Here is a 216,956-nt window from a genome sequence, read left to right on the forward strand (position 1 = left end):
TGAAGTCTCTTCATTGTACAAAAGATAACTCCCTCACCAGTCTATTCCCTTTTCTCTCATGGATGATAACTTCCTTCTGTGGTCATCACATTCTGGATTTTTGAGATCTGTTGCCAACCAAACATTCCTTGATGTCTGATGGAAAGGTCATTAACTTGAAACATTTACTTTGGTTCTCTCTTCAAAGGTGCTGCCTAATCTGCTGAGTAGCTCCAAAATTTATTTTGGATTTCCAGCATCTGAAAGTTTTGACTTTTAATGAATATTCCTTAAGATTCAATAGTTGTATAAATATTTGTTAAGGTCTTCAAACATATTTATAAATGATACTGTGAAGGAAGGCAGTGCAAACAAATATGATCAAGCTTCAGTTGTATGACTAACAACACAGGAGAAAGCCATGGCTGTTCCCAGAGGCACCCCACCAGACTCATCCCCCAGTACTCTACCACTTACCTTTCTTCAAACATGCCCATTAACTCTGCTTTTATTCCTTTGCCATTAACTTTCATTAAGGGATCATTTATAGCAGCCAATTAACCTATCAGCATGTCTTCAGAGTGTGGGAGAAAAATGGAGAGTAGCGGGAAATCAACACGTTGAAAGGTCAATTCACTCAACTAGAAATCTTGCTGTCACAATAAAGCAGAAACCGAAAATTCACTGATGGAAAACTAACTGATGCAAGGCCAGCAGATAAAGAGTGTCAGACTCGAGGTGTTAACTGTTTCCCTTTCCTCAGAAATATTCTAAATATGCTGAGTGTTTGCAGCATCTCCAGGTTTTTTTTCAGCAGGATGAAGTACTTGTGGTTCTAAAGGCACAAGGCACATGAGAAGCTAACAATGCGTAAAATGCAACTTTTAACCATGTCCTCTCTCTGCTAAGGAATTACTGTCACTCTGAGCAGCATAATTTTCAGTATAAGTGTGAAGAAGGAATTCTTTGGAATGAGGGTGGAGAAACAGCACATTGCAGAGAGCCATCAGGATGTTTGACAATTTAAAGGATCCGCTGGCCCTTTTTCCCTTGCTTACAACCATCATGGAGAGTCAGAATTTGAATTTCAATACTGAGTTTTCAGTGCAGAGATTTATTATTTCCGGATGTTCCTGAGAGATTGCACTTTCAGATCTTCCTACTTATTTACACCTTTGCTTCTTCAGCAGGGAAAACAGCACAGCTTTGAAAGTGAGATTTATGTGGGGAGGAAATGGAGCCAATTTCTTTTTGAAGCATATCTAATGCTTGGGCCCACAGATGTTGGAGGAAGATGAAAATAATCAGAATGGAAAGGCATGGATTGGGCCAAATCATTGCTTTGGGCATTGCGTTCTTTGTTGATGCATGCCCCTTAGTAAGAGCTGTATTCCCTTATAAAGAAATAATTTGTATTTATATAGCATTCCAAGTAGTTTCGAATGCTTTACAGATAATGCAGTTCTTTTATAAGTGTGGTTACTGATGAAGTGTTTAAAGTTGGCTGCCTATTCTCTACACCCAAGGGCTCATAATCAGCAAGGTGATGATGATCAGATAATTTGTTCAGTGATATTGGTTGAATGAAAATCAACAAGCATGCAGAAGACAATGCGGCTCTATGAAACATCACCATGAAATTATCTACTATGCAGAGAATCTGTACTAATCCAAAGAAGTACTTTAACCACACTGCTAAATAAATATGAATTCTACATTAAGTTTGCGCGATGCAAAAATACTATATTACCGCAATTTCTGACCAATTTTGAATCCAGAATCCAAAAGTATTAAATGCAGACTCCTTTACTTTGCTATGCTTGAGTGAATGTGTGGAGAAAATCAATCTCAGAGACTAATACTTCCATGTTTTATCAGCTTCAAAGTCCAAATACGTTGATCAAGTTTGTAGGAAGTTCAAGTTCCCAGTTCAGATATGACAGGTCAGAAATGGAAAAGCATTCCCTTCACTCAAGATACATTTTAGAAAAAAAAATTAAAGGGCTTTAATAATGTATAGGTAAAATATCTTTTAAAACACAGAACTTACAGTATATAACATACAGACACATTCAGATATAAATGGTTATCGAAGGTTGGCAAAAAAAAAGAGAGCAGTTTAGTTGTCATTGGTAGTAGTGACTATCTGAAGAACCTCAGGGTTTGCAGGAGGAGTCTGTAAATGGGAAAGAGGGCTAGGCCCTTCCAAGTCATGGCAAGATAGTACTCCACCTGGTGGAATGAACAAACTTAACATAAAACGCTTTCAGTAAATACAAGTGTTGGGCTCCCATCCAAACAGTGCTTCCTTTTCCGTCCCAGCTGAGTATTAATTTCCCAGTCACTTCATTATTTCATCTCATTTCATACACTAGAACTCAGCAAACTCTTTAGAATATTTCTCTGTGAAAGATATACGGAGTGACTCCTCGTCGTATTCATCAAAGTTGCTGGTGTCTCCCGGGCCTTTCATCTTGGGCTTAAAGGGAGGTTCCTCCTGAAGAAAGCAGAAACTGATTAACTGAAACTCAGTACACTTCCCCACAAATATAGAAACCTATCTACTGAAATCCTCAGATATATAACAGTGCACCCAGGCATTGCACAGCAACTGCCTCTCATTGAATGCCCTAGATAATTAATGAGTATGAATCAGCCCCCTGACATGCCACACACAATCAGCTCCAACATTCTGACAAATACAACAGGATCAACATTTAAGCCATGATTTGAACCTCACAACCCAAAGACATGCTATGGCACACAATCTTCACTAATTTTACCATTAATGCTCTGGGGATGCAGGTGTTACTTTTTGCCCCTTGGTAATACTGAAGGACATTTATTTCCTATTCGTATGTCTATTTTGGATGCCTGAATACTAAATTCAGTGTGAAACTCAACACGGCAGTGGGAAACTCCGACAGTGAGACTGGATTCTACATTGAAAGAAACGTACTATTTTGGGGAAGTGAATGGACGGTGCAACTTGAACTTGGTAATTGAGCTCGTATACGTGGGAGAGTGTTCAGATTCTCTTCCAAAAAAAAGTCCCTAATTGTCTTGGAAACTCTTAAATGTGGAAGTAGATGAATAAGATACCAAACTAGAAGATAATATTGCAGGTGATCTGCATAAATACAGAGAAAGAAGGTGGAAAGCACAGAAAGTAACAAAGTTATATAGAAGCGGAACAAAATGCACTAGCAATACCTATCCATGTGTATATGTGCAAGTGCCCATCTATGTGAGTGCACATGTGCCCATCAGTGTGCATGTGAAAGTCAAAGCACATTTATTATCAAAGTATATATACTTTAAACAACTTCAGATTTGCCTTCTTACAGGCAGCGACAAAACAAAGAAACCCAATAGAAGCCATTAAAACAAAAGAAGACCGTCAAACACCCAACATGCAGAGAAAAAAAAGAAAAAAAAGTGCAAAGAATAAATGTGCGTGTGTGTTTGTGTTTGGGTGCATATGGTCAGTGTCTGTCTGTCCAAGCCTGAGTGTGCTTGTGTGTGTCTCTCTGAATGAATCTGAACTTACAAAGGAAGTGAGGGAAGTCTGTATTTTCCACTGACTTACACCAACCACCCTGTATGTAGTAAATGGCAGCATAAGGTACTGTTGCTGGACATCGCATTATCTGGTGAAATAGATCTTGACTGGTTAGAGTTACAGTACCGTTCTTCTGTAGATAGAGATCCAGTCTGTGTTGCTGAACCACTTGTGGTTTTTTATGTCGTTGACACCATTTCGGAGATTACCAAACCGTTTGGTCAGGTCCACCTGCAGCAGGTTCCGGAGCAGATCCTTTAAGTCCACACTGAAATGTGATGGAAACCGCACCTGAGGAGAAAACTAGTTTTGGTATAGAGGCTCCACTGAAAGGAGAAGCAATGAAACTTCTCATTTAGCACTTTCTCATTCACAAATTAAATGGGTAACAAATTTAATGGAAGTTACCGTTATGTTAATTCTTTGAGAGGGGCCAGTTAGTGTCACTCACCTACTCTTTCCATAGAACATTGAAAATTTCCCCTCATAAATACCTATCCAATTTCCTTTTGAAAGCTACTAAATTTGCTTCCACCATTTTTTTTTCAGGCGGTTCATTACAGTTCAATTAGTCATTCAGATGATGAGTGTCCCTCACTGAAACGTAAATTCTCAAATAAATTAAGGCAAATGGGATTCATAGTGAAAAGATTTGAGTAGAGGGACAGGGACGTTTGTTGCACTTTGTGAGACCATTCCTTGAGTGCTGTGTATGGTGTTGGGTCTCTTTTTTTGGAAGAAGGATGCATTCACTACAGAGCAAATTTGGCAGGACTGAGATGAAGAGAGATTGGGTCATTGAAACCTACAAAATTCAAAAAGACAAGACAGATTAGATGGAGGAAGAAAATTTCTGATGTTGGGGAGACAAGGGGCACAGGACACACACCAAGGAAGAGGGGCAATTACTTAAGGTCAAAATGTGGAGAAGGCTCTCCTGGAGAATGGTGAACCTGTGGAATTCTCTGTCACAGAAAGTAGCTGAAGCCAAATCATTAAATATTTTCAAGGAGTTAAATATTTTTCAAGGAGCTGGAGATTAAGGGATAATGGAGAGAGCAGGAACAGAGGGCTGAATCAAAATGATCAACCACCATCATACTGAAGGAGGAGAGTCCTTGAATCGCTGAATGGCCTAGTACTGCTCATAGTGTTCTATGTTTCTAGATCCTGGACAACAACACAGTATGATGGAAGCAGTAATGTGAAAACTCACCAGATTGCTTCCTTGGATGGCAGGTTTGTCGTACATGGACAGATTAAGCAGACTGGGCCCGGACTTGCCAAGTTTAGGAAAATGAGAGGTGTTATCATGGAACAAAATCCTCAAGTTTGACTGGTAGATACAGAGTTGAAAGTTAATTGGCTAGGTGTCTATCTCCACGACACCATCTAAAAGTAAGGGATGTCATTCAGGAAAGATGAGGAAACATTTCTTTATCCTGAGGTAAAGGAATTCCCCACTCAACAGGCTCAGTTGCTGGGTATATTGACAAAATAGATAATTATTTTATGAGATATTAAGGGAATTAAAGCTTGTGAGGTTAGCACAGATCAGCTATGACCATGCTCTTACCGCATTCAATGTACTTGACTTTTAAGTGCCTTTGAATGGCACTCAGTGCAGGGCCAGTTAGGAATGTGCAATGAATGCTGGCCCTGCCAATGGTACCCAGTGCTCAGAAACAACCTTTACTGTGAAACTGAAAATGTAATATCACCAACTTCCTTCTCTGCACATAGTCTGTAATTAGGGCCAGACTGTTGTTATCAGAGACTCCAACTATGCCCTATCAGAAACAGTGTGACGTAGCTCATAGTATCATTCTTCAGTGCACAGTGTCAAGTCTCGCATGGGGCAGCACAGTGGTCAGCTGACTGAGTTGCTGCCTTACAGCTCCAGAGACCCAGGGTCAATCCTGACCTCCGGCACTGTGTGTGGAGTTTACACGTTTTCTCTGTGACCATGTAGCTTTTCCCCAAATTCCTCTTTCGTGCCAATGGCGTGCAGCAATTGTCCCTTGTGAAGTGATTGACAGAGAAGATTTCAGAGAAATAAATGGGAGGCATCTAATCTTTTCTCTCTGGTCCACTGACTTCTCACCCAGGTGACAGCTCTGATTCTCTCAGCCATTTAAATAGTTTCCAATCTGATGGTCCCATCAGCTCATCTTTACCATGAAGGGACAATCCCTCCACACCTCCATCTCCACGTGGATGGTCTAAGAGGCCTCTGGTTTTTCCTCAGAAAAAGACCCTACTATACAGTGGTTGCCTACTTAAGGAATGAGAACTCCCACAGGCTCAAGTCTGCCTGAAGCTTTGTTGAACTATACGGAATAGTCTATTCTTCTTTCCTCAGGTCTCTTTCCAATATATTATTAACTATACTAACGTTGCTTTCTATGCTCATATGGAGCTTCATGATTTCATTGCCTTTGCTGCTAATTTCCACCCTGTTCTAACCTATGTGGAAAATGTCTATTGGAGTGACTGAGTCCCTGTTGCTTGCCGCTGTAATTCTCCATCCAGCTTTCTCTTTGACCTATCTGTCAATGAACTCCTCCATTATTAGTGTTAGTGATGCCTAACACAAGCTTGAGTCAGCATGTCATATTCCATCCAGGCACAGTGCAGCCTCATAGACCCAATAATGAAGCCTTCAACTTCAGACTACTCATATTCACTGTCTGCATGGGACCTAGCCATTTCTGCTGTTATTGCCCATCATTAACACTGGGTCAGTTTTTCTCTTTCTGACTTATTAGAAACATCCCTGCATTTTACACCTATCTCCATTCCATTTTCTGCATTTTCTAATTGCTCTTACTTCACAGTCTTTATTCCCTTACTTTTTCTCTTTCTAACTGCCCCCATTAACCCACAGGCCAGATCACCTCTACAATTTAGCCCTGTGGTCAGCACGGACATGACAGTCAAAGGGCTAGTTTGTGTGCTGCATTATCCCTTTGTGTTATCTACCACCACTACATGCCCACCTTCTCTGCAACTTTAAATTGGCTTTCTCTTTATTCCAGTCTGCCAAAGTAAGTTCAATCTGTCAAGTTAACTCTGTTTCTATCTTCACGGATGCTGAGTGACCTGCTGGGAGTTTCAAGTATTCTCTGTTTTTATTTTGAATTTCCAACATCTACTATTTCTCACCTGTAAAGCTGGAGATAGCACTGGTGGTTCAGCAATGTCATTGGAAAAACAAAAGAGCTAGCAGACTAATGGACTGAAATACCTTCTATGTTGAGAGAAAATATGAGAGAAATAAACTTGATCAATGATTCAGAAACAGCTTCTTCCTCTCTGCTATCAGGTTTCTGAACAGTTCATGAACACAGCCTATTAGTTCTTTTTTATTGTACTATTTATTTCTTTTGGAATTTATATTAAGTCTATAATTCTGTAACAAAACAACATTTTTCTGATCATATAAGAAGTGATAAACCTAATTCTAATTTAGCCAAATACTCTACTGCAATTTTAAAGAACAATTGCATTGCACCTGAAAGGAATATAATAAGTAGTTCCAGTGGTTTTGCATTGGGACTTCTGCCAAAGTACCACCCAACCCTATCTTAACAACACTGCAAACAGAAAACTTGACAACTAGTTCTCTCTGTGTAATGGTAGTTTGCATAAATCAGACACCACCTGTGCTTATATATAATAAATATTTCACAGTAATTCATTGTAGGGATGTTTACGGTGTCAAACTGTGTACATGTACTGATGAGTCCTGTATAAATTCCAGACTCCTTATTTTCATTCCACAGGAACACTATCACTTGTCCTTGAACAAGCTGCTTACCTTCCCAGCAACTATTTTCTCATAAATCTGAATGGGCTGGTCTGCAAAAAATGGGGGATACCCAGCAGACATTTCATAGATTAGGACCCCAAGCGCCCACCAATCCACAGCTTTGTTATAACCCTGAAAAAAAAAGAATACATGAATGAATTCTCATAACCTGAGCTATAGTTGGGTTCTACAATTGACTTGGAAGGGACTTTCCAAAGTGTGGACACAGGATGGCATGGTAAATAATTCTGATGGCATTATAACAATGGTCTAGTGTTTTGACTCCTCTGGTCCTACAAGTGATATGTTGGTGATAATTACTTAGAGAGTTTTTCAAGCTGGCCTGGTTAAAATACCCCAAAATGATGGGGAAGGAATCAGGATGTGCTGTTTCATGCTAGTTAAATACATTGTTCAGTTTGTCTAGAGTAATGTTTCCCAACCTTTTTTAGCCTCAAGTACTTTCATACTTGCCAACACCCCTCTTAGGTGCAATATATTTTCCGGCATCCCCATAGTGTAAAAACACGTCTACCATATGCTAACATGAGAAAAACGATTCTGCTTTAAATTTTTGTCTTGAAACTTAGTTTACACAGCACTTGTGTGCTATACAGCAGCTTCAATATCAATGTGATCCTTGAACTTGATGGTTTTTAGCAAGAGTTGAAATACCTGGTTCAAGTTGTGACAGCAAAAGCCTTAAGTACCCATGTGTAACTATGTCCAAGTGGTTTCTGTTTTTTGTGAGCATATGGTTCACTGCACTGAAGCCTCTTTCAACAAGGTAGGAGCATGGAAATGCAGTGAAGAGCAGTTTGGCTCTTCTCCAAAGACCAGGAAACTTCATATGACAGTGAAGTCACATACCACAAAAGCTGACACTTTTGCTTCTTCATCATTCTGAAATTCAATAATTTCTTCTTGTAAGCTCTCTTCCTATTCTTCCACATTGCAAAGAAATGGGTTAGTTACCCAGTTTGAAATTTCTAGATCATTCAAATCCTTGAATCAATTCTGAAAATCTTTCTTCAGTAACTGCAGTTATAAGCAGTACTCTTGCAAATCACCATCTGTGAAAGAGAGTGCCATACCTTCCATATTCTTCTCCCAATGTTTTGCTTATATAGTAACAATTTTCTGATAAAAGTGGACTCTGCACTTTTTGCCTGGATTAAATTGAAATTCTCACCCTGCAGTTTCATATTTAGAATGTTCATTTTGACATACAGATTAGTTAGGAATGCCACATCTCCATGTAGAAGTTCAATCTTATTTCCCAAGCTCTTGTTGACTTGAGCAAAAATTCAACCAGTGTCAAAAAGATCAAAGAAACGTTTTAAACAGCAGTCTTTTGATAACCAATGCACTTCAGTATGAAGAAGCAAGCATTCAAACTCTTCATCGTTATCTTACATAACTGGTGAAATATTCTGCTATCTAATGGATGAGATTTAACTTTGTTGATAGCAGATATTAGCAGAGTCATGTTTGAAAAGAGTTGCAGGCTGAGATTTTCAACTGTGAGATATTGACGATGAATTACACAATAAATTGCAAACAGACTTGGAATTTCTTTTTTCATAAATGCCACTAAACCAGCATGGCGACCTGTGATATATGATGCTCCATCTGTTGCACAAGAAATCATGTTCCTAATTGGAATACTTTCATCCTCTATATACATCTTGAGCTTGTTGCAGATTGATTCTCTGTTGATATTTGCTTTTAACATTTTACAAAAGAGAATCTTTTCATAAACTTTTCCGTCATTGATTAACTGTACATATGTCATTATCAACATTTCATTATCTCACACAGTTGACTCATCTCTGTGCATAGTTGATACTCAATGTCTTCAATCATTTTGTCAACACGATGAGCTACAGAGTTATTACTCAGAGGAATTAATTTTAGAAGACTGGTATCCATTTTGAGAACAGTGGTGAGCACTTCTGATACAGCAGGCACTATTAATCTTTCACCAATTGTATGAGATTTTCCACACTTTGCTATCATTTTGGAAATGTTATAAGAAGCAATGAGATCACTATCAAGGTAATTTTTAGCTTTCTTGACAAATGACTTGGCAAAATGTCATTAAGAAGAAAAGGATGGAATGTGAAAGTAAGTTAGCCAATAATATTAAAGAGGATACTAAAAGTTTCTTCAGATACATAAAGTGTAAAAGAGAGGCAAGAGTGGCAATCACAACACTGGAACACGATGCTGGAGAGGTAGTAATGGGGGATCACAAAATAGCAGATGAATTGGAAAAGTATTTTGCATCAGTTTTCACTGTGGAAGACACTAGCAGGATGGTGGAAGTTCCAGGTGTCAGGGGGCATGAAGTGTGTGTAGTTACCCTAACTAGAGAGAAGGTTCTTGGGAAACTGAAAGACCTGAAGGTAGTTAAGTCACCTGGACCAGATGGTGTACACCCCAGAGTTCTGTAAGAGGTGACTGAAGAGATTATGGAGGCATTAGTAACGATCTTTCAAGAATCAATAAATTCTGTATTGCTTCCAGAAGACTGGAAAATTACAAATGTCATTCTATTCTTCAAGAAGTGAGAGAGGCAGAAGGAAGGAAACTATAGGCCAGTTAATCTGGCCTCAGTGACTGGGAAGATGTTGGAGTCAATTATTAAGGATGAGGTCTCAGGGTACTTGAAGGTGCATGATCAAACAGGTCAAAGTCAGCATGATTTGCTCAAGGGAAAATCTTGCCTGACAAATCAGTTGGAATTACCTGAAGAAGTAAAAGCAGGATAGATAAAGGAGAATCAGATGATGTTATGTACTTAGATTTTCAGAAGGCCTTTGACAAGGTGCGACATATGAGGCTCCTTAACAAGCTGCGAGCCCATGGAATTACGGTAAAGATTCTAGCATGGATAAAGCAGTGGCTGATTGGCAGGAAGCCAAGAGTGGGAATAAAGGGAGCCTTTTCTGACTGGCTGCGGGTGACTAGTGGTGTTCCACTGGGGTCTGTGGTGGGACCTATTCTTTTTACGTTATATGTCAATGATTTGGATGATGGAATGATGGCTTTGTTGCAAAGCTTACAGACGATATGAAGATAGGTAGATGGGCAGGTAGTTTTGAGGAAGTAGAGAAGGACTTCTACAGATTAGGAGAATGGGCAAAGAAATGGCAGATGGAATACAGTGTTGGGAAGTGCATTGTCATGCACTTTGGTAGGAAAAATGAAAGGGTTGACTATTTTCTAAATGGAGAGAAAATACAAAAAACTGAGGCGCTAAAGGACATGGGAGTCCTTGTGCAGGAATCCCCAAAGGTTAGTTTGCAGGTCGAGACTGTGGTGAGGAAGGCAAATGCAATGTTAGCATTCATTTCAAATGGACTAGAATATAAAAGCAAGGATGTAATGTTGAAGCTTTATAAAGCACTGGTGAGGACTCACTTGGAGTATTATGGGTAGGTTTGGGCCTCTTATCTTAGAAAGGACATGTTGAAACTGGACACACAAAGTACACTGCAGATGCTGTGGTCAAATCAACACGTACAAAAGGTGGATGAACTCAGCAGGTCAGGCAGCATCTGTTGAAATGAGCAGTCAACGTTTTGGGCCGAGGCCCTTTTTTAGGACTGAAGGAGGAGGAGGCAGGGGCCCTATAAAGAAGGTGGGGGGAGGGTGGAAGGTGCCAGATGAAAAACTGGAGAGGGTTCCAAAGGAGGTTCATAAAAATGATTTCAGGATTAAATGGCTCGTCATATGAAGAGCATTTTGATGCCTCTGGGCCTGTATTCACTGGAATTCAGAAGAATGAGGGATTACCTCATTGAAACCAATCGAATGGTGAAAGACCTTGATAGAGTGGATGTGGAAAAGATGTTTCCTCTGGTGGGAGAGTCTAAGACCAGAAGACAATGCCTCAGAATACAGGGGCTTCCTTTTAGAATGGAGATGAGGAGGAGTTTCTTTTGCCAGAGAGTGATGAATCTGTGAAATTCTTTGCCACAGGCAGCTGTGGAGGCTCAGTCTTTATGTATACTTAAGGCAAAGGAATACAGAGATTGATAGATTATTGATTGGTCAGGGCATGAGGGGATACTGGGAGAAGGCAGGAGATTGGGGCTGAGAGAAAAATTGGATCAAACATGATGAAATGGCAGAGCATACTCAACGGGCCAAATGGCTTAATTCTGCTCCTACATTTTATGGCTTATGGACTTGAGTGTGCAACACTTTTCAAATGCTTCTTTCATCTTTTGGAACTGAATAATATCATAAGTAGCCTTTTCAGTGTGTCCTTTACAGAATTCTCTTGCGATCTTGATGGTTTTGTGACTTCATTAGACAGTACTGTATTTCAAGTAAGACACGTGGGGCGTCACTGATCGGACAGGAATGGAATAAAACCATACTTCAGGTAAATAACATTGTATTGATGCATTTTCTGTAGTTCCTATTTCTCAGCAGGGCTAGAATTCAAGGCTTCACCACCTTCAGACTCACAGAGATCATGCTGTATGTATTTATCCATTATTAACGGGGCTAAATTAAAATAAGAAATAAAAACTCAAACTGGGAATGCCTATTTGATGTTGATGGCGGTAGCAAGTTGACATGGATGGAACGATGGTAGTGAAACTCAAAGAGATGGTGAGGCGAAGATGAAGAATGATTCAGATTGGAATCTGAACGTTAATTGGGATAGAGCTGGTGTTCGGCAAGCTATCTTTATATTATTCCATTTAGCGTGATTGACCAATTGACGCAGGTCTCATAATTCTCAAAGATGATTTGTGACTGCACATATGAACCTGAGGTCACTTTGAACACCTCAAAGTTAGCAGGTTCACTGGCTCTATCTCACCACCTGCAAAGCTATGGTTCTTCCTGTGTTCCAGTGCCTCATCTTTTTTTGTCAGTGCTTGCTCTACTAATGGTCAGTCAGGTCTTGTGCCTCAAGTTAGGGTGCTGCTTATCGCACCGCCCCGCTCAAGAATCTTGAATGCCCTCCAATGACTTCTACTTCCTCTAACACCCCCTTAGGACACATATCCAACCCCGTTGGGAATCACTGGTCTAGAGCCTGTTTGACAAGGGCCTGAGGTGGAATGTACACTGTTACCAAAATGATGGCTTAAAGCTCCCGTGGCAGATAAAATGGATGCAACTTAATCACTAGATGTTCCAGGTCGGGTGAACAGGACTGGGACAGAACCACCACGTTTGTGCACCACAAGGAGTTAATCGTAAAGCATACTCCACCTCCTCTGCCTTTGAAAGACAGTTGAATTGTGAAGCCAACGAGCAGTATGACTGCATTCGGAATGGCAGGGGATAGCTAAGCCTCTGTGAAACAAAAAACACAGCAGTCCATGATGTCCCTCTGGTACAGCAATTTTGCTCTGAGTTCTTTGCCAGCAGAACAGTCGGCAGTGGAAGTTGGAACCCTCTTCTCTTGAAACAAAGTTTTAATCAGGTGTAGCATCCTCTCTTCTGATGTCTTAAAGGAGACAGTCATCCGAGATTTGTCGACTTTGAGTAGTGATAGATTTTTTAAGTATCTAAAAACGATGTTGCTTACTGTATCGTCCATGGCTGTAGCTGTGGATTTCAGCTGCAGCAGTCTACAACAGGAATATTTGATGATTTCCACCAGAGCTCCTCACACGAGTACCTTGTTAGCGGTACCACTGGAAGCAGGACATCTAAAACTTTAACAAACATCTATAGATGTGTGATGGATTGGCTGGTTGCATCATGGCTTGGTAGGGAAACACCAACACCCTTGAGTGGAAAATCCTACAAAAAGTAGTGGATACGGCCCAGTTCATCATGGATAAAGCCCTCCCTGCCATTGAGTACATTTACATAGAGCACTGTTGCAGGATCTATCATCAATGATCCCACCACAAAGGCCATGCTCTCTTGTCGCTGCTGCCATCAAGAAAAAAGTACAGGAGCCTCAGGATCCACACTACCAGGTCCAGGAACAGTTATTACCACTCAACCATCAGGCTCTTGAACCAGAGGGGATAACTTCACTCAAGTTCACTGAACTGTTCCCACAAAATAAACTCACATCTAAGGACTCTTCATCTCATGTTGTCAATATTTATTGCTTAACAATTAATTAATGAATTAATTGTTATTTCTCTCTCTTTTGTACTTGTAGTTTGTTGTCCCATGCACATTGTTTGTCCATTCTGATGGGTCTGGTCTTTCACGGATTCTATTGTGTTTCTTGTATTTATTACTGTGAATGCCCACAAGAAAATGGATCTAATGTTTGCATATGGTGACATAAATTTACATTGACAATAAATTTACTTTGACATATAATGTTATAAAAATATTCTAAGATTATGCTAGTGAAGTAAATGATTCTGCTGTATGTCTGTGTGTATGTTTGCTTACAGCAAAAGAAGTGATATCCTAGATTTGTATGCTGTATTGCAATTATAAAGTAAATAGGTACTCATGAATTGGTCACTATATGCGTAAAGCCATCACAGTATTGACTTTGCACATTTCCAAGAAAAAATTGAAAATTATCAATTGTCACTGTAATGCTGTATTAATAGCACTGAATTTCTGAGAAATAAAAATATCAGAAACAGCAAACTTTGCAGAGTAATTTAGGGAAAATTTTATGGTGAACTGGAAGGACTTAGATAATGTCGCAATTTGAAGGGAAATATTAGCTGCTCCTTACCTTGCTAAGGATGATCTCAGGAGCTAGATATTCAGGAGTTCCACACAGTGTCCAAGTTCTGCCCTTTACCCTCTTAGCAAAGCCAAAATCCGTCACCTACAGACAAAACAGATTCTAAGATTTGTTCGGACAAAATACTTTGGAGCAGTTGCATGCATCTCCCTTCACTCCTTGTTTATAGATATCAAATATTTGATCCATTAAAAAAAAATCCGCCTGTTTGGATCTGATCTTGTTTTTAGTGGGATTACCATAAAGTTTGTGCTGTCTGGCTATAGAACTCTATTGGCCTAAGTCTCACTTTATATTTACATTCCCATGTTCCAATTTGCTACCTTATTCATTTCACATTAAAATCCCACTTGCTTCTCCATTCCTTTACTATTTAGAGATACAGCACAGAAACAGGCCCTTCCAGTCCAACAGACTCAACTACATCCACTAACTCATGAAGCTGCACTTTTTTTAGAATGTGGGAGAAAACCAGAACACCTGGAGGAAACCCAGTCACTGGGAAAACGTACAGACTCATTACAAGCAGCATTAACATGTCAGATTAAACATTCTTTGCCAGATTGAAAAAAATAGTACCTTGCTCACTGGCATTGTCATAGCATTTTGCTGGCTGCTATGCTACTGGATCAGCAATCAACAAATCTGATGAATAATAAAACCTATCCTGCTTCTTCCATCCCAATACAGATGACGAAGTTTGTCCGTGCCAGTCTTTCGAGAAATATTTGAAGAAAGAGAAGTACAACCTATCTATCTCACAACACATATAAAATAATCTTCACAGGACTGCAATTTTGTTTGTCGAGTTCTAGTGCAGTTTAAAAGGCCTTGGATCAAGTATTTACTGCTATTCTGATAACCTCCAGTGGTGTATGGGAGAGAGGGAGTGGAGTAGTGAGTCTTCACTGGCTTACATGTGTGCTCATGTGGTGGTGGCAAAGGGGGAAATGGATTGTGTCTTGAAGGGTGTTTGTGTGGTGGTGGGAAGGGGAGGGCTTGGGTTGGTACTGGATGGGGGAGGGGTAATAGAGGGACTAGGGGCTCCATCAAGTTGTGCTTGTTAGGTCAATGCAATGGACATTCAATGGGGTGGCAGGAATGAGGTTTAGGCAACATTTACTTCCACATCAGCACTACAGCAGTAAAATCTAATGTTGGAACTTGTAGAGACTGGGAAACAAAACCCAGTTCATCCTAGACTCATCACTTCCCTCTATCCAGTCTATAGAACAGAGAACACTACAGCCAAGCAACAGATCCTTCAGCTGTTAAGACCATAGGATATAGGAGCAGAAGTAGGCCATTCAGTCCATCGAATCTGCTCTGACATTAAATCATGGGCCGATCCAATTCTTCCACTCATCCCCACTCCTCTGCTTTCACCCCATACCCTTTGATGCCCTGGCTAGTGAAAAACCTATCTATCTCTGCCTTAAATACACCCAATGACTTGGCCTCCACATCTGCTCGTGGTAACAAATTCCACAGATTTACCACCTTCTGACTAAAGTAATTTCTCCACATCTCCATCCTAAAAGGACGTCCTTCAATCCTGAAGTGGTGCCCTCTTGTCCTAGATTCCCTTACCATGGGAAATAACTTTGCCATATCTCTTCAGACCTTTTAACAGTCGGAATGTTTCTATCAGATCCCTCCTCACTCTCCTGAACTCCAGGGAATACAGCCCAAGAGCTGCCAGATGTTCTTCATACAGTAACCCTTTCATTCCTGAAATCATTCTCATGAATCTTCTCTGAACCCTCTCCAATGCCAGTATTTCCTTTCTAAAATAAGGAGCCCAAGACTGCATACAATACTCCAAGTGCGGTCTCATGAGTGCCTTGTAGAGCCTCAACATCACATCCTTGCTCTTATATTCTATACCTCTAGAAATGAATGCCAACATTGCATTTGCCTTCTTCACAACTGACTCAACCTGGAGGTTAACCTTTAGGGTATCTTGCACCAGGATTCCCAAGTCCCTTTGCATCTCTGCATTTTGAATTCTCTCCCCATTTAAATAATAGTCTGCCCATTTATTTCTTCCACCAAAGTGCATGACCACACTTTCCAACATTGTATTTCATTTGACACTTCTTTGCCCATTCCCTAAACTATCTAAGTCTCTCTGCAGGCTCTCTGTTTCCTCAACACTACTGGCTCCTCCACCTATCTTTGTATCATCAGCAAATTTAGCCACAAATCCATTAATCCCATAGTCCAAATCATTGACATACATTGTAAAAAGCAGCAGTCCCAACACTGACCCCTGTGAAACTCCACTGGTAACCGGCAGCCAGCCAGAATAGGATCCCTTTATTCCCTCTGTCTGTTTTCTGCTGACCAGCCAATGCTCCACCCACGCTAGTAACTTCCCTGTAATTCCATGGGCTCTTATCTTGCTAAGCAGCCTATTGTGTGGCACCTTGTCAAAGGTCTTCTGAAAATCCAAGTACACCATGTCTACTGCATCTCCTTTGTCTACCCTGCTTGTAATTTCCTCAAAGAATTGCAGTAAGTTTGTCAGGCAGGATTTTTCTTTCAGGAAGCCATGCTGGCTTTGGCCTATCTTGTCATGTGCCTCCAAGTACTCCATAATCTCATCCCTAACAATCGATTCCAACATCTTCCCAACCACTGATGTCAGGCTAACAGGTCTATAGTTTCCTTTCTGCTGCCTCTCACCCTTCTTAAATAGTGGAGTAACATTTGCAATTTTCCAGTCATCCGGTACAATGACAGAAGCTATTGATTCTTGAAAGATCATCATTAATGCCTCCGCAATCTCTCCAGCTACTTTCTTCAGAACCCAAGAGTGCATTCCATCAGGTCCAGGAGATTTATCCACCCTCAGACCATTAAGCTTCCTGAGCAGCTTCTCAGTCGTAATTTTCACTGCACAAACTTCACTTCCCTGACATTCTTCAATGTCCGATATACTGCAGATGTCTTCCACTGTAAAGATTGATGCAAATTATGCATTCAGTTCCTCTGCAATCTCTACATCTTTCATTACAATATCTCTAGCATCATTTTGTTTTGATCCTATATCTACCCTTGACTTTCTTTTAACCTTTATCTACTTAAGAAAAGCTTTTAGTATCTTCTTTGATATTAGTTGCCAGTTTCCTCTCGTAATTCAACATTTCCTTCCGAATGACCTTCTTAGTTTCCTTCTGCAAGTTTTTAAAAGCTCCCAATCCTCTATCTTCCCACTAGCTCTGGCTTCCTTGTATGCCCTCTCTTTTGCTTTTACTTTGGCTCTGACTTCACTTGTCAGCCACGATAGTGTCCTTCTTCCCTTTGAAAATTTCTTCTTATTTGGAATATACCTGTCTTGCACTTCCCTTGTTTTTCGCGAAAACTCCAGCCATTGTTGCTCTGCTGTCTTTCTGCAAATGTCCCTTTCCAGTCAAGTTTGGCCAGTTCCCCTCTCATGCCATTGTAATTTCCTTTATTCAACTGAAATACTGACACATTGGATTTTATTTTTTCCCTCTCAAATTTCAATGTAAACTCGATCATATTGTGATCACTGTTCCTTAAGGCTTCCTTAACGTTAAGCTCTCTTATTACCTCCAGATCATTCTGAACACCCAATCCAGCACAACCGATCCCCTAGTGGGCTCAACAATATGTTGTTCTAAAAAAAGCCATCCCTTAGACATTCTACAAATTCTCTCTATGGAGGTCCAGTACTGACCTGGTTTTCCCAATCCACTTTCATGTTAAAATCCCCAACGATTATCTGACACACCTTTTCTGTCTCCTGCTGTAATTTGTAATCCACATCCCGGCTGCTGTTTGGAAGCCTGTATACAACTGCCATTAGAGTCCTTTTACCTTGCCATTTCTTAACTCAACCCATAGAGACTCTACACCTTCCAATCCAATGTCATCTCTTTCCAAAGATTTAATATTATTTCTTATACACACAGCCACATCACTCCCTCTGCCTACTCACTTATCTTTCTGATATACCATATATCCTTGGACATTAAGCTCCCAATGACAGCCATCCTTTAGCCAAGTTTCAGAGATGGTCACAACGTCATTTTTGCCAAGCTGTAGCTGAATTTCAAGATCGTCCATTTTATTCCTTATGCTGTGTGGATTCAAATACAATACTGTCAGTCCAGTATTTGTTGCTTTCTGTTTTAACTGTACCATGCCTCTATTGCCCTGTAACTCATGTCACTGGCTTTGATTAAGCCTCATCTCCTGCCTGTTCTTTCAATAATCTCTGTTGCATACTTTCTTTGATTTATTTCTGTTTTCCCCTTCCTCAGCCCTATCACTCCGGTTCCCATCCACTTGCCAAATTAGTTTAAACCCTCCCTAACAGCTCTATTAAATGTGCCCACTAGGATATTGCACCCGTTTGGGTTCAGATGTTCCTGGCCTTTTTGTACAGGTCGTACCTTCCCCAGAAGACGTCCTAATGATCCAGGAATCTGAATTCCTGCCCCCTACACCAGTCTCTCAGCCACACATTGATACGCATAATCATGCTATTCTTGCACTTGCAAGCACGTGGCACAGGCAGCAATCCTGAGATTACTACCCTAGAGGTCCTGCCTTTCAGCTTCCTACCTAACTCCCTGAATTCTCTCTTTAGGACCTCCTCCCTTTTTCTACCTATGTCATTGGTCCCAATGTGTATCAAGACTTCTGGCTGTTCACCTTCTCCCTTCAGAATACACTGCACCCAATCCGAGATATCCTGTACCCTGGCATGTGGGAGGCAACACACCATGCAGGTATCTCTATCAGGCTGACAGAACCTCCTGTCCATTCCCCTTATTATGGAATCCCCTATGACTACTGCATTCCTCATCTTCCTTTTTCCCTTTTGCACCATGGAACCAGGCTTAGTGCCAGAGACCCGATTGCCGTGGTCGTCCTCTGTCAGGTCATCTTCCTCAACCGCATCCAAAACTCGATAACGATTACTGAGGGGGGTGGCCACAGGGATGCTCTCCACTATCTGAGCTCTTTCTCTCACTTCCCTGACTGTCACTCACTTATCCAACTCCTGCAACCTCGGGGTGACTAACTCCCTGTAGCTCCTTTCTATCTCCTGTTCACTCTCCCTAATTGAGGTGCCCCAGCAAACCCCTTCCCCAGAGGAGCTAACGCCTCCCTGGGCACCCGATACACCAATCAGTAACCGCATAATGCTCAACAAAAGCATTGTGAAATATATTTTCTAGGCCATACAAATACACCACTTCCTCCTTTATCATCTGAGGCAATACTTCCTGAATCTTACTTTATCAAAATTTGCCGCTGGTTCATGAAATGAAATGAAATTAAATGGTTCATTTTGTCTGCTTTACATTTGCCGTTGTACTAACTGACACTGGAAATCAAGTGCAACACTAAGCAAAAATTGTCCACTGAGGAACAGAAAGCAATGTGTAGAGAAAACAATTTAGAAATGAACTAGTCTTAGGTCCAATGGTGATCACTGTATTTGTAAACATTATTGGGCATAGTTTAATTTCAAAGGTCTGAAACTGTCTACATATGTAATCATTGCCTTTTGGTGGCATTCACTACTGTTGCTATGTCAGTTGAGTCAAGATCACAGGACAGAGTTCTTCAAACCTCCAGTGAGAGTTGGATGAACTACAAAGCTAATGAAACTATCTTTTTGCAGTTATAATCACACACATACAGGTAGCACTTGTACCAGAAGGTAATGCAGCCAGTGACGCCGTGATTCTTTTGTATTTGCAGTTTGTTGTCTTTTGCACACTGGTTGTCTGCCACGTTGGGTGTGATCTTTCATTGATTCTCTTAGGGTTATAACATTTATAAAGTATGCCCATAAGAAAACAAATTTTAGGTTTGTATATGGTGCCATACATAGTACTGTGCAAAAGTCTTAGGCACATATATAGATAGAGCTAGGGCACCTAGGACTTTTGCACAGTCCTGTATTTGTCAACGTGAAGTGGAGAGCAAGTCTGTAAATTTGGTGGGAAAAAAGGTTGAGAATGGTAAGGCTGGAGGCCACAGGAGAGGTGTAGGGTAGATGGCAGAGAAGCAGTGCGAGGGGAAGGGGGATGATGCAGGTGCAGACACACCAAGCCCTGAGAAATCAGGCAAGGTCATTTGATTCCAAATAATTGGTTTATTGATCATTACAGAATGTCTCTCTGGTGCTTCTTATTCTCTCCCCTCTCCCTTTCCCTTTTCCAATCCATGATTCCCTTCTTCCTGTCTCCTTCGCACTTTCAGTCCACAATAGAGACCCATATCAGAATTAGGTTTCTCATCACTCACACATGTCATAACATTTTTCTTTCGCAGTAACAGCATAAATACAGTGCAATACATAAAATTACTACAGACTTGCAAAAGACTTGGGCACCCTAGCTATATTTATGTGTCTAAGACTTCTGCACAGTACCGTACGTACTTTGATATTATATTTAATTTGAACTTTGATTAGAGTGGGCCCTGTGATCCAGCCAGAAAGGACAACAGTGGCATTCCAAGGATTGAGATCGTTTTAGCTGATACAAAAAGACAGATGTATTAATATCTATGTACTTCTGAATGTGACAATTAAGTTTGATTTTGAATAGTTAGGGCTTTTAATGCTCACTTGATCAGGTCTTATCTATCCAAAGCTTATGGCCTGCTGCAGTTCAAGAGTCTGATGGTTGAGGGGTAATAATAACCAGAGGGGATAACTTCACTCAACCTCACTTTCCCCATCACTGGACTGTTCCCACAACTGATGGAATCACTTTCAAGGACCCTTTATCTCATGTTCTTGGTATTTATTTTTTCTTCGTATTACTTCTTTTTATTGCATTTGCCCAGTTTGTTGTCTTTTGCACACTGATTTGACTGTTCGTCCTATAGGGGACGATCTTTAATTGATGCTATTGTATCTCCCGTATTTACTGTGAATGCCCACAAGAGAATGAATTTCAGGGTTGTATATGGTAACATAATTGTACTTTGATATTAAATTCACACAAAATTCACAAATGCTAGAGAAAATACTGAACTCATCAGACCTACTTCACAACCAAACTGCACCAGATATTCCTTATATAACAGTGTACAGTCAAACCTCAATAATCCAGCACCTTCAAGACCTTTGGTGGTACTGGATTGTCAGATTCGGATAACTTGTTGGATGTTATTCATGTTAATACCTAATAACTTTTCAGTGAGCCAGGGAAGTTTAAAGGGAGACACAATAGAGACCACAGAGTCTGGAAAGCAGCAGGCCAGGTAGCATCTATGAGGGAAAATTAAGTCGACACTTCAGGCTGAGACGACCTACTAGTTCCTTCAGCAATTTGTGAGTTAACCCAAGTTTAAAGGGAGCATGGGTCAATTGTAAAAACAGTGTAGGAACTGGAGCTTCAGTGAATCAAATGGGAGCATAGGAACTAGGCTCCTGGTAAATTGAATATATGGGAAATGATGCACCGGGGAGTTAGAAGGGAGTATGGCAAATGTTAGCTGGGGCTCCAGATGCTGAATCATCGAGAATTCAAAAACAGGTGGGTATCAGATTATTAGAGTTTTACTGTGCTCCACTTGCACTTAATATCAGTAATACCAAGGAATTGATCATGGATTTCAGGAAGGGGAAGTTGAGGGAACATACACTAGTCCTCTGGGTGAGCAGTTTCAAGTTCCTGGGTGTCAAAATCTCTGAGGCTCTATTCTGGTCCCAACATATTGATGCAATTACAAATATAACATGACAGCAGCTATACTTTGTTAGGAGTATGAGGAGATTTGGTATGTTACCAAAGACACTCACAAATTTCTACAGACATACCATGGATAGTATTCCAGCTGGCTGCATCATTGTGGGGGGGGGGCGGGGGGGGAACATAGATCAAAATAAGCCGCAGAAAATTGTAAACTCTGCCAGCTCCATCATGGGCACTACCCTCCACAGCATCCAGGACACTTTCAAAAGGTGATGCCTCAAAATGGCGGCATTCATCATTAAGGACCCCCATCACCCAGGACATGCCCTCTTCTCATTACTACCATCAAGGAGGAGATACAGGAGCCTGAAGATATGCACTTATCATTTTAGGAACAGCTTCTTCCCCTCTGCCATCAGATTCCTGAATGGACAATGAACCCAAGAACACTACCTTGGTATTTTTTAAAATCTCTTTTTGGGCTACATACTGTATTTAATTTACCTTTTTAAAATACGTATCTACTTCTTATTATGTTATAATCTCTATTATTATGTATTGCAATGTACTGCTGCCTCAAAACAAATTTCAGCACATATGCCAGTGATATTAAACCCGATTCTGAGTCTTTCCTGCCATTGCTCCTTGACACAGAGCTTCTCAGCGTGATTCCCTCTTGCTCAAATGCTTGGGAGCACACTGAGCCCAGGCCTCTGCACTGTACCTAGGCTGAGTATATCGCAGATACTTCCTTTTCAAGATTTTCTCTGTACAAACAGTCACCACACTGTACCTGGATATAGCCGGTATTGTCAATCAGTATATTTTCAGGTTTCAGGTCTCTGTACAGAAGATCTAGTGAGTGAAGGTATTCGAAGGCGAGTACAATCTGTGCTGCATAAAATCGTGAGTGAGGTTCACTGGAAATAAGAAAAGGGTAATTAGATTCAGTCTAAACAGCAGTGAGGTAAGAAACATTTTGTTCAATATGGCGAGTTCCAGAGACACAAAAATCTCAGTGCAGACTGGTGCCCAGCTTAGCCAACTGAAGGAAACTTTTGGAAGAAAAGAATGTAAAACTGAAGGGCAAGAAGAAAAGAAAAATGGCTGCATTAAGGATTATCGTTTGCCCAGTAGAATTTGTTCAGAGATAGCTATATAACAGAGTGTACGGATAATGACCCTGGACATTTAAACAAGGCCGTATTATTCTCATTTATTGAGCATGCTATCTGTCAAAGCAGCCTTTGTTAGTAACCCCTGATCGACAGCGTTGTTTAGTTTTTGCAGCTGCAGATAAATGCATTGCCTCCATTTCAAATTACATGTAAAACTCAGACCTATTTTCATCACATCTATTTCCTCTCTTTTACTCATTATCATCCAGCTTGCTGCACATCTTGGGCTTTAATGGAGTAACACATTTAGAGCATTTTACGATTAGGTACTTTTTGGAGAGGAATAAACATCAGTGTGGTACAGAGTCATTCAAAGATATACAGGGAATGGGGGTTGGAAAAACAGAATGAAAGAGAGAGAGTGAGGGGGAGAGGGAGAGGGGGAGAGAGGGAGGGAGGGAGGGGGAGAGGGAGAGGGGTAGGGGGAAGGGGAAGGGAGGGGGAGAGATTGATTGATGGGAGGGGGCCAGTGGGGAGCAAGGAGACTGGGAGAGAGGGCAAGGGTTGGAAAGCACAGAGGGAGGGTTGGGATACAGCGATGTGAGATAGGGCCAATGGGGAGGAGAGGCCACAAGAACAAGGGGGCCTGGGGAGAGGAAGGGAGGGAGGGGGTGTGAGTGATCTGAGAGATCGGGTGTGAGTGACCTGAGGGAGAGGGTGGGAGAAGGAGTGTGGGGGAGCGAGCAGGAGGGTGGGCGGGCGAGCCAGAGTGGAGGGCGGGGTGAGCCAAAGGAAGGGCCGGGGGAATGAAAGGAAAGGAGGGCAGAAGAGTGAGAGGATGGGCGGGGGTGCGAGGGAAAGAGAGGGTAACAGAGCAAAGGAGAAAATGAGAAATAGGGCAGGGGAGCGAGAGGGAAGATGTTGAAGGGTAGCAGAGGAAGGGGAGGGTGGGGTAGTGAGAGGGAAAGAGGAGGGCAGGGAAGTATGGAGAGAAAGTAGGGAAGAGTGGAGAGAGGACAGGAAAGAGTGGAGAGAAGGCAGGAAAAAGTGAAGAGAGGGCGGGGAAGAGTGGAGAGAGGGCGGGGAAGTGTGAAGAGAGGGCGGGGTAAGGGTTGGATGGAGGGTGGGGAGTGAGAGGAAAGGAGGGTGGAATAGTGAGTGGGAGGGCAGGGTAAAGGGAGTGGGGGGGTGGGGAGCAAGGGGGAAGGTGGGGGGGGGCAAGAGAGTGAGGGTGAGGGCGGGGTGCACGGGGTCCGGGAGGGCGGGGGATTGAGGAGTCGGGGGGGGGGGGGGGGCAGTGAGGCGAGGGATCAGGGGGCGAAGGGGAAGGGAGGGTGGGAGAGCGGGGGAGTGAGGGCTGCAAAGCCTGGGGTAGGGAGGGCTGCGAAGCCTGGGGGAGGGAGGGTTGCAAAGCGAGGGAGAGAAGAGCTGCAAAACGAGGGGAGGGAGGGCTGCGGAGCAAGAGGGAAGGAGAGCAGCAGAGCCAGAGGAAAGGCAGGGGAGCAAGTGGGTGGGCGGGGGAGTGAGGGAGAGGTAGGGCTGGAGTGAGGGCGTGGTGGCATGAAAAGAGTGCAAGGAGAGTGGAGGGAGGGTGAGTGGGAGGGCGGGGGAGCAAAAGGGGGGCGGCAGAGCAAGGGGGCAAGGCAGAGGAGCGATGGGTAGGGAGGGCTTTGAAGCGATGGGGAGGAAGGACACCAGAGCAAGGAGGAAGGAGGGTGGGAGAGCAAGAGGGAAGGGCATGAGAGTGAGGAGGGGGGAGGGTGGTTGGCAAACAGGAGGGAGGGTGGGGGAGTGAGAGGGAGGGAGAGCGAAGGAGCAAGGGAGAGGGCTGAGGAGTGAGAGGGAAGGAGGGCGGGACAGGAAGAACGAGTAAGGGTGGGAGAAAGAGAGGGATGGTGGAGGAGAGCGGAGAGGGGGTGGGGTTAATGGAGAGTGGGTGGGAGAGAGAGTGTAGAGAGGGAGGGATATAGTGTAGAGAGAACCAGACAGACAAACAAAGGGAGGGAGAGTGATCAAACGTGAGACCAGGAGACCACGACATAGGAATTGGACCATATGGCCCCTCGAGTTGGCTCCAACTTTCCATCATGGCTGATCCATTTCCCGCTGAACTCCATTCTCTTATCTTCTCCCCATAACCTTTCTTCCCTTGACAAATTAAGAACCTGTCAAACTCCAACTTAAATACACCCAGTGACCTGGCCTCCACATCTGTCTGTGGCAATGAATTCCAGTAACCAAAGGAATTCCTCACCTCCATTTTAAAACAATGTCCCTCTACTCTGAGGCTGTACCCTCTGATCCTAGACTTACACACTATAGGAAACATCCATTCTATCTGGGCCTTTCAATATTCGATAGGTTTCAATGAATCCCCCATCATTCTTCTAAATTCCAGCGAGTAAAAGGCCCAAAGCCATTAATCGCTTCTCATACGATAAGCCTTTCATTCCTGGAATCATTCTTCTGAACCTCCTCTGAACCCTCCCAATGTCAGCATAGCCCTTCTTAAATAAGGAGCCCAAAAACTGCTCAAAATTCTTCAAGTGAGAACTCTCCAGTGCTTTATAAAGCCTCAGCATTACATCATTGCATTTATAGTCAGTATTATTGCACATTATTTATATATTGAATATACTACATTAAGAAATATAATACTTTACATTATTTGACTTGAAATGTATACTAACATTGCATTTGCTTTCCTCACCACCAATTCAACCTGTAAATTAACCTTTAGGGAATCCTGCATGAAGTCGTTCAAATCCCTTTGCGCCTCATATTTTTGAATTTTCTCCCCATTTAGAAAAGAATCCATGCTTTTATTCCTTCTGTGAAAGTGCATGACAATACGCTTCCTGACACTGTATTCCATTTGCCATATCTTTGCCCATTCTCCTAAACTGCCCAAGTCCTTCTGAAGTCTCCCTGCTTCCTCAACACTAACTGTGACTTCACCTATCTTTGTATTGTCCACAAACATGACCGCAAAGCTATCAATTCCACCATCCAAATCATTGACCTACAGCATATAAAGAAGCATCTTAAATTGCATAATGAATTCAATCATATTATGATCATTGCCTCCCAAGGGTTCCATTACCTTAAGCTCCCTAATCAAATCCAGTACATTACACAACACACAAACCAGGATAGCTGATCCCCTAGTGGGCTTTACCACAAGCTGCTCTAAAAAGCCACCTTGTTGGCATTCTATAAATTCTCTCTCTTGGAATCCAGCACCAGCCTAACTTTCCCAAATCTACCTGCATATTGAAATCCCAGCCACCTTCCCAGGACTAACATAAGAGTCCTTATGGTTTCATTTTTAACAACAGGGCTACACCACCCTCCTCTGCCTACCTGCTTCTCCTTTTGATATAATGTGTATCCTTGGATGTTAAGCACCCAACTATAATCTTCTTTCAGTCATGACTCAGTAATGCCCACATCGTATCTGCAAATCTCTAACTGTGCTACAAGATCCTCTACTTTATTCTGAATGTGTGCATTCAAATATAAAAACTTCAATCCTGTATCCAACACCCTTTTCGATTTTGTCTCCCTTCTACACCTCAACTCATCCCACTGACTGCAATTTTGCCCTATCATCTGCTTGTCCTTCCTTTACTGCTTCTGTTTGTAAACCAACTACCCCATCTTCAGTACTATCATTCCATTTCCCATCTGCCCTGCCAAATTAGTTTAAGCCCTCCCCAACAGCTCTAGCAAACCTGCCACAAGGATATAGGTCACCCTCAGGGTCAGGTGTAACCAGTTCCTTTTATACCTTCATACCTTCCTCAGGAGAGATCCCAATGATCCAGAAAGCTAAAAACGCGCTCACTGCATCAGTTTCTCAGCCATGCATTCGTCTACCAACTCATCCTATTCTTACTCTCACTGGTGTGGGGCACAGGCAGCAATCCAGAGACTGCTACCATGTAGGTTCTGCTTTTCAACTTACTACCAAGCTCCTTAAATGCTTTCTTCAGGACCTCCTGAATGTCAGGAGGATGTTATGAGAATGCAGGGTGACTTGGACAGGTTGGGTGAGTGGGCAAATGTATGGCAGATGCAGCTTAATGTGGATAAATGTGAGGTTATCCACTTTGGTGACAAAAACAGGAAGGCAGGTTACTATCTAAATGGAGTCAAGTTAGGAAAAGGGGAAGTACAATGAGATCTAGGTGTTCTTGTACAGTCAATGAAAGCAAGCATGCAGGTACAGCAGGCAGTGAAGAAAGTTAATGGCATGCTGGCTTTTATAACAAGAGGAATTGAGTATAGGAGTAAAGAGGTCCTTCTGCAGCTGTACAGGGCCCTGGTGAGACCCCAGCTGGAGTATTGTGTGCAGTTTTGGTCTCCAAATTTGAGGAAGGACATTCTTGCTATTGAGGGAGTGCAGCGTAGGTTCACAAGGTTAATTCCTGGAATGGCGGGACTGTCATATGTTGAAAGATTGGAGCGACTGGGCTTGTATACACTGGAATTTAGAAGGATGAGAGGGGATCTGATTGAAACATATAAGATTATTAAGGGATTGGACACACTGGAGGCAGGAAGCATGTTCCCGCTGATGGGTGAGTCCAGAACTAGAGGCCACAGTTTAAGAATAAGGGGTAGGCCATTTAGAACAGAGATGCGGAAAAACTTTTTCACCCAGAGAGTGGTGGATATGTGGAATGCTCTGCCCCAGAAGGCAGTGGAGGCCAAGTCTCTGGATGCATTCAAGAGAGAGTTAGATAGAGCTCTTATAGATGGTGGGGTCAAGGGATATGGGGAGAGGGCAGGAATGGGGTACTGATTGTGTATGATCAGCCATGATCACAGTGAATGGCGGTGCTGGCTAGAAGGGCCGAATGGCCTACTCCTGCACCTACTGTCTATTGTCTATTGTCCTCGTTTTTCCTATTTCTGTTGTTGGTACCAATAGGTACCAAGACTTCTGGCTGCTCACCCTCCGCCTTTAGAAGGTAAAGAAAGATTTATAAAAAGAGTGACATGGAGAAAAAGAATGGGACCTCATGAAGGAGGATTTGAGATATATAAAATTATGAGGGATGTACATAAGGTAGATATAACCATATAACAATAACAGAATGGAAACGGGCCATCTTGGCCCTTCTAGTCCGTGCCGAACGCTTACTCTCACCTAGTTCCACCGACCTGCACTCAGCCCATAACCCTCCATTCCTTTCCTGTCCATATACCTATCCAGTTTTAAAAAGAAATAATAGGAAAATTTCTCTATAGTCGAAGCATCAAAAACTAAGGGCCAAAGTTTTAAGAGAATGGGTAAAAGGTTTAGAGTGGACATGAGGAGGAATTTTCTCATCACGAAGGTGGTTGGAATCTGGAAAACTCCCTGAATGGGTGGTGGAGCAGAAACTCTCACAACATTTCATAAGTATCTAGACAAGCACTTGGATTCTCAAAGTGTACAAGGCTACAGACCAAGTGCTGGCAAATTGGATGAGCATACCTGGACACTAGTATACAATGGTTAGTATGATATGATGGGTCAAAGGGCAGGTTTCTGTCCAGTATGACTTGATAATGAACATAACAACTCTCATGGAGACAAGAGTCCTAATGCAGAGTCTTTGCTCAAACACTTGACCTTTCCTCTGACATCACAGATGTTACCTGACTCATCTAGTAGTTTGACTCATCATATCATACAGACCATTAAGTGCCCAGGTATACTCACCCTATTTTTCATCTCATCTTTCTCTGACTTCTGCTCTTTGGAACACATGCTTTAACTTCCAAAGCCTAAAATGGCAAACTGATATAACAAAACTAATTCAGTGTCTGGTCAACCAAGAAATACAGCTGCTGCTTGTTACAGTTTCCTGATTAGTCTTCAGTCAGTTTGTTAACTGGATATGTTTTAATGCTGAGGTGTTGTGCAATATTAAACAAATTAGAATCCTTCATGATGAATTTATCACATAATTTCTTACAAGTTCATGACACTAACCTGAACCTCCCGCTTCTCCTTAAATGTGAAAACATCTCACCGCCCTGAATATATTCCATCACCATATACAAATTAGTGTTATCCTGAAAAGGAAAAGTATACAGATTAAAAACAAGTCCTACAAAACACAAATTGTGGATGATTTCACCCTCTTCTAGTGTGTCGGTGAGCAGTAGAATCAATGGGAACGTAGAGAGAATAAAATAAGTGCTAATGAGTGATTGTTAGCTAGCATAGATTTACAGAGCTGCAGTGCGGTTTCATTCTATGCCATTCATGTTGCCTTTTCCTTGCTAACAGCATGAGAATAGGGTAGGAATGACATGTCAGAAGATCTACAACTACACACACTTGGATTATAAGAAATATTACAAACAAATAAATTTCTGGTCATAGAAGTGAGAATTGTTGATAGAAGTGGACAAATGCGGAATTAACTCATGGTCTTCCAGAGCTGAGTTTGCACACTGTTGTAGGGGAACAAATAGTGAGGACTAATTGCCTGTAAATAAGAACGTGGATTGTGCTAATGTACTAACAGGGAAGTGAAGACAAAAGTACAGCTATGGAATGCATGTCTCTGGAATTTAACTAATTATGTTATAGCATATACCCATTACTGTAAATTGGATAAATATTATACGGAGATTTGTAGCAAATATGGATATATGATATATATGTACAGTATCTGAAATACATCTTACAGAAATGGTTGTTTGATGATGAACTTCAATAAAAAATAAATTACAAAAAAAAATCGGACTTCCTGCTAGGGCTGTCAATAATCATTTTATTCTGAACCTATTCTGCTACTTAATTCAAGTAGCCACAATTCTATTATTAAGATGTTGTTTTACTGATAATCTTGTCAACTAAGAAAAAAACAGTACCAAATTTCTGCTCAGGCAGATCAGCTTTGACTGGTCTCCTGGTGCGTATCAGTCTTTAATATTTCACCCGTTATTTCAAACACTAACTCTGTTATCTTTCAGCTTGCTCCAACATGCACACTTGGGATTAAAGGGTGGTGTAAACTGATAAATACGTAGATTTATTATTTTTATATAGAACAGTATCATCACAGTACAGGCTCTTCAGTCCAATATATTGTGCTGACCTTTTAACTTACTCCAAGATCAGTCTAACACTTCCCTCCCACATAGGCCTCCAGTTTTCTTTCATCCATGTGCCTAACTAAGAACGTCTTAAATGTCCGAAGTGTATCTGCTTCTACCACCACTCTATCAGCACATTCTATGCACCCAACACTCGGTGTGGAGGGAAAATACTACTTCTTTCATCACCCTTATACTTTCCTCCAATCAGCTTAAAATTATGCCCTCTTGTATTGCCATTTTCACATGGGAAAAAGACACTGCCTGTTCACACCATCTATTCCACTTATTATCTTTGTAACACCCTGGTTAAGATTTTTTACTGGCATGCTGTATGTATTTCATTTTACAGTTCTGTAAGAGCAGTCTGTTCTGTTTTCAGCATGTTTGGGTTTGAGCTGAGATAAGGGGCTTTGTTGTTCAATTTAGGAATGTGGTGTTGGCCAATCAGGATGGTGGAATTGGGAGAAGGTTCTAGAGAATGCTGGGCGGGAAGGTTTTTTGTGAGGGACAGTGGTGTAGGTGGAGGTCTTTATGGTGGTAGCTGGGAGAAGACAGGATGGAAGATGGCTGAGGATGTGGCACAAGGTGCTTTGTGCAGATGAATGGCTTCAAGGAGGAAGGACCAATACTCCGTGGGAGAGCCTGTCTGTTCGTGATGGATTTCGAGTAGACATTCAGAAGGTGGTGTGTGCTTCACGCAGACTGAGGGTCTAGTGCGAGTTACAGACAACCTCAAGATGAGCTCCAACTTAAGTGCACATTTGATTGTTTAATTATAATGAGCCCTTTTTGTGTGTTTTTTTTCTTTTCTTTATTAACTCTTTGGTTAGCATTCATAAATATACTTACTTTATAATTGTGTGCAGTGTATGATCTGCTGTGTTGGCGCATGGCCAAGTGGTTAAGGCATTGGTCTAGTGATCTGAAGGTCGCTAGTTTGAGCCTCAGCTAAGGCAGCGTGTTGTGTCCTTGAGCAAGGCACTTCACCACACATTGTTCTGCGACGACACCGGTGCCAAGCTGTATCAGCCCTTGCCCTTCCCTTGGACAACATCGAAGGCGTAGAGAGGGGAGACTTGCAGCATGGGCAACTGCCAGTCTCCCATACAACCCTGCCCAGGCCTGTGCCCTGGAAACTTTCCAAGGCACAAATCCATGGTCTCTTGAGACTAACGGATGCCTATTTATGATCTGTTTTTTTTCCCCCAACAGCCAATTGCAGGGGGCAGTAAACAGTAAATCACACTGCATTCATACAAAGCGGGCTGTGGGTGGGTGAGACATCCCAATCTCATGGGTTTGGTGGGACCAAAGTCGCACACACCCTAGAAATACGGAACCTGTAAAATGTGGTTTCCTTACCGCAGAGCCCAGTGGCAGTTAGCGAGGGGCTAACAAGCTGACAAGCTGCAGTTCCTGAGATGCCCAGTAAAAAGGGGTCTCATCTTTAACACCTCCATCAACTCACAGTGCCATTGTAGCGCAGCAGTTAGCGCGATAGATAGATAGATACTTTATTCATCCCCATGGGGAAATTCAACTTTTTTTCCAATGTCCCATACACTTGTTGTAGCAAAACTAATTACATACAATACTTAACTCAGTAAAAAATATGATGCTATTACAACTTAGGGCATTGGATCTCGGAGTACAATTCCAGGGCCGTCTGTGAGGAGTTTGGGCGTTCTCCCTGTGACTGCATGGGTTTCCTTCAGGGGCTCTGATTTCCTCCCACAGTTCAGACTTATCAGTTAGTAAGTTAATTGGTCATTGTAAGTACTCTTGCGATTAGGCTAGAGTTAAATAGGTGGGTTGCTGGGCAGCACAGCTTGTTGGACTCTTTGAGCCTGTTACAAACTGTATCTCTAAGTAATAAATAAATAAGAATAAATAAGCTCTCATCCTCCTTCACTCCAAAGAGAAGCAAACTAGCTTGCTCAACCTTTCCTCATAGGCAGAATCCTGATAAATTTCAGTATACTCTCTCTAAAGCTTCCACATCCTTATAATGAAGCAAACAGAATTGAAGCCAATACTCCAAGTCACAAACAGGAGAAAATCTGCAGATGCTGGAAATCAAAGTAATACACACAAAATGCTGCAGGAACTCAGCAGGCCGGTCAGTGTCTATGGAAAAGAGTAAAATGGCAAACTTTTACTCTTTTCTGTAAATGCTGCCTGGCCTGCTGAGTTCCTCCAGCATTTTGTGAGTACAGTCAGCCCTCTTTATCCACGGGTTCCGCATGCACGGATTCAACCAACTGCGGATTGAGAAAACCCGGAAGTTCTCTCTCCAGCATTTGTTGTTTGAGCATGTACGGACTTTTTTTTCTTGTCATTATTCCCTAAACAATACAGTGTAACAACTATTTACATAGCATTTACACTGTATTAGGTATTATAAGTAATCTAGAGATGATTTAAAGTATACGGGAGGACGTACATAGGTTACCGCGGATCGGGATTGGAAAAAAAATGAAGTTCTCTCTTCAGCACTCATTTGAGCATGTACAGACTGTTTTTTCTTGTTATTATTCCCTAAACAATACAGTATAAGTATTACAATACTCCAAACTATACAGATTATTTGATCAAATCATCGCACAAGGCAGTGTAAGAGAAAATCAATATCAGAAGACAGAATATACACACTGGGTACTTTTAGTACCTCCTGTACATAATAAAGTGGCCCCCTGAGTGTGAGTTTGTGCCTTCTGCTGTTGTAACCCATCCACTGCATCGTATCATATAAGAAGTCTGTTTAATAGTCTTATACAGTGGGGCTGAAGCTGTGGTACATTGCGTTCAGGCTTTTGCACCCTCTGCCCAATGGGAGGGGTCTTTGATTATATTGACTATTTTACTGAGGCAGCAAGGTGTAAAGACATGGTCCACAGAGAGTAAGCTGGTTTTCCATGATGTGCTGAGCTGTGCCCACAACTCTCTGCAGTTTCTTGTAATCTCAAGCAATACAGTTGTCATACCAACCTGTGATGTATCCGTCTAGGATGCTTTCTATGGTGCATAAATTGGTGAGAGTCAACAGGGACTTAGGTTTTTGAGAAAGTAGAGGTTCTGATGAACTTTCTTGGCCATGGTGTTTATGTGGTTGGACCAGGTCAGCTATTGGTGATATTTATTCCTGGGAACATGAACCCTAAGCCATCTCCAAGTCAGCACCACTGATGTAAACAGTAGTCTGTGCATTGTCCCAATGCTTAAAATCAATGACCAGTTCTGTCATGTTGCTGACACTGAGACTGTTATCATGACAGCCTACCATTAGGTTTCCTTTCACTTTCCTGTAATCTGACTCCAATTATTCAAGATATGTTTGGCTGCAGTGGTGTCACCTGTAAACTTGTGGATGGAGTGATAACAGAACCCGGCCATGCAGTCTTGAGTGTATGGGGTGGAAAGTAGGGAGCTGAGAATGCAGCCTACTGGGGCACCAGTGTCAAGAATGATTGTGGTGGAGGTGTTGCTGTCTATCTTTACTGATTGTGGTCTGTTGGTCAGGATGTGTCGAGGATTCAGAGAAGTATTGAGTCCCAGGTTTGGGAGAGGAGTTTATTTGAAATAATGGTATTGAAGCCAGGGATAGAGTCAATGACAGTGTCCTCATAATCCAAATGCTCCAGAGATTTATATGTAGGGCCAGGGAGATAGTGCTACCATGGCCCTGTTTTGGCAATAGGTGAATTTCCATAACTATCCTCACAAAGCACTTCATGATGGTGGATGCCAGTAACACTAGGTGGTAGTCATTAAGGCATGTTACTTTATGATTTTTAGCGATACCGAGATGATGGCAACGTTCTTAAAGCAGGTAGGAACCTCAAATTGAAGTATGGAGTAGTTAAAAATGTCTACAAAAACCACTGTCAGCTGATCTGTAGAGGATCTATGGACATGGCCAGGGACACATCTAGCCAGATGCTTTAATAATTGTTTGGACACAGTTTTTACAGATTCTTAAAATATATCCAGTTCATTTAATCTGAATACTTGTCAGCAAGATGGTACCAGTGACCAATAGCGACATTTTGCAGACAGCTCAGAAAACTACTAGATACTTGATGTACTTCTTCTGAACTTTCCCTTTTAAGGATATACTTTTGACCCTACGTAACAATCTGGCACTTCTACAATCTCCTGGGGGAATTGGAGAAATAACTTTTCAAAAGTGCAGGTACGGCCAGGGTGGTCATTGCTGGGGCTGGATGTGGGGATGTGTTGAGGCCTGATAGTGGAAAACAAACCTGTGGTTGGCTCCATTACTCCATGCTGATTAAAATCGTCAAGAATGAGAGTGGAAAACAAACAGTTGTTTAGCGATAGCTACCTGTGTTTGACCAGTCTCCCTCTCTTCTCGCTACCACTGTCGAGTGGGAGGTGCAGGATTCTTTGGTCCTACACTGCCAGGTTCAGGAGCAGTTGCTGCCTTGCAGCCATCAGCTCCTGGACAGGCTTCATTCACTTCAGCAACTTACTTTCTGGGTCTCTGCAGTTCATGGTCCAAGTACTATTTGCTTTTTCTTACTATTTGTGTGATTTGGGACTCTCTTTGTGGACCAGCTGAGAGCACTAGTTGCTTGTGGTTACTATTTGCATGATGTTTTTTTCCTCTGCACATTGGACGTCCAGTGTTTTCTTTAATGAGTTCTTTTTTGGTGGGCATGATGTGTTTCATTTTCTGCAGATTGGGTGTTTGATGGTCTTTTTTATATAGATTCTTTTGGGTTTCCTTGTTTTGTGGTTGTCTGTGAGGAGACAAACCTCAAGGCTGTATGATATATACATACTTAAAATAAACTTTTAACTTTTAACTTTAATTTGTCCCCTTTTGCAAATTGGATATGTAGTGCAGCGTCACTTCAGACTGAACAGATAATATCAGAGGGATGAGGGGGGATCTTATAGGAACATATATAATTATGAAAGGGATAGGTAAGACAGGGGCAGGAAAATTGTTCCCACTGGTGAGTGAGACTAGAACTAGGGAACATAGCCTCAAAATTTGAAGTAATAGATTTTAGATAGAAATGAGGAGAAACTGTTTATCCTAGAGAATAGTGAATCTGTGGAATTCTCTGCCAGGGAAGCAGTATGTATCAGTAAAATACAGTTAGATAGATTTTTGCATAGCAGGGGAATTAAGAGTTTTGGCGAAAAGGCAAGCATGTGCATCTAAGTTCATGGCATGATATTATTAAAGAGCCCAACAAGTTTGGTGGGCCAGATGGCTGACTCCCTGCTCCTATATAAGAGGTATACCAGGCATGGTGCACTGCAGACTGAAATCAAGAATAGAGAACCAAGTTTGGCAAACATCATCACATCTATACTCTCCTAAAGGACTCAGCTGAGTGACAGGATAGGGATGTTTTCTCAACAAGGTTGATTCAAAGGCATGAAACAGTGAGCACTATGGCTTCCATATAATATTGGCAAATGACAAGAGCCCACAAATCTACTTGTTCTTCAGTGAAGTCAAGATGAACCACATCTTTCTCCACAGTCCAATGACTAGATGACTTCTCTGATGCAGCACTAAGCAGCAAATTGGGAGATTCAGCAGAGATCCTGGGGTGTGGGCGTTGTGAGCCAAAGTGATTGCTAGGTCCATGAAGAGGTCAGTCCATACATGAAATGACAATTCAGTGTAAATAGGCTCGGTGTTGAAGGGCATGGCCGTACCTCTTGACCTAAGATATGGGACTTGCCTCCATCATTGGATTTGTGCAATCAGTATCACCACCTTTATACACCCATGGAATGAAAGCCTCAGCTGGAAAAAGACACATAATCCATTGTAGTACACTCTTTACACTTCTGAAGATGTTTTACAGATCTGTAGTTGATTGGGATGTTGCCTAGTCATATTTCCCAACATCAGCAAAATATCCTTTTTAATTAACAAACTAATGCAGTGTGCTCCTTCTTGAGGTGAGACAGTTCCACAACCTCCATAATTTGGAGTCCAGTGCTCCCTAATACATGGGGAGAAATGGACATTCCACAATGGTGACAAATTTTGCATGATATGATCCAAGGAGAAAGATTTGTATGTTAGTGTGATTCATCCAATGTAAAGTAGAATGTGAATAAAACAATACCAGTGGATTACATTTTATGGCCAGATATTTATAGAATATCTTTGCTGTAAAGTACCCACTGTTACGAATGTGCCACAACTCTGAGGGGCCGAAGGGTACAAAGTAGCCCCCTCCTTTTTGAGAACCACAAGATCGCTATTAATTCGAGTCTGGGACCCAGGAAATGAGAGAGAGACATGCAGAATCCACAAGGGTTTGGAATGTGTGTCCTGGCCTCAGCGATACGAAGCCATGGATAACGGCCATTGTCTCTTGGAGACGGAATTGTGTATTGAGTACTGTACTATTTATTGAAGCCCTCAGGGGGTGACCTGAGTGGGCTGGTTGAGGGATTGCATCATCCCAACCTGATTGACATCTGAGACCCCGTGAGTAAGGATAAAAGAGGGTCTGGGGAACAACCCCTTTAGACGCACCAGGAGAAACGTATGAGACCGGTGGGGGCTTGTGTGTGTCCATCCTTGCCTGGATGACAAGTCTTCCACGGAATGGCCTCGCTAAAGGACGAATACGGATCAAGATCGGATAAAGGAAAGCTGGCAAGTTTCTAAAAATCTGTCTCTCTCTCCAACCAAAAAGCTGCAGCCTGAATGAACTGAGTGACTTTTATATTTCCATCGGACAATACATTATCCCCTAGACAACGATAGAGCTATTTCTTATTGATTAGTATTATACCCGCACTTTTAGATCTAGTATTGACGACGTATAATATCTGTATGTTTGCATTGATATTATTTTTGTGTATTGTTACCAATAAATACTGTTAAAAATAGTACCATCAGACTTCAAAGGACCTCTCTATCTTTGCTGGTAAGTGACCCAGTTATGGGGTTCGTAACACCACAAACATTATGCTTTATTGCATGAGATCTAACTGAGTTCTTAATGGCATATTTAGCTATATTTATGATTTGAGGCAATTTTAAAATTCTGAAATTCTTATTTTTGCTTTCAAATGCATTTTTCCCTCTGCCTTTCTATTTATTCTCAAAAGAGTTGCAATCTAGCAATTTTTTAAAGTAGTTATGCAATTCCAATTACTCTTTATTTGTTAATCACCTGTGTTTAACCACACAGCAGCAGATTCATGTCTTAAGTAGCTTAGATTCTAAATTCTCATCTCTCTCATCCCTCCTCTCTTAAGATACTACTGAAAATCAATCTCCCTCATCAAGTTCCTTCCCAATAACCTAAGTGGCTTTGTGTCAAACTTGGTTTGGCAACACTTCAGATTTCTGGTATCTAATTTTTATCTCCTTAAGTTACCGTTAAAAATTCTGCAGGACAGAAGAGATATTAAACCAAAGTACTCTGATAGTACAATGGGATCATAATCACTTCTGCTAATCACTTGAAGAAAAGCATAGAAAAACAAGTGGTTGGTCAATAGTCTGTAACCAACCAATAAATCTATTTATTATTGTTTGTGGAATACAACTGGCTTATAATTGGTGTTATGTATAAAAACACAACAATTAATGTTCCTTCATTGACAACGTAGAGCTTGCAATGATTTGTCTGCAGATTTTAGAACTGGCTTATTTATACTGTTTTTATACAAGAAATTATTTCATGTTGTTGTCACTGGGCAAAAAAATTGCACAGTACAAGATTTTTGCGCACACTGGTCATTACAAATTAAAGGGAGCATTAATGCCAATCACTGTAATTGAAAAACTATTTAAATCATTGAAATAAATGATTGAAATGATTTCAGTGTGAACTGGACTCTATTTCTTCTTATTATTTGGTAATTTCTTTGATCCTTCCTTCAGTACCAATTGTAAAGCCATGGAAACCTGAAAATGTCTGAAGACCTTGTAGCAGTCCTCCATTGTAATTGTTCTCCTCCCATTGCTTATTCCAACTGTCATCCCACAGAAGCCTAAATATATCAGCATGAAAGAGAATGAGAAAAGCAATGTGTTTCACACATAACACAACACTCACCTTGAATGAAAATACCAGTCGCACCAGAAAAGGGAACTTGACAGCCTGTAGAATCCTTTTTTCATTGAGCGTGTGCTCGATCTGTTTCAGTTTTACCACCTTGGTGACAAAGAAAAGCAAAGACCGTATTAGCTATAAAACAGAACTGTTTCTGTTATATTTAGATGTGGTAAGTTTATGAGGGGATAAATGCACTCCCTACCTCATTTACCAGATCAGAAGACAGCGTAGTTGGGCAGACGAGCATATCCATTTGGCAGATAACCTTTTGAGCTATTTTATTCCAATTCTATTAAAACTCAGCTCTAGGCATGAATGACAAACTATTGTCATCTGTCTGCATGCATATCACAATCAGGTTTAATATCACAGGCATATGTTGTGAACTTTGCAGCAGAGGTACACAGCAATATATAGCAATAAAAACTATAAATTACATCAAGTTTACATAAAATTATAAATTAAATGCTGAATTGGACTCTTAAGAGCACAACTACCAACACCCTGGGTCTCTTAAATCTTCCTTTTTCATATAGAAAATTTACATTTTTGGGGTCTTGTCATGGTCAATATCAGTTAAAAAATCTATGCCTGTTCATGGCCTTTAGGATGTCTGTGTTTATATAACATACATTCAAAACAGCTTTATGTATGTATGCCCCATATATAGATCATGAATAAGTTGTATGTAAATTTATACAGTGTTTTCAGCCTTGAATCTGAGAATTCATTACAATTGGCTATGAGAAGCAGGAATTCCTACTTCAGCCAAAAGAGATGGAGACAGGCCTGGAGACGTATATACTGTATCAGTCCGTGTGCTTCCTGTATACTGCACAGTCAATCCTCATAAAACCTCACACATTCCTCCCCAAATGCAATTTCCCATCTTGTTGTGATGAACCTACTTGCTACTGAAGTGTTTTAATGAAAAGTACATGCAGTTATATAGCTCAAACCTAGGTCATCCACTTTCATTTTCAGTACAGCATGTTGTAAGTACAAATATTGTCAAATAATTTTAAAATGCAAAGCACAATACTCCATTGTGCACACAGAATCAACTCAATTCTACACAATCTTGGTGGCTTGCTTTGCAATTCATCATCTAGCTCACTGGAATTCAGAAGAATGAGAAGATCTCATTGAAACCTATGGAATGTTGAAAGGTCTCGATAAAGTAGATTTGAAAGGATGGAGGGGGAGTCTAAGACCAGAGGACACAGCCTCAAAATAAAGGGATTTTTTTTTTCAGTCAGACAGTGGTGAATCTCTGGAATTCACTGCCACAGTTGGCTGTGGAAGCCAAGTCATTGGGTATATATAAGGCAGAGGTTGATATATTCTTGATTAGTCAGGGCATGGAGGGATACAGGGAGAAGGTAGGAGATTGGGGCTGTGAAGGAAATGAATCAGCCATGATGAAATGGCAGAGCAGACTCGAATTGAATTGAATTGACTTTATTTCTTACATCCTTCACATAATGAGGAGTAAAAATCTTTATGTTATGTCTCCATCTAAATGTGTAACGTGCAATCATAGTAATTTATAATAAATAGAACAGTCAATGTAGTATAGAGTAGACTCAAATCAGTGCGAGTTAATCAGTCTGATGGCCTGTTGGAAGAAGCTGTCCCGGAGCCTGTTGGTCCTGGCTTTTATGCTGCGGTACTGTTTCCCGGATGGTAGCAGCTGGCATAGATTGTGGTTGGGGTGACTCGGGTCCCCAATGATCCTACGGGCCCTTTTTACACACCTGTCCTTGTGAATGTTCTGAATCATGGGAAGTTCACAACTACAGATGCACTGGGCTGTTCTCACCACTCTGCAGGGTCCTGCGATTAAGGGAGGAAGAGTTCCCATACCAGGCAGTGATGCAGCCAGACAGGATTCTCTCAATTGTGCCCCTGTAGAAAGTTCTTGGGATTTGGGGGCCCATACCAAACTTCCTCACTGTCTGAGGTGAAAGAGGAGCTGTTGTGCTCTTTTCACCACAGAGCTGGTGTGTACAGACCACATGAGTTCCTCGGTGATGTGGATGCCGAGGAAGTTAAAGCTATTTACCCTCTCAACCCCAGATCCATTGATGGGCCAAATGGCCTGATTTCAGTCCTATATCTTATGGTCTAGCGTTATCCCTCAGTACTTCAGCATGCTTTTTTCATTTATACTTTCCTCATTTTGTCTTACTGATCCTCTCACCTGCCTGTCATTCTCAGTTCAATTATGAGCATGTTCTTTTTCTGTTATGCCTTTCTCAATGTCGGTATTCAGTTTTATACTGGACAAGGAGTGTGAGAAAGTACAGAAATTGCTCTGCTCCTCAATTTCATGTTGATATCAATACTTATCATGTACACTGCCAATTACATGATATATATATATCAAAAGAACAACTTAACAATAGACTCAAGTGTCATTTCTCTGAAAAATGTCGGAGAGGAAATCTTCTAAAGCTCTGATTTCTCACCAGGAAGACAACCTAACAGATAAGCATGTCTGTACACCTTTTCCAACTAAACCAGACCAATGATAGAATACTGAGCTAACTTTGAGACCTTCATGCACTTAAACTGCTGCAATGCAATGGTCCCAGTAAATAAACAGATAGCATGTAATAATTGCTTTCAATATGAAGCTGGATAAAAAGAATTAACTGAAGAACACAATAATTGGTATTTGTGGATGAATGGTAGGTAGGTTATTCATAGGAGTTATCTTTAACTCCTTGAAGAGTAAAATAAAATTATTGCCCCAGGAGCATGTAGAGGACTTGTAGTTTCTAATGTCTGTGGATCCAAATCACAAAAGATTGATCATTCTACTTTGTCTCCACAACTTATTTGGAAATTCTTTTGATATGAACCGTGCCTGCGTTACTAATAACCTCAACCTAACAATAGCATTTGTTTATTAGTGGAGACACTGGATGAACATAGAGACTATTAAACTGAAATCTCCCTGGCTATAAATGCTCCAGTTCTTTGAGATAATAAAACAAAGTAAATTCAATCCATTCACCTTATGTTTGTCCAGTATCTTCATTGCATAAAACTGCTTTGTAGCTTTGTGCTTCACCAGCATCACTCTGCCAAAGGACCCTGTACCAAGTGTTTTTGTTCTTTCAAAGTCATCCAAACTTGCAGTGTTCTGCAACATAAGCAAAGTCCGTCAGTGACACTATGAAGTCTACTGCTCATTGTTACACTTCAGCATTCCACTCATGCTCTGTTCATGATTCCCTGTATAATGGGCCAACTAGTTGGGTCTTATGACTTAGAAACAATGCTGACAATGTTAGAAGTGAAACATTTTATTGAAACATTTAACACATGTACAGCACAACCATTTATCAACCTTGAGAATACTAGACACTTTCAGTTTGGAAATTACACCTTTTGTAAAAAAAATAATGTGCAGTAAATTCGAAAATGTAGCTGCAGGGGTTCATGGGATTTCTCTGCCAGAGCCAGAAGCAGTGTTGAGAAAGGGAATAATCATGTCAAGCATTAAAAGGAAAAGATAAAAGAATGCCTATCAGTGATATTGATTACGAGAGCAGCAAATTCATGTGGATTAGCAAGACCTGGTGACCTCAAACACGCTGTCAGCATATGGTGGCTGAAAATATGGGTGCGAGTTTGCATGTCGAGAGATATTTAGAGAGAAAAGGCAAGTCTACACTCAGATGGAGGCATATTCACTGAGGCTGAGTAAATGCTGAGTACAGACGCTGAGGGAGGAAAGCAAGTATCACATCGAGAACAATTTTAAAAATTTAATGAAGTGTAAGAATATATTGACAATGTCTGCAGGAACAAGCTGTCTTATCCTTACTGGTTGTGCATTGTTTTTCTATTGATCCTGTTCAATAATCGAATCATCTGTTCTCTTGATGCACCAGCAGATGGCTCTGCTCTGCATCAATATGTAGCTTACCCTTTGCATGTCCTCTTCAATTTTTTTAGATATAACTTTAAAGAAATTAAAGAAAAATGGGGCTGAAATAGTTTTGCTTACTGAAATAACATCAAAAGGAACCAATTTTTCTTTCATATATGCCTCACTAAATAATCACTTCACTGACAGAAAGAGCTGAGCACCAGATCATGGAATAAGAGAGTTTCAAAGCACAGAAATAGGCCATTTAGCCACCATGTTTGAACCAAGCACTTGCTACATTAGGACTGCATCCTTCAATTGCTCTGAAATTACTCAGGATTCCCCCACAATAGCAACATACTAAAAGCCCAACCATTCGCCTAAACTCTTCGTTATCAATGGAGCCTTTACTTCCTCTTTTGGTCATTTTAAATTCAAGAGTAGGGACTAACAGAATACAAGGACATCAAGGAGTACGGGAAGAAAAGGAGAACGTAGTGATGAGGACAAAGTTGGGTTAGCCAAGATCATATCGAAAAGGAGAGCAGGCTTCATGGGACTACTGGCCTACTCTTGCTTCTGAAGTTCCTAGTTAGTGAAACCTGACCTACCTGGTTCCTCCCTAGCGAATCTTATAGTGGACATTATATGCCCTGCATAAGAGACATTAATTTAATGAGTTCACTCTTTACTACTTCATAAACCCAATCCTAAGATCCTTCATGAGAAGGGCAAACCACTATCCTCCCTTGAACAGTCTGAAGTGAATCCCAGCCTCAGTAACAACATTCACCCCAAATCCTCTTGCACAATTTTGTCATATTTCACTACAAACCTCTCCCTCAGAAGAACATTTATTCTGAAATATTTGTTCCCCATTTTGTAGTCTTCATAAACCTCTGATTATAATCAATAAGAAAGTTTTATCTGACTGTTTTCCTAATCCCTTCATCCGCTCACCCCTCATACACTTCTCCCCTCATATCCTGAGTCTGCCCTGAGGGAGGAAATGGCTGAGGAGGGTAAATGGTTGTCTCTTAATTAGACCTACACATCTCTACTCTAGCTAGCTTCCTTATTTAACGTAGCATCTCTACAGTTGTCTATCCCCTCAGCTATTTGATTCTGCCTCCTGGTCCTGAAATAATGCATTACCTTTTCTCACTTTAAGGACCACTAATAACTCACTTGTTTCTGGCTGTTAAAAAAACTGGTATCTGTCATCCTGATGACACTTTGGAAAACTTTGAAACTATTACAAAATTTAACAGTACCATTTGAAAAAAGGGGTATTAGGTTTTCTTATGTAATACCATGCCACTTCAGAAACAGTGGATGTACTAAAAAGCTCTAATTGAATTTCACACAGGTTCTAACACCCAGGCATACAGTTGTGACATCACCAGTCAAGTATTGCGCATATGTTACTAGCTCTCTCCCAACAGTTGGGATTTACTTTCAATCAATGTAGCCTGAGTATTCCTGACAACAGGCATGTTTACCAACAGGGATTTTCATAGGCTTGTGGATAACATCACCCAGAAGAGGATGCACCCTGTACAAGGGGCCTTCCAGTGCTATCTGCAGTCAACATTGGCAGCAGGTTGCCAGGGAAGTCTCTGCTAGGGTCAATGTTCCGTTCACTGCTGACAAGTAACACCAAAAAAGTTCATAAGATTAGCAAGAGTCCTTAAAACTTCAGATTTCATCGCATATACAGCTCGACTTTATCTCCATTTATATAGTATAAAACCTTTGTTGTAATATACTCACTCTCGTTCATAAAAGTTGTTTCTCTCACTTTCACTCCTCCCTTCCCTTCGGCCTCTGTAACTTATCCCTGCTATTCGAGGTGTTTCCTCTTTCACTGCTGCTGATCTGATTTTCTCCTGCCCTTCTCCCCCATTCCCTGCTGTTCTGTCTCCCTCTACCCTTCTCTCCCCACCCCCATGCTTTCTCCTATTCCCTACTGCTCTGCATACCTCTTCCCTTCTTTCTCATGACTCCATCATTCAGTCTGCTCACTCACACACACTGACACAACAGTGATACACTTCAACTGTTTCCATTAATCCTTCGACTCCTTCAAACTTGCACTCATTTCAACATAAATATCCAAGAAGGCCGCTTATCATGTCTACACAACTGTCAAGTTATAATTGTTGTCCGCTGGAGGTGAAGGTCACCAGGAACAGGTGAAATGTGCTCCAGAACCTGAGGGGGAGATATCCCTTGGTCACAGCAGATAGAGTCCTTTGGAGGAGAAAGCAAGAGCTGTTGCATGGCCGCGCAGACAAGCCCAGGAGATGTAGAATTTGTCCAAGGTCTGCTGGATATAATTTCACAGGATCTTAATGCAACATCACTCATTGGTATAGGTGTCTTTACTTGAACTGACTGCATTTATAACTAGGGGCTTATTTTGACAGCCCCTTTACACATCAATAAGACATGAAATTATGACAGTCATCAAGTATAAACAATAGCCCATTGTGCACACATCACTGAGGGGCACTTGGTCCCTCAGCCATCCAAAAGTCAAAAGTTTATATACTCTAGTAATTATTTATTTATTTGATAACCCGTGTGGAATAGACCATTCTGGCCCTTTGAGCTGTACTGCCCAGCAATCCCCTGTTTTAATTCTAGCCTAATCACTGAACAATTTACAATGACCAATTAACCTACCAACCAGTTGTCTTTGGACTGTGGGAGGAAACGCATGCAGTTTCAGGGAGGACATACAAACTCCTTACAGACAGCATCAGGAATTGAACCCAGGTCACTGGTAAAGCACTGTGCTAATCATAACCACTACACTACCATGCTCCCCCATTAGAGAAGCCATATAGCCTTACCTCCTTCTCAGCTCGGTACTCCTCAAATGGACATTACTACTTTCCTGGTCTAACATCAACACATATCTTTATGTGCTTACAATCCTCGGCAAACATGTTAACATTGACATTACTACACTAGTTCAGATCATATTCTCATACAAATATCCATGAGGAAGCAATAGCTGAGGATGCTTGTGGAATGCCAGGCAAGACTCAGAAAGCAAGGGGCACTGATATTGTGAAAACTGCTTCTATTGGCTGCGTCAATGCCTGTGATCAAGCACATACTCATAGTCATATGTGAAAACTCTTAGCTGTCGCAAGCTTGTCCAACTGGCCTAGCTTATTACCTTCATCACCTCATCACACTGACACAATTAAAAACGCTTCATATCCAGAAATCAACTTTTTCAAAAAAAAAGATGTAGGCTGCAATGCATGGCAAGTGTTCTCATTGGAGTTACGAGGTTTGCTTGGTAAAAGGATCTAATAGTATGACTAGTGTTCTTGCAGGACTACAAAACGTAAGCAGCATTCCTTCTCTTTCAGGGTCTCCTCAGAGAAGCCGGATAGGGAACCCTGCATTCCCACTTCCAGAGGAATTGTCAAACCAAGATGAAGAATAGGAGAAGGTTAAGGCACCAGGGTAGAAGACACTTGCAATATGGGCAATCCCAATGCTACTTTTGTGTGACCAGTGCCACGACAGCCAAAAACTGAGACTCCTTGACATCCTGGAAGAGGACAGGTCCTTGTAGATGCTGGCCCAAACCCACTTTCTCAGTCTTCAAGCACATGGTCTGATAACTCAGAGACTGGAGCAAGTACATCATGGTGGATATCCTTAATGGAGATATGAATGTCTGAACCAACAGCAGTTTGGTGATAGCTGGACATGCGCAAGGACTATTTGGCATTAGTGGCAATGAGTATTGCTTCTGTTTCCTTTGTACCGAATACAGTAAAACTCTGTAAATCTGACATGTTCAGGATTTTGGTGGAACCGAACTTAATGATCTACATTTTAATAGATCTTCCAGAGTAACCTTTTAGTGAACTCAGTAAGTTTAAAGGAAGCATGGTAAACAGAACTAAGCAGGCATTAAGGGAAGTTTGCCTCAAGAACCAGGTGAGTTAAAAGTGAACACAGGCACTGGGGACCAGTGAGTGATCAGGCAGCACAGAAACCAGGATGTGGGAGAGAGTGCTGTGGAATCATCAGCATTTCCCAATGATAGGTAGCAGATTATCAGAGTCTATTATATTTTGTTCTATTAAAATGTTCCATTTTTGTGCCTTATTCAGAGAAAGATAGTTAACTGACTGCAGATCCTGTTTGTGCTTTTTGCTTTTTAGTTCCTAACCCCAACTTCACCAAAGTAAGTCACCCAGAGGCCCTGGAGTGTTTGTGCATCTGTTACTTCTAAGCGCAGAATGAATGTCTATGCAAACGTGTATAATGCCAAGTGAAACAACATTCTACTGGACCAAGGTCACGGCACAGTACATGTAACTCACACACAACCCATAAAGTAATATTATCATAAATAAATTAACAAATAATAAGGTGCATTTGTGACAAGTTAAAAAGTAAACAGTATAATGTTGCTGGCACTTCATATGTGATGAAACCTGGGTGGTGGTAGGGAGTTCAGTAGTCTCATGGCCTGGGGAGAAAAGCTGTTTCCCATCCTAACAATTGTTGTCCTAATACTATGGTACTTCCTGCCTGATAGTAGGGGAACAATGAGACTGTTGAATGGACGGGACAGATCATTGACAATGCTAAAGGCCCCGCGTATACAATTTGCAGGTCTGATGGGTAGAAGAGAGACCCTGGTGATCCTCTCTGAAGTCCTTGCAATCCTTTGTAAGGTCTTCCACTTAATAGCTTTGGTACTATTTATTGTTCCACTCCTCAATGCCATTAGTATATTTGATTGCAAGAGTTTCTAAATGAAACATTTAAGTAAAGTTTGTATATAAAAAGAGCTGCTTTCCATGCAAGTATTTTCAGCCTAAAATTGAATCACAATGCAGCAGCTGTTTGATGGTGATAAATGGACATATTCAATTAAAACTTTACTTTCTGAAAAAAGTTCCTTGCTACTATTCCTGGAAGAGGTTGAGAACTGACATACTAGTTTGAATCTTCTTTTAATGGGAGACAAAATATGTGCCCAATTTGGGCTAAGTAACTTTTTGGAAATCATTTATAGTTGCAGTATGGCTGCAGTGTAAGTGGGCAGTAATTGATTAAGTTATATGGACTGAAGACAATTCTTAAAATATTAGAGTGACATAAATGACCTTGCATATGCATGAATGATCAGAGAATGAGTGTAGAATGATACTCGGTTTATGAAAACTAGAATATTATTCTCTTTTGCTTCTTATTTAGGTTTGGGAATGATCACTCATTACCCTCCCATTTCTATTTATGCTAGTTCCGGTTGTTCTGAGACTTGGCTGTTGGACCTCCCCTTGTTCCAACTTCTCAAGCAATGTCTCAACAGTGTAAAAGATCCTAGCTGCTGAAAGTAAGCTCGAAATGCAACTGTGTCATGGTCCCCACTAAATTCCTGGTCATTTAAAATGCAATTATTTACAAAATCATTGACCAGCATAGCCACTTGAGCTCTTTTCACTTCTCCTTGCCCCAGCAACAGATTCCATCCTTCAGGACTTCATGGCTCCTGAAAGATGAAAGAGAGTTTGACTGGCTGAATACTGTGCCACAAACAAAATGCTGAGAAACTCAGGGGGTCAGGCAGCATGTGTGGAGATAAATGGACAATTGACATTTCGGGTTAATGATGGGTCTCCTAAGACAACAAAATCTCCCCATAACTCCTTTTGCCAAGACCCTTCTAAAAACATAATTCAGTTTTGATTACATCTTTTAAACAGCTCTTCCCTCAGCTTGCCCTTCAGTTTTTCCATATTCCTGTGTAAAACTAACTGTTAAATGTTTTCTCCAACATCTCATGGTTCTTTTTCATGGAAGTCTGCACAGATTCATGTGCCCTTGTGCCTGGCCTTGCTTACGCTGGCAAGATAATCTGCAGCACATATCTGGGGCATTAATTACCAGTTAAATATGGTGTTGGAGGGGAGGGTAATTTTAAAGCTTTCCATCTTCCCCTCTGCCAAATCATAGCTCTGAGTTAATGCATCTGGGGTGGGTTTAGTCTTATGACTGTTTTCTTTTCCCCAAAACATGCCTTCTTCGAAATGCAACCAAAAACTGAGGTAGGTTTGCAGAAGCGTTTTGGTAGAAAGAGAGACAGAATGATTTAAGGAGAGAATTTGAGATACCTTTACTGCTAAAGATGAAGAAAGGAGGTAAAGACTGGAGAAAAGAAGCATCATCCATCACCATTATCTCAGAGAAGAGTTGCTGATGAGCAAAGATTTGGGCTAACTGGCTACAAAACAAGTGGGAAGGACGAGCTTCAGTTACAGCTTTGTGATGAAGGTGGTTATTAATCATCCAAATTAAGCACCATCTATTCCTTTGCCACTCCTCTAACAAATAATCTAACATATTTTTAGCAGTTCTGTGGCCCTGTAGTCAGTGCTTGCCAGCCAAAGCATATCAAGGTTTACAGACATGACTAACAGGAAGCTTTGTTGATGCTGTAGCACGACTCAGTCTCAGGCACTGTATAATTAATAAAGCATTTAAGATAGCCTATTGGTTAATCACAGGCTGAGAATAAACATCAGGCCACTTATCTACAGTGCCACGAGGTTGAGCTAGGTAACAGAAATATTATTGTTATAAACTTATTCTTGTCTATCATTTTCTTCTCATTTTGCTTGACTTTCTTTAACAGCTACCATTCCACAAATATAGGCTCATATTCATCTGTAATGCTGATAGTCACCGGACCTGGCCACGAGGCATTTTTTTCTGAAAACAACACTTGCATTGCTGTAACTACAATGTTATATCACTGACTAACTTCAGACCAAAACAGCATTTATTTGCACATATGGGTCCCTCTCACTGCCCACTGCCTATTTTTTGCTGACATTTTTTGAATATCTACTTTAGTCACTTTGTTGCCTTTTCTGTAAATCAACTCCTCTGGTTTATCTTAAAATAATTTTGCTCAGGGTATTTTCCTACCTGCTTATTAACTCACCATACACTATATCCTGCTGGGTTCCTCCAACAAAATATTCTATTCTTATCCTCTGTAATAGGCTTAACTGTGTTAGTTTCTATTTCCATCTCATTTCCAAATTTTCTTAATACTCTCAAGCTCCATGTTTTTAGTGATTTGACATTAAGTCAGAAATAACTTGTATTTGAACAGAACTATTTGCATTTTTAGAAAGTACCAAAGCACATTACAGCTGATGAAGCACTGCACACAGCAACTTCTGTAAGAAAACAGGAAAGCAGTATGAAAGTTATTCAAAGAAAAATATTAGCAAACCCCAACCCACAAAAAAAATCTTGCAAACCCCAAACCCCCAATGCTTTCCCTTGCACTAAAAAACTAACAGATCACTCCACACAGAAAACGGCAACAAAGCAAACCCCAAGCCACTAACCATCTCCCTCACACACAAAACACTTACAAATCACAACAATCGGCAACAAGAGCCGGTGAAAACACTGAATGCAAAATAAAACATAGAATCGTAAGAGACCAATTTGAAATACAGTAGGTTTGAACTCCAGTCCACAATCCAATCCATAAATCGCAGAACTTCAATAACATCCTCCGACAGCATCGAGGAGAGAAACCACTCAAACACAGAGGCCATTCGAGATCCATCACACATAGACACCTTATCCGGCAGCAGCGAGAGATCATCACAGTGGCAAGCAAGAGGCTGGTTGGTAGTCAGCACCGAACAGTTGCTCTCCTCCACATTTGCCTCCATGTTTCAATCTTCCTTGACGCTTTAATCAGAGAGAAATGGAGTCAATCATGGGCTCTGCCTCGTCTCTGAGCTTTTTCGCCTCAAGGCCACATGCACTCATGCTCGCTCTCCCCTCCTGGAATTTTCTTGGAGACAACAGAACGTTAGATCACTCAATCAATCTCCACACTGTGAGTCGCAGGCTCAAGCAGTTCCAGAAACACATTTAAGATAAAAAGAAGATGTAGAAGAAGTGAAATAAGCAGATCTCTGGACTATCTGAAAGATGTCACCTTAGGAAGAATTATTTGCTGGTACCATCTTAACTTCACTTGCCCCATCATTGAAATGTTCCAGAACCTTTGGACTCCCTTTCAAGGACTCTTCATCCCATGTTCTAGATATTTATGGCTTATTATTATTCTTCTTCTTCTGCATTTGCACAGTTTGTTGACTTTTGCATGCTGGTTGAACAGTGAAGTTGGTGTAATCTTTTGCTGATTCTATTGTGGTTATTATTTAATTACAGATTCATTAAGTATGCCCACAAGAAAAAGAACCTTAGTACTATGAGTCTTAATATGCCTCTCACAAAGCCACATTGACTATACTCAATCAAACTATATTTCTCCAAATGCTCATCAAACCTGTCTTTAAGACTCCTCTGAAATAGTTTTCCCTCCACTGACATAAGACTCGCTGGTCCATAATTCCACAGGTTATCCCTGTTACCTTTCTTGAACAAAGAAAATAACATTTGTCACCTTTCAATCATCTGGTACTAGTCTGGCCAGTGAGGATGCAAAGATCTTGTCAAAGGCACAGCAATCTCTTCCCTGTTTTCATAGTAAATCTGGGGTACATGCCATCTGGCTCCAGGGACTTATTGATCCTCATATTCTTCAAAAGTTCCAGTCCATCCTCTTCCTCAATATCAGTCTCTTCTACGCTGACTTCACATTCATCAAGCTCGCTCTCACTGCTGAATACTGAAGCAAAGTATTCATTAATGACATCCCCACCTCCTCTAACTCCAAACACATTTCCTCTTTTATCCCTGATCAATCCTACACTCACACTAGTCTTCCTCCTGTTCTTTTTGCACATGTAGAACACCTTAATCCCACTTGCCAAGGCCTTCTCATACTCCCCCTCTGGCTCTCCTAAGTCCATTCTTAAGCTCCTTCCTGGCTACCTTGTAACTCTTTGGAGCCATGTCTGATCCTTGCTTTCTAAATCTTAAGTATGCTCTTTCCTTCTCAACTAGATATTCTACATCTCTTGTCAACCACAGTTCCTTCACTCTACCATTTTCTCCTGCTTCAATTGGATAAATCTATCCAGAACCCCAAGCAAGTGCTTTTCCGTGAGTGCATCCATTCTGGATATATGCTAAATAACAACGTAATTCACTCTCCTCCAATTAAATACTTCTCCATACTGTTCTATCTATGGTAGTGGCCATCTCTGAAATGCTTAACCACTGCTACCAGGTTTACTGCCTCGAACCAGATCCAGTATGGCCTTTCCTCTAGTCAGCCTGTGTACATATTGTGTCAGAAATCCTTTCTGGATACACCTAACAAATTCCACCCCATCAAAACCTTTTGCATGAGGAGGTGCTAATCAATATTAGGGAAGTTGAAGTCACCATGACATAGTTATTTCTTGCATCTTTCTAAAATTGCTTTCTTCCTGTTTGTTACTTCCACTCACAATGATGATATAGATTAGTAGATGATCCCTCCAGGAGGTACCCCTTTCTGCAGCTGTGATACAACCCCTGATTAGCAATGCCATTCCCCAACCTCTTGTACCTCTCCCCTGGTCCCTTCTGAACCATCTAAACCTTGGAACATCCAGCAGTCATTCCTACTCTTATGACAACCAAGTCTCTATAATGGCCACAATGTTGTAGTTCTATGTACTGAGCCATACTATAAGTTCATTACCCTTGCTCCTGATACTTCTCACACTAAAAAAGACACATTATGCCCTTTCCATTCCTATCCTTCCTCACGGTCTCTTCATCTAACCTTTACAAGAATTGTCCATCCTCTGACCTATCACTCTGGTTCCCATCTCCCTACCAAAATTGTAAGCCCTCCCCATCAGCACTAGCAACCTGCCCTCAAGGGTATTGGTTCCTTTTGAGCTCAAATGTAACCTGCCCATCTGGAACAAGTTCTACTTTCTCCAAAAGAGATCCCAATTATCCACAAATCTGATCAATTCTTCCCCTATACTCATTGATTATTCATGCATTCATCTGCAAAGTCATCCTATAGAACACGCAGAAATTCAGAGATTATCACCCTTGAGGTTCTGTTTTTTTTTAGCTTTCTACCCAGCTCCCCAAATTCAATCTTCAGGACCTCATCCATTTTCCTAACTATGTCGTTGGTACCAACATATACCAAGATTTCTGGCTGCTCTTCCTCCTCCTTAAGAACGACGTGGCTGGATCTGAGACGTCCCTCACCCTAGCACCTGGGAGGCAACACACCATCTGGGAGCTTATTTCACATCCACAAAATCTCCAGTCTGTTCCCCTAACTATTGAATTCCCTATTACCACTGCTCTCCTCTTCTCCCCCTTCCCTTCTGAGTCACAGAGGCAGACCCAGTGCCAGAGACCTGCTCGCTGTGGCTTTCCCCGGTAGGTCATTCCATCCCCTTTCTCCTAACAGAATCCAAAGTGGTATACTTGTTATTGAGGGGAATGGCAACAGGAGTACTGCACTCTCTGCTTATTCCCTTTCCATCTCCTGATAGTCTCCCAGCTCTCTGCCTCCTGCAACTTAGGTATGACTAACTCCCTGCAATTCTTATCTATTATCTCCTCATTCTTCCATAATAGCCAAAGGTCAACCAGATGCAATTCCAGTTCCCTAATACAGTTTGTATGCAGCTGTACCTAGATGCACTTTTTGCAGATGTAGCAATCAAAGAGACTGGAGGTCTCCCAGATCTCACATATCTTTCATGAGAAGCACACCAGTGACCTGGGATCCATTCCCACTACTCTAGCTAGGCACTAGTAGACAAAGAAAGAATACCTGACAAAAACCTCAATCTAGCATCTGCCTCTCCTCACCGAAACCTTTTGAACCAAAGCCTCAAGCTCTCCCACTCTAACCCTGACCCATTCACACAATGGCTGCTCTGCTTAAATCTAACTTCATTTTTATTGGCCCTTGTCAAGTGCCTATAATCCAAATGATCTCAAACTTTGCAGAAAGTTTTGACAGTCCCTGCTCGATTTTTTTAAAATCTGGTACTCAAACTGCACAAGCAACTGTCTTCACAATCTCAGTCTCCACAAAGGTCACCCCTCAGACTCCTATGCTCCAGGGGAAAAACTCTCAGCTTATCCAGCCTCTACTTATAACTCAAATCCTCCAGTTCTGGTAAATCCTTTTTACACCCGTTTCAGTTTAATGACATCAGTCCTACTTCTAGGTGAACATAATCTACACAATACTCCAAATGCGGCCTTAATAACTTCTTGCACAGCTGTAACATAACATCCCAATTCTTGTACTCAATATCATGACCAACAAAGGCAAGCGTGCTAAATGTCTCTTCACCATCCTGTCTACCAGTGAATCAGAATCAGATTTAATGTCACCGGCACATGTCGTGGAACTTGTTAATTTTGCTGCAGCAGTAAAATGCAATACATGATAATAGAGAAAAAATGCAAATTACATTCAGTACACACATATATTTATAATTAAATTCAATTAGTGCAAAAATAGAAATAAAAAAGTAGTGAGATAGTGTTCATGTGTTCAATGTCCATGCAGAAATCAAATGGAATTGGACGCAAATTGAAACCATTCAGAAAGTGTTACCACTTTCAAGAGCAGTGCGACACGCTATAAACTGTGGATTTTCAACCCTTCAATAAGGAACAATGTGGTGCAATTGGCAATGTTAGTGACAAGCTTTGCAGAGGATAACACAGCAACACTGTTCTTTGTACCTTCTTGTTGAATTTCTTGTTTGATGTGACTTCCACAAACTGGATTGGCAACTTTCGCAACCTGTTTTAACATCACAGTATGACCAGAAGCAATTTCCAGGTCCTCCTACACTACCTCAATCATTGCGAGAGCATCTCAAGCACCTCTCTTTCACCATGCAGTTACAAAGAATGTGAGTGCTCCACATAGGATTCCGCAGTTAACATAACTGATGCATTATAGCTTGGGGAGAGAAAGTAGATAGAAGACGGTCAAAGCTACCTTTTGGAAGACTGGAGACAGAGGAAATAATAATTGGCTACATAAAAATGGCACCGAGATAAGGTGAATAGGTCTGATCTATTTTTCCTTGGACTAGAGATTAAAACAGACACATGGAATTCACAAATTGAGGCAGAATCCCTATTGCATTTGAAGTACTCTGGTGAGTATTATAGAGAGAAATACAAAGTGGAAATTTATTTATAGCTTCCTGGACTATAAATTTCCATGATTTTTGATTGTTCCAGTACTGTACCAATACTGTGCCTCTTTCAGAGGTATTAACCTCGGTTGAGAAGCTGCAACAGAAGCTTATTTACCTACTTCCTTGATTCGGGTGAATGGTAAATGCCCTGTGGTAATCACCAATTTGGGAGTTCTCAGGAGCACCAGCAAACATTCCTCTCTCAACCAACACCTTCTGATGATTCATTCTGTTCTGTATGTGAAATGACACAACTGCACCAGCATTCTGCAATTAAAGTGTCTGCATAAAATATTTTATGGTTTGATGTGACTGTTACTAAATACAAGTCTTAACACGCACAAAGTAGAAACTTTCCAGTTGGCCATAAACTGGGTGTAACTTGTGGAAAATGGGTGGTGAATAATTCCATCAGATTTCCAATTTGACAAGTGTATTGAAAACAGGAAACAATTCATCAAACTGAAAATTCAGGTAGTAATGATACTTACAGATGCTATTTTTTAAAATCACATTTATGTGTTCAGTTCATTAAGAACCTACAAAATGTATGCATGTATTTGCTGAAGAATTCATTTCACAGAAATGTATTTAAAAAGGTTTTTCATACGATTTGTGGTGATAAGGTTTCTTTTGATCCCATCACCTTTCTGCTTTAACTTGATTAGTGTTTTAAGATTGCCACTTTTAATATTAGAGTTATAAAGTAATACAGGACGGAAACTGGTCCTGTGGCCCTACTGGTCCATGGGAGTGACACTATTTATTTATTGACTGGCTGACATACAGTGTGATATAGGCCCTTCGAGCCACACTGCCCAGCAATCCCCCAATTTAAACCTGTCCTAAATTAACCTACCAACCGGTATGTCTGGACTGTGGGAGGAAATCAGAGCAGACAGAGGGAACTCATGGGATCACGGGGAGAAAATACAAACTCCTTTCAGGCAGCAGCGGGAATTGAACCCAGACCACCTGTACAGTAAAGTGTTGTGCTAACCACTATGCTACCTTGCCTCCGCATGATTTATTGATAGATTGCAATTATATCTCCCTTACTCTAGATATTCATTCCTGTTACTCACTACACTCTTATCTCTCAGGTCACCTCTAAATCTCTCTCCTAACTTGAACTATGTGCCCTCACTCTTAGATTCCCCAAATCTGGGGAAAAAGCTACGGCCTTATCCATACCCCTCATGATTGTATAAATTCTTGTCAGGTCACCCCTGATTCTCTTACTCTCCAAGGAATAATGTTCCAGAGTGGCCAACCTCTCCCAAGAACTCAGACCCTCTAGTCAATGTAACATCCTTATAAATCTCTTCAGCACTCTCTCCAGCTTGACACTGTCATTCCTATAACAGGATGGCCAAAACTGTACATCCAAGTGCAGCTTCCCAATGACTTATATAAGTCCCACATAATGTCCCTACTTCTGAATGCAATGCTTGAGTGATTAATATTGAGTCAGTAGGTTTTCTTTTCCAAGGAGAATAGCAACAATACAAACAACAAGCATATCTGGGTGGAGCAAAAGCAGGTACTGTAATAAATCACATGTCAGCACCTCTGAAGGAAGAGCCAGTCTAGAAGTTTATAAGACTAGCAGGAAGGAGCTGAAGAATGAAATTAGGTGAGCCAGAAGGGGCCATGGGAAGGCCTTGACGAGCAGGGTTAAGGAAAAACCCAAGGCATTCTACAAGTATGTGAAGAGCAAGAGGATAAGACGTGAGAGAATAGGACCAATCAAGTTTGACAGTGGAAAAGTGTGTATGGAACCGGAGGAGATAGCAGAGGTACTTAATAAATACTCTGCTTCAGTATTCACTACAGAAAAGGATCTTGGTGATTGTTGGGATAACTTACAGTGGACTGTAACGCTTGAGCATATAAACATTAAGAAAGAGGATGTGCTGGAGGTTTTGGAAAGTTGGATAAGTCTCCAGGACTGACCAAGATGCACCCCAGGCTACTGTGGGAGGTGAGGGAGGAGATTGCTGAGCCTCTGGCGATGATCTTTGCATCATCAATGGGGATGGGAAAGGTTCTGGAGGATTGGAGGGTTGCAGATGTTGCTCCCTTATTCAAGAAAGGGAGTAGAGATAGCCCAGGAAATTATAGACCAGTGGTTTGTAAGTTGATGGAAAAGATCCTGAGAGGCAGGATTTATGAATATTTGGAGAGCCATAATATGATTAGGAATAGTCAGCATGGCTTTGTCAAAGGCAGGTCGTGCCTTACGAGCCTGATTGAATTTTTTGAGGACGTGAGTATACAAGTTAATGAAGGTAGAGCAGTAGATGTAGTGTATATGGATTTCAGCAAGGCATTTGATAAGGTACCGCATGCAAGGCTTATAAGGCAAAAAGTGGTTGTAAACGGGTCATATTCTGCATGGAGGTCAGTGACCAGTGGTGTGCCTCAGGGATCTGTTCTGAGACCCCTTCTCTTCGTGATTTTTATAAATGACCTGGATGAGGAAGTGGAGGGATGGGTCAGTAAATTTGCTGATGACACAAAGACTGGGGGTGTTGTGGATAGTGTGGAGGACTGTCAGAGGTTACAGCAGCACATCGATAGGATATAAAACTGGGCTGAGAAGTGGCAGATGGAGTTCAACCCAGATAAGTGTGAAGTGGTTCATTTTGGTAGGTCAACTATGATGGCAGAATATAGTACTAATAGTAAGACTCTTGACAGCATGGAGGTTCAGAGGGATCTTGGGGTCCGAGTCCATAGGAAACTCAAAGCTGCTGTGCAGGTTGACTCTGTGGTTAAGAAGGCATATGGTGCATTGGCCTTCATCAATCGTGGGATTGAGTTTAAGAGCTGAAAGGTAATGTTACAGCTGTATTGGACCCCGGTCAGACCCCACTAGGAGTACTGTGCTCAGTTCTAGTCACTGCACTACAGGAAGGATGTGGAAGCCATAGAAAGGGTGCAGAGGAGATTTACAAGGATGTTGCCTGGATTGGGGAGCATTCGTAATGAGAATAGGTTGAGTAAACTCGGCCTTTTCTCCTTGGAGTGGCGGAGGATGAGAGGTGACCTGATAGAGGTGTATAAGATGATGAGAGGCATTGATCACGTGGATAACCAGAGGCTGTTTCCCTGGGCTGAAATAGCTAACACGAGGGGGCACAGATTTAAGGTGCTTGGAAGTAGGTACAGAGGAGATGTCAGGGGTAAGGTTTTGTTTTATGCAGAGTGGGGAGTGCGTGGAAGTGGCTGCCAGTGATGATGGTGGAGGTGGATGTGATAGGATCTTCTAAGAGATTCCTGGATAGATACATGGAGCTTAGAAAAATAGAGGGCTATGGATAACCCTAGGTAATTTCTAAAGTAAGTACATGTTCGGCACAGCATTTTGGGCCGAAGGGCCTGCAGTGTGCTGTACGTTTTCTGTGTTCTATGTATCTGATTCTGCTTAAATTCTTCAGTATATTACATTAACATACTTTACTACTTTGTCTTTCTTGGATCAGTCTAATCAACATAACAAGAAAGCAGACTCCTAGAGATGTATTCAGTAATATTTTAATTGGCTCTCTACATCAAGTCCACATTCCCACCCAAATGGATAGCTCTCGATTTCCTTAGGTCCAAAATTTCATCAACCTAGGCCTTTACTCTTCATCAATCCACAGGTTCTGGAATAGAAAATTCAGAATGGTAACTTTCATCTCAGGCCGAAGTAGCTGAACACCCTTCCTGAGCCAACCCCTGCCCCTAGCTTTAGATTGGTCACTCAGGGGACACAGATACTCAGCATTCAACATGTCAGTCTCTTTCAGAATTTTATTTTGCTTCTTAGAAATGAACTATCCAAATTCCTTCGGAGCCAATTTATTAAATGCACCTCTGCCAAGGCAAGTTTATCCCCCAGTATAAAAACCATGGCAGTGCACAATACCCCAGGAATGGGTATGTCACAGTCTAAATGTTTATTTGACTAGACTGTAAACTAAAGGAACCTCCAGAACTGATCCTCGTGGAATGCTCATCTTATATCAAACTACAAAGTTGAAAATGCTCCCTTTGTTTTTTCACACTCTTGTATGCTCTACCTCTGCTCATATGTTACTCCCAAACTTTAAATACTTAATTTGCATCTCATTTCAGCAAATCTCTTTCAAAGATCTGGACATATTATATTCACTGCTTTCTCTTTTCTAACCTACAGGTTATATCTGCTAGATCCATATTGGATTTCTCAAAGATTGGCTGACCTTTCATAATAACATGTTGATTCTCAATGTTCTGTCACCAGGCCTTAGGAGACTGTGAATTCTTCCCAATAACTAATACAAAAATTACTAGCTTTTCCTTCATTCCTTCTGTGTTCTTGAAAATATGTGCAATATTTGCTTCCTGTTTGGAAAGCAGCAATCATCCTGAAGCTATCTCTCTGGATCACAGGACACAGGTCATGCAGGGATTTTTTAAAACCATTTATTTCCCTTAATTTTTTCTTCACCCTCATTTGACTTCTAGCTTTCCACAATTCTCATTATATTCTTTGTATCTTCTACCGTGACAATAGGTGCAAAATATTTGGTTAACATCTCATTCAGAGTGCTAACATTTATTGGTTAGTGATTAGCTATGTTCCATCAAACTTCACATTCAGCAAAGCTGAGATATTGTGTTGATAGTCTACTGTAATTATTTATTAATAATCTCAGGTGTTCTCACAACGTTGGGAAGAACTTGATCTTTCAAAAGAATTGTTGCTCAAACACAGGGAAGTACCATATATATATATCATTCTGTAGCAATTTCCTGTTTGACATCCTGAACTGAAATAATTAAATGGCACCATCCTTTTTCAAAGAAACGAACAGGTTGAAGATATCTGCATTTATGGGAAGAGGTTTTAAGATTGAAAATGAAATTACCCACTTTTATGCAAAACCCAGTAAAAAGCAGATGCATGATCCATTAGTTGGTATAAATATTAAATATTCCTATTAGTATATATGAAATATGCATAGGTCTGCTTGCATTTTTCATCCATTTCCTTGTACCATAATCCTTCTGTCAATTGGAGACAGATTATACATTCATTTTTTAATGCTAGCAGGAAATCTCGTGTTTTAAGTACTGGAGTGGACATTAGTGACTGTCTTATTTACTGAAACACAACTCACTGCTGCAAAACAATGATCCTCAAAAAGCCCTCACCAATGTGACATACACATCACCAAAGCAATGTCTTCCTTTTTTAAACAAAGGGCTTCCCTTCTTCCACCATCAATACTGCTCTCAAACGTATCTCTCCCATTTCACGCACATCTGTTCTCACCCCGTCCACCCACCACCCCACTCAAGATAGGGTTCCCCTTGTCCTCACCTACCACCCCACCAGCCTCCAGGTCCAACGTATAATTCTCTGTAACTTCCGCCACCTCTAACGGGATCCCACTACCAAGCACATTTTCCCCTCCCCCCTCTTTCTGCTTTCCGCAGGGATCGCTCCTTACGCGACCCCCTTGTCCATTCATCCCCCCCATCCCTTCCCACCGATCTCCCTCCCGGTACTTATCCTTGTAAGCAGAACAAGTGCTACACCTGCCCTTACACTTCTTCCCTCACCACCATTCAGGGCCCAAGACCGTCCTTCCAGGTGAGGCGACACTTCACCTGTGAGTCGGCCGGTGTGGTATACTGCGTCTGGTGCTCCCGGTGCGGCCTTTTATATATTGGTGAGACCCGACGCAGACTGGGAGACTGTTTCACTGAACACCTACACTCTGTCCGCCAGAAAAAGCAGGATCTCCCAGTGGCCACACATTTTAATTCCACGTCCCATTCCCATTCTGGTATGTCTATCCATGGCCTCCTCTACTGTCAAGATGAATCCACACTTGGAGGAACAACACCTTATATTCCGTCTGGGTAGCCTCCAACCTGATGGCATGAACATTGATTTCTCTAACTTCTGCTAATGTCCCTCCTCCCCTTCTTACCCCATCCCTGATTTATTCATTTTCCCTCCCTTCTTTCCCTCTGCCCATCACTCTTTGCCTGTTCTCCATCTCCCACTGGTGCTCCCCTCCCCTCTTTCTTTCTCCCTAGGCCTCCCATCCCATGATCCTTTCCAGCTCTGTATCCCTTTTGCCAATCACCTTTCCAGCTCTCAGCTTCACCCCACCCCCTCCTGTCTTCTCCTATCAAATTGGATTTCCCCCTCCCCCTCCTACTTTCAAATCTCTTAATATCTTTTCTTTCAGTTAGTCCTGACGAAGGGTCTCGGCCCGAAACGTCGACAGCGCTTCTCCCTATAGATGCTGCCTGGCCTGCTGCGTTTCACCAGCATTTTGAGTGTGTTACCAAAGCAATTCTCCACATTGCCACTAAATATATAATGCCATGCAGTGATGATTAGTGTAAGATTTCTGAAACAGCTAATGTAGTTTTTCAGCAGGCAATGGAAACTATCAAACACTAAAACACTAACTATCTGGGGACGTGTGTTTAATTATTGCATGGTCCAGCATCTGGAGGGTGGACTTTGATCTTTACTGCAATCCCACTGCAGTCTAAATGTATTAGTGATGCAGCAAGTATCGTGAACAGCTTATCACATCAGTGATTAAATACTGTGTCATTTACAAAAACTGTACAAAGAAGCAGGAAAATCAAATGAGCAAAAATTGGACAGGCTCCTCTCCACATGTTCCTCTTGCCAATTAATTTATAGTGTCTCTACTATTTTATTCTGTAGGTTAGTCTTATTACCAAAATATTAGTAGATACTAGTAGATCTTTGAGAATGCAAATCTAATATGCAGTCTGGCGTCAGCCGCTAACCTGATTTGTGTGCACTTTAAGCCTATTTCTTTTATGCTGCTAGCAGGAATTCAGGTCCTGGGAGTATTGTCTGTTTACAATTTTGTCTGATATGCTTGTTTGATAGGTAAGTTTTAAGAATGTAATCATATTTTGCAGCAACGTCTGACATATAAACTGCAATGAACCTACATTATTTTCTCTTACAGAAAAAATCTGCTTGGGCTGTTTAAAAGGTTTATACCGGTGATTAGACCCAGCAGGTCGGGCAGCATTACTGGAGAGGGAAATAGTACTAACATTTTAGGCTGATGAGGTATTGAACCAGAATTGGGAAAGCAACATGTTTTGAGAGAGATGGGGGAGGGGCATGATAAGGTGGAGAACAAAGAGAAAGTGGATGAGGTACTGAGAATGGGTGGTGAAGGCTTATTTGTGGCAGTTTCTGACTAGAGAAGAGGAAACAGATTAAAAAATGAAATTTGGGAACTGTAAGATATGGAACACAGCAGAATAAAGGAAAATGCAGGGAAAGTCCAGATCATGCAATGTTAGTGCAAAGATGGAAAAAGAACACCTGAAATTGGCAGAAACTGAAAAGCAAAAAGCTGGAGATTCTATAAATCTGAAACAAAGACAAAAAAAACAATTGAAACACTCCCCATCATGGAGCCTGCTAAGTCTGATGGGCAACTCTTGGAAGATAGGACCATTGGCATATGAACCTCCCAGGAAATCCTGTCTGTATAAGAGTGTGCTATCAAGAAACAGCATTACTTACAGTGGCAACCTTGCAGTTGAAGCATCCTTACCTTGAAGTTGGGGGAGGGGTTCACACTCCATAAGGTACATATAGTGATTGAGAGTGTGCTGCGTTGTCAGAGGTTCTATATTTTGATGAGATGTTAAGCTTTGTTTTATGCCTTCTCAAGAATGCATAAAATCTAGACACACAACTTGCAGAACAAGGGAGGCTTCCTCCTGGTGTTTCAGCTAATAATTATTTCATAATGAAATCATAAAGAAAATTACCTGAGCATGTACATTACTGCTGTGCATAAATTGGCTGCCAAATGTCCCTATTATACAATGGAGTTATTTGGAGGTCATGAAAACTCAATATAAATCCAAGCATTTCTCTTTTACAAAGGGACACAGTCTTATCCCAATGACAATCAACATCACAGAAAATGGCCATCATCATTGAAGTATTGTAAATAACCAAAGAGCAGGAAGCACTTAATTACCCCTTCACTATTTAGGTCAAATACATTGGATGGAATTCCAAGATTGTAGTGCCCTTTCGGAAAAAGGTAAAATGCTCTCCCCTATTACACAAAAAGACGTACCAAGATGTTCTCTTTGACCCAGGCAGTTAAATGAATGAAAGGCCTGGAAGCAGAACAGGGAAACAGAATTCTCCAGGCTGGGGCCATTACTAACTATAATTGACAGCAACGTAACTCTGTTGTGTACAGTCCCAAGCCCAGCTGCAAAAGGAGTACGGCTGGGCATAGGGCTGGCAACCACATCCTGCAAAAAACACAGAGGTACAGACATGGCAACAGAAGCACCAAAGACCACATTCCTGGGAGAGGAAGGATCTTCACTTAGAAGAAACCAAGATGGGATACACCTGGGGATAATTTGGAAGACTGACCCAGGACAGAGGACTCTGGCGAGCTGCTGTTGGCAGCCTTTGCCCAGTAGGGGTGATGGGGCTTAAAAAGGATAGCAATGTGGATACCTTTCTTTGATATAGGTGAATCTGTGGTAAGAGCCTTCTGACTTACATTAGGATAATTCCCCGAGAATGACAACACTATCTAACAAGCAGCCAGAGATGTTGAGAATTGTACTGGGTGCCATGAATCACATACAAATATTGCTTTCATTTCTCAACTTCATTCTGCATTACAACAGAAAATGCATTACTCCAATTTAATTTGATGCTCTGTGACCCAGTGAATAAATGGATTATTGTGAAGTACATGACCTGTCCATGATAATCTCTCTTGAAATAGATCTGCGACTTACCTGCGCTGGGGACTCCCATTTCTGTAAGAATTCCTCTCTTGCTTTTTCTAAGTAATCTTTCACTGCAATAAAAGAACAAAAATAATTCACTTTGCTCAAATGTCATAGCTAGCAGCCTTCAGGATCAATAATTTAAGTGCAGATTCTAATAAATCAGAATGATAATTTACAAGAATTGTCTGAATATTTTTTAAAGAATCCACACATAGTCTCAACCACTATTTTGTTTGACGGCATTCATAGGTATTCATGTATGGCTGAATAACAATTAAATATGAACTATTGAACTAAATCCCATGAATGTGGTTAAGAATGACTTTTAACAGTCAATGTAGATTACTGTTGTTGGGTCACAACAAAGTGATAGAATATGGAATAATTTCAATGCACAAGAGATAATAAAAAATTCCCAAAGTGTGCTGTAGCAGTGATTAAAGCAACATATTTGAATGCAAATAAGCCAGCCTATCCTTTGTGCCATTCTGGAACAGAGCCAATTACAGAGAAGTGTGAGAACCTGCAGAATTGAAGAGTACTTGATCAATTCCACTGAGAAACCAGTCATGACCTGATTTTAGAACAGATTAAAATAACTGCACCAAACCATGCAATGCAGTTCACACTCAGGGAGAAGAAAATACTGATTAATCCAACACCAATGGTAAGAGACATCAAGATTCAAGAACATTACCACAAACTGTGTAGTTTTTGAAATCATCTTATTCACTTCTACAAAAAGAATTCCCAGAACTCTTCACTCAGAAGTAAAATCATGAAAGACACCAAATCCTACTCATAGACCTTTGATAATATCAAAGACAAAGTCAAAGTAAATTGATTATCAAAGTACATATATGTTACCATATACTACTTTGAGACTCGCTTTCTTGAAGGCATTTACAGGAAAATAAAGAACTACAGTAGAATTTATGAAAAACTATACAAACCAAAGACTGACAAACAACTAATGCACAAAAGAAGACAAATTATGCAAATAAGAAAATAAATAACACTGAAAAAATGAGTTGCAGAATCCTTGAAAGAGCCCTTGAACTTCACTGAAGCTACGGATTGAGGGTGTGCACTAAGGTAAAATCCATACTACAGCCACTATTGAACTGATCAGCCAGAGGTTCACCATCCAGGGCAAGAGGTCACCCTGTGGCTTACATGGACATCAATCCTCCCTACCAACTCACCACCACATAGAAGAAGCAGTCTTCCAGCATCTATAGGAATAGAACCATGAAACCAACATGGAAGGTGGCAAAAACTGAAAACACTAGTGTTTAAAATATACTATGAATTACACAATAAGTATAATTTCTTTGTATTGTTGTAGATGAAGAGTCCTCATCAGTAATTTACCAGTGATTACCATGAGCAATTTTATTTTATTTTTGTGCTGAAAAAAGCACTTTGGTTGAACATTTACATTTAACTTGTAGAAAAATATTGCAGAACAGTAGGGATTCACAGTAAAGATAAAAATAGTTACCTAATGTCTGTATTCATGCAAATTGGGAGATTATATGCATGGAGATGAAAAATCAATGTAATAACTTTTAAGATGCTTTCTTTCATCATAATGAAAGACCATTTCAGTTCTGGGGAGTCATTATGGTGAGTGTGTCCCCAGTGCCCACTAGGAGTTAAGGAATAATCATCTCCTATTAAGGGTACAAAGGATTAGTCACATACGGGCAGTTCCCGAGTTACGAGCGTCCGACTTACGGACAACTCGTAGTTACGAACGGAGGGAGGAGATCACCGTCCACCATTTTAAGTCAGATCATGACGCCATCTGCCATTTTAAGTTGCTGCTGTTAACACTGTGTTGAGTGTGTAACTTTGTATTTGGCTTAAATATTTCTTAGCAAGATTCACCCTGACCCCTTCCCCCTTTTCCAGTCAGCACCACACCCACTTAACCTGTCTCAGTACGGGTGGACTTTAGGACCAGGAGCAGCACAAGACCTGCCACCCACGGCTGCTGTTGTATTTTTTTTTATTAAGTGCGATCGTGAACAATAGCCAGATCAGAAATTCTGATCAAGTGAACTAGTTGCTAAAGAGGACTTTGATAGGCCAATCAGACAGTTCACCGCTGCTCACCGATAGAACAAAAAAATCAGCAGTTTTCTGTTCCGTTGATGGAAAACGATTGCAATTGAAAATTAGGTGGAAATGATAAAGCGATTGGAAAGAGGTGAAATGCCATCGGTCATTGGGAAAGCTTTAGGCTACAGTCAGTCAACGATCAGAACAACTTTAAAGGATACAGGTAAAAGATAAAGTGAGAATAATGGAGCATGTGAAAGGCCCTACCCCGATGAAAGCTACAATTATTACTAAGCAAAGCAGTGGTTTAATTATTGAAATACATACGTTTCATAAGTGTTTTATATCCATAGAAAGGTAAAATATATACTATATACTAAGACAAACGTTTGACTAACTGACACTAAATAATACCGAATGTACCTGTTACGACTTACGTACAAATCCGACTTAAAGACGGACTCAGGAACGGAACTCGTTCGTAACCCGGGGACTGCCTGTGCATAAAATTGCAATATACATTGACTGCCCTACCTCCAATGGCCAGAAGTTTCCATTTCAATTTAAACATTCATGATTGACATATGAATGTAATAAGGGACTCTTATCATTACAGAAGTTATAAAGTCTAAAGTTAGACCTTAACATAATATTCAGATAGTGAGGGAATCCATGTCATGGCATCTCAGATCTTCTCTGCAGAACTATTACATCTAGAACAACTGGGTTACTGTAATGAGACCGCACGACTCAAGGTCTATCGGTCATCAAACGGGTGTCATTCCCAATGCTGCTCCATTCGTTTTTCCTTAAGTAATATTCAGGGACTTAGAAATTAGAGTCAGCAATGCCTACACACCAGTGAACCTTGGACATATCAGTTCAAAAAAAAGAACCCCAAATGTGCACAAGATTCAACTTTTCCTTTTCCTTGCCTTGGATCACTTTACTTCTATGGTTGCCTCCCAAGTACAAGTATAAATCACAAATGTTCAAAAGCTTGGGAACTCACTTCCAAATTTTGAATTATCCCATGTCATCATTGAGGTTAAGTATTCCTCAACTGAACCAGTCCAGAATCTAGTGATTCTTGAAAGATCATTAGTAATGCCTCCACAATCTCTTCAGTTATCTCTTTCGGATCCCTGGGGTGTAGACCATCTGGCCCAGATGACTTATCTACCTTTAGAACTTTCAGCTTCCCAAGCATCTTCTGCTTAGTATAGCAACTACACTCACTTTGACCCCGACATTCTTGAATTTCTAGTATGCTGTTGCTATCTTCCACAGTGAATACTGATGTAAAGTAGTTATCCATTTCACCTACATTTCTTTGTTCCCCTTTACTACCTCTCCAGCATCATTTTCCAGTGGTCCATTGTTCATTCCTGCCTCCCTTTTACTCTTGATATTTCTGAGAAAACCTCCAGCTACTTTCAAAGTTCAGAGTAAATTTATTATCAAAGTACATGTACTATTCTGAGATTCATTTTCCTGCAGGTAATCACAGAATAAAGAAATACAATAATATCAATGAAAAACTAAGACTGACCTTCATTTTCATATTTCCTCTGGTTTTTTCCTACCTTCTTCTGGTTTTAAAAAGCATTCCAATCCTCTAGTTTTCCCCTAATTTGTGCTATACTATGCCCTCTCTTTTGCTTTTATACTGCCAATGAGTTCCCTGGTTGGCTGTGGTTGCTTCATCCTCCCTCCAGAATGCTTCTTTTTTGGAAGGAACCAATCCTGCATCTTCTGAATTCCCAGAGACTCCAGCCATTACTCCTCTACAGTCATCCATGTTAGCATCCCATTCAAATCAACTTTGGCCAGCTTCTATCTCTTCCCTCTGAAGTTCCTTTTACTCAACTGTAACACCAGTACATCCAATTTTATCTTCTCCCGCTTAACTACAGGGTGAATTTGATCATATTCTGATCTCTGCCTCCTGAGGAATACTTCACCTTAGGCTCTCTAACTAAATATGGTTCATTACACAACACCCAATCCAAAATTGCCTCTCCCTTAGAGGGTTCAACCATGGCACTATAAAAAAGCTATCTCGTAGGCATGCTATGAATTCATTGTCTTGGAATCCAGCACCAACCTGTTTTTCTCAATCTACCTGCATATTGAAATCCCCTATGTTACCATCATAATATCACCCCTTTTCTATGTTTCTTCCGTCTCCTGTTGCGATTTGTACCTTACAACCTGGCTACTGTTTGGAGGCCTGCATTTAAACCCAGCAGGGTCTATAATCCTTGCAGTTTATCTCTATCCAAAAGAATTTTACATCTTCTGACCCTATGTAATTTCTTTATAAAGATTTGATTTCATTTTTTACTGACAGAATCATCCCACTCCTTTTGCCTACCTGCCTGTCTTTTTAATATGATGTATATCCTTGGATGTGAAGCTCCCAACTGTGATCTTCTTTCAACCATGACTCAGTGATGTCCACAATGCCAACTTCTGTGTTACAAAATCATCTACCTTATTTCGCACACTGCATGCATTCAAATATGACATTTTCAGTCCTGTATTCAGCACCCTTCTTTTCACCTCTGTGTTGCCTGAAGTTCAATTCTTATACCTTTTTAAACATTTTGTCTTATTCTTCACTCTGGAGAATTTAATAACCTCTCCTCAATCTCTTTCCCTTTTACTTATTGAAACTTCTTTAGTTTAAAGTTCTTTCTTTCTCTCTTTCTTTTAGTGATGTAGTCCTTCTGACCTTTCAAGCCGCACGGCCCCAGCAACTCCTGACAGCCCCAATTTAACCCTAACCTAACCTAATTAACCTATTTAGAATGTCTTTAGAGTACTGGAGGAAACTAGAGCATCTGGGGAAAACCCATGCATCCCACGTACAGGTTCCTTCCAAAGGATGCCAGAATTGAACTCCAAACTCCAATGCCCTGAACTGTAATAGTGTCAAGTTAACCACAACGCTACCGTGGCACACTTCCTCCGCACCAATCTCTGAGCCACACATTTTATTATCTCTCTGATTTTATTAACACTTTGCTGATTTGAAAATGTCTCAGGAAACAAGTCAAAGACTATTACCCTTGTGGTTCTGATTTTAATTTCTACTCATCTACGCAGTAGGGATAATTTACATTAATAAAATAACCTACCAACTTACACATTTTGAGATGTGGGAGGCAACCAGAGTACAGAGGGGAAACAGACATGATCATAAGGAGAACATGGAAGTTCCACACAGACAACACCTGAAGTCAGGATTGAACCCAGGTCACTGGTGCTGTAAGACTGTGGCCTTACTAGCTGTGCTACCCATTTAATGGAAAAGCAAAAATGCCGCAGATACTAGAAACCTGAAATAAAACTCAGAAGGTCAGGAAAGACTGCTGAGAAAGGTACAGAGTTAACATTTCATGATCTGATGCCATCATAAAAATCATTAACCTCAAAGGCTACTGCAGTTTCCCCTGCTACCGATGCTGTCTGAACTGCTATTTTGAGCACTCAGTGATTCATCTGTTTAACAGTAGAGTTGCATGCCATGAAGGGGCTGACTCATCTGAAGAATGAATAAAACAGCAGGAGAAGTGTGTCCAGGCTGTTGTCCATATAGCCTGAAATATTAAGCAGCCACCACTGAGATGACTATATAGAAATGGCAGAATGTTGAGACAAAAAAAAAACCCAACACATGCTGTAGATTCTTACAATAGTAGATATTTGGATCTAATACTTGGCTACACACTAGAAAAACAGTCAGATACTGAGCACTTCTATAATTTCAGGAATATCTTTCACAGACTTGTGCTATTGTGGTCACTTGGTGGAGCTGATTCTTTCAGATATGGTCAAAACTACTTATCAGTGACAAAAGTGTTTGTTGCAGTAGCAGGTTACCCATGATTAGGCTGTCATGTTATGTCAGGATGGTGAGCAAGATGTGCCTTTGATGATGTTGCAAATACATTTTTCATTGCATATGTGCATACATGTACCACTGGATATGACGACAAACTCAACTTTGACTTTGGAGGGGAAACCTACAGGTTGTAGTCTTCCCTTATTCCTCTTGAAAGTAGAGATTATGGATTTTGTAAACGTGGTCAGCATACCCTAAGTGAGTAATAGCAATGTATTTTGTAGACAGTACACTCTGCAGTTACTGTGTGCTATTGCTGGAGGGTATGATTGTTTAGGATGGTGAATATGGTGTCAATCTAGTGGGCTGCCTTGTCTTGGATTATGTTGAGCTTCTTGTGTGTTGTCACAGCTGTCATTATCCAGGAAAATATAGAACATCCTATTATGTTCCTGATGCATCCTGTAAATGGTAGAAAGGTTCCGAGGCTTCTGGAGGCAACTTGTTCACCACAGGATACCCAGCCTCTGACCTGTTATGATTGCAGTATTGATATGGATGGTGGTGTTGAATGGTAAAGTTTGTTGGATAGAATCTGTGAGAGATGGTCACTGATCAGCATGTGTGCTCTGAATAATACCACTTAACAGCCCTTGTCAGAATGTTATTGAGATCTTGCTGTATTCAGTTTCATGTTCTAAAGAACTGAGAACAGAATAAAACTGTGTACGATTATAATTAAACATCTCATTTCTGAACCTCATGATAGAAAAAAATATCATTGCTGAAGCAGCTAAAGGTGCTTGGGTCCATGGCTCCGTTCTGAGCAAGTCCACCAGCAATATGTTGAAGCTGAGCCAATTCATTTTCCACAACCACAAGTATCTTTCTTTGTGACCAGAAGGAGTTTAACCATGGAAGTGTTTTCCCTGTTTTTGCCCATTGGCCTCAGTCTAACCAGTGGACTTCAATGCCACACTCAGTAATATACTGCCCCTTGTTTAGGGCAGTACCTTTCACCTCGCCTCTGGAATTCAATTTTATTTCTATTTATTTATTTATTTGGAGATATAGTGTGGAACAGGTCCTCCTGGTCCAGCAAATCGCACCGCCCAGCAACCCAGCTATTTAGTCCTAGCCTAATCACAAAACAATTTATAATGACCGATTAACCTACTAACTGGACTTTGAACTGTGGGAAGAAACCCATGTACACACTGGAAGAACGTACAAAGTTTCTTACAAAGGACACTGGAATTGAACTCTGAATTTGGGCTGTAATAGCTTCGTACTAACCACTACACTATAATGGTGTCTTTAGTCCCAATTTGGAATGCCTGCCTGCATTCCCTGCTTGCAATGAAGTCTAGACTGTGATCCTGGCAAAACCTAAAGTGAACATCAATGAGCAAGTTATTAGTCTTAAGCATACCTTGATAACACTGTTGACATTTTCCAACAGTACGCTGGCGATTAGCCTAATTAGATTCTGCTTGTACTTTTGCAGAGAGGACAGATCTGATTAACTTTTCACATTGCCAAGGCGACGTCAGTGTTGGGCCTGTAATAAACCAGCAAGACTAGAGGCATGGCTTATTCTGGATCAGAAGGCACCTTTTGGTTATAAAACCAAAATACTGATTGGTACCGCAGCCTTTGCTGTTGCAAAGCTCTTAGCTGCTGCTTTACTATTACATGGAAAGCATCACATTGACTGAAGACAGGCTTTAGTGGTGATAGGAATCTCAGGAGAAAGCCAAGATGGATTAAGCACTCAGTCCCCCTTGGCTGAACATAGTTGCAACTCCTTCATCTTTGACACTAATGTGAAGGGCCCTAACATCACAGTGTATGGGGATGTTCCTGGATCTGGTTTCTCCTGTTAGCTGTTTAATTGTCTATCATGGAGACAAGCGATCCTGCAGATGCTGGAAATACTGAGCAACACACATGCACAAAATGCTGGAGGAACTCAGCAGGTCAGGCAGCATCTGTGGAGAGAAATAAATAGTTGATGTTTCGAACTGAGACCCTTCATCGGTTCTTCCCTCCATAGATGCTACCTGACCTGCAGAGTTCTTCCTGCATTTTGTGTGCATAATTGCCCACCACCATTCTTGGCTTGATCTGGCAGTAGTGTAGAACTCTGAATTAATGTTGGTTGTGGGAACTCTTGGCTGTGTTTTGCATGGCACTTAGCACACATAGAAACCTTCGCTCAGCTTCTGTTATAAGGGAGAGAAGCTAGACAGTCAAAAGTCAGCCCTTATCCTCCCATAGCCATCCGCTGGAGCAGTGTAGGTATTGAAAGCTGATTGGTTATAGTAATTCCCTCAGAATGATGGAATGGTGCAAGCTACCAGGTCACACTGTTGATTAAGAGCAAGTTGCTCTCAGAGTCAATGACAATCTAAGCCTCAGCCTGGAAAGGGTCCCGACTGTTTGGAAAACATCATTTGTGGTCCCAGCACCCAAGAAGGGCCAACCGAAAGTCTTGAATGACTACCATCCAGTGGCCCTGACCTCACACATCATGAAGACCCTAGAAAGGCTGGTGCTAGCTCACCTCCAACCCGCGGTCAGATCAGTCCTTGATCCTCTGCAGTTTGCCTACCAGGAGCATATTGGAATCGAAAATGCTGTCATCTACCTGCTGAACAAAGCCTGATCCCATTTGGGATAAGCGGCAGCACTATGAAGATCGTATAGCCTTCTATACTATATAGCCCTCATTGCGGGGGAAAAGCTCATTTAATGCAGGTTGGCACTTCCATTGGATCCTGGACAATGGATTACCTGACTGGCATACCACAGTTTGTGCAGCTTCAGAGCTATGTGTCAGACATGGCTATAAGCAACACTGGGTCTCCACAGGGGACTGTATTGGCTCCCTTCTTGTTTACTCTGCATACCTTGGACTTTTGATACAACACTGAGTCATGTCATCTGCAGAACTTATGATGACAACAATAGTTTGGGTATAAAAGGACGATGGGAAGATGAATAAAGGGGCCGGCTGGAGGACTTTGACAAACAGTGCAAGCTGAATCATTTGCAGCTCAACATCACTAAGACAAAGGATATGGTGATGGACTCTAGGAAGACTAAGTCTGCACTGCTCCTTGTTACTATTGATGGTGAGGACATGGTGATGGTGAAGACCTACAAGTACCTGGGGGGTGCACCTGGATGACAAACTTGAAAGGAGCACCAACACAGAGGTTGTGTACAAAAAGAGTCATCACTTCTATGTGGTGGTGTGCTGAGGCAATGGCATAAACACAGGTGATGCCCACAGGCTCAATAAACTGATTAGAAAGACTGGCTCTGTTATAGGAGTGAAAATGGGCACACTGGAGGCTGTGGAAGAACAAAGGACCCTATGGAAAATCCTGGTAATTCTGGACAATATATCTCACCCTCTGCATGCCAGCTTGGCTGAACAGAGGAGCACTTTTAGTAATAGACTAAGACAACTGTGCTGCTCCAAAGTGCACTATATGAGGTCATTCTTACTCTTGGTCATTAGGTTCTATAATGAATTAACCTATAGCCGGGGAAGTGATTACCCCACTCCTGTTAGACTGTTCGAGGTAACTTATTTTTTATTCTTTCTTACTTCTTATATTTGTATAGCTGTGCACTTGTGATGCTACTGTGACACTGTAATTTCCTTTGGGATCAATAAAGTATCCATCTATCTATCTAATCACAGTGCTGTGGACCTGTATCCAGAAGTTATGAGTGAATGTGTGTGGCTCTTCAAATCATTCAATGGTACATAAAATTGCACTTTGAAAACCCAAAATTAGCTTGTGGGGGATTGATGACAAAACTTTAAAACTGATATGTCTGAATTTCAACCAGCAATGCTAAAATATGGTGCTAGTTAGGACTTGACACCTTTTGGTGTATGTTCAATACTAGAAATGCGTCACTCATGCAAAAGATGAATCACTCTAGGAAGTGACTAGCTTACTTTCTAGAAAGAAACAACCAGGAAAAAATATTTCTAGTTGTATTATGCTGAAAAAAAAGTTTTACAAAATTGAATTTTTGGGTTATCATAGCATATCCACTAATGATATGAAGAAGTTGTCTGAGTAATCTTGAATAACAAGCACAAACATTTTATCATGACTCTAGGAAAAACCTCCAACATCTATTGATCAGCTGAAAATGCTGTTGTCCCTAGTCAGATTATAATTAATTCAAGTCCCCTTCTAGAAACTGGGTACATGGCCCAGAAGGTGTAATAGTGAGAGATAGCTAACTTGTCAGATACCTGAATGAGATCAAGTTTCTGAACCTTTGATTCGGTGAGGTGCTACTATTCTTTATAGAAAAATAGAATCAAATATTTACATTTTGGTGAATACTAGAGAAAGTGGTGAGCATCAACAAGACAGGCACAATCTTTGAAATACACAGTCAAAACATCCAGCAGAATGAATAATGATTCATTCACTTCCACCACAAGCTTTGGTTTTCAGAGTTGACAAGTACCAGAAGATTCAAATTCTTAGGGCCCAAAACTTCAGGAAGCTTTTAGAAAATACCACTACTCAGTCACTGTTACTGAGAAAGGATCTGAAATGGAAGATGCTGTTTCGTCTAACTGAGAAGTTCTCAAGTTAGAGGTATGTGTCTCAGTATTACAGGTCAGCCATTAGGACCGGGAGGAAATTGTCTTTACAGGTAGGTTTGTACAAATTTGAGTCTACGTATATGTTAGGTTGCTTTTAAGTATCAGTAATTGAGAACTGGCTGAGACTGATAAATGCCAAGGAAATCAGAAGGTCTGGAAATTTGGCAATTATGTGGACTCTACGCATCCACGGTTTTATGAATGGAGGAAAGAAGTTCAAGATGATTTATGGCCCAGAGCTGCATCAATTCCTTGGTCTACCCCACCCAATAGCTAACATTAACCTTCTTCCAACAGCCATCATTATTACTAGGTTAGAGCCATAACAGATGAGGTAAAGTAACAACCACTTCCTTGATAATTCCCTGGGGTGGCACATTAGCGTAGCGGTTAGCATGACCTGGGTTCAATTCCCGCCACTGTCTATAAGGAGATTGTATGTTCTCCCCATGACCGTATAGGTTTCTTCCATGTGCTCTGCTTTCCTCCCACAGTCCAAAGACATACTGGTTGATAGGTTAACTGGTTATTGTAAATTGTCCTGGGATTAGGGCAGGATTAAATCGGGTGATTGTTGGGCAGCGTGACAGGAAGGGCTGGAAGAGCCTATTCTGTGCTGTATATCCCAATAAATAAATAACTAATACATATCTATTAATTATTAAATAGAAATATCATTTATGTAGGACCTTTAAAGTAGGAAGTATCTGTGTCACACAAGTAATCCACATCCCCCTCCATCCCCACAGGCATTGCTATACAGCTATGCTGTAGTCATAAGGAGGATTGAATATGCAGGAAAAGGAAGAGAAAGGATTTGTATCTTTCCTCTTTTGCAGGTGGCCTCCTACAGCAGCAGCTTTTGAGCAATGTGCAGTGTGTATTCAGTAAAGCAGCAGGGATCACAGTGACAACTACAGCAAATCACTACAGAGGTCATTGCACATCTAAAATTAGAACATTTGAACTGAAATCCATCCAAAAGCTTTGACTCAGTAAACAGTTCCCAGCGCACAGCGACAGAAGACATTAAAAATCTACAGATCTCACACCACCCACGTGGGAATTAACACAAATCTGGGAAAGCAGCCACCATACTGATTGCAAACAGCATTGTGTTCATTAAGTAGGCCAATAATGTATTTTCAGTGAAAAGCATGTGGATCAGAAATTTTCAAAGCTCCTACATGATTAAAAAAAAAGCTTAAATTTAAAAATGAATTCTTTCCATTATCCATCTCAGAAGTACACATCCAGTCAGACTGTAAGAAGTTGGGAGCAACCCAGGAAGCAAGTTCCTCAAATCAGGCAGTGCTGGTGCTTATCCTGAACAATATTTCCAACCAACTACAGGCAGGTGTATGTGACAATAATAAACCAATTGGTTTATTACTGTCACATACACCAATATATAATGAAAAGCTTTTGTTTGTATGTCATCTGGACATATTACTGTGTACATCAGTATACTGAGGTAGTCAAAAATAGCATTACAGTTAAGATAAGTGCAGTGTAGATAGACAAATAAAGTGCAAAAGCCATGACAAGATAGTCTGAGTGATTAAGTGTTCATCTTTATCGTACAAGAGGAATGAATTGGGTGAAATTGTTAAGGGAAACAGAGAAATGGCAGAAGAATTTAATGAGTACTTTAGATCTGTTTTCACTAAGGAAGACACAAGCAACCTCCCAGATGTATGGATGGGCCAAGGACATAGGGTAACAGAGGAAATGAAACAGATTGACATTCGGAAGGAAACGGTGATGAGAAGACTGATGGGACTGAAGGCTGACAAATCCCCAGGTCCAGATGGTCTGCATTCTAGAGTACTAAAGGAGGTGGCCCTGGAAATTGCGGATGCATTGGTAATCATTTTCCAATGTTCTTTAGATTCAGGATCAGTTCCTGAGGATTGGAGAATGGCTAATGTTATCCCACTTTTTAAGAAAGGAGGGAGGGAGAAAACAGAGAACTATCGACCTGTCAGCCTGACATCGGTGTTGGGAAAGATGCTAGAGTCCATTATTAAGGATGAAATAGTGGCATATCTAGATAGCAGTGATAGGATTGGGCCGAGCCAGCATGGATTTACCAAGGGTAAATCATGCTTGACTAATCTATTGGAGTTTTTCGAGGGTGTAACCAGGAAGTTAGACGGGGGAGATCCAGTGGATGTAGTGTACCTCGATTTTCAGAAGGCATTTGATAAGGTCCCACGTAGAAGATTGGTGGGTAAAATCAAAGCTCAGGGCATCGGGGGGGAAGGCATTGACATGGATAGAAAACTGGTTGGCAGATAGAAAGCAAAGAGTAGCGGTGAATGGGTGTTTCTCGGAATGGCAGGTGGTGACTAGTGGGGTGCCACAGGGCTCAGTATTGGGACCACAGCTGTTTACCATTTACGTTAACGATTTGGATGAAGGCATTGAGAATAACATCAGCAAATTTGCTGATGATACTAAGCTGGGTGGCAGTGTGACATGTGATGAGGATGTTAGGAGAATTCAGGGTGACTTGGATAGGCTGGGTGAGTGGGCAGATACTTGGCAGATGGCGTTTAATGTGAATAAGTGTGAGGTTATCCACTTTGGGAGTAAGAACAGGAAGGCAGATTATTATCTGAACGGTATAGGGTTGGGTAAGGGAGTAATACAAAGAGATCTCGGAGTCCTTGTTCATCAGTCACTGAAGGTGAATGAGCAAGTGCAGCAGGCAGTGAAGAAGGCTAATGGAATGTTGGCCTTTATTACAAAGGGAATTGAGCACAAGAGCAAGGAAATCCTCTTGCATTTGTACAGAGCCCTGGTGAGACCACACCTGGAGTATTGTGTACAGTTTTGGTCTCCAGGGTTAAGGAAGGACATCCTGGCTGTAGAGGAAGTGCAGCGTAGATTCATGAGGTTAATTCCTGGGATGTCTGGACTGTCTTACGCAGAGAGGTTAGAGAGACTGGGCTTGTACGTGCTGGAATTAAGGAGATTGAGAGGGGATCTGATTGAAACATATAAGATTATTAAGGGATTGGAAAAGATAGAGGCAGGAAATATGTTCCAGATGCTGGGAGAGTCCAGTACCAGAGGGCATGGTTTGAGAATAAGGGGTAGGTCATTTAGGACAGAGTTAAGGAAAAACTTCTTCTCCCAGAGAGTTGTGGGGGTCTGGAATGCACTGCCTCGGAAGGTAGTGGAGGCCAATTCTCTGGATGCTTTCAAGAAGGAGCTAGATAGGTATCTTATGGATCGGGGAATCAAGGGATATGGGGACAAGGCAGGAACCGGGTATTGATAGGAATTGATCAGCCATGATCTCAAAATGGCGGTGCAGGCTCGAAGGGCCGAATGGACTACTTCTGCACCTATTATCTATTATGAATATAATTCTGTCCATCCAATAGTAGGGGTTGTGATTCCCCACCCCACCAACATGTAGTGGATAAAAGCTATTCACAGTTTGATCAATGATGGAATATATGACTTGTTTAGGACATGGATCATGTTATTTCATCTTGTACTTTCTTTGATTCCACTTTCCACAGTCAGACCTCTTTTGTTTCCACACTAACAATTCTACTGAAAGGGAAGGTGCTGCCGTTCAAAATGGAGCAACTTTGCTACATTCTGCTCTGCAAACATAGAAAAATTTTCTTTTATAAAAAGTTAAGCCTCCGGTGAGATACATACCAGAGCTACAAAGAACAAGATATCCACAAAGTGCAGCAAGGAGCAGCAATTAGGGAGATAAATTCGCAATTGACCTTCTTTGCTTTGTTTCAAAGATTTGCTCCTGAGACAATTCCCGTGAGCAAACCTTAGCCCCATTTTGATGTTTCTACAAAGTGCTTTACTAAATTACTTAGCCCTCCCATTTTCAACTATAACTATTCATGAAATGGATGGTTCAGCTGTTGTTATAAACAGCCATTTGCATTGTTTCACTTTCCACAGCCTTGGGAAAAAGTCCAATGTAATCAAGGACACCTCTCACCCAGTCACTCTCTTCTCTCCTCTTTCCCGTTAGGCAGAAGATACAAAACCTCGGAAGCATGTATTGCCAGGCTCAACGACAGCTTCTGTCCCTCTGTTATAAGACTCTTGAACGTACTGCACCTCGTGTACGATAAAGATGAACACTTAATCGCTCAGACTATCTTGTCATGGATTTTGCAATCACTGCCAGCTAGAAAAAGTCTGTAGTATCAGCTCCCTGTAAAGTGAAGAGGCCTATACCACTTACTTGTTAATAATGTGGTCATCAGTGCCTATGTTTTACAAGGAGCTCCCAAGTCCAAACGTCACCACAGCCTTAGTCTAAACCTAAAGGGCTGAATTTCAGAGAGGAAGCAAGAATAACTGCCCTTGACATCAAGGGTGCATTTGACCCTATGTGTGGCTTCAAGGATGCCTGGCAAAACCAAAGTTAACTGTCATCAAGAGAACATATCCCAAAGGTTGAACACATACCTTATGCAAATAAAAATATTTGTTGTCAGAATTCATAATTACAGATTTGTTATGGCACAGAGGATGCTGTTCACTCCTTTGCCAGGTTCCAGTAGAGCCTATCTACTCACCATTCTGAACATGGTTTTCCTTTATTGTCAGTCAGATTTTCCTTTAAAAAAAATTAACTGAGTGTTCCCACAACTCTGCATGGTAAATTCAAAGTTCACAGTTCATTTATTATCAAAGTATATATGTCACCATATACATCACCGAGTTTCATTTTCTTGCTGGCATACTCAAATCCATAATAGAATAATAACCATAATAAAATCAATGAAAGACAGCACCAAATTGAGTATTCAGCTAGTGTGCAAAAGGTACAAACTATGCAAATACAAAAATAGCAATAATTAATAAGCAATAAATATCAACAACATGAGATGAAATATCCTTGAAATTGGTGTAGGAGCAGGTCAGTGATGGGGTAAGTGAAGTTATCCCTTCTGATTCAAGAACCAGATGGTTGAGGAGTAATAACTGTTCCTGAACTTGAAGGTGTATGTCCTGAAGCTACTTTATCTTCTTCCTCATGGCAGCAGCGAGACAGAGCATGACTTGGGTAGTGGTGGTTTGGGGGGGGGGGGGGGTGCGGTTGGGTACCTTATGATGATGCTGCTTTTCTGCAACAACACTTTATGTAGATGTACTCAGTGGTGGGGAGGGCTTTACCCAGGATGGGCTTTGACTTTTGGTAGGATTTTCTATTCAAGGGCATTAGTGTTTCCATACCAGGCTGTGATGCAGCCAGTCAATATACTCTCCATTACACATCTATAGAAGTCAGTTAAAGTTTAAGATTACATGCCAAATTTTTGCAAACTCCTACATGCTTTCTTCGTAATTGCACTTACATACTGAGCCTAGGTCCTCCAAAATGATAACGCCAAGGAATTTAAAGTTGCTGACCCTCCATCTCTGATCCTCTGATGAGTACTGGCTCATGGACTTCTGGTTTCCTCTTCCTGAATCAGCTCCTTGATCTTGCTGACATTGAGTAAGAGATTGCTTTGTGTAGTATCACTCAGCCAGATTTTCAATCTTCCTCCTATATGCTGATTTGCCACCACCATTGATTTGGCCAATGACATTGGTGTCATCAGCAAACCTGAATACGGCATTAGAGCTGTGCTTAGCCACACAGTCATAAGTGAGCAGAGCAGGGGACTACTCACAAGGTCTTGTGGTGCACCTGTGCTGATGGAGATTGTGGAAAAGATGTTCTCGTTGATCCAAACTGAATGTGATCTGCAAATAAGGAAATTGAGAATTCAATTGCACACAGAGGTACTGTGACCAAGGTCTTGAAGCTTATTGATTAGTTTTGAAGGGATGATGATATTGAATACTGAGCTGTAGTTGATAAAGAGCATCCTGATGCATGTAGCTTAGGTCACCATGTTCCAGGGTTGAGAGAAGAGCCAATGATATGACATCTGCTGTGGACCTGTTGTGCTGGTAGGAAAACTGAAACAGATCCAAGTAGCTTCTCAGTTGGGAGTTGATATGTTTCATCGCCAACTTCTCAAAACACTTCATCACTGTGCGTGAACGTGCTACTGGATGATAGTCACTGAGGCAGATTACCACATTCATCTTTGGCACCAGTATAATTGAAGCCCACTTGAAACAGGTGGGTACCTCAGACTGCCGAAGCGAAAGGTGTTAGATCTCAGTAAACACTCCAGCCAGTTGATCAGCACAGGTCATTAGTACTTGGCCAGGTACCCCCTCTGGCCAGATGCTTTTCATGGATTCACCTCCTGAAGGCTGCTTGCATGTCAGCTTCAGAGATTAAAATCACATAATAACTGGGGGCTGTGGAAGTTTGTGATAGTCAAAGTGAACATAGAAGGCATTGAGCTCATCTGGAAATGAGGCCCTGTTGTCACCTATGCTGCTAAATTTTACGATGTCATTTGAAATTCCTGGTTGTTCCTGGTGTAAAACACTTCCCCAAAAATTTAAATCTGAGCCACCTAATCCATGTACTGTATTCGTGGAAGCTGAGACCTCTCTAACCCAGTCTTGTTCTGGTATACTTCAACTGAATCTCCTCCTCTTTTACTCCAAGCAGAAAAATCCCAGTTCATTCAGTTCAACACTGTGGATGAAATCCCCATTCCTTTAAACAAACCCTGTAAACCTTTTGTGGATTTTTCACAACCTATCTGAAGTGAGGGGACAAGAATTCGATGTGATACTCTATTTGTGTACAGTTTCAACAAAACTTCCTAGCATTTGTACTTTATGCATTATTTATGAATCTCCAGATCCCATATGCTTTACTCAGCAGTCTCTCAAAATGCCCTGCCATTTTTAAAGATTGATGTGCATATACTCTCAGGACCACTTGCTCCTGCACTTTCCTTAGGATTGCATCATTTTGGTTAGATTGTCTCCCAATCTTCTCTCTGTGCAGCATTTCATGTTTCCCTACATTAGACTTCATCTTCCACTTGCTTGCTCATTCTCTTGCAGTCTACTACTTGCTTTGTGTCATTTGCAAATTTCACCTTGCACGTGACATGCATGTTTAATTAAAAAGGGGTCTGAACATTAATCACCAGGATATGATACTATCATTATTTCAGATTTCTGCCTTTTCGTCAATTTCCTATGTTTCTCAATTAATTCTGATCATCTCCATTTTGCTAAACAACTTCAAATCAATCTTCATCAAACATCCTTTTGGAAATTAAGTTATCTATTGAATGTGCTTTATCAGCCTTCTCTGCCAAACATAGAAATCTACAGCACATTACAGCCCTTTTGGCCCCCAATGTTGTGCTGACCATGTAACAAGTATACAAAAAAATCAATTAATCAGGTTACTGGAAAATGACTTCTCACTGACAAATACATGCTTGTTTTCCTTTACTAACTCAATTTTTCTTTATGTCTATTAATTCTTCCCTCAGTACTTCCTCCACCATAACCAAGATTAAAGTAACCAGTCTATAGTTGCCAAGTATATTCATGTTCAAAAAGTGCAGGAGCGTATTACACCTGCCATTTCTAAACCTTCAGATAATCACTGCTGAACTGCTCAAGGATTTGGAAGATTATGGAAAGGCCTTCCCTCAGACTCTACTCTCCATCCTTTAGTGACCTTGGTAGCCCACTACACAGATCACGTGACCTGCTTATTTTAAGTTTAACCATCCTTTCTAGCACCTAGCCAGTTATTACCTTTTCCATGACAAACGAAGAGGATACAGGCAAAATCTTAGTGAAGAAAAGGTAATAGCAAGTAAAATCTAGTACATATCCTTAACAGTAATCCAGCTATGCCTTTTGCCCCAATACACATATCATTTAACGTATACCTAATTAGTCCATTCTTCTTGCCTACAATTATTTGTTGGAAGGCAATCTTTCCAATGGCAGGACACAGTCATCATCAATCAATCAAAAGCAATAACCTTCCCTCAACAAGTCAGAAGTGGGGATGTTTGGTGAGGATTGCACAATCAAGTCAAGTTTATTGTCATTTAACTATATACATGTATACTGTTAAACAAGACAACATTTCTCCAGACAAAGTGTAAAGCACATAACACACAATAACTCAGGAAAGTTAGAATTAAATCTACAAATGAATTACACATAAATCAACAAAGTGCATAAAATAAATATTGTAGGGTACAGAACAAATTAACCGGTGACACTTCAACTGTTCACACTTCCTCAAAAATGAAGTTTCCCGTGCCTGCATTTAGGATATCATTCAGGCATAAACTGTTAACTGCAATTATGAAGCACGTTTCCTCTACTTCACTGAGTACATCTACACAAAGCATTGTCACAGGAAAGCAGCATCCATCATCAGAGACCCCCACCGCCCAGAGCATGCACTCTTCTCACCACTGCCATCAGAAAGGTGGCACAACAGCCTCATGACTCATACCTCCAGATTGAGGAACAGTTATTACCCCTCAACCATCATCAGGCTCTTGAACCAGTGGGGAAAACTTCATTCAACTTCACTGCCCCATCGCTGGACCATCCCACAACCTATGGACTCACTTTCAAGGATTCTTTGTCTCATGTTCTTGATATTTATGTATTTTATCTTTTTTTATTTGCATAGTTTTATTGGATCTTTCTCTGTCCTGTTGGGTATGGTCTTTCATTGATTCTATTATGGTTGTTAGATTTACTGAGTATGCCCAAATGAGAATGAATCTCAGGGTTGTATGTGGTGGTATATATGTACTTTAATAATAAATTTACTTTGAAATGGGAGGTAGCATTCACCCCATACAAGCGCTAGGCAATGATCAACTCAACAAGAGAGCCCTTAACTAGTTTATCCCGATATTCAGAGACATCACAATTAGTGAGTCCTCAACCAGAATCAAAATTAGGGTTATTATCACTGTCTAATATGATGTGAATTTTATTGTTTTGCAATAGCAGATCAGTGCAAAGATATAAAATTACTATATATTACAAAACAAAGTGCAAAAACAAAATGTAATAATGAGGTAGTGAACAGAGGTTCATAGATCATTCAGAAATCTGATGGAGAGGAGCAAGCTGTTCCTGAATTGTTGAGTGTGTTTACATCCTCCGTGATGACAGAAACGAGAAGAGGGCATATCCTAGATGGTGAGGGTGCTGAGTGATGGCTGCTGCCTTCTTGAGACACCACCTCTTGAAGATATTCTCAATGGTGGGGAGGGTTGTGACCATGATGGAGCTGGCTGAGTCTACAATACCCAGCAGCCTCTTGCTATCCTGTATACCAGTCTGTGATGCTACCGGTCAGAATACACTTCACTGTACGTCTACAGAAGTTTGGTAACATATCAGAACCTCAACCAGCCACCAAAACATTGCAGCTGCGGGAGGAGGTCAGAGACTTGATATCTGATGAAAGTAATTCACCTCCTGATAGCTTAGTCATTCCGCCATCTGAAGTGTGATGGAATACTCTCCATTTACCTGGATGATTGTAGCTTCTAAACCGTTAAAGTAGTCCAAAACAATCCATGACAAAACATCCTGTATGATCGAAATCTCATGAAAAATCGGAAACATTAGTCCCTCTAATACTGGTGCAATTTGCCACAAGTACTCCCACTCTGTCACTTGCAAAGATGCCATTCCATTTTCTCATTCCTGAAATGGCTGGCAACTGGGAAACCCAGATCCTGATGGAGTGAAGGTGGTCACACTGACTATCTTTTTTCCTTCATCCTCCATCTGCCCATTTCCCACTGATTCCCCTCATTTCCTTCTCCTTATTCCATGCTCCACCTTCCTCTCCTATCATATTCCAACATCTTCAGTGCTTTGTGGCATTCACCAATCATCTTCCACTTCTGATATCGTTCACACTCTGCCCCCTCTTCAGTTGCTTATCAGCTCTCTCAGCTACCATCCACCAACTCTTGCTCCAGCCCTTCTCTCCACCTTTTATTTTGACTACCACCCTCCACCATTCAGTCTTTCCAAAGAAAAAGGGTCTTGACTTGAAACAGTGACTGTCCCTTCCCTCCTTTGATGCTGTCTGACTTGCTGAGTTCCTCCAATGTGTTGTGCTGCTGAATACATCATATGCAGAAAATTTTATAAATAGCTGACATAAATGGGGAAGAGGAGAAATACAAAGGTGACCAAGGCAATGGTTTTGACAAGAAAGATAAATAGGTAATAGGTTACAGAAGTAATGGAATACAGAGGGGGAATTACAGAGAATAGGATCAGATAACCAAAGACCATATCATAAAGACTTGGAGAAGGGTAATGTGGGAAGAGCTGCAAAAGGTGCTGCCCTAAGGAGTATAAGGAAGATTATGATTTTGATAAACAAAATACTATGCGAGGAAAAATCTAATCAACTATGAAGCCTGCTCTTTTGAGAGATCATGTACAGATCTTGCTTACTTAAACTCTTGACTCCTAAATTTCATTCTGTAAACTCATGACTCAATGTATATCTTCGAAAGCTCCAGATCATGATATGCCTCAAAATTATTTCAGTGTAGCCAGTAGACCAGAGACCTCCATGATCTACACACAATTTAGTTACACCCAACTAAATCTTCAAATATTTTCACTCACTAGTCAGATAGCTATCCAGAACTATTTGTAAATTTTAACCAACACTCCAAACTAACTGGTTCACAAGAATACTGACTTCACTCTTGGCTTTATTCACAGTAGCTCTTGTAATTTACTAATGTTTTCATGAGCTACAATCAATGCAGTGGGTTGCAGAATCATCAACCTTGGTCAACCAAACTCCTCCCACAACCTTTGATCCACTAATCCCAGACTCCTGGAATAATTGTTAAACAATAAATATTTCTTTCATCTCTATTATATGTCCTCCTCAACAATTTAACAACTGTGAGGTACTAACCAACTCCATAATCAGAAGTCAGTTTGTTGGTTGTGGATGACAACATTAATTTCAATCATGCATGGCTCTCTTTTTGGAACAGCAGCTATCTAGCAGACACAATTAACTAGTAACAATGCACGAGTATTGTAATGTCTCGTTGATGTTACAAAGAAGCATATCACATGAAAACACTGGCCCACCGAGTCTACATTCAAACATAAATGTAAGGCTAGGGGAGGAAAAAACCAGAGGACATGGGTTAAGGGTGAAGGGGGAAAAGTTTAAAGGGAACATTAGGAGGGGCTTCTTCACACAGAGAGTGGTTGGAGTATGGAATGAGCTGCCAGATGAAGAAGTAAATGCGGGCTTGCTTTTAACATTTAAGAAAAATTTGGACAGGTACATGGATGAGAGATGTATGGAGGGATATGGGCCAGGTGCAGGTCAGTGGGACTAGGCAGAAAAATGGTTCAGCACAGCCAAGAAGGGCCAAAAGGCCTGTTTCTGTGCTGTAATGTTCTATGGTTCTATATATAATATAATACATTATATATAATGTAATTCACAGTTTTTTTCTCTTGATTAACAAAGTTAACAAATTTCACAACATATGCTGGTGATATTGAGCTGATTCTGATCTCACTTATTTGCCTGACATTCTCATTCACCTCCCCCCAGACTCTACCACTCACCTTTGAACTAGAGACCAACAACAGTGGCTAAGTAATGAACACAGAATGCTGAAAGTACTCCTAGGTAGGTAGGATGTTTAAAAGGAATCTGAAGAGTAAAATTTTCACATGAAGATTAGATGGTATCTGAAATGAGCTGCCAGACAACGTGATGAAGGCAGCAACAGTAATAATACTTTAAAAAAATCCAAACAGTTACCTGGGGGACCTGTTTGCCTTATAGTGGGAGAGTCTAGGACCAGAGGGCACCACCTCTGAATATTAAGATGTCTCTTTACAACAGTGATGAAGAGGAACTTATTTAGCCAGAGAGTGGCAAATCTGTGGAATTCATTGCCATAGATGACTGTGGAGGTAAAGTCATTGGGGATATTTAAAACAGAGTTTGATAAGGTTCTTGATTAGTCAGGTCATCAAAGATTATGGGGAAAATAAATCATCCATGATTGAATGGCAGAGCAGACATGATGGAGCCAATAGCCTAATTCTGTTCCTATGTTATGGCATAGAGTCATGAAGTCAAGTGGGATTAGAATAGATAGACATCATTGTCAGCAAAGACGTAATGAGCTAAAGAGCCTCTTTCTAAACTGTACGGTTCTACAACTCTATGACTACCCGAACTACTGATCACAGCCTACAGCATTGATCAATATTACAGTCTGTGCCTGATGGTGCAAGTGCCACAATATATTAATTGCCCTCCAACTCAAATGACAATCAAAAAACATCCATACAAGGATTCGCTGAACATCTTACAAACGTTCATTGGAGACTAATATGCAATATGCAGATGCAACCACAATGTGACACTATTAAATTATTTTTTTGAAAGGAACATATTATAACTGGAATATGAAGATGTACATGGTCAGTAGTAGACAAATAGTTTGCTTCAGGAATGAGAAGACCAAGGTACCGACTCTATCAGAAACAAATACCAATAATGTCATGTTCACCCTATAGGCTACAAAATCAAATACTTAGTCTAGTTCTGAGCTCTGCTGGAATACTGATGGGTCCTGGATATGTTTTGAACTAAAAGACCTCTGAAATGTACAGTTCTATGTGTCAACACGTTCAAATGTTTAACAGAACAGGATACAATACTGCCGCACTGTTTAGTATTTGAAGAGAAAACTTTTATTGATTACAGGGTTCATAGCAACCTAAGAACAGATGAGGATGCTTGGACTACACCAATGACCTTTACTGTGGTTCTAAAGTGATGCAGTGAGACTGTTATAACTGGTGATACAGAATTACAGTGATTTCTGCAGAACTTCTTGATGATTCCAGAAATTAGTCGCTGCAGCTGTTTTGCAAGACGCCCAAAAGTGAAAAATTCACAAGCTTATGGAACTCTTTCACTGTGTAGTTAACAAATGAAGCTTCAATCCAAAACTCACCCCATTAAACGCAGAGTTTCAAACCAAGTCCCATTAGTATCTGATGAAGTAATGCATGAAAAATGCACAACTTGCCAAATACCTAGTTCAAAATTCAAAACTCAAAACAAAAATTTCCAACCAGAAATATTAAAATCTACTTTTCTCGCCATAGATACTGCCAGACCTGCTGAATGATTCCAGCAGTTTAGAAAGTCTAATTACATGTCAGTCTCTACCCTTTCATTATATCAGAAAAAATGTACTACATTAACTCTAGAGATCATAATACACTCAGTTTATTATGCCCTTCCCACCATTGAGCACATCTACATGAAACACCGTCGCAGGAAAGACGCATCTATCATCAAGCTGGTACAGGAGCCTCTGGGCTCACACCACCAGGTTCATGAATAGTTACTACCCCTCAACCATCAGGATCTTGAACCAAAGAGGATAACTTCACTCAACTTCACTTGCCCCATCACTGAAATACTCCCATAACCAATGCACTCTCAAGATCTCTTCATCTCATGTTCTCAATATTTATTGCTTATTTATTTATTACTATTTTTTTCTTTTTGTATCTGCGTAGTTTGTTGTCTTTTGTACACTGGATGGACATCCAAGTTGGTGTGGTCTTTCAATAATTTTCTGAGTATGCCCACAAGAAAATGAATCTCAGGGTTGTATATGGTGATATATGTAGTTTGATAATAAATTTACTTTGAACTTTGAATACCAAGTGAAATACTGAATTATGCAAACCAATAAAGCAAACAGGCACTGTGGGAAATTAAAGGGAATTAAGAAACTAAATTAGCTTCTTTTTAACTTAATTTTTCAATTAAATCATGTGGTTTGAACCCTGAAGCAGAAAATAATCACAGCACAGGTAGCAACTGATTACTCTTATTCTAAGTCTCGATATTGGCTTCTACAATTAAATGGCAAGTTGTCGTCCATGCTTTTCATTCCAATCACACTCTACTCACTGAACTTGAGGAGAGAAGCAGCAGCAGTTAAACTTTCCTGTTGAGAACGGTATCCAGCACTCCACCTTAACATAACTGATGCATTTTAATTATTATCCCTGGACCATTTCATCTAAATGTCTCCCAGTGCCAAGATTTTCATTGGAAGTCCAATGGAAGTCCTGCCTATTCTATATTACCTCAGCAGAGTATGGAAGGATGGAAGAGAATACTGTTCAACATGGAATATGATATCATAGAGAACTCAGTCTCACATGTGCTTGATTTAGCGCAGCATGTTGGAGATTTGACAATGCAGTCCTCCCAATATAGCCGGCGGTCCAATCAGCAGCGGGAGTAGCACACAGTGAGGTTTCTCGCAGGTCAGCGATGTTCATTTAAAAGGAGAGTTTTGTGGTCGTTTGGTGTCATTCCAGCGGCGGGAACAGTGCAGTGAGGAGGTTTCTTGCAGGTAGGCGGCACTCATTTAAAAGAGCTCCATAGGCATTCGGTGTCATTCTGGCAGCCCAATCAGCGGCAGGAGCAGCACACATTGAGGAGGTTTCTTGCAGGTTGGCGTGAACAGTGCAGAGAGGAGTAAATAAAAGTACAGAATGACCATTGTTGGGAGTGGGCCAGTGGTGTGACAGGCATTGGCTCAAAGGAGGCTTTGGCTTGGAAGAGGCATTGGCTCTGGGTAAGTTGTCCAGGTAAGTTTCTGTTAAATTTCCCTTTTTACTTTCTGCGTCAGCGGTACATGGTGTAGTTTAAATAGCCGTTGTGTATTCTTCACGCTGGAAGCTGGAGTCCTGGTGACCCAGAGTCTCCCAGGGAACTACATCTGTGTGAAGTGCATCCGGCTGCAGCTCCTTGAAGACCATGTTAGGAATCTGGAGCAGCAGCTGAATGACCTCGGCTTCTACGGGAGAGTGAGGAGATCATTGATCGGGGTTACAGAGAAGTAATCACCCTTAAGTTGCAAGGCAGGTAGTTGGGTGAGTGTCAGGAGAAGAAATGGGAGGGGGAATAGGCAGTTAGCGCAGAACACCCCTGTTGCCATTCCCCTCGATAATGAGTATACAGTTGTGAGGGATGTCCTTCCAGGGGAATGCCACACAGCCCTGATTACTGGCACTGAGCATGGGTCCATGGTGCAGAAGGGAAAGAGGGAAGTGATAATGATAGAGGACTCAATAGTCTGAAGAACAGACAGGAGATTCTGTGGACATGAATGGGACACTCGGATGGTATGTTGCCTCCCAGGTGTCGGGGTCAAGGACATCTTGGATCGCATCCACAGCATTTTGGAGAGGAAAGGAGAACAGCCAAATGTCTTGGTATATATTGGTACTCAATCCAGTTTTGTTGATTCCCTAATAGGCTCAGTGACAAACTGCTCTAAAAACCACCTCATAGGCACTCAACAAATTCAGAATCAGAATCACTTTTATTATCTCCGGCATATGACGTGAAATTTGTTAACTTAGCAGCAGCAGTTCAATGCAATACATAATCTAGCCGAGAGAAAAAATAATAAATAAAATAAAACATAATAATAAATAAACAAGTAAATCAATTATGTATATTGAATAAATTGTTTAAAAGGGCAAAAACAGAAATACTGTATATTTTTTTTTAAAAGTGAGTTAGTGTCCAAAACTTCAATGTCCGTTTTGGAATCAGATGGCAGAGGGGAAGAAGCTGTTCCTGCATCACTGAGTGTGTGCCTTCGGGCTTCTGTACCTCCTTCTTGATGGTAACAATGAGAAAAGGGTATGTCCAGGGTGGTGGCAGTCCTTAATGATGAACATCTCCCTTCTGAGGCATCGCTCTTTGAAGATGTCTTGGATACTACTGAGGCTAGTACCCATTATGGAGCTGACTAATTTTACCACTCTCTGCAGTTTAACTCGATCCTGTGGAACAGTCCCCCCATACCAGATGGTGCTGCAGCCAGTCAGAATGCTCTCCATGATACATCTGCAGAAGTTTGAGTGTTTTAGGTGATAAACCAAATTCAGGTGATAAGCCACTATCTTGCCTCCTTTGTAGCTGCATTGATATGTGAAGACCAGGTTAGATCCTCAGAGATCCTGACATCCGGGATCTTGAAGTTATTCATTCTCTCCACTTCTGATCCATCTATGAAGATTGATATGTGTTCCTTCATCTTACCCTTCCTGTAGTCAACAATCAGCTCTTTCGGTTTAATGACGTTGAGTGCCAGGTTGTTGCTGTGGCACCATTCCACTAATTGGCATATCTCACTCCTGTACGCCCTCTCGTCACCACCTGAGATTCTACCAACAATGACTGTATTGTCCACAAATTTATAGATGGCATTTGAGTTGTGCCTAGCCACACAGTCATGGATGTAGAGACACGTGTGTTGGTGTGAGGCCAATAATTAAGGCTTTGGGCCGGCGATCTGAAGGTCGTTAGTTCAAGCCTCAGCCGAGGCAGCGTGTGTGTCCTTGAGCAAGGCACTTAACCACACACTGCTCCTGCACGTTTACAGCCCAGTGGCGGCGGTTGGTGCAGTATAGACAAGACAAGAGACAGTAGAGCAGTAGGGTAAGCACACATCCCTGAGGTGCGCCAGTGTTGATACCAAGACTAAAACATTCAAAATTGATTATGGGAATCATCAAAGATCAGCATAAATATCTTGCATAGTGGGAAATAAAGACAGAGGCACTCTGGCAATGAAATGTACAGCAGAGCAACAGTAAAGCAAGAGGAGCAAGTATATGATGAGGGAATCAATGAAGACAATAGTGCATAGTTATGACATGGATACAGGTAAATAATTCCAAAGTAAAACTTTGATGGTCAGTGAAGAAAATTACATCACCTCCATTGTCCTATTGTGTAAGGATATACCAAGTTATTTATAAAAATAATGAGCTTTCCCAAATATTACCACCTTGTTTTTGTTTTGGCAATGAGAGATTTGAGAGAGAACATGGCTGCTGATTCCTTGCTCTTACTCATAATTTGACCACTAGAATCTTGGCCACTGGTTAAGTTTTAAACTCTGATGTTGTATTTCCATTGATTTTCCAAAGCCAAGTGCAGACTTGTGCCACTTGAAGTATGCCATAATTGAGCCTCATAAAAATATACGCATAAGAAAAAGCAGCAATTGGCCAATGGGCTCAAAATGCCTAACTCACCATTGCTGATAGTTCATTCAGCACCATTTCAAAGTTAAAAATTCAAAGTAAATTTATTACCAAAGTACATTAATGCTACCATATAGATGGATTTTACACCAGAAAAATAAATATATCATAATGCTAAATTGTTTCCATGCATCATCAACAAAGGGATAAAAAGTTATGATGGCATCTCAGTCTTTTAATTTTGCTTGGAATTTTACAAACGAAGAATGGAACAAATATGTTTTGAAAGCGAGAACTTCTTTAATATAAAGCTCTAAAAATTGAACTGCTGATGGCATTGTAAGATATACTTCCTAAATTCTACCTCCAGTGCAATGCAGCAGAGGAATAAATCAAATAACAAGAACCACAAACAGTAAACAACAACTTTAAGATACAACATTTCAGCATTCAGAGAGTGTACACCTTTCTCACTCAACAGGAACATTCAACAAACGACAAATCAACAGGGAAGCTACAAGTGTGGGAGGAATAACGTTGTTTATTAAAAGGATGATATCAGCACAGAGGTTATATCAAAAAAGAAAGACTGAAGAAGCTGCAGGTCTTCCACAAAGAACTCTGTGCAGTTTAAATTTTTAAAAGGATTTTATCATGAATATGGAGAGAATAAGATTCTACTTGTGGGAAAATCCACAATTAAATGTAAGGCAGGCAATACTGAATCCAAAGCAGCGTTTGGGAGAAATTTCTTTACCCAGAGAGATATACACAACTTGCAACCATACGGAGCTGATCTGAACAGCACAGCACAGATGTATTTAAGGCGAAGCTAAGAACATAAGTGATAATGAAATAGAAGACCATTTTGATGCCATGATATTTAAAAGTACAACAGAGGTTCACATGAACAGAAATACCAACAGACCAGGTTCAGTTGAACGGTTATTTCTGTGCTGTAAGTTATACTGCTTGGTTTGGACCAGTTATTGTTAGCTCAGTCTCCACCAACACTGCCCAGAATCGTCTTCTCATACTGGAGGTGAAGAACCCTGTTGCTAGACCAGAGCATCCTAGACTCCAGCACTATGGTCTAGACAATGGGAGAGTGTCAGACAGTGAAAAGAGGAAGGCATGAACTGCAACACAGAAGGAATAGCCTCAAAATTAATTCACCTAAAAATTAAGAGGATTAATTAACAGTTTCTATATGGCTCTGAAGTTCAGACATATTTAAAAATCTATTAAAAATTAAAGTCAAGTATTTAAAAAGTAATATTAAATTTAAAAAAATATGAATAAGCTGGCATAGAATCCAAGAGGCAATTCTCCAACTGCTGTGGAATCTAAGCATGAATGGACTCTTCTGCTGGACTTCACATGGTTCAAAGCGCAATAAACTGAAATATTGGGAGTTGCTAATGTCTACGCCCAAAGCTTCTCCATTTGGCAATGTTTGTGTGCAAATATCACATTCGCAGCTGTTTGACAGATGCATGCAGTTATTTCCCTTTTGCTATGGCAGAGGTTCTCAATTTTATTTGTTTACTGAGATCTCTTCAAAATACTAAGTTCTTTGCACAAACAACTTAGCAAATTCACTGTATGAGGAACAAAGTATCATTGATTTTTTAAAAAAAAATAAAGCTCACATATTGTTCAAGCCCTTTTGCACGTTCCAATCATTTTGAAAATGACAGCTTGCATCCAAAATTGCAAAGGCAATCCATTTCACTCTCAACTTACTTGTAAAATGGCCTATTTTATTCCTCAGGAAGCATCACAGGATCTTCCTGCTGATTTAGCTAATTTTATTTTAGTTGATCTTCCTGCAGCCAAGATAGATTTTTTTTCTAAGGAAATGACTCCATATTTGGATGGAAATATTTGCTTCTACAAGTATGAAACTCTGAGGGAATATTACCTAAAATCTCAAAGGCACATTTCCTCGGAAATTCTACACTTCATAATGTACAACTTGTTGGACAAAACAGTTCTCATAATGATTAAAAAACTCTAAAAGATCATTGTATAAGCTCTATTCAAATATTTAAAACTTAAGACAGGAGCAGCAGATTGTTATTCAAAAGCTGCCTTCCATTCAATACTGTTATCAGTTAATATTGCACTATTTTTTTGAATAAGCACAAGTGTACCATTCATGCCTGCTCCATCATTCTAATAGATCATGTTTAATCTTCTCCCTCAGTGCACTAAAGCAATTTTCTTTCTCATATTTTCTTTATGAGTGGTGGTCATCTGGCCTACTAAGTCTGTACTAGCTTTTGGAGTAATATCATCACTCCCATTTTTCTCTCACAAGCCCAGCGACTCCCCCACTCAATTCCTTTGATTCATCTCTACTTTTAATGTACACAGAGAAAGAGAGAAACAAATGTTTCTATCCATATATTACGGTAAGTTATTTTCTTAGAAAGAAAATATTCTCTTGGGCAGTGAACTCAAAAGTTTCATTATCTTCTGGTGAAGAAAACTTTTCTCATCTCTGTCCTGGATAGCAAGATGATTGCCAAGCTTGTGACCTCTGCTTCAGCCACTACTTTATATATGCCTGCTGCCACAGTGTTTAGAAATTCCATGTGTGCTGCTAAGTGAATTTCTTCAGAGACTATGCATTGCCAACAATCAACAGTGATACCTTAAACCCTGATTCACAAAGAACTAGGACAATACACAATGGACTCCATACCCAGACAATACAGAAAAATGTCTTCCAGGCTCCTCTTTATTCCTTCAGTGATACAAGTTGCTACATCATAAAATAGCTCAAAATTAAGTTGATTATTTCTTGAGAAAATCAAGAAATTTTGTGCAATATATTGTGATGTCAAGGATGGGTAATTCTTCAATTTGCATCCTTTAGAATTCTGGAAGCTGTGTGATAGCATCTGAAGTTGGGCAAACCAAAGAATCAAAAACAGCAGACTATTCAAGGTTAGATATGTTGTGTGAAAGCAGCAATTTGATTCAAGACCGAATCTGTGGCAAGTTATTTCCACCCACCATTCACTGCCTTCCAAGCATCACAGGATTTACCTAGGTAAGGAGGTCACCTTCAGAAGGGCGGCCGTCTTTCATGTGCATATGCACATTCTAAAAAGACTTTAATGGGCATGTTCTTACAAATCTGATGTTAGATGACTCACACCTTTTCTCAGAATAATAAAAAATCCTAAAGCATGGGTGTAGAGCAAGGGGAGGAATTTCTCCAGGTGTGTAGGCTACACTCATTCTTCAAACAATATCTAAGAGCATCTGTTTTATTACCTCAATGCTTTTGGGTGACTTTGCTGTATGCAAATTGGCTATGTTTACTGCATTACAATGATGGTATTTCTTATGTTATGATATTTCATATATATCATATTTCTTATGATATTTCTTATTACATTTATAATATGCTTCAGAAAGTCCTGATTCACACAAAGACTATTATGTAAGTTTTTATGTGAAAGCCAATTGAGTCAACTGTAGATATTTTGGAACTTAAGTTCCTAACACTTTGCATAAATAGCATTACCTGACAGAGACACTAACCTTATTTTATGTTAATAGACTAGTGGGTAAAACTAATTTCAAAGAAATTCTGACACTCCAGGGTCTGAAAATGTTCCATAGTCAGTCTTGATGCCTAGTGCTAAGTGGCAGAAATGCACAATGAACAGGCTTGCTCCTTCCCTTCAACTCTGTTAAGCATCATTGGGAATTGCAGAGAAGACTACATAAAGTCAAAATACTACTACTTTAAGGTAACTATTTTAGACCCAGGAATGAAAATGATCTGAGAAGTGGGAGATATCCATAAAGATCACTAAGCAATACACACAAAATGCTGGGGGAACTCAGCAGATCAGGCAGCACCTATGAAAAAAAGTAAAAAGTACAAATGACATTTCAAGCCAAGACCCTTTGACAGGACTCAGTTTTTAAAGATCACTAAGTTCAGTTGATGAGATAAACAGGTAAAGGGCTGGCACGATAGTACATCTGAATTCAATTCCCGACACTGCCTGCGAGGAGTTTGTACGTTCACCCCATGACCACGATGGTTTTCGCTGGGTCCTCTGATTTCCTTCCACAGTCCAAAGATGTACCAGTTGGTAAATCAACTGACCATTGTAAATTGTCTTATGATTAGGCTATGATTAAGTTTAGGGGTTGCTGGGAAATGCAGCTCAAAGGGATGGAAAGGCTTATTCCACGCTGTTTCTCAGTAAATAAATAAGATTTTAGAAGCATGAGGATACAAGTAGCATCAAGTACTTGAAACATTCCTTGCATGGAATTGAACACCTCTCCTTGCTGAGAGAAAATCAATTTTTGAAGCATAGTGAATTAGTCTGAACAGATAAATTCTTCCTGTGGAGTACAGAACACTGCTCCTTAAAACATTCTGTTTTCCATTTACTTTAAGCTTTAACAATGATCAGAACTGAAACTGTAGTTCAGATAGCTTTATAACATTCACAGAATTTCACTTTGTGACACCCCCAATGACGCCTACCAATTTTTAATCGATGCACCATAGAAAGCATTCTATCTGGATTCATAACAGCTTGGTATGGCAACTGCTCCACCCATGACCGCAAGAAAATGCAGAGTTGTGAAGACAGCTCAGCACATCACAGGAACCAGCCTCCCCTCTATAGATTAGGTCTATGCTTCTCCATCTCAGTAAAGCAGCCAGCATAATTAAAGATCTCATCCGTCCCAGACATTCTCTCTTCCGGTAAAAATGGTGGCACGTTCTATCACACTGGCATCTGCGCTATAACTCAATAAAATAAAACAAAATAAAAAATTTACAGAAATTATTTTTTAAACCAATTTTAAGACTAAGGAATACATTGCTGAACAACACATACAAAATGATGGAGGAACTCAGTAGGCCAGGAAGTGTCTATGGCAAAAAGTACAGTCGACGTTTCAGGCCCAGACCTGGCCTGCTGAGTTCCTCCAGTATTTAGTGTGTGTTGTTTGGATTTCCAGTACAGAGGGGCTAGAAAGTTTGTGAACCATGTAGAATTTCATCACAGATATCTGTCTTTGCTGAGAGGTGACTCCTATGATAAGACAAGTGGTCTACATTTTCCAAAAGTTTGTCATGGAACTTCATGTCCACAGACAGTGTTGAACAGTAGGGTCAGGTTAATAGAGGATGTTTAATTTGCTGATCTTGAGTATTAGGTTCATCCTATACAGTATTATGCTTCAGCAAATGAGCTAATAGCTTGAGGTTCAGCCTTCTTGAACATACATGAATGCAGTCTGCTTACAGCAGCTTGACTCCTGAGGTTCAGGTGACCTTGGTTTTGAAGAATAGTACTGCATAGGTTTAACAATTTCTCTTTAATTCCGGGGTCCATTTATGCAACAGTGCAATTAATATACAACCATTAGTAATGTAAGCTTTAAAGGGCAAACAGATGCTGTGCAAATAATTGAAGTCACCCACCTAATTCTCTCAGATTTTACCTTTCCCCTTATCTTATAAATGATCTAACAACCTCTCTCTGATCAATCTTGTATTAATCTCTCATCTGGTTCAGTGTCACATTTTGTTTAACATTACTGTGAAATACCTTGTGACTCTTTACTGCATTTGTCTAATGTAAACTAATTGTTGAAATGTTCCAAAAGGAGACTTGGCAAAAGGAGTGAAGGAAAAAAATTCTGAATTCTGCTCCTTTCTACACCCATACTCTCAAATTCCATTCTCAGTGATAAGAACGAGCACAATTGCTAGACCATTTCACAGTGGAGTTGCAATGCTGTGATATTTCACAAAGCTCTCAAAAAACATGAGTTGTAGTACTCAAAGTTAAATTAGTTTTATCTCTTGTACATGATAATTCACACCTTTGTGAAAAACAGTCAGAATTCATTATTGCTTTTGACTGAAGCCTTTCTCCATCTGGAATAATAGGTGGGGCAGCTCAACCCTCAGCAGGACTCTATACTGGGTGAAAATTAAATATCAGCGGCAATCATTAAATATTAGCCCAGCTGTGCTACAAAACATAGCACAGAGCCAGTTCTTCAATCTGAAGCCTGGCAAACCACCAAACTACTGGTTAATTCACTCCATTGTAAATTTGGAGAGGAACCTCCCATACTCTTGAAATTAGCCAATTTCCAGGTAAATGTATAATCATTGACAATCTTTGAGATGAACCCTCCATTTACAAGGCAGCATTGTGCCCCACTGACATCTGTACTTGTAATTTCATTATGTTGACAGTCAGGAAACAGCTTCTGGATTGTTGCAGGACTGATTGTCCTTTATATCTTATTTTCCATTCAGAAGTCCCTGCTGGACATTAAGTACATAAACTACTACTGATCTATCTCATCAACGAGATACCCTATAGAGATGGAGCTGGACTTGTTACTTACTGTCATGTTGGCACCTAGACTTGCCATTGTTGTGACAGAAGCTGTGCACATTCCAACAGTGCAATTGATTGTTTTGGATGTTTTTATTGTGATCACAAAACCCTGTTAGACATTGGTAATGTAAAATATTATAAATCCGGTTCGTTGGTTCATTAGCAAGACCAATTGCATAGGAGCTGCGTTGCCTCGGTGGATGCATGGACCAGGTCCTCATACCATGGTGTTGCCCATTGCAGCTGCCCAGGAGATGGCACTGAAGGGGGTGTGGGGGGCGAGCAGAGGCTTCTGGGATGGGGTCTAACCACTCCCATCAGTGCTGCTCTCCAGTGTTCACCTGGTGGATGACAAGCCGGACCAGAACAACATTACATGTTCCATCAGTCTACAGGCCAGTTGACTCTCAGCGACTTGGGCTATATATTTTTTTGTGACTGTATGTTTTTCTGTTGTTGTAACTATGTGCTGTTGGTACTGTGCTTTGCACCCTGACTGGGGAGGAATAGTGTTTTGTTTAACTGTATTCATGTATACGGTTGAATGACAATTAAACTTGAACTTGGATTGCCATACATGTCGTACATCACTAATTTCCCTGAGACCCATAGCAAAGCACAATGTTGCATGTACCTCACGCTATACCCACAGTGAATGTGTTATAAATAAAATTATTTTTTTTTGAAAAATAGGGATGCAGTAGGAGTTTACATGGAAAAATATGATAGTGAACAAAAGACACTGGGAAGGGGTGTTGGGAACACTCTGGTAACCTCACTTATGTACTAGAATGCTTAAAATGGCCTATACTCCATTTCAGAAAAGGCAGTTGCCTTACTTAAATTAGAGTGTTATGATGATACCATTTAGTAACATCAAGAACTGTGCAGGCTCAATTGCACTGACAACTCTCTGAAATTGAGACAGTCCATGCCTGCATGTTATTAAGACTAAACATTCAGGCATGCGTTGGTAAGTGCCCATATAACTGTCAGGCAACAACCACTTCCTACCAAGTATAACTCCCTGCCTTTCCTATTCAAAGGCATAAACCTTTACCAAGTCTCTGACCATCAAAATCTTCATTCACCATTGACTAGGAACTCAATGGCACCAATCACAAATGGCCATGCCAACAAGCATAGAGTAAGAGGCCAGGTACTGAATGGCACATGACTCAACTCTTGACATCTCAAAGCCTTTCCATGTACAAGGTACATCAAGCACATGATGCAACACTTTCCACTTGCCTCGATGATTGCAGCTCCAACAGTATTTAAGCTCAGTACTATCCGGTCTCCTTGACTGGCGTGAGTCCACAATCCTAAATATTCATTCCCTGCATCATCAATGGACAGTGGATACAATGTGCACTATGTACAATGAGCACTACTCACCTCGGCACTGTGAATGCACTTACACCAAAGAGGACAAAGATGGTAGGCATATGCAGTTGCTGGTTCACTTCCAAATTGCATACCATATTGTTGGGATAATATCACTGTTCCTTAATCATCTATCAAATCCTGCAACTTGCGGCCTAACAGTACTTGGGAAGGCTTTTCAGATGGCTTCATGATCTCCATGACTTGAGTTCAAGAAACTGTCACACAACCACATTCTTGAAAAAATATTTAGGTTAGGCAATAAATGCCAGACTTGCCAACGATGACTAAATCCCATGAAAATGAATTATAAAAAATCTCAATAGGAGTTCTTAAAAGGATTGCTACAGTTTGCTCAGAGAAAGACCCACAGAATCTTGAGGTAACTGGAAGAGTGTGAGTAACAATAAAGAGTTGCATTACACAGCATACAAGTACAAAGTTCAACTCCCACTACCATAATGATAAGATAAAATGACCAATAGTTTTGTTAAAAAGATGGGCTTTAATAAGTGCCCTGAAGGAAAATGAAGCTGAGAGGTTAACAGTTTCAAGGTTTTTGAAGGCTAAGGGCCTTTGTAGCTGAAGGTAAAGCCACCAATAGTAAAAATCAGAGGTGCTTAAGACATCAATAACGGAGAAGTTAAGATTATCTTGGAGACCTCTAGTTACCGATTGCAGAGATAGACAGGTGTAAGATGATGAAGCTGTCTTAAAGTGTGTATATTTTACTGAAGAACCAGACACCAACATAGTTCATGAGTTGAAGTGACAGCTGAACCGAACTTGTTCAAAGATACGGTACATACATCAGCCTTTGAGAGGGATGAAACAAGAAAGACAGAGTACTGAGATACGCCAGGCAAGCAGCACACAGATAATGCCAACCATTCGGCAACTCCATCCCTCAAAATGATTACATAACCCCACCACCCCTCGCCAACCTCAAAAAAGCTCACACACACCAACACACAGAAAGCTGCATATTTATGCTTTAACTTTCAGCTTGGTGCTACAGAAAAGGTGCTGGATTCACTCACACACAACCTCCGTATGATAAGCCATCTGTTAGCACTTGTTCACCATACACAGTTGACTGAATTTAAAAAAATCCAAATGAGGCTCCTCCAAGAAAATCCTCCCTACCATAGACTGGATGATACAATCCTCCTTGTATTTGATGACACAACATTTAGGCAGTCACGAGTCCGATACTACAGCCACATTAACAATATTTAAGTATAAGAGAAAGAAAAATGGAAAAGCCAGGCTAGATTCATAGGGATTATCAAAGGCTAAGAAACAACAAAATAAGCTTAAAAGCATTTTTAGGGTACAGAGAAATGATTACATTCTCTCTGGGGTGAACGTGTGGTGGACTTTAAAGAGGAGGTTATAGAGAGGTTACTTCAGAGGACCTTTTCTGCAGAGGAAAACTCATTAAGGAATGTTGGATAAAATAGTTTTATTAATTCTATGTTACGGTTTAGGTAGAGAAGATTTAATAGTGGCAGAGAAGAAGACAGAATAGAGGATGTAGCAATCAGAAATGGCAGCATTGGAGTACCAGGGATTAGGGGTTGGGTGGTGGTGGTGTGTGGCAGGGAATGGTGATAGAAATTTGAAGCTGAAGATACGGATTTTAAATCTTACTGCATGCTATGGACTCAATGGGATCAACAGAGCCAGAGGCCAACTCTAGTTGGACATCCGATTTTATTGTCTGGACAAAGGCGGAAAGATGAGTGTTGGATTCTTTGAAAGTGAAGGTAACAAGGGTATGACTGAAGCATCAGATGAAGTGGCAAATTTTATTATGAAAACCAAGAATGATGGATTCAGTCTGCCTAATGTTTGAGTTAAGGAGATTGTTAAGATGATGATGTAACATGCATAAATCTGCAGATGGATATAGTTGTATCTGATTGACAAATCTTCAGTAAAGGGGTATAATCTTCAAATTAGAGCTGTCAATTAGGCTGAAAAGAGCCAACAACTTTTCACAGTGGGTAGATTAGAACTTTTGACCACATGTGTGTATGAAAAGTGGTCAATTAAAATACAAAATGACACAAAATGCTGGAGGAACTCAAAAGGTCAGGCAGCATCTATGTTCTTACCCACTGGCTTTCTTGGTAGGGGCTAGATTTTTTTTTATATACATAAAATTCCTAATGTATATTCTTTATAAATTTGCAGTATTAGTAATCACAAGTATCTGGGAGTACAGTTAGACGAGAAGCTAGACTGGACTGCCAACACAGATGCCTTGTGCAGGAAGGCACAGAGTCGACTGTACTTCCTAAGAAGGTTGGCGTCATTCAATGTCTGTAGTGAGGTGCTGAAGATGTTCTATAGGTCAGTTGTGGAGAGCGCCCTCTTCTTTGTGGTGGCGTGTTGGGGAGGAAGCATTAAGAAGAGGGACGCCTCACGTCTTAATAAGCTGGTAAGGAAGGTGGGCTCTGTCGTGGGCAAAGTACTGGAGAGTTTAACATCGGTAGCTGAGCGAAGGGCGCTGAGTAGGCTACGGTCAATTATGGATAACTCTGAACATCCTCTACATAGCACCATCCAGAGACAGAGAAGCAGTTTCAGCGACAGGTTACTATCGATGCAATGCTCCTCAGACAGGATGAAGAGGTCAATACTCCCCAATGCCATTAGGCTTTACAATTCTACCGCCAGGACTTAAGAACTTTTTAAAGCTATTATTAATGCTTTTTGAGATGGTGATTTAGATGCATATCATATTTTTTTTACTGAGTTAAGTATTGTATGTAATTAGTTTTGCTACAACAAGTGTATGGGACATTGGAAAAAAGTTGAATTTCCCCATGGGGATGAATAAAGTATCTATCTATCTATCTATCTATCTATCATTACCGGAGTACTATATACATGTATGTTACTCAGTCCTATACAGTTCAATTTTTCTATTGTCTGTATTCTGTCAGTAATTTATATATATATATACTCTGTATTTGTTATATATTCTTGTATACATTAATAAAAATATTGAAAGAGAGGCAGCTTCTATGGAGAAGAATAAAGAGTTGATGTTTCAAGCTGAGGCCCTTCAAGAATGTTTTGGCCTTATCAAAGAATGCAGAACAAGGACAATTACCCATGATGTAAGTGAAAAGTCAAGAAGGCTTTATGTGATGAATTTTCCTTGCCTATTTTTTTAAGTTTCAGGACCAAGACAATGAATGCATCAAGCCCCATAATAAAGGACTCAAATTGTGAGCTACCCCAGACATACACAATGATAGAACATAGAACAGTACAGCACAGTACAGGCCTTTCTATTCACAATGTTATGCCAACCTATATAAAACTACTCCACAATCAACCTAATCCTTCCCTTCTACACAGCTCATTAACCTCCATTTTTCTTACATCTTATCTAAGAGTCTTTTAAATAGCCTTTTTGTATCAGCCTCCACAACCACTCCTAGCAGTGCACTCCAGGCATCCAGCATTCTCTATTTTAAAAAAAAACCTACCTCTGACATTTCCCCTAACTTTTTGTCGATTCACCCTAAAAAAATATCCTCTGGATTGGCCAATAGCCTAGGAAAAAGGCATTGTCTGCTCAATACTTCTCAATCTTACATACCTCTATCAAATCATCTCTCATCCTCCTTTCCTCATATGGCATTCTCTAATCTAGGCAGCATCCTGGTAAATCTACTCTGCACCCTCCCCAAAGGCTCCAATTTCTCCCTGTAGTGGAGTGACCAGAACTGAAAATAATTCTTCAGGGGTGGTCTAAACCATAGTTTATAGAGCTGCAACATTACCTTATGAGCTCTTGAACCTAATCTCCCAATTTCTTAAACTTCTTAACCACCCTAGCAACTTGTGTGGCAACTCTGAGAGATCTACGGACGAGGATTCCAAGATCCTTCTGTTCCTTCACATGATTTCTGCAATTTCAGCCATCATCAGGTTCTCAATCTTGTTTAGGAATATTTGTTGAAGGCAAATCTGGACATCTGAAAACAAAATGGCTAATGAATTCTGAGATTTTTCTATGCTGGACAGTTGAGCTTAGATGTAGCAAAGGCAAGATTCTCTGCTGTCAATTAAACGCTAAGGCAAGTCTACAGCCATATGAAACAGAGAATCTGAAGACAGGCACAGTGAGTATAAATCATGAGGGAGTATAGTGGCATCACACCAAAAATTATGTTACCAGCACCAGATTATTTTATAAACCTTACACAAAGATGTTTGATTTAATAAACAGCTGAACAAAAATAAGGAAGCTGCCACACAATCCCGCTTTTATGAAGAGACCATTATATTCCTAAGTAAATGTAACAGACTGAATAGTACCATGGCTGATAGATTTTGACCATTAAATACAATAAAAGCCTCAATATCGCGGGAAAGCTTACAGGTCTTGGTATCAGAAATGTAAAACTTGTTAAATATTTAAATGATACAAGGAACTCAGATTTCAATTGGTTTGCAATTGGTTACAAATAGGCAAAACATATCCAGTGATCCTCTACTAATATGAGCTACACTACCAACTCATCTAATGAAAAAATCTTGCTCAAGCATTACAGCACCACAATCTTTAGGCTAGAAATCGGATAGCAAAAAAAAACTGTGCCCTTATTTTAGACATAAATAGTCCAGAAGACACAATTTTAGGCATATTTGAATCCCTGCCCATTGGAAATTGGATATTTCCTGTCACAATTCACCCTAACGGTGACATCAATTTCCCATTGTATTTCATGGATGTGATGTCATCAACATAAACAGCCGTCATTAACTACTTCTTCATAAAAATCAGATCAAAAGCTCACTTCTTTCGAAGAAGTAATTTATTTGCAATACAACGGAACATTGGTGAATGATTTCAATTATTGCCCAGAATCATTCCTGTACTGAAAATGTACCTCTATAATTTTTATTCACATGATATGCTTTTACTAAGGGCTCTTGGTAAAGATTAAACTTCTACAGACCAAGTTGAGTGGGTATGGAATTAGCTATGACATACAGTGAAACTGGCCTGTTCTGTGCTTGAGAAGAAGAGGTCATCGCTCCCAGGAGTCTAAGTGTCATTATCCCCTCCCACCCAAGTCATTTGCAATTCCTCATTCCCAAGATACACCAACAACCCAACCTCACTATTTGATGTCATCTCCATGGCAGCCTCAGTAGTCAGTCAAAATTGTGCTGACCTATTTCCCAAAGGTCAGCTATTGCTGCTGACTGCCCAGCAAGCAACAGTGGATGTGAAACATTCCAGTCTTTTATAAGGGAGTAAACTCTAACAATAGTTAGATAATGATTTCTTAGAACATTTCTCTCTCAAACCTGCATTTTTTGGCAAGTTCTGAATTCACACCCACTTAATACAATGAAATTAGTTCAATCCAATTTTATGCAATTGCTCATTTGAAATGTTTCACTAAACTCAACACACACTAGATGTGATTTTAAAGATTAAAAAAAGTAATTATTGGAAGTAATAGATAGCATAAAAGATATCCTGGACACTATCAGTACACAAGTGCAATATACAATTTATAGATATAGAGTTTATATATTATTGTTTGCAAAGAACTGGTAGAAATACAAGTTTACAAAATGTTCAGAAACATTCATATATGAGTCACAACTGTCTTCTTTCTTTTGGTATGTTTACATACAGTTCAGTCATATCAACATGTGATTTTAATTAGTCATACAATAATGTATATTGAAAGACGCGATTTGAATAGACTGAAAGAAGATAAAATATCACAATCTAAAGTATCTCAAAAAGCTTCTCTGCAAAATTAGCCCAAAAAGTCTCCGCTTGCTTCAGTATTCATGTGAGCAATTGCAAATCAGTTGACATAAGACTGCTCAGCTGGACACTTGCTTACCAAATGAACAATCTTCAGCCATCCTGCTTTTCTGTCTTGTCTTTAAGAATGAGTGATGAGAAATGTACCCTATTGTCAGCTCCTGAATCTTGTCTTGTCGATAGCTTTTCAGCTTGTTCAGGAGCTGAACTGCAAGAGTTTACTTCACAACAATGTCAACATCGATTTGTGCACAGCTCCAGCTTGTGCGAACTAACCCACTCCACGAGTCGCACCTGCAAATCAGTGCAATACAGTCTCAGTCACAGCAGAAATCACTGAGATCAGCTACTTCAAACTTTCTCAATACAAGCAAATCGAAGCAGGAGAGGGAAAGCTGGTAAACAATTAATAACTGCAGCAGTTAGCTTTGTGCCATCCTTTTAGCGACTATATCAGGGTCAATGTAAAGTACTCTCCAAAGACAAGGAGCTGTCACAATGTAGGGGCCCTTGGTTCACCAGTAAATGCAGAAAGGGCAGCACAAATCAGCTCACGTGATACTGTATAACCACCCAAGGACGTCAACCTTCTACAATCCACAAGCTGTGCTGGATATTCACATGGCAACACTGATAGAGTTACTATATTTACACAGGACTTCCTGGCTCTGTACAGCACTGCAGACTGTCCAAAGCATAAAGGAAAAGTGAGGGTGGTCTTGTAACAGCCAACTCTGTTAAATCTTATATAATATTTGTATTTTTTTCAAATAAGCATATGCATCTAAATTAACTTTTCTCAGGCACTCTAATTTCTTTGTTTCTCTAATATAGAACTGAAAGCCTGACACTGTGAGATGTTGAGACAAACACCTCTTATGGCAATGACATTGGAACAGCAAGTTTCACTCTGTACCTGCCCTGGACGTGATTGATGGGACCAAGGAGGAGCTTTCCTCTGAACCAAGCCTATGCTGCGGCTTATCTGGGCAATCTACACTGAGATTTACTCAGTCTATTGCATGATAAATTAATTTGTTCTGCTCAGATTTTAACTCACGTCAAGTATTGTTCATCCATTATTCTGAATTCCACTGGCTCCCTTCTCAACAATTTTTAAAACTTTTCCATTTTGCAATCCATTAACAGCCTTGTCTCTCACCATCTCCATGATTCCCTCTATTTCTACAATCTTCAGCGTTTGTGGTAACTCCAAGTCTGGGTCCTTGCAATGATCCATTTTCATTGCTTCACCCACTGGTTCTATGCTCCTGTATTAAAGTTGGCCCTTAAAGCATTCAGAGTCAGAATCAGGCTTATTACCACTGACATATCTCATAAATTTATTGTTTTATGGCAGCAGTATGATGCAAGACATCCTGTCCTGCTGAAGGGTTTCGGCCCAAAATGTCGACTGTACTCTTTTCCATAGATGCTGCCTGGCCTGCTGAATTCCTCCAGCATTTTGTGTGTGTTGATAAAATATTATAAGTTATGAGATAAATAAATAAATAGTGCAAATGGCAAATATTGAGGTAGTGTTCGTGGACTGTTCAAAATCTGATGGGGAAGATGAAGACGGTGTTCTTAAAATGTTGAGTATGGGTCTTCACTAACGTTCAACTTTTTAAGCACATAGCTTTGGTTCTGGCATGCTTCAAAGCAGCAACCATCAAACCAATCCCCAAGGCTTCAGCGGCAACTTGTTTTAAAGACTACACACCAGTGGCACTCACTCCCTTAGTTCCCAAGTGCTTGGAAAAACTGGTCATGTCCCACATCAAGGACAAAATCCCAGCTACCTTGGATTAGCACCAGTTTGCCTACAAGGTGAATGGATCAACTGAAGACACCATTTCTATCACTCTACATACTGTCTTGAAACAACTGTTCATTGCAAGTTCACAGCTTCCTGAAAGTGACCACACAGGTCAATAAGATGGTTAAGAAACCTTATGGAATGCTTGCTTTTATTAGTCAAACATTGAGTTCAAAAGTCAGGAGGTTATGTTGCAACTTTATAAAACTCTGGTTAGGCCACATCTGGAGTATTGCATACAGTTCTGGTTGTCCCACTATAGGAAGGATGTTGAGACTTTGGAGGAAGAGGATATGGACACGGTGTACATAGGAGGGATTAGCATTTGGGTGTTTTTAAACTTGCTTTCTAGCTGGTTTGGCACTGCATTGTGGGCTGAATGGCCTGTTTCTGTGCTGTATTCTTCTATGTCTTAAACTGGTGCCCAAAGACACTTACGTAAGGATGCTTTTCATTGATTACAACTCAGCCTTGAACAAAACACTACTGATCAGAGAATTGGTGACATTCTTACGCTCTCGCTAATTATACTCAATTCAGAAAGCCTCTCTGCTGTTTATATATCATTTGAGATACAGTAATATTCACATGTCTGAAGGATACACATAAATATCTAAACTCCACAATCTAGCTCTCAGCACATGAACTTGTGATTGGACCCTGGACTTCCTTACTAATCACACCCAGATGGTGAAACTAGGCAAGTGTACATCAACCCCACCTTCCACCGAACCCTGAACACCAGTGCCTAACAGGGGTGTATACTGAGCCCACTTCTCTACTCACTTTTCACCTATGACTACAAACTCAATCATTAAATTTGCAGACAGCACAACATCAGAAGACAAAAGAAATGATAATTGACTTCAGGAAGGCAAGAGGTCCCGAACAAATCCCACTATTCATAAATGGTGAGGTAGTGAAAAGGTCCTCCAGTTTCAAGTTTTTGGATACGAACATCACCAAGAAGCCCTCTTGGTCCATCAACACAACATCAATAGAGAATAGAGATGAGAAGAATTTCTTCAGCCAGAGGGTGCTGAATCTGTGGAATTCATTGCCGCAGCTGTGGAAGCCAAGAGATTGAATATATTTAAAGTGGAGGTTGATAGGTTATTGATTAATAAGGCATCAAAGGTTACAGGGAGAAGGCAGGAGAATAGGGTTGAGAGGGAAAGTAAATTAGCTATGAGCGAATGGTGGAGCAGGCTCGATGGGCTGAATGGCCTAATTCTGGGTCTATGTCTTCTGGTTAACTTTGATACCCCTTGCACACAACCTTTCAAACTTTTTTTATATGGTTATTTTAGTATTTTTCCTCACCTTTTCTTGTTCTTTATACCAATATGAGGAACAGTATTAAATACTACATTTTATGTACTTCTGCTTTTGCTCTTTTCATTATACATCGAGAAGGAAAGCTCTTTTGGTGAAGTAGAGAGATTGCTTACTTCCCTTAGGGGCATAAATTATTCCTGTATCACAGAATGGTATTTTCTGCTCACCTCTACTCAGCTTCCCCCAAAACTAGTTAGATTTAAGATAAATGAAGCAAATGAGTTGAATATTATTTCACACTTCTTCCTTTCAACCCACCATAATGAACTCCACATTATCATTGCTGCTAAATGCATAACACATTGCTAAATTTACTATGGCTATTCCTTGTGGTTCTAGGATATACTGGTACATAAAACTATATTGAATACACTCAAGAAAGTTACCATCTTTCTGATACAAAGTAATTTGTTCATCTTAAATAAAAGTAAAAATTCCCAGCTAAAATACTTTGTCTTTGTTGCGTCCTCAACTATATTGAATATTCAGTATACTTGTCAAAGTGTCCCACTTAATTGGACTCCATTCACAGCTCTAAACATTATTCACTTCCTTCACCACATCATTGCCTTTTCCAGAATACATTGTAATTACTCGTCAAAGCCCCTCTGACAGCACCTTACAGCTCTTAATGTTTAGCACCAAGGAAAGGGCAGCAGACACATGGGAACACCAGCATCTACAAACTCCCCTTCAATTAACTTGGCATTTTGGTCTGTTCTTTGTCACTGGTTCCAAGCTCTGTGACTACACACCCAACAGCTCGACAGTAGAATGACTGCAGCAGCTTTAAGAGAGTGGTGAATTACCATCATTACAGACTATAAGGGATGGGTAATAAACCCCAGCCTTGCTAGTAATGTGTATATCCTGAAATAAGTATCTTGTGATTTTCCTCCTTTTAGCTGCGGGCTTAACAATTTTGCATCATTTCGTTTTTCCTGGAGTGCTTAAATACAATCACAGCTGTTTTGTGACAAGCATGGCAGACAATGTGTATAGCACGGCTCACAAAAATACACCTAGATTACTTAATTAGCTGTTGTTGAGGTTGAAACATGAACCAGAATGAACAGTCAATTCTTTTCAAATAGACCCTTGGGACCTTTTACATCCATGCGAACAAATTATAATATCACCAGTGACTGTACGGCACTGAATCAGCAAACTAGATCATGTATCTGTATTATAAGTAATTTACTGATACAGAGGCAATCGAGATGTACTGTGCAGGTCAATCAGCAAAAAAAAGTGACAAGCTGTGATGAAACTTTTGGGTCTGTCTTCCCAACGTGAAATATAGTCATGTTCTTACATCATCATCACTGCAAAATTATTTGCTACATAGCTTTTACCACTTATAGTTCAATCAAATTATGGGATACAAGGAGCTTATGGATTTGACCAAGATTATCCTCTGACAAAGATCCAGAATAAATTGAAATCAGAGTCCTTAACATTTACAGGTTAGGGACATTCCTTCAAAACTAACATTTGCCCATATAGAAATACAAGAGACTGCAGGTGCTGGAATCTGAAGCAACTCAGTGGGTTGAGCAGCATCAATGAGAAGGGTGGGGTGGTGGGTTACTGCTTGAACAGCTGTACTCCCCCACCAGATTACTTGCTATCCAACACACACAAAATGCTGGAGGACACAATCAGCCAGGCAACATCTATGGAAAAGAATCAACAGTCAACGTTTCAGGGCGAGTCTCTTCTTCAGAAGCAGAAAGGAGGGTGGAAAAGCTAGAATTAGGAGGTGGGAGGAGGAGGAGGAGGAAGAGTACAAGCAAGTAGGTGATAGGTGGTCAGGTGAGGGAGGAATATAAGTAGATGGGGCAGGGAGGATGAAGTGAGGAGCTGGGAGGTGATAGATGGAAAAGGTAAAGGACTGAAGAGGGAGGAATCTGATAGAGGAGAGAGAGGACCATGGGAGAAAGGGAAGGAAGAGGAGCACCAAGTGAGCTGATAGGCAGGTGAGAAGAGAAGTGGTTAAGAGGAGAGTCAGAATAGAGAATGAAAAATGAGAGAAGGGGGAGGGGGGAGAAATTACCAGAGATAAGAGAAATCGATGTTCATGCTATCAGGATGGAGGCTACCCCAGACAGAATATGAGGTGTTAATCCTTCAATCTCAGAGTGGTCTAATCTATCTAAATAAAAGTTAGCTTAGTTTCTTCAAAATAATAACACAGCCCATCATCCAGGAACTCTTCACATTACTGGGCTTAGACAAAAGTTTCTTGCATCTGTTTCAATATTGTATATGAATGCCTAGTCCATAGATCAAGCTTTTTACTGCATGTTCAATATGAAAGCATTTTGTAGTTTTCATTAGTGGTGATACAGCTGACAGGTAGCTCAAAGTTCCCTGAACATGGCTTTCCTGGTGGCTCAGTTACTCACTACTTGGCTCAGTATTGGAATAGACTAACTGTGAAGGTCAGAGGTTCAGTTCAAAGTTAGGTAGTGTTAGCTAGGACTGTAAATGGGACACTATGATTTCCTTTTGCATGCCTGAGCTCTGGAAAGCAGAAAATACACTTAGACTCCTATTACTTTTCACTGTTCAAAGGCTGTAGTTTAACTGGCAGGGGGTATTAGTAGGTGAAGGTGATACAGGATGGGAAGAGGAAAGGAAAGATCAAATTGGTTTATAAATTATTTTCTCCATTGTTCAATAGTCTAGAAATCAGCTGATGTCCACACAGGCATGGAACAGTGCTTCTGAGGTGACAAAAAACAAAATAAAGCACAGCATGCAGCTTGGCTATGTTTCCAACCAAGATTACAGGGGAAGGCAACAGTATCCATCCACAAAGATTTATGGCTGAGTCACCACATTATGAAATAGCCAATGGCACAAATGGTCATTATGACCTATTGATCCGAATTGCACTTAAAACATTGTTAGGCATCCAACAAATTAGAACTGTTAAATAATTAAATCAATGCCAGCAAACAGAGTGGTTCAGCTGTTCAAAATGCTTCTAACGGGTCACCCTTTCAATTGATAATCTAGAAGAGCTCCATCAGTGTTAAATCAGAACAGAAATACTGCTGCCTGCAATACATGCTTGGAAGAACGATATACAGAAGAGAAGTTGTCATACAATTTTTGAATTTTCCTGATGTTCCAGGATGGAATTAAAATAATCAGGAATAAAAAGCAAAATGCTGACTTCAGTGTCAATGCAGACTTCATATTTTTTGTTTAAAAGACAAATACAAGAAAAATAACAAAGAAAAATTTATTTAAAACCCTCTAAGATTGATTTAGTTTTTAAGGAATGGGACAGATTGGGTTTTAAATGTTTTTGGGATCTGTTCATTGGAGGAAACCTTTGTTCATTTGAGCAATTGTTGGCTAAATATAGTTTATCCAAAACTCACTTTTTCAGATATTTACAAATTAGAGACTTTCTCAGATCTTAATTATGTACATTCCCTATAAGCTCAGATAAGAACTTAATAGACGTAATTTTTAGTCTGACACCTTTTCATAATAGTTCAATATCTAAGATTTATGGTATATTACTGGAGATGAGGAATGTTCCTTTAGACACAATTAAGAATCTTTGGGACCACGATTTACAGACATCGTTATCTGAAGAATTTTGGAATGAAATTTTTAAACTGGTTAATACCTTCATCGCTATGTGCTCGTCATTCCCTCATACAATTTAAGGTGGTACACAGAGCTCATATGACTAAGGATAAGCTATCTTGTTTTTATTCAGATATATCTCCCTACTGTGACAGATGTAATAATGGAGAAGCCTCATTAATTCATATGTTTTGGTCCTCCCCGAATCTTGAAAAATATTGGAAGGAAGTTTCTCAAACTTTTTCCTTACTTTTTGAAGTCAATTTTAAGCCTAACCCTTTGACAGCCCTTTTTGGTATTGTTGCAGGACAAGATATTAAGTTGAAAGCATCTGATTTACATATTTTGGCCTTTAGCTCTCTTATAGCTAGGAGGACGCTTTTGTTTAAACGGAAAGATGTTCCTCCTCCTACTCATGCTCAATGGTTATGTGACGTTATGTCATGCTTAGATTTAGAGAAGATTCGTAGTTCAATTTCTGAATCTCATCAAGACTTTCAAACATTGTGGAGAACTTTTCTGAATTATTTTCAAAACCTTCAATTTGTTATTTAAACTCAGATGCTGGCTATTATTAATTTTTATTATATAAGGTATTTACCTTCTTATGAACAGCTTCAGTCTTGGCAGGGATCAGATTTTTTTCCTTTTGTAATAAATTAGTATAGTTTAATATAACTATTGATTAACTTATATGAATACGGGGTAATGTAATTGTTATTATGAACAGATATAATGTAACTGGTGGTTTTTAAAAACCTTTTCTGACCTCTTATATACACTTTCTTATTCTCTGTATTCCTCTATGCAGAAACTAATAAAAATATTGATAAATACAAAGCTCACAAAGTCTTCAGGGTCTGAAAAATAATGAGCTAGGTTTGGATCTGGCGAGGTATGGTTTTATTTAATCAGAAAATGTATTTCAGATGTCCCAAAGTGACAGAGTGGAGGACAGCTGACTAGAAAGAAGTTACTTTGTGTTATTTGGCAATGCTTTTCTAAGTACAGTACAAGAAAGTACTGCCCTCAACTACAGAAGATACAGGATTGTTTCATGGAGAACTAAGAGCTGTTTACGTGTATGACTCTGATTTGTGGGGCAACAATTAAAATGGAGGTGGGAGATGCTGCATGAGAAAAATGTTAATTGGTATCTATAACCAACTGTAGCTATTATTTACTGTGTAGAACTGCTAACACAATTTCAAGCTCTTTTGAATTCTATTTTTAGAATCGTATTGAAGAAGAAATGCATACTGCCCAGTGCCTAACTGTAAAAATAAAACAGGCAATAGTTTTCTTTCTGGAAATAGTATTGTGGCCTTTGTCCTTTGCTAACTGGATTGCCAGTCTAGGTTTTGTGCCATGTTACTAATAGTAAAGTGGAGACGCTGTAAGCTTGTACCATACAATTTCATTTTGAATCACAAGTTTCATAATCATTAAATATAAAAATCAAAAGCAATTCTGATTTATTTTATTAAAATTTACTACCTATTAAATACAGAGGAGTTGATTTTCAAAAATTTGAAAAATGATTGTAATTTTTCCCCTTGGAAAGTAAAAGGTTCCTCATGGGCAATGTTCTTCTGTGTGCTTTCTTCAAATAAATTAATAGACGTTGCCCAGATCCATCTCTTACTCACTTTCTTTTCAGACTCTCTGACGTGTCACATAATTCACATAAAATTCCTAAGCTGAGGGATACAGCTGAGAGCTATATTTTACGAGCCATTTTCTTGTTATTTTGAAATGAGCAAATGTTTTGCTTCTAGAAATGTGCTGACAAATGCTCCTATGAAATTATGCCTATAAATTCCAGTTACCTTCTTTTAATAGAATTCTCTCCATTTTATAACCACTTATTCCAGCAAGTCTCACAAATTGCGTCTCACCCATAGCGTTTCTGGCCCACGTAGAATATTTTCCACCCGTACACAGTGATTTGGTGAGCAGTGCCAAAAAACTTAAGGCCAGCTATGCAAAGAGGTCAAAAGCCAAGTTTTATTCAGTGTATAATTTCCACCAGTGAGAAGACATGAGTCAGAACAGTTTCCATTTGCCTGAATGAATACAATTCTAGTAACACGAGAAACTTAAAATCATCCAGGACATTAATCTCCCACTCCACCATCTACAGATCAGGCAGTACCAACAGCGCCAAATATTCAATAGGACCAGGTGACTCTCATCTTCACAAAGAACAAAGAGTAGTTGAAGGAATATTACAACAGAAAGTTTCCTTCACATCACACGCCATTTTGTTCCTTCTTCACTGCTGGTCAAAGTTCTGAAATTGCTCATCTGATGGTACTCTGGGAATACTGTGAACAGCAGTTCCCAAGAGACTAGAATGTCAATCAGTACTAATGATCAAGTTACAGTGTATGCCTCTATGGATGCTTATGCTCCAAGTAACATTCCTCTCTCTCTTTAATGGACAAAGTCCAAACAGTAAATATAAATGCCAAGATCCATTTGACAATTTGAAAAGCTACTGAATGATAATATGGTGCATTGAGTTCAAATTGTATCGTGTATAGAATGCCAAAATCCCAAGGAAAAGAATCAGAAACTTAAAGGCATTGTGAGAAAATTATTAGAGCTTGCTGATAAAACATATCAAATGAAATAAATGAGTTAAGCCAAGGGTTTATCATAAGCAGTGCTGCAATTAAAACATGATGTATTGTGAAATGTCTCAAACACTTCACAACCTGCTGTCGTAAGTGCAAGCTGTATCTTGTCACTTCAAAAGAAATCCAGCAAAGTGGGATCAGAGAACAAATTTGAAAGTCAAAGTACCTTCCAGTAAAGTAAATAGAAAGACATTGACATTATTCATAATATAATAACATCAAACACATTTTGTACCAAACAAATTCTTATCTCTTCATTTTCCTTGTAGTATGGTTTAAGGACTATGATTATTTGGTGCTCCCCTCCATTACGGACCACTGACTGTACATCCCATGTTTTGAGTATTATCTACCTATTTATTTATTGTTTCTGTATTTGCACATTAATTGTTTGTTAGTCTATATGTGTACATCGTTCGTTGAATCTACTGTATTCCTTTGTTTTACTGTAGATCCTGCAATAAAATGAATCTCAGGGTAGCATATAAGCCAGCTGGCAGCGTAGTGGCATCAGCACTGGACTCAAAGTGAAAGGTCCCGGCTTTGAATCCGGCCAGCTCCCAGGCACGCTTTCATCCGTGCTGGGTGGAGGATTGAGCCAGCAACTCGGCTTCGTAAAAAGGAGACAAAATGTGAAAGTAATAGCAAGGCTACTGCCCAATGTGCCACAAGCCACAGAGAGGAATAACAACAGGGTAGCAGAATCAGAATCAGGTTTATTATCACCAGCATGTGACATGGAATTTGTTAACTTAACAGCAGCTCAATGCAATACATAATCTGGCAGAGAGAGAGAAAAAGATAATAAATAAAATAAATCAATTACATAAATTGAATAGATTTTAAAAACAGAAATACTGTATGTTTAAAAAGTGAGGTAGTGTCCAAAGATTCAATGTCCATTTAGGAATTGGGTGGCAGAGGGGAAGAAGCTGTTCCTGAATTTCTGAGTGTGTGCCTTCAGGCTTCTGTATCTTCTACCTGATGGTAACAGTGAGAAAAGGGTATGCCCTGGGTGCTGGAGGTCTTTAATAATGGACACTGCCTTTCTGAGACACTGCTCCCTGAAGATGTCCTGGGTACTTTGTAGGCTAGTACCCAAGATGGAGCTGACTAGATTTAGAACCTTCTGCAGCTTCTTTCGGTCCTATGCAGTAGCCCCTCCATACCAGACAGTGATGCAGCCTGTCAGAATGCTCTCCATGGTACAACTATAGAAGTTTTTGAGTGTATTTGTTGAAATAGCAAATCTCTTCAAGCTCCTAATGAAGTATAACCACTGTCTTGCCTTCTTTATAACTACATCAATATGTTGGAACCAGGTGAGATCCTCAGAGATCTTGACACCCAGGAACTTGAAGCTGCTCACTCTCTCCACTTCTGATTCCTCTATGAGGATTGGTATGTGTTCCTTCGTCTTACCCTTCCTGAAGTTCACAATCAGCTCTTTCGTCTTACTGATGTTGAGTGCCAGGTTGTTGCTGCGGCATCATCCCACTAGTTGGCATATCTCACTCCAGTACACCCTCTCGTCACCATCTGAGATTCTACCAAAAATGGTTCTATCGTCCCCAAATTTATAGACAGTATTTGACCTATGCTTAGCCACACAGTCATGTATATACAGAGAGTAGAGCAGTAGGCTAAGCACACACCCCTGAGGTGTGCTGGTGTTAATCGTCAGCGAGGAGGATATGTTGTCACCAATCTGCACAGACTATGATCTTCCGGTTAGGAAGTCAAGGATCTAATTGCAGAGGAAGGTACAGAGGCCCAGGTTCTGCAATGGTGACATATGGCATTTGATAATAAATTTGCTTTGATCTTTGAATTTATAAACCACCAAAAATATGTTTATCAGCTATATTTATAGTCACAGACATTACACCAACACATTCATTTTTCCCCATAGAGCAATACATCCACTAGTCCCATCTCTCAATCCTTTTTCTTTTCTGAGAGGCCTTCAATCATCTTTGAGCCTATGTTCAAATGTTTGTGACACCATTCATTTTTAGTAATTTGTTATCACCCACTGAGCATCTGGGCAAAGAAATGCTACCAAACTTTCCTCCTTATTATCAACCTCTTAGTTGAAGTGGGGTTCGTCTTTTACAAGGAACAGTAAAGATTTTTAAAAGGCTATGCATCCCATCACTACAGAAGAAGAAACTGGATCTAAATAGCGCTCCATTACTAAAGCTTCATCAGTGCCCAGCAGAGAAATACAAACAACTGCAGAATACAAGTTATCCTGTATCAACACTAACTCTTGTGAGATGCGTGGGATGAACACACAATAAATACAGATCTTGTGTATTTGTTCTTACAGGTTAGATAATATGTTGAGAATTTCACTGGGCACCAACAGCAGTCTGCTCTATAACACTTCTCTCATGGACCCCATTTAAATCCTTGGCACAATCAATATTACCACATGGATCATCCTCTGACTAATTGCTACACCACCTTCATGCAACCTTTTGCCACTCTGTGCCAAGGAACCCCTGTGCAGCATGCCTCTGTTAATTATATTCTATTCTCATAGAAAAGGAAGTTGGTATTTCTTTCTCAGTGAATGGCTTGATGAACACTGATTGAACCATTTTGTGCAAAGTAGCTGGTGTTGCCCACAGAGTTCGAAACAGCTGTTGCCAAGTTACAGATTCACAGAAACAAGCCCTTGAACCTACCACATCCATGTAAACCTTTTTGCCCATCTTCACTGATTCTATTTGCCTACATAGGGAATAAGTCCTTATCTATTTAACTGTCAATCTCAATACCTCTTAAACATAGTAATTGTATCCAATTTGACAACCTCATCTGGCCAACACATTCCAGATATCAACATCCCCTGTGTACAATAAAATTATCCCTCACATTCCCATAAAACTCTTTTCTCTCATCTTTAACCAAGACCATCTTGTTTTTGATATTGGTACCATGGCGAAAAAACTCCGCACTACCTACTCTATCTTGCCTCTCATAATTAGTTACAGTATGGTAACAGGCTCTCCCGGCTCAATGTGCCCATGCTACCATTTACAACCATATGAACAATTAACCTATCAACCCGAACATCAGTGAAATGTGAGTGGATTCCAGAGAACCTGGAGGAAACCCAAGCGGATCCTGGGAGAATGCACGAATTGAACCTGGGTCACTGGAGTTATATACTTCTATCAAGCCACTTTTCAGTCTGCTTTGTTTCAGTGAAATCAAATCCAACCTGCCCAATAGCTCCCCATAATTAAGTTCCTGTGATCCAGGTGAATTTTCTCTGCACCCTCCCAAAGACAACCACATCCTGCCTACAGCGTGGTGACCAGAAATGCACATGATACTCTAAGGGCAGCCTGACCAGTGTTTTGTAAGGTTGCAACAGAACATCACAACTCTTATATCCTCTATCCTGACTTACGAGGGGAAACATGCCATACACTTTTACCACCCTATCCGCCTGTGTTTCCACTTTCAAAAAAACTATGACCTTGGACCCCTTGGTCTCTCTGTTCATCAACATTCCTTAGTGTCCTTCTATTCATAGCCCTCTGACTTCCCATCACCTTACGCTTGCCAGGATTAAATTCCATCTGTCAACACGTGCTGCCAAACTTTTCTACTGATCCTTATCCCTGCTATCGACGTAGGCAATCTTCCTTGTTATCCACAACACCACCAGTTTTCATGTCATCCACTGAGTTACTAATCATACCTCCTAGATTCACACCCAAATTGTTAGTATAGTTGTTGTCACACTGTTTATTAAATACGTCTGATCTGCACAGTTTTGAGTTAACTGGTCAAAGTAATTCAAATCCACTGTCAGAAAATGAGATGTATTGAATTTATGAAGTCAAAAATATTACCCAATATTAATAGATACTATTGCTTCATCTTAAAAACAATTTTAAAAATTAAACATTGGCAGTGATTTTGAAAGACAATTATCTTCCAATAAATGCAGACATAAAATGAGTGAGCGTAATTTTATTAAGGACTTGAGAATAGGGTTTTAGTTGGAGATGTCAAATCAGGAACAACATCACAATGTTTTTTTGTGAAATTCAATTATTCAGCATGTGAAAATATAAAGAAAACTGGAAATGTGTGGCATGTTTGGCAGCACCAGCAGAGAAATAATAGAAACCAAGAAGAGACGATAGTGAGAGGAAAAAGTAGGGGTGGAGGTTGAGAGAGACTGAATGACACAAGTAGTGGTGGTGCTAGTTATGGGGGTACTTAAACACAAATTAAAAGTTTAATGAAGTTTTGTTATCAGCCACACAATTTGTGCCATACAGTCTTCTGATCTCTGCGGTATCACTGGCATTTGCTTTGACTCTACATCTGTCCTCTCGTCAAACTTAAACACAACTGTTTTATAACTTTATCAGTTTTGGCAGAGGATGACTGACCCAAAGCAACAACTCTGTCTCTCCCTCCATAGATACTGCCAGAGTTGCTGAGTATTGCCAGCAATTTCTGTTTTCATTTCCAACCCTTTTGTATGTTCATTAACCAAAAGTATAGTTTCAACTGAAATGGCACATAACAGTAGACAACAATATCCTCCTGTCCTGACTGTTGGGTTTCAAAAAAGAAGAAAAAAATTACAACTGCTTGCTTCATGGTGGATTCAGGTTTTAACTCCATACTCAGCAGATCTCTACTGTAAAGGTAAATAAAATTTCACACCATGACAATCATACATAGTGGCTCTCATATCCACCATCATAAAGAGTTTTAAGAGGATGGTCATGGCACACATTAACTTCAGCCTTCCAGACACACTGGACACACTGAAGTGGGTCTATGGCGGATGACATCTCACTGACCCTACACTCATCTCTGAAGCACCTGGATAGTGAAGACACCCACTTCACACTATTGGTCATTGATCATAGCTCTGCCTTGAATACTGCAATTCCAAGCAAACCATTCAACAAATTCTGCCGCTTGGAGTCAACAACTTCCTCAGCAACTGGATCCTTGACTTCCTGAACAAAGGAATGCAATCAGCAAAAATGGGGAGCAAGACATTCCTCACAATTATTCTAAACACTGGTGTTCCACAAGGTTGCATCCTCAGCTCCCTAACTCTACTCCCTGTACATTCATGACTTCATGGCCATAATCTGTTTTAATTCCATTTACAACTTTGCAGATGCTACCATCATAGTGTCCTGGATCTCAAACAATGACGAGTCGGAGTACAGGAAGGAGGTAAAGAGCTCAATCTCATGACCTTTCCCTCAGTGTCAGCAGAACAAAAGAGCTGGTCATTCACTTCAGGAGGTGTGATACACATGTTCCTGGTATTCAGAGGGTTGAGAGCTTCTAAGAGCAACTATCACCAATTGCATGTCCTTCTCCAACCACATTTACGTCATGGCCAAGAAAGCGTACCAGCAACTCTACTTTCTCAGGAGGCTAAAGAAATTTAGAACGTCCCCATTGACCCTTACCTGATTTTATCGATGCACTACAGAGAACATTGTATCTAGATGCATAACGGCTTGCTATGGCAACTGCTCTGTCCATAACCTCAAGTACCTGCAGACAGTTGTGGACACAGCTCAGCAGCACATCACAGAACTCAACTTCCCATACTTGGATTCTGTCTATACCTCACCGTCTCGGTAAAGTAGCCAGCAAAATCAGAAACTCCACCCCACTCTGTTCATTCTCCATTCTCTCCTCTCCCATTGTGCAGAAAATAGAAAAGCCTGAAAGCATGTACCACCAAGTCAAGGATGGCTTTTACCCAATTGTTATCAGACTATTGAATGGTTACCTACTATAAGATGGACCCTTGACCTCATAATTTATCTTATTATAATCTTGCATCTTATTTTTTACCTGCACTGCACTTTCTCCATCTGCATAATTACCATTTAACCTTGTTCTACCTCAGTGCATTGTGTAATGATTTGATCTGTATGAATAGTATGCAAGACAAGCTTCTCACTGTATCTCAGTACATGTGACAATAATAAACTAGCTTGGATACTATGGCAAAAGAAGGTATACGGTCCCATTATGAAAACTTCCAGAAAAATAGATGGCTATGGGTAACCCTATGTAATTTCTAAGGTAAGGCCATGTTCGGCTTTTCCGACAGAGAATTCATTGTTGAAATAGAAACAGCTGTGTGAACAAGCACAAAGTATTACATAGAAACATAGAATACCTACAGCACAATACAGGCCCTTCGGCCCACAAAGCTGTGCCGAACATGGCCTTACCTTAGAAATTACATAGGGTTACCCATAGCCATCTATTTTTCTGAGCTCCATGTACCTGTCCCTTAAAAGACCCTATTGTATCTGCCTCCTCCACTGTCACCTGCAGCCCATTACACGCACTCACCATTCTCTGTGTAAAAAACTAACTCCTGACATCTCCTCTTTATCTACTTCCAAGCACCTTAAATCTGTGCCCTCTTGTGCTAGCCATTCCAGCCCTGGGAAAAAGCCTCTGACTACCCACACAATCAATGCCTTTCACCATCTTATACACCTTTATCAGGTCACCTCTCATCCTCCATCGCTACAAGGAAAAAAGGCCGAGTTCACTCAAACTATTCTCATAAGCCATGCACTCCAATCCAGGCAACATCCTTGTAAATCTCCTCTGCACCCTTTCTATGGCTTCCACATCCTTCCTGTAGTGAGGCGACCAGAACTGAGCACAGTAAATAGCTGCAACATTACCTCTCAGCTCCTAAACTCAATCGAACAATTGATGAAGGCCAATGCACTGTATGCTTTCTTAAACACAGTCAACCTGTGCAGCAGCTTTGAGTGTCCTGTGGACTCAGACCCCAAGATCCCACTGATCCTCCACACTGCCAAGAGTCTTACCATTAATACTACATTCTATCATCATATTTGACCTACCAAAATGAATCACCTCACATTTATCTGGGTTGAACTCAATCTGCCACTTCCCCCGCTGCAACCTCTGACAGCCCTCCACACTATCCACAACACCTCCAACCTTTGTGTCATCAGTAAATTTACTAACCGATCTTTCCACTTCCTCATCCCGGTCATTTATAAAAATCACGAAGAGTAGGGGTCCCAGAACAGATGCGTGTGGCACACCACTGGTCATCAACCTCCATGCAGAATATGACCCGTCTACAACCACTCTTTGCCTTCTGTGGGCAAGCCAGTTCTGGATCCACAAAGCAATGTCCCTTTGGATCCCATGCCTCCTTACTTTCTCAATAAGCCTTGCATGGATTACCTTGTCAAACGCCTTGCTGAAATCTATTTACACTATATCTACTGCTCTATCTTCATCAATGTGTTTAGTCACATCCTCAAAAAGATTCAGTCAGGCTTGTAAGGCACGGCCTGCCTTTCACAAAGCCATACTAACTATTCCTAATCATATTATGTTTCTCCAAATATTCATAAATCCTGTCTCTCAGGATCTTCTCCATCAACTAACCAGCCACTAAAATAAGACTCAATAATTTCTTGGGCTATCTCTACTCCCTTTCTTGAATAATAGAACAACATCTGCAATCCTCCAATCCTCTGGAACCTCTTCCGTCCCCACTGATGCTGCAAAGATCATCGCCAGAGGCTCAGCAATCTCCTCCCTCGCCTCCCACAGTCTTGTCCAGTCCCGGTGACTTATCCAACTTGATGCTTTCCATTAAAATCACCCAGCATGGCAACCCTGTTATTATTACACCTTTCCAGAATCAGTCTCCCTATCTGCTCCTCGATGTCTCTGTTACTATTGGGTGGTTCATAAAAAACTCCCAGTAGAGTTATTAACCCCTTCCTGTTCCTAACTTCCACCCACAGAGACTCCGTAGACAATCCCTGCATGACTTCCTTCTTTTCTGCAGCCATGACACTATCTCTGATCAATGGTGTGATGCTCTACCTCTTTTGCCTCCTTACCTGTCCTTTCTGAAAGATCTAAAGCCTGGCACTCAAAGTAACCATTCCTGCCCCTGAGCCATCCAAGTCTCTGTAATGGCCACAACATCATAGCTCCAAGTACTGATCCACGCTCGCAGATCATCCACTTAGTTCATAATACTCCTTGCATTAAAATAGACTCATCTCAAACCATTGGTCTGGGTACATCCCTTCTCTATCACTTGCCTATCCTTCCTCTCACACTGTCTACAAGCTTTCTCTATTTGTGAGCCAACTGCCTCTTCCTCCATCTCTTCAGTTTGGTTGTCATCCCCAACAATCATAGTTTAAACTTTCCCCAATAGCCTTAGCAAACCCCCCCACCAGGATATTGGCCCTTCTGGGATTCAAGTTCAACCTGTCCTTTCTGTACAGGTCACTCCTACCACAAAAGAGGTCCCCATGATCCAGAAATCTGAATCCCTGCTCCAATCCCTCAGCCACATATTTATCCTCCACCTCACTCTATTCCTATACTCACTGTCACAGGCAATAATCCCGAGATGACTACCTTTGTGGTCCTGCTTCATAAATTCCTTCCTAACTCCCTGTAGTCCGCTTTCAAGACCCTTTTCCTGCCTATGTCATTGGTACCAATATGTACCACGACCTCTGGCTGTTCTCCTTCCCACTTCAGGATATCATGGACGCGATCAGAAACATCCCGGACCCTGGCACCTGGATATGATCAGAAACATCCTGGACCCTGGCACCAAAGACTGTATACGCTATCTCTTCTTGTAGTTCCTTACAAAATAGAGGCCATTTGGTCAATAGAGCCTATGCTGGCTCTCAAAGGAATCCTATTCTCTTAGATGGCCCAGTAGAGTAGTGGCTAGCATTAACGTTTTATAGTGCCAATTAATAGGGTTCAATTCCTGCCACTGTCCGTAAGAAGTTTGTACATTCTCCCCATGACCGCATGGGTTTCTTCCAAGCATTCCTCAGACACATTCCAAAGATGTACAGTTAAGGTTAGTAAGTTTTGGGCACACTACGTTGGTGCTGGAAGCATGGCGATACTTGTAGGCTGTCACCACATATTTGCACTGCGTAGGTTGTTGACACAAAATGACACATTTTGCTTTATGTTTCAGTGTATTTGTGACAAATAAAGTTAATCTTTATTTTTATTAATTGCAATCCCCACTTAATTCTTCTTTCACGTGGCCAACAAGTTCCCTGATTCTCCTACTATAATACTGGAGGTAATTTATAGTGGCCAACTAACCCACAACCAACATATGTATGGGAGTATCTGAGGAAAACTATAAAGGCCCCGTAGAGACTACAGAGACAGCAAAAGAGGGTCAGAATTGAATTTGGTTACTGCAGTTTTGAGACTGCTGGTGTATGACCTGCAGCAACACCATGCCAACACACTGCTAGGCATGGACACATATCTCGAATGCCTCAATACCCAAGAGGAGCACAACTTATTCAAGACAAATCAGTCTCCAAGCCTGACGCCTCACAAACACCCTTGCTCAGCTGTCAACCCCTAGCCACTCTGTTCTGACAGATGATGGACTCCATGCAACTTTAGCTTGTTAGAACTTTTACTGAATTAGTAAGGTGGATCCATGATATAATTACTTCAGAAATGCATATCATTGAACAGGATCCAGGATGAGGAAGAGAGAGCTACTACTCAAGAATTATAGTGTTGGAGCTGAAGATAGGGCAGTCATGTTGGTCTCACCTTCACAGATTACAAACACATTTTATGCTGTTTCAATTTAGTGGTGATGACCCTCACTAACACTTGCCAGGTGCCCCTAACTATTACCCAGAGGGATTCCTTGTTCAATGGCATACAGGACTTCTCTCCTCTTGGAGATCTTGGTGAGACTGGAAGCATACTCTATCTCCTCTCCTGCCTGCCTATGATTTTTTTTTGTATAGCCAGTCAACACCAATTGCAACAAATGTGAGTAAGTGCAAGGTCACAATCACACTCTTCCAGTTGCAAAGTACAGCAATGTTTGTTAAACAAAACAAAAATAAAATGCTTCTGTGCTTTTGTACTGTGAGCATACAAAAAAAATCAGGATCTTTCAGCAATTTCCACAACCTTATGCAACATGCTCAATAAAAAGCAAAGTGTTGCAAATACTCAGCAGATCAATAGCTTCTCTGCAATCAGAAATAGACTAGATGTTTCCTATCAATAAGTATTTCAAGTACAGGCAGTCCCCGGGTTACGAATGCGTTCTGTTCCTGAGTCTGTCTTTAAGTCAGATTTGTATGTAAGTCGGAACAAGTACATCCAGTATTATTTACTGTCAGTCAAACGTTTGTCTTAGTATATAGTATATATTTTACCTTTCTATGCATATAAAACACTTAAGAAATGTATGTATTCCAATAATTAAACCACTGCGTTGCTTAGTAATAATTGTAGCTTTCATCGGGGCAGGGCCTTTCACATGCTCCATTATTCTCACTTTATCCTTTAAAATTGTTCTGATTGTTGACCGACTGTAGCCTAATGCTTTTCCAATGACCGATGATGTTTCACTTCTTTCCAAACGCTTTATTATTTCCACTTTACTTTCAATCATGATCGCTTCCCATCAATGGAACAGAAACACTGTGGGTGGCGGGTCCCAAGCTCCACTGGGTCCTAAGGACCACTGCACTGAATTCGCCGGGTCCTAAAGTCCACCGCACTGAGACAGGTTAAATGGGACAAGTGGGGGCTGTGCTGGGTTTGGGTATTTGATCCTCCACAATAATCCGCATGGGAATTTAAACTGGAGGTAGCAGTGTTTTTTTTTAACGAGGTCCGAGTTGTGAGTTTGACATCAACCCGGCATGGATGGAAAGCGCGCTCAGGAGTGGTCTGTCACTGGATCAAACCCAGGAATCTCTGGTCTTGAGCCCAGTGCTGATCTCACTGTGCCACCAGTCGACCGGAAAAGGGGGGGCGGGGTCAGGGTGAATCTTGCTAAGAAAAATTTAAGCCAAATACAAAGTTACACACTCAACACAGTGTCAACGGCAATGAATTAAAATTGCGGACAGTGTCGCGATCCGACTTAAAATGGCGGACGGCGTTCTCCTTCCTCGGTTCGTAAGTACGAGTTGTTCGTAAGTCGGATGTTCGTAACTCAGGGACTACATGTATCATTTTTACTTTTTATTTCTTAGAGCAACAGTTGTTTGGATTTTGAGCATGGCACAGAAGGTTGTTTTAACACACTTGCTTAGAAATATTCTTGCATCAATAATAAAATATCTTTCATGCTTGCTCATTACAATTTCCTGTCTATTCTCTACAAACTCTATTTTTAATCAGGTTGTTTAACTCTTCAGAGTTTGATTGATACTTTCCATTGACTTCCCTTCAGATGAATTGAGCACCTTCACACTGGGACCCATTAATGAGTTGGGTTGACTCAGTCCTTTCCTCTGCTGGTGTACGGTTCTCCAGGACTTTCATTCAGATTCCTCCCTTCAATCAGAAAATTCTCTCCAACACTTTACACCTTTGCTCTGTTACAGTCAGATTTTATTTGTTCTTCCTATTGGCTTTTTATTTTAATTCCCCCCACCCTCACTCTTCAGCTATGCTCCTTTATAATTTATTTCTGTATGCAGAGCAGAATCACAATTGAGAAATCAGTTACTTGGATCTTTGGTACAAATCATTTGATAAATTGTGGTTAAAAATACTGTTTTCCAGCAGCTCTTGTAATGTGCTGTGGTTTAGATGAAAGAAATTATAATAATTTTAAAAGCCAAAGAATTAAGAATAATTACAAGTCTGTAACAGGAGAGTATCAAAAATTCATCCAACTTCCAAACAGAATGTTGGCCAATAACTTAATATTCATGTTCTAGCTGCTTCACACACAAGCCAAGCTGCTGAACTTATGAAACGACTAAGCCCTTCTAATTTAAGGTGTCCTCAAAACAAGAGAATTGTTTATTGTAAGTATTATATATACCAGTTAAGTTTATGAAGTTATAAAACACACAGCATAACATGTTTGGATCTGGCTGATGATTTGGACATTTTCAAAGTGCTTTGGCTACAAAGTAGCTGCTTGTTAACATTAAAATGTCAACATGTGTGAAAAACAATCTTGTTTGGAAAAAAAAGCTTTGGGCTTTTAGAACTTGTACAGCACTAGATGATTTTGAATAGGGTTAGCTTGTAAAGTAGAAAAACAGCTATGTATGCTTTTCTGATGTACTTTTTGAGGCAAGATGAAAAGCGCATTTATTTTATTAAAGAATAATGCATTGTCTTCCTTTAAAATAAACTAGAACTTTTCTTTGTCTTATCTAAAGCAAGAAGGTTAGTTGGAGAAACCACAAACCATTAAAGTTTCAGAGTTCTGGGGAAATGCAAATACTTGTGCTGGTGCACCGTACAATGAAATTTTATCTAAAATATAACAGCTGAATCTGTTGCATACAACCTACTTCTGGAAATTCCATTGCTGTCACCCTGTACAGCACTGGCTTCCCAAGAGTTCATTGAACATATTGAATTGTGGAGCAAACATGAGAGGCTGAATGGCCTAATCTTGTTTTTTTTTAAATTTTTGAAGCCACACAGTTTGCATAAGGTCTGGCATGACCATTTATCTAACTCAGCATATTTAAAGGCGAGATATTTATGCTGATGCAACAGATGTTGCAGAGATATTGACTAGAGATAAAGTTGGCGGAATGAGAATGGAAACCCCCAACTAAAGCTACAGAGCCACCTACAGGAACTGTAAGTAGCCCAGAGGGTTGGGCAGAACGAAAAAGAAGAAAATAACAAAGATTTTCAAGTTGTAAACAAGACCAAGAGAGGTCAGAATGATGGACTGAATAAGAAATTGAACTTGTGTAAGTGTAATATAAATATGGGGGCTTAGAGTCTCAAAAAGGCAATTCATCCATTCTTTGTCATTACAGAAATTCTATACAATTACATCATTAATGTGAATCTACAATACTTTTTATAAAAACACTGATAACATCAAAGAAGATAACTAAACTATCAAGAAAAGGAAGGACTACTGTTGCAAACAGAATTTTTAACCACAGACCACATTCTTGAGCACACCAGTTTCAAGCAAACAAAATCATCTCTGCTAATATACATGCCCCATTTCAGATTTCCAACATCTAGAGTCTTAGTTATACAGCATTTCATCCCAACTCTTCAATGCCAAACAACACGTCTAGTTGATCATGTCCCATATCCCTCTAAACCTCTCCTATCCACATACCTCTCCAAATGTTTTTTAAACAGTGTGCATGCTTCCACTGGCTCCTCTGGCAGCTCATTCAACATATGCACTAACCTCTGTGTGGAAAAACTTGCCCAAGGTCACCTTTACGGCTTTTCCCTCTTACCTTATACTTATGCTCTGGTTTTAGAATACCTGACCATGGGCTGGGGGGGGGGGGCAGTGGGAGATTGGAATGAACTGCCTGAAAAAGTGGTGTGGGTGAAGACTCTTGCGACACTAAGAAGTGTCTGTATGGTTACTTGAATTATCAATGCACAGAAGACCAAGAACCAAGTGCTGGTAAACTGGAGTGAGCAACACACAGAAAATGTTGCTGGAGAAACTCAGTTCAGGCAGTATCTATGGAGGGAATGAACAGTAGATATTTTGGGCCAAGAACCTTCAACAGGGCTGATGAAAAGTCTCAGCCCAAAATTGGGATGAGTATGGTTGGGTATTTGATGGTCAGCTTGGATTAAGAGGATCTGTTTCTGTGCAGTATGGTTTTACAACAGTTTCTTGCACCTGAATCTTGACACCTGAGGATCTGGAATCATAGGGATTATACAGCACAGCAAAAGATTCTTCAGCCCAACTTGTCCATCCTGGCCAAGTTACCTTCCTAAGGCAGTCGCATTTTTCTTCATTGGACCCATATCGTTCAAAACTTTTTCTATCCATGATTGTCCAAATGTCTTTTAAATGTAATTATACCGACCTCCACCACTTCCTCTGGCAGTTTGTTCCATATGCCCACTCCCCCCTCTGTGACAATAATGTGCCCTCAGGTCCCCTATAAATAATCATATAACCATATAACAATTACAGTACGGAAACAGGCCATCTCGGCCCTTCTAGTCCGTGCCGAATGCTTACTCTCACCTAGTCCCACCTACCTGCACTCAGCCCATAACCGTCCATTCCTTTCGTGTCCATATACCTATCCAAATTTACTTTAAATGACAATACCGAACCTGCCTCTACCACTTCTACTGGAAGCTCGTTCCACACAGCTACCACTCTCTGAATGAAGAAATTCCCCCTCGTGTTACCCTTAAACTTTTGCCCCCTCTCAACTCATGTCCTCTTGTTTGAATCTCCCCTACTCTTAATGGAAAAAGCCTATCCACGTCAACTCTATCTATCCCCCTCATAATTTTAAATACCTCTATCAAGTCCCCCCTCAACCTTCTATGCTCCAAAGAATAAAGACCTAACTTGTTCAACCTTTCCCTGTAACTTAGGTGCTGAACCCCAGGTAACATTCTAGTAAATCTTCTCTGTACTCTCTCTATTTTGTTGACATCTTTCCTATAATTCGGTGACCAGAACTGTACACAATACTCCAAATTCAGCCTCACCAATGCCTTGTACAATTTTAACATTACATCCCAATTCTTATACTCAATGCTCTGATTTATAAAGGCCAGCGTACCAAAAGCTTTCTTCACCACCCTATCCACATGAGATTCCACCTTCAGGGAACTATGCACCATTATTCCTAGATCACTCTGTTCTACTGCATTCTTCAATACCCTACCATTTACCATGTATGTCCTATTTGGATTATTCCTACCAAAATGTAGCACCTCACACTTATCAGCATTAAACTCCATCTGCCATCGTTCAGCCCACTCTTCTAACTGGCCTAAATCTCTCTGCAAGCTTTGAAAACCTACTTCATTATCCACGACACCACCTACCTTGGTATCATCTGCATACTTACTAATCCAATTTAACACCCCATCAATCTTTCCCTCTCACCTTAAATTTATCTAGTTTTAGACTCCTCTACCCTGAGAAAAAGGACCGACCATCCACCTTGTAATCTTATATACCTTAACAAGGTCACCCTTCAGTCCAGTGCAAATAGTCCCAACCTATCCAGTCTCTGCTTATAACAAGCCCCAGCAACATGATGCAAATTCTGCACCTTCCCTATCGTAATCACATCCTCCCTATAGTGCAGTTTTTCTTATCCTTTTTGCCCTGGAGGAACCCTTGAAATAATTTTCTAGTCTTGGGGAACTTCTGCATAAAAATTATTATATCTACAGCTCACAGTACGTTAGCGTGATCAGTAAGTTGTTGATATAATAATCCAAAAATAATTGTCAATGCTCCTTTGAGTAGAAAATGAATTTTTAGCTAATCTTTCTTGGAAGAAACAGATAGTTAAGCTTATCTTGCCTTTCTTGAGATTAATCTCTTCTTTTCTCATTCATAAATTTTAAAAACTCATAAGGCAAACATAATAAATGTCTGTTAAATAACTGGCTTTAGCCAAATTGGGATTTAACTTTTCTAAAGGAAGCTTGATAGATCAACTGAAAATAAAGATTGTAAATTGATTTTAATTAATGCTATTTACAACATGAAAATGTGTTGACAATATTGAATAATAAAATTACTAAAAACCATAAGCCAAAAAAATAGGATGAAAACATACCTTAAGAAACAATTTTATATAAGACATTGAAAAAACATTTTCTTACTAAGTGAAATAATCAGGCTCATATGTAGGCCTAGTATGTGAAACCTGTGCTTGTGTTTTGCTGCAAAAATACTCAATTCTGAGTTGAACTTGAGATAAACACTCACAGGTTTCACATTCAACTGAAGTAAGACAATTTCTATCCTTGCTTTTGATGCTTGTTAAACAAGAAAAAGCTTGCTCGCACATGTAAGAAGTTGAAAACTGCAGCAAAATGTACATTGCTTTCCTATGAATGGCAGGATACTCTTCTTTCACAAAAATCCAGAAATTGTCCAGGGGTAGGTCAGTAAATCTCATCTTGAGCACACGATCAGACTCTTCTCTGGAAGTTCTTCCTCTTCTCTCAAAGTCAAGTTCTCAGGCTGAGCAGAAGATTCAAAGAAAGGGACCGTCACCCAGTCATACACATGTTGAAAGGGAAGAAAAATGCTGTTCAATTTTGTTCTGCAGTTCTTCCAAGCGGTTTTCAATAGGACTCAAGACTTTTTGATCTTTCCTCACTCTCAAGCTCAAGCAGCAGTGGAAACATTTCAAGATTTCCTTTTGTAACATGATTTTTCCAAAGATTCAGTTTCCTTTTAAACCCAATTCACTTCAAGTCAAAACATTTTCTCCAGGACCTTACAGAGACTCGTTCAACTGGTTCATATGATGAAAATTGTGTGTTAAGTAGGCTGGTTTCCTCAGCCATTCTTCATCTTCAAAGCACTCAGCAAAATCTGCCCTACTATTTTCTTGAAATTACTCCTGCAATTCATCTTTCAGCTCAGGCTCCGTGTTGAGAACTCTTTCTCTGTTAAGCCATCAGATTTCTATATAGAACAGGAGCCTAGTGTGCAGTTTGTCCAGGTTTTCACAGTTTTTTAAAAACATTCTCAAGTGAACTACTCTTTGTTTATAAAGTTAACCATTTTTGTAGTATCATCCAGAACTGTTTTCCACTTCATATCCTGGAGTTTTTGACATCAGCACCCCTCTGTGAAGGAAGCAATGTGTTGTGACAACACCTGGATTTTCTTTTATTTTTACAAGAGAAACAAAACCTCTCATGGAGCCAACCACTGATGGGGCACCATCAGTATAGACGCCAACACAGTTCCTCCAAGGCAGACCTTTTGCTTCCAGATATGAAAACAAAAGATTAAATATATCTTGGCTTGTTTCAGGCAGCTTTTGGCAACAGAAAAAAAAATCTTGAATTTCACCATCATTTACAAATCTTACAAATGCTACATGACATTTATTGGTGAAATCTTTTGACTCATCAACCTGGATAGAGAAGGTGTTGTTGTTCAGTTTATCACACAAAACCTCTTCAGCATCTATGATATGTCATCAATACGTTGACTTGCATACTGTTTGAGAAAAACCATACAAGAGCCCATTCTTGAGCTATTATATGCAGACAACTGTGCTTTTCTCACACACACAGAGCACACGCTACAAGCTGCAGTCACAGTTCACCAAGGCTGCAAGGGCTTTTGGGTTAATGGTCAGTCTGAAGGAAACAATGATCCTCCATCAGAAGCCCCCTCATAGCGTTTACAACCCACCTTGGATTGACGACCACCCTCTCACCACGGTTGAGCAGTTCATCTACCTAGGCAGCAGTACTCTATGGAGAACTCTCTCTCAGGGCAAGAGAGACTGTATTGTCCTGCACAAGGGGTACAAAGATCAAATTAAACATCAGCTCTCTCAGGCAAATGTCGGGGTCAATGAGTGGTAGCAGTTGGCTTGCGACAGAGACTGTTGGACAATGCTGATCCACTGTGCAGCCAAGAATTTTGAGCAATCCAGATGAGCGACTGCTGTTTCTGTGTCTCTACTGCTCCAGAGTCTGCAGATCCAGAATTGGCCTCTACAGTCACCAATGATCGTGCTGTCGCTCTTGAGGACACTTCTTCTTTCCTGATCTTCGCAAGCAAAGAACCAGTCATTATCATCATTGAGAGCGAAACCCTTTCAATTTCTCATACTGCATCTTGTCCTAGCATTTTACCCATTATAATTTTACATACTGGCATTATTAGGTTCTCACCAGCTATTTGACTTTTCCATTTCTGGGTAATAAGTTCTGCTACAAAATAACTTGCTTCTTGAACATTCTTACTGGGAGTTGATTAACAAAAGCTTTACTGCTTGTTTTGAGATTCTAATAACAGTTTAAAAATTCAGCACTTTTATATGTCATATGGCTGTGATTCGTAGTTAAGTGTCTTTTCAATTTTGCTGGAGCCATTACTGCATTTGGAGGTTGTTTGCTACAGACTAGGCTCAATGGATTAGGACAACCAGTCTATGTAAAACCCATTGATAAGTAGCTTTCATTGTAATGACGTCCTTTTTTTTGTGTGTCCGTTGCTGCATGAGTGCAGTGAAATGACTGCAAAGATTATAATTCAAAAATTGCCATATTGGACTATCAGACATGTCATAAAACACAGGGGTTAATAAAATATAAAAATGGGTATCCATTCAATGCTCAGAAAACACACTTCACACCCTTCATCAGCCTACCGTTCTCCCCTTCGTGCAATACAGTGCTCATCAATTATCAATAGCCTCCTCTATCTCGCATCAAAAACTGAGAATGGACTCAACCAAATAAACGTGGTCCTACTGTGCACTACTATACTGGGCTGAGCGGCCTCTAATGAGATTGCTAACAGCACTGCTTGGTCAAAAAACTATGTTTTTTAAAAAAATCATGATCTCTCACAGAATCTTGGTTGAGAAACCCAGCTATAGTGTAGCAACCAGAACTGCACAATATACTATCAAGTGCAATCTTACTGATATTTTGTACAAATGGAACATGAAGTCCCAAATCTTGTTCTCAATCTATCCTCTTTGTTACCTCTTGAAAAAAAAGCTCCAAAATAATTCATCAAACATGATCTCCCACACACAAACCATGCTCACTATTTCTGATCAAGCTTTGACTACCAAGTGATGGTAGATCTTGTCCCTAAGAACTCCCTCTTAGAGACCCATTGCTGGTCAGGATCAAGCATGGATGTTGCGTCCCAGCTGTCTATGTGATAAGCAAGCCAATAGGCAAGCCAGGTCAGTACAATATGGAGAATAAGTGTTGCCTATGTAGCAGGCTCCCCTCTCCATGCAGCTCTCAATGTAGGACTGCCTTAGAGATTCCAGGTCTTTACATTATTGTCACCAAACAATTGATACTAGAGCGTACAATCATCACAGTGATATTTGTTTCTGCGCTTCGCGCTCCCTGAAGTACAAATCGAAATAAATATAATAAAAATTTAAATTATATATCATAATTAGAAAATAGAAAAGGGAAAGTAAGGTAGTGCAAATCAGGTCCAGATATTTGGAAGGTACAGCCCAGATCCGGGTCAGGATCTGTTCAGCAGTCTTATCACAGTTGGAAAGAAGCTGTTCCCAAATCTGGCCATACGAATCTTCATGCTCCTGAACCTTCTCCCGGAGGGAAGTAGGACAAAAAGTGTGTTGGCTGGGTGGGTCTTGTCTTTGATTATCCTGGCAACACTGCTCTGACAGCGTGTGGTGTAAAGTGAGTCCAAGGATGGAAGATTGGTTTGTGTGATGTGCTGGGCTACGTTCACGATCTTCTGCAGCTTCTGCCGGTCTTGGACAGGACAACTTCCATACCAGGTTGTGATGCACCCTAGAAGAATGCTTCCTACAGTGCACCTATAAAAATTAGTGAGGGTTTTAGGGGACAGGCCAAATTTCTTCAGCTTTCTCAGGAAGTAAAGGCGCTGGTGGACTCTGCTTGGTTAGACCAAGTCACGTCATTTGTGATATTCGGGATTATTTGTCTGGATTATTCCTCAGGATTTACTCTAAAGCTTCCCCCATGAGTGTGTATAGCTACAAGGTAGCAAATGTCTGAGATCAAAGTTTCCTTCTAGATGAGCTGCCAACTATGGCTGACGAACCCCATCTGTCTGAAGTGACTCCTTTTAAGGCACCCCTGCTCCTGTAGGTAGAAGCAGTTGCGCTGAGTTTAGTAGCTAAGCCACACATGAAAGCCAAGAGCTGAACTTGGTTATCAGAGGCTATTTGAGATGCATGCCATTGGGAGCATTTTTTATAGGTAATGAAAGCTTTTCCCTACTACCTCCCCTGGCTATGACAACCTTAAGGAACTGAATTCTCCCTAGTAACTTCGTGTTCTCATTGGCATGTAGTTCCCTGAAAGTCCTGGTAGCCTTTACTAATGAAAGGCACAACATTAGCCACCTACCAGTCTTCTGCTACCTCACCTACAGGTACAAATACAAAACATTTCTGCCTGAGATCCAGTAATTTTTTGCTTCCCACACCATCTTAGCATACACCTGGTTAAGCCCCAGTAGACTTATCCACTTTTATGTGCTTCAAGACTACGAAGACCTCCTCTTTCGTAATGTTGAATATTACCATTTCTTCCTCAAATACACTTATTTCAATGACTTTTTCCATGGAAAATATACAAATCAGTATCATCAATTGAAGGCCTCACCTATTTTCTTCAGTCTCCACAAATTGATGACCACACTGATCCTTAAGGGGACCTGTTCCCTCCCTTGATACCTTTTTGCTCTCAATATGTTTATAGGTGGCAGGGTGGAGCTATGTCACTACCGAAGGAGATGAAAGACTTTCCTTCTCTTCACTAGCCTGCAGGTCACCCTTGGGCAAGGTGTAGCATCTGCTTAGCCCTCCAATCAGTGTCATGTGAAACCATGGGAGCAGGTGGTGGATGGACGTATGAGCAGCTGGTGCACTTCACAAGGACATAAGAACATAAATAGGAGCAGGAGTAGGCTACCTGGCCTGTTGAGCCTGATCCACCATTCAATCAGATCATGGCTGATCTGGCTATGGACTCATCTCCACCTACCTGCCTTTTCTCCATAACCCTTAAATCCCCCACTATGCAAAAATCTATCCAACCTTGTCTTAAATATATTTACTGTAATAGCCTCCACTGCTTCATTAGACAGAGAATTCCACAGATTCACCACCCTCTGGGAAAAGCAGTTCCTCTTCATCTCCGTCCCAAATCTACTCCCCCAAATCTTGAGGCTGTATCCCTGAGTTCTAGTCTCACCTACCAGTGGAAACAACTTTGTCTCTATCTTATCTATCCCTTTCGTTATTATATATGTTTCTGTAAGATTCCCTCTCATTCTTCTGAGTACAGCCCCAGACAACTCAATCTTTTCTCATAGTCTAACCCCCTCATCTCTGGAATCTCTGAACCTCCTCTGCACCACCTCCAAAGCCAGTATATCCTTCCTCAAGTAAGGAGACCAGAACTGCATGCAGTACTCCAGGTGCAGCCTCACCAATACCCTTGTACAGTTCCAGCATAACCTCCCTACTCTTAAATTCATTCCCTCTAGCAACAAAGGCCAGCATTACATTTGCCTTCTTGACAGCCTGCTGCACCTGCAAACTAACCTTTTGTGATTCATGCACAAACACTACCAAGTCCCTCTGCACAGCAGCATGCTGCAATTTTTTTAACATTTAAATAATAATCTGCTCTTTCATTTTTCCTTCCAAAGTGGATGACCTTGCATTTACCAACATTGCACTCCATCTGCCAGACCCTTGCCCACTCACTTAACATATCTACATCTCTCTGTAGACTCTCCATATCTTCTGCACAATTTGCTTTTCCACTCAATTTAGTATCATTAGCAAACTTAGTACACTTGGTCCCCTCTTCTATATTGTTAATGTATATGGTCAGCAGTTGCGGGACCAGCATCAACCCCTGCAGCACACTGCTCACCACTCATTGCCAACCAGTTACACCCACGTACCCCAACTCTCTGCTTTCTATTAGTTAACTAATCCTCTAACCATGCTAATACAGCACTTCCAGCTCTATGCATCATTATCTTATTGTTAAGTCTTTTATGCAGCACCTTATCCAACACCTTCTGGAAATCCAAGTAAATAACATCCATCTGTTCCCCTCTATCCACTGTTATATCCTCAAAGAACTCCAATAAGTTTGCCAAACAGGACCTGCCTTTGCTGAATCCATGCTGCGTCTGCCTGATGGATTCATTTCTTTCCAGATGCCTCGATACTTCTTTAATGATAGCTTCAAGTACTTTCCCAACTACAGATGTTAAACTAACTGGTCTATATTTTGCCTACATCCTTTGTTGAACAGTGGCGTGACATTCACCTTCTTCCAGTCAGCGAGGACCTCCCCAAAGTCCAGAGAATTTTGCTAAATTATCACAAAAGCCTCTACTATAACTTCTGCCATTTCTTTCAGTACCCTGGGATGCATTCTATCAGGACTAGGAGACTATCTATCTTCAGGCCCATAATTTTGCTCAGCACCGCCTCTTTAGTGATAGCTATTGTATTGAGGTCCTTGCCTCCCATCGCATCTGTATCAACTCTCTTTGGCACGTTAGACATGTTCTCCACTGTGAAGACCGACACAAAATAGTCATTCAAAGCCTCTGCCATTTCCTCATTACACAATATCAATTCCTCCTTCTCGGCCTCCAAGGGACTTTAGCCACCTTTTCCATTTTATATAATTATAAAAACTTTTACTATCTGATTTTATAGTTTGTGCTAGTTTATTTTCACAACCTAACTTCCCTTTCTTTATTGCTCGCTTAGTGGTTCTTTGTTGCTTTTTAAAGTTTTCCCAGTCTTCCAGTTCCCCACTACTCTTGGCGACTTTGCATGCATGAGCTTTTAGTTTGATGCCTTCTTTTATTTCCTCAGTTAAGCACGGCTGGCTCTCCCCACCCTTACTGTCCTTGCTTTTAACCGGAATATATTTTCGTTGAGCACCATAAGAAAATCTCTTTGAAAGTCTTCCACCATTCCTCAATCGTCCCACCATATAGCCTGTGTTCCCAGTCTACACTAGCCAAATCTTCCCTCATTCCATTGCAGTCTCCATTGTTTAGGCATAAATCACTGGCTCTGGATCAAGCTATTGCACCCTCTATTTGAATGAGGAACTCAATCATACTGTGATCACTCTTTCCAAGAGGATCCCTAACCACAGGATCACTAATTTTACCTGTCTCATTGCACAGGACCAGATCTAAAATAGCACATTCTCTTGTAGGTTCAGTAACATGCTGTTCAAGAAAGCAATCATAGATACATTCTATGAAGACCTCCTCAAGACTGTATTAAACAACTTGATTCACCTGAACTATATGCAAGTTAAAGACCACCATGATAACAGCTGTTCGATCCTGACATGCCTTAGATATTTCTGTTTACTGCCTGTGCCACTGTATTGTTATTATTCAGTGGTCAATAGACAACTCCCACCAGTGTTTTTTTCCCTTTACTATTCCTAATCTCTACCCAGATGGATTCAACATTCTGCTCCTTAGATCTTATATCATCTTTCACTATTGCCCTAATCTCATCTTTAAGAGCACTACCCACTTCCCTTACCTTCCTGCCTATCCTTCCGTATTACCTGATATCCTTTGATATTTAATTCTCAATCCTCTCCACCCTCCAACCACTTCTCTGTAATGGCCACTAAATCATACCCCTTTGTACTGATTCTTGCCACAAGTTCACTGACCTTCTTTCAAATACTACGAGCATTCAAATAAAGTGTCCTTACACTCATTGTGCTTTTAAAATATTGTAATCAAGTACTGGTTATGTGACCACTGATGCCAGGCAAACAATCTCTGGAGAGTATTGATAATGGCTGGGGTCACCCATCTTGTAAAGACTAGTAAACCACTTCTGAAGAAAAATTTGCCAAGAAAAATTATTGTCATGGATGGAAGATCATAATCACCCACACCATACAACACATAGAAACATAGAAAAAATGCAGCACCGTACAGGCCCTTTCACCCACAAAGCTGTGCTGAACATATCCCTACCTTAGAACTACCTAGGCTTTACCCATAGCCCTCTATTTTTCTAAGCTCCAGGTAGCCATCCAGGAGTCTCTTAAAAGACCCTATCATTTCCACCTCCACCACTGCTGCTGGCAACCCAATCCATGCACTCAACGCTCTCTGCATAAAAAACTTACCCCTGACATCTCCTCTGTACCTACTTCCAAGCACCTTAAAACTATGCCCTCTCATGCTAGCCATTTCAGCCCGAGGGAAAAGCCTCTGACTATCCACATGATCAATGCCTCTCATCATCTTGTACACCTCTATCAGGTCACCTCTCATCTTCCATTGCTCCAAAGAGAAAAAGCCGAGTTCACTCAACCTGTTCTCATAAGGCATGCACCCCAATCCAGGCAACATCCTTGTAAATTTCCTCTGCACCCTTTCTATGGTTTCCACGTCCTTCCTGTAGTGATGCGACCAGAATTGGGCACAGTACTCCAAGTGGGGTCTGACCAGGGTCCTATATAGCTGCAACATTACTTCTTGGCTCTTAAACTCAATCCCACAATTGCTGAAGGACAATGCACCGTATGCTTTCTTAACCACAGTCAACCTGTGCCGCAGCTTTGAGTGTCCTATGGACTCAGACCCCAAGATCCCTCTGATTCTCCACACTGCCAAGAGTCTTACCATTAATACTATATTCTATCATCATATTTGACCTACCAAAATGAACCCCCTCACACTTAGAAATGTTGTTCCCTTATTCAGGAAAGGGAGTAGAGAAAGCCCAGGAAATTATAAACAGTGAGTCTTACATCAGTGGTTGATAAGTTGATGGAAAAGATCCTGAGAAACAGGATTCTTGAATATTTGGAGAGGCATAATATGATTAGGACTAGTCAGTATGGCTTTGTGAAAGGCAGGTCGTGCCTTACAAGCCTGATTGAATTTTGAGGATGTGACTAAACACATTGATGAAGGTAGAGTAGTAGATGTAGTGTATATGGATTTCAGCAAGGCATTTGAAAAGGTACCCCATGCAAGGCTTATTAAGAACATAAGGAGGCATGGGATCCAAGGGGACATTGCTCTGTGGATCCAGAACTGGCTTGCCCAGATAGCAAAGAGTGGTTGTAGACAGGTCATATTCTGCATGGAGGTCAGTGACCAGTGGTGTGCCTCGGGAATCTGTTCTGGGACCCCTTCTCTTTGTGATTTTTATAAATGACCTGGTTGAGGTAGTGAAGGGATGGGTTAGTAAATTTGCTGATGACACAAAGGTTGGGGGTATTGTGGATAGTGTGGAGGACTGTCTGAGGTTACAGTGGGACATCGATAGGATGCAAAACTGGGTTGAGAAGTGGCAGATAGAGTTCAACCCAGATAAGTGTGAGATGATTCATTTTGGTAGGTCAAATATGATGGCAGAATATAGTATTAATGATAAGACTCTTGGCAGTGTGGAGGATCAGAGGGATTTTGGGGTCTGAGTCCATTGGACACTCAAGGCTGCTGTGCAGGTTGACTCTGTGGTTAAGAAGGCAAACAGTGCATTAGTCTTCATCAACCTAGAGACTGAGTTTAAGAGCTGAGAGGTAATGTTACAGCTATTAAAAACCCTGGTCAGACCCCACTTGAAGTATGGTGCTTAGTTCTGGTCACCACACTACAGGAAGGATGTGGAATCCATAGAAAGGGTGCAGAGGAGATTTACAAGGATGTTGCCTGGATTGGGGAAGCATGTCTTATGAGAATAGGTTGAGTGAACTCGGGCTTTTCTCCTTGGAGCGTTGGAGGATGAGAGGTGACCTGATAGAGGTGTACAAGATAATGAGAGGCATTGATCATGTGGATAGTCAGAGGTTTTTTCCCAGGGCTGTAATGGCTAACATGAGAGGGCACAGTTTTAAGGTGCTTGGCAGCAGGTACAGAGGATATGTCAGGCAGTGCGTGGTGAGTGCATGTAATGGGCTGCCAGTGACAGTGATGGAGGCAGATATGATAGGGTCTTTTAAAAGACTCCTGGGCAAGGACATGGAGCTCAGAAAAATAGAGGGCTATGGGTATCCCTAAGTAATTTTTGAGGTAAGGACGTGCTCAGCATAGCTTTGTGGGCTGAAGGGCCCGTATTGTGTAGGTTTTCCATGTTTCATAGCACAATTACAGCATGTTCCATTTTCTTTGCCATTACTTGTTGTTATCTTCCTCTATACTCCTTCACAGTTATCAATTGCGATAAAGAAGTATTCAATACTCTCTCTTATAGTGCCTAGAAAATGTATTTGCCTCCACCCCCACCTCGGGAAGTTTGCATGTTTTACAACATTGAATCACAGTGGATTTAATTTGTTTTTTTTTAATATATTGATCTACAGAAAAGACTCTTTTGTGTCAAAGTGAAAACAAATTTCTACAAATTGGTCTAAATTTATTACAATTATTAAACACAAAATAATCGATTCCATAATTACTCACCCCCTTCAAGTCAATATTTAGTAGAAGCACCTATTACAACCTTGAGTGTGTGGATAGGTCTCCATCAACTTTGCACATTTGAACACTGAAAACTTTCCCCATTCTGCTTTACAAAACTGCTCAAGCTTTATCAGATTGCAGGGGGATTATGAGTGACCCTTTTCAAGTCCAGCCACAAATTAACTTTGTTGTTTTTAAGCCATTCCTGTGCAGTTTTGGCTTTATGCTTGGGGTCATTGTCTGGAATTTATGCTGGAAACCTAATCTTCTCCTAAGTCGCAGTTCTCTTGCAGACTGCATCAGGTTTTCCTCCAGGATTTCCCTGTATTTTGCTGTATTAATTTTACCCTCTACCTTCACAAGCCTTCCTGGACCTGCTGCAGTGAAGCATCCCCATAGCAGTCTCTCTCATCTCAGCCACTGAAGCATCTAACTTCTCCAGAGTTGTCATTGGTCTCTTGGAAGCCTCCCTCACTCATCCCCTTCTTGCACTGTCACTCAGATTTTGAGGATGACCTGCTCTGGGCAGATTTACAGCTGTGCCATATTCTTTCCATTTCTTGATGATTGACTTAACTGTACTCCAAGGGATATTTGGTGACTTGGAAATGTAGCCATTTGCTGACGTGCTTTTCAATAATCTTTTTGTGGAGATGCTTAGAGTGTTCCTTTGTCTTTATGGTGTAGTTTTTGCCAGGATACTGACTCACCAGCAGGTGGACCTTGCAGATACAGGTGTATTTTAACTACAACCAATTGAAACACCTTGATTGTTGACACGTTTATATATAGCTTGGACACCTTAACTAATTATGTGACTTCTAAAATCAGTTGGCTACACCAGTGATGATTTGGTGTGTCATATTAAAGGGGGTGAATACTTATATTATAAATTATTTTGTGTTTTATATTTGTAATTAATTTTGATTATTTTGTAGAGATCTGTTTTCACTTTGACACAAATGTGTCTTTTCTGTTGATCAGTGTCAAAAAAGCCAAATTAAATCACTGTTAATCAATGTTGTAAAACAATAAAACATGAAAACTTCGGTGGGGGTCAGTGAATACTTTTTATAGGCACTGCAGATGCCACCAATATAATTGTAACACACAGACAATCTTGGATCTCTCAGACAATCACTTCATTCTTTCTAACCCTCCCACCACCTTTCTCTCATTTTAAATTTTCCAATTCTGATGAAAAATCATCACACTGAAATGTTAATTCTATTTGTTTCAGTAGCTTCTGCCTGACTTGTTGAGCATATTCAACACTTGCTTTTGTTTGGGATTTGCAACAACTGCAAGTTCCTTTTACTTGTTCCATTTGTTTTACTGAAGTTGCTTAACAAGAAACTGGTTGGATTGGATTAGACACTAATTCTGGATTAAACTAGTCTGATTTGGATTTTTTAGATGCCAGCTAAAGAATGATGAATATTTTGTCACAGTTTACATGTGATATATATAGATAGAAGGAACACAAACAGACATTTCAGTAGTAACAGAATCAGGCAATTGTGTCTCCTCAGACACTTTAACAGACTAACAGACACCAAGCAAAGGGACAGGTTTAAGAAGGGCACAGAAAGAATTGTGTAACTCGTGTAATTTATAGCTGGAACAGCTGTGGTGAGCTGAGCCTTCAGAGTGGAGATCATGAGCATGAAGAAGTACAGTGGTCAAAATTTTGCTAGCAATTAACACTGTTTAACAGTTGGAAAGCAACATGATTCGATTATGGTTATTAGGTGTATTGAGTATGCCCACAAGAAAGTCAACTGCAGGGTTGAATTTTGAACAAGCTCACACCCATGCACACAGAAAGTTTCAACCAACATTACTAACATAATTTTGAAGTAGGCACATAAGGAAAATTTCTGATGACAGATTAGGAAGCGCAGCAAACAATGAAGAATTCAGTAGCTTCCATGATGTTTGCTAGTGCAAAACATAGATGTAATTCAAAGTGAATAATTAGTAAGTTAAGTACCCTTTTGGAAAAGAACAACAAAATCAGTAACAAGTTATTTATTTTAAAGCGGACAAGGCAAAATAAAAAAAAATCACATGGCAATTTGAATTTTGTAGTTTATACATAGCATCAAATATCAAAGCAAGTGATGATGAATTTGTATAAGACTGTTGTTATGCTGTGGTTACAGAATAGAAAGGCATGTGAACAATGGAAAGAGAACACCAAGGATTAAATGGATTGATAACAAGAGATTATAGTGCATAGGAGACATTCAAAAAATTTATACCGTCTCTATCAGAACAAGACAGATTAAGAATGTACATCTAACAGAATAAGTAATGTAGGCCATCTTTAAATGATTAAAAATAAGTACTGGCATCAGACAATATTACCCAAAAAAAAACCCCACAGGAGTATTGAGAAGATTTTTTAGCTGAATGTCAAATAGTATTTTACCATAAAATACTATTGAATTGACTATCAGCAATACTTAATTGGAAGAAGGTTAAAGATGAAAAGTTTGAAATCAGGATTTAAATAAGTAAATAACACTAGTCGGCTGGCACTGGCAAAGACACAAATAGAATCCTCCTCTGCTTTGGTTTCTCTATCACAACTGTACAGGAAGTGATTATATAAATACACTGGGCCTCTGTTTAGTTTTGAAAGTATCATGTTCCCATTGATCCCTTCTATTCACAGATATCAATCAAGATTCCCTTCACTGACCATCTACTGCATATATTTGCAAACTTGATATATTTATGTCTTCTCTTCAGGTCTGCTGGTACACTATAGAGATTGTAATCATTGGAAACAAAGCTACATATCCTTTATAAGAATCTTAAAAACTCCACTGTGCTTTCTTTAACATACTTTCATAATTTGGTGACTAATCTAAAATAACAGTTTAAAGTATCAATGTTGTATCTTCTCCAATTGCACACTGGCTCCAGTGCGTTACAGTCACCAACAGAAATTCTCAATGTTAATAACATAGCTGAAAAAGCCCTCAAAAATACTACAACAGCTCCATACACAGTCGCTCTTGGGGCATCCAACTCAAACAATTTCCAATCCACTTCTAGGACAACTCCTTTCTCCCAGCTTCTGTTCTAGATTGACAAAGGAGAATGTTGATGCTGGATTCTGGAACAAAAAAACGAAATGCTGAGAGAGCTCAGCAGTTCAAACAGCATCTGTGGAGACAAAAGGTTTATGTTGACATTTCAGGTCACGATCCCGCATTAAGGACTCATTCATCTTGGTTCTTCTCCCCTCTTCTACTCCTATTTGCTCTGATGTGCTCCAATTCTATATCTCTTTCCTGGTCACCTTACTCAGCTGTGTGTGTGTAACATTTCCAATATCCACTTATACTGCTGGACCTCAAATATTAATATACAAATAGAAGCCTTCAAGCCCGCTCTGCCATCCAATGGGTTCTTGGTTGAACTGATCTTAAGCTCAATTCTATTTTCCTTCAAGTTCTATAACCCCAAGGTTCCCTTTATTTCAAAAATATATATGCATGGTTGAAATAAACAAATACTCAGCCTCACACCAGTGCAGCAAATTCAAACCACATTCTCTGAGGGAAGAAATTACTCCTCACCATTACCTTAAATGAGTGAACCATTGTTCCGAACTTGATTCTCAGGAGGGAAGACATCCTCTGAGCAGCTACCTTATCTTTCTTCATGGTTCTGAATTCTAATGAGAACAGGTCCAGCCTACTCAATTGACTCTCAAAGGCAAACTCTTCTCTTAGTTAATATTCTCTGAACTACCTCCAATATAATTGTCTTTAAATAATGAGATCTCACAATATTTGTGTGATTGCAACACTACATTTTAACAAAACTTCTCTATTTTCACACCATCACACCAGCAATAAAGGCTAACATCCAATTTTCCTTCTTGATTATTTCCATATATTGATACTAACTTTGTTTTTCATATAGCAAGACACCCAGATCACTCTCCACAGCAGCATTCTGCAATTCCTCCTCATTTATGAATGCACTAAAAATCTGATAACCTGGAACTGGAGTACTTGGAAATCCCAATGGCTTGGCATTTGGCTTGCCCATGATTACATTCATTCTAGGTATCCATGAAACAGCATGCATTAATACTTGCGTGTTGCTGAGAATATGGGCCAGGTATGCCTCTGTCAGTGTTAGGTCAGGGAACATGGAGAAGGCTGGGACCATGATGTGGGCCTATTAGACAACTAGAGCAAGGGTATGGAGCATGTGGAGGGTGGGGGAGCGACACAGTAGCATAGTGGTCAGCACAACGCTTTACAGTACAGGCAACCTGGCTTCAATTCCCGCCACTAAAATAAGTTTGTACGTTCTCCCCATGACCACTTAGGTTTCCTCCGTACTGGTTGGTAAGTTAATTGGTCATTGTAAATTGTCCCGCGATTAGGATAGGATTAAACTGGGGGATTACTGGGCAGCATGGCTCGAAGGGCCGGAAAGGCCTATTCCGCGGTGAATCTCAATAAAACACATGGTTAGAACATGGGCAAGAAACATAGAACTGAAACATACCACTTCCTTTAAACTCAAAGGGACCACTGCAAAATGTGTGATAATCACTTTGATGCTAATAGTATTTGCCTGAATGTTACTGGAGAGTTCAAACCACCAGTTTCCTGAGGGTGTCAAGATATCAGGGTTTTAATGCATTTAGCTTTCTCACACATATGTATAGAACCATTTTCCATTGTATACACCGGGTTCCAGGTGTTTCATTTTTGCCCTCCTCAGGATCTTTCAAATAACTCACCAACCCCAAGAGACAAGCTCAGTAGCCTGACATTTCCACTTTATAAAGTTTCTAGTTTTCTCTAGTCTCTAACCTTCAGGCAAATAGCATCAAAATTTATCTCACTGAACTATCTGCATTGCTCTCGTCCTACACAACACTGCTCACCCTCTTTAAAAAGGGTTGATCATTACTTTAGGTCTTTCCCCCCACCTCCATTAATTTTAATGAGTTACTTTTGTGGAACTGCACACATATTTAAAACTTCTTCACATACGTTTATGACACAGCATTTATCTCTATTAAATGATAATTCCCATAAGTAAAGGAATCCGACATCATTCAAGTCATTAGTTTAGCCCTGTTAATTTGGTCTGAACATGTTAACCTTGCACACTTTCATTATCATGTGAACTTTTGCATGTTATTTCTATTGTGTCTCTGTAATTTTTATGATTTTCAACTGTCAGACAATAAGTTATTTACAAAATCTTCCTGATTAATATTGCCTCATTGCAGACCAAACATTCTATTTCTCTGCTGGGAATCCATTGTAATGTTAATTCAGGCAATGTATTTACATTTTGTTGTTTACATTTGTTCTGAAGGGGGGTGGGGGGGGCTTGATTGTAGTTACTAGCTCTCTGTTTTTTTAGCAGCAACTTTGTAGAAGTTAATTGGCTTCAAGACCAGCCACAAAGAACATTAAAATAACAGCAGTGTCATCCTACCGAAGACAATAAAAATGCAAAAGAGGTCACCTGGTGTGCCTCCCTAAGAACCCTTAAAGATCAAGTTGTTTTCTTAACCATCTTATGAGGTACAAATATATTTTTGGAACTTTTATATTAAGCTTCCTATTTTGTGCTCTTTTAACATTACATACAATTTAATTTAACCTTTCCTGATCAACATCGTTACTTACTTGACTTCTTATGTTACAATGATCTGTAGATTCACCCCTGTAGACAACCTTGCTCCCTCTGTGTGTCCTCATAATTCACCTTCTGAGCATAGCGTTCTTCCTTCATCTGCCACAGTAACTCCCCAATGCAAGCAGAATTACTATGTAAAATCAATAATCTATCCATCCTATTAATATTCCCATTCTTGTCAGATAGCAGTGTGTAATTGACAAATACTTGATTTGGCTCCATTTATACGGGTAGTGGAGGTGGAGGGAAAGAAAGGAAGAGGAAGGGAAAGAAAGGAAGAGGAAGGCAAAGAACAACGCAGCTAGATAACATCAAGGATTGGACCAAGCTGGACAAGACTAGGGATGTTGTGGACAAGTGTCTGGACAGAGCGGCATGGAGGAAATCGTCCGCCAACTGGAAATTGCAGTTGCGACCTAACGACGACAACGACGACGATAAGGGTAGTGACGCAGACCCACACATTCTGCTGGGGTGGGTGGTTCATGAATTTGCTATACTACTGTATGTGCTTGTTGCACAGCCACCATTTGCTCCCATCATAGATTCAAGAAAATAAGCTCTTTCTTAACTGCTCTTTCACAACTTTAAGAAGTCACTGACAGAGAAACTCACAAATTGGTGTGCATGTTATATACAGTATATCAGAATCAGTATTATCGGCATGTGTTGTGAAATTTGTTAACTTTGCAGCAGCAGTACAAAATGAATTGAAGTATAAGTAGTGCAAAAACAGAAATAAAAAAAGTAGAAAGGTAGTGTTCATAGGTTCAATGCCCATTCAGAAATCATTTGGAAGACGGGAAAAAGCTGTTCTTGAATCACTCCATATGTGCCTTCAGGCTTCTGTACCTCCTTTCTGATAGGTAACAGTAGGGAAAGGGCATGCCTTAGGTGGTGTGGTCCTTAATGACAGATGCTGTCTTTTTGATGTACTGCTCCTTGAAGATGTATTGGGTGCCCCTGATGGAGCTGATTAATTTTATAACTCTCTGCAACTTATTTTGATCCTGTGCAGTAGCCTCCCCCCGCCACCGTACCAGATGGCGATACAGCCAGCTAGAATGCTCTCCAGGGTACATCTGTAGAAATTTGCGAGTGTTTTAGGTGACATACTAAATCTCGTCAAACTCCTAATGAGATATAGCTGCTGTCTTGCCTTCTTTACAGCTACATCAAAATGTTGGAACCAGGTTAGGTGCTCAGAGATATTCACATCCAGGAACTTGAAATTGCTCACTCTCTCCACTTCTGCTCCTGTATGCCCTCTCATCATCATCTGAAATTCTGCCAACAATGGTTGCATCATCAGCAAATTTACAGATGGCATTTGAGTTGTGCCTAGCCAGACAGTCATGGATGTAGAGAGAGTAGCAGAGCACTGGGTTACGCATACATTGCTGAGGTGTGCCAGTGTTGACTGTCATCAAGGTGGAGATGTTATTTCCAATCTGTGGTCTTCCAGTTAGGAAGATCCAGTTGCAGAGGGATATAGAGAGGCCCAGGTTCTGTAGCTTTTTTATCAAAACTGCAGGAATAATGGTGTTAAACACTTAGCTGTAGTCAATAAACAACATCCTGACACAGATATTATAGTCCAGGTCATCCAAGGCCATATGGAGAGCCAATGGGATTGTGTCCACTGTGGCAATAGGGAAATTGCAGTGGGTCCAGGTCCTTGCCAAGGCAGGAGTTGATTCTAGCCATGACCAATCTTTCAAAGCATGTGAGTGCTACTGGACGATGGTCATTAAGGCAGCTCACATTGCTCTTCTGGGGCACTGGTATAATTGTTGCCCTTTGATGCAAATGGGTACTTCCAACTATAGCAATGAGAGATTGAAAATGTCTTTTAACACCCCCACTAGTTGATTAGCTCAAGTTTTCAGAGCTTTACCAGGTACGCAATTGGGGCCTGCCACCTTGCTTGGGTTCACTCTCCTAAAAGACAACCTGATGTCAGCCTCCAAGACAGAGAACACAGGATCACCATGTGCTGCAGGGATCTTCATAGCTTGAGTTTTATTCTTCCTTTCAAAGCGAGCATAAAAGGTGTTGAGCTCATTTGAGAGTGAAGCAACACTGCCATTCATGATTTGGGTTTCACTTTGTAGGAAGTAACAGCCTGCATACCCTGGCAGAGTTGTTGTGCATTCTATGTTGCCTCCAACTTCACTTCTTCCTTAGCTTTTGAAGAAGCCCTCTGTGTCATACCTGGATCATCAGACTTAAATGCCACAGATGTAAACCTTAGCAGACTATGAACCTCCTGGTTCATCCACAGCTTTTGATTTGGAATGTACTGTATGTTCTTGAAAGCACATACTCATCCACTCAGGTTTTAATGAAGTCAGTGACAGCTGTGGTGTACTCATTCAGACGCAAAGATGAATCCCTGAACACAGTCTAGTCCACAGAATCAAAGCAGTCCTGTAAGGACTCCTGTGTCTCCCTCGTCCATACCTTCTTGGTCTTCACTACCGGTACTGCAGTCTTCAGCCTCTGCCTATACTCAGGGAGTAGAAATACAGTCAGGTGATCAGACTTTCTGAAGAGCGGGCATGAGATGGCACAGTAAGCACTCTTAATGGTGGCGTAACAGTGGTCAAGTTCATTGCTTTCTCTGGTACTACAGTGATTTGCTGGTAATTATTTAGGGACTATTTCAAGCTGGCCTGACTAAAAACCCCCAAAATTGTGGAAAGGCGTCAGGATGTGTTGTTTCATGCCTGTTGCTCATATCACAAAATTCGTCTAGAGCAGGCATGGGCAAACTACGGCCCAGGGGCCATATGCAGCCCGTTAAGCTTTTTAATCCAGCCCGCAGAACTTGATGAAATTATATTAATAAACCTTGTTAACGTTTTTTCCCTGCAATTCTGGCGTTTTCCCAATAGATGACGCACTCTATATACATTGACCTTTGTTGAGGTGCAGCGTATTATTCCACATTTTGCGCTTTACTCTTTGACCTCTCACCCCTTCTGTAAAGATGAGTGGAGCTAAGAAAAGAAAAGTGGATAGAGAATGTCGGGTGTTTAATAAGGAGTGGACAACTAAATATCTTTTTACCGAACACCGATCAACTGCTGTATGCCTGATATGCCAAGAGACTGTGGCGGTTTTTAAAGAATATAATATCAGCCGTCACTTTGCCACAAAACATGCCAACTATGCTAGCAACCAGTCAACGAAAGAACGGGAAGCTAATGCTCAGAGGTTGGCAGCTAATTTACAGGCTCAACAAAATTTTTTTCACCGTCAAACTGCCATTCATGAGTCAAGTACCAAGGCGAGTTTTATGCTGTCATTCAAATTAGCAAAGGCCAGCAAGCCTCTGTCTGAAGGCGAGTTTTTAAAAGAATGTATGGTGGAGACAGCAGGTGTATTGTGTCCGGAGAGCAAAGACAAATTTGAAAAAATCAGTTTATCACGCAGGACAGTGACTCGCCGTGTGGAACTGATAGATGAAGATATAACCAGCGACTTAAATAAAAAGGCAGAGTCATTCACGTTATATTCATTAGCACTGGATGAAAGCAACGATGTAAAAGACACTGCTCAGCTCCTCATTTTTATCCGAGGAATTAACAATACTTTTGAAATAACGGAGGAGTTTTTGACAATGGAGTCTCTGAAAGGAAAAACACGGGGAGAGGACTTGTATGACCGGGTGTCTGCTGTCATCAAAAATATGAAGCTCCCTTGGAGTAAACTTATCAACGTCACCACAGGTGGATCTCCTAATTTGACAGGGAAAAATGTCGGCCTGCTGAGGAGAATACAGAATAAAGTGAAAGATGAAAATCCTGACCAGGATGTTATTTTCCTTCACTGCATCATCCACCAGGAATCTCTATGTAAATCGGTATTACAGCTGAATCATGTTGTGAATCCTGTCGTAAAACTTGTCAACTTTATACGTGCAAGGGGACTTCAGCACCATCAGTTCATCACGTTCCTGGAGGAAACTGATGCGGATCACCAGGACCTACTTTATCACTCCCGTGTCCGCTGGTTAAGTTTGGGCAAAGTGTTTCAACGAGTATGGGAGCTCAAAGAGGAGATCAGTGCATTTTTGGAGTTACTGAGGAAGGCCGGCGAATTTCCTGAGCTGAGCAACAAGAGCTGGCTTTGTGACTTTGCGTTTGCTGTGGATATATTTTCACACATGAATGAACTGAACGTGAAGCTACAGGGGAAGGATCAGTTTGTGCATGACATGTACACAAACGTGAAAGCCTTTAAATCCAAGCTGGCTTTTTTCTCCAGGCAAAGTTTGAATAAGTTATTCACTCATTTTCCCACACTAGCCACGCTGGAAGAGGCCGGCGCAAATGTGAAAAAATACAGCGAGTCACTGGACGCGCTGCACTGAGAATTCTGCCGTCGCTTTTCTGATTTTGAAAAAATTGACAAGTCACTTCAGTTGGTGGCCTGTCCCGTCACAAGATCCTGAAACAGCACCAGAGGAGCTACAGCTGGAACTGATCGACCTTCAGTCTGACCCCGTCTTAAAAGAGAAGTTCAACTCTTAAACTGAATGACTTTTATGCTTCACTTGGTAAAGAGGTGTTTCCAAACCTCCGGAGGACGGCACAGAAGATGCTGGCGTTGTTCGGCTCGACCTATTTGTGTGAATAGGCGTTCAGCGTCATGAACATCAACAAAACCAGCCACAGATCCAAGTTAACTGACCAACACCTCAGATCCATCCTGAGAATCGCCACAACAAAACTAAATCCAGACTTTGATGCGCTGGCTAAAAAGGGAGACCAACAACACTGTTCCCACTGAAATTAAAAATAAGTTTCTTCGTTGTGTTATGTAAAAAATGCATTTGAAAATATTTTTTTCAATAAGCCTTACATGTTACACGTCATTTCTGTTAAGTGATGGACATGAGTAGTGCGCAGGTGCACGTACGTTCTCAAAATAAAAAATGCGCTCCAGATCAAATAATGCGCTCCGCATACTGGCGCGCTGGCACTGTTCTGTCCTTGTGCTGGTCGTTGTTGAGTTTTGGCACAGGGGACAATTGAATAAGAAGGAGCAGGACAAGTAGACCTGCATCTCCTACCGTTTTTGAAATAAAGACAGTCAGGAGGAGAGTGATGATGATAATATCTTGAAGGATAACAGAATTTTCAGTGCTTTAAAATAATAACTGTTACTATTAAAAAAAGCTGTATTTTATTCATTCAATTTTCAGTGTTTTAAAAGTCATTTCAATAAATAGCTAAATACCATGGGACTTCAAAGACAGATATTTTGTTGTAATGCATTTGTTCATTTTCAATTGAAATTAAAGCACATGTTTTCTACATATCCCATGATATTTTATTTTCTCTTATGAGGTGTATTACCAAAACACTCCGTCCATCTGCTCCTGGTCCGGCCCCCCTGTCAAATTTTAGAACCCTTTGTGGCCCACAAGTCAAAAAGTTTGCCCACCCCTGGTCTAGAGCCTGCTTGGTATTAACTTGCAGTGGGATGTGTACCACTACCAAAATGATCTTTGAAATCTCAGTGGCCACTTTATTGGGTACCTCCAATACATAATACAGTAGCCATTGATTGTAGGTATGCTTGAGGTCTTCTGTTCCTTGAACACCAAGGTTTGATGTGTGGGGTTGATGTGTTGTGCATTCAGATATGCTCTTCTGAACACCACTGTAATATTGCGTGCTTCTTTTAATTACTGTCATCTTTTTGTCAGCTTGAAACAATCTGACCATTCTCATTAACAAGATGTTTAGGCGCTTTCATCCACACAACCGCTGCTCACTAGCTGTTATTTTTCTGCATCTTTCTTTGTAAACGCTAGAAGCTTGTGAGTGAAAATCACAGATCAGCATTTTCTAAGATACTCAAACCACCCTATCTGGCACCAACAATCATTTCCTGGTCAAATTCACTTAGATCACATTTCTTCTGCATTCCGATGTTTGGTCTGAATAACAACTGAACCACTTGACAATGTCTGCATTGAGTTGCTGCCACATGATTGGTTGATTAGATATTTGGTTTAACGAGCAGATGTACATGTGTACATAAAATGGCCACCATCTTTAAAAGAAGTTTTGAGAATATCTCTGCAGCATTTCCTCTATCCTCCTGGGAATCTCTTCTTGTGGAAGAAATGTACAGTTCTAATCCTGAGAATCTGATGAGAATCATATGGACAATGTGGCCCACCCATTAGAGCTGATTGAGTCTGGACAAAACACTGGTTCACCTTTTCTGAAAATGTATTTGGAGAGTTTTGTAGCAGCAGTGTTGATATGCTTTCGCTAATGTTTTTAGATGTTTATATAAGTTACCCACAGCTACAAGGCACACAGGATAGTGGAATCATTGTGGCTAAGTAAGCCACATGCCTGGTACAGGAGTTGAGGTCTTGGCTTTACACATTTTAATCATCAGTTGTCCTAAGGTTGACCTTAATAGTGAATTTTGTCAATGATGTTTGCCTTTGTTGAAGGTAATTCCCATGATGTGGGAAGACACAGCTTCCACTATTAATCTGGAGAAGTAGATTGTAAGTGGTGGTGCTCTGCAGGTTAATATCTTCCAGATTTTCATTGTGAGCCCCTTCCTGATGAAGTTGACATTGAATTGGAGCTCGAGTTGTAAGTGATTTCATATTAAATGGCATGATCCAATAAGAGAACTTGGGGTGATCTTGATTTGAGTGGTGATAATAATCTTCCTGTCCTAAAAAAACACCATTCAAACTGAGGTGCATGATGTAACACAAATTCATAAACAATTCAATATACTTTATTTATTCTTCTGACACTCCCTTTCCCTGTGGGTCACAGTATTTAACTATTTTTAAGACATGTCCCATCTTGAAACATAATTTTAAATGCAACTTTTATCATTCAAATTACTCCACATAAATTGATCCAGAATGATTATATGCCCATCACACATTCCATCCTATGAGTAAGCCATTTCAGATTCAATCCATCTTCCTCAGCAGACATCCAGAAAAAAAGCTGGCTCTTTCTGTTGGTTCCATCTGCTTCATGTACAATCTTTTCAAAGCTTCCAACCCTTAAAGATATCACAATCTCAATTGTCACATTTCAATTAAGTAGCCTCACTGCATCTACTTTATGTTTCCTAACCCCAGAGAATAATTTATATTCTTGCAGCTTCACCCTCCTCCTATAGCCATGCACTTGTAATGCTCTAACTGTAGAGTAGAAGATCTCTAAAATTTTCCCCTCTGGATTATTCAAGACTACTGATGTAAAGAATTCTCAAACAATCAGTTGCTCCTAGCCACCTACTCATCCCTCTAGCCATTAGAGAGAACTGCCTGTTTCTCATTTTACTTCTCCTTGTAATCTTAGAGATTATAGTGACAACATATAAACTATCAGTGCTCTGTGCTCCTGATTAGACTGCAGTAAAAACCTACATTGTTAGTAAATGTCTCCTGACAACATTGCCTTGTCTCATCTACATTTAATTCCAAACTGCTTACTTCTTAATGTAGTCACAGCAATAAAGGCTGTCTTTTCAAAGCTGCCGACATACCAAGGATAAGAAAACACAATGCAATACTATACATTGCATCATACTTGTGAGAGTACTTTCAGGAGGACCTCTTGTTGCAACCCTGTCATTATCAACACCTTCTTGTGCAGTGATTTTCAGCCTACCTTTCCAATTTGAGCTACTCTCAATATGCTTCGGGGGAAGCCCCCATACAATTCACTTGTACCCAATTAAAATACGTTTTGCACAAACAGGCCACTCTAGTATGAGAACTGCTACCCTAGTGATGAATGCACAAAAAATGGCTACACATGCAGAGCTCCACAATATTTAATGTTATATTGTGACTTTTCTTAACAATTTAATGTTTGCAAATGTTAAACAACCTTGTTATAATAATGGATGACAGAGCTGAAAGATTAACGAGAATATTTCCTGGAATGACTGCTGTGTGCTTTTCATGAAATGTTCAATCCTTTCTCTGGAATTGTGGAGCATTATGTTTACTGAGACAAAATTGGTTTTCACCAGTTTAATTTGTGTGCTTCAATTAGTTGTCTTAAGTCAAGATGAGAACACTTTGTACATCAGATTCTTCCAAAATATTCAATATGAAAATCTGAAGAAAGGATGACTTTTTTTGGTGCACAATTTGATGCAAAAGAAGTCTACTTTGCTTGTATCTACAGATTCTGGCTACTAGATGAAAAAAAAATCTTGCTGGATAAAGCCAAATCAAGAGGAGATATTTGATAGTTGATTAATCTCTCCAAACAGTATGAATGCTCCATCATCGTTCAATGGTACACTCAACTACCAAAACAAACATCCAGTTGAAACTGTTGGAGAACTGATCATAGATTTGACTCAGATTGTTGAACACCAACAATGGTTTAAATCTGGAGAGGTTATGGGATTTTAGACTCGAGTATTCAGAAGAAGCTGTTGGGTGAAAAGAAACCGAATTTCAAGCAAATATTTGATATTTAGCAGGAAATGGAAACAGGAGTCAAACACAGACAGGGTTTGGAACATTACAGTCTAATAAATTGAGTCTTGAGCCCTATGCCCAATCAGGGAAAAGAGAAAGGAGGATGGAATAGTATGAAGGAAATGTTATCACTAAGGCAATACACATCATTGAGCTAAAGGGGGCGGACACAAAATTCACCACAACTTTGGCTTCAAGCATATCTGTCAATAGTTTGCTTGAAAGCAAAGCATAACACAAGAAAGTTTATCAATTTAGCAATGTGATAGTTATTGAGAATAGTTAAGGATACTGTAGACATGAATAAATGATGCTGGTGATCTACACGACTCATCAAAACTAGTGATTCTCAAAGTGTTTCCCAAATATCACTCCTCCTGGAGGTGGTGGAGTCTCTAACAGGGTGATAAAGATAAAGAATGCGTTGGGGGGGGGGGGGTATGGGTACTCTGTAGCAAGGGGGCAGGTGAAGGATTGCAAGCTTAATTTAAGAAATGAATTACTTATCATAAGCATTTGATCCCCAGTGCCTTGTAATCACCTTATCCCTTGCTAACCCGCCATTCTCGGAAGACTTTGCTTGAAACACATTATGGTTGTTGAAAAGCGATGTTACACTTCTGGGTTTGGCATAACATGAGAAATCTGGACTGAAGTTGTGTTAGTTCTGGGCTTGGTTCGTACATTATTGCCGTTAACTATGTAGCACAGCGTTAGCTAGTATGACTCCCAAAATCTAATCCCGAAGTGATGTAATTCCTGGGAATTAGCGTATGCCATTTGATGGGGTAAAGTTCTGAATTGCCTTTTTTGAGTAGTGTTGACTGCATTTCTCTAACTCACAACCCAAATGAGATATCACTGCCCCACTTTATGTACCTTCTGGCAAAGTTAGGTTTTGCCTGAGTTATGACGATGTCCTAACTTTCCTCTTTATTCATCATAGCGCTTGAAGTTCAACTTAAAACAATAGCAATTAACTATGGTTGTTAATGCATAATGAAAATGGCAGAAGCAAATCAAACAAGAAAAGTGTAGACAGTATAGCATGTAGAATCTGAAATATAGATTTATACCAGCACCAAGCAATCAACAGCAGCCAATGTGTCTGTTTTGTGATAAAGCTTTTTCAAATGAGGCAAAGTAACCATCCTGATTCCTTGAACACTTGAAGAGAATATACTCTGTAGAACAAACAAAAACTTGGCTTATTTTCAGTCACTTTGTGAAAGCTTCCAGAAACAGAAAACACTTCAAAATATAAACACAAGAACTTCTCTAGATGCTGGAAATCCAGAGCAATACACACATTATGCTGAAGCAACTCAGAGGCTCAGGCAGTGTCTAAATTACACAGTTGACATTTCAGGCTGAAACCCTTCATCAGGACTGTAAAGGAAGAAAGGAGATGCCAGAATAAGGTGGGGAAAGAGGAAGGGAGACAAGCAAGAAGGTGAAACACAGGTGGTGGGTGGAGGAAGAGGGAGATAAAGAAATTGAGGTGACAGTTGAAAAAGGCAAAGGTCTGGAGAAGGAGTCTGATAGGAGAGTGAACCATGGGAGAAAGGAAAGGAAGAGAGGCACTAGGGAAGGTGATAGGCAGGTGGGGAAAAGAGATGAGAGACCAGAGTAGGTAACTGAAGAAGCGGGAATGGGGAGGGAAAATAAATTACATGTTGGCGAAATTAATCCGGTTGGAGGCTACCAAGACATAATATGAGGTGTTGCTCCTCCAACCTGAAAGTGGCCTCACTGTGACAGAAAAAGATGTCTTGGACCTACATGTCGGATGGGAATTGAAATGGTTGGCAAACAGGAAATTCCATTTTTTACAGATGGAGGTGCTTGACAAAATTGTCCCCCAATCTACATCGGGTCCCACCAATTTAGGAGAGGCTGAATCGATAGTATTGGATACAGCAGATGGCCCCAACAGATTTGCAGGTGAAGTATTGCCTAATCTGGAAGGTCTATTTGGGGCCCTGAATGAAGGTAAGGGAACAGGTGAACAGGCAAATGTAGTACTTTGGCACTTGCAGGGAAAAGTACCAGGAGAGAGCTTAGTAGAAGGTACAAACAGACAAGGGAATCACGGAAGGTGAGATCCCTGTAAAAACTGGTGAGTGGAGGTAAAGTAAAGATGTATTTAGGTAATAGGGTTCCGCTGAAGATGGTGGATGTTGCAGAGAAAGATGTGCTGGATACAAAGCCTCCCAAAATATTGACTGCCAGTCCTGTCCCTCCTGCACCAAATCTCACTAAATGCGTTAATACCGTAATTCCATGTGTTGATTCATGCCTTGAGCTCATCTGCCCTTCCTACAATACTTCCTGCATTGAAATATGCACGAGACAGGACATTAGTTTCACCATGCTTAACCTTTTGATCCCTGACTTTATCTGAGGACTTAACAACATTTCTTTCCACTATCTGTTCTGGCACTCTGGTTCCCATCCCCCGTAACTCTAGCTTAAACCCCCACATACAGCACTAGCAAACCTTCCCGCTAGGATAGTAGTCCCCCTCCAGTTCAGGTGTAGATCAAGCTCGCTCTTCTTTACAGGTCCCACCTTCCCTGGAAGACAGCCCAATGATCCAAAAATCTGATGCTCTCACTCCTACAGCAACTCCTTAGCCATGTGCTAATCTTCCTGTTCATGGCCTCACTAGCACATGGCACAGGTAGCAATCCAGAGATCCAAACCCTAGAGGTGCTGCCCTTTAACTTAGCACCTAACTCTCCAAACTCACTTGGCAAAACCTTGTCATTCTTCTTCCCGATGTCATTGGTACCTACATGGACCACACCCCTGCCTGCACACTCTCCTACTTAAGAATGTTGAGGACTTGATCTGAGATGTCCCAGACCCTGGCACCATTTGGGATTTGTGTTCTCGTGCACAGAATCTCCTTTGTTCCCTTAACTAACAAATCCCCTGAACGTTTACTCTTTTCCAAAGATGCTACCTAACCTGCTGAGCTCCTCCAGCATTGTGTGTGTGCTTCTTTGATTTTCCAGCATCTCGTGTTTGTAACAAATCCCCCATCACCACAGCTTGCCTCTTCTTCTGTCCTCCCCCCTTTCCCTTCTAAGTCACAGAGCCAGACTCAGTGCCAGAAACCTGACTGCTGTGACTTCCTCTGCTAGTTCACCACCCCCTCCCCCGAAACAGTATCCAAAGTAGTATACCTGTTGCTGAGGGGAATAGTCACAGAGGTACTCTGCACTGGCTGTTCAACCCCATTTTCCTTCCTGTCACCCAGTCTCCTGTGTCCTGCACCTCGGGAGCAACTACCTCTCTACATATCCTATCTATCACTCCCTCAGCTTCCCAAAAGATCCAAAGTTCATCCAGATCCTGCTCCTTAATGCAGAATGTTAGACAGTTAGAATCTTATCAAATTCAATTCACTTGTCTCCACATTTCTATCCAAATTAGCCCTATTTAAGTGGAACATTGGCTGTTGCTTTCTGAGCTTCGTGTTGGACGAGAAAGAAAGTATACCAGATAATCTTCAAATATAGTGTGCTCTTCTCTTGATCCAAATTCCAGATTGGGTAATAAAACCCATTTCTGAACACTTGTATGTTGAATTAACAGGAAGGATGGAGGAATAACTGATCTTGCCACAAAATGACTGTGCAGAAGCTGGGGTTCAATAAAATCATACCAAGGCCTTTGAATACAGAAAGAAATCTCTGAACACTATCCTGCTCTGTGGAAAAGGTCTAGATGTTTATTTTTATTGCCTTTCAAACATTATATTTAGAGGAATCTGCTTTCAATGCATTTGCTCAACTTCTTTCAAAGCAATGAAACAGACTACAAATTAATGAACATGGGAATCTGAGACTCCATCTGAGTGACATTCAGCCAGATGTAGAGAAGCTGATATCACTGCACCAAGCCCTTCCATCCCACTGAAAGGCAAAAAAGCAACAAAGTTGGACTACTAATACATAAAACGCTCTAAAATTGTTGAAAATTGTTTTACTGTAATTAAAAATTATGTAGATTTAAATAATGTCAGCAACTATTTGTCACTGCTTTGAATTTGCAGTTCCTATGTTCTTTCACCTTGCATCATAAATAAAAATTCTTTATAGTTTTTATATAATGGCTGGAAAGGAAAGAGGGTGCTGGGGATGTAGTGTGACAGTCAAGAAGATGGAAACCCACAAACATTTGGGAACCACTGATCTGTACTGAGCATGTTCAGTCAGAATTCTACCTTTTCTTCAGTACTTATTGGGAAAAGATGTGTTTATGGAATTTGACACTGGTTCTACAGCAATTGACGATATGAACACAAACAAATTTGGCCAGATAGTACACTGAACCTCGAGTTGAATATCATTCACACCTACATAAGGAGAGAAAATCAAGCTGAAGGGGATATATAAAATTGTGGTGTAAAACTTCTTCTTTTGATTGTTCCTGGAGAAAAAAAAATTCTTAATTTGACAGACCAGAACTGGCTTTCAAAAGTGAAGCTATATTGGAGCAAGATAAAGAGCATGAAGAAATTACCCCCAAGAACTCTTGATGAATTTGGGTTACAAAAACAAGATTCATCCAAAAGAGAATGCCACATTAATGTTCTTCAAAGCATGACCCGTACCTTGCAGCATAAAAGCAAGTATTGATGACGAGCTGAAAAGAACACAAACAAATATCATTGAACTGGTTTAAGTCTTCTGACTAAGAGATGGCACCATTAGGATCTTCAGTAGATTCACAACTCTTGACGTCATACTCACCAATAGTTCTACCACTTCAGAGTAGGTGATTGTACAAGACATCACAAGATTATAGGAGGAAATGTCACTGTTGCATTGCACAAGCTGCATTTGTCATGTGTTTAGATGGTAATCATGTATGTCATAATCTAGATCTGAGATATTAGCTCAATAATATGAGAATATGGCAAGACCAGAAGCTTCCCCACCCTCTAATAAAGGCTAGATCAACATCTTGTGGCAATTATTCAGCAGCTTCTAATTATTCACATGAAAATGTTTGTTTTCACATTGGATTATTTTATGTATGTAATAAATAGTTGTAAGAGAATTTGAAGAATGTGGGAACATTGTGCTGTAAACCTCCCTGCTAGATTACACCCATTAGAATAGATTCTTGAATTAAGTTCCACTTATTTAAATGTTAAGTCATGGAAGTGGTTTGCAGTTGCTGTTGGGATATATGATAATATGGGGCAGATATTACCTGCCATAGGCATTGTAGGCACTATTCACCATTATTGATGTGAGGCTGCTAAAAGTACGTACTGTACTACCTAACATGAACCAATCATGTAAACTTCAAGTTCAGTGAAATTTATTGTCAGAATACATACATGTCACCACATACAAACCCGAGATTGCTTTTCAGCAGGTATGCTTAGCCAATCTATAGAACAGTAACTGTAAACTATGAACATCAAGAATTGTTAACTGTAAACAAACTGCAAATGCTGATATAAATAGCTATAAATGACGAGCATGAAATACTATAACAGAGTCCTTAAATGAGTGTAGCTATCCTCTTTTGTTCAAGAGCCTGATGGTTGAGGGCTAATACTATTTTTGAATCTAGTGTTGCAAGTCCTGAGACACCTGTACCTTCTACCTGATGGCAGCAGTGAAAAAAGAGCACGGCCTGGATGGTGACGATCTTTGATGATGGATGCTGCTTTTCTACGGCAACATTTCACATAGATGTGCTCAATGCTTGGGAGGGTTTTACGAATATATGACCTTTATAGGATTTTCTGCTCAAAAGCACTGGTGTCTCCATTCCAGGCCACAATGAAGCCAGTCAGCACAGTTTTCACCACACATCTATAGAGGTTTGCCAAGGATTTTGATGACATGCCGAACCGCCACAGACTCCTGAAGAAGTAGAGGCGCTGTCGTGCTTTCTTTGCAATAATACTTATATGATGGGTCCAAGACAGGTCTTCTGGGATAGTAATTTAAAGTTACTCCCCTTTCCACCTCTGATGATTACTGGCTCATGAACTTCTGGTTTCCCTCTCCTGAAGTCTACAATCAGTTGCTTGGTCTTATTGACATTGAGTGAGAGGTTGTTATTCCATCATTCAGTCAAGTTTTAAATTTCCCTCCAGTGTGCTGATTCATCAGCCCCTTTGATACAGCCCACAACAGTGGTGCCATCAGCGAATTTGTATATGATGTTAGAGCTGCACTTAGCCACACAGTCATAGGTGTAAAGCGAGTCGAACAGGGGGCTAAGTACACATCACTATAGTGCTCCTGTACTGATGGAGATTGTGGAGATGGTTTTGCCAATTTGAACAGACTGGGACCCACAAGTGAGGAAATCCAGAATCTAATTGCACAAGGGGGTATTCAGGCCTGGGTCTTGGAGTTTATTGATTAGTTTTGAGGGGATGATGGCATTAAATGCTGAACTGTAATCGATAAAGAGCATCCTGGTGTACGCATCTTTGCTGGCTAGATGTTCCAGGGTTGTGTGAAGAGCCAACGAGGTAGCATCTGCTGTAAACCTATTGCTTCCATAGCCAAATTAGAACAGATTCAAGTGACCACTGAGACAGGAGCCTCAACACCAACCTCTCAAAACACTTCATTACTGTGGATACAAGTGCTACTGGGCAACAGTCAGTTACACAGGTTACACTCTCATTGAATTATGGTTCAACTTATAAAATCTTTATTCCCACACTTACGCTTTCTCCAACAAAAAAAGATGTCCTCCTTCACCGTCCATTAGAGTGCTATATTGTGAAAAGGAGATTTGCCTTCATTTATTTATTCAGTTTTCAGGATGTGGATATCACTGGCATAGCCAGCATTTATTGTCCATTCCTAAGTTCATCAGGAAGTGCTGGTGAGCAGCCTTCTTGGTCCACAGCAGTCCTTGTAATGAAAGTGATTCCACAGTGCTTTTGGGTGAGGAAATGCTAGGATTCAGACCCAGGGCATTTTAACGTAGATGAGATAAACAGCTGATGCTGGCATTCCATTTTGCCTTCTGCCTTTGGATTTCATGGTGAAAGTGGATGAGTTTGGGAGGTACTGTCAAAGTAAACTTGGTGAGTAAGTGTTTCAACAGTTGATGAAATCCCAATTATTTAGAATGCTTTATCCTGGGTGTTGTCAAGCTTCTTGGCAGTTGTTAGTGATGTAATCTTCCTGGCAAGTGGAATCCATCACACTTCTCTACTTGTTCCTTGAGGATGGTGGAAAGGCTTTGGGGTATTAGGATGCAAATCACATACACCATGATAACCAGACTCAGACTTGCTCTGTAGCCATGTTTTGTGGTTGGTCAGTTTACCATTTATAATGGTAATATCAAGATGATTACACTCTTTCCTGATGAAAATGGTTATACCTAGTATTCAGCTATGCAAGTTTTAACTGCCATTTATCAGCTCATGTCTAAATGATGATCAAGTCTTGCTGTAAACAGTCATTAGCTGAGTTGCAACCAGAATCAAAACTGCAATCATTACTGAACAATCAAAACATGGATCTTATGTTGGAAAGTTGGTTACCGATGAAGCAACTGTTGAGGGTGGACCTAGGACACTGCCCAGAGGAGCTCTTGCAGTGATGCCCTGAGGCCAATACTATTAGTAAACAACATCCACAACTATGTTTCTCCGTGCCATGTATGATTTCTTCGATGCCCATCGACTTAGTTGACGTCACACTCTGCCAAATGCCAATCACTGTTCAACTCACCTCTGGAATCCAGTTTTTTCTGGATTTTTTTTGAGAAGGTCTGCACTGAATGGTCACAGTGCAATACAAACTGGGTGTCAATGGGCAGATTTTTGGTGAGGAAGTGTTACAAAATCATATGAGAACAAGCCTTTCAAGGTACTGCTGACCATCAAGCATCAATTTACAATGATCTCTTTGAGTATTGAAATATCTTCCAACAATTGTTACTGATTAGGTAGTTTCACTGGGTTGGAACTGTCCTATGTTTTTTGTAAACAGGCCATTATTCAGTGTTCAGCATAGCCAGCATTTGTTGTCCATTCGTAAGTTCATCACAAAGTGCTGGTGAGCAGCCTTCCATATTGTCAGGTAGACGCCAGTATTGCAAACGAATTGGAACAACTTAGCTTGAACATAACTAGTTCCAGAGTTCAGGCTAAGCTTGTTTTTTCTTAAAGTGCAATACACATTCCAGCTATAAACTTAAAATACTTGCAGCATCACATTTCTCAGCCACATCTCAATCAGTTTCATATCATATTATGCTGTAGTAGCTATTACATTGAAGTAAAAAGCTGACACTGCTGGCTGAAGTGGACTGTTGGTTTCACAAGAAGTTATAGAGGCTCCTTCATAATGGACTCTACGATGAGATTTATTTTGCAGCTGACTAAGTCACATGTGTATATTTCATAGCTTAGAAATTTGGTGTGGTAGGTAAAGGAATTCAATTTAAAAGCTAACTCAATTTAAAGACTGAGACAAGATGGCACATATGACTAACAGTGGCATTCATAAAACTATTCTTCTTCTCCTTTAAAATATCATTCTACTACTGATGTGTGTACGAATAGATAATGTGTTTTTGGGCCAACTGAGCAACCTGCACTTTTGCTGTCTCCACGGGAATTCGGCGTGGTTGAGAACAGAGTGCATGGCCTAATGATGGAGTGTGATCCCTTGATTGGCTCCAATTTTTGACCAACTTGCCAATTAAAAAGGCAAGCAAAATTGCAATCAACGAGGATGAGAATTGAAGATGAGCAGGTGTACAGTGCCGTCTGTCTGCATTTGACAAGTCTTGCTGCCAGAGATGTGCAGGAATCCTGGGCCTTAGGCAAGGTTTGATCAACGTGGTTTGTGGATTGGACTCTGCATTTCATGTTGTATGTGTTTCCTGTTACTCCATCTTTTAAATTGATCAGGATGGACTGGCTCTGTGACCTGCAGTCAACGAATGCAACTGCACTAAATTTAACTGAACTAAACTGAATATTCCTATACCATTTCAAGGACTCTGCAATTTGATGTTTAATATTCTGTGTGTTATTCACTCTTTTTTTTGCCATTTGCATGATTTGTTGTTTTTTTTGTGCATTGCGTGCTTGATGTTTTCTCTGAATGAGTTCCATGGTCTTTCTTTGTTTTGTGGCCATTTTCAGAAAGACAAATCTCAGGGTTGTATACTGCATACATACTTTGATAATAAATGTTTTCCGAACTTTGAATTGCTTCCTTAATGTACTTGTTGTAAAGTTTGGCGAATTTGTTCTGCACCCTCCTCTGTCTGAGACATCTATTCACAGAGGTCCTGTATATTTGCAGACATAGCAAATGATATGTAATGCAAATTTTGACATCAAACACACAAAATGCATTTACATGCCCAGGTCTGTAAATGATCCAGATATCTCACATTCAATCTGACCTTCAAAGAAGGCAAAGCCTGCTTTTCTGTCACATAAAAGAGACCATCTTTATTTGGTCTATGCCATTCTATATGGCACATTCACCCTGAGGGTTATGTTCCACCTATGCTTTGCTCCCACTGTACACACACTCCCAACCAATTGCTGCTGACATTACTAAAGCTCCTGACTACTTCTCTATCGAGTTAACTTCAGCCCTGACCCAACTTCCCTAATTTCTCATACTGAACTCAAAAGTCTTGATTGACCCCATTCTCTCCATTCAAGGTCCCAGCTACTCAAATATTCGAAGTCTTACTCTGCCTGCCTAAGTGCCGATTTCCACATATGTCTTAGGCCTCAAATGCAGATGTTGGCATGCCGTTCTATGTGACGAGACGGCTTACATTTTCAGCCAACAACTTACATGCATCTCTAAATAAATAAGTAAATAAATAAATGACTAATGTAAATTCCGACCCACAGTCACACAAATACTATTTGGTACAGGCATCTTGCTCAATTTTCTATCAATCCAAAGATGAATAAATGCAGTGCTCTCCACCATCACCCATCTATGATCAGCCAACACTGCACAGTCCCAAAGTAGTTTAGGAGCTGCTAAATCCACTGGCTAAACTGACCTGAACCATCAGTACTTGTTTGACGTGTATGCTGTTCAAAATATATTAGCAAATCTGAAGCCCATGGGATTAAAGAGGCAGCTGCTGTGAGAATACAAAAGCCTAAAATAAATGTTGCTTTACTGCATTTTAAAGTCATTGAAAGTGTGTTTCAGGTCATCTTAATTCCAAATGTAAAAATTGCATACAGTGTGAGATCTTCAAATGGAAAACTCAAAGAACAATGCTGCAGGTACCCTTGTGTTATGCAGCAGTGTGTCAGTTTCAGAGTTGTGTACCTTATTGATCATTTGCAAGTTTTTGCAGATGACAGTACTTATCCATGCAGGTGCACTCTCTGCAGCTGGCTCCAATAGCCAAAGCATAATAATAACAGCATATCTCCAGCTACAAGGGAATGGATGCTGTAGTGAGCGAGTGGTATGCTAGGGGATGCCAGAAACACACCTCATGGAAGGAGGCCACAGAGGTACTACAAACTTATAGCCAGGCACCCCGGCAGCAAATTGCTGGAAGATGGGTTCAAGGACTAACCTGGCTAGGGTATGGTCATTAATACCTGCACTGTCCCCTCTGTCTGCATTTACTTGCCCTTCAATTCAATGAAGTTTCTTCATGTGTTTGAGATTTGGGTGACCCTTCAATCCAGCAGTGAAGAATAAGCAAACATAGAAAAGGTCACCACTGGAAGAGCCAAATACTAGGAAGCATGGAGTCTTGGATTTTCATGGACATAGCAATTCAGGGATTTGTGAAAGTTGAATTGATATTACAGCAGACACCGATCTCAAAGAATGTAGTTTGAGTTTAAACCCTTTAAATAATAGCTTTGAGAGCAGAAAACAGTTATAAGTACTTGTTTTGGGTTTAAGATCATGTTGGAGACAAACTGTATGTGCTCACATTGGGACATTGGAAAAAATGTTGAATTTCCCCATGGGGATGAATAAAGTATCTATCTATCTATCTATCGATCATTGCTGTTGGTGCTATCTGGGACAGTCATATTAAAAATATCCTCTGAAAATGGGAGGAAATGAATTTCCCCATGAATGAAAGATACCTAGAATTGAGCACAATTCCATTTTCAGCCAATTTTCAACTGAACATCTTTCATTTGATTTGCACAAAGGAATTGATGTCAAAAATGGCAAGCAACAAGCATGTGGGGAAAAAATTACAAATGATGATCCCAGGAGTACAAGGTGGCATTTCATATTCTGAAGACAACAGAAACATTTGTAAATATATTAATCAGTGAAAAATTAGTAGACTTCACACACTGGTGAAATGGGCAGGTGTGACATTAACAACCTAACACAAAAGAACACAGTGAAGCAGCTTGAGAGGAAACAGAGCCATGCAGCATGAAACATGCCCACTGGCACACTGAGTTAGCGCCAATCAATATCCATTTACCTAATTAACTCATTAACCCCACATTTTCCCTACATTCTCTTCAGTTCTCCCCAGATTCAGATGCTCACCTGCACTATGACATTCTTACTGCAACCATTTAACCTATCCAATCCGCACTCCTGAGATGTCGGAGAAAACCGAAGCACCCAGAAGAGACACACCCTATCACAGAGGGAATGCACAAATTCCTTACAGAAAATACAAGAGGTCAGGATAGAATCCAAGTCATTGGAGCTGTGAAACAGCAGTTCTGTTAGATGTGCCACTAGCCACTCGTGAGAACATGCAATATAAAAAGTGTCACTATTTTACAAAAGCCAGTTGTAACAGCAAAGAGGCATGGGGTAAAGAAGCGGAGGAACAAATAAAAATAGCTGAAACTGTTGAACAAATTATTAAAAGTGTTAGATATTTAAAGGGGGGGGGGGTTTGAAAGATCTATGGAGGAAGAGTTCCACTGAAGGGTAGGAGGCTGCAAATTCAAGATAACCTAAAATATGTACAAAGGTTTTACCACAAACAAGAGAAAATCTGCAGATGCTGGAAATCAAGTAATATACGCAAAATGCTGGAGGAACTCAACAGGCCAGACAGCATCTATAGAAAAGGGTAAACAGACAATATTTCAGGTCAAAACCCTTCACTTTATCAGGACTGGAAAACTTGGGTTATAAGAAGAGGCTGCATAAACTAGGACCTTAACCCCTGGAGCATAGGAAGGTAAGCGGTGGCCTTATAGGGGTATATAAAAATCAGAAGGAGCAAAGACAAGGTGAATAGCCAAAATCTTTTCTTCAAGTTAGGGAGACCTAACTTAGACTGGAGGATATGGATTTAATGTGAGAGGGAGAAGATTAAAACGGACCCACAAGGCAACTTATTCTTTTTTGGTGGGTATACGGAACAAGTGGCAGGAAGAAATAGTTCGGAGGAGTGGGGAAGGGTTAGAATTACAATGTTTAAAAAGGCATTTGGATGATTACATAGATACAAGTCCAGAGTGATACGGCCAAATGCGGACTGGTTTGGACGGGAACCTTGGTCAGCACATGCAAGTCAGGGCAAAGGTCTACACACTCTACAACTCTATAACCAATTAGGATATATTTTGTTTAAATGCTTTAGGATACACTTTCTGAAACAACATTGACAGCAGATTCACTGGTAATGTCTCAAAAGTGATTTGGATATACAATTGAAAAGGAAATCATTGTATGTATGCCGAAAGATCTATCACAGATGAAATGGGCCAAACAGCCCAGGATGACTCTATAATTTCCAATGGAGACAATATCAACATCAAACATTCCCAAGGTCAAAGGCATATTCAAGGAGAGTAAAGCACCCGCTCTTCTATCCTAACCTCAGACACCTATTTCCCTAACGGCAGTTTTGGAGCCAAAACGCAAGACAAACTAGTCTGATACAGGCCACAATCACTTTTTTATGATCCCTGCTTATAGGAATCACAATGTAATCCAATACTTACATTGAATTAAAACCCAAGTCCCATGGGGCAATAAACCATAAAGCAATACCCCATTCTAATGCATTTTAAAAAGAAACCTAGAGGTCAAGTTATAAGCATCTTGTCTTATTCACAGAGAACAGCTGAGTAAACCGGCAAACCTACTGCTGCACTAAATTCAACACGGCCTTTACACTGGCAGCACTGAAATATCAAAAGCAGCTTAGTCCTGACAGATATTCAAATGAGAAGATGCTCTGTGTTGAGCCGGTTGGGTTCTCTGCACAAAGAGCTGCAGCACCTGCACTTGGACCTGAAATCCAAGGGTAACTGAGCTTCTCCATGAAAGCACTGCACAGTAAATTAAGCAAACAGCTTTTCATCATGCTTATAATTCAGGTATTTCATTACAGCTCAAATCCCCCCAGCCATAAGCAAATATTCAAATACGCTGCAATTAAGAAGTGATACCACATTGAGCATTTAATTAACAGTAGCTTGGGAATTCAGTCAAGCATTAAATTGGTCAAAAAGAGGAGATAGCTTTTTAGTATATAAATAGACACTCACTGTGCAAGTTCCAGGCTAAACAGTGCTCCGATTCCTGTCTGGTGTCACTTTCTGAACCTGCCGTTTCAAAGTCCTGTGAAGACCCCCGTGTATTCCTGTTAAAAAGCCTTATGGCCAAGTTCTCAAGTTTTTGAAAAGCAGAGGACATTTTTGACCCTTTGCGATCAGCAGCTCGTTGACAGGTCACCTCTGAACATTGATTCATGATTTTAAAACATAGATCCGCAGGTTTCTTCTTTCTTTGTCTTGTGTCATCAACAGTCACAACAGAGAAAAAAGGAGCTGATTTTAACAGCAAGACTCAAACAACATCCTGGCTTCACTCAGCAAATGGAACTAATGCACAGGCTAGCCAAGCAGTCTGCAGTAAACCGCACACCTTCCTGGTGATACACATTAAAAAGCAGCAATCCACAGCAGCACTGATACTAATACACTCTGCTTCCAGCTGGTTGCTTAAAAGACAGTAAGAACACAAAAAAAACTTCCTTCTGGCTTCAGGCCAATGATGTGGTAAGTTTGGTCATATTGCTCACAGTAACCCTTTGGAAATTCAGGCAGAACACGTTCAGAGCAATGCTTCTACCGTCTGCTTCGCACAATTACTAAAGCAACTGTGAGGCGGCAGACAGCAAAGCTTGTAATATGAGTCGGAAGGCACACTTTGCAAAGATTAGCAAACATGTCAATCTACATTTGGTACACACCTTTCAAACATATTTAGTCATACTTCAACGCATCTACTAACACTAACAAACCCTCCCCTTTTCAAACATCAACTTCCTTAAGAATATATTAATCAGTCAGAGACTGGGTGGTAGTGCAGTAAAGAAAATTAGCAAGGAGATTGAAAAAAACACTTGGAGTTCTATCACTGTAAATAACCAGAACAAAAGCGACCAACTTTCTCAGTAACAGCAGCTGTTCAATTCCATTATGAAACAAGATCACTTTGATTTAATACTTCACTGATATATGTAACAAAACAGCCACAAGAGCCATTTATCACCCCTAATGGGCAGACTAAAATTCAGAAGGCAATGATAATGAGGATGACTAATTTTTAATTTTGTACACAGGCATCTATTTTAGGTAAGCAGTGTAATGTAATGTTACACTAGATACTGTAACAGAAGTTTCATGGATTACTTGCTCTGTTTCATATCTCCTCTGAACCACAGGTTGAGGGCAGCAACTGTGAATAGATCAAACCAGGAGAGGACACAGAGGGAGGGGGTGGGCAATGAGGATTAGGAACAAGTCTTATCACAAAGTACAGCAAAAGCAAAACCAGGAGAGCGGAAATGGGTACAGAATACAGAGAGAATAAAAGTGATTTGCCACAGTTTAACTGTGCATGTCTCAATAGTCTGGAACCCAACACTAAGATTATATTCATTTATTCATTCACTTTTTCCTCAGACCTCAGCAGAGCAAACTCTTATTGTCCAAGCTGAACTACCCTTGAAAGGTTGGATGTTAATGGCTTTCCTGGACAGCTGGAGTGGCTTTGGTGAGCTTGGGGAGTTATTGGGCAAAGCAACACCAGGATTTAGACCCAGCAATAATAAAGGGCCAGCTTTACATTTCCAAATTAGGATGATGTGTAACTTGAAAGGAAACTTACAGGTATTGATATTCCAATGTACCTGCTTCTCTCATCCTTGGTGGTGGAGGTCACAGATTTAGGAAGTGCTACAGGAACTGGTACATTACCAGTTACTTAACTGGTAATGTAATAGTTATCAGTTTCAGCATTTATGGCAACAATAATCACTTGACTGAGTAGCACGAAGTATTGTATACATACCAGTTACTGATAACTATTACAGGAATTCTCATTTACATCTGTCTACTATCATGCCTTATTACAGAGTGGTGGAAAAAAAAGGTTGCTTTAAAAAATTTGCACAGCAAATAAGGGCCAAAGGATTCTACGTTCACATTAATATTTCCCATAACATGACAGAAGGAAATAACTTAATGGATGAGTGAAGACAACCAGATATTTGAAATGGAAATCTGTTTCCCCATTTCTTTCTTGCTTGTGATGACAGAACATAGTAATTTCTTCTACATGATCCATGCTGGCTTCTAGCAAATCGATTCCTTAAGTCTCAGGTCCTCTCCTATTTCTTTGTCACTCTACAAATTATTCTCACAAGCCCGTCAACTCCTCTTTGGTTCATTTTCCGCTTAGCTACACCAAGGGGAATTTATCTACCTGATTAACAAGGTAGTTAACTTACAACTACGTCCTGGGAAGTAGGAGGAAACTGGAGTATGTACTGAAAACTAGTGCCGTCACAGAAAGAATGTGCAGACTTCACACAAAGAGCAGCTGAAATCAGGATTGAACATGGATCTCTGCGGCCATGAGGCAGTAGCACTAACTGCTGTGCTGTAGCATCAACCTTATTTTCAGTACAATTTTTTAAAATAAAAGTTTATTTGAAAAAAGGTGATGCCCTGGATTCCATTCAATTGGGATACAATGGGACAGTACATTTTGGTCCAATTAAGCGGCTGTCACAATTAGCCAAATTTTCTTGGAAATAACTTAGAGGTATAAAAAGACTAGCTACTGTTTAATGCAGCAACAATTTATGTATTTTAAATTAAATATAGAACAAATTAGAAAACCAATACCTCTACAGTACTATAAAACTGTATTAGTTCCTAATAGTTATCAATTGAGGAATTCATCTGCCATATTCTTTTGATTGACAGTAAATGAACCAAATCAGCACAGAATCCGAGGCTGCCTTCATACAATGGTTTAGACCAGTGGCTCCCAACCTGGGACCCTTAGACACCTTGCTTAATGGCACTGGTCCATGGCAAAAAAGATCGAAAACCCCCACTTTAGATGAATGCGCCCTCCAAATAGTTATTTATACTTTAACATTCAAGATGTTTGTTGATGCCTTCAAATTCTTTATAATTCCTAACTTGCTGAAGTAGTGAAATAATTTCATTTTCAGTCTCAGCCATTTCTGGCATCTCCAAACCTGATGCCTTGAAACTACAGTGAACAAAACAGTTCTGACGTCTTACTGCTTATTTCGTGTCAACTGTCAGTGACAAAAATGCTGTCTGACCTGCTGAGTTGCTCCATCATTTTGTGAGAGATGCTTTGGATTTCCAGCATTTGCTGAATTTCTCGTGTTTGTGTCAAAAATCACTGCTTTTTGAACACAAACACATGCAACTGATACTATTTAAAAACTGATTGCTTCAAGCATGGTGTAGCATCTAACAGCCACACAACTGCATGTGACTGACGCTATTTGGAAACTGTTCAGCAACTGTCTCCTGCCTTAAAAAAAATCCCATACAGCAAATGTGTACCTATTACTCACAAGAAATAGGATGTGGACAGAAATGATAGAAAACTGCATACAAGGGGCTTTTGAATAGCATATGAATGGGCCTCAAGACCCCACAGAGATAAAACCAATGAGGATCGCCAGGATCTCATTCCCCACTATTTGCGACATTTACTGACAACGTTGTAGATGAAGTATTGTCGAGTATTCCTACCACATATCCCACAACTTCTATAGCCCACTACCATCAGGAAGGAGATACAGGAGTATCAGGGTTATGACTGCCAGATTGAGTAACAGCTTCTTTCCTCAGGCTGTGAGACTAATGAATACCCTGCCACCACTGAGGTCTAGTCACTAGGACAGTGCGCTGTTTACCTGTGCTATGCATTACATGCATTTTGAATTATAGATTATTAACTTATTTACAGTAATATGTGCTCTGTGTGATATATTCTATGGGTGCACCGTGGGCCAGAGGAACGTTGTTCTGTTTAGCTGTATATATGTATAGTCAGTTAACAAATTTGAACTTGAACATACACTGAATGGAGAGATATGATCATGTGCAGATAGAACATAATAATTTAATTTGGCATCAAAGTCTGCACAGACATTATGGGCTGAAGGACCTGTTCCTCTGGCATACTATTTTATGTTTCAAGACCCAAGCTTTCTTGTCTAGGTTAGTATAAATGTATTCATCCTATCCTTCTATGCAAGGGTTTTTATTTCAGAAAAATGTTTAACAGGAGGGGAAAAAAAATCACCTCTTAATGGGGAACTTTTCAAGACTGCCAGTTTAGAACATGAGCTGTCGATTCACACTGAATATTGTTTCAACTTCATTTCATATGAACACATGGCATTAAATGAAAAAAAAGCTAAGGAACTGAAGCCATTCACAAAGCAGCTTTGGAACTGAAATAATCAAAATTTGCTCCTGACTGACTGCAAACAACAACCTCCTCCCCCATCCCCACCACTCAACCAAAACTTCAAAAGGTTCAAAGCTTCATTAATTGTCCAAGTATGCATGCAGTACACAGCTCAGATTCATCTTCTTCAGAAAGCCATGAAACAAAGAAAACTATGGAAGTTGTTCAAAGAAAAAGCAACCCCCAACACAAAAAAAACAAATCACTCAAATGGCATCATCAATCCCCCCTCCCACATCAAAAAAATCCAGCAAATGGCAAGAACATCAAACCGACCCTCCCCCAACGCCAAAAAAAATAGTGCAAATGGCAAGAACATCAAAACCCAAACACACCCCTCCCACACAAATTAACAGATTGTGCCAAACTGCAACAAGAATGGGCAAAAACAGTGAACATAAAAAACAAAGCTGAAAGAGATCAATTTGAGCTACAGTCCAGTCTATAAATCCATAAATTGCAGAACTTCAGTAACATTCTCCGACAGCATCAAGGGAGAGGTAGCTAGAGATAAGAGAGCGAGAGACCACTTGAATGCAGAGGCCTTCTCTCCGGAGCAGCAAGCGACAGGCTGTCACACACAGACACCTTCCATCATAGCAGTGAGCATGAAACAGGTAGTCAGTGCTGAACACTTGCTTGGTTAGTTCATTCGTCTCAATGTTTCAATCTTCCTCTACACTTTAATCAGCAAGAAATGGAGTCCATTATGGGGTCAGGCCCTGTCCCTAAGTTTCTTCACCTTGAGGTCATTCACTTCCTGGAATTTTCTTGGAGACAGCAACATGCTAGATCACTTAATCAATCTCCAAACTGTAAATCGCAGGTTCTAACAGTTCCAGAAACACAGTTAAGATAAAAAGACATTGAAGAAGTGAAATAAACAGTTGTGTGGACTATCTAGAGGATGTCACCTGAGAAAGCATTGTTTGCTGGTACCATCTTGACACTTCCATATTATATCGGTTATTTTGAATGATCAAGAATTTGATTGTTTAAAATTGTGCCACTCTTAACAACACTACCATACTGGTGAGCACCTGCTTGTTAACAATCCAGCAAGACTCCTAAATTTTAGGAGTTAATAATGCGTTCAAGCCTCTGAGGAGAAAACACATCAAAAGACTATTAATTCAAAAACTAAACTAACTGATGTACCTGCATCTGAAGAGGGGGATTCATCTTGTGTGGAGCAGGCCAACAGGTTGGGCCTATACTCACTTGGATTTCAAAATATGATGAATTCTCTAACTGAAACATTTTAAGATTCTGAGAGTTCTGAGCTATTTGTGGAACAAAGGTTCTCAGTTATGCTCTGCGAAAACAATGAACAAGTCATGTGCCACCCCCATAAACCTGAACACAATCAAAGATCTACTTCCCAAATTCCAACTCACACCAAGTTCCATTTATATGTTACTCACAATGCAGGTCCATACTGACTTGACTGCCTCTTATGCCAGCACCATCCCCAACTTCTAAAATTCTTATTTCATATTCTTATCTTTTTACAGCCCTCTCCTTCCCTTATTATCACCTTTCTCCAAAACACCTCAAACTTGTTTGGTAGGTTGATTGGCCACTATAAATTGCTTCTGGTGTGAATGGTAGATTCAAGTGTAGATCTGGGGGGAATTGATGGGAATATGGGGAGAATAAAAAATGGGATTAATGTAGGATTACTGTAAATGACTGGTTGACATCTGGCAGAAGGGCCTGTTTCTGTGCTGTGTGACTCCATGGCCTCTAATGCTTTTCTAGTTCTGGCCTTCTGCATGCTGCCTGTTTCTATGTCCCTGTCACTAGAGCACATTCTTCAGGTCCCAGGTGTACAAAAAATGAGATTCCTTCCATTTATCTCTCCGATCAATCGTCCCCCAAGATGGTCCTTAAAATCCCTTCTTTCTTAGATGGATAGAACATAAAACAGCACAGGAACAGGCCTTTAGGCCTACAATATCTGTACTGAACACAATGTTGAATTAAACTAAATCTCTTCTCCCTGTACATGATCCAGATTCCTCCATTCAAGTATTTACCTGTAAGACTCTTAAATACCACAATCGTCTCTGCCTTTAACACCACCCGACAGCTTGTTCCAGGTATCTATACTTTGTGTAAAAGTGTGCCTCGCACAATTCCTTTAAACTTTCGCACTCTCACCTTAAACACAGGGCAACTAGTATTTGACACTTCCAGTCCAGGAAGCAAATTCTGACTGTCTAGCTTATCTATGCATCTCATCATTTTATAAAATTTTAATCAGGTCTTCCCTTAGCTGCTGATGCTCCAGAATAAATAACCTAAGTTTGCCCAAACCCTCTAAGATCAGACAGCGGTCTGGTAAATTTCTTTGCAGCCTTTCCAAAAATTTCACATCCTTCTTGTAATAGGGGTGACCAGATTTGCACACAATATATGTGAACTTTGTTTGATAATGATTCATTGGGACAGTTGACTAAACTGAAAGATGCAGTGTAAGCAAAACAACAGTTCTGTCAGCTAGCGGTAGAAGATAAGATGGGCAACACACTAGTAGTACTTGAAAAGGAAGCAGGAATGTTGACCTACACTGAATTGCAAAGGTAAGCAAGAAATCCTGCACACGTCCACTATGTACTTCATAGACAAATTTCTTCTGAATCCTGCTGCTCCGAACATGTTAATTTATTCCCCTAATTATACCATCTCATGCAACATAAGGGAGACAAGATCAATGATGAATTCAAACAGCATTTAAGAAAGAGTGAAAAGCAGAATACTCCATATGCTGCAAGTCTGAAATAGAAGCAGGAAGTACTTGAAATATTCAGCAGAATAGACAGCATCCATCAAGAGGACAAACTACTTAACATTTTAAGACATCGATCCTTAAGTCTGTCAGCACCATTCCACCCCCCCCCCACAATTAAAAAGGGAGTTCTATATCTCTTTTTTCAAAATGCTCCTGAGATAGAAATTTCGCAAATACTCCACAGTCCATTTGACTGTCAGGTTTCTCTTGTGTAACACCGTAGTGGATGTTACTAAAAAGCTGTACTTCAGTTTTTTTGCAGCTGTGACTAATCCACGTCCCGAAAGACACAGGTACACAACAGCAGCTGCACTCTTCCAACTGCTGGAAAATGTTGCAGATGGCTACACCAATTAATGCTTGAGGACATGCTCCCAGGTTTACTGAGATCCTAAAAGGCTCCTGGATCACATTAACCACTGGAAGGACATCCTCTGTTCCAGGATGCCACAGAGACTTTCCAATCAGGAGATAAGTAACACAGTTTTTAAGGATCAACAATGCCTCTACTGGGGACAATTGCTGAAAAAGGTGTGATGTAACAGGTGGTGAAGGTAAAACTTTATAACAAGGTTTCTTTAATCCACTTGTAGTTGGCTTAGGGCTATCCCACAGAGTAATGATTCAGTATTGCTTTCTTACTTCTCCAGTCCAAATTCTCACTAGTATGTACTTGCTGTACTTTATAACATTCTCTCAGACTATGCTGGAAATCTGGCATGAACCCTTGTTCTCGCTGTTGCTAAGCATGATTGTACCTGGAACTTGGCATGAATCCTTCCCATCAGCTTGGGCTCTGGCAGCAATAAATCATCCACAGTTTAGTATAGTGAGGTTGTTTGTGAGGGCTACTGTTCAACAGGGCTGACACAGGCAATGTGGGCACACAGCGTACAGATCAGATTTCAGGGTTGCACGTAGGCCAGTACAGTGAGTAAAGGCCACCACTGGCCACCGGCAGATCTGATCTGTGTCTTGATAACCCATCCAGATTGCTGACCTGTTTAGCTGCAGAAGCTATACATCAGCAGCTCTCACAGAAACCACAGGAATCTCTGTGCTGGGGTTGTGGGGAAAGCTGTGCAGTTAAATAACCACATCTAATAATAGATGAAGAGCATAGGGCCCAGGCAGTCTATCAATGCATGAAAAAGGTACAACCAATCCTCAACAATGGCCCTCACCAAGCCAGCAGTTCTGGTTGCAGCCCTGAGCCCCCTATTTCAATGCTGAATGGCTAGACAGCTCAAACTAACTTGGCCAACACTATACTTCAGACAGGCTCTTCACACTGAGCCTTTGGCAATTCTTGGCTGGATTCACACCAGGTTCCTGGCACCCAGGCTTCCAGCACAGCAGTGAGCAGGTCTGTGCCAGGTTCCTTCCACAGCAGTGCCATCAGTAAGGCACCTCTACATTAATTACACTATAACAACCCATTCTAGCAACAATTCCATCATCATTCATATACCCTGCATTTTCATTACAATACTTACACTCAGTGTCCTTTCATTACATAATTCCTTGTACAAACTTTCTCACTCCTCAAACTCTGTCTTCATTCATCACTCTTGCTGTCCCTCTGCCTTATTCCCACTCAATCTACTCCTACCTTCTACTCTTGTTCAAGTCTTAGAGTCTCACGCGTGAACCATGAGGGCAAAATGTTCTGAAGGCACAGCCTCAAAATAAAGGGATGTGCCTTTAAAAGTAAGATGATAAGGAATTTCTTCAGTTGACGGTGAATAAATCTATGGAATATGTTACCATAGAGTGGTAGAAGCCAAGCCATTGGGTGGATTTACAGCAGCAACTGATGTTCTTGATTGGTAAAGGGTTATGGGGAGAAGGCGGGAGAATGGGATTGGAAAAAAAAGCGCAGCCATAATTGATTGGAAGAGCAGATTCAATGGACTGGAAGAGCAGATTCTGCTCCTATATCTTATGATTCCAGCACTGTACCAGCTCATTCATTCACACACCAACTCAGCTAAACATTTTGTTCCTCATTTCAACACCCCTCCCCCATATTCACTTCAATGATTATTCCAAAAACTCATCCATTGCGGCCAAAATATCACATCTATGCCAACATCTTTTTGCAACTTATCTTTTGTAGCTGAAAATTCCTAAGAACATGCAGTTCACCTTTCAGACTCAAGGGGAACATCACCACAATACTTTTGGAGGAGAGAATTTCAGGAACTGATAGCACTGGGGTATGTGGATTAAAGGGTACTATAGGAGCTGGGGCTTGTCTGAGATCCACTTGGAAAAATTAAATTTCATCTTATAGCAATCTCAATTATCATTACAGGTGCACATGCCAACAAGCATGGACTGCACTACAACTTAGAAGGTTCATTTTCAATTACTCTCAACTAATGAATCTTTCACACATCAGTAATTAAACTGGCTCTAATAGCCTGTAGCACAAATGTCATTGAGGTGCATTTGGACCATAAAATGTAGCAGAACTAGGATATTTGGCCCATTGAGACTGCTCCACCATTTTATCATGGCTGACCCACTTTTCCTCTCAGCCCTGATCTCCGGCCTCCCTCCCTCCCCCCCTCCCCCAGACAAACATTCCGAAGAGTTAAGAGGTTTCTGTATTGCACAAGTATGAACATCAGTGCATCCCTCACAACCCAATACATGCCAAGTGGACACCAGTGCATGCTGGGGGCTTACCCAACATATTTTACATCGGAAACAGGTTTAATATCACCGGCATATATCGTGAAATTTGTTGTTATGTGCCAGCAGCACAATGCAATACATAACAATTTAAAAAATGGAATTACATTAAATATATATAAAAATTTAAATACGAAGTGTAAAGAGGGAAAAGTATGAAGTAGCGTTTATGGGTTCAATGTCTAATCAGGGAAATGATGGTAGAAGGGAAGAAGTTGTTCTTGAATGTTGAGTCTGTGTCTTCAGGATCCTATGTGTCTTCACTGATGATAGCAATGACAGGAGAGCATGTCCTAGGTGATCGGGGTTTTTAATGAAGGATGCTGTCTTTTTGACACATTTTCTTGAAGATGCTGGGAGGCTAGTGCCCATGACAAAGCTGACCGAGTTTACAACTTTCTGCAACTACTTTCAATGCTGTGCAGTGGCCCATCTATACCAGATGGTGATGCAGTCAGTTCTCGATGGTACATCTGTAGAAATTTTCAAGTGTGTCTTTGGTGACATACTGTCTTTCCTCAAACTCCTAAGGAAATATAGCCGCTGTCGTATATAGTGCAACAGAAACATGTTTACCAGATCTGATTTTCATACAAGGGAGTCATTGCCAAAAATGCTTTTAGCACATCACATAGGAATCAGGCAGCACAAAAGTTTTACATTGCAAACTGTTAGCAGTACAGGATCACAGATAAGCTCATCATGTTAATCTTGGATAGCTGAGGCTTCAATGAAAACAATTCACTTTCCCAAATGTGTCCTATTGGGGCAGCTATTCCTAGCACACAAGTTTCAACACAAGCTCTTTTCTCTGAATTAGCAAACTGCACCTTTATAAATGTTTAGAAGCCAACATTTCTGAAAAGAATCGACAACTGTACCTCACAAGCACTTTCACTGAAGTTCTCAGGGATGAAAAGCAATAAGATATATTGCTGGCTTGTCTTGACATTGAGGAACCCCTGAAAATAGTCGCACATAAAAGAGATGGAAAAGAAAGCCACTGTGGAGTTACCTGATGACTTGGAGATGCTAATATCACTGCTTCAATAAAAAAGCCCATTGCTTTTGATAATCTGTCCTTGCTGAGCACCAGCTCAGTAACTGGAACCTCAGGGAGCAGAATAAAGATGTCAGGAAGAAGGGGAAAGAGAGTTGCTGCCCAAGGACCACACAAAATCAATCCATTTAGCAGTAGCCACATGAGCTCCATGATCTGGCAGTACTGTATATAAACTGGCAGATCTTGAGTTGGCCCTAAATAATGCTTGGAGCAGGATCTTGGCCTCAGATTAGCTCTGTGAGACAGGGTTTGAAGGAAGACATGTATGCATTGTCAAGTTTAGAAGCAGAGTCTTATTTCCACACTAGGCAACAGCAAAGTTCTGATAACACTTGGCCATCAGGAGCCATGGTAGCGTAGTGGCTAGCACAACGATTTACAGTTCAGTAACCTGGGTTCATTTCCCACAGCTGCCTGCAAGGGGTTTGTAGGTTCTCCCTGTTGCTGTGTGGGCTTCCTCCCACGGTTGGTAGGAATTGGTCACTGTAAATTGTTCCAAGATTGGGCTAGGATTAAATCAGTGTTTACTGGTGGCACGGCTCAAAGGGTCTATTCCATGCTGTATGTCAATAATAAATATATTCTCAAGACATCAGCACTTCCATCAAACTCTAGGCAGTCATCTCCCAAGGTCTATAATAAGTCATGCAATCATCACTCACAAGGATGTTAGGATCTCCTCTGAATCTCCTAGCTCCCAGACATGTTCCTTGCCCCACCTCTTCCATCCAGGAACACCAGGCATAGGTGCATTAGCAAGCATAGTGCATCACGTACTTCACAATCAAGAACCAGTCATCAAGACCACAAGCTGATTAAAGAATTCTAAGAGGACCACTTTCCAGCGGAGGCCTAGAAACACCAGTAATCAAATATTTTGTTCTATTAATGTTTGTGTTGACCCATTTGTACCAATCATGTTGAGTGAAATTACTTAACTGACTCTATACTACACACTCTATACTATACCCTGCCCTTTTACCCTTCCTTATCCAAATCAATTACATGCAAATGACTGAGTTCAGTTGTTATTCAAAGCGCAGATGTGTAAATGACTGCATCATGTGCTGCCTAAGTACAAAGTCCTGTTCTTGTGTGATGTTAGTCAATTGATTGTTACTACAACACACAAAATTTTGGCATATCGGATAATGCTTGTACCTCATGGCTCTAGCAACCCAAGTTAATCATGACTTTGTGCTCAAATTTGCAAATTCTCCTGTTACCATGTGTTTTCTTGATCACAAAGATTTGCTGGCTGGTGGGTTAGCTAGTTTTTGGAAATTATGTTTAGTGTGGGTTGATGGCAAGAGAATCGGGGTGATGCTCATGTGAGACACCAGATTACAGGGTAGAAGAGGGGGAATAGATCGACATTGCAACACTGCCTATTTAGTCGGAGTAATAGAACACAGAAACAGCCATTCAGCCCAATTTGTCCATGCCAACCAAGCCCATCTAAACTAGTCCTACTTGCTCATGTTTGGTCCACCTCTCTCCATTTGATTGCTAAAAAGGGATTAAAGAGAGAAGACAGGTGAATAGGATTGAAAACAATAAGAAAACTCAGCTACGAATCAAAATCAGGTTAATACTACGGGCACGTGAAATTTGTTAGGTGGCAGTAATACATTGCAATACAGAGTAATAAAAACTATAAATTATAGCAAGTATATACAAAAAATTAAATAAGTAGTGCAAAAAGAGAGGAATACTGAGGAAGTATTCATAGGTTCATTGCCTATTCAGAAATCTGATGGTGGGAAAGAAACTGTTCCTGAAACATTAAGTGTGTCTTCAGGCTCCTGCACCTCCTTGATAGTAGCAAAGAGCAGACAAAATGTTCTGGGTGATGGGAGTTCTTCATGATGAATGCTGCCTTTTTTCAGGTATTGCCTTCTGAAGGTGTCCTAGATGCTGGGGAGGTTAGTGCCTATGGTTGAGTTTACAACTTCCTGCAGCTTTTTCAGATCTTGTGCAGTGGCCCCTCCATACCGGACAGTGAAAGGCAAATCAGATTTGATAGGGTGAATGGTCTGGTTCTGGTCCTATATCTTATGATCCATATTTTAATTGCCTACATATCATAACTGTGATGCTGTTGTTCAAAGAGGAAGACACAGAGCCTAGATAGGACAATTGAAGATATCACAAAATGTGATCAGGTGCAGCTATGGCATCAGGTTCATGCTGCTGATAGCAGCCTGTTATTACTGGGATGCCTTTGTGAATAAATGACTTAATGCTGACAGCAATAGTGAACTCATACAGATGACTCAAAGGCTTATAATGGTACCTCTAAAATGTGGCATCATGGAAACACACTCTGGATGTCAGTATGCTGAGATACCTTTAGAATTGTGCAGTTGATCTCAAAGTTGAAAATGTTAAACAGTACAAGGGCAATCTATGCTTTATAAAGTCAATAGCTGCACAAGTCAACAGAAAATTTGTTGGAATCATAGGACCTAAAAGTAGCTTGGATGGGCATCTTGATTGGCATGGACGAGTTGGATTGAAGGGCCTGTTTCTGCACTGTATTACTCTGACTATGTAGGCAGTGTCACAGCTGCAGCAACCCAGGTTTGATCCTGAGCTCTGGCGCTGTCTATGTTGTGCTTACAGGTTCTCCATATGATGGCAAGTGCTCTGGTTACATTCCTATAGATAAGCCAGGAAGGTAAATTGCTTACTGCAGATGAGCCCTATGACATTAGATCTAGAATTATAAGTTACTATGCTAAACATACTGTGTTAAAAACTGGCTGAACGAGTATCATTCACTTGATCATGATATATAATTTGCAGCTGCTGTCCAGGTATTCCATTGAGTCAAGCAGTCAATGCAAGAAGCTCACTTACGGATAACCTGTTAGCTTCCATTGTTCTGATCCTAAACATTCATTGGCGTATTTGACTAAAAGAGCTATAATGGGACATTTGATGAGCGTATACAAATTTGTAAATGGGAAGAGTTGCTCATCATGAAGACATTTGGCCTCCACAGTGAATTTTAAGATTGAAATGGGAGTTAGATTTGAAAAGTGAAGACAGTCAGATGGAAATAAAGCACAGCATTCATATTTTCCCCCAAGGACTCATAACAATGACAATTGCATTTCCTCAATTATTTCTGAATAAGCTCTTGTGGAATGTTACACCAAAACTAAGAACTGAACTGGGAGGTTCAGCCTATTTACAAGAGTCATAGCCTCACCCATGTTAAACTAACTTTGTGAAAATTATTATTAGATGTGGTATGGCTGCATTGCATCATACTATTTCCACTGATGTAATACAGGTGTGACCTGCAAATAGCTTGAGAAGCTACGTATGGGAAGAAGTAAATGTTATACAATCCATGATTATTCTTTTGCAAGTAAAATGCCTCCTCACAGAAAATACAGAAATTTGCTGTCTTCAGAGAAATCTGTCATGGGCTTTCTGTTGAACATATAGACCAAGTTGCTCCTCCACATAGGAACATGGTCTCTTGCCATTAACTAATATTAGTGTTGATAAGGGGTGGTATAATGGCGACAGAGTGGTAGGGTGGAGATATGTCTCTACCAAAGCTCCTTCCCAGGTAGCCTGCAGATCACCCTTGGGCAAGGTGTGTAGCTGCTTAGCCCACCCTCCTCCCTCCGATGAGAGTCATGTGAAGCCATGGGAGCAGGTGGTGGTTGGTCGTATGAACAGCTGGTGCACTGCACAAGTCCTGGTTATGCAACCACTGACACCAGGCAGATAATCTCTGAAAGGTATTGATAATAGTTTGGGGGAGAGGGTGTCAACCATTCTGTAATTACACAGAAGGCAATGGCAAACCACTTCTAAAAATTTGCCAAGAACAATCATGGTCATGAGACTAGGACCACCTACGTCATATGGCACTGCACATAATGATAATAATGGCCAACCCTGCAGTATAAGGAGCCTATGATAACCATTTCTGGTTTTGCTGCTTCTGGAAACATAATGAAAGCTGCTCTTGGGAGCAGAAAGCAACAATGACCTGTAATAAAGTAGTTAGAAGCAAATGATGATGATGTACAGGACATGCCAATAGATGATCACTGGAATGAACCTAGCCCAAAGCTGAGAATAAGAGTGACCTTGACAGTGAGAACAGTGCAGGCCTACACTTGATGTTTTAGTATGTCAGGTATAAAATGAAGGCAGCTAGTGGAAGAACAGCCTGTGTTGAGATTAAGCTTGAGAAGTGCTGCATCCTGTGAAACCTGGGTGGACAGGGTATTGGTTCATGAACTTCTGTACACCTCTGTAGCATTTTTCATCATCCAAAAAGAGGTTAAGTCAATGCGAGTAAAAGAGTAAAAAATATACACGAGGAGTGCTAGCAGCTGGCCCTAAGACAGTAAGAACTGTGTAAAATTATTTCATTCCATTTAATTGCAATTCTTGTCCAAAGGCACCTTGAAGAATAATGAGACACAACTGCTCCCATGTTCTTGTCAAGAATACACTCGTTAATAGATGCAAAATTGTTTTTATTTCCAAACTAAATAACACAGACAAAGTTCTACTGTGCAGCCTTTCAGGCCTAAGGGCAACTTGCTGCCAGTAGTTCTGTGAGTACTGAAGTTACAGCTAGGGCAGGTGGTAGGTGATGTATTGTAGGGTAAGAGTAGGTGTTACATCTACAATTTATATTTGGCCTGTGTATCCCCCACCCATACAGACAGCAAGTGCACAAATACCTTCAGATGCTTCTTAATTTTGAAAATTCACAGATAAGGGACTCCCAGGAGTCATCGTACATTTTCTCTCTCTCCCCCCCCCCCCCCCAAAGAACACAACTGTGAGAATACCCTTGAAACATTTTCAGTCTCACTGCAACTCTTACTATGACAACATTCAGTGTGTTTGCTTCAGATGTCAAGAATTAGATATGCATGTATAGTGTGAGCAAATTGATCAGCCAATCAAACCTGGTTGGTCCAACAGCCTGGGAGCAGAAACCTATATTTTTGATGCATTTGGATCCAGTAGCATTGGTTAATTTGAAGAATTGGAGAAGGTGCTCCAATGACCATCCACATCTCCACAGTAAGGTCAGAAATTACAATGGTCATGGTGCCAGTTTGAAATCAGTCTTTGTTAGGCCACATTCTACATTGGAATCAAGTCTATGGTGGACCTAGTGGCTAGAATTTCAGCTTGCATACATCATGCTACATTAAGAGAGGACAGCCAAATATGGATATGACTGATAATTTTCCCATTTGATAACAAAACTGAAAGCTTTTTTATGATCAAAGGACATGCACAGTGCTGCTTTCAATATGTTTCTCCAATTTTTGCTCAGTGAAGCTTGAGCACATTTCCTTTATTGAACTGGACAAAATATACATTATGATTCTGGGCAGATTTCTTTAACCACTGAGAGAAGGCAGTTGCAATGACTTTCCCAGGTGGTAGACAGCAGAGGCACCACTCTAATTACTACAATCAGGATAGACTCCTTTTATGAAAAAGGTCACAACTTCAAAGTCTGAGATTCCCCAGTATGTCTTTTTCCATGTGTAATGAGATGATGAATTTGTTTCAGAATACTTTCCCATCACATTTTAGTATTTTCAGGAAGCATTTCATCTGCTCCAGAGGTAGTTTTTCACCTGATTTAATGGCCTTCGCAACCTCTTGTACCACTTAGTTTGTACTAATTTAGCCACGGGATGCTCATACCAACAACAGTTAGAGTTGAGATCATCTTCAAAGTATTTTTTTTCACTGTTTTAACATTTGATGTGCTGCTTTCCATAAAGACTATTACATGAATGCTGCCCTTTTCTGAAGTACTCATATATCAAAAAAACAACAAAAAATTAGCAACTGATGAATCACTATATAATTGGGAGACCACATGATTCTCAACCTCTAATGTAATGGTATCAACCGCTCCGGCCTCAAAATCATAAAGAAACATCCAGACACCTAATTTGTTTTTTTTAAACTATATACAGTTGCTCCTTTAGTCCTTGTAAAAAATGATTATTTTTCATATACATCTATTACTGTCAAAAATAAAACAAGTGGCATTAAAAACTGCATCACATGCTTCATAAAACTCATATAGCTGTGTGCTTTAGTTTTCAATGTCAGCCAGAGAATACACAATGGCTTTAGGCTTTCAGTATCAGTCCATTAAAAGTAGACTTGCATGAGAATAATCAGAAAGACATCAAAGTCATTCAACAAGCTCTCAGTTCCACCCCACAATCATTGGCACATCTTAAGTTTTAAATCTAGACATTACATAAAACACGATTATCAACTCCACTGGAATCATGGTGACATCCACCAGACAGCAGGAGTCCTGCTCCTTTCAGGCTTGGAGCAGGAAATCTCAGCAACCCCATGCAATGAGAGCACCATCAGGCTCTCAGCAGAATTTGTTAAGAGCGTGAGGGCTCCTGCTCCACTCTAATGGCACTCACCGGTCAAGGGAAACTTTTTCCCTCTATTGGACCATGAGAGCACTCTGCACAGGCACCACTTGGAGATCTGAAGTAGTCTGCTATTGAGAGATTATTTCCCTTAGATTCTGATTAAAATATTAGAATATTAATCTTTCAGCAAGCATGGCACTGATTTTTATACCTAGCAACTTACAAGTCAGTGTGAGCAATATTCCCAGCAGATACTTATCACTGGACTGAGGTTATGTATACTCCAAGGCAGATATGAAGCATAACTATGTTATATTTCAGTTAGAAAAAACGTTAAACAAATATTTATTGTGGGTTGAGGACTCATTTGACATATATTGCAGGCTATAATAATACATTTTATCAGCACTCATTTTGCTGTTATAATGACCTGACTAGTTCAAATGTCAAATCAGAATTTCATAAATATGAAGTATATTATTTGCAATGGAAGTCAAATTACAAACTAACAAAATATTTCACATTTTAAGAAATTACTGATAAATTATTATAGCAACACAATTAGAAATACTTCTCAAACTACTTTATTTCAAAATTCCTTTAAGGCTTCGTCAGACATTTATTACGCCAAAGTCCGGACGTGGACTTTAAGGAAGGCAGAGACTTTTGGGGAAAGTAAGCATCAGCTCCATTCTGAGCAGCTTTGCTCTAACAGCCCTCCTCTGCCTGACTTAAAGCGTATCTGTTTCCAAATTCAATTACAGCAATTCTGACAGTACCCCCACTGTAAATTACATGCCAAAGCAAACCAATATTTATGGCTCTGGAAATAAATATACTGAAAACTTTAAAACCATTTTTTACTTTTGGTAAAGTAAACAGAGGAAAAATACTAACACATATGAACTCTGTTTTAATGCAATCCTGCATTGTTTATTCAAACATGACTAATGCCCCTTCAGACAGTGTGCACACACAAAGAGGTGGAGAGAAATTGAAACTTCAGGTCACTGATATGAGATCTCCCACTAAGACAAACTACATACATTTTAATTTGAAGCAGGGTGTGTAAGGACAATATTCTGTTGTAGTGAAGGCAATGATGTCCCAGCAATCTAATTACTTTCAACTCTGTCAGATAATAGAGAAAACAAACAAAATAACAGGATGGTAGGAAATAAAACACAAGCATTTGGAATACACCCAGTTGATCAGGATGTACCTGTGGAAAGATAAAAACTTGAGTCATGTTAAAGGTAGATGACCGTGCATCAGAATTGGCCAGTACTGGCTTTTCCTATTTGTGCAATTTACTTTAAGTACTCTACTATCTAGACATAAGGTCTAGAACTATTTGGATGCCAGATTTGCTTGCCCCCTGGACAGCAATTGCTATGCTAGTTTTGACTCTTCCCCATTCCCACTGTGAAATCAAAGCTTTAATCCCTTTCCCCACTGTGCTTCTTTCTTGATGTTCAGCATCATCCTACCCTTGAAATATTTTACAACTTCAGCTGTTCAACTGATGCATCACTCCCAAAATATTTCTGACATTTGAAATTTACAGATACTGTAAACAAATGTGCTTTGAACAAGAGAAAGGCCATTATTAAAGAGAACACTTGATTCATTAACATGGAAAATTTCATTTCATTTTGTCAAGCCATTTTACTTCTTCCATGCAAAATATTTCTGAAATTGTGCAATGCTTCTCTGCCAAGTATGTCTATTATTCTATTTATGTTTCTATGCACTGTACAAGATCCACATACAACCAAACATATACCAGTTTTCTCCAGATCAAAGCACCAGGTGGGAACAGTTCTATAAATGCACGCATACAGGATGTTGCTTAAGCCAGTGGTCTCCAACCACCGGGCCACTGACCGGTACTGGGCCGCAAGGAAACGATACGATTTGGCAGTATGAAACGATATGAGTCAGCTGCACCTTTCCTCATTCCATCACGCCCACTGTTGAACCTGAACGCACGTGAGGTCATCAATCACGTGCCTAAACGTCGTGATACCCTAGCGCCAGGGATCACTCACTGGTTGGCCTTGGGTAATCAGCTGCCTCACGCGGCTGGTGGGAAGTGCCGTTGCTACTGGCCTGTAGCGCCACCTCTTAACTTGTTTAGCACACTGAACGTTTGTGGGGAACCCAGTGCTAAAATATTCACAGACGACCTAATTCAGGGTTTTGTAAGTAGCAGAGCAGCCACCTCGCTGCGATCTACTGAAAGTCATCCCTCGAGCCAAACAGTTGTCGGCCGATAGATCCTACCTACAAGGAGGGCAGGCATGTGCCCTGTTGCACTCCTCACTTGGTTGGTTGCTCTCTCCAGACTGTGACTGCCAGGGCCCCGGCATGGGGACCTCCAGCCCTTAACTTGCCCTCCCACTGGTGTGATGCAATGATTTTATATGTTCATATGAGGAAAATTTTGCACTGTGTGTTTAATATCCAAATGTTACTTAAAATGTTATGATGCTATTGACTTATAAGTCAGTTATAATTGACTTATCACTATTTTCATGCGAGGAAAATATGTGCTGTGTGTTTAATATTAAATTTGTTAGATAAAGCCTTTTAGAAACGAAACTGAGTGTATTAGCCACTTATAAGTGACTTACAGTTGACTTATCACCTATATTCCGGTCATGATTAACACCCTCCCCCCCACGCCAGTCCACACGAATACTGTCAATATTAAACCGGTCCGCGGTGCAAGAAAGGTTGGTGACCCCTGGCTTAAGCATCAGGCACCCACAGTGATGTGACTTTAAATTATTCAAATATGGCCAAATCCAATCCAGCACCCTTAAGCAACTGCACATTCAGATTACAAGAAAAATCACCAAAAAGAGAAAAAATGTTTCTCATAGCAATCTACCCTCATCCCAGTGCCCTTGGAAGGTAGAGGCAAACAATGGCAAACCAGGCAATATACCATTTTCTTAATAAAAATACCTAATCACTTTATGGGAAATTCTTTTTTATATAACAAAGCCAGAATTCAGAGACCAGAGTAACTCATATGCTTAAAGAAGTCTCAGCGTGCTCACTAATCCACTGGGTTCAGAAACACTCAGTGATTTGTGGTTTATTGCTTGGCTCAGTGAAGATGCTAACGTAGATAAGTATAACACCTTCTTTACATATCCTGTCCTGCTTTGCTGCACCACTGTAGTGCTAATAGGACTACAGATACATTTTTGTATCGCCTTCCTTTTCTTCATTATTAGCTCAAAGACCAAAGTAAACTTATTGTCAAATACATATATGTCAGCAGTTACAACCCTGAGATTCATTTTCTTGTGGATATACTCAACAAATCCAATATGCGCTCAATGGAGGGGTGGGCTTTACCTCGATGGACATATCCACTACTTCTTAGAGGATTTTCCACTCAAGGGCATTGGCATTTCTATACCAGCCAGTCAATAAACTCTCCACTACAAATCTACAGAAATTTATCAGAGTTTTAGATTTCATGCCAAATCTTCACAAACTCTAAAGTAGAGGCCCTGCTATGCTTTCTTCATAATTGTACTTGTGTGCTGGGCGCAGGTCAGATCCTCTGAAATGATAACACGGAGGAATTTAAAGTTGCTGACCCTCTCCACTTCTGAAACCCCGATGAGGACTGGCTCATGGACCACTGGTTTCCTCCTCCCAAAGCCAATAATTTCCTTGGTCTTGCAGGCATCGGGTAAGAGGTCGTTGTTATGGCGCCACTCAGACAGATTTCAATCTCCCTCCTATATATCATATATTCATCACCACCTTTGATTTGGCCTATGACAGTGGTGTCATCAGCAAACTTAAATATGGCACTGGAGCCATGCTTAGCCACAATCATAAGTGAAAAGCAAGTAGAGCAGTGGGCTGAGCACACAGCCTTGAGGTACACCTATGCTAATGGAAATTGTGGAGATGTCACAGCCAACCCAAACTAACTGGGGTCTGCAAGTGAGGAAATCAAAGATCCAAATGCACAAGGAGATATTAAGGCCAATGTATTGAAATTTATTATTAGTTTTGTGGGGACAACAGAACTTGGCCAGGTACTCTTAATAGCATTAATCATCTCGTGGGTTATAATTAAATGATGGACCTCAAATCAAATCAAAAGATATTTGGATATTAAGGGAATCATCAGATCGGTGTTCAAAAATGACAGACGCCAGCTGTAACTTTGGGCTCAGTGGCCTACTGTTCTTTATTCATGTATCTATGTACAAAATCCACACTTAACCAACATGCAGTACTGGGAAACCCACTGTGCATTTATTTATTTATTGAGATGCAGTGCAGAACAGGATCTTCCAGCTCCTTGAGCAATGATGCTCAGCAACCCCCATTCTAACCTTAGCCTATCATGGGATCATTTATAATTAGCAATTAACCTATTAATTGGTACGTCCTTGGACTGTGGGAGGAAACTGGAGCACCTGGAGAAAGCCCATGCGGTCAGGAGGACCTTACAGACAGCAGCAAGAATTGAATCCGGGTCGCTGGTACTGTAAAACATTGTGCTAACCACCAAAGACTAAGACAAGAATGCGAAGGGTCTCGGCCCGAAACGTCGACAGCGCTTCTCCCTATAGATGCTGCCTAGCCTGCTGTGTTCTACCAGCATTTTGTGTGTGTTGTTTGAATTTCCAGCATCTGCAGATTTCCTCGTGTTTGCTCTTTAAATGCATATGATTATTCGTTGTAATTATTACTTCAACGTATTAGGTTCAAATGGAACAGCATTATCAAATAAACAACAGATGCAGCATCTTAATTACCATCCTCTGTGCTGTAATTTGGTCACAGTAACAGATTTGAAGAGTATCTTAAAATGAGTAGATATTAAGAGGGAGCCAGGCCTTAATGGCATTAAATTGTTCAATTCTAAGCCCCTATTAAGCTAGTTGCTTGAGGGGGAAAGGATAGAGAATGACTAGTGTAGGAGACACAAATCTTGCTGAGGATAAAACCAAACTATGAGTGATGATAAACCTGATTCAGATATGGGTCTCTATTATGGGTTGAGAGTGGGAAGGGGCAGAGGGAATCGTGGTTGGGAAAGGGGAAGGAAGAGGGGAAGAAGCAGGAAGCACTGGAGAAACATTCAGTAACAATTAATAAACTAATTGCTTGGAATCAAATTACCTTGCCTGGTGTCTCAGGGCTGGGTGGATCTGCGCTCGTGCTACCCATGTCCCTGGCACCCTTTTCCTGCCACTAGTGGCGCTTCACTCTCACCATTCCCAACAACCTTTGTTCCCGCCAGATTTACAATCTTGCTCTTCTCTCCACATTGACAAATATAGTACCATGCAAAAGTTTTAGGCACCCTAGCTATATATACACACACGTGTCTAGGACTTCTGCACAGTACTGTACAAACACCCATTGTCCAAACTATTTCACTGTATTCAATATCCTATCCAGAGGCTCCATTTCCTGGAAAATGTACACAAGCTAATTGTGGGGAAAAAGGGAAATTCTTTACCATTGACAAAATCAAGGTTACTGCAACATTGACATTTTGTTTTGCAGTATCTATGTTTACGCAAGGCTGGATCATCTCTGCCTTAGCGAAAAAAGTTGTTCTCTCAGTGAGGAATTTAAGAAATTAGCATGCCACTAATCACCAGAAACCTGAAAAACCAGTATTTTATTTTCTGGGAATTTCCTGATATTTAAACCACTCTGTTCACTTACATATTTATCCTTCATTAATACAATAATAATCCACGAAGTATGTTGACCTTTAAAGAATTAGCACAGCTTGCTATTTCAAATAGCGATGGACAAATAAATGATGGCCCAGTCTGCAAAGCCCACATCCCTTGAACATTTTTTATTAAAAGATAGGAATTAACGTAATGGTTACTCTCTGCTTCCCATATCTAAATTTCAATCTTATTCTGTACATATGATGCAGAGTATTTTAATTTAAAGGCAAAAAAAATCTGCAAATGCTAAAAACGTAAATTTAAAAACTGCTGGGCATACTCAGCCAGTGAGGCAGCATGTGGAGAGAAATACAGTTAAATATTCAGACCAATATTTTTACAGAAGAAACGTTCTGATCTATATAAAAATGAATTCTGTTTTTCCCACCACAGATGTTGACCAACTTGGCTGTATTCCCAGTAGTTTGTTTTGTTTCAAAATACTTTAACTTACAGATCAAGGATTTTTGTAGAAAGGCAAAAGACTTTGCTGTTATATAAACTAATTTGACAGCTTATGCATTCCAGGAAGAGGTTACTCAGTCTTTCATTGAATACGAATTTCCATATCTGCCCAACTACATATCTATATACCTCAGTACCTATTTGGTACAAATTCTAACCATCACTGTACTTCCCATGAACCTGAAACACCCCAGCTATGAAAAAGCACATTGCTCTTTTCTCTATTTTACCCCCCCCAACAATCATATGCCCAAATAAGTAAGACTGCACTTTCCTATTAACATAATTTTTGTTTGTCAAATAATGATAAATGTGGGTAGGGAATGTTATATTCAAAATACTGGAGTATACAGTGGCATGCAAACGTTTGGGCACCCTGGTCAAAATTCCTGTTATGTGAATAGTTAAGTGAGTAGAAGATGAACTGATCTCCAAAAGTCATAAAAGTTAAAGATGAAACATTCTTTACAACATTTTAAGCGAGATTAGTGTATTATTTTTGTTTTGAACAGTTTTAGAGTGAAAAAAAGGAAAGGAGCACCATGGAAAAGTTTGGGCACCCCAAGAGATTTGAGCTCGTAAATAACTTCTCCCAAGGTCTCAGATCTTAATTAGCTTGTTAGGGCTAAGGCTTGTTCACAGTCATTGTTAGGAAAGGCCAGGTGATGCAAATTACAAAGCTTTATAAATACCCTGACTCCTCTAACCTTGTCCCAACAATCAGCAGCCATGGGCTCCTCTAAGCAGCTGCATAGCACTCTGAAAATTAAAATAAATGATGCTCACAAAGCAGGAGAAGGCTATAAGAAGATAGCAAAGCGTTTTCAGGTAGCCGTTTCCTCAGTTCATAATGTAATTAAGAAATGGTAGTTAACAGGAACGGTGGAGGTCAAGCTGAGGTCTGGAAGACCAAGAAAACTTTGAGAGAACTGCTCGTAGGATTGCTGGAAAGGCAAATCAAAACCCCCGTTTGACTGCAAAAGAGCTTTAGGAAGATTTAGCATACTCTGGAGTTGTTCTACTGTGTAGCGACACTTGCACAAATATGACCTTCATGGAAGAGTCATCAGAAGAAAACCTTTCCTGTGTTCTCACCACAAAATTCAGTGTCAGAAGTTTGTAAAGGAACATCTAAACAAGCCTGATGCATTTTGGAAACAAGTCCTGTGGACTGATGAAGTTAAAGTAGAACTTTTTGGCTGCAATGAGCAAAGGTATGTTTGGAGAAAAAAGGGTGCAGAATTTCATGAAAAGAACACCTCTCCAACTGTTAAGCACGGGGGTGGATCAACCATGCTTTGGGCTTGTGTTGCAGCCAGTGGCACGCGGAACATTTCACTGGTAGAGGGAAGAATGAATTCAATTAAATACCAGCAAATTTTGGAAGCAAACGTAACAGTCTATAAAAAAAAGATGAAGATGAAAAGAGGATGGCTTCTACAACAGGATAATGATCCTAAACACATCTCAAAATCCACAATGGACTACCTCAAGAGGCACAAGCTGAAGGTTTTGCCATGGCCCTCACAGTCCCCCGACCTAAACATCATCGAAAATCTGTGGATAGACCTCAAAAGAGCAGTGCATGCAAGACGGCCCAAGAATCTCACAGAACTAGAAGCCTTTTGCAAGGAGGAATGGGCAAAAATCCCCCAAATAAGAACTGAAAGAATCTTAGCGGGCTACAGAAAGCACTTGCAAGCTGTGATACTTGCCAAAGGGGGTGTTACAAAGTACCGACCATGCAGGGTGCCCAAACTTTTGCTTTGGGCCCTTTTCCTTTTTTGTTATTCTGAAACTGTAAAAGATGGAAATAAAAAAGTAATCTTTCTTAAAATATTAAAGAAATGTGTCAGCTTTAACTTTATGCCTTTTGGAAATCAGGTAATCTTTTACTCACTTAGCTATTCAGAGTAACAGAAATTTTGACCAGGGGTGCCCAAACTTTTGCATGCCACTGTATTTAAGAAGGTGGGGTAGAGCCAAGGTTAAGATTTCAAATTGGGTAAGAAGTTACTTAGGAGTAAATGTTGACAGATCCCAGTTGACAAGAATATTATTGAGGCTACTTGGGCGTGGATGATGCTGAGAAATTGAATTCCATTTTTCTTCATGCTAAAATGTCATGCAGCACTGGAACCAAGTAGAATCTATAGTAAACTTACAATTAAAGGTAAAAACAAGCACTGGGGTAACTTCCATTCAAAAAAGGATGTTTGAAACATGATTTTCGATGGGAGAAGTTCCAATACACTTCATTTTGATTAGCAGCACTCAGAATATAAACCTTGAAAGACATAATCATCGTGACAGCCAAACTGCCAGCACACATAGACTGCCTCAGGCAAGAGGATGATTAGAGGGAAGATAATTTCAAAAGTTTTGCAAAAACTGGGATTTACTTTCACACCAGTATTAGATTTGCTGTCACAAGGTATTCATGAATCAAAGTAGTTAAATACAGGAGTTGGAATGTTATGTTGAAATTGTATAAGGTGTTGGAGTATTGTCTGCAGTTTCAGTCACCTATCTACAAGAAAAATATCATTATGATTGGATGAGAACAGAAGAAATTTACAAGGTACTTGAGGACCCGAGTGAAAGGGAAAGGTTGAATAGGTTAGGACTTTATTCCCTGGAGCTTAGGAGAATGAGAAACTTGATAAAGATATACAAAATTATGAGAGGCATAGAGTTAATGCAAGCTGGCTTTTTCCATTGAGGTTGGGTGAGACTACAGCTAGAGATTGAGTAAGACTAGAGGTATAGGTTACAGGTAAAAGGTAAAATATTTAAGGTGAACTTGAGAAGGTACTTTGTCACTCAGAGGGTGGTGCCGACTGTGGAATAGGCTGCAAGAGGTGGACATGGGTTTGATCACAACACTTAAGAGAAGTTTGGATAAGTATATGGAAAGGAGATAGGCTATGGTTCAGGTGTGGGTAAATGGGACTAGACTGAAAACAATTCGGCATGGCTTAATACGCTGAAGGGCCTGTCTATGCTGTAGTGCTCTGTAACACTAGGTGTAAACGAAAAGGTAGTTTGCTCAGCCCAGCAAGGTGAAAAATTTTTCAACCACATTACTTGAGAAATTGCATGAGTTGCAAAATCACCAGTGGAGTTTGAGTATCCATTTAACAAGCAATTACTGAAAAGTAATCAGCATTGATAAACAAATATCACAACTGGATTTCAATGTTACTGCTTCAAAGCCATTTGCTTCTTCCATAGGAAACAGTTGACCTATAGCTAGTTCAGGACACTCATTTGCATTTCTGAACACCGCAATACTTACAAGCTGTGCTTCCCAACCCAGTAGGAAAGGGCAATGACATCACATGCACCCAAGCGTAGTTCATATGCTCTATTTTGTTCAGCCTGCATTCCAAAGACCCATGGAGTAGTTTTCCTAGATCTCCACTTAGAAGGTTTATATAATGTTGGGTACCTGGTTGAGTACCAAAGATCTGTGGTGATCAACTGGCTGGAGTGCTTACTAATATCTTTAACCTCTTGCTTCAGCAGCCCCAGGTACTCAGCTGCTTCAAGCAAGTGCCAAAGAAAGATGTGGTAACTTGGGAGGGAGGTTGGTGATAAAATATATCAACTCCTGCTTGAGAAGTGACTTGGATCTGCTCCTGTTTGCTCCGGATCACAACAGATCAACAGAAAATGCTACTTTATCGGTATTTCACTCAATCTTGGACCATCTGGATAGCAAACATACATATATCAGAATTCCCTTCATTCACTACAGCTCAACATTCAATACTACCATCTCAAGATTAATCAATAAACTTCAAGACCTTTTCTTGATACCTCCTTGCACAACTGGATCAATTTCCTTACTTGCAGACCTCAGTCAATTCGGATTGGCAGCATCACCATCAGCACAGATGCACCACAAGGCTGTGTGCTTAGCCCTCTACTCTACTCGCTTTGTACGACTTTGAGGCCACATTTAAGTTTGCTGACGACACCACTGTTGCTGGCTGGATCAGCATATAGGAGGGCGACTGAAAATCTGCCTGAGTGTGCCACCCCACACTCAATATCAGCAAGATTAAAGAGCTGATTATTGACATTAGGAGGAAACTGGAAGTCCATAAACCATCTCTCCAGGCGAGCAGAGGTGGAGAGGGTTAGCAACTTTAAATTCCTCAGTGTTATCTTTTCAGAGAATCTGTCCTGGGCCCAGCACATAAACTCCATTACAAAGTAAGCATGACAGCACTTCAACTTTCTTCGATATTTGAGAAGACTCTGCATATCACCTAAAAATTTAACAAACCTACAGCTGTGCGGTGGAGAGTATATTAACTAGCTGTATCACGGAATGGTACAGAATCACCAATGTCCATTAACAGAAAAGCCCACAAAAAGTAGTGAGTTAATCCTCCTCACCAATGAGCAGATCTACAAGGAGCACTATTGCAGGAAAGCAGCATTCATCATCAAAGACCCTAACTGTCCAGGCTATGCACTCTTCTTGCTGCTACCATGATGGTGCAGGAACGTCGGGACCCACAGAAGCAAGTTGAGTCGCAGTTATTACCCCTCAACTATCAGGGTCTTGAACCAGTGGAATTGACTTCACTCACCCCATCACTGAACGGCTCTCACAAACTATGGACTCACTTTCAAGGACTCTTCATCTCATGTTCTTGATATTTATTGATTTACTTAAGATCTTTTTCTTTCTTTTTGTACTTGAACAGTTTGTTGTCTTGCACATTGGTGGTTTATCCTGTTGGATGCAGCCTTTCATTGATTCTATCGTGTTTTGTGTATATACTGTGAATGCCTGCAAGAAAATCAATCCTAGGGTTGTATGTGGTGCCATGAGTGTACTTGGATAATAAATTTACATTGAACTTTAAACTAAATTTGACTTTGAAGTGCTCCAGTTCTTCATTCACTATTCCCCAGTTTTCTTAAACACCAAGGAATTCGACTACTGTTCCCAACTTGATATCCCAGATGTCCCATTGTCCTTGCCAAATTACTAGCAGCTCACTTCTAGAAACTTGCAGAAAATAGAAAAGAGGAAGAAAATTTTAAGTAGCAATGCTCTCTGGCTAAGTTAAGAGAAGGAACAGGGCAAGCAAAACAACAATACAAGCAGCAGGAAGCATTTGGAAGCCGTACAAAATACAATCCCCTGACTTCAGTTGCAGACAGACAGCAGTGTCAAGTTTCAAATGAGAGAGAATGCATTGCTTCTCCATTCTAACATCATAGGCCAATGTACTAGGCATTTTCTCATGAGACCATTATTACTACACAACATTTGTTCAATTCAGTATACGCAAATGCTAAAGTAAACTGGTAGATTTCATCACGGCTCACACTGACATCATTAACCTTCCCATTTTGCAGATAATTATTAACTCTCCAGTGACAAACAACACTTGTATGGCAACACAAATGCAGTCAGGGTATCCTGGACGCATGAACTATAATGAGTGGGTGTTGTGGTGCAGTACTAAGTGATCTGGAAGCGTCTGATGTTCAGGTGGAACTATCAAAACAACTGAAAATATTGGAAATGTTATTTAAAAAAATAAAATATGTAAAAGCTCTGTTCCAGCAGCATCTGTAGAAAGACAGACAGCCAAACCTTTGGGTCTGAGATCCTTCGAAGAAACTATAATTTTTTCTAGTAAAAGCAAGCATCACAAAATGAAAATTTTCATTTTACATGAAGTGTGGTCAATCAGGTAACTTAAGTGTAGTAGCTTCATGAAATTAAAAACATCTTCAGAACATCAAAAGAAATCACAGATAAATTACCGTAGGTATTTACACCCAAAACAAAAGCATAATTCCAAAAATAAATTTAATTCACAAAAATCTTATATTTCACTGTTTGTTAAAAATAAACAGCTCACAAAACATTACTCTATTGACTCCACATAGCACATAAATAGCACAACTTGCATATTATATTTATCAGTTTTCTGCTCATTTTTGAAATGGAAAATGGAATGGATATTTGGGAAAAGAACTTAAAAAGAGGCAACTTAAATAACTGAAAACATTTAAAATTACAATGTACCATCTACATAGAACAAGTTTAATCCCCAGTCTCAGAAAATTATGAGACATGATAGGTTTGAAAGAAAAATAGGAATTTTAAAACAAGAACACCACCTACAGGACATTACATATTAAAACCAACTAACTCCTGTTAGCACAAGCTTACTTTTTTTTTTATTACTTGTAGTCAACCCATTTTGTCAAACAGACCCAAACAATTTCCCAAATCAACAAATGTTACATCATCGACAGGCAAAGTAACAGAGACACACAAGTAAAAGATGCAACACCTTAGTTGTAGCTGAGGTAGCAGGATTTTTTTTACTGTTATTCTGCACATTGTGATTTCAAATTTCAAACAAAACACTTGCACTATTCAGACGGTCTCTACAATACAGAACCAAGTCAGCAGAGACATTGGTGAATTTGAGGTACACAAAATAGGCCACGAGTGCTGGTCACAGAATGACAATAATAAAAAACACCTTTAGCCATGAAAATAGAATCCATGTATTTAAAAAATGATAGGTCATTTGTCCACAATATGCCAAGACTGGCCAAAATGAAAGTTAAGTGCAAAATTAAACACGAGCAACTTATGAAAACACTAGATCTGTTACAGAGACAAGTGAATGATATGGTGAATCTTATGAGCATAGGCATTTACAAAGAGCTTGTGTCACTTTACAATCTATAAGTCACAGCTTGACAATATTAGCAAGTTGATCATTTGCACAAACAGCAAAGATAATACTGTTCTTTAGTAGCCATTCACAATTATTAATATCTAAACAAATCCCAAAGTTCTCATGGTGATTAGTTCATAATGGATATGCTTAAGTGGAATTTAATTAAGAACAACAGAGAACCCAGCTGTTTAGGACAAACAAATAACCTTTTTTAAAATGCTTTTAACATGAAATATAACATGTCATACAAATCAGAGAAATAAAAATGTCAACGATTAGGAACTGGTTAGCATAATGAACGAAGTGAAATCAGCTGTAGAGACTGGAATTGAGGATTGCAGCGGTCTGGGTTACAGGGCTGGAGCAGAATATAGAAATAAGACCAAAAGATACAGGAGCAGAATTAAGTCATTCAGCCCATCAAGTCTGCTCCTCCATTCCAGCAGGGCTGAGTTACAATCCCTCTCAACACCATTCTCCTATGTTTTCCCCATAACCTTTGATGCCCTGATTAATCAAGCAACTATCAATCTTCACTTTAAATATACCCAATGACTTGACCTGCACAGCTGCCTGAGACTATGAATTCCACAGATTCACCACTAAAGAAATTTTTCCTCATCTCTGATCTAAATGGGTATTCCTCTATTCTGAGGTTGTGGCCAAGAAAAAGCAACACCAAAAGACACAAACAGTGAAATTCTGCTGGACTCAAACATTGTAAATCAAGACTGGGACAATGAAGGGTTAACAGGGGTCATGCATGCAAGAATACAAGAACCAGTGTTTATAAAGGCTGCTTCAATATACACGAGGGTTTCTGCTGCAGGCAAGCTGAAGGCTTTACAATGGAGATGGACAGAGACAAGGACCATTTAAGTGATGGAACAAACATGGGGTTAGACACTTAACTCGGGGTTAGATGGGCAGTTATACAATTTGCCTTGGTGTTGGACTTTCTAGGAGAGAAGGATAGACCCATTGTGAGGAAATAAGTTGGAGGCACATACTGAAGACAATAATCCAGCTTTCAACAGTTAATTGAATGAAAGTTCCAGTCAAATGGCAATGAATGCCCACAAGTACCTTGACAAACCAAGCAGCATCAGGGAACTGTCCACAATAGATGAATATTACGTTTGCTCCAAGTTCTGCAGAACAATGATTTCTACGTAACTCCAGTCTTGTTTATAAAAGATCAAACCAGGAACATTTTAATCCTTATAGCAATATTTGCAGCTACAAGTAATGCTAGTATTAAGAACACATGCATTTAAAAACCATTAAGGAAGTAATGTTCATAATTAGTGTTTTTCCAGCTTTAACTTGAATATTTAACTTAAACAGGAATTTTATGAAATAACAAGACTCTTATTTCAACTTGCTTCATGTCTATTTTGATTACCTATTGGTTCATCCTGTTAAGTTACAAAGGAGCCACAGCTGACTAAATAAAATATTGATTAATTGTTGAATTGCTGAGCTGAAACTTGCTTACAATTAAAGGTGCAATTGAAGTTGATAAGGAGACAGTGTAAATACTACCAAGCATACTGGGAAATGCACGTGATTGTTGGTGTATGAACTAAACTGAGCAACAATATCTAGTCACGTGGCCACTTGTCCTATAGTTTCTCATGGGCTAGATTCACATATGAAGAATGAACAGATGGATAAGATATCAAAGTATGACAAGCACCATTGAAACCACACCCTAATAAGCAACAACTGAGTAGATATGAAAGACCTCATTCAATTCTTCACACTATTGTGCAAAACCAATCAAAATTTGCAGTGAAGCACAGGCAACCAACATTGGCCACTAAGAACAAATTAACTTCCAGAAGACAAAATATTCAGTTCAATCTTTAAAGAAGATTCCCCTACCTGCCCTCATCCACCAACTCCTATCAATAATGCTGTATTCTTTCAAAAGCAGTTTTAAGGATTAAAAATTTAAAGTCAGGACAAATAACATGCTTAAAGAGATGAGCCTTTGTGACCATTTTTTGGTCAATATACAAAAACAGTGATTTTGTAGATTTTTTTGTGAACAATTGCAGAGGTTAACAGTTTCTCAAATGACACTGCAATTTTATTGTTACCGGTCAACGTTTCTGTGTCACTTTAAACTCCTGGACAGGGCGGGTGGATGACGTTAGTATAACGAAATGTAGACAGATTGCTGGGACATTCGTGAGGGAGAGGGTTAAGACTTCGGACCGCAAGCAGGAGCTCGCTACAGTGATGTGTGAAGTTTGATACTTTCCCATGCCCAAAGAATTGGATTGATTAGCAGCACACAGTGCAGATTGGATACGTGATTGTCACTTTGTACAACCCATATGTGGATTTCTGGAGTACTCTGTGGTGACACTTTTTGGTAACCCTTACATGGATTTGGGTGTGTTATGTGGTGACCACTCGTGCTAAGTAGTATTCCATGACTGTCACCTTGTCATATCCCTACATGGATTTTAGAACACTACTCATCAGCTGAGATCTTCTGTGACTGTTACCTTGTTTTCCCAGCATGGAACCTTTGGAATTCTTCATGGACACCTCCTTGTTACATTTTAATGTGGATGTACAAGTTTCTCCTCCCATCTATTCCGTGGATTACCGGAATTTTCTAGCTTGCCATCTTAAGACTTTAAGAACTGTTCCTAAGCCTGACAGTTTGGGAGCCACAAACGCATAACACTGTTAACTTCCATTTAGGAGAGTAGTTTTTAATCTTCTGTATTTTGGGTAGATACTAATAAAAAAGTTGTTTTACATTAAAACGACTTAGGTTGTGGTCTGTTACTGCAGGTGCATAACATAAATTGGGGGCTCGTCGTCTGGGATTTGAACAAATTGTGGCTTATTGATTGATTACTCCCCTTTTGATTGACTTGTGTCTGGAAACCAGCAGCAATAGATACTGATGAATTTCTGGCATCGCCAACCTCTGAGGCATTAGAGGAAGCCAAACAGACAGAGTTGTTGGCCATTGCTAATAAGCTAAAACTTATTACGGTAAAGCAGGCTATGAAAAAGGCAGAGATTCAGAGGAGAATAGTTGAGCACTATGTATCTACGGGTGTGTTTGAAGCTGAGGTGTTAGAATTGTTTCCTGAAAATAAACCAGATAACCCTGAGCTCCAGTTACTGCTGGAACAACTAAAGTTAGAGGTTGAGGAAAAAGAAAGACAAAGCAGTTTGAGATAAAGAGGCTAAGGCTCAAAGGTCCAACTTCTAGCTCTGGTAATGTTTGTTGCCAGTCGGGAAGTTAAATTGGTTCCTCCATTTGATGAGGCCAAAGCTGATAAATACTTTCAGCATTTTGAGAAAGTTGCTCAGAGCCTACGGTGGCCAAGAGAGTGTTAGCCTCTCATGTTGCAGAGTGTAATTAAAGGTAAGGCTTAGCAGGCTGATTCTGCCCTAGCAGTTGAAGATGCAGCTGACTATGGGACAGTAAAATAGGCTGTGCTTAAAGCTTATGAATTGGTTCCAGAGGCCTATAGGCAAAGGTTTAGGAACTTGAGAAAATCTGTGAGCCAGACTCATGTGGAATTTGCTTATGAAAAGTCTGTGTGTTTTGAATGATGGTGCACATGTAAAAATGTGAATGATGATTACGACAAATTGAAAGAGTTGGTTTTAATGGAGAAGTTTAAAAGGTGCATCCATAATGACATAAAGACATGGATGCTGGCACATAACAATTTGAATCATTTTAATTAATTATTGAGACACAGCACGGAAAAGGCCCTTCGGATTCTTCAAGCCGCACTGCCCAGCAATCCCCCGATTTAATCCCAGTCTAATCACAGGACAATTTGCAATGACCAATTAACCTACCAACCAGTACATCTTTGGACTGTGGGAGGAAACCCACATGGTCATAGAGAGGACGTACAAACTCCTTACAGGTCGCCGTTACTGTAAAATATTGTGCTAACCACTACACTACCAATAGTGCAAGGGTTTTTAAACAGTTTTCTGCTATGGATACTTGGTTTATACGTATATTGGAAAAAAATATATGGCGGGAGAGCTGCATAGCCTCGACTGTTACACAGTTCTGACCCTCATTCGGTGGTAACACCTGTTACAGCCACCTGGGGAGGAGGCGCCGGAAGCAGTGTGGGAGAGATAAGAGGCACTGCATGCACACTGGAATCCATGCCCGGTTGTGGGCTGGCCCCTCCCATTGGTGCTGCTTTCCAGTGTTCTCTCCCTGCAAGACAAGCTGAATTGCCTTTGCTTGTGGCTGACACAACGTGAGACAAGTAACAACAGCATACTTGATCTTGCAGATACACGACTCCAAGACAACATCCTATGCACTCCAATCTTCAGGTCATGTCGCTCCACGATTTGTGTAATAGTACTGTTTTGACTGTATGTTCTATCATAACTATAGGAGCTGTGTTTGACTGTATGCACCTTGGCCCCACTGTTTCATTTAGCTGTATGGTTGAAGACATTAACCTTGAACTTATGGTACACAAGTTTTGGTATCATCTTTCCATCTGCAATATCAAAATATTAAAAATGTCTTCAGTAGCTGCTGAAAAAGCTGGGAGGGTTTACAGGTTTTATCATTTGCAGAGTTCTGGTGTCAGTGGGGTAGTCAGACATATTAACATTAAAAGCTCCCTTACCAGCACACAAAAGCCAGGGACCAGTTCAGCCTTCATGATATTGTCAATGCAATCTGCACAAAATTATGAACAACTAAAATATTTGCAGCCATTTTAACAAAATGCATTTTGTGGCATCATTGGACACTTTCCCCGCACATACGATGAATGCAACAACAAAAGGCTGCAGAATAAAAATTAAATACAAACAAAAATCACTGTGAATACACAGTTGGTCGGGCAGCAATTGTGAATTGAATACATTTTGAATCAATTCTGCTGGCTTCCAAGGATCCGTTCTTAGATCTCATCTAGACGAGAACAACAACATGGTGATATCATCTGAAGAAGTGGTATTAGGTTCCAGATCAACATTCAGCTTTCAACATCAACATTACCAGCACTCACTACTGCATCTGATTCATCACGCAGATCACCAAATATCTATTCTTATCAGGTATGAGAACACAACATTTGCATTAGTCATCCATAGCCATTTTTTCTTCGTTAACTTCAAAGAAGTTATTTTGAGCCTTTCTCCCAATGTGAACTTTGTGATTTTCCCCATATGAAATGAGAAATGTTCATTTCAAAAGTATTATTCCTTTTTCTTTCACCATTCTTCTTCAGTCTGGCTGACATGAGGTTCCAGTCCAAGCCATCGACAGCTTTCATGCTGTTCCACCTTCAAAAGGAGATACAAACAAAAAATCCACAGGGCTAGAAACAAGGGGAGCCCTGTAGGTGTCCGATTAAGAAAACATAAACACACAATAAACACAAGCTCTAAAGCACTCACTGCAGAGTGTTGATACAAGAAGTACTACACACAATTTAAACCCTACTGAAGTCAACTACAGAAGAGAGCCAGAATGCAAATAGTAAAGAAAGTCATCTAAAAGCAGCCAGAACCACTCAGCAAGAGAAATACCATAGAAAATTTCACACTGAACATGCACAATTAAATTAAAACCAGAAATTAACAAAAAGTAGCAGCAGTTGGACTCTTTCCAGACAGGTTGCATATACAAATTAACACCCACCTCAGACAGAACCTGTAGGCATTCCTGCAGAGTACAATGGTGTCCAACACATAGGTTAAAAGTCACCTAGAGAGGATGACATGGAGTATCCCCAAATGTGGACCAAGGATCACATTGTCCTCAGATCAAAGATAAATGGAATTACATTTTCACCAGTTTGTCCAGGTGAAACTTTTAGGGCAACAGCTTTGGAAAGAACCACCCTTAACTTTGCTGATGTCTGCATGTCTGTAATCAGAAGTCAAAAATCTGTGAATATCAGTCAATAAAATAACTGAGAATATAGATTTTAATTTTATGCACAATTGCTCAGCTAACCTTATCTCCCTAGTGAGAACATACATTACCATTAAAAATAAATCAGTTGTTACATGGTTAAGCATTCTTTCATTCCTGGAATTGTATTTCAGATCTAACTTAATGGAATAAAAAATATGCCTGAATTCTATGCAAGACAAGTTTGAATAACTTCAATCTTGTGGGCTCAGATCAAGGTATTAACATCTGTAATGCCTGTTTGGCCCTTAAATGCTGTACTTTGCTATTACCTGAGATTTAATTAGTTGAGAAAAAGAACAGAATGAATGACACTCATTAATATTGGACAGCACAGACATAAGAGTAATACAATTGGAGAATAAAGGGTATCATGGACATTGACCATACTGTATTAGTGGATGTAAGGACTGCAGTTCCAGGGAAATAACATTTTGATGTATTTGGTAAAAAAAAAGATTGAGCATACAAAAAGTAACCATGTCGTTTGAATGTGAGAAATAGAAACAGACCTTTCAACCCCTCATACCTGATCCACCTTCAGACAGATCTTTTCCACCAAACCCTTATCCAGCGAATAGCTAAACATCCAAAAACTGAATTATTTCTGTCCAAACACAGTCAATGACTGAACACTTTCTCAATTAAATCTGCTCCAAATGACCATTTTATTACAGACACTCCGACCCAGGGAACATAATCCTCAAAGATTTTCAATAAAATTGCATTCTTCTAAACTTGAATCTCTAGCTCCCTGTGCTTAATCTGTGGTAAACCTTCATTGCTCTCCCTTTACTGCAAGAATATTTTCCAGCACCCTAATGAGATGGAGTCAAATTCTCTTGCAGCAAAGGCTAACAAATACCTTGCCCACCAAATAGCTTACTGTACCTGCACATTAATGCTCAATAATCCACCTGCAAGGAAATCCATGTCTTCTTAGCCACCAACACCATTCAGTTTTTCGCTGTTTAAGAAATACTCTCCATTTCCATTTTTCTACTTAAATAGATGACCACTTCCCTCATCTGCTTGGTCTGTTTGTATAATTCTGAAGCTTCCCTGCATCCTTTCAAACTCTTAAAGCTTCCAGCTTTGACTCTTAGATTTATGGCGCTTGATCCTTCATCCTATTCTCCGTTTAGCTTGAGAACTAACAAGGTCCTAGCAGTAATTCATGCAGCATACTGCTAGATACAACTAAATCAAAACTTGAAACTTATATTCCAGTTCTGTTTATTAAGCACAAAAATACAACTGTAGATGCTGTGGATCAAAGAATACGTACACAACGCTGAAAGAACTCAACAGGTCAGGCAGCATCCATGAGAAAAGAGTACCCAACGTTCGGGCCGAGACCCTTCATCAGGAATGGTGATGATGAAGGGCCATACTCCTGATGAAGGGTCTCAGCCCGAAACGCTGGCTACTCTTTTCTCACGGATGCTGCCTGACCTGCTGAGTTCTTCCAGCGTTGTGTACGTATTCTCTGTTTATTAAGCAGTTCTCCATCCACACCATTATCACCAGTCCCAAGTGCTCCAATTTTCTTAAGCATTGCTGAAAGTTCCCCCTTTCACTAGTTACAATCTCAAAGAAATAACAATCAAACAGTATTTCTTCCTCCTAAGGTCATATTGACATTAAATAACCTCGATCTATTTTTTGCCTTATAGTCACACCCTGAGCAAAAGATGCAAGTATTTTCCTTACCACTGACATCAGAATATCTGATCTGTAGTTCTCCGAGTTTCTCCTTCAAAGAGTGTTCTTACAATTGTATGTTCCAATCAGTGGGAATCATTCTAGAATCTACGAAATTCTGGAAGATGGCAACTGAAAATCCATTATCCCCACCTCTTTCTAAGTCATTGAATGTTGATTATCAATTCACTGCTGCCACACTCACTAAATTTTCCAAGACACATCATAAAAAAAACTTCCTTGCAATAAAGATAAATTTAATGCTACTGCCTCCTTCATCTACATTCTTTTCCACATAATCACATGGATTGTGAAGTGATGGTATAAAATCCAAAAAAAAACTTGAAAGCATTAAACCTGAAAGCTTTTCCAACTGCATCTGCAAACTCATTATAGAAATTTCTATCCCCAGTTACAGAGTAGGCTTAAAAGACGGCTGTCCGTCGTTTGCTACAGCGACCTAGCTAACATCAAAATAATTTCACCAGAATTCCTGCTCTCTACTAATCTGTTCATGGGAACCAGCAGTCAGCCATCGCCAATTTGGAAACTGTCTTCAGGTTCTACTCCCACACTAATCACTATTTTGTAAGAGATGCAGCGTTCACTAAGGAACGTCAATCTCCGGTCTCTGCCCACGCTCTCAGATAGGGGCACTCAATGGGAAAACCAAGTTATGACTGGGACAGTGTCCACCATGGGATCTTTCTCTGCACAGATCGGCAGCCTCCCAATTTGTGTTGACGGTTCAGTGACTGAGGAGACCGCGGTGGGGACAAGAGGCCTTTCCTCAAGAATGAGCCCACCCTCCCGCACCCCACCACATAGCCCCTTACCCAGCACGCACCGCTTTCAAAATCCTGACTCCTCATCATGTGGTCCTTGTAGGCGATCGTGCTGGTGTTGCTACCGTTCTCCTTGGCCCACTCGCGACTCGTAAGCCGCCAGAGCTTCATTTCACCGCCACCCCGTGCACCCTCCACCTCAGAGCGATACCGAACAACAGCCGGCGATAGCCCGCCTCCCCGCGCTCACCAATTGGCTACGGTTGATGGATTGATAGGCGGGTCGGGCCACGGATTGGCGAGCGGCGCGCTCGGAGCGAAGATGCCGGTCCCATTTTCCCCTCCGGCGTCGATCCCTCCCAGGCACCCAACGACCAACCCCCTGCTCGCAGGCCCCGTAATGGGAGTCGTCAAGCTGACTGGTACGTCAGCCGCTTATAGGCTGAAGTGAATCGGCGTCACCGGAGCGCCCGAATCCCTTTCATCGATTGGCTGAACGCCTTTCAATAACAAATATCCCGCCCCTCCCAGTGATCACGTGATCATATCGCCCCGCCTCCAACGAGCGACGGGCTAGGCTGTGATTGACGGGCAATCAGTATAGATTAACAATCTATTTTGATATTTTTATTGTTTAAAATTTGGGCTATGAACAAAAAAACTGGTAAGGCCTGCCTTTATTACCATCCCCAGTTTTCCTTCATTTGAGGGGGTTATAGAGCATTTCAGAGGTTAGCCCTATTGCAATGGCTCTGGGGTCACTTAGACAGGTTGGGGTGAGGGCAGATTTCCCCAACAGCACAAGTCTGAACCAGATGGATTTTCACTCACAGGCTGGTGCATTTATGGCCACCATCAAGCACACTAGTTGTGTTCATCCAGTTTAATGAATTAACAATTTAAATGTCCTTGCTACTATGTTGGAATTGAGTCACGCCAAGAAATTGTTGGTCCCAGTTGCTGGATGACAAGTTACCACACCCTTTACAGTGACATGATCCTGCAGCGATTGATGTACAAACACCACTGTTTTCAGCCAGTGATTGTTCTGCATTAAGTCAATCATTGATACGTGGCACCTTCAATCAATGATTGGCACCTTGCTTCAAACTTAAAAAGCAGGCTATCTGGCCCATCAAGCTTGCTCTCACAATTCAACAAGATCCCAGTTGATCTAGCTGTGGACTCAGCTCCACCTGTCAATCTTTGCCCCATAACCAGTAATTTCATTGTTAAGCAAACATCTAATTAATGGTGCCTTAAATATATTTAACAAGGTAACCTCTACTGCTTTTCTGGACAGAGAATTCCAAAGGTTCACTGCTCTCTGTGAGAAGCAGTTTCTCCTCATCTCCATCCTAAATCTATTCCCCCAAATCTTGAAGCTATGTCCCCTAGTTATAGCCTCACCTACCAGTGAAAACAACTTTCCAGCCTGTTACTTATCCCTTTCATAATTTCATAACATTTCTTTAAAATTCCTCTAATTCTTCTGAACTCTAGTGACTTAGTCCCAGGTGACTCAATCTCTTCTCATAGGCTAAAACCCTCATCTCTAAAATCAACCTGGTGAACTGCCTCCAAAGTCAGTACCTTACCTCTATTAAGACCAGTACTGTAGAGTTGCAGCATAACCACGCTGTTCTTAAATTCAATCCCTCTAGCAATGAAGGCCATCATTCCATTTGCCTTTTTGATAACCTGTAGCACCTGCAAATCAGCATTTTTCAATTCATGCATGAGCAGTCCCAAGGCCCTCTGCGCAACATGCTGCAATCTTTTGTCATTTAAAGAATAATCCAATGTATTTTCCTTTCTAAGCTAACTTCATATTTACTATGCTGTATTCCATCTGCCAGCCCCTTGCCCACTCATTTAACCTACTAATATCTCTCTGCTGACTCTCCACATTCTCTACACAATTTTTTGACTCATTTTAACATCATCAGCAAACTTAGATAAACTACACTTGGCTCTCTCCCTCCCAAATCGCTAACGTGTATCATGAACAGTTGCAGGCTCAGCATCATTCCCTGGGCATTCCACTCACCACTGACTGCCAATCAGAAGCATCCGTTTATCCCAACTCTGCCTTCTGTTGGTTAACTAGCCCTCTCTCCATAACACTCCCATGCATAATCAATGTTTCCTGTGATGGGGGAGTCTGAGACCAGAGGACACAATGTCAGGATAGAGGGGCACCCTTTTAGAATGGAAATGAGAAGGAACTTCTTTAGCCAGAAAGTGGAATTTGTTACAACAGGTGGAATGTGGAAGCCAAGTCATTGGGTATATTTAAAGCAAAGCTTGATAAATTCTTTATTGGTCAGGGCATGAAGCAATACAGGGAGAAGGCAGGAGATTGGGGTTGAGAGGAAAATGGATCAGCTATGATGAAATGGCAGAGCAAAATCAATGGGCCAAATGGCCTAATTCTGTTCCTATATCTTATGATTTTACAGAATGCTTTTGGAAATCCAAGTATCCATCCACCTGTTCCTCTATCCATTGTGCTCATCATTTCCTCAAAGAACTCCAGTAAGGTTGCCTATTGGACCTGCCCTTCATTAATGCATGTTGTGTATGCCTGATGAAACCACTTTTATCCAGCTTTCTGAATGTTTCTTCCTTAATTGTAACTTGAAGCAATTTCCTGACTACAGAGGTTAAGCTAACAGGCCTATAGTTACTTGACTTTTGTTTACATCCTTTTGTAAACAGTGATATACCATTTGCTATCTTGTAGTCTGCTGGGACCTGCCTAGAGTCGAGAATTTTAATTATCACAAACATATCTGCTATAACATGCACCATTTCTTTCAGTACCCTGGAATGAATCCCATCAGGTCCTTGGGGCTTGTCTACCTTTAGGCCATCTAGTTGCTCATTGCTGCAGTGATAGTGATTATAGTGAGCAGCTCACTTCCCTTCACATCCATGACATCACACTCTCTCTGATATGTTAGATTTGAAGACTGATACAAGTCCTTTCTCTTCTCTCCACCCCTTGAAAAAAAAAACAGAACTCTACTTAACCAATCAGGAGATGGCCCTGTGCCTCTGGGTTAGCCTGGAATCTATGGGCAGAGTGATCCATATGAACAACCCCCCCTCCCTCCCCCCCCCACAAATAAGTAACTTGATAACCATAATTTACCTGCCACTTCGTAATCAGATACATCCATCAGAAGAATGGACAACCAATGGAAAAGGCACAGGTAGTCTGTACGATTTTTAGCTGGTTAAACTCTAGTAGCAGTTCAAGGCGTCTATGTTGTACAAACTTGTATTTAAGCCCTCTGAAAACTGAGGAGAGAGACGGCATACTCTATATTGACTAAGAAAAATCTCTACAGTAAGATGCAGATTTCTCCATTGGAGACTTGAAAATGATGCTAGCTTCCATGAATGTCAGACAGCATTTGCCTGTCTTTCTATTACATCATAAAAAGCCAAATGGAATGTTGGCCTTTATCTCTAGAGGACTGGAATGCGAAGGCTGAAGGTGATGTTACAGCTGGGAAAAGTGCTACCCTACTTATAATTTGGTGTTCAGTTCACATCAGGTGAAGGATCTTATGGCTTTGTGGCAGATTCACCAAATTAACATTGGAACTGTATCTTTTAAATTATGTAAGGGTTTATATTGCCTTGTGAATTGAAAATTGTGTGGTAATCTAACTTTGGTGTTTAAGATTAAAGTTGATAGAATTTATTTTCCCTGTGGTTGATACCTCAAGAATGAGAAGTCAGATACAAATAGAACCTCTGTTCATGAATAACATCATATGGTGGTGAGGAGAGGGTAATGGTGGAATTTCAGAGCTTAAGCCACAGCCAACTGGACTGAATAAATAGGGAATGAGTGAGAAGCCAAAATTGGAAGAGACTAGTTGACACATTCCAGTAATGCTGGAAGAGGTTCAGAAATGGTGAGGGCTTTGAAAATAAAAGGGAGATATTTGAAAACCAGATTGAGAGTCATTATAGGCAAGAGTGCTAGGTGGAATAGCAAGTTTTGGATGAACCTCATGCAAGATGGAAACTGGGTGAAGAGTGTAGCAGAACAGTAATGATGGCACAGATGATTTCAGCAACAAATTAACAGAGACATGGTCAAATCTGGTGTTAAAGAATTTGAATTGGGTCCCAAGGTGTGGATATAGTGATTGGTTTGGGTGCAAATGCCTCAACTCAAAACATTAACTGTCCATTTCCTTCAAGATGCTGCCTGTCTCACTAAGTGGTCTGGTTAGTAGTCCAATTCTCCCTGAATATACAGGAGGGTAGAGATCACTGCTACCTGATACAGGCTTCAAGGATTTCCCTAGGTGCTCCATTTCCTCACTTGCTAAAGATATGTGGATCCCCAGGATAATTTGCTGCTGTAATTTACCCATAGAGTGGCAGAAATTCTGGAACATCAAAAACTAAAGATACAAAAGTTGAAAGAAAAACTGTTGCTGATGGTGTCATGATGACTTGGTAAGATTAGAACCAGGTGAGTGTTGCCCACCTAAAATTGGTTTCAGGAAGATAGTCAGTATATTAAAGGTGAGTGTGTTTCCACAGACATTGTGTCTGGAGAACGATGGGGAAGACAGGAGAAAAAATGCAGGAAGACAGGAAAGGGAGAACAAAAGGTAGGCACAGGGAAGGGAAGACTACGAGTGCAATCTAAGTGACACAAAGTTCAGATTGTTACAACTGATTTGAAGGTGTGGAGGGTAAAGGACAGGAATTTCTTGATGTGGTTTATGAATGTTAGAATTCTGTGCAAAGGAACAGGTGCTCAGCACTTTAATCCAATACTAATCTGATTATCAGGTTTTTCACTTAAGTGATGTGAAATCTTGTTTTGCAGCAGCAGCAGCACAAGAAAAAAAACTAAATTACAAGCTAAATAGTGCAAGAAAGTAACAAGGTACAATAGAATACACCAATTCATTCTGAAGAGGGGCTACTCATAAATCATAGTTCTACTTGCTGTCCCATCAGCTCCCCCCAAACCTACTTGTGGAAAACCTTCCACTGAAAATCCAGTATACCCTAGACACAGGCTCATCTTTACTATTGCCTTGAAATAACCTTAAGTGCAGTTTGTCAAACATGACTTTCCTTTCATCAAATAGTGTTTCTGTGAGTAGGTGGGAAATGGACTTCCTTTAGCTGTTTGTGCCACAGAAGTGGGTATGCTATGCTGGTGTAACACAAGTGATGATACTTGCAGGCTGCCACTAGCACACAGGTGCTGATGTTAATGAAAACACATTTCACTGTTTCAATGTACAAGTGATAAGTAAATCCAAATCTTATCTTCCAGATTTGATTACCACTTAAGATTTCAAGACTCCTTACTGCTGTTTCTTCATCTTTCACTAATTAATAAATTGTAGTTGCTGGAGCTCCAGACAATTCTGGAATGTCAGATTTCCAAGCTGCCACAATTGTGTCTACCATCCAAGACACCCATTTTGGAACACTGGCTTTGGGTGTTCAGGAATGTGAAATTAAGTTCCAGTACATTCACAAGCACTTTTTACTGATGAAGTTTAATTTAAATTTGGTACACTCCTACATGGTGCTGTTGAAACCAACACCAGTCCATTCCAATATTCGCCATAATTGTCTTCCATGTAAAGATCTGTTCCAACTAGCTGGGATTGTAAACCAGCTCTTCCATCAAATTCTAGTAGTTTTACACATGGGTGCTGTAAAGTTGCACAGGTGTCTCAAAAGGCTAGAAAAAAACTTGTCAATTCACAGAATCTAATTAAAAATATTGTAAACTGCACCACGAAGCAAGTTTCCAACCAGTAACTTGATCAGATGCTCAAGATATACTAGCACCATCTAGCTTCAAGCTTCATTGAGGGCAATGCATACATACCAAACAAGGTTATGCATTACCATAAATCAACAGCCCAAAGCAAACTGGACATCAGTCATGCTCAATTAAACCTTGAGGAATAACATATCTAGCATGGCACATTATAGCCTCCAGAACTTTGATTTCAATTGCTTCAGATGATCAGTTATTCCAGCAATGTTTTCCCTTCACCACCTTCTTTGCCATTTTATTCACTATGTTGTTGCCCACATCATTTAAATCTGATCTCCACCCCAGATCTTTCCTTTCATAGTCCTTTTTCATTTCTATTTTCAAAGTTCTGCTGTAAGGTCAACATAGATGCTGCCCGAAGTGTTGAGTATGTTCCCTGTCTTAGAACCTGCAGAATTTCTTTTGCACATTAAATGTTACTTGTTTCAGCATTAACCACCAATGTCTATTCCACAAGTAGGCCATTCAGCCCATTGAGTCTGCTCCACCATTCATTCATGGGCTGATTCAATTCTTCCAATCACCCCATCTCTCCTGCCTTCTCCCCATACCCTTTGATGCCCTGGCTAATCAAGAACCTCTCTACCTTAAATGCACCCAATGACTTCGCCTCCACAGCCACTCGTAGCAACAAATTCCACACATTTACCAATCTCTGACTAAATTCTCCTCATCTGTTCTAAATGGACGTCCTTCAATACTGAAGTCGTGCCTTTGTCCTAGACTCCTCTACCATGGGAAATAACTTTACCATATCTAATCTGTTCAGGCCTTTTAACATTCAGAATGTTTCTACGAGATCCCCCACCCCCCGTCATTCTCCTGAACTCCAGGGAATACAGCCCAAGAGCTACTAGACACTCCTGATACAGTAGCCCTCAACTTGCTGCAACCGCTCTACATCTTGGTAGAGGAGTTGGGGCAGTCACCACTATTAACTAGAAACTTATGCATCTGGTAAAATAATGTGGCCACAGGAGGGATTTTTAAATACAAAAAGGCTGCCCTGTATTTCACCATAAGTGGCAGTTGGAGAGAACTACAAGGTTGCTATTACACATCCTGTAAAAGTAGTTTACAATTTCACCTATTCCTTATTCTACATTTCCCCTTTCAAGAATTTACACAAATCCTATTGAATACTGTACTGCAAATTCTTTGAGGAACTATTGAACAAGACTCAACTTCTGATCACTCAGTACACATTCAAATAAGCAACACTTCCTAAAATGTATACTGATCAAAGAAAACACCAACTTAATTTGACCCATGTAGCTTGTTACTTTTTTTACAATTCAGAAAGCCAGTTATATTCTAAAAAGCTTTTAAGCACTACCTCAATTCAGAATCCCTGTATCCATTTTCATAGAACTGGCTGCCATTCTGATCAGACAGACTGTAGATACTGGAATCTGGAACAAAAACAGTTGTTTTTCCAGCTGAAGCAGTTTTTTTTTTTATGGACACAAAAAGGTAGTCAATGCTTCCAGTCAAGAACCTACATTAGGATTAATACAAGGGTGTCTGAACATCAACTCTTTCACTACCACAGATGCTGCTCAACTTGCTGAGTTCCTCCTGCAGTTCTTTAAAGACCCAAGCAGGTTTTTAAGAATGTTATAATGCCATTGTCAAGTATTTCAGTTTAGTATTGTCATTTCATAGACAAAATTTGCACAAGTATACTTACCAGACAATAAAATGTGCTCACATCTGGATAACAAGGGGTTAGATTCTAACAGCATCACTTAAATCACAAAAACATCAGGATTACCCAAAATTATCTGATGATCAACCAAATAGAATGCTCCCTTAAAAGAATACCAAAAAACAAACAGCATCATAGTATTATATCTAGAAGGCCTACTCCACATTACCTGTAAATAAGTTTTAAAAATAGAATATTGTAAAAATATCAGGCAACTGCATTTACAAGTGCTTTTATTCAGGCAAAGCAATACAATACATTTTTACATCACTAACATTTGTAAAAAAATGGTGTTTTCAAAACCAATGTTTATAAAGCTTATATTTTTTTGAATTTAAACATTTCATTATCCTGTCCTACAGTCATAGGCAGGTTTGGATCACAATTTACAAAGTACAATATTAAAAGTTACAAAATAGTTTTCGTGTTGAGATTCTGAAAACATTTATGCTGGACAATGGCATTCTTACAGTTAGTTTAAACTCCCAGCTTGGATTAGGTAGAAATGCTTTGCTGGATACCAGTAACTCCACTTCCTTTTAAAGTTCCAGAAGTCATTGGTGAGACAAGTGGCAATAGCACATCTAGTCAATTGTTAACTGAAGCTCTGGAAATGGCCAGCTTGTGGACAATTTCAGAAAAGGCATTGAACATATTTAACAAACTAGACTTTTCCCACCCCTCCCTACCCCCAACCTTTCCAGACCTACACAGCAAAAACAAAACTAAGTTCTGTAGTTATACATTTCTGGCTAATTTACAACAGACACCACCTGAATTTTACCAATAACCATTATCATTGGGCAGAAGCCAGCTCACTATAGATCACCTTTGGCCGTTACAATTACTGCAATTGCTATGGAACCAGAATGGGAATTAGTAAACTTTGGCCCCTACCTTTGTCACGCCCTCTCCTGTAGATTTAACGTCTTCTTTTGGGACACTGAAGTCTGACAAACCCTCTTTTCAATTAACTCCAAAAGCTAACAAACCTGGGTAAAAAAATAATCTTGTCCACTTCAATGTATATTCACTAGATCGTTTTACATGCAGTCCATGGAGTTCTCTGGAACTATACTTAGTCCACTTCCTGCCCCAAGTCCCTTCAGGGGTGTACAGCTGGGTGGAAGCATTGCATTCGAACTTGGGTCAACATTTTCAATATCTTCCATTTTCTCACTGACACCTTCCCAGTTGATGTGGAATCTCGTAACTCTTGGGTTTGAAGCCAAAATATTTCGCTGGAGCTAGAGGGCAAAGGGGAAAAATTAAAATTTCAGTTGTCATACCAAAATAACACGATATAACTAGACTATTCACACATTTCAGAAAAATTAAAGAATTTGATCAGAAGGTTATAGGAGCCTTGATTCAAATGCATCTATAATGAACAACATATCAAGGTGTTAGAATAGCTTTTGCCACCCTTTTTTCAATAGTGTAATAGAGGTAATGCTCAGAATTATAGACCCACAAGTCTTGTATCAGTGGTGGGCAAGCTACTGGAGGGAATTCTTAGACAGAATATATGAGCATTTATTGAAGCATAGTTTTATTAATGATGGTCAGCATGGCTGTAAGGAGCAGGTTGTGTTTCATATTCCCAATTGATTTTATTGAAGAGGTAAAGTGGATGTGATGTATTTAGATTTCAGCAAAGTGCCCAACAAGGTTCCCAGTGAAAAACTCAAAGTCAGGTGGCATGGGATAGAGGGAAACTTGGCTGACTGGATTCATAACTGGTTTCACACAAAATGCTGAAGGAACTCAGCAGGTCAGGCAGCATCTATAGAAACGATGAAACAGCTGACATTTCAGTCCGAGACCCTTCTTCAGGACTGAGAAGGGGGAATATGCCAGAATAAAAAGGGAAACAGGGAAAGGAACAGATCTGGGTGAGTACGTGGTCGAAGAGTCGTGGGGGGGGGGGGGGGGTGAAACAGAGGGCTTCACTGAATTCCTGAAGAGATTTATACTTCTTCAGGGTAGGCATCACTGAGTTTTCACAATGGAGCTGCAAATCATAAACACGAAGTCTGCAGATGCTGGATATATGAAGCAACACAATATTTGAGGAACTCTGCAGGTCAGGCAACAATTGGCTTGCCCACATAACAAAAGGGTGGTAACAGGCAAAATGTATTCTGCCTGGAGATCTGTGACCTTTGATGTTCTGCAGGTATCAGTTCTCAGAATCCCTGCCCTTTGATTTTTATAAATAATATGGATGAGGAAAGGGAAGAGAGTTAGTAAGTTTACAAATGATGCAAAGGTTGGTGGAGATAGTGTCACAGACTACAATGGGCAATTAAGATGCAGAACAGGGCTGAGAAAAGACAGATTGAGTTTGGTGTGAAGTGATACACTTTAGAAGATCAAACCTGAAGGCAGAGTACAGGGTGGATTATTAGTGTGGAGGAAGAGAACTAGGGTTCACGCCAATAGGTCCTTCAAAGCAGCCACTCAAGTGGATACAGTGGTTAAGGAGGCAAAGGTGCATTGGTCTTCATTAGTTGGGGGATTGAGTTCAAGAGAATGTTGTAGTGTTATAAAACTCTGGTTAGACCACACTTGAGGTAACCAGAGCAGAACACAGTACACCCAGGAATGACATGGAAGCTCGAGCATGCAGAGGAGATTTACTTTGATGTTGCAGAGATTAGAGAGCACGACTTGAGGGAAAAATGGAATTAGGACTTTTTCTTTGGAGAAGATGAGAGGTAACTTGATAGAGATGTACAAGAGGCATAAAGTGGGCAGCCAGTGTCTCCAACCCCCCCCCCCCACCCTGTGGAAATAGTTAATATGCAAGGAAATTATTTAAGGAGAGTGGAGAAAAATATGGAGGGGGGAATAGAGGTAATTTTTTTAAAAAAAAAGATTGATTGTGTGTGAAACACTGCTGGGATAGTGGTAAAGGCAGATACACTGGGACTCGTACACAGACATATGGCTGAAAGAAAAATGGAGGACTATGTGGGAGGGAAGTGTTAAGATTGATTTTAGAGTAGGCTTAAAGATAGGCACAATATGGAGGACTGAAGGGTCAGTACTGTGTTGTGTTTATGTACTCAAAACCATCAAATGCAAAGACAGGCTAGCAATTGTCAACAAAGTATTTGATACATCTTGAGACTAAATTTCTAACAGTACTGTGACAGAAGCTAAGTCCATCCAATCTGCCTTTGAACATTAAAAGATCCAAGACATCACCAGCAGTAGTGGCAGAACTAGTACAGCTGCTAATTTGCCAGAACGGAGACCTGGATTCCCTCTGGCTCTGGTTTTCTCCCACATCCCAAAGTAGTTTACTAAATGACCACTGCAAATTGTCTCTAGTGTACAGAAGTCATGGATCTTGGAGTTGATGGGAATGTAGCGAGAAACTTGGGGGGGGGGGGGGGTTAATGTAGGGTTCCACATAAATGTGTAGTCATTTTGTGCTGCTTTTCTGACTACATTTCAGAAGTATTCATTGGTAATAAGGAACTTGGCTAAAGGTGCACCAAGGCTTCATTTCGAAAGAGCTGTTCCAACT

At 40.4% G+C, this 216,956-nt stretch overlaps 2 protein-coding genes across 4 annotated transcripts in view; both read right to left on the bottom strand.

Annotated features, from left to right (window-relative positions):
- Positions 1-1,960: 1,960 nt before the first annotated feature.
- Positions 1,961-206,252, bottom strand: LOC140740207 (cAMP-dependent protein kinase catalytic subunit alpha-like). 3 transcript variants are annotated; one of them, XM_073069249.1, is made up of 10 exons: positions 205,931-206,252; positions 62,935-62,996; positions 41,066-41,194; positions 38,044-38,142; positions 28,854-28,936; positions 22,543-22,669; positions 14,044-14,139; positions 7,362-7,484; positions 3,668-3,832; positions 1,961-2,476 (listed from the first exon to the last, which is right to left on the bottom strand). In XM_073069249.1, the coding sequence occupies exons 1-10, from the start codon at positions 206,037-206,039 to the stop codon at positions 2,351-2,353; spliced, it is 1,119 nt and encodes a 372-aa protein (XP_072925350.1). In that variant the 5' UTR covers positions 206,040-206,252; the 3' UTR covers positions 1,961-2,350. The 3 variants fall into 3 exon arrangements, with proteins under 3 accessions (XP_072925350.1, XP_072925349.1, XP_072925351.1); XM_073069248.1 differs by lacking the exon at positions 205,931-206,252 and adding an exon at positions 167,262-167,857; XM_073069250.1 differs by lacking the exon at positions 205,931-206,252 and adding an exon at positions 104,218-104,653.
- Positions 206,253-213,634: 7,382 nt separating this feature from the next.
- The window catches only part of LOC140740208 (histone chaperone asf1b-like), a 7,362-nt gene continuing 4,040 nt past the window's right edge, over positions 213,635-216,956 (bottom strand). Inside the window, exon 4 of the mRNA XM_073069251.1 lies at positions 213,635-214,665. Within this exon, the coding sequence (XP_072925352.1) occupies positions 214,462-214,665 (204 nt within the window). The 3' untranslated portion in view covers positions 213,635-214,461. The remainder of the gene's footprint in view (positions 214,666-216,956) is intronic.

This window comes from Hemitrygon akajei, chromosome 16, assembly GCF_048418815.1.
Source record: "Hemitrygon akajei chromosome 16, sHemAka1.3, whole genome shotgun sequence".
Lineage (NCBI taxonomy): Eukaryota > Metazoa > Chordata > Chondrichthyes > Myliobatiformes > Dasyatidae > Hemitrygon > Hemitrygon akajei.

Bases quoted from the DNA above. Each gene is read 5' to 3' on its own strand.
- LOC140740207 (XM_073069248.1), bottom strand. From the start codon at position 167,466: ATGAATCAATGTTCAGAGGTGACCTGTCAACGAGCTGCTGATCGCAAA. The intron at 41,195-62,934 runs GTAAGTCGCAGA...CTTATGTTGCAG, and splicing joins AATGGGAGTCCCCAGCGCAG to AACACTGCAAGTTTGGATGA. The intron at 2,477-3,667 runs GTACTGTAACTC...TGCTTTCTTCAG, and splicing joins TCTCTATCTACAGAAGAACG to GAGGAACCTCCCTTTAAGCC.